The 286033-nt window shown below is 47.4% G+C and overlaps 4 protein-coding genes, 4 long non-coding RNA genes, 1 other non-coding gene and 1 pseudogene across 16 annotated transcripts; 6 read left to right on the top strand and 4 right to left on the bottom strand.

Moving 5' to 3' along the window:
- Positions 1-857: 857 nt before the first annotated feature.
- Positions 858-20425, bottom strand: LOC121143961. The gene is made up of 2 exons (XR_005881282.1): positions 20179-20425; positions 858-1045 (listed from the first exon to the last, which is right to left on the bottom strand). It is a non-coding gene; the product is annotated as an uncharacterized LOC121143961 (long non-coding RNA).
- A 14013-nt stretch (positions 20426-34438) lies between these two features.
- Cited4 (Cbp/p300 interacting transactivator with Glu/Asp rich carboxy-terminal domain 4) lies at positions 34439-35677 on the top strand. Its single transcript, XM_005083834.4, has one exon. It carries the CDS (start codon positions 34678-34680, stop codon positions 35215-35217), a length of 540 nt encoding a protein of 179 aa, XP_005083891.1. The 5' UTR covers positions 34439-34677; the 3' UTR covers positions 35218-35677.
- A 23215-nt stretch (positions 35678-58892) lies between these two features.
- Positions 58893-111778, bottom strand: Kcnq4 (potassium voltage-gated channel subfamily Q member 4). Of its 4 annotated transcripts, none has more exons than XM_005083833.3 (14): positions 111465-111778; positions 80894-80984; positions 80215-80341; positions 79853-80028; positions 79142-79267; positions 78614-78724; positions 78350-78445; positions 76050-76138; positions 74298-74459; positions 67491-67711; positions 65664-65763; positions 62797-62928; positions 61235-61364; positions 58893-60865 (listed from the first exon to the last, which is right to left on the bottom strand). In XM_005083833.3, exons 1-14 carry the CDS (start codon positions 111776-111778, stop codon positions 60653-60655), a joined length of 2088 nt encoding a protein of 695 aa, XP_005083890.3. In that variant the 3' UTR covers positions 58893-60652. The 4 variants fall into 4 exon arrangements, with proteins under 4 accessions (XP_005083890.3, XP_040612675.1, XP_040612677.1 ...); XM_040756741.1 differs by lacking the exon at positions 74298-74459 and adding an exon at positions 73881-73925; XM_040756743.1 differs by lacking the exon at positions 111465-111778 and adding an exon at positions 83107-83234.
- LOC121143960 lies at positions 111579-121121 on the top strand. The gene is made up of 2 exons (XR_005881281.1): positions 111579-111698; positions 120118-121121. It is a non-coding gene; the product is annotated as an uncharacterized LOC121143960 (long non-coding RNA).
- Positions 121122-124786: 3665 nt separating this feature from the next.
- Nfyc (nuclear transcription factor Y subunit gamma) lies at positions 124787-190139 on the bottom strand. Of its 2 annotated transcripts, none has more exons than XM_040756738.1 (10): positions 189999-190139; positions 157390-157502; positions 146982-147053; positions 144229-144342; positions 141389-141484; positions 136188-136361; positions 132852-133010; positions 128748-128855; positions 126600-126659; positions 124787-125593 (listed from the first exon to the last, which is right to left on the bottom strand). In XM_040756738.1, exons 2-10 carry the CDS (start codon positions 157492-157494, stop codon positions 125474-125476), a joined length of 1008 nt encoding a protein of 335 aa, XP_040612672.1. In that variant the 5' UTR covers positions 157495-157502; positions 189999-190139; the 3' UTR covers positions 124787-125473. The 2 variants fall into 2 exon arrangements, with proteins under 2 accessions (XP_040612672.1, XP_040612673.1); XM_040756739.1 differs by lacking the exon at positions 189999-190139 and adding an exon at positions 179222-179411.
- On the top strand, positions 179639-181053 carry LOC121143958. 2 transcript variants are annotated; one of them, XR_005881278.1, is made up of 2 exons: positions 179639-179885; positions 180797-181053. It is a non-coding gene; the product is annotated as an uncharacterized LOC121143958 (long non-coding RNA). The 2 variants fall into 2 exon arrangements; XR_005881279.1 differs by lacking the exon at positions 179639-179885 and adding an exon at positions 179962-180131.
- A 72-nt stretch (positions 190140-190211) lies between the features above and the next one.
- Positions 190212-190718, top strand: LOC121143959. Its single transcript, XR_005881280.1, has 2 exons — positions 190212-190301; positions 190455-190718. It is a non-coding gene; the product is annotated as an uncharacterized LOC121143959 (long non-coding RNA).
- Positions 190719-212537: 21819 nt separating this feature from the next.
- Rims3 (regulating synaptic membrane exocytosis 3) lies at positions 212538-255423 on the top strand. 3 transcript variants are annotated; one of them, XM_040756736.1, is made up of 8 exons: positions 212538-212744; positions 232125-232320; positions 236970-237217; positions 242336-242477; positions 245989-246098; positions 247765-247866; positions 248112-248251; positions 250226-255423. In XM_040756736.1, exons 3-8 carry the CDS (start codon positions 237001-237003, stop codon positions 250442-250444), a joined length of 930 nt encoding a protein of 309 aa, XP_040612670.1. In that variant the 5' UTR covers positions 212538-212744; positions 232125-232320; positions 236970-237000; the 3' UTR covers positions 250445-255423. The 3 variants fall into 3 exon arrangements, with proteins under 3 accessions (XP_040612670.1, XP_040612668.1, XP_040612671.1); XM_040756734.1 differs by lacking the exon at positions 212538-212744 and adding an exon at positions 213804-214117; XM_040756737.1 differs by lacking the exon at positions 212538-212744 and adding an exon at positions 213810-213928.
- Positions 255424-262507: 7084 nt separating this feature from the next.
- On the top strand, positions 262508-262616 carry LOC121144232. The gene has a single exon (XR_005881550.1). It is a non-coding gene; the product is annotated as a U6 spliceosomal RNA (small nuclear RNA).
- A 12286-nt stretch (positions 262617-274902) lies between these two features.
- Positions 274903-276981, bottom strand: LOC101839331 (annotated as a pseudogene).
- Between the last annotated feature and the right edge of the window lie 9052 nt (positions 276982-286033).

Raw genomic sequence — 286033 nt, 5'->3', positions numbered from 1 at the left:
TTTTATTAAACCAGTCATAGTGACATGTCTTTACAAACACACTATCTTTGCTGTTGCTGCCATAGGCCATGGCTCTTCAGTGCCTCTCCTCAATCCTGTAGGCTCTCTTGTTCCTGCTCCAACTAGAAAGACTCTATGGTTGTCACTCCCCTAGGGCACCTGGCCAGGCCCTGGTTACTTCTCAGCTGTGCCTCCTAGTGCTCTCTGGGTTATCCACACTAGGAGTAAACCACTTTTATTCTCAGTCCCAAGCCCGAAAGATTCAGGAGACTCCGTTTAAACAGTAAACCTGAGTTGTCCCTAATCAGAACCCAGAACGTCAATAATGAGGGGCAGGGTGAGGGATGGAGGATGTGCCTTCAATGCCATCTCACCCTCTGGAGAAACCATTGATTGTAAAACCACACAAATGTGTGTTTTCAGGAGACCATTTCACTCGGATCACTTTTTGTAGGTGGAGTTTTCCTGTCCTGATTGCCTGCTCCCAAATAACCAGCAACCACTTCCCAAATAACTGACTCAGAGACTTAATATAAGTTATAAATGCTCAGTCAATAGCTCAGGCTTGTTACTAACTAGCTCTTACATTTAAATTAACCCATTTTTCTTATCTATGTTTTATCAGGTGGTTCATGGCTTGAAAAACCAACCAACCAAACAAACAAACACAAGAATAGAAACAAATTTTGGGCCATCCAGATGGCTCAGGAACTAAAGTGTTTGCTGCCAACCTGGACAACATGAATTCAACCCCTGGCACCCATATGGTGGAAGAAAAGAACCAATTTCTGCAAGTTACACACACACACACACACACACACACACACACACACTAAGCAAATAAATAAATGCAATTATAAATTTTTAGAATTTTAAATTTATGAGTATGTCTGTGCATACACATGTCTTCATGGATGTACACATGTGAGCAGGTACCAAGAAGGTGTCAGGTTCTCCTGGAACTGGGGTGACTCGTAGTTGTGAACCTCCCATCATGGGTGCTAGCGATGTTCTTAAGTGTTTAGCCATCTCTCCAGCCTCCGATCTTAAAATTTAAACCAAATAAATAAAAATAACTCTCCATGGCATTGACATCGAAAATATTCCATTCAACAGTAAAGCAGACCTGGACTGGGTTTCTGAACTGATCTGTAGGCCATAGTATCCTGGAAGACTGTAGCCCCATTTTTTTGGCAGGCTTTTTAAGGTTGGCCTTGACTTTGAACTTCTAACCTTCTGCCTCCACCTCCCAAACACTGGAATTACAGATGTGCACCACAATGCTGGTTTCAAACAGTGTGTGAGGGTGTGGGTGGGGGGGAATCATGTGTATAATGTGTTTATCAACAAGGTGTTGTTATCAAGCTACCTAGATCCAGATCTCAGCCCCACCCACGAGCTGCCTGTTTAAGTTTAAAAGGTGCTTTTGAATTTTGTGCTTCAGTTTCCTTATTGCAGAGTGAGGGCAATACAAAGGGCACCTAACTCACAGCATTTAGGTGAAGATTAAAATAAGTACCACAAGTAATCAAGTGTGGTGGCAAAGGCCTGTGATGTTTGGAGGGTGAGGGCTGGAGCATCTCCAGGAGTTGAAGGTCATCCTTAGCTGCAAATGAACTGAAGACAAGCCTGAGCAACATGGGGCCTTATCTAAACAAAGAGATAAATAAATACATAAAATGCTTACTTTGTGCCCAATACAGCAGCCAGCAAATAGAGGTTACTATTTTTTAATGATTTATGTATTTTTTATGTGTACAGCATTTTGCCTGCATATATGTCTGTGTCACATTGCATGCACAATACCCATGGAGGCCGGAAGAGGATGTTGGATCCTCTTGAACTGGAGTCCCTGCAACTGTAGGTGCTGGGAATCAAACCTGGGCCCTCTGGAAGAGTAGCCAGTGCTCTTAACTGTTGAGCCATCTCTCCAACCCCAGATGTTTGTTTGTTTGTTGACAGTCTTTTTATGTAGTCCTCTCTGGCCTGAAACTCACAAAGGTCCTCCTCTACCTCCTGAGTGCTGGAATTAAAGGCAATCCGTTATGCCTGACTTATTTTTATTACTATTATTAGGTTGTTGTTATTATCATTTATGAATACATGTTATTTTCCAGATAGATACTATTTCAAAATATTACACCATCATTTTAAGTCATCATAACATTTCTAGCTTGTCTAAAGTGAACTTAGTGTCCTGCCCAGTACTTAATTGTATTTAATACAATTTCAAAACCATTCCTTTCTGACTCTAAAACTTGTTTTCTTAGAGCTGATCTAACTATACCTGAATCCACCTGTCAAGTGATACTTAATATGTCTCGTGTGTCCACACAAAGCTTGGATACTATCCAAAATAATTTACCACCATCCCAGCACATGACTGCTGTCAGGGTAGACAACACCCTTTCCCCAAGCTGGGAGGGGTGAGAAAGGTGACTTTTTAGTGCCTAGAAGCACAATATCCCAAAGCCTATGGCCTCACCTCTCTGATAAACACAGCAAAATTCTCGTTTTTCTGCCAATCTAAATTAAGTTTTTGTGCTGAAGAGACATCACAGTGAATAAAGGCACCTGCTGCCAAGCCTGACAACCTGAGTTTAGTCCCTAGAACCTACTTGGTAAAGAACCAGTTCCTGCAATATCTTCTGACCTCCACAAGCATGCTGTGGTACACACACACACACACACACACACACACACACACACACACACACGTGCCCACACACTAATTAATTTTTCAAGCCCTTCTATTTTCTCATCAAATGTCCCTTCTGGGAGAGAATCTGAATTGGGTTGGCCTGCTGGAGACCTTGTCACTTACAGCTAGATGGTAATGTAGTCACAAATGAAAGATCTAAAGCTTTTTTCTTTCTTTCTTTCTTCTTTTTTTTTTAAACTGTTTTGTTTCTGCTGTGGGGTGATGGAAAGAGGGTTACAGAGTCTGAAGGTGACATGGGCTTCTCTGAGCTGGGCAGAAGTGAGAACTATTTAGCAAAGAGGCAAGATTTCACTCATTCAGACTGAATATGGTCACAGCGGTGGGTCCCAGTTCTGAATACATTTTAAGTTCATCTAGAGCAGTGTAGATTTGATTGTGGTTAATACAATACAAAGGCTGGTTTCATAATAGCTTATTGACATTGCATGCTTCCTCAAACAATGGATAATGTGGTGTTTCAAGTTGAAAAGTGTTCTCTTGTACTTGAAGAATTGCTGTAGGCAAGATCCACTGACCAATACTCAAAAAGAGAATGAAATGTTACACAGAAACAGAATATAGCCTCAAAGTATCTTCTTGGAGCCCCTAATTGCAGCAGTGGAGTTAATAGCCGTCCCCACTTTGATGTCCCTCTCCTGGGAAACAGAACCCAATTCTCTTACCCTGGAATGAAGATTGGACTCAGAGGCTCAGTTCTAAAGAAAGGAAAAGGATAGTGACTTTACAGTAAAGAAACTGGCAACTGACATGACCTTGGAACCACATGACTAAGGTTAACAACCCGGCCACAAGGGATACTGCTATCACGTATCAACAACATGACTCAAGGAGAGGGATACGTCATCCTGTGACCTTCTTTCTTCAAACCAATAACCGCAGTCTGATTTAGAGAAACATTAGATAAGGCCTTGCGGGACATTCTACAAAAATACCTAAACAGTGCTCTTCACAGGGCCAAGGTTACTGAGGCTGGTGGTTTGTAATTTATAATCCCAGCACTGGGGAAGCTAAACCAGACAGATAGCCATGAGTTCAAAGTTAAATTGATCTGCAGAGTGAGGCCTTTTCTAAAAAAAAAAAAAAAAGAAAAAAGAAAAAAAAAAGAAAGAAAGAAATGCCAGGATCATAAAAAAACAAGACTGAGAAATTATCATAGATAGGACAAAGCCCAAGGTCTCACACATCGCGTCTTCTTGGTTTTTGAAATATAAGCACATTATTATCTACAATAGCCCTACTGCAGTTGAACACCAGCACACAATGCTCTTATCTAACTACAATTTAGTGCCCTATCACATGTCTCCCTGACTTCCTACCCCTTGGTTTTACTTTTTTTTTTTCATTCACAAGAAAGAAAGGAAGGAAGGAAAGAAGAAAGAGAGAAAGGAAGGAGGAAGGGAGGGAGGCAAGGAGAGAGGGAGGGAGGGAAGGAGGGAGGGAAGGAGAGAGGGAGGGAGGGAGGGAGGGAGGGGGAGACATGGAGGTAGCTCAGTAGCTAAGGGTGCTTGCTGTTCTTCCACAAGACCTGAGTTCTGTTCCCAACACCCATGCCTCCTGGCTCACAGTAACTACAGCTCTAGAAGGGAATCCAGCACCCTCCTACGGCCGCAGGCATCAACACACATTTGGTGACATACTCACATATATAGACAAAAATACACATAAGTAAATAAAATTTACAAATAATACTAAGAAAGGAAGGAAGGAAATGGAGAGACATGGTCTCTTGCAAGCAAGGCTGATCTTGAACTTCTCAAGCCTTGGCCGCCTGATCCTCTTATCTCTACCTCCCTCTTGGGCTTACCTGCGTGAGCCACCATGACAGGTTTGACCAAAATGTTTCTGCTGTTTAATGAGCCTTCATTGGGCTCAGTGGATCACTCTCCCACTCACTGTCAATTCTCTTTATTTTATCTTTCTTTCCTTTTTTAAAATCTCATTTTGGTGTGCGTGTGTGTGTGTGTGTGTGTGTGTGTGTGTGTGTGTGTGTATGTGTGTGTGGTGTGCCAGTGTGTGTGACTATGAGGGCATGTGTGGCGGCCAGAGGTTGGCATCAGGAGTCCTCCTATTGATCTTTGTCTTATTTTCTGAGACAGTGCCTCTCACTGTATCTGCAGCGCCTCACTTTTGGTTAGATAGATAACTGTGAAGGCCCTGAAATCTTCTGTCTCCACCCTCACCCCTGAGGTTACATACAAGATCTTTTTTGTGGGTGGAAGGATCAGAACTCAAGTCCTCACGCTAGGTAGCAAGTGCTATCTCCACTGAACCATCTCTCCAGCCTCCTTGTTCAATTTTATTTGTTTAGTTTTTGAGACAAGGTCTCTCTACCTCTTCTCGACTGTCCTGGAATTCACTATGTAAAGTATGCTGGCCTTAGACTCACAAAGATCTGCCTGCCCCTGCCTAGCAAATGCTGAGGTTAAGGGCTTGCACCACCAAGCCTTTAAATTTTATTTTTTGTTATGTATTTGTTTGTTTTTTCGAGGCAGGGTTTCTCTGTGTAATCCTGGATGTCCTGGAACTCACTTTATAGACCAGGCTGACCTCGAACTCACAGAGATCCACCTGCCTCTGCCTCTACCTCCTGAGTGTTGGGGTTAAAGGTGTGCACCACCACTGCCCAGCAAATTTTTATTTCAATGGATAAATAACATTATACATTCATGGGTCATAATACCCTGTTTGATTAAACACTTATGATGTGGAATTATTAATTCAGGCTAACAAAAAATATCTGTTCTCTCATATGCTTGTTTTTATTTTGTTTTCTTTGTTTGAGTTACTATGAATCCCTGGCTAGCCTAGAATTCACTATGTAGCTGGAGGCTGACCTTGAACTCAGAGATCTACCTGCCTCTACTTACTGGCTTGTCTTTTAATTATTTGTGGTTATTAGACTAGACTCTTTTTTTTTTTAAGTGTTCTGTCTGCATGAATCCCTGAAGCCCAGAAGAGGGCACCAGATGTCATTACAGATGGTTGTGAGCTACCATGTGGTTGCTGGGAATTGGACTCAGGACCTCTGGAAGACCAGCTAGTGTTCCTAACCACTGAGCCATCTCTCCAGCCCCTAAACTAGACTCTTAAGGGATGCCAGAATTGTCTTTGAAGAGTCATTCAAATATAAGAATCAAGAAGTAGAGAGTGTCAGGTAACTCTCAGATAACCCTGAAGCAGGGGTTCAATCAAGCCTGTCTCCATTTGCCAGCCAAGTCCATAGCAGCCTCTGCCCACAGGGGGCGCTAGAGCTGGCCAGGCTGGAGGAGGAAGGGAAGCCTCTATACTGTTAGCTGGCTCGCCTGTTGTGTCAGCAGCAGCCCTTTGTCCTGGCCATGATAACTGATTCCATGATCATTGGTTTCTGTGCTAGGTTTACCTCCCATTGCCAGACCAGCCTGGTAGATGACTTCAGGGCCCTGAGTCCCTGCTTGGAGGCTCTTAGCACTTCTTTGGCTTCCCACCGTTTGGAGTGACATGTCTCCTGCAGCATTACCTTTGGTGATCTCACTGTTTTGTCCAGTTGCCCAGTGCTATTTGGCCAGTTCCTTATGGTAAATCCTCTGTCTTAGCTGGCCATGGTGGCAAACGCTTATAACCCAGCACATGAAAGCCTGACACAGAAGGATCCCAAATTGGAGTCCAGCCTGGAGTACATAGGGAGAACCTGCCTCAATAAACAAAAACAACCAGTGTGATTTGTTTTCCTGGTGTAACTGTAACCTGCTCAAGTGCCTGGTTCCCCTGAGACCTCGGTGGGTCATGATTAAATATGGGAAGTTTCTAGCCTGGGCATCATTATCAGGTAAGACATGACCGTGAGACACCTGGGGTCATGAGGCAGCCTTAGCTACAGTCTTGACAATGTGACTGTATTGTAATCTTCAGCTGTGACATACACTAGGGCCCAAAGCTGGTCTGGACCAGTTACACCAGCGGAAAAGTGACATTGGGATAAGCTGATGCAAAAGACAGAATAAGGTGAGGCAGTCAGCAGGGCCTTGAAGCCCAGAAGCCTGGTTGGTCCCAACCATCCACGATGTGTAATACTCCTCAGATACCAGTGGGGTCATGTTGGAGCAGGGGTAGCCACCATCAACAGATGAACAGCCTAATGATGACCTCCAGTCCCCTGAGTTGACCACTGTTCCAAATAAAAGTCAATAATATTGTCATCTAATTTTTATTGTTTTGATGCATTTTCAGATTGACAGCAGAGTTGTAAGAATAGTGCAAAGAATTCCAGGCTACCCTTCCTCCCAGTTCCCCCATAGTGTCTTTATCTTGCCTATGCATCATTCTTATGTGTGTGTGTGGGTTTTCCTGAAATATGTATTTTATTATGTTTGTTGTGGTGATGATCACAAGGTGCTACCACACACATATGGGAATTTGTTCTCTCCCTCCTCCATGTGAGCCCATCCTGAGGGTCAAGCTCAGGTCATCAGGTTTGACAACAAGCTCCTTTGCCTTGCTGAGCCATCCTGCCAGCCCTTCCTGAAATATTTAAAAGTTGTTAACATAGTATCTCTTTATCGTTAAATAACTCAGTATGGGCGACTGGAGAGATGGGTTAGCAGTTAAGAGCACTTGTTGCTCCTGCAGAGGACCCAGGCTCGGATCCCAACACCTACATGGTGGTTAACAGCCATCAGTAGCTGCAGTTCCAGGGCACCCAATGTCCTCTTCTGACTTCCTAGGCCAGAAACAGAGATGGTACAGACATGTATATTTAGGAAAACATCCATACACATACAATGAATAAATCTAAAGCAATATTTTTAATTAAAAAGATGCCTCCATATGTATTGCCCCCCTAATAACATAACCACAATACAACCATCAAAACTGGAGAATCTGGGCCAGCTGGACGGCTCTACAGGCCAAGTACTTGCTGCCTAGCCTGACCTGAGTTCACTCAAGTAGAGGTGGAAGGAGAATCAATTCCACGAAATTGTCCCCTGACCTCCACTTACATGCTGTAGCTTGTGCTCACCTGCCCTAATACATCACACATGCAATAATAATAAATACATTTGAAGAAGAAAGAATTAGCCAAGTGTGGTGGCACGTGCCTTTAATCCCAGTACTCAGGAGGCAGAGGCAACAGCATGCTTGCCATTTGATTCCCAAATTTTGGACCAGGCCAGCCTGGCTTACATAGTGAGTTCTAGGACAACCAGAACTACATAGAGAAACCCCATCTCAAAAAAAAATTAGATAATTTGGAATTACGTAATATAATAAATCTATAAATTCATTGCAAATTTTACCAATCATCCTCATATGTCCTTTAAGACAAAACAAACAAGAAACAAATGCAAGATTATCTATTGCATTTAATTGTCACAAACAATACATTTTGACTCACAAGTAGACCAGGGGGGAGGGTTTTGACTTCATTCTATCTCAGTAAGCACAAATCCTGCTGTGTGGGCGCTGGCCGACTGTGTGAGTGACTGTCCGAGTGTGAACCATAGTAAGAGCACCAGGGCTGGGATGGAGCTCGGTCTGCAGGGTGCTCACTGGGCATGCCCTAACCTGGGTTCCACCCTCATCACAACATAAACTAGATGCTCGCTGGTAACCACAGTGCTAGAGGATGGAAGGAAGAGGAAAGAGGATGGGAAGTTCAAGGCTACGCTCGGCTGCACAGCAAGCTGGAGGGTCAACCTGACTGTTAGAGACCCTATCTATCTTAAAAACAACACCAGAAAAAAGGCCAAGAATAGTCCAGGCCCCTTTATCTCTTTGCAAGTTCTGTTTAGTCATTCCCTATCAGCTAGTCATACCAGAAAACAAGGAGAAGATGAAGCCCAGTGGAAAAGGAAGATGTTTTCTTTTTTTTTCTTCAAGACAGGGTTTCTCTGTATTGTTTTGGAGGCTGTCCTGGAACTTGCTCTGTAGACCAGGCTGGCCTCAAACTCACAGAGATACACCTGCTCTGCCTCCCGAGTGCTGGGATTAAAGGCATGCACCACCAACGCCCGGCAAGATGTTTTCAAGTTAGAAAACCAGCTGTGCAGTGAGCTTGTGGTGCTGGCTCTTAGGAGTCTGAGCATCTCTGAGCCTCTTTCCCATGACTGACAGCTCAGCCCAGCAGGTCCTGACCCCAGCAGGCCTGTTCACTCATGCCTTGACTCTGTGTCACTCTGGGCCCTGAGCAGGAGCTCACAGGGGTTCTGCTGTCCCTAGATGTGAAATGGAGCTTGCTGCACTATGAAGCAGAGGCATGTTTGTAGGAACAAGGCCTGCACACGTGGCAGGTTCTCATTGCAGGGTTCACTCCCTCCTCTCAGGGCACTCAAGGCTTCCTCTCTAAGCTGGCTTCTTCATCTGCAAAAGACAGCCAGTGATAGCCACCCCTGGATGGCGAGGAGGGAGAAGTGCAGGAGAGGAGCATGGTGCTGAGAAGAGCCCACAGCAGGGTCATCTTGACAGAGCTTGTGACTGACAGGATGGTGATAGAAACAGAAAAGTGTTTTTCGAATCCTGGCCTGGCAAGAATGTGAGCAAACCTGTTCCCTCTGCTGCTGCTTCAGGCTCCAGCCCTGACTTCCTGTCCTGTCACCCTTGCTGATGCTATCCTTCCCTCTGTTGGTTTGTGCATCTGATGTTGAACAACGCCAACCTTCTTGGAAGCCATTGGTTCTGTCTCCAAGAAGGGCAGAATGCCGTCACCTAGTCCTGGGCAAGTTATTAGGCAAGAGAGGGCATCTCCAGCGCTGCCTCTCAACCCTGGCAGGCTTCTCCAGAGTCCCACGTGTGGCTCCAGTCCACTAGTCCCTTCTCTGTCTCTCTGTGTAACAAGTTAAAAGTCAGATACACTCTGAGGGGGGCTTTGGCCTGGGAGAATGCAAGCCCACTCAAGAGGGCTTAGGTGGGATTTCTTAGGTACAAAGTCCTTTAGCAAGAATAGGTCAAGCAAGGGAAACAAGTGCACAAAGCCCTAGGCCAGCCTCTGAACACTGAGCATCTTATGGAACTCTCCTAAGTACTGGGAGCTAAGGCCTGATCCTTCTTCCACGAGGAACAGAGGTTCAGTGGGTAAAACTTCTGGCTGGAGTTAGTGACTCCTCAAAGGTCAACCCCTGGCTCCAAAGGCTCTACCATAGGATGGAGGAAAAATCTGGAACAGAGCCAGGAATGCTCTGACTTCAAGATCAAAGTATGTTGAGGTGCAGCCTGTGGCCTTGCCAAATCACCTGTATACATTCTGGGACTTCAGATCTGACAGGAATTGGCTGTCACCTGGTATGTTGCTGTGCCCTTTCCTCTCTGGTTATTCCAGGCACTGGATTCTTTTGCTTATCTGCTCACATACCAAACAAAGACCAAAAAAGCTGTAGGAACTCGGAGGCCTGTACACAATGACTGTCCTGACCAGACAAAGTCAAGCTCTCTCGTTTAAGACACCTCTGAGTGCCCACCCCCAGGAAGGAGGGGACTTGCCCAAGGTGACTTAGCCTTCTCCACTTCCACCCAGGGAATTCACTCTTTGCCTTGTCAACACCCACAGCTTTGTCAGGAAGAAGGGGTACATCCCAGGTTCCCCACAGGGAAGGAATAGACCCCAAGTAGTCACCTAAGTCCCTCTTTTATGTAGGACAGAGGGTGAGGTTAGAACAACCCAAAGGAGGTAGGGCAACCAGATCCCTACTTACTCACTTTGAAAGATAGATTCTAGCCCTAAGGCTAGAATTGGCTGACCTGGGGAAAGAGGCCAGCACATAACACATGCTTGTTTTGTATATAGTGTACTGCCTGTGGAGGAGGGCTGAGGTCCAGGGCTTGATGGCTTTGGCTTGGAAGGAAGAGACTGACAATTGAGTCCTAGCTTTGTTTCATGTAGCCCTGGCTGGCCTGAAACTTGCTTTGTAGGTTAGGCTGGTCTTGAACTTCCATCAATTCTCCTGCCTCCCCAGTACTAGGATTATAGTGTGCACCACCATTACCTTGCCTGGCTCCCTTTTTATTTGTTTGTTGTTGGGTGTTTTTTGTTTGTTTGCTTGAATGGCTTTTTTGAGACAAGTCTGGCCTTGAACTCCTGATCCTCTTGAACCACCATCCCCAACCCCGTATTTATTTATTTGCTCATTCATTAATCAGTGTAGTTTCCTAAATGTCAGTCATTACTATAAAATTTCTTCTTTTTTATATTGCTGGAGTATTACAAATTTAATCATTGTGCCTTATACATTGCAAACTAGAAAACTTTTTACCTCCTGCTTTCCTGCTTTTTGTTTTTGTTTTTGTTTTTAGACAGGGTGTCTCTGTGGCTTTGGAGGCTGTCTTGGAACTAGCTCTTGTAGACCAGGCTGGTCTTGAACTCACAGAGATCTGCCTGCCTCTGCCTCCCAGGTGCTGGGATTAAAGGTGTGCGCTACCACACCCAGTGATTGTGTTTGACTTTCTTTTTTTTTTAAAGATTTATTTATTTATTTATTATGTATGCAGTATTCTGTCTACATGTATGTCCACAGGCCAGAAGACCAGATCTCATTACAGATGGTTGTAAGCCACCATGTGGTTGCTGGGAATTGAACTCAGGACCTCTGGAAGAGCAGCCAGTGCTCCTAACCTCTGAGCCATCTCTCCAGCCCATGTTTGACTTTCTTAAGATTAATTTTTTTATTATTTTATGTGTAGGGTGTTTTACCTCTATATATGCCCGTGTACCACATGTGTGCACATGCAGAGGCCAGAAAAGGGTATCAGATGCTCTGGAACTGGAGTTAACAGATAACTATTACTGTTAACTATGAACCACTTTATAGGTCCTTGGAATCAAACCTGGGACCTCTGAAAGAGAAACCTCTGAGCCATCTCTCTAGTCCTCATTTTTCTGTTTTACTTTAATGAATTTAGCCTGAGCAAGAGTTTAGTTTGTTTAAATGCAGCCACAATAAAAAGAACGTGTTTGCCTGGGTACCGTCTGATATTTACCTGGGCTCACCCAGGGCATAACTGCTTTCCTTCATCTCTTCTCTCCACATCCCAGTCGTTGTTTTTGAGAAAAGGACAAGGTTTGGCAGCAGTGACCTTCCACTCCTAATCCTGTAAGAAGTCTGAGGCCCAGAGACGTCAGCAAGGGACAAAGAGGCCAGACAGACTCAGAGAACCTGTAGTGGCTAGTAAACAGCACCAAATGTGTCCATCCTGTTTCCAGGGCTGGTGGTGACTCAGGAAGGCAAGCATGTCCCCAGGGGTGTAGACAGCCCTGAAAGCAGGAGCCACACACTCTCCATTGAACTCTCAGAATCATCCCACAGTCCCGGAGGCACTAAAATTCCAGCTAAAAGCATTTTACTCCCAAAGAAACTGCACTGAGAAAGGATTGGGTCAGATAAAGCTGCTAATGGCCTCCAAGCACCCAGGTTTTCTACACTCAAGTACTTCCTTCTTGGGTCCCTGCTCAGCCCAAGCTTTTTTCGCCCCAGGAGTGGGGCTTCTGGAACCGTCTGTTCTCTGCAGCCCAGGCCCCCTTGCTCAGATGTCAGAGCTAGATGTGGCCATCTGACCATAAAGGGCCACAGCAACAGCCATGCTTGCCATTCAACTCCTGAGCTTTAAATTAGGAAAAGCAGAACCCAGACAGTCACCTGTGGGTCTAAGCAGAAAGAGCATGTGGACTTGCTTGGGAGAAGATCCACTTGGGTCTCCCATTTAAGGAGAGGAAGGATCCAGTATGCCAGAGAAATGCAGGGGAAGGTGGGTTTGTAGGAAGCCGACTGTTCTGAGGGCTGCTGGTGCGCTCTCTCCCTGCCCCCACCACAAAGATTCTGTGTAACCCGCCTGCCCTTGAGATCTGTAAAATGGCCTTGACTCCATGTATTGAATGACTCTGTGCTGAGACTGGCTGGAGTGGGAGTCTGCTGTTTGTAAGCAAATCAATGGCAGATGCAGTGAAGCCCGTCCTTCAGCCTCCCAAGTTAGACTTGGCAAGCTAGAGTGACAGCAACGCCAGGGTCTTTCTTTGACTAGTGCTTTATGATTCGAAAGCCTCAAACACAGCAGTTCTCAACCTGAGCGTTGAACACCCCTTTGTCTGGGGTTACCTAAGACCATTGGGAAAACACAGATATTTGCATTATGATTCATAACAGCAGCAACATTACAGTTATAAAGTAACGATGGGAATAATTTTACGGCTGGGGGTCACCACGACATGAGGAACCGTATCAAAGAGTCGCAGCATTGGGAAAGTTAGGAACCACTGCTCTAACAGAGCCCAACACGGTGGTCCTGGCAATCTTGGAATTTAGGAAAGTTAGACAGGAGTTCTGAGAGTTCAAAGCTAGCCTGGGCTCCAGAGTGAGATCCTGCGTCAAACAAATATAACATGTCCCTAACGTAGGAGTCATCAGTCCAGCCTGGCATGACTTGCCCCAGACCTGTACAAGCCCAAGACCCACCGAGGGGCACCCTCACCAAGTCTGCAGAGGGACTGGTCCAGCTTCCTGTCAGGCAAACCTGAGTCTTCACATACCCATCCCTTCCTGTCAGGATGACCTGACACTTGCTTCCTCTCATCCATTTGTCCTTCCCACCAGCCCCCTAATTGATGGATTGATTTCCTTCTGGCAGAGTCTCATGTAGCCCAGACTGGCCTCAAATTCCTGATCATCCTGCCTCCAGCTCCTGGGTGCCAGTATTATAGGCATGCTGGCTACCATGCCTGGTTATATTCAGTACTGGGCATTGAACCTAGGTTTTTTTGTGCATGCTAGGCAAGCACTCTACTACCTAAGCCATATCCTCACTTTATTTTTTTTGAGACAGTAAGTCTCAAATATCCCAGGCTAACCTTGAACCCCTGATCCTCTTGCTTTTGCTTCCTGAATATTGACTTTATGGATGTGCAACATCATGCTTGGCTTTACTTCCTCATTTGTGCCAACTGAAAGGCAGGATAGAGTGGGCCCTGAGGCTCTATCTCCTTGACTGATGGACTTGGGAAATGACATCACTCCTGAAAACCTCAGTGTCTCCCAAGTGGGGCCAATAAAGCCTGCTTCAAGCGGTTGTTATAAGGCCTGAATGAAGTAAGCAGAGAGCTTAGCATAAGGCCAGCCCACAGTAAAAGTGCTCAGTGGGTGGCAGCCAGAATAATGTGCCATGTAAAATACCTAGCGTGAGGCCAGACACATAATTACTAATAAAAAAGCATGTAGTATAAATTGGTACGCAAGAGTTAGTGTAGTGTTCAGCTGGACATGCTCAGCAGGACTGTGTGTGAAACAAAGGAGTCTTAGCCATTGCAAGTTTTAAGTCACTCAACAATAACCCGCACAAAGCTAGTGAGATCTCAGGCCATAGAAAGAAAAGTATTGTCTCTAGAAGACAGTAGGAGGAGAGCCCAGCTTCCCCTCATCTCCCCTAATCAGACAGTATCTAGATAAGGAATGAGAAGGCACAGGGCCTCAAAAGAGGACTTTCTTTTTCATTCTCTCATTCTTTGTTATTGCTTTGTTTTGTTTTGTTGAGACAAGGTCTCTCTGTGTACCTATGTAGCCCTGGCTGTCCTGGAGCACAGTATGTAGACTAGGCTAGCCTCAGATTCACAGAAATCTGCCTGCCTCTGCCTCCTAAGTGCTGGGATGAAAGGCATGGGCCACTACCCATGGTTCAAAACATCTTAATTTTTTTAATGAAAATAAAATCTTGTTCTTGGAAAGTGTGCTTATGTGAACAAAAGCGTGAGATACAGACAAACCTTTCTCCTCTCGAGATTTGGGCAGAGCCAAACTGGTGGAAAGATTAATAAACAGGACAGTGAGGCAGAAGCTGAGGCTACCGCGTAGGTGATTTTTCATAAATTGCATGTTTCTTTCTTATCTGGGAATTAGTTCAGTTGGTAGAGTGCTTGCCTGGTGTGCACAACTCTCTGAGTTTGGTCTCTAGCTCTACAGGTGTGAAGTGTGCCTGTAATCCTAACCTTCTGGAAGAAGAGGTGGCAGGTACAGAAGTTCAAAGTCATCCTCTGCTACATTAGCAAGTTTGAGGCCAGCCTAGGATAGATGAGACTCTGTTTCAGTTTTTTTAAGTATGTACTTTTAAAAAAAAGTTTATTGCATAGCTGCAAAAAAAAGTAGCCGTCTGGCCGGGCGTTGGTGGGCACGCCTTTAATCCCAGCTCCCGGGAGGCAGAGGCAGGTGGATCTCCGCGAGTTCGAGGCCAGCCTGGTCTCCATAGTGAGTCCCAGGACAGCCTCCAAAGCCACGGGGAAACCCTGTCTTGTAAAAAACTTAAAAAAAAAAAAAAAGGAAAAAAAGTAGCCGTCTGGTGGAGTACTGCCTATCATTCAGCTAGTGACTTTCTTCTCCCCCCCCCCTTTTTCTTTTTTAAGGTGGAGTCTCACTCTGTAGCCTTGGCTAGTCTAGATCTTGCTATGCAGATCAGCCTGTTTCTCATAGCATCCAGAACAGGATCACCAGCCCAGGAACAGGACACTGGCAAATCAATCATCAACCAAGAAAATGTACTCCAAGCTTGCCCACAGGTCAGTCTAATGGGAGCATTTCTCAACTAAGGTTCCCAAGTGACTCTAGCTTGTGTAAAGTTGGCATAAAACTAGTCAGCACTGGTATGTCCATCCATATTTCTGAGTGTGACACTGGTTCTATAGGCAATACATTCATCAAAACCTACAAAATCTATCATTTGAAAGCATAAAGTTTTTCATGTAGAGAATATAATGCCACAAGAAACCTGTTTGATCTTTCCCCTTAACATAGAACTCTTTTTTTCCTGTGAAACACTTAAGCTTGTTAAATAAAAAATAATTTTCATCAAAAAATTGTACATTTTCTTCCCACATGCCTTGCTTTGAAATAGAAATTACTGTGATCCACTTCCCTGCAAAGGAAATATGACAAAATATTAGAAAATATTTTTTAAAATCTCAAACACCAAAGTCAAGCTAGAGTCACTGTCTTAGAAGCCTCTGCTTCGAGCCAGGCAGTGGTGGTGCATGCCTTTAATCTGAGCACTAGGGAGGCAGAGGCAGGCAGATCTCTGTGAGTTCGAGGCCAGCCTGGTCTACAAGAGCTAGTTCCAGGAAAGCCTACAAAAACAATACAGAGAAACCCTGTCTCAAAAAACAAACAAAAAGAAAGAAAGAAAGAAAGAAAGAAAGAAAGAAAGAAAGAAAGAAAGAAAAGAAACCTCTGCTTCACAGCATACAAAAAGGAGTGGAATTGTTAAGTAACTAAGATCCCTCTGGTGACACATTTCCAAAGATGTAGAGAAGAAGGAGAAAGAAGATGAAAAAGACCTGTGTCACCCTCAGTGTTTGGTATTTTAGTTTTTATCATCGTCTTGCCTGTATGTATGCCTGTAACAGAGTGTAATGATCTGACACCCACAAGAGCTGTTAAATGATCTAATAATCAAGGTAGAGAGAATGCTTGGTGTGTGTGTGTGTGTGTGTGTGTGTGTGTGTGTGTGTCGTGTATGATGTATGCAGGAATGCTCACATGTGGGCATACATCAAGAGCCAAAAGGAAGACATCACATAGTGTCTTGATCTCTCTCTGAATTATTCCGTTGAGACAGGGTCCCCTTCATATGATGGTTTTCTTTCCTTTGTATGTGTTCCTGGAAGGAAACTATTGCTCCAAATGGTGGTTTTCTTTTTAGTATCTTGAAGAACCTCCATACTGTACTCCTAAGTGACTATATTAGTTTATATTTCTTTTCCTTTTTTTTTTTTTGAGACAGGGTTTCTCTGTATTGTTTTTGGAGGCTGTCCTGGAACTCACTCTATAGACCAGGCTGGCCTCGAACTCACAGAAATCCTCCTGCCTCTGCCTCCTGAGTGCTGGGATTAAAGGCATGTGCTACCAACACCTGGCTTAGTTTATATTTCTATCAAGTTGTTTTTATTTTTAACAAGCCAGCCCAGGATCTTCCCTATAATTTTGCTGCTTGGGGCCTGATGTAGGCTCCGTACAGCATTCTGCACACCCATCAGACTGAAACCTTGCTCTTCAGGGTCAGAAGGTCCAGTGGGGTTGAGCTGGACCTGCTCTGCATACTATACCACCTGAATCCAACTCTGAGCAGAGGCCTCTTGAATACCTTGGAAAATGTTCTGGACTATACACCCAAGTGAGAAATGCAATACCCATGTCCTATCATCCCCTCCAGTCTTACGTCTCTCTTAGTGGGAGGTACTTACAGTCCATTGACCTCCTTCCATGTTGGAGAAAATGGTATCACATGCTGCTAACCTTTGAGCCCCAAGAAGCATTGCTTGGGTACCCATCCCTACATCTCCATGGGCTTATCTTCTATCTCCACTCTGTGTTTCTTAGCAGGGGCTTAGGACCCTGCTACTTGCTGCTCACCAGGTTTTGATCTTATCTATATGTTACCATCAACGTTTTGGGGTCCTGGGAGTAGCAAGACAATCAAGGTCCCTTATCTCAACTGATGCATTCCAGATGTCCAGAAAGTAGGACTTTTCACAGGCCCTGATACAAAATTCCAAAGGCAATGTTGCACTTTGTTGTGAGGAGTCCTCTCCCCCTCTTCCTAGCCTAAGGACTCTGCTTTTCTGCTTGGCCTCCAATACTCAGGAAGGGACATCTGAGAATTCTGGATGACAGTGTGACCGCAGCCAAGGGAAAGGCCATCCTGAGAAACTGTCCCCACACCTGGTCTTAAGGTATGTCCCCTGAGATTGGAGTTGCTAATGGTTGTGAGTCACCATGTGGGTGCTAGGAACTGAACCCTGGTCCTCCATAAGAGTAACAAGTACTCTTAACTGCTGAGCCATCCCTGCAGCCCGTATACTGGGATACGAAGCAAAGAAAGAAGCCACTGCCACCATCCTCAGGGAGCTGGCATACTTTGTGGTTGAGGAAGGGAGCAGGACGGTAAACGCAATGCTAACTACAACACGCAGAACTGCTTTAAGTGCCTTGAGGTATAAACAGGAAAAGGAGCTAGTGGGTGACACTGGAGTTGAAATTTGAAGGAGAAAATTATCTGACTTTCTGGGAAGATAGCATTCCAAATGGGAAACAGCAGGCATTAGAATTCTGAGGCTGGGACTGGGATGATAGCTCAGAGGTTAAAAGCACTGCTACGCTCCCAGTAGACCAGGGTTCAATTCTCATCACCCACACGGTGTATCATGATCACCCGTAGCTCTAATTCTGGGAGATTTGACGCACCAGACACACACATGGTGCACAGACATAGATGCACACTAAACACCACACCCATAAAATAAATAGACAGACAAATATTTTCAGGAAAATAATTCTGAACCTAATGGATACTGGGAGAGTTTGAGAACTGGAAACAACAAGTTTGTGTGGCTGGGGCAGAGTGAGGAGGGAAGGATCTGATAAGGAACTGGAGGAAAGAGGGACAAAAGCAGCGGTGATCTGTCTGCTACAGCCAAGATGCTGAGCGACTCCACAGACATGAGAGCAAGTTTGAGTGTTCTGAAAGTGGCTAAGGCCACCTTTGTCAGTAAAACCTTCCAAAGCAATTCAATTTTACTATGCATTTGCTCCTTTTAAGACCAACTTAACAGCCTGGTCTACAAGAGCTAGTTCCAGGACAGCCTCCAAAGCCACAGAGAAACCCTGTCTCGAAAAAGAAAAAAAAGAAAAGATTCAAATCGAAATATTCAAGTGTTTAAATAGTGCCTCGCCCAGTAGGCACTCAATAAAGGTTGGTTGTCATCGGTGTCACTTTATGTCTCTTGCAGTCACCCCCAGCTTCCTGCCATGGCCAACCCCCCATGCCATCCTCCACACTGCCTAGAGGAGTGATTTCCTGAAGTCACAGGTTTAGCTGTCCCTACTGCTCACCGCTGCAGTGACTCTTGATGGAAGGAAGAAATTCAAACTTCACAGACTGCCCTGAAGGCCCTTCTTGATGCAGTCACTGTCACCCTTGCCAGCCCCTACTCCTGCTGCCCCTACCTCCTACTTTTTACCCGCACCCCCCCAGCAGTCATAGGAAACCCTTTGTTCCTAACTTGTTGTCTTTGAACGTGTGGTAGCCTCTGCCTTGACTTGTCCAACAGCAATCCCCTGTGATTCTCACAAGCTCTGCCTGCCCAGGCTGCCCCCTCCCCTACAGATCCGTTTCCTGCATCACCAAGGTCTGGAGTGGTCTTCCCTCTCTTGTTCCTGCAGCACTTAAGACTAAGCCTGTCACAGGCAAGGCAGATGTGCCACAACAGACTTCATTACTGCTAACATGTCTTGGTTCACAAGGGTCAGCATGGGTTAAGAAGCTTGCTCTGGTCAAAGTAGACAAAAACTGACAATCAGACTCCAGGCCTGTCTGATTCTGGATTGATGTATGCACACACACACACACACACACACACACACACACACACACACACACCAATCTCAAGGCACTTGGGAGTGGAAAAATGTTGATCTTTGTAATTGTTCCCTGTTTGGGAAGGGTTCCAGACTGGGCATTAAAAGTTACCCTCAGAATACAACTATTCATCGGCTTATTTAATAATTCATACTCATTTATTCTCATTCATTTACTTCCTCATTCTTCTATTCATTCCTTCACCCACTCATTCACACTGAGTAACTGTGCTTAGAATTTTGCTCCTAGAATCTATCCCTATCTGCTGTACAAGTTGAGAGCCAGGACCTGGACTAGGGAGAGGCGGCTCAGGGAGAGCACAAAGGCCTTGCGGTTGGTTGACCTTGGAAAGGGTTTGCTGGTGACTTTGGAAACGGGATATTCTGAACCGAGTGTGCACATTCACAAAGAACAGCTCGGAACAGCTACAGATAGGAGGGAGAGTGAGGATCATGACGGAGCAGGCTGGGGACTGCAAAAGTCAAGGGCAAGATTAATTTGGGAGTTAGGTATGGTGCAAGGTTAAGGTTCGGGTTGAGTATAGGTTTAGATCTTGAAATAGAATCCTCTCTTTATTCCCCTCGAAAGGGTTTTGTTTGTGTACTTATTTGTGTTTTGCTTGTTTGTTGAGATCGGTTCTTGCTGTGTACATGAGGCTGGCTTCAAACTCTAGATAATCCTCCTGTCTCAGCCCCCAAGTGCCCAGATTACAAATGTGTGCCACTGTGAAGGGTCCAGATTCATACATTCTCCCTCTTTCCCCTGCCTAGTGCACTGACTCTGGGATGCTCCAAGAAGCAAAACCAACCCCTATTGAGACAAATTGGCTGCCTGACCCTTCTGGGCGTCCTGAGGCCCAACAGTCAAACTGCCAGTTTGGGATACTTGTCTGTGTTGTGGGCACCTCTCTGGCGGGCCCCACGGGTCAGCATAGATGTCCTTTTCTGCTCATAGACTTCCCCCAAGCCACGCTGCCCCTCAGCACACCTCTGAGCACACAGTAGGCGCTCCATCCAGACTGGCTCTTTGCCCTCATTTCCCCACAAAGGCCGCTGCAGGAGCCCCTTCCCGATTGGGACCACCCAGGTGTTCTGACTCACCTGTCTGGAGGACAAGGCTGCGACATTTCCAACCCGCTCTTCTCACCCCTAGTCCCTGCCCATCCCAGTGCAGCGCAGCTAGGGTCCTGCACTGCCCCAGGCGCGGAGCCGCGCAATTACCCTAATTACAGCCCGGCCTCGGCGGCGGTGGAGAGCGCGGCCACGCCGGCCTGAGAACGCCCCCGGTCCCCGGCCGGAGCGTGGGAACCTCGGTGCCCTCCGCCTGGGGCGGCGGCGGCGGCGGCAGCGTCGGGGACCCGCCCGCTGGGGAGGCCGCGAAGCGCGATAAGCCCGCCCCGCCGCTCCCGCCCGGCTAATGACTGGGCCTCTCTGGGAGCGCGGCCCCTTTCATCAGCAGGTCCCCAAGCGCCCCGTGCCCATTAACTCCCCAGCCCCCACACTGGGTGGAGAGCAGCGGCGGGCCTGCAGCCCCAGTTGCCAGGCAAAGCCGAGTGGCTATGCAGGCCAGGAGGTTCCCAGGAGAGATGCGGCGCCCTGCTGCCGGGCTTCGTCCCACAGCTGCTCAGCACCTCTCTCACCCGCTCCTCCATTCACACGCCCACTCATTCATTTATTCACTAAACAAACGTTTTCTGCGTCCCTTCTAACTATTGTTTCCTCTTCTGTATACGGGAATAATAACATTATCGCAAGTGTTTAGGTGGTACGGGAGGGATGAGGGAAGCCACTGAAAACCTGTTTTGAAACCGACCCATCCCACCTGCACCCCAGATCACTTGGCACACCAGTCCTGGATGAGGTAGAATCCAGTTTACAGAGGCAAGAGAAGCGATGGAATTAGTCAAGGTGACAAAATGGCAGGTGTGTCCTCTCGCACTTCTGCACCCCACAGTGAGAGTGCAGTTACCCCAGGACCCCAGATGAAAAAAAGGCTGTAGCTGGCGTTTCTGGGACACTTGGCACCAGGCACTATGCAAAGGGCACATTGTCCCCCTTTAGTCCTTGTCGCAGGAATCTGAAGCTGAGAAAATCCATTTCTCAGGGCCACACAACCGGAGTGACTGGAATAAGGTTTGGGTCCAATCAGACAAGGCCATGGAGGTTTGTTGCTGTGTGGTGGACGTGGAGCAGCCTCCCTCTTTGGTGTCCGTGCCAGTCTCAAGAACATGGATTCATTCAGCAGCTTCCCACCCCAGGGACCCTCCACATCATCCACAACCTCAAAATACACAGGAAACAAACAGTGCCTAGAGCCACGGGCCTGGGATCCCAGCTACTTGGAAGAATTAAAGGAAATGAGTTCAAGGCCAGCCTGGACAACTTAGTGAGACCCTGTCTCAAAAGAAAAAGTTAAAGGCTGAGAATGAAAGCTCGATGGCATTGCTCCGCATGCACAAGGCCCTGGGCCTGATCCCCTCCCCAGTACTGCAAAACAAACAGCTGGGGGTGGGGCAATCCAGAGCGCAGTTTCCAAAGATTTGGTACTACAGAACGGCAGGAGAAAGGGAAGTTCAATCTGGATGCAAAACCTCTCTGGGACTCAGTTTCTCCTCTATAAAAGGGGTACAGTGGTCCTGTACACAGTGTCCTGGAACTCATTCTGCAGACTAGGTTGTCCTCAAACTCACAGAGCTCCACCTGCTTCTGTCTCCCGAGTGCTTGGATTAAAGACATGCGCCACCAACGCGGCTGAGCCAATATTTATTAACCATCAACTAATGGATTCAGTGCTAGGGTACAGGTCATGGGGTTTTGGAGAGACAGGACACAGGGTTGTAGGTGTCAGTTTTGCAGGGACTCCTTGAGGAAAGTCATTAATTCCTTGTGCCTAAGAAGCTTAGCCACATGACCTGGAAGTCCTCCCAAGAGTAGACCCCAAAAGGAAGAAACTCTGAGGTTTCTGAGGCTTCACACCCAGAAGCCATGCTCTAAAAATCTCTCTGTTCAGTATGGCAGCCATCTACCCCATGTGGGGAGGCAAAACTGTAATGTAATGGGTCCAAGGGGCTGGCTCACTGAGCAAAACGACCATTGCCACGAGCCTGACAACCCGGGTTCAGTCTCTGGGACCCGCATAGTGAAAGGGAAGAGCCAAGTCTTGAGAGTTGTCCTCTGACTTCCACACACCTTTGAATGTGCATGCACACGCACACAAATAAATGTTCTTAAAAGTTGTGATCTAAGTACTAAACACACCACTGTTCTCAAGACTTATTACAAAAACCCATGATAGCTTTATATACTAGGGACAGAATGTGGCTGAGTGGTAGAGTGCTTGCCTAGCATGCACAAGGTTCTGGGTTCGATCACCAGCACTATACTGCTATTATTTTTATATTAATTGCCTAGTATAATGAAGTTATTTTGAATTGAAGGGGTTAAACTAAACATGCCAATGAAATCCATTCCAGCCATTTCTCTTTTCCTTTTAAAATGTAGCTGCCAGTAGGGCCTCATTGCTTAGCTGGTTAAAGCAGGTGCCTAGTAAGATGTGGCCATGTGAACATTCCCGATCGCAGATATGACTCACATTTAGATTTCTACTACACAGCTCTGATTAAAGATCTGGGAGCCATCCTGCTGAGCCAAGACTTCTTCCCTGGTCACCATGAACACTTCCTAATGGGGTGCACCAGACCTTGGCACCTTGGTAAGAGAGAGCCATTTCCTTCCCCAACATGGTTCCACCCCAGTTTTGCTTATTCCTCTCAGGGCCCTTCTTGCTTGGAGCATGACAAATGAGACCATCTTCCATTGCCAGTCTTTTTTCGGGACACTGACCAAGATGTGCCTGGGACATCCCTTCTAAGGGTAGCCCCCAAGCCCCCAGCAGACTCAGAACCGTGCTACCCAAAAGCACCTCTGTGGCCCCTTACTGTGTTCCGGGATATTAGTTTAAAATGTGTTACATTTGTTTATGCTGTGGAATATTTGTTTAATGATGCAAATACATGTTACATCCTTTTATGTTGCATTTGTTTAACTCTGTGAAACTGTGTTACTTGGCCTGCCTAAAACGATTGATCTAATAAAGAGCTGAACAGAGGATATCTAGGTCGGAGGGGGAAACAGATGGAAGCTTTCAGGCAGAGAGAATAAATAGTAGGAGATCGTAGGAGAAATCTAAAAAAAGGAGCTAGGAGAGAGAAAAGGAAAAGGAGAGGAGGATGTCAGGGGCCAGCCGCCCAGCCACACAGCCAGCCGCAGAGTGAGGAGGAAAGAAGGGTATATAAAATAAAGAAAGGTAAAAGCCCAGGGGCAAAATGTAGTTAAAGAAAAATGGAATAATTTACATTAGAAAAGCTGGCTAGAACAAGCCAAGCTAAGGCTAGGCTTTTATAAGTAAGAATAGGTCTCTGTGTATCTATTTGGGAGCAGGGCAGCAGGTCCCCAAAGAGGGGAAAAAAAACCTACATTACTGTCCAATCCTGTTCCCTTTAGTAGTCTAAGCAAGGTGAGGGAGCAGGACTCAAACCACATGGAGTCCTCTGTCCACCTCTTATAGGCCCAGCCAGGACTGCTCTGGGCTGGACATTGAGAGCGCACAAGATTCTCCCTCTGGGAATTGGCACATTTGTGGAAAAAGCAGTTGTGGTCCTATCCAGAAGACAACTGAGAGGTGATCACACAACCCGTGTCTGCTGGGTGAGAGCAGGTCCTTAGGGAGATGGGGCAGAGAGATAGGATGCCGTTTCTCCCCACACCACACCCACCAGCATCTCTCTCCACAATTTGAGAAAGCTATAAAGCTTGGGCCCTATAGTTAACAGTGTAACCCAAGGAAAAGTCCTTCAATGGAGGGTTAAAATCATGATCAGCAAAAGGACTTGTTGAGTAACCTTAAATACCTTTCTGACTGATGAAATTCCTTCCATTGAATTGAAACCATTTCCTGCTAATGTCCACCTAGATCCTGCCATGCCTCCCAAAGTCATCAACATGTGACAGACATTCAGAGATCTGAATGTAGTTTGATTAAGAGCTCCCAGACTCTGTCCATCCCTGGGCTAGTATCCAGTTCCTTCTGTGGAGAGTTTCCATCCGCCTAGCCCGCAGCCCTTTGGATCTTCCCAGAGACCCTGTAAAAGAGAAAAGTGGAATAATATGGTTATGAGGAGTGTGGGCTCTGGAGTCAGGCAGCCTTGGGAAGGGTCCTAGCTGCACTGTCTTCTAGCTGTGGGATCTGGGGAGGGGGAAATGCTTCAGCTCTCTGTGCCTCGATTTTCTTAAGAAGTGAGGAGAGCCGGGCACATGCCTTTAATCCCAGCGCTCAGGAGGCAGAGGCAGAGGCAGAGGCAGAGGCAGAGGCAGAGGCAGAGGCAGAGGCAGAGGCAGAGGCAGAGGCAGAGGCAGAGGCAGAGGCAGAGGCAGAGGCAGAGGCAGAGGCAGAGGCAGAGGCAGAGGCAGAGGCAGAGGCAGAGGCAGAGGCAGATGGATCTCTGTGAGTTCGAGACCAGCTTGGTCTACAAGAGCTAGTTCCAGGACAGTCTCCAAAGCCACAGAGAAACCCTGTCTGGAAAACACACACACACACACACACACACACACACACACACACACACACACACACACACACACACAGAAAAAAACCAAAAACATGCTTTTCTACAGTGTTCGAATCAAAGATAAGAGACACATCAAGAACACCCTGATTCCACTGGCCCCTGAGGACCAGCTCTGTCCTGACCTGTGTTAGTTATCTTTCTCATTATTGTAAAAAAAAAAAAAAAAGATCCCAGTAGAAGGAACTAAAGAGTTTGAGACGGGGTATGGCCCATCACAACTGGAAGGCGTGGCAGTGGGACATGAGAGAGGCGATCACATTGTTCACAATCAGGAAGCAGAGAGATGCTGGTACTCTGCTCAATGCCTCCTTTTTATTCAGTCTGGGACCTCAGCACATGGGATGGTGTCACCAGTACACAGGATGGGCTTTCTCTCCTTGGATAAATTTTTCTAGAAACATCTTCACAGACATACCCGGAGATGTGCTTCCAGGGTGATCCCAAATATAGTCATGTGGACAATGAAAACTAACTATCTTACTATGTGTCCTATAACTTGTGGTTTAAAGTCATCTTGCTTCTGCTGTGTAACACTGGTAAACATCTGGATACCTTAAAGCAGGAACCAGCTACCGCTTAGGTCACAACTCTGTGTATTCTGCTTACCTGGGCTCAGTAAGCATCTTCATCTGCCTGGCTTTCCTGGACTTATTCATGCAGTCCATGGGGAGCTTAAACAAGGCTGGATCATTCAGGATAGCCTGAAGCTGATTTAGTGCTTTTTCTGGATGTTTTTGCCATGTGTCAGGTGCTATGGAAAATATAAGTGTTGTGAAAATTTTTTGCTGAGTTCTTAGTTTGTGGGATAGAAATACTAAGTGCTGAGTATGGTGGCACTTAATCCTCCTAGTTGCTCTATCAGGTAGTTGTTAGTATTACTCCCATTGTGTAGATGAAGAAACTGAGGCTCAAAGAGAAGAATAATTTCCCTAATATTTCTTGTTTTTCTGGGTGGTGGTGGCGCACGCCTTTAATCCCAGCACTCCAGAGGCAGAGGCAGGAGGATATATGTGAGTTTGAGGCCAGTCTCACCTACAGAAGGAGTTCTAGGACAGCCAGGACTACTCAGACGTCTGCCTCAAATAAACAACAACAAAATACTTGTTTTTATTGTTTTTAATTATGTGTATGCACCTGTATGTGGATGTGTGCATGGGAGTGCAGGTGCCCACAGAGGCCAGAGGTATTAGATCCCCTAGCACTGGAGTTGTGAACTACCTGATATGGGGTCTGGGAATCAAACTTGCGTCCTTTAGGGAAGCAGTGCATGATCCTAACCACTGAGCCAACACTCCAGCCCAACGTCTCTCATCTTCCAAGACCCTGATGTAAGATTTTAACCTATGATTCCAGAATGTTCCTAGAGCCCATAATCTTGCACTGTACTGTCCCAACCCTTCCCACATAAAACAGCAAATGTGACTCCATTAATCTTGTCCTGCTCAAAGTGTTGCCATGGCAACTGAATGGACACAGCATGCATAGTACAAGATTGAATGACAGCCGTTCAGTCAATGCCCCCTTTATCTATTCTGTGCTTGGTATCAAAGCAGGTACTAGAGGACACAGATATGACCCAGGTCGGGAGGCAGTAGCTGTGGCATGGGGGAGGTAATGAGACCTGCCTGGTTTGGGCTCTCCACTGACACGTTTATCAGCTTGAGTCTTTTGGCGCAGACTCCCCTTCCCATAGCTGTTCCTGGTCTCTGAGTCTGAGTCCCACAGCAGCAGATGTTAAGGCCATCATTAGGGGAGTCAAGGATTCTGAGACATTCTTCAAGTCTGGGTACCAAGCTGGGCCCAGAATCTGTTCACAGTACAACTTGCATACCAGGCTAGAAGTAACAGCTTCCAAGGGCAGGTAGCATGCTTGTCCCATTCAAAAGCAGATCTGAAACTCCTGGTCTATAGAAGGAGTTCCTCCTGTCCAGAGCAGAGACACCAAAAGGTGTAGCAACATGTGCCCACAGACCTATACCCAGGGGAAGGCCTGGACACTGGAGACGTAGGACGAGTAGTGGAAGGAGGCTGATCTTGGAACTAACTGGTCCCTCTGCAAATTCTTACTCCATCCTTTTCTGTGGTTCCTGGGAGCTGAAGAGCGGGCTCCTTTTCTATAGAATGAGGATAGACGTCTGCATCTTAGGGCTCCTTCTTGTGCATCTTGGACCAGCTGAAGCATTCCAGGGCTGCATCAGGAGGAGCCTAGGATCATCACTGACCCCAGGGCAGTAGGCCACAGGAGGGACTGGGCAGTGGCTGGTAAGCCATCAGGAATCCAGCTAGATTTCCTCTCTGCCCCACCTGCTCCTTTTCTCCCTACTGATTACTTCATCCTTCTGCCTCCATAGACAAGCATCTTCCATTTATCTGCTACTTATGGCAAAAGCTGGGTGTCCTTTGGGGAGCTGGGGAGGAGTTGTCTTAGTCACATTCACACTAGCTTCTGTCTCTCAGGCATTATTCCAAATTTCCAGAGGGAAAGAATTTAGCCCAATTTGAACCTGTGCTCCACTCTAGTCTGATGGGCTAGGGCACAGAGGGCTAGGGCCAGAAAAGGTGGGTCACTAGTGCAACTAGGAGTCCCAGTAATGAAATAAGAAAGGGGACAACTCAGAGAGCATCACCACCATCAAAAGGGGTCCCCCGCATGGTTCTCATATGGATGGGGTGGGACAGTATGCGTCAGTGTCCTGTCCACAGTCAGCCCCATCACATGAGTGTCTTGGGTCAGCTTTCTGGAAGCAGAGGTCTCAGGAGAGGAGGGAGGAAGAGAAAGGGGAAATGAAAACCAAGGTTGTGGTCCCAGCCTCACCCTCAGGGAACTCTGGAGCACCCCCTGCCCCAGAACCAGGTTCACATCGAGTTCCCAGGACTATCAGGACTGAGTCCCTGATACACCTCCCTCCCCAGATTAAAAAAAGAGGAAATTCAAAAGAAGGTAGTGAGTGCTGGCTGGTTCCATGCAGAGTTTGTTTGGTGGTGGTATGTTCTGTTTCCCAGTTAAGATGAAAGTTGCATAACATTGAAATGAACTGTTTTAGAGAGAACAATTCCATGGTATTTAACACATTCATCCTGTTCTGCAACCAGCACCCACATCTAACTAGCAAAGCATTTTACCATGCTAAAAGAAGCCCTCATTCCCACCTCCCAGTCCCTGATGGCCGTAAATCTGTGTTGGGTCTCTATGGATCTATTTCTTCTGGATGATTCCATCTACTTTTAAAGAGCCTTCCAGGATGCCTACACAGGCTTCTCTGTTCACACCTCATTGTCTAGTCATGTGTTTCAAGTTTAGCTGAGCACACCACTGCCCTGAACAAAATCAATGGTTTTTGTTTATTTGTTTGTTTTTATGTAGAGTCTCACTAAGCAGCTCAGGCTGGACTGACTCTTGAACTCTTGGTCGTCCTGCCTCAGCCTCCTGAGACCTAAGGCTCACAGATGTGAGTCACTATGCCAGGTTAATCTTTCTTATTCTGCATTAGATAACTCAGAGTATTTACAACCACATTTTATTCATTTGAAGACACACAGATTCTTTTTTTGCAGGTATTTTTTGGGGTAAGATCATATATTGGTAATAGTTCATATTTAATGAAATGTCTGGCACTCTCTTAGATGCCTAAATGAAATAGCTAATCCCCTGTTTTTATGTGCCTGGCATGCATATGGTGGGGATATAAACAATTAAACAATAATAGGGAATTGTGTAGTGTGTTCAGATATAATGCTTTAAAAATCAAAATATCAGCCAGGCAGTGGCACACCTTTAATCCCAGCACGCAGGAGGCAGAGGCAAGTGGATCTCTGAGAGTTCAAGGCCAGCTTGATCTACACAGTGAGTTCCAGGACAGCCAGGGGCTACACAGAGAAACCCTGTCTCAAAAAAAAAACCAAAATAATAATAATAATAAATGATAGCAAGGCGAGTCCCATTCCAGAAATGGAACAAAGACAGATCATCTCATTAATATAATATTCTCTTGCCATTTACCACATTACCTCAATACTTAGCAATTTAAAACATGAACATTTGATACATCTATTGCTAGGGGTTAGGAATCCAGGAGTCACTTGAATCTGGGTCTCTTAAGAGACTGCAGACAGGCTAAGAGTTGAAGACATTGAAAAGCTTGATTGCAGCTGGAGGTTCCCATCCAAGACGGCTGACAAATGCAAAGGCTAGAAGGCTGTAGTGTCATGGTCTGTCATCCTTTGGGCCTTTCCGTGGCTGTGTGAGTGTTTCCACACCACATCAGCTCCCTTCCCCCAGAACATGTGACTGTTTCAAGTGAAACCATAGTCAGTTGTGGCAGCATGTACCTGAAATCTCGATACTTGGGAGGCAGTGGCACAAAGCTTAGGAGTTGAAGGCCATCCTCAGCTACACAGCAAGTTTGAGACCAGCCTGGGCTACATGACACTCCATTTCAAGAAGGAGGAGGAGGAGCAGAAGGAGGAGGAGGAAGAGAGAGAAGGAGGAAAAGGATAAGAAGAAGAGAGCACACCACAGTATCCTTCATGCCTTGGTCTTAGAAGCATCTCCACCATCTCTGTTCTACTTGTGAGAAGTGAGTCGTGCCATCTTGTCCACATTCATGGAGAGGGAAATTGAAAACAGAAATGTCCAAGAACTTGTGGACACATTAGAAAACCACTGCAATTAACTAGGGCTGCCAGGATAAGAGAAAGGTGATATCTGAGTGAAGACTGAGTGGGTGAGGGCATTGGCCAAGCTGACCTAGGGGAGGATTCAGCACTCCAGGCAAAGCAAGCGTGGTGGTTTGAAGGAAAATGGCCCCCATTAGGCCCATAGGGAGTGGCACTACTAGAAGGTGTGCCTTGTTGGAGGAAGGGTGTCCCTGGGCGCAGGCTTTGAGGTCTCTGATGCTCAAGCTAGGCCCATTGTCTTCATTCTCCCCTCATGCTGCCAGTGCACGTCTGGATGTATAATTCTCAGCTACCTCTCCAGTACCACGTCTGCCTGTGTGCCGCCATACTTCCTGCCATGACAATTGTCTTATTTAGGGTCTCTATTGCTGTAAAGAGACGTCATGACCATGAAAACTCTTATAAAGGAAAACATTTAATTGATTGCTTACAGTGCACAGGTTCAGTGCAATATCATCATGGTGGGACATGGTGGCATGCAGGCAGACGTGGTGCTGGAGAGGCAGCTGAGCATTCTACATCTTTTGTAGGCAACAGGAAGTGGACTGAGACACTGGGTGCATCTTGAGCATATGAGACCTTAAACACCTCCCCACACATAGCAACACTTCCTCCAACAAGGCCACTCCAGCAAAGTCACACCTCTCAATAGTGACATTCCCTACAAGCTTTTATGGGCCAATTACATTCAAATTGCCACAACAATAATGAACTAAACCTCTGAAGTATAAGACAGACCCAATTAAATGTTTCTTTATAAGAGTTGTCATGCTCATAGTGTCTCTTCACAGCAATAGAAACCCTAACTAAGACAGCAAGCCACCAGAACAGTGAACCCAGACCTTCAGGTATGCTGGCAACAAAGGGAAAGAGAGTGGCCCCTGGGAGGCAACAGGCTGGGGATAGGGACACCACACTCCCTCCTCCATCAGTAGCTGAGTGATGTCAGATGGCCAGTTCTCTTTCTCCTCCTCTGTGGAATGGAAATGGTAGCACAGGTTGACTGTCTAACATGTTTGGGATCAGAAATGTTCCAGAGTTGGCAGTTTATTAGATTTTGAAATATTTGCATAGACTTGAGCATATTTAATTGAAAAATCTAAAAGTTGGGGCTAGAGAAATGATCCAATGGTTAAGAGAAGTTGTTGTTCTTGCAGAGAACCTAGGTCCAATTCCTAGCACCCATATGTGATGGGAGATGCCATTCTGTAAATCTGTCTCTTATTGGTTGTTGAATAAAGCACTGTTGGCCAATAGGGAAGTAAGATAGGTGGGACTTAGGAGTCGAGGAGGATTCTGGGAAGGAGAAACACAGGTAGTCATCATGTAGCTGCCATAGGGGTAAGAAGTCCGGACCCTATTCTCCCAAGAGAAATACTTAGATTAACAATTATGGAGTAAATACTTAAGTCAGAGCTAGCCAGTAAGAAACAAGCAAGGCCAACAGCTTCATAATTAATACAGTGTCTTGTGTGTTATTTGGGGACTGCAACCGCGGCAGAGCCCAGGCAACTGGTGGGGAAAAACCAAAGCGGCTGGCAAGGAAAAGGCTTCACCCTACACATATGGTATTTCATAACCATCTTTAACTCCAGATCCAGGGCATCTGAAGCCCTTTTCTGACTTCCAAGAGCACCAGGCATGCACACATACAAGCAAGCATGATAACTCAAGACTTCAGATCCTCAGCAAGATCGTCAACACCAGAAAAAATGCTGAGGGTAATGGTACAAGCCTGTAATCCCAGTGCTCAGAAGACAGAGACTGGCAATGGAGGGGTTCCCTGGGGCTTGTTGACCAGCCAGTCTAGCACAACCAGAGAGCTCCAGGTTCAGTGAGAACCCCTGTCCAAAAGACAAAATAAGGAGAAAAGCAATCGAGGAAGACACTAAATATCTACCTCTGTCCTACATACACACACACACACACACACACACACACACACACACACACACACACTCCAAAATACTCTAAAGTGTGTAACTTGCTAGAAATGACATACATCACTACAGCTCCTCCTCCAGACAGCACATAGCTAGCAGTCTTTCTTCTTTCCTTTTCTTCATTTCCTCTTCTTTAGTTTTGTTGAGACAGGGTCTTACACCAACAGCCCATGCTGACCTTGAACACTCAGTAATCATTTTGCCTCAGCTTCCGTGTGACAGGATTACAGCCATGAGCCATTCCTGACTCTTCTTCCAACCTTTGCCCCAAACTCATAGTCTCAGTGAGGCGTAGCCTCACTCCTGTTGACTTGCACATAGAATTTACCACCTGCATGCTCCTCTCCTGCACATAGAATTTACCACCTGCATGCTCCTCTCCTGCATTGCTGTTTTCCCTCACATTCTCTCTATTCCCATGCTACCCATCACTTTTTGGCACGTAAGGCCTCATTTTACTTATTTTGTTGTTTGACATATGTCTCCAAGTATCTAATATGTTTGTATCCATGAATGTGTTGTATACATGCATCTGCATTTAAGTATGTGCTCATATGTGTACAATTTATGTAGAAACTAGAGGGTGAAATCTGGTGTCTCCTTCCAACATTCTCCAGTTTATTTTTACATGGATTTATTTACTTCTGTGTGTGTGTATCCACATTATGTGCCATGGTGTTTAGGTGGAGGGCAAAGAACAACTTTTGGAAGCTGATTCTTTCCTTCTATCATATGAATCCCAGGGACTGAACTCAGTTTGTCAAAGACACCTTCATCTGCTGAGCCATTTCACTGACCCACCTTACTTTCTGAGACAGGGTTTCCCCCTGAACCTGGAGTTTGCAGATTGGCCTAGTCTGGCTGGCCAGCAAGCTCCAAGGTCCTCCTCACCCCACCTCCAACGCACTCCTCTCTGCTTTTTATGTGGGTGCTGGGAGTACAAACTTAAGCCTCCAAGTTTGCATAGCAAGCACTTTACTGGTAGAACCTCCCCAGTTACCCTAATGAGTTCTTATCCCTCACTTAATGCACCAAATATATGTGCAGTTATATTGTGACCACAATGTCTGCAGTTTCCATTAGATTCTCAGAAATTTTCATGACCTCAAAAGTTTGAAAGTCACAAATTGATTAATGTCCCATGTAGGATAAACAGTTGATACTTGTTTACCAAATTACAAACTTGAAAGAAGATTTACTTGAAGTGTGTGTGTGTGTATGTGTGTGTGTGTGATATGTATGTGGGTACCCACAAAAGAGAAAAGAGGTGGATCATCTGGAGATGGAATTAGTTGTGAGCTACCCAATGTGGACAGTGAGACTCGAACTCAGGTCATCTGGAAGAATAGCAAGCTCTCCTAAGTGCTGAGCCATTTCTCCAGCTTAGTGAACTCTTTAAAGCATTATTCACACACAGTTTTTTTTTTAAAGGAAAAAGCGGGGGGGGGGGGGCTGTCTTGTGATACAAACACTAGTGTCCTTAGACCAGCTATGTCAGGATGATTTTTTAGAACATGGTCTCATGATTCAAAAGCAACCACAGTCCAAGCACGAGGCAGGGAGAAGCATAAGAGCAGCATCAAGGCTCTGCTGTTGCTGGCTCCTAACAGTCCTGCTTGCTGTTGCCGAATATGTTGCCCTGGGTTCCATAGCAAGGCCCTGTCTAAAATAAATAAGAAACAAATAAATTCTCAGTGTCCGAGTCAGAAGGCTAGGGCTCCCTCTCACCATGCATACTTCCAGATAAGACAGAGGTCCAGTCAGCATTAGAAATCTCTTTCACAGTGGAAAGCTGAGGCCCTGTGGAATCCAGTGTCATCCCCCACCCCTACCCAAGGGTCACACGCCTGCAGGTGGCAGAGCTATGATTAGAACTTGGGCCCCTCTGAACTCCCTAGCTAAGCTTCTCCCCTCTACACCAGCTAGATAAACCAAAGTTCCAGGAAGTCCAGAGGCTGCTGCAGGGGGAGGGGAGCCAGGAGAGGGAAAGCCAGCATGTGGGATTCAAGGTTCACTGAACCTGTCTCCTGGCCTGCCTGTGGAGCTTGAGTGTATAGAACTATGCACTTTTTTTTTTTTTTTTTGCATAGGATCCCTGCACAGCCACTTTTGCTTTGGGTGCCTTAGTCTCCTTATCTGCAAAATAGGGCTAAAAATTCATACCCTACTTCCAAGAAGATGCTTGTGGAATGTAAAGCCCTCTAAAAGTCCAAGTTAGGATCACTGTTATCCAAAGAAGGTGTGAAAATCCCCCACCGGAAGATCTTTAGAACTAACCCCATATCAAGTCTTTGGCTCAGTTGAGGAATATTTGCATATATATGTGCCAGGCACTATGGAGGATTCTGTACCATGCACTGGCACACACACATCCTTGGCTAACCCTCACCATAAGCGCATGTGGTCTCTGCTGCTCTTGCCAGCATCCTAGAGAGGAAGAAGCCGCAGAGCGGTGAATGAGCTGCAACTGACGCCATCATTCGCTCATTCATTCCACTTTTACAGAAAGCCAGCCTGGACCAGGCTGTGGGCCAAGTGCTGAGAGTAAGAAGATGAACAAGTCCTTCAGGAGACGTGCCCATAAATTACTTTAATAACAACTCGGGACATGCTTCAACAGACAGTGCACAATGAGAGTCAGAGAAGGAGCAGCTGGCTCCCTGGGGATTGTAGGGACAGAGAACTGACCTCTCCAAGCGACCCTGCTTCGCTGAAGTGCAGTACAAAGGCCTGGGTTTGAACCCTGAAGGCATTACTGTGTGTTTCCAGGAAATCTTCAGTGTATAAGCCTTGGTCTGGAAAATTAAGTTGAAGGGCCCTCAAGATCCTGCAGCTCCTGGAACTGGTCTTCCCACTTCATCTTCTGACAAATTCAAGCTACCCCTCCCCCTTCCTCCACTAGCCAGAACCTCGAAGGCTTGACCGAGCACCAGAGAAATGTCAACCATTCCGCCCCCATCAAAGCACCGCAACCTGGGAGCCCAAAGGGAGGGGCTCTGGTAGGGGCGGGGCCGAGGCCTTGTTGAAGGGACTCGCCCCGCCCAGAAGGGATTCATTCAGCCAATGACAGACAGGGGCGTGGTTATCCCGCCTCTAGGTATAAGAAGTCTCCCGGTTCCGTGGCACCGTATGCACTTCTGCGAAGCTCTACTCCAGGGTGTCTGACTCTTGCGGCTTGCAGCCGCGGCCGTGGGACCGTGGAGGAGAGAGGGAAATCCGGAAGACCCAGGTAGACAGTGGACGAATCCGATTCGGTCTTCCTTCGCCTGGTTGAGTTGCTGGTGTCCCGGTCTCCTGCCCAAGAGGAGCCGCTGGCGGGACCCGGGGCGCGCGCTGACCGTCCGCCCGCTGCCATGGCCGACCACCTGATGCTCTCCGAGGGCTACTGCCTGCTGCAGGTGCCGCCGCACGCCCACGGCCCACACGCGCCCCGGACCCTCCAGCCATATGCAAGCCCCGGCCTGGACAGCGGTCTGCGGCTGCGGGGGGCTCCGCCGGGACCACCACCGCCACCCGGAACCCTAGCATACGGCTCCTTCGGATCGCCAGCCTCCTTCCAGCCCTTCCCCGTCGCGCAGCCACCGGGTGCCGGTAGCGTGCACCTGCAGCCCGCCTCCACGCCATCCCCGGGCCGCATCCTCACAACCCCGGGAACCGCCGGAGGCCCCTCACCTCTGCAGCCCGCGCCCGGAGCCGCGTCCCCCCTGCCGCCGCCGCCCTCCCTGGGCTGCATGGACGCAGAGCTCATAGACGAGGAGGCGCTGAAGTCGCTGGAGCTCGAACTCGGGCTGCACCGCGTACGCGAGCTGCCCGAGCTCTTCCTGGGCCAGAGCGAGTTCGACTGCTTCTCGGACCTAGGGTCGGCGCCACCCGCTGGCTCGGTGAGCTGCTGAGCGTGATCCCCGAGAGACGTGGGACTCTGCGAGCTGTGGCCCGGCCCACACGCACCCTCCATGAGGGTGGAGGCGCCGTGTTTACTCGCCCAGACGGCTCCGACCAGGGACGCCTGCCTTGCCTCCAGGCCCTACCTCCTGCCGGATGACAATTGGGTCTTGCTTCCCTCACCCAAGCCTCAGAAGTCAAAAGCAGGAGACTGAACCAGCCTTTGAATTCCACGTTCTTGAAGTCTATGCCTCTTTCTCCCCTCCCCCCAATCTGAGCCATCGCAGGCCTCTGCCTGACCTTCTTGTGCTGCCCACTAACCGGATTGGGTCTCCGGAGCCATCTTCCTGAACTCCCCCACCCCCACCTTCCCTGGGCCTTTGGCCTGGGGAGGGAAGGTTTTTTTACACCTGACCCCTGCAGAATGGGCCAGTAGCCTCCAAAACCAAAATAAAACTGGGTTGCTTTACAGTTTTGAGTTTCCATTTCCTTTTCATCCCTCCTCTCAAGTACAGGTAACTCAAAAGTTCAAGGCTGTTAGAGTGGGATGAAGGCCATGAACCCCAGCAGCCCAAAGGGCGGGAAAGCTGACAGTTTCTCTGGAAAATGTCTCGAGAGTTGTGCAGTTGTCATAGTGTAACCTGACAGGAGGCCCAGGCCGCTGCCCGGCCAGTTGACAGCTTAACCCATTGGACTTCCCAGCTGCTTCTACTCCAGGAACTGAAGATCCAGGCAGCCCTAGCCTTGGAAAGAGACCCTCTCATTTGTCCACAACACTGTCCCTTCCGGTTTCCTTGGGGGAGGGGTCTTCTTGGTTGTGAGACCAAGAGGGTGGGAGGCAGGGATGGAACCACACATACTTCGTCCATGTGACAAGTATAGCAGCACACTGTCACACTATTAGTCAACTCAGTAAACGGTAGAGGTGGTTTTTCTGAAAATTGGCACACAAGGTCGGGACACACCTGAAAACAGATCATTCTTAGGCCATGGAAGAGAGCTGTCCAGAAAACAGAAGAAAGAATTTGTTCAGCTGGTTGCGGTGGAGGATGTTTCAGCTTCAGGGAGGCGGTGCCTTTTGATGTGATGAACTCTGTGGAATGACAAATGGTTTAAGGAACGGGACAAGACCTTGATTAAAGGGAGGGCCGCACACTAGTTCATGGGATCTATGGGGAAGGCAAGGAGCATCTAGGACAGACAGGGAAGAGCTAATGGTTTCCTGACAACTCTAGGTGACCAGCTCACGCCTCATTCCACAGGTGAGGGGTGTTGGTGCTAGCCCAAGCCTGGCAAGATTTGGCCTTCCTGTCCAGATCTCCAGTGCACCCTCTGCTGTTGACTCTGGAAAGATCCCCTGCTGTGTGGGGGAAAGGAGGGAAATGAGGCTGAAGGTCGGGGGTGCTAGGGCCAGGCAGTCGGGCATCCTGTAGGAGACAGTTAAATTCCAGAGACTAGAAAGCAGTAATGCCACTGAGCCCTTCTGCCTCCGAGTGGTTGGCCTTTACTCCAGTGCCAAATGCTTGTGCATGTGACTTCAGCAGCTGTGAGCTACCTCAGGATGTACTGTGTGGGTACCAGCTCTAACATGAGCAAAGAGTGGGTGACAGGAAGTGTTTGGCAGATGAATAAAGGTCTACTCTGAGATCCCAGGGCCTTCTGGGACAGATAGAAAGAAAAAGGGAGAGATTCTTCTGGCCAGGGACTGGCCTGACCTTTGTGCTCAGGGTGGTTTGTGTTTGTTCTGGCATTGCCTAGAAGCCTGGACCAAGACAGACATCAAGGAATCCAATTGGGACAGGAAGGTTTGACCCTGGGCTGGACACTTCCTTTTCGCTAGCCTTGGTTTTTCCATCAGTAAAAAGAAGCTAAAAAATCTTTCCCTGCTACTTTACAAGGCAATAACCCTCTCTGTAAGTGAGGGACAGCTCAAGAATGAGTTAATAAGCAGTTGGTAAACTCAGTGCCTCCCAAGTAGAAGGGAATACAATGAGTCACACCGAGTCCTACATGGTGCTTCACATCTGTAATCTAGCACTGAGAATACCGTGTTTGAAGTCAGCCTGCACTGCAGAGTGAGTTCTAGGCTAGCCTGGGCTACTTAGTAAGATCCCTGTCTCAAAAGGGAAAAAGCAGAGTGTGGAGGAGTACTAGATACAGTTTTACGGTAGAATACCTGTCAAGCACGTACAAAGTTCTGGGTTTAATTCCCAGGACCCAAACAAAAACAAACAGACAAAAAAGCCAACTCTCTTCCCAAGAGGGACCACTGACAAGCTGGTTAGTATACAGATGGACAAAAGACGGTAAGACAGGCCAGCTCACCAGGTCCTTGTCCTAGCCAGGGGGGCTGAAGGATACAGAGCAATGGACTTGAAGTCTCATCACCATATAATCAGTTCAAGAAGAGTCTCCAGCTGCCTGGCCTCAAACAAAGTCCCCTCACCCTTTGAGTATTAATTTTTGTGTAAGTACACAGCTTTCTGTGATGTCTGTCACCTCTTCCTGGGAGCCAGCCTCCTAAAGCAGACTGGGGCCCCTTGGTGCTGAGTATCTCACTTTCATGTTTGGGTCCAGTCTTTAAATTCAGTCTTCCTAAAGTCTGGGAGCTCAGGCATGACGACCCAGATAAAGCTTGCTTCCATCTCTTCTTCTTCTTCTTCTTCTTCTTCTTCTTCTTCTTCTTCTTCTTCTTCTTCTTCTTCTTCTTCTTCTTCTTCTTCTTCTTCTCCTCCTCCTCCTTCTTCTTCTGACTCCTCCTTCTCCTCCTCTACTTCCTCCTCCTCCCCTCCTCCTCCTCCTCCTCCTCCTCCTCCTCTTCTTCTTCTTCTTCTTCTTCTTCTTCTTCTTCTTCTTCTTCTTCTTCTTCTTCTTCTTCTTCTTCTTCTTCATCATCATCTTCTTCTACCGTTTCCCCTTACCAACATTCTGTCTGTTTGTTTGTTTGAGACAGGGTTTCTCTGTAGCTTTGGAGCCCATCCTGGAACTCATTCTGTTGACCAGGCTGGACTTGAACTCACAAAGATCTGCCTGCCTCTGCCTCCAGAGTGCTGGGAATAAAGGCATGCACCACCAATGCCTGGTTGTTTATTTTTATTTATCTTTTATCATCAATGCCTTGTGTTTTTCTACAAATAGAACCTCTCCATAAATAGGGTCCTAATTAATAGCATGACCATGATAGAGCTACTGTGAAAGTTGGTGCACGTTTCAAAGGTGGTGCACTTCCATAACCCAGCACTTGAGAGATCAGGAGTTCAAGTCATCCTTGACTATATATTGAGGTTAAGGCCAGCCTGGAATATGTGAGACCCCTTCTCAAAAATAACAAAAAAAGGGCTGGAAAGATGGCTCAGTGGTTAAGAATGCTTGCTTCTTTTCCGAGGACCGGAGTTCCCAGCACACACATCAGGAGGCTCCAGCTGCAGAGGCTCCACCACTCTTTCCTGACCTCTACAGGTGCCTGCATTCATGGCAGATTCTTACAAACACATACATGCAAAATTGAAGTAGAGGAAGTGTTTACAATGATGGAGTTTGTGCCTAATGCTGTTATCCTTGAATCCTGACTTTGGGCGACACCGTTATCCTGGAGCCTCGATGGAGGCTGTTTTAGCCACCTAGCAAAGGGTCAGTACAACAGTGAGACTGTTGTAAGTTGGGCCCCCCAGGAAGCAGACTCTGAGAAGGTGTTCTGATTGCAAGAGATCTGTACTACACAAAGGAGGGGAGGAAGTCCAATGGAGCAGAAGTTACACAGCAGACCCAACCAGCCCCAGGCAGAGCTCTGAAGCTAGAAGGGTCCTTCAAAGTTGACCCAGGTTAGACCAATGCACTCCTTTATTCTTCTTTCATCAATTGTGGAATGTGGGGTGCCTGGAATTGGCTTGGCCCTGGGTAGGACACCCCCTATAGATAAGTCCCATGCCTGAAGGAGTTTGGGGAAAGGCTGCCATTTCCCTGTTAGGGCAACAATTCCATGGAAGGGAACTTTGAGTGGCACATCACAGTGCCCCCACAAACACCAGGGTCATAACAAATGTCTCCTCTCAGTTATGCTCCACACATCTCATCTACTGCCCCTTGGTCCCTGAGTGTCACCTTCCTTATTAGAGAACAACAGAAAAACAATTGAATGTACCTTACAGGGCCTATGGTACACTAGATTCTCATTAGCAGTGCTGTCATCATGGTTGTCACCCTTCCAGCTCAGCTAAGGGCTCAGCAGTCACTGCTGAATAAATTAATGAGCAGCTTGATCTCAGCTGTTTCCCAGGCAGCTTAAGCGGTTTAGCTGATTATTGAGTGATCCTCATGAGTTCCTTAATCCACCCTCGCCTAACTCACCATGCCACTTGGATGCTAGAAGTTCTGGGTCTGGATTAGTGCCAACTAAAAGACACAGTCGGCACCTAGCAAGTGCTTGCTGTGAGCAAGAATGATGGAAGCTAACAGAGAAGGCCAGGAAACACTCATTGTCTTCCAGTTCTTCTGGGTAGTTTGTCTCCATTCAAGAGGGTAAGAAACTGGGGTACAGGGAATTAGTTCAAAGTACACCCTAGCTTTGCAGGGCCTGTCCCAGGCCCAGACTCAGACTGGCAAAGGAATTAAATCTGAGTGAAACAAGACCAGAGTCCCAGCCTGAGCTACTCTGTGCCTGTGAGATGCAAAGGTGGTTGAGCCTCCCAAGGCCTTGGTTTCTTTCTCCCATGCAAGGGAATGGCAATACCAGCATGGCTACAAGTTACAAGGACTCAAATGTGCTGGGTCCTGAGAACATATTGCAATTGATGTGGTGAGGGGCTGGAAACATGGCACAGGGGTTAAAAACACTGGCTGTTCCTCCAGAGGACTTGAGTTCAATTCCCAGCACCCAGATGGAGGCTGGCAATGGTCTGTTACTCCATTTCCGATGTCTTCTTCTGGCCTCATAGATGCTGCACACACGTGGTACACAGACATTCATACAAACCAAGCCCATTTGTGTGTGTGTGTGTGTGTGTGTGTGTGTGTGTGTGTGTGTGTGTTTGGTGAAGTGCTGCTGTTAGTATTCAGGCATCTGTACTGACCTGTCCTTGGGATTCTGACAGGATACGCCCTCAGCTGCAGCCACTAGGAGCACTACCTATACATATTAACTATGTTTCCTTTTAAAAGGGCCCTGCCCACCTCCCATCCTCTTCTCTCTTTCTTTTTCTCACTCTATCTGTATGTCTGTCGGCTTGTCTGTCTGTCTCTTTCTCCATCTCTCCTCCTCCTCTACCCCTCTGCCCCTCTCTCCTCTTCCCTGCTGCTCCTATTCCTGGAGGCTGGTATCCCCTACCCCCCACCCCGTCTCCTTTCCCCTTTTACGATCCCTTTCTCTAATTAAAAAAAAAACTCTGCTTGAACCCTGTCACATGGAATCTTTCTCTCGTGTGCTGCTTTTCTTAAATTACAACACTGACTGACTGGGGTAGGGTTGAAGATAGACCGTAACAGCAGCTACCCTTCATCTGGGGTTTGGGACAAGGAGGACTGCACAATTTGGGCTTTAAGGTCTGCTGCCATACAAGACAAGAGTCACACAGGACTCCTGGAAGGCCTTATAGCATGTGACTGTAATCCCAGTACTTGGGAACTAGAAGCAAGATCAGGAGTTTAAGACCAGCCTAGACTGCATACTGAGTTCAAAGCCAGCCTGGGCTACATGAGACTCTGCCTTAAATAAAAGATGAGATGGAGTCAGCTTGGGAATGACATAAATGACAGGTATGTACCCCACCCAGCTTTACCAACTATTCTCAAGCCCTTACTATTTCCTTTAACTGGCTCTCACCCCCGCCTTAGCATATTTTCATACTCTTTCTAAATCAGTAAATATGGCTCTATCTTGTCATTTGCTTATTCTATTCTTGTTGTTTTGAGACAGGGCCTTATACTGTAAAATACAGCTGACCTGGAACTCATTATTTAGATAGCATTACCTGGGTTTATGGAGATCCTCCTGCCTCAGTCCCTGAATGCTGGGGTTACAGGAATGCATCACCATGCCAGGCAACTTCATTGTTTTCAATGGCTGCATTGTGTGCAATCTGCCTCCCCAGACCCCAGTGATGTTTCCTAAATCTGAGGTAAGAAACAATGCTAAAAAGAGACTATTTACCTCACATGTGTGTGGGAAGGGCTCTGGTGCGGGGGTGGAGTGCTGAATTCCTAGAAGAGGGATTACTTGATCTGATGATATGTGCAAATAAGTATTCCCTGGAATAAAGTGACTAATTCCATCTCAGTCCCTGCCAGCTCTGGGTAAGAAATCCTGCAGGCTCAGTGATCCTGGGCATTAGGAACATTTCAAAGCCAGTTTCCATTTATTTGATCATTAATGAAGATAATTGTTTATTTGTATTTCTTTCTCTATAAATTAGTGTTCGTACCATTGTCTGGGGTTCTGCTGGAGTTGTGTGACTTTTTCTTCATAGTTTATAAGAACTTTGTACTCGGTGCTGGAGATTGAACCTACTGCCTCCCATATGATAGGTTCTGACACTGAGCTGGGTTGTGGAATAAATTTTTTGTCCACTGTAAAGACGTGTCTTCATCAAGGTGCCTTCTGATTGGTTTTAATAAAGAGCTGAAGGGCCAATAGGTAGGCAGGAAGAGGTTAGGTGGGACTTTCAGGCACAGAGAGAAGAATGAGAGATGAATCTAGGCACAGGAAAGACACCAGAGGACACAGAGAGGAAATAGGAGGTGCAAGATGGAGGAGAGGTAAAAAGCCACAAGACAAAATGTAGAATAAAATAAATGGGTTCATTTAAGTTATAAGTGTTAGTGGAACAAGCCTAGGCTAAGACCGAGCCTTCATAATTAATGGTAAGTCTCTGTGTCATTTTTTTTTTGTGAGCTAGCAGTCCAACAAAAAGTCTATCTACAGAGCTGTAGCTCTAACATCATTTTCTTTTTCTTTTTTAACTTTGAGACAAGGACTCACTAAGTTGTTCAGGTTGACCATGATGTCTCTCTGTAGCCCAGGCAGGCCTTGAACTTGTGACCCTTCCTCCTGCCTCACTCTTGAGTAGTTGGATAGCAGGTTTGTGGCACCGGACACAACTTACAGCAGAAATCCTTATATATTATAAATACTAAGCCCTTGGGCCTGGAGAGAGAGGTCTCAGTGGTTAAGAGCATGTGTTGTTCTTGCACGTGACCCAGGCTTGATTCCTAGCACCCACCCCGTTGTTCACAACCAACAGTAATTCCAGTTTCAGGAAATCTGACTCTTCTGACTTCTGATGGCACCAGGCACACACATGGTACATATAAATTCATGCACATAAAATAGAATAATCATTAAAAATAAACTAACTGACAAGTAAAATGTGGAGGCCCATAAAAGGGACTCTGTTCCATCTTGACTTAATGTCAGAGAGTTTGAGTCTATTACTGCACCTTCAAGGTTAAGCCACAGGATGTTTGGTCTAAGGTGTAGCCAGTGGATGTCTTTTTTTGTTTTGTTTTTGTTTTGTTTTGTTTTGAGACAGGATTTCTTTGTATTGTTTTGGAGCCTGTCCTGGAACTCATCAGTAGACCAGGCTGGTCTCGAACTCACAGAGATCCACCAGCCTCTGCCTCTCGAGTGCTGGGATTAAAGGTGTGCACCACCACCACCCGGCTTGCCAGTGGATGTCATACCTAAACAACCGGATGTTTGGTTTAGGGTGTGATTATTTGATGTTTTGGGTGTTAATGAGGTGATTAATTTGTTCGTTGCTTGTATCATGGTAGGGAAGTCTTTCGCCTTCACCACTTTTGATTGGGGTATATAAGAACTTGGGGCTGGTCACAGTATCAATTAGATGCCCTCCCAAATCTATCTCTTGTCTTTCTTTCCTGAGTCCACACTCCTCTTTTCAAGCACTGACTGGATAAGCAGGCTGGACTGGACAGTATAAAACCCTTTGGGGAATGTTTAGTCTTTCCACATCTAATGCTTGTTATTTAACTTTACATCTGATATCTTTTGCCTTTTGGAAGTTATTGGTTTTCTTCATTTGTGTGTGTGTGTGTGTGTGTGTGTGTGTGTGTGTGTGTGTGTTATGCATTTATGTGTGTGCTAGAGGGTGTGAAGGAGGCCATGCTCACGTGTTCATCTGTGGGAGAGGAAATCTGTAGGATCGCTTCCTCAGTCGCTCCCCACCGTAGTTTTTCTTCATTAAACCTGGCGCTCACCGTCTAGGTTAGATCTACTGGCCGGCAAGCTCTGGCGATCCCTCATCTCTGTTTCCTATGTTAGGGTTACAGATGCCTGTGGCCATGCTTTGCTTTTTGTATGAGTGTTAACAATCTGAACTGTGGTCCTCATGTTTCTGTGGCACTTTACCCACTGAGTTACCATCCCCAGCCCTGGCAGTTACTCCTTTCTTATGGTATCAAATCTCTCTTTTTTCCCTGACAAGTTTCTTTGAATTAAAATGTAGGATGACAGCCTTTCAGCCCTGTGTCACCTGCAGGGCTTTGTTTCTGCCCAGACTTTGTTTCAGAGAACAACACATACAGCTGGGGTTGAAGGACAAACCCGCGTCTTGGTGTCATGCAGCCCCAGGGTTAAATTCTGGTTCCTAACACTGTGTGTGGTATTTGGCCACTTTGCCACTTTGCTATTCTCTGAGCTTCTGGGTTTTTCTTTTCTTTTTAATCTGAAGTATGTTTGATACAGATAAACTCAACCGATGGCTCACACGTGCTATCGGCTGCTATGCGCTCAGCACTGTGCCTGGCATGTGATAAGCACCTGCGTGTGATAGCGGCTCCCAGCTTAATAGTCTATACTGAGTGAGCAGGGGCTGCTTAGACATCCAGAGAAGGGAAGGGGAGAGATGACTTCAAACCACACCCCATGCAGATAGCCCTTCAGTTCTTAAAATGAGATGCCTGCCTTCATGCCTTCAGGGTTCAGTCCTTACCCTTGCAAGAAGGTGTCCCACAAATCTCCATCATTTATATCCCATGTGGTTTGAGTGTGTCTTGTCTTCTATGTGTTGTTTTTTTTTAAGATTTTATTTATTTATTAATATGTATACAATGTTCTGCCTGCATGCCAGAAGGGGGCACCAGATCTCATTACAGATGGTTGTGAGCCACCATATGGTTGCTGGGAATTGAACTCAGGACCTCTGGAAGAGCAGCCAGTGCTCTTAACCTCTGAGCCATCTCTCCAGCCCTCTATGTGTTGTTTGAAGTAAATTAATGCTGAGTTCTAAAGTTAGGAGAGGAAAGACCCATCCCCAAACTCTTGATTTTTCCATGGCTGGTTTGAAATGGTGATGCTTCATCTGAGTCTACTGAGGGCCAGCAAGGTGGCTGGCCCAGTGGGGAAAGGTGCTTGCCTGCAAACCCTCAGAACCCACATGGTGAAAAAAAGGGAATTGGTTATGGTCAACTGTCCTCTGCCCTCCATAACAGGTGTGTGCATGCACACGCACGCACACATACACACACACACATGCACACACAGACACAGAGAGGCGTGGCAGAGGTATACATATACAAAAAGATAAATAAAATTTAAAAACCAATTTAAGAAAACCAAGAGTTTTCCAAATTCATTAATAATGCTGGGCTTGCTACCACACATATGTAATCTAGCAATTATCAGGCTAAGGCAGGAAAATTACCAGTTTGAGGTCTCCCTAGGCTGTATAGAGAGACTTTGCCTCAAAACAAACAAACAAAAACAAAAAAACAAAAAACCCACCAACAAAAACCCTCCCAAACACTAACAGATTCAGCCAGAACTCCGTACACATGCACCCTCCTCTTGTTAGGTCAGGCAGGACTGACTCAGAGCATCTCAGCTGCCTCCCAAGAACCTAAGCCAGCACATCATCACTCCAGATAAAGGAGCTGAGCTTCGCAAAGGTGTGCTGACTTGCCCATGAGCACACACCTAGTAATTTAACTTACAGAGTTCAAACGCTTAATTTACTTAAGATAGAACCTTATGCTAGGCATGGTGGCACACACCTGTAATTTCAGCACTTCGAATTCAGAGGCAGGGGGATCGCCACAAGTTTAAGGCCAGCCTGGACTACATGGTGAACCATTCTGGGTTATACATTCAAGACCCTGTCTCTGAAAAGAAAGGGCAGTGGTGTAGAGTGTAGCCTGCCCCGCCATCCTGACTCCAGAGCCACATCAGTCTCAAATAAACACACAGGCTATATTAATTATGAAGCTGTTGGCCGTTTGCTTGGTTTCTTACTGGCTATCTCTGACTTAAGTATTTACCTTATAATTGTTAGTCTAAGTATTTCTCTTACTGGAGAAAGGGTCCAGACCTCTTACTTCTATGGTGGCTACATATGACTCCTTGTGTTTCTCTTTTCCAGAATCCTTGACTCCTAGTCCCACCTGTCTTGCTTCCGTATTGGCCAACAGGGCTTTATTGACATATACACAGGACTTCCCCATCACAGTGGACTAGGTATGTGGTTCCGTTGGTAGAGTGCTTGCCTCATAGAACAGAACCTGGCTTCAGTGCCCGTCACCACATAAAGTAGCACGGCGGTGCAGGCCTCTAATCCCAGTACTCGGCAAGTGGAGGAGGAGAATTAGAAGTTCAAGGTCCCATCCTCAACTACATACATAGTAAGTTGGAGGCTAGCCTGGCAACATGAGACCCTGTCTCACAAAACAATTGGGAAAGGGGTAGAACCCTGCACGTAAGACTCTCAAAGGTTAACTGAAGTACTATGACAAAGGGAGCAGAAAGAGTTTTAAGTGAACTGAGCAGAAAAACAGCTCTTCTGAGCCCCCACCTGTCATTCAGAACCAGATCACTTGCTTCTGGGGTTGCTCTGTTGCTCAGAAGCTCCAAATCCCAGGAACCCAGACAACGGGCTGTTCAAAGTTCAGACCAGTTGTTTGCATGTTTCTATCTTTGTAGCATGGAAGCTACAGAACACCACCATGTCCCGCTCTCAGCAGGAAGAGGGGAAGGTGGTGAGCACACCCAGGCTTTGAGGCCTAGCAATCATATTACATGACCATATTTAATTACATTTAGCTGCAAAGGAAGCTGGGAAATGTGACTTCTAGCTATCAGCAGCTCAGGCATTGTGGGAGAGGGTGGTTTTGATAGACAGACAGAGGTAATAAGTGGCTCCCTTAAGACTAAACTCAAGCCCTGGAGGCCTGAGTCTTGTTCAGTCAGAAGTGTTGGAGCTTAGTATTTTTTTCAGCCAGGGTCTCCCTATGTAGCTCTGTCTGTCCTGGAACTCTTTATGTAAACCAGGATGACCTTGAACTCACAAAGATCGACCTGCCTTTGCCTCCCAAGAGCTGGGATTAAAGGCGTGCGCCACCACTCCTGTCAAATTTAGTATTCTCAGTGTCAGAATGTAGTATTATTTGCTTTTTCCAGTGTCAGTTTTCTTGTCTGTAAAATGGAAGTCATAGGGAGACTTGCCCATTAAGTCAGGACATGTAGTAAGTGCTCACAGCATAGAATGGATGGAGTAGAATGTAGACACAAGTGCATGAAGGGAGGAAATCCCAAAGGAAGTGGTAGTGTGTGCAAAGTAGCACAGATGAGAAAGATTTTGGAATGAATTTTTGTCAGCAGAGACAGAGGCAGAATGCAAGGTCTGACGTAAGCAGGTACTCTTGCAGAACATGAATCTAGATTTTTTTCTTTTTAGGTTTTCTGTATAACTTTGGCGCTTGTCCTGGAACTCGCTCTGTAGTCCAGGCTGGTCTCGAACTCACAGAGATCCACCTGCCTCTGCCTCCCGAGTGCTGGGATTAAAGGTGTGCGCCACCAATGCCCGGCTCTTTTTTTTTTTTTTTGAATCTAGATTATTTAGACAAGTGTGTCACTTTCAGTGACAAAATATAGTGGCTTGAATATAATGAAGAAGATAGGGTCCAGGACTGGTGGTGTTATCCGTAGTGTCAGTCTCTAGGTCCCTCTACTTATGATTGTCATTCTTGGGTGTTCTAGTTTTATTTTCTGTTGTTTTGATAAAATAACCAATAAAAACCCCAATGTCTTAATTAGGGTTTCTATTGCTGTGAAGAGACACCATGACCACAGCAACTCTTATAAAGGAACACATTTAATTGGGGATAGCTTACATTTTTCTCTCTGCATTTATACAGTCCAGGTCACCCTGCCTATGGACTGGTGCTGTCCACAGTGGGAAGTGTCTTCTCTTGTTAATTAACATAATCAAGACATTATCCTTACCCCTAGTCTCCACTCTAAACAAGCTCACAGGCTAGACTGATCTAGACAGGCCCTCACTGAGACTCCCTTCCTAGGTTGTGTTGAGTTGACATTAAAACCAACTATCACAATGGATCCCAAAGACTATATCAACATTCCAGCCATAAAAAGGAAAACCAAGAAGAAAGAAGCTACTTTCAGAAGCTTCCCTTACCTACACAGAGAGAGAGAGAGAGAGAGAGAGAGAGAGAGAGAGAGAGAGAGGGAGGGAGGGAGGGAGGGAGAGGGAGAGGGAGAGAGAGAGAGAGAGAGAGAGAGAGAGAGAGAGAGAGAGGGAGGGAGGGAGGAAGGGAGAGGGAGAGGGAGAGGGAGAGAGGGAGGGAGGGAGGGAGGGAGAGAGGGAGGGAGAGGGAGGGAGGGAGGAAGGGAGAGGGAGAGGGAGAGAGAGAGAGAGAGAGAGAGAGAGAGAGAGGGAGGGAGGGAGGAAGGGAGAGGGAGAGGGAGAGAGGGAGGGAGGGAGGGAGAGAGGGAGAGAGGGAGGGAGAGGAGAGGAGAGGAGAGGAGGAGAGGAGAGGAGAGACTCAGAAATAAGGTCTTTCTTTATTCTGGAAAGTTGTGTCTAATTTCAGTGCCTGCTAAGCAAAAGCTGACCCTGTGATCTCAAGGGTGCATCTTCAGCTGTGGAGACCACAGGAAAGAAAAGTGGCAGAAATAATGCCAGAGAGGTTGCTTTGGGCACAGGATGACTCCTGACTCTCTTGGAGTCGATTGAGATTGGAGAAGAACGGATTTGTTGGGCCAATCCTGGCTGATGTTGAAGAGATGTGTGGGTAGGGGTAGGCAGTATGGTCCGAGGCTCTGGAGTGAGATCTTGAATGTGTAATTGCCACTAGAATGTTGATACAAGGTGTTCAAAACAGGTGACCAGGGCAGAGCCTTGCAAGGGGTAGAAGAAAAGAGGAAATCAGATCAACAAAGCAACTGTCTTGTATTAGTCATTTTACTATCGATGTGATAAAACACCATGACCTTGGCAACTTATAGGAGGAGGGTTTGTTGGGGCACATGGTTCCAGAGGGTTAGAGTCCAAGATGGCAGAGCAGAGGCAGAAGGCGGCAGGCAGGACAACTGGAGCAGCAGCTGAGAGCTCACATCTTGAACTGCAAGCAAAAAGCAGAGAGAACAAACTAGAAACGCTGAGAGTCTTTAGGCTCTCAAAGCCTGCCTCTAGTGATGTAGGCCTCCAGCAAGACCCCAGTACTGAGCTTCCCAACCACAGCCACCAACTGAGAACCAAGCAGTCAAATACCTGAGACAATGGGTGCATCTCATGTGTACTTCAATGCTTTCATGCGGTGAGTGAGGGGCCCATGTGTCAGATCCCCCACCCCCACCCCCACCCCAGGTAGCACTGGGGTCAAACCAGGGCCACCTCACGGAACTGCACCCCCAGTCCCTTCACTGAGATTGTTCACTGGACCAAAAACATTTGAAAACCTTGGACTGGCAAGATGAGGAAAGGTACTTGCCACCAGGCTTGGTGTTTTGAGTTCAATCCCCTGGATATACACAGTAGAAAGATGTAGTATACGAGAGAGGAGAGAGAGAGAAAGAGAGAGAGAGAGAGAGAGAGAGAGAGAGAGAGAGAGAGAGAGAGAGAGAGAGAGAGAGAGAGAGAGAGAGAGAGAGAGAGAGAGAGAGAGAGAGAGGACAGACAGAGACAGAGAAACAGAAAGAATCCAAGATGGATTCACCGAGTTTGCCCTAAAGACACGGGCTTGATGTAGGGTGCAATAACCCCTTTGCTCTGCAGGTGGCAGTACCACACCAAGTGAAGCTTACTGGACCACCTACATGGATTTTTTTTTAGAGGAATGAAGCTTAATTCCCTCAGATACCAAAGCTTTGATGTTTTCCATTATCCTAGATGGAGTCTGGAGTAGGGGAAAGTGAAGGGAACTTTGTGAATCCTTGCTCCGTCGCTTACGCAGTGTGACCTTGAGCAAGTCCTCTCTTGCTATAGCTTGCTTCCTGGTTGGCAAGCAGGATGATCACACCCGAGCCTGTATCATAGCGTCTCAATGAGTGTCTAAACAAGCGTGACTGGGTTTGACATCTGTGTGGATGGGCTTAGGGCTGGAGTGCGCAACCAGGCTGGGTTTAGGAGCAGGAGGCAGGGTTCAGCCCAGCACAATCTGTGCGAATGACCCGAGGTGTGGAGAGGGAGGTGGCTTTGGGGTTCAGATTTCAAGATGAGGGAGCTGAGGACATAGCTTTCCCAGGGCCACACCCTCAGATAGGCAAAACACCAAACCTGAAATTTGGAGAATAATTTAATGTGTAGTGTGGGGAGGCCTTGGAGTTGAATCAGAAGAATAGAAATCAGAACTCCGTGGGATTGCTTGATCATTGTGTGTGTGTGTGTGTGTGTGTGTGTGTGTGCACGCGCAGTTTTTGCTCTGAGGACTTCTGAAAGTTCTACACACACACACACACACACACACACACACACACACACACACACACACAGTCCTTTAATGTCCACATTCACCTCCTGTTCCAAAATGGCTCAGAACAGACTAAGGAACAAAGGGAAGGAAAGCTGTTCAGGACCCATTTGGAAGTTATGAGTCTTGAGCTCCTCTCTGGGCTCTGCAATGGCTTTTGGAGCCTCAGTTTCCTCGTCTGCAGAATGGGGCAAATGGATCTAGGGTTCCTGGAGGCCTTGGAAGCCTTGCTTTGTTTCCTTTGGTACTTCCTGGTGGCCTTAACCCCATGACTCTCCCAACACTGTCACTGTTTCACCTCAATTTGTTTTCTTTTCCGCTTCTGAGTTATCTAAGCTTTGTTGCGGTTGATTTCTATCTAGACAGTAGTCTACTGCCTACTCTGAGGAAGCAGGGACTTGTAGGTTTACCAGAGCCCCTGTGACCTCAACCATGGCGGCCATAACAGTGTGTATCAGAGGAAAACAAACAGCTGGAATAGAAACAAAGGGCCGAGAACACAGCCCCTTTTCCTCTAAACCTTCCAGGAAGGGCATCTAAGGGCAGCTTGTTTCCTGACTCCAGATAGGTTCTGTGACATCCAAGGTCTTTACTGACCCCTTGTGGCCGTGGGAACACATAGCAGGGACTAGGGAAAGTTTCTTGGGTAGGAGACAATCACTCCCACGTGGCTTTACTCCACTGCCTTCCAACTTGCATCTACGAGTCTGGTCTCCTGTGGGGGATGGTGATGATTGCAAACAAGAGATGTATTTTTCATCTGGACAGTGTTGGCGCACACCTTTAATCCCAGCACTCAGGGGATGGGGGGGGGCGGGCGAGGCAGGCAGATCTATGTGAGTTTGAGGTCAACCTGTTCTACAAGACCTAGTTCCAGGACAACCTCCAAAACTACAGCAAAACCCTATCTCGAACCTCCCCTCAAAAAAAATAAAAGAAAAAGAAAAAGAAAAAACAAGAAAAAGAAGAAGAAAGGAAGAAAGAAAGGAAAAGAAAAAAGAAAAAGTCTGTGCAAATGTATGAACCTGAGTTCAGATCCCAGCATCAGTGTAGAAAGCTGGGTGACCCCAGGACTGTGGAAGGTGGACTGCTGGGGTTTGCTGACCACTGGTCATGCTCCAGGATCAGTAAGATAAACTGTTTCAAAGAAGCAAGGTAGAGAGTGACCAAGCAGGACACCCAACACTTCCTCTGGCCTCTGCACACTCATTTGTATCACACACACACATACACACATACACACACACACACACACACACACACACACACACACACACACACACACACTTTGGCCCAGGAGACAACTCATCAGGTCAGAGCACTTGCCACCACGCCTGACAACAGGAATTGGATCTCTAGACCCCACTGGATGCACAGAGAACCTGCAAGTTGTCTGCTCACTTCCATGTGTCTGTCCCTCAACACACACAAATAATATAACAACTTAAACAATAATCGATGTGTCTTGTCCTCCATCTAGCTGATGTCACCCCTGAGAAAGCAGAGAAGTCCTAGTTCCAGGAGAGGAGCTGAGGGAGTCCTGCGCCGTGAGAGGCCTGTGCGACTGATTGTGCTCAGTTCTAAGCAGGTGCAACAGTCTGGGCTCAGGCCTCGGGGGCCTCCTCCCAGCAACTTCACTCTTCCAGGAATTCCTCCATGTCTTCCACCCATTTTCAGGCTATTGGGAAAGGGGTGGCGTGGGGAGAAGGGGGTATCCAGTGCACAGAGGAGCCATTAGGGACAAAATCAAAGATGAGTAGAGAACTTAGAGAAAATCTTTGTTAGGTGCAATATCACTTTCCCCCTGTTTCTGCTTCTAGTAAAATTGCCTTACTGTCAGTCAGGTCTCTTAACGCTGCACAACAAGCCAACTCCCTGTCTCAAATGTCGGAGCAGGTCGACTTCTCCCCCTGCCGCCCTGCGCGCTCCCTCCCTTCCATCTGGATAGACCTTCCCAGCATATTCCTTCTACACGCCACAGAACCTTCCAAGAGGTCTCCCATGAGACAGGTCTGCATGTGCTTGCCCCACAAGGGGAACCGTGGAAGATTTCGATTTCACACAAACAGACTTTCAGATTTTGTAGACTACTACTCTAATCGCTAGGTAAACAGTGCATCATGGAGACAGACCTGCTTCATCTGGTGGCTGTAAGATGCTGAGCACATGTTCCATGCCTTGGCATGGTTAGGACTGAGGACACCTCTGCATTGACACCATTTAATATATGGGGTTTCCAAACATGTGTCATGACACAGGTCCTAAGTCTAAACAAATAAGGTTTTTAAAGATTTACTTTTATTATGATTGTTTTGTTTGTTGGGACAGCGTCTCCCTATGCAGCCTTGGCTGGCTTGGAACTTGCTGTCTAGACCAGGTTGGCCTGAAACTCAAAGAGATCCCCCTGCCTCTGCCTCTGTGCTGGGACTAAAGTGCCACCACCACATCCATATATTTTTATTATTTAATTGTATATAGGGTGATTGTGTGTGTGCATGTGTGTGTGCGTGCGTGCGTGCGTGCGTGCGTGTGTGTGTGTGTGTGTGTGTGTGTGTGTGTGCCTTCACATGACATGTACACGTGAGACAGGTGCTGGGAAGGCCAGAAGCTGGAGTTATAGACAGACAGTTCCCACCTGATCTGGGAACCAAACTCAGGTCCTCTGGAAGTGCTCTTAACCACTGAGCTATCTCTCCAGCCCCCAAATGAGCTTTTTAAATGGTTGGCTTTATGATGTCTTCATGTGTCCACCTCTGGCCAGAAGAACAGGCCTCAAAGCAACCCTCAGTCCCTGAACATCTGCAGAAAGGTAAATTAAACGCTGCTCTGGGTGTGATGGGAGGCTGTGGCTCCCAAAGCTCACATGTTGAAGCTCTAATCCCTAGGACCTGAAAATGAGCTGTATTTGGAGACAAGGTTTGAAGGAGATGATAGTACCTGTGGGTTTGTTATGGGCTCAAGGGCCACTTGGATAGTATCCTTAAAAGAAGGGGAGACCAGAGGCACCAGACACTCAAGAATGCAGGGCTCTTGTGGAAACAGCTGAAAATACTGCAAGTCCAGGAAGAAAGCTTGAGAATGAAGCTAACTCTGCTTATCTCTGCATCTTAGACTCCCAGCTTCCTGAACTGTGGGGAAATAAAGGCCTGCTGCCAGCTGCCAGGTCTGTGGCATCTGCTATGCAGACTAACGCATCCACGTGGCAGCCTTCACAATCCCATTGCCCACAAGAGGTGGGTGGCAAGGCAAGGTGTACCCTCCAGCTTCCCAGGGGAGACAAAGATGCTCTTTTAACAAGGGGCCTGTCAAGAGAGCATGATGTCATCTAACTTAAGAAATATGCAGTATGGTTCTCATCCCATTCCCATGAACTGAGCCCTAACACGTTGCCACCCCAGGCTGCTTGGTACAGCTGCTGAGCCTGGGCCTGGAGAAGTGTCTTCTTTTGTGCTCTGGTCATGAAGCAAAACAAAGCAAAAAAACCCACTCAAGCCTACAAGAGGATGAGAAGCCTTGTGGGACCACACAAACAATGCAACCTGTGGGCCAACTAGGGTTCATGAAACACTGGATATGTAAAACCATCTTAGGCTATCATCCTGGTCCATTCTGTTGTGGTAGCAAAATACTTGGTGCTAGGTACTTATAAAGGAAGGGGGCTTTATGCAAAAGAATGACTCAGGGTTTTGGATATTCAAGTAGTATTGGCATCTATGCTGGTGAGGTCCTGGCTGTGAATGGCATCATAATAGTGGGAATGTACATGACGGTGTTAGCTACTTATGTGGGACAAGGATTTGGGGGAGATGGCGGCTCCCAACTAATTATGATTAGATCTGGAAGGAACTAATCTAATCCCAGAAAAACCTTCATTAATCCCCTCTGAGAGTAGTTCCCTAGAACCTAGCTGCTCTCCACAGAGGCCCACTTGCTAAAAGGTTCTATACCACTTCTACATTGCCAGAGTTGCAGGAGGGGGCTTCCACCATATGAACCTTTGGGGGAGGTATCCAACCCATAGCAAGCAACCAGCCTCGGGCTAGATGCCAGATGTTTACAAGAACATTAGTGATCCCAGGTGAGGCCAGGAAGACTGCTCAGCTGATTCCAAGACGGAACTGCTGAACCACAAAATCAAGAATAAATAAAGGGATTGATGTTTTAAGTCATTAAGAGTCACGGTGCGTTGTTACATAGCAATAGATAAATGACACACCAAGCTAAAAATCGTATGTGCTCTCAAGGTGATGGTAGTTCAGGGACTCCCATGGCCACCTGCAAACTCTCCTTGCTGAGCCAGACAAACCTAGAAGAGAAACAACAAACAGCGACCTGTGCTTTGGCTAATGGAACATCTGTCTCCCCCAGGGCCTGGATGACCCTGGGGCTGTAACTCATCCCCCTGCGCCTATTCATCCTGCATATTGTGCTGAGCCAGGGTCTGGCATACAGCAGGTGCCCAATAGGCATTTACTCAATTAGCGAAACGCCGTGGGACTTGTTTAGGCTGCTAACATCCCTGCTCAGATGCTTCCAGCAGTCTCCTGACTGCAGCCTCCCACTCCCAGTCTTGTTCCAGGAAACCCACCTGACACCCTAGAAAGGAACCTTTTTAAAAGTACAAATCTACCCCAGTGTGGCTTCTAATTGAAAACCTTCAGTTCCTGTTTCCTTGGAATGGTTTATGAGCTGCAAATCTGTGAGTGTGACTCAAAACGTAAATGTGCCTGTGGCAGGGACTGGACCCAAGACCTTAAACGAAGCAAGTGCTCTGTGACCAAGCTAGTTTCAGCCCTAGAGTTCTTGAGACAGGGCCTTGCTGTGTAGCACAGGCTAGCCCCTAACATCCACATGACTTGCTTCCCCAGTGCTTGGATCACAGGTGTGTAGGGTCATATCAAACTCTCACAAGTTCTCAGTCCCCAATTCTAACGTCCCATCGTGTACCTCCCTCCCTGAGCAGCCCCCCTCCCCCACTATCCGAGTCTTATCACTGTGTCTTCCATTTGCCACACTTCCTAGTGCCTCTGGGCTTTTACCATGCTAAATTCACCAGCTAGATGAGTCTCCAACAACACCAGCAACCTCAATTCCATAGACCCCATTTACCCTTCAGGGTTCTTGTTTGTTTGGCAATGTTTGTCTGTTGTGTTTGGAGGGGTGTATGTGAACCTTGGCACAGGTGTGGACCTCTGAGGACATGTGAGTTAGTTCTCTCTCTCTACTATGTGGGTTCTGGGATTGAACTGGGCAAAGGCCTTGCCACCAAGCCTCATGATACGGGTTCAATCCCCAGGCCCCACAGTGGGAGGAGTGACTACTGTAACTTATCCTCTGACTTCCACACGTGTGTATGTGATTCCCGTGTGCATACACATCAATAAATGAATGGCTTTTTTATTTTTTGGTTTTTCAAGACAGGGTTTCTCTGTGGCTTTGGAGGCTGTCCTGGAACTAGCTCTTGTAGACCAGGCTGGTCTCGAACTCACAGAGATCCGCCTGCCTCTGCCTCCTGATTGCTGGGATTAAAGGTGTGCGCCACCACTGCCTGGCTGAATGGCTTATTTTTTAAAAGCCTTAAAGAGTTCTGAGACCACCCTGGGCTACATAGTGAGACTGCCCTAGGGGGAAAACACTGGACAAACAAAACCTTAATTTGATACCCCTCCCACCCTTTTCCTTATGAGGTGACAATCTACAGAGATTAGAAATTCCTCTATTTGGTGGTCATTACTCAACCTACTACACCCACTTACCAAACTTTTCCATTTGGCTCCTGTAACCTTGGCCCCTGCTACACTTGAAGTCTTCATTTTTTTAAGGGAAAGAATGAGTTTTCATATCATTTGACCTCCTCATGCCACATAACAGGCAATCAAAGGAAGCGTTAACATCCTGGCTGCATGGACTGCTCCCTACAAGGGGAAGCTGAGGGGCCACTCGTCAGGGCAAGGAAGGCTATGTTTGGGAATCAGAGGTTTCTCTAAGGTCCCTACAATAGTCAACACTCTGTCCTCTGTGTCTGTGGGTTCTGGATCCATAATTCCAACCAACTGGGGAGACAGATGATAAGTAGATAGATAGGTGGATAGATAGATGATAGATAGATAGATAGATAGATAGATAGATAGATGATGGCTGATTAATTAGCAGGTGATAGGTATATAGATGGTAGTCTGTAGACACACAGAGTAGATGGATATCAGAGATAGATAGATAGATAGATAGATAGATAGATAGATAGATGATAGACAGATAGATGACAAGTAGCTAGATAATTGCATTTATACTGGCCATGGACAGGCTTTTCTCTCATTATCACTTCACAAACAATATGGTATAGCAACTATTTCATACAGCAGTTACACTGTATTTGGGTGTTATAAGATAGAGGTGATTTAAAGCATGCAGGAGGATGTGTGTAAGTCATGCTACACTCTTTTATAATGAAAACTGAATTTACAGAGTTTTAGTCTTTATAGTGGGTCCTGCAGTTAACCCACCATAGTTACGCTACTTCCATGGTCAACAATAAAAGTTAATGGAAAGCTATGACACCCAAACCATGCAGGACCACTAAGGATAATTTAGGTCACTTTACCATGTAGAGCACCCTAACCAGGGGCTGGAGAGGATGGTTCAGTGGTTAAGAGTACTGACTGCCCTTGCAGAGTGCCCAGTTCTTCAGCAACCACATGATGGCTCACAACCATCTGTAACTCCAGTTCCAGAGGATCCAACACCCTCATCTGGCCTCTGTGGGCTCCAGGAATGCATGTGGTACATAGGTGCACACAGAGGCAAAATAAAAATAAATCTTTAAAAAATCCGTTAGACCCTAACCAATGGAAGGACTGGAAGACAAAAAGGGGGGGGGGTAAAGATTAATAAATTTTACACCAGCCATGGTACATTTTGCATAAAGAAACATGTCTTTATGAAAGACCAGTTACCACTGAGGGGGAGAAAAAAGTCTATAGTAGCTATGCATGTTTTCTTCTTTGCTTGGGATGTGGCATTAATTTTTTTTTTGGCTTTTGTTTTTCAATAGCATTAATTTCTTCCTGCAACCACCCCCCCCCGCCCCCATTTCATGAACTAAAGTTCCCTTTAAAAGCCACATCTGTGTTGAAGACTGCAAACTGACTGGAACCCTGATTGTGGAGTTTGGAATGCTGCCGATCAAGAGCCACAATTATCTCGTACTATCTTTAGTCCCCTTAATCTAATCGCCATTTATCACTGTTGCGTTTTGAATATAAATGCCCTGCACAGGCTTGTACCTTTGAATACTTGCCCCAGAGGGTGGCGCTGTTTGGGGCCATTGTGAGCCTTTTGGACAAGGAACCTAGCAGACAGATGCAGAGTTATACTCAGCTTCCAGCCTTTGGTTACTGCTCTGACAAGATATAAAAAGCCATGTGCTTCCAAAGCCGTGAACTCAGTCAAGCCCCACCAGGATAGACTATACTGTGTGAAACCATGAACCATTCCTCTTTTCCCCCCTCTTTTAAGTTGTTCCTTCGTTTTTTTAAGTTGTCTGTCAACTGCAGTTAAAACGATGAGAAAAATAACTAATACAGTTGCTGCCCTCTGGGCTTCAAGCATACATGAAGTCTCAGGTTTGGTCACTAGTACTTTATAAACTGACTGTAGTGGTGCATCCTGGAAGGTGGTGGTAGGAGGATCAGAAAAATCAAGGTCATTCTTAGCTATGAGTTTGAGACCAGCCCGGGATTCATGAAACCCCTGGGACAGAAGTGGGGAGGGGAAAGGGAAGGGAACAGAGAGGGAGGAGAGCGGCAAGGGAGAACGGAGAGGGAATGGGAAGAGGGAGACTGAGAGATGAAGGAGAAAGAGAAAGAAAGCTGTGGTTGTTAGGTAAAATTTTTGGAAACTATCATCTCCTAGCTCTAGTTTCCACCAGCTCAAAAGTTAGGAATGCCGTCAGATCAAATCTGAAACCTCTGCACAGATGTCCCCGATGCGCTGGTTCCCACCCACCTGCTGTCCCTAGCGATGCATCTGGTAAACGCATTGATTTATGTCTGTCTTTTGGTCTGTGACTATAAAAGTTCATGTAACTGCTTCCACAATAAAGATGTCACTCAGGGCAACCTGAATTTGTATCCCTAAGCCACGGTCACTCATACTTGGCTCAGAAGAAGCCATTTTTCCCTTTGGAGCAAGAGTGGTCCTTTTGTGGACAGTCTCCTGAAAGACTGTAGCGTGAGGTCCGTGTTTGGTTGCATGTAGGGTTGCCACTGAATCAGAATAGCTAACACCATCCCAATAAGGGGTGGCTGGCTAGTTCCTGGAGATGGATGCTTTTGTTAGATTGAGGCTTGGGATCTGGAGTCAGCTAAGTCGTTAAAGAGTGTGCATTGCTCTTCCGAAGGATCAGAGTTCAGCACCAGCTCCTGGGGGCTCTGGAGTTTCTACTCTCCAAGGGGCACTTACAAGCACATACCCACACAGAGACACACACATACACACAGCTAAAAATAATACAAATACAATGTTTTTTTAAAGGCTGTGTTTTCCCCTTTTGCAGGGATAGAGAAGGGTCTTGTTTGTAGGAAGCATAGCTTTGTCTTATTTGGTGGGAGACAGTCACACGGCTGTCTGATATGCGTGGGTTGGTGTGTACGATTATTGACTGTTCAGGGAGTCTGTGACCATCATTAGATTCCAAGAGCTTCTGGAATGACTTTAACAAAAAGGAATAACAGGGAAAGATCAGAAGGCAGATGTGGAGACCACCTGCCTGTGAGGTGCACCTAGATTTACCTGTCTATGAGGTCAAATCTATTCCCTAGACACTTTCGTCATCTGGGACAATGTCTTTTCTTTTTACTTAAGCCACATGGAGTTGGGCTTTTATGGTTTACAATGATTCCAAATCTCGTTTCCACCATCAAATCAGGAGCCTCAGCCCTCGGCTGTCCCAAGCACAACCAGGACCAATCACTTCCTACTGAAAACTTTAATGAAACCAATAAGTTAATAAGTTAACAAAGTGAGGTACTTGCATATCTGAGAACTGGGTTGGTGGGGGAATCTTGATCGTGGAGGGGGGAGGGCTCTTCCCATGTCTCCTTTGGTCACAGGGTAATCTTACACTCCAGCCCCTCTCCACAGCTGTCTCTGAGGGGCTGGAGTGGCTCTCTGGGGACAGTGCAATGCAAGTGAGGCGAGCCTGGATGGGCTCCATCCAGGGCATGATGGTACATGCAGATGGTAGGGCTGAGATTGGGCACCATAGGGTTGTGCAAGATTCAACCCAAGCCCTGGCGCTGGTACATGCAGGTCCCAGAATGAGATGCAGACAGCTCGGCCTCAGTCCCTTCCTCGTTCCCAAGCACCCCCAGAGTGTTATCATTGGTCCACCACCCCTCACTCTCTTGTCACCCGCACTGGCTTTGCAGAAGAGGAACAAAGGGGTGGGGATCCAAAGCTGGTGCTGGGGCCTGCAGGGTTTGGGCATTTGTGCCAATATGCAGTGCTGCCAACTGGAGTGAGAAAGTGGGCAGAGGCCAGTGCAGGGGAGAGACAGTCGCAGTTGGTATAGCACTGGATAGTGTGTTCTCTCTGGGACTAGGAAGAGGGTGTGCCAGGGTCCTCTCCAGTAGTGTGCAAGATCTGGAGGCCTAGGCCTGAGTTATGCTGGGGGGACGCCAACATAGTCCTCAGGGCAGCTGGAGGACTCTTGGCCTCCTGAGGGGAGCGAGTGAAACACTGAGGCTGGGCCTGGGAACGCCTATGGACGCTCCGATGCCCCCTCTCCTGCCAAGGAGACCAAGAGGCTTTGTGCTCACGCCTCCAAGTGTGTGTGGCTGTGTGTGTCACTGTGTTGGGCGTTCTGCTGGAGAAATAAAAGGGCCATGCTTGTGTCCCCGGTGGTGGGCCACTGTCTGGTTGGTTTGGGGAAAATACAAGAACTTGTGCACTCTGTCAAAGCTGTCTGGAGGACCAGTAGGAGTGGACATCCAGCAGCAAGAGGGAGCCCATGGGGTGACTCCTGCAAAGGCGTAGAAAGGCCCAGGTACTATCCTTGGAGAGGACAGGGAGATTTAGGCCCCATGCTGGGTGAGGATAGATGATAAGCCAAAGAGTGGAGGTTGGGTATGGCCAAGCAGCCTGAGACCAGCTACTGCTGGGGCCCATCTCCCAGTGGGAGAGTGGCAGAGGAACCCCATGGGGGTCCCCGAAGTTGCATATGTAACATAATTTGCATATATGGTGCCCATCTACCTTATGGCAGAGCCCTGCGCTTTGTGGGCACCTGTGGGGGCACCTTGGGCCCATCCCCGAGTGGGGCAGGGCTTGGCAGGAGGGCTTCCCTGCTCTGCCTGTAAGGGTGGGCCTGGAGACCTCACCTTGCATAGCTAGAAGCTGGTTCAGGGACCAGAGCCCCAGCTCCCTGTTCCCATTCCCGAGACAGAGCCCCTGCCCGGCGGGTCATATTGAACCTCGTTGGAGCTGGCAGGGTCCTGGAGTGTCCAGAGGCCTCCGGTCAGTCACTACAGCGGCCCACCACGTGGCCTGGCATTTCATGCTCCTGGGACGCTAGTACCTGGCTGGCATCGAGTATCTCGCCCATCCAGACAGCTCAATACTGTGTATGGCCTCCCTCCCTGCCAGGGAGCGAGTTCAAGTAAGAGAGGAGTCCAGAGGCCTGGGGTGAGTCCGAGGGGCAGACTGAAGGCTGCCCAGCCTCTGAAAAGCCCTTCAGTCCATGTTGGTGCTGACTGAGCGAGAGATGCTGAGCGTCTGTGCCGAGACGGAGATGTCCTCGTGGTCTACAGGGCTATGGTAGTCCGAGGTGATGTCGGGGTCAAAGAGCGGCACTTGCACGGTACCCAGGCTGGCCGAGGTGCCAGAGCGTAGGCAGCGCGAGTAGAAGCCCAGCAGCAGATCCAGCTTGTGCTCGATGGACTGCACCTGGGGGGGCGGGGAGAGGCGAGGCTGGAGGTGGTGTTTGACCCGAGGGCGGGGCACCGCTGGGGTAGGGATTGGCCTGGACCCAGCAGGGACGGAGCTCAGGGGGCGGGGTGTATGTAGGAGGCGGGGCTTGGAAGCGGTAAGCATACCAGGTAGGAGGCGTGGTTAGGACAGGCTTGCGCCGTGGGATCCTTCAGGAATGAGAGTGAGAAATTGGAGCCGGACTTGTTTCTGGGATGGAGCATGGCCGAGCAGAACTCAGCATACAGGCCCTACTAGAGCCTCCAGAGACCAAGACTCTGTACTACAACAGAGCTGTACTCTTGACAGCTATTTCAGCCATAGGGCGGAAGTCCTCCCAACACGCACCTGCTTTTCCACCTTGACTACGCGCCCCATCATGCTGATTTCATCCACTGCCTCCGTGTCCGAAGGCCCCTTATCGCCCTTCTCCCTAGTCTTGCGGTCCCCAGGCCCTCGACCCACAATTTGGTCCACCCTGTGGAGGGAGAGAAACTATCAAAAGGACGGAGTCACACTGCGCTTCCCTTCCACAAGAACCCTTGGTTGACTACTGACAGGGAAGGCAGACAGCTCTGGTGGGAAGAGGCCACTTCCCTGACCAAGGGAGGCTGAGCCTGGGAGACTCCAGCTCCTGCTTTGAGAGTTCTCCAGGTAACAAGCAGGGCCTCCGAGATGACGGGCTGGGAAAGGGAATGTTGGAAGGTGAACAAGGCCAGAGCCAACCCCGCCTATGTGGCACTCTTTCACAGGGAAGTCCTTGCTAGTGTTCACCCTTTGCTGGCGCCCACTTCCTTTCCCTCCGAAGCCCCTCCCCCGAGGGAACTCCATGTTGCTAAATCCAGAGATGACCTCAGTCCTTCCTCACCCTAACAGCAGAAGCGGTCACATCTGATCACTTTCTTCCCACAATACTCGTTCTTTTTTCCCTTTTAGACAGGGTCTCTTGTCACCCAGGCTGGCTTTGACCTCTCTAAATAGCCAAGGCAGAACTACTGATCCTCCTGCCTCCAGCACCCTCCCAAACCCCCAGTACTGTGGTTGTTGTTGAGAATGGGCCTCCCTATGTTGCCCTGGCTGACTTGGAACTCTCTCTGTAGACCAGGCTGGCCTCAAACTCACAGAGATCCGTCTGCTTCTGCCTCTCCAATGCTGGGATTAAAGATGTGTACCACCACACCCCACCTCGATTGTTTTTTGTTGTTGTTTTGGTTTGGTTTGGTTTTTGGTTTTTGGAGACAGGGTTTCTCTGAATTGTTTTGGAGGCTGTCCTGGAACTAACTCTGTAGACCAGGCTGGCCTCAAACTCACAGAGATCCGCCTGCCTCTGCCTCCCAAGTGCTAGGATTAAAGGCGTGCGCCACCAACGCCCGGCTTCGATTGTTATTTTTTGAGTTAATGAATGAACAGACAGTGAGAAAGTAGGACACATGAGACAGGAAAGCTCTAGACAATTTGGGACTTGATATAAAAGTGCTTCCTTACTCCTGGACATGCAGGATTCTAGAGGCAAGAATCGAAAGGTAACTTCGCATTGCTACTCAGGGGAAGTCAGTGGTTACTTTAGGTCAGTTACTTCAGCACTTGGAGACAGGCATTCTGAGGTTGTTGTTTTGTTTTTCAGCTCCCAAACAGCCTGTAAACTGGGATCTTTGGTTTGGGTTTGATTTCTTTGTTCTTTTGAAGTAGAATCTCATAGCCTAGGCTAGCCTAGAACTCATGGTCTTCTTGCCTTTGTCTCCCGGTTGCTGAGATTACAGACGTAGGACAGTAAGTCTCCTAGAGGATCTTGCCCACCTGGGCAGTGTCCCCACAGAGCACAAATGGCTTGATGCGATCCTTAGCTTCTCACCTGGGCCAGGACCCACCCTCGACTCCCTACCCCTGGCTTCTCACAGCCGCGTACCCACCGAGCTTGCAGGCTCTTGATCCGCCCCAGCATGTCCAGATGCCCCGCGGAGTACTGCTCGATAACATCCTTCACGTCGTATGGCCGCAGTGTCTCCTTGAATTTCCTTTTGGCTACCAGGAACTTCAGAATCCTGTTAGAGGAGAGGGTCTCTGGCAGATGCTCTTGTTCCACTCCAAACACCCTCTGCTGTGCCCCTAGCCTCCTCACCCACCCCCCAGGCTCCCCTTTGCCCTGCAGGCCCACAGGCCGGCTTGGTGTTTTCTCCTATGTCTGCCGCTACCAGCGCATTAACCAGGGAAGCAGGGAATGGACCTGCTGCCGCTCAGCCCAGTGGGGCATGGAGCTTCTAGAACATCAACTGCTGCTGCTGACTTAGGGGGAAAATGTTGAATTCAGGGTCTTGGATACCCAAAGAGAGTTATAGCCAATCCCTGGCTACAGTGAGCCCGGGTCTATAATGAGAGGCTGTGTGCAGTTATGGGGAGGCAAGAGCTTTGAAGAATAGGAAAGGAGATCTAGGAGCCATGAGAAGGGAGGGCCTTGGCAGGCAGAGCCTTAAGGGGTGTTTTCCAGCCAGGGGCAAGAAGAAAGGAGCTTCCCAGAGACAGGCAGGGAAGCGTGAGGAGACTCCTGCTCTGAGAGGCAGGAGCAGGAGCATGGCAGAAAGGGGCCAACCCCTGGGGTGGTGGGCGGCGTGAGGGGACAGGATGAGCTGTGACTAAGGCCGGGGTGGGGACTGCATGGAGAAGGCACGGGGCTAGGGAGGAGCCACCACTTGGCTTCAATACGCTTGTTCTGCCAGTTTCTGGAGAGAGTGTGTTGGGACGCACCATGGTCTAGGCAGAGACCATTCTCAGGATGGGCCTGAGCTGAGAAACAGTGGGGTGGAGGGAGGAGACATATTTGAGCAACAGGGACCAGACAAGAGACTTCCGAGTCCAAATCCAAGTTGATCTATGACTGGAGACAGGCAGGGTAGGCAGTGGTATCAACTGCCTGATTTGGGGAAGTGGGCAGAAGAGCAGTGTGGGGGCATCCTCTCTCTCTCTCTCTCTCTCTGTCTGTCTCTCTCTCTCTGTCTGTCTCTCTCTCCCTCCCTCTCTCTCTCTCTCTCTCTCTCTCTCTCTCTGTCTCTCTGTCTTTCTCTGTCTGTCTCTCTCTCTCTGTGTCTCTCTCTGTCTATCTCTGTCTCTTGCTCTCTGTCTCTCTCTCTGTCTCTCTCTGTCTTTCTCCTCTCTCTCTCTCTGTCTCTCTCTGTCTCTCTCCTCTCTGTCTCTGTCTCTCTCTTGTCTCTGTCTCTCTCTCTCTGTCTCTCTCTCCTCTCTCTCTCTGTCTCTCTCTGTCTCTGTCTCTCTGCCTCTGTCTCTCTCTTTCAGTATCTGTCTCTCTCTCCTCTCTCTCTGTCTCTGTCTCTCTCTGTCTCTGTCTCTCTCTCCTCTCTGTCTCTGTCTCTGTTTCTCTCCCTGTCTCTCTGTCTCTCTCTGTGTCTGTGTCTCTGTCTCTCTGTCTCTCTCTGTGTCTGTCTGTCTCAGTCTTTCTCTGTCTCTGAGCGTGTGTGTGTGTGTGTGTGTGTGTGTGTGTGTGTGTGTGTGTGTGTGTGTGTGTTGGGGGCATTCTGAGGATGCCAAGGAGAGCTAGCTTGACCCTAACAGCTCAGATACTGAGACACCGTATGCAAGATGGTGGTCACAGAAACAGACAGACAGGATGTATGGAAAGAGGAAAGGCCCGGCTCTGGGGGGCTGGGGTGGGGAGGAACAGAGGACCCAGCTGACTGATCACAAAAGGAATACAAGAAGAGGCTGTGGGCAGGAGCACGAGTCAGGGAACAGAGTAAGGGAGCTGAGCTTCAGTGGTCTCCCGAGCCCAGCTGCAGGCTAGGAACGGAGACCCAGCCAGGACTTCTGGCCAGGACACTGAGGCCAGATCCACACTGGGCATGGCTATAAGGTACAGGAGACCAGTCCCTGCTTAATTATCACAGCAGCCAATATATCACGGCTTTCAAGCTGTTTGACCAAGACCTATGTAAAGAACACACCTTACCCTGTGAAAACTAGTGCACATGCACACACAGATTGGAATATAAAATTCATAAGCATAATTACCCTGAGTATGAGAAATTTAGTCTCATGGTTTTTTCTTTTTAGTTGGTTTTTGAAGCAGGAGTTCCTGTATCCCAGGATAGCCTCAAACTGTTGATGTAGCCAAGGATGACCTTGAATTTCCAATCCTCCTGCTTCTACCTCCCAAGTGTTAGGAGCATAGAACTCCCACTATGCTCAGGGTTATGGTTTTTTTAATGCTGACCATGACACACAGATAGTTTTGCTGAGTTCTCGACCTGTGGTTTAAAGAGTAGTGGTCTTAAGGATGTCCTAGAAGAAACGGAGAGGCCAAGACACCCAGGGAGAAAGAGTTTGTGAAATAGAGACAAAAGGAACTTGGGACTGAGGCGCAGGAAGAAAAACACGTGTAGCATAGGCAGAGGCTACCAAGCTTCTCTGGTACCACTCTGGAGAGGAAAAGAAAGGCAGCCACACAGTGTGAGAAGGAGAAAGGGGAAAGAGAAGCAGACAGGCTAAGATGGGGTGGCGGGAGGACATGGTATGTGTGAGGGCAGAGACCCTGATGGGCAGCTGTGTCAATGGCCAGTGGAGCCAGGCCCTCCGGACGTGCGGTGTGTTGTGTAGGAACAAATGGTGCTGGAAGCCATATGCTCCCTGCCCACACCTCCTGCACTGCGGGCAGGTAGCAGCTGGCACCCGGGGAGCTACGCCAGGCCTGGCCATGAGGACAGGCCCAGATGGGGAGCAGTGGCGGGTGTCAGGTGGGAAAGCTGCTCACCTTGGGCTTCAGCCTCACCTGACAGAACGGATGACTGTCTTCACAGCCGGCATGACATCATCCACCCTGAGTTCACACTGGTAGCTCTTCTCCTCAGCTACTTCATCTGAGGGGCCCTCTGGAAAGACAGGAATGGCATGTGAAGGCCAAGGGGTGGAGAAGAAAGCGCTCCCAGTCCCCATCTCCATTATCAGTACCAATAATAGGACAGAAATGTAGAAAGTACCCAGGCCCTTCCTGAGGCTCAAGGCAGACCAGGCTCCTGCCTCACTGGCTGTTGCCCCTCAATGCCTGTGTTCTGTGTCCTTTTGCCTCTTTCAGGGCTGGGTAGGGTAGACATCTGCCTGGTGACAGGTGAGTGGCAGTTGCTTTAGAGGACATATGGTCTAGCCTAGGACAACGGTGATGTACACAGCCTTGGAAGACATGCTGTGGGTTACTCCTTGCAGGGCAGGAAGCCCCAAGAAAAGACTTTTTTATGCTCTTCATAGTCTTTTCTTCCAGTTGAGAGCAAGGGGCGGCTGGGAGGGAGGGAATTCCAGCTAGAGCCCCTGCCCAGATCTGCTCCAAGGCCCTTAAAGCAAGGAAGGGGAAACAGCTTCTCAGAGACTGGTACCCTGTGCTTCAGGAGGGTGCACTTTCCTCATCACACAGGAGGAGGGAGATCCCAGGCACCTCCATGCGCAGGCTTCCATGGGTCAGGACCTCCCAAAGAACCACTGGTTTGTGTGTGCAGTAACTTTCCAGGAAAAGGCTGAGTCCTCAGTCCTCAGCATCTTGGCACAGCACAGGCAAGAACAATGGGAGCATCCTGTCCTCATCTTCCAGAGCGTCCTGTCCTCATCTGCCATTGGATACATTTACCCTTTCTTTCTCTACCAAGAACCTACAAGCACATTCAGCAGGGGCAGGGGCTCTGTCAGGAGACCCCATACAGCCCTCCCATTTTCCAGAAGAGGACACAAAACAGCCTCTTGCCTAAGTCCCAGTGAAGATCTAGAGTGCAAAGGGACCATCTTCCTCTAACAGTGGAGAAATGGCCGGTGACAGATCCCCAGCCACAGTGGCAGCAGGCCATGCTGGAACAGATGACAGCAGAGAGCACTGCTGGCCAGCCTTGCTTCAGGATAGCAGCTCTCCCACTCATACACCGAGAGTCTCAGTTTCCATGTCTACAGAGTGAAGGCAAAACAAGGTAGCTAGGAGAAGGGATGGAGACTGTCCAGTGGGCAGCCGCACACGGCTATGACTCCTTCCAAAGTGCCTTGAGAGCTGGTGCTGCTGGGCACTTACTAAGAATTCCATTCTCCTGCTAGACTTTCAAGGATCACCTTGCTTATTCCTCAGATCTTTCTCTGGAACACACACTATTATTACCTCCATTTTACAGATGAGAAAAGTGAGACCCAGAGCGATGTGGTCACTTATCTAAAATAAATGACGAGGACCAGTAAGATGGCTCAATGGATACTAGTGCTTAGCGTGTAGGCTGATGACCAAGTTTGAGCCCCAGGACCTGGGGGGGGGGGGAGCCAACTTCCACAGGTTGTCCTCTGACTTCCACTTCCACAGATGTAGACACATACACACAACAAGTAAGTAAAATATAATTTAATTAAAACAAAACAAGTGACAGAGCCAGGATTCAACTCTTGGAAGCTTGGTTCCAATCCTGTGCTCTTACCACTGCCAAATGCCCCCGCTAGATTCTCACTTAATTATCTTTCAGTCTGGAGACTGGGTTATACCAAAGATGCTATGATGCCCATTTTCTAGAGCAGATGACCTGAGCCAGTCTCCCCGCCGCAGCCACCTCCGGCAGATGCACTTGACCTCCGGGCTTACCCTCGGCAGAGCTGCGGGGCTTGAGTCTCAGAGAGGCCCGAAAGCGGGTGCGGTCATTGAAGCTCCAGCTCTTCTGCACCTTGCTGGGGCTGGACGCCTCACCCACCTGCTCACTGCTTGGCGAGGTGGGCATTGGCGGAGGTGCCAGGTGCTGCTTGGAGGGTCCTGTCCGCTTCTGGGAGCTGCTCATTCGGATGCGGTCTTTGATGCCCATCCGGCTGCTGGTGGGACAGGGCAGGCCAGGGAAAGAGTCAAGTTAGCAGGTAGGTGGGGACAAAGCTGACCTAGCTGATCTAGGGGGTGGCTCTTGGACCTGGGTTTCCCACCAGTTATTTCCTCCGGTGCGATGAGGGGCCCTGATGCCTACGGGGGAGGGGGACACATCCCTTCCCCAGCCCCACCCCCACTCTTTCCCATCCCCTCCCCCAGACAGATGGGGGTACACAGGAGACAGATGTCAGGGTGAAAGCAGTGAGAGAAACTGGAAGGAAGTGAGAGACAGGAGGGCAGAGGATCCGGGACCAGCCCAGGTAGGTGGGTGGAGGGTGGGGGTAGCAGCCCCTGTGGGCACAGACACACTGTAGGAGGAGCTCACCTGGTCAGACACACGAGCAAGGCTCTGGGCCTCCACTGAACACAAGGGTTGGATTTGTGGAGGTCAGGAAGTATGTGTACATGTGTACCTGGGTACACAGCCACCCATGTGTATACACAGTGTGTACACGTGTGTCCATTTACACTTCCCCCTCTCCCCGCTGCTGGAGCTATCTTAACCCACACTGGTCAGGTCATGGCTTTAAGGCCTGGCACAGCTGGATAAATAGAATAGGGAAAACTAAGTTCTCTATCTCAGATTTCCATATGTTGTTAGTAGGGGGGAGAGCTGTGTGATATGATGGCCTGCTGAGGGTCTCAGTGTCCAGGACACCCCAGGTGCTGGTCCCCTCAGTAAGGATTGGTGTGTAGTAACCTGTTCTCCTGTGGTTTCCCGTCTGAGTTCTGCTCTCCAAGAGCGCTGTCCTAATGCATGTGTTTAAGGGTGTTTGCTTTCACTCCCTTTCATGCGCCCAGCTCCCCATCACTGCCCCAAACCTTGGAGGACAAACAGAAGGAGGCCTCCATTTCCCTCAGACAGGCCCCAGTTAACCAATACCTGGTTGAGTAACTCTGTGTCCAAGAGGTTCAAGAACCATGCTATGCTGTTGGTAAGACCTCAGCAAACATCCTCCATCCCACATCCTGCAGTGTTATCACCATTTCCCCTTGCTGACAGGTCTGGAGGCTCCCACTCCAGCTGACTAGAGACTTAGCGCAGGAAAACACCAGCCAAGCTCAGATAAGGCTTGAGAAGGGGCAGAGGTGAAAAGGGGGTCCTAGCACCTGCCTGGGGGTTTTCAGATCAAGGGCTGAGAGGATGAAAGAATTGGGTTTCCATATTAGGGGGGAGGTGGGGCCCCCATGCCTAGGGCATGGAGCAGAGAGCAGAGCTAGGGTGGTGAGGTAGGGGAGCACACCAAACCAGGGTCACCTTGGGAAAGGGCCTGGATGTGGGGCAGCCTGAGGATGAGTTGCTGCCTAGGGGGAGAGGTTATAGGTCACAAGTTGGGAGCCTGGGGCTATTAGAAGGAATCCATCATGTTCTTCACATTCCTGGGATCTCTTTGACACATCTCAAAGATTCCAAGAGAAGTTGGAGTGTGGCTTTCCCAAACTTGCCTCTGCAGAACCATTCATGCTGGCAAGCACCCACACCCACCCAGGCCATGCAAGACCACCCTGTCCTCTGCTCCTCCAATGGGGAGAGAAGGGGAGGAGACTGATGAAGTCTCTGCCCTTCAGTCCAAGGACTGGAACTCCAGATCGCTCCTTGACATTCTGGGGAAGCATGGTCTCCGTGTTATTGAAGTGAGCAACAAGCTGTGCATGCTGTTGGCAGGACTCTCAGAGGAAGGGGGATGAGGCTTGCACTGGGGGCCTTACACAGTCCCTTTCTGGCTCTGATTCTGTGGTGGTGGAGGGAGCTTCTGGCCTGATTTAGGAATTCTGTAACTTTCCAGCCAGTCAAAGGTCTTGGCTCTTCTTGAATGCAAGAAGACACTGTTTTCCCCCTGAGCAGCCCTGGATTCCAGCTCCTTGGGCAGGGACCAGAAAAAGGCTCACGTCAGCCTCTCTGGAGCCTGAAAGCTCAAAGAAAATGGAAAGAAACCTGGCACACGGCAGGCACCAAACAGCTCTTTCTTCCTAGGCTCCTTAGAGCACACGAGGTCCATCTGCAGGTTTCGGTGCGTCTAGGCCTCTAAGCCCCCATTGTAGGGCTCCTGAATTTGCCATCCCTAGTTTATAGGTGCAAAAAGAGAGAAATGATTTGCCTAAAATAAGAACATTGTAGGGCTCCATTTTCTCTGATTTTAGAGACTGCCCTTTTCCCAGGACAAGAGTTTAGAGTGGGAACTATGGCAGTAGTCCTCAGCTGGGGCCATCTTGCCCACCAGAAGGCACCTGATAATGGAGACGCCGTGGGTTATCACTCTGTAAAGGGGCTCTCCTGGTACATCATGGGTGGAAGCATCCCAAGATGCATGTCCTAGACCCCAGCAAAAGAATCATCTGATTCAAAATGTCAACTGTTAAGGTAGAGAAAAGGGGGCTGTTGATGCCTGGAAGCATGGGCAGTGGTGGCACTGGTGCATGGGGGTGGAAAGATGTGGGGGGAGGGGAGGAGGGGTGTAAACCCTTCATTGGCTGCTCTCCAACAGCCCTGAAAATCCAGCCATAGGGAACTCTGCCACCAGCCCAGACTGAGAAAGGCAGACACATCTCTGTACTGCCCCACACAGCTCCTCTTCAGGGACTAGGGGGAACAGCCTTACCACAGGCCTCTCCACCTTTAGTCCTTCCTGTTCCTCTGACCCACACTTGCAGAAGGGCAGATCTAACCCAGTCTCCTCAGCATCACCCTCAGGGAGCCCCTATTTCCTACAGACATGTCCCATGCTTTTGGATTTTTCTATTTTCAAGACTGGGGATAGAACTCGAGAGGTCTGCCATAAAGTTACACCCTTCTCAGCTTCCAAAGTACTATTCAAAAGCATGGCTTTTATTTATTTTTATTCATTTTTGAGATGGGATCTCATGTAGCTCAGTCTGTCCTGAAACTTGATACGTAGCCAAGGATAACCTTCAACTTCTGATCCTCCTGCCTCTACCTCCTGTGTGCTGGGATTATAGGCATGCGCCCACCACATCCAATTTATGCAGCGCTAGGAAGCAGACTCATGCATAGTAGGCAAGCACTCTATTCACTGAGCCACCCCAAAGGCCTTCTTAACTGACAAACACACTGTTGAAAGAGGCCAACTTACACTTACAGGAGCCAGTCAGTTTTAACGGAAGCAAACCCCATTAGCACCTATATTTTACACGGAAGGAAACAAAGGCACAGAAAGCTAGGTGTTGTGCACAAGGACACATAGCTGGCAAACTGGAGCTAGATAGATGGTGGCCTGAAACGACAATTCTAAGGATGACCGTCTCTCAACAGAAGCCTAGCAGGGGGCCTGGCTCTATCGCCAACCACAAGGCTCCACAAACTTAGGCCACCTGAATGCCAACAGAATGAGGCTCTTACAGGACTTTGAGTTCTTCACAATGCTGTCCTGCCTCAGAGTGGCTCCAGTGGCCACTCCCAGATCAGGCCACACTGGGCTGCGGGCTCATCTCACACAGCTGCGCTTCCTCTTTGACCTCTGAGCTTGATCTGTGCGGCTCCCTGGCCCGAGTGCCCTCCCCCAAAGCCACCTCTTCCAGGGCTGCTTCTGGGCTAAATGTCTGACCTCAGCTCCGCAGCCCCTCTGCTTCCCTCCTGTGTTGTACTCAATGCACTGAACCACAATTACTCTTTGCAGCTCTCCAGGGGCCATGTTTTATTCATCACCATTTCCCCAGTGCACAGAAGAGCGCTCGGCATGGGGCAGGTGCCACAGATGTAGCTGTGGTGCAGCTGGAAGAGCTGGGGATCTGAAACTGGTGACGGAGGTGCTGGGCGCAGCCCCTTCAGGTACCTGTGGGCTTCCCGGGTGAGTGGTGGAGAGCCAGGGAACCAACCCCAAGGTTGGCACAGGTCAGTGGGAAGGGCCTTCCGAGAGCCTCTCGTTCAACCTGCCCGTTCCACAGAAGGGAAACAAGTCCAAAGAAAAGAAGGAATTTGGCCAAGATTACACAGGGGTCAGCAGCATAGCCAGCATATACTCAAAGCTCCTGAGTGTCCCTTCTGACACTGGGTCCATGCCCTAAACCTTGCAGAGTCATCCCCAAGAAGGCAAGGGGGCTTAGGGCCCCAAGGCAGATTACAGGCGGCAGGCACATGCACCTTGTGCTTGGTCCATCCTGTCCCCTTCTCCAGCCCCTAAAGTGGGGGGGAGCAAGGAGGAAAGGGGACAGGAGGAGCAGATGAGGGGGTACCTCGGTCTCCAGCTGGCGTGGATCCGAAAGAAACTCCGTTTATTACTAAACATCTGGCTGGAAAGTTGAGAACAAGACACGAACAGAGGTTAGTGACAAACAGACAGGTGGACGGAGCATGGAGTGCTGCCAGGACGGGGCTGGCCTCCTGTGGCTGGAGGGAGAGAAGGATCCCCACTCAAGTCACCCTCCAGTTCCAACCCCAGGATGCAGAGGTGCTCAGGCTCTGCATACGATCCCTTGGCTGTATGTTGAGCCTGCAGAACTCAGGGTCCTTCTCCAGTGACTGAGTCCGGAGCATGGAGAAGTCCTGTCTTTTGCATTTTGAATACATGCTCCCTGGGATGTGACAGTCAAGAAGCCAGGCTTTTAGAGCTCATCCCATGACCCTCAAAGGGAGACCCTGGCCCTGGGAATGCCATTGCTAGGAAGTCCTGCTCCTTGGAACCCCACTTCCTGAAAACATGCTCAGTGTGGGCCATCCCCAAGCTCCATGTGCCCAAACAAGGGTGAGAGTAGGAAGTAGCAGTGTATACATGTGTGTATACACATATGTATGTACACATGTGTTTGAGGATATCATAGCAGGAGCTACACCCCATTTCCTAGGGTCAAAATAAATCAAGATTAAGGACATGACCATTTGGCTTGAGCCTGATGACAGATCCAAAAGTCACAGCTCAATGTCCCCCGCCCCAGGATCCTGATCATTCCACCATCAGACACACAGACAGACACTCCTGAGCAGATAGACACAATGTTAATAATGCCAGTCTTTCAGCATTCCTCTGTTCCCAGGCCTTTTAGGGACCCAGAATCATTAAGGGGTACAGGGTCCAAGCTCCCACCCATTGCTAGTGTCTTCTGATTCGGGTGAAGAGAGACAAGAATGAACTAGAAGCTCAGAGCCCATATTTGGCCCTGCTCAGGGTTGCCAGAACACCAAACCTTGTGAGTTTCTGGCTATAAGTTGTTTGGCAGGCACAGTGCCTGCAGGCAGTGATGGAGAATCCATGCCAGGTTACACCATGGGCTTCTCTTGGAGGAATGATTGGCCAAGATACACTTGGCCAATCATTCCTCTCCCTGAAGCTCCAGGCCTGTCTAGCCCTTGGCCAGTGAGAACCCTCAGTGAGAGCAGGGAAAAGACCCTGCTCTCACGCATCCTCATCAATTCATTCTTCAAGCCCCTTCAGCCCCAAATGGAGAACCCAGAACCACTGACCAGCCTGGTTGGGCACAACTCTGCCCCCTCACCAGTGTCAGTGTTGCCAAGAGCAGAGTTACTTGTGATTTTCTCCAGACACACAGCCAAGGTGAGCTTCTCTGAGTGTGAAGGGACTTGCCTCTTCCCTGGCTGCTAATGTTGGACCCGGGCTTAATGATACTCCAGACTCAAGGAACAGATGTTCACCTGGCTAGTTCAGGGATGATGTGTGGGATGAGGCAAAGGAAAAAAGGTGGGTAAAGCGAGGGAGAGCATGAAGGGACTGAACTGACCCTTGACCTCAAAGCTAAACCCTCACAGAAGCAATCACTTTTTTCCTAAGACATGAGGAGGGGTTTCCATTATCCCATGCCTGGGGTTCCTCCAGTTAGGAACATGTAGAGGGAGCAAGTGGTGGTCTGTCTTGACTCTTCTTTCAACGGGCAACAGCTCCAGATCAAGTTGGGAGAGAGGATTGGGGACAGCAAAGAGTGTCACAGTACAGAAGGAGAGAGCCCCAGGGGGACCCCCCTGCTCCAGCAAAGCTGCAGACAAGAGCTGCAGAGATAAGCGTGTTAGTTGCTGGCGGAGTTTTACGCAGGTTCTGTAGCGGTCTTAGTCACAGAGCTCTCTTCCAGCAGGCATCTGCTTCCGGCAAACAGCAGCATGCCGGGGGAGGTCCCTGCCCTCACACCCCAGAACAGAAAAGCACCCTCGATTACCTGAGCCGTAAGCACCTGGGGCCAGCGGCCTCCTCCTCTCTCCAGCTTCCAGGGAGGGATGGGGGTGCAGGGATGGGAGAATGGGGGGGGGATGTGGAAACAGAGAAAGAAAGAGGACAATGGTATGAACGGTGGAGGTGACAGGGGAGAATGGTGTGGACAGTCTCCCTCTCAGACCCTGGGAGACCCAGAGAACAGAAAGGTAAGTCCAGTGTGGCCTCTCTAGAGAGACCCTCAGTCTGTACCTGTCCGGCCATCTGATGACAACTACCAGGCCTCACAACAATGCCAGAGATTTCCCCCAAACAGGTCCATACACCCATGTGGTGGCTGGAGGAGGTCTGAGAGAGGGTGAGACAGAAAATGGAAAAGGAAGAGGAGAAGCAAGAGGAGGTGGTGGCCTCTGGGGGCCCCTACCTTTCCCCAGGGCAGAAGGAGGCGCTGCCCGGCCGGTGGCAGGTGGCAACGGGCGGGTAGCGAGAGGGCGCTCCATCGGGTAGTGGCGCCCGCCTCACCTCCAGGGGCCGTAGGCCCCCATTGCGGGCCCGTTGTACGTGTTCAAACAAGAGGGCCAGCTCTCTGCAGGAGAGGGCGCCATCAGATACAGGCAGGGTTTTAGGGACACCACCCACCTCACCCAGTGGGCCCAGAGCTATTGAACTCAGATCCTGCCAAATCTTGAGTCACCCTCTAAGGGTGCTCACAAATACCCCAGGCCAGAGCAGGCGGGTGGAGAGGCTAGCTTCCTCCCCCCTGCAGAAGTTTCTGGGAAATCGGAAGGAATCTAGGTATGGCTGTGCAGTTGGGCACAACTCCAAAGCACCCACACCAAGAGGGAGCTCAGATCTAGCTGACTCTGCTCTTCATCACAGAACTGTGCCTACCAAGCGGCCATCAGCAACTCTGAAATCCTTAGTCTCCCAGCCCGACTTGGATTTTAGGAGAAGACTGGAGCTGAAGACAGATTTAATAGGGCAGTCGGCCCAGCTTCCCTGCCCGGTGCTGTTCCTCTTACCACGGAGTTCCTGGGATGCGATTGGGCGGGCTATCCACTAACTCTCCCGGTCGTTTCCTAGTGCCATAACCAGGAAGGTAGCCACCCCACACCCGCCTTTCCAAGGGAGCTAAGTCTCCAGACCAGACTCTGTTCCTCTTACCAGGAAATCCAGGCTACCCCATCCAGAGTTCCCCCACTTCCGCGGCAATTTCTAAGCATCCAGTCCTGTTCCCTCTCTTGCTTGGCCTTGATCCCTTTGAACATTCCCCCTCCTCCCCAAAGGGATGGCTTCAAATTCAGCCAGCGGCTCTGCTCTGAGGTAGGAGCTTGTCTTCACCAAGTGTGGAAATGGGGAGAGGGAGGAGTGATGTGGGGAGCCCCCTTTACAGCCCCTACCTCCTGCTCCTCCCCTGGGAAGACTGTGGGACAGGGAGGGGGCAAGAGGGGGCCAGGTGCGGGTGCGGGCAAGTGGGATCACGCAATGGCTGCTCAAGGATAACTAATGAGGCAAAGACGGTGGAGAGAAGCGCTGAGCACAGCAGCCCGGACTAGCACGCACTCCACGCCATCCTGCCCGTGGGGCTGAGCCAACCAAGCCGGCTCTGCAGTCTTCATTCCTGCCCCAGGGCCTGGCCAGGCACCTGGCTCCACGCACCTTGATGATGCTATTAATAACCCCGGCACAGAGCCACCCCCATTGAGCCTGAGCCCAGCCTGGGCCAGCAGAACAGACCCATTGCTGGCCTCAGAGGTTGCTGCCCAGAACAGTAACAGGGCCCGCACAGTCACACACAGGGGCTCTGGGGCAGGCACACATGTTTCTGCCATAGCATCCTCTCTAACCAGCGATGCATTGATTGGTACAAGCTAATGTGCCCCCACTCAAGAATGAGGGGAGATGAGCTGGCTGTCACTTCCCTAGGTGGCATCACGTATTGGTGAGCATGTAGACTCCAAGCATTCCATGTGTGGGGCTCAACTTCACCAATACCCTGAGCCCAATGGGCAGAGAAGAGTTAGGGAGAGGACCAACCAGGCTCCAAGTTATGCAGGACCTGAAGTGCCAGTCCCAAATGCTCTGTTGGGAGCAATCTCCTCTCTCAACCCTGAGGGCATCTTCTCAAGGGGCATTAATGCCAGCTCCTACCCGCTCCCGTTCCAGCAGCACCTACCTGAAAGATGGGAGAATACTGTCATAGTAGTACCATGTGGCTGTCAAGTAGGCCCGGCTTGTGTCAGTGGAGTACAGGCGCCAAGCAGCCTGGAGGCATGGGGAGAATGGGGTGTCACAGAAGCCCTCTGCCCCTGAGGGAACCTAGTCCCAGGCCAGCTGAGAGTGATGCCAGGACCAGAGGCCAAGTCTAATTCCATAGCCACCAGCAAGGCCAGCCAAGGAACCAAGACCTAGAAATGACTTCCTCAAGGTGACCCAGTAAATCAGCACCAGAGCCAGAGGCCTACAAACACTGGGTAAGAGCTGGGAGTCTGTGGTCAGGCAGGCATGGGTTTCTAATCCATTCTTCCATGTAGAACAGAGTGGGGATTGTTGACCTAACAGTGTTACGAGGATGAAATGGACAAGAGTCCATCCGATGCCAAGTCCAGTGCCCGGCACACTTATGGCCAGGGTCCTTTAAGCCCTCCCGCTAGCTCCCTTAGCTAAGTACACATTCACAGTGTCTGGTTAGTGTCTTTCTTCATAAGCTGCACCTTGGGCCCCACTGCATCCTCAGGGCCAAGTACAGGTTCTGGCACATGCAGGTGGCTCTGCAAATGTTTGGGCAGGGAATGTTGACTAAGTGAATGACTTCACAAACAACGACTCCACCGTGCTTTCATCAGCTGCCTACTGCTACCATGGGACTACCAGAGCCTGAGGGGGGGAAGATGATTGACCACAAACTCTTCAACAGCCACGCACTGTGAAGCAGAAGGAACTGTGGTCTGATGAGGAGGAAAGCCATCTCTCTCCATGCAGGTAGAAAGTCTGGGAAGGACTGGGAATGAATTGATCCACCAGGGCAGGGAGATATGGAGACTGTTAGACAGGACGAAGCAGGATTGGGGCAGCCCCAGAAGCATCCTCTCTCTCCTTTGGTGCCTCTTGCCCTTAAGGGGTTGCCATGAGTGACCTCACCAGCCTGGCGCCTTCCTAAGACAGAAATATTTTTACTTCCTGCTTGCCTGGGTCCCTGGCATGGGCTGGGGAGCAGCTGCCAGAGCTCTCATTAATTATAGGTACCACAATACCAGCTGTCTCTCAGCAGGGACAGTGCCAGCTGCCTGCCCCTACAATGCCCCTTGGGAGGCCAGCTCCCAGAGGACAGTGGCCATTGTGCCCTAAGGGACGCTAAGAAGAAAAGGCTGGGCTGGTAGTCAGAGATAGCAGGGAGGGAGAAGGGATTCTACCCTGGGAAGGAGAGATAAGGAGGGGACCGAAGCAGGTTTGAGGGTCAGAGGGTGGTGGGCTGGGGAGCAGGCAGAGGAGCGCTGTGTCAGGATTCCTCAACTGTTTCCCACAGGGAGTTCTCCTGCACGCCCCTACACTGGGGAGTGGCCAAGGCAGTGACAGGCTCACAGATCAGAGTCCACTCACGTCTCGTTCATCACACTGAGGGAAGCTGAGATCACCGCCCCTGGCTTCCTACACCTGCCCCCATCTCTGGCCACTCCCCCTCTATTTCCTTAGCTGGCTCCCTGCTCACCTGCCCATTAAACGCTAGCAGTTTTAAAAGTCCAACTTTGGACCATTTTCTTATTGTATGACTTCCTGAGGACACAGTGCCAGTGGTGGAGCAGGCTGACAGAGAACTACCCAGCTTCAAGATGGCAGAGTTAGGTCTCCACTAAGGATGGGGGCCTTTTATCCAGGCTCTCCCCATCCTAGGCCATGGCCACAGTTGGCAACAGGGTGGCTCTAGGGAGTTTGAAACCAGATATTTGCTGCAGGAGAACATTACTGGTAATGCTGGTCAGCATTCCAGCTCAGTCTGTAATGTGGCATGTGACACCCCCCCCCGCCCCGTTATTGAAGTTTGAATGTAATTGGCTCCCATAATCTCATAGGAGGTGTGGTTTTGTTGGAGTGGGTATGGCCTTGTTGGAGGAAGTGTGTCACTGTGGGGCAGACTTTGAGGTTTCCTATGGTCAGGATACTGCCCAGTGAGTCAGTTGACTTCCTGTTGCCTGTAAGATGTAGGACTCTCAGCTACTGTCTGCCTGCAGGCCGCCATGCTCCTGTTATGATAATGGACTTAACCTCTGAAACTGTAAGTGAGTCACCCCAATTAAATGGTTTTTCCTTTATAAAAGTTGCTCTGGTCGTAGTGTCTGTACACAACAATAAAAGCCCTGACTAAGACACTCCCCAAAAGACGTGCCCCTCTCTGAAGTAGCATTGGAGTTTCTAGGTTGGGACACAGGGGTCAGCACCCAGGGCTGACAAGCACAGAGGCTCCTGAGCCTCGGGTACCTGGATGAGGTTGGCTGCTGGCATCCGCCGCTTCTCAAAGTGCTTCTGCCTATGCTGCTCCTGGACCTTCAGGGCAAAGCCAGACCCCAGGATGCCCTATGGGGACAGGGCATGGTTGCAGGTAGTGTAGGAAGGAGGGCAAGAGGCTACTAAAATGGTCCCATACCTGCCCACCTGAGGCACCCTGGGTTGCCCAAGGCAAATTTAAGATAGGCTGGTCAGGTCTTGGCCCCAGCCTCCCTCACCAACCCGCAGAGAACTCACAGCAGGCAGGGCAAAGAAGGAGATGCCCAGTAAGGCGAAGCCGGCAGCCAGAACCCTGCCCAGCCATGTATGTGGCGTCTTGTCACCATAGCCAATGGTCGTCAGAGTGATCTGAAGATACAAACAGGTTACCCACAGGACGGGGCATAGGGGCCAGCCTTAAGGATTTGGGGGCACAGCAAGTGCAAGCAGGAAGCTGATGACAACAGAAGGGCTCCCCCAAACCCACCCCAACAGACTCCTATAGTGGCCCCTGGGGACCAATCTCACGGACTTCTCAGAGACTGGAGGGGTACAGATGGGGTCTCATGCTAGTTAAGGAAAAGCGGCACAGGTCACAAGGGCTGAGGGAAGGGCTGGGTGTGGGGACACAAACAGGTCCAGCAGACTAGGTAGGGGCTAGCATAGGGGCTGGTCTCAGGAGCCCCAATCTTAGTGAAGAGACAAGGATGGGATAAGCCTGTAAGGGGACAGAACCTGGGTAGTGTTCCTAGGGGGAAGGGCGGACCTGCACAGACCCTCACGCACCGTCCCCCACCAGAGTGAGTCAGCATAGGAGGAGAAATCAGAGTTGGCATCCTTCTCAGCCAGGTAGACGAGGAAAGAGGCGAAGATGAGCACCAGGAATCCGATGTACCAGGCGGTGATCAGCTCCTGAGGGAAGCAGGAGGGGTGCTTATCGGGGTAAGGCTGCACACACTTCTCCAGCTGTCCCATCTTCAAAGAAGGAGCCCTTGCCTGGACTTCTCAGAGCCCCCTAGAGCCAGACCCCTGGCCTGTCCTTAATCTTTCCAGGCTTCAACCTGTCGGATCCCTTCCCAGCCTCACTCCTAGGACCTGATTCCATTGGGGGCAGTCCTCTCCAAACCAAGGGGCTTGCAGAAGTGATCCTACCTCCCAGGCCCTGCCTAAGCCCCGCCCCTTCTGGCTCCCTCCACCTGGATCCCCATCCCTCATCCCAGCGTGGGCCCTGCCCCCTCCTCAGGTCTTTCACTATTAGGCTCCACCTCTGCTCAGCTCCAGCCCCTTATCCCATTACTTCAGGTAGGCCACGCCCTACCAAGTCTTAATTGTTCTTGCCCCAGCGTAGGCCTGACCCCCATCAGTCCTTGACAAGGCCACCCCAGCCTGGCTCCAGTCCCCTGGCCCCAGCATTGGTCCCACTCCAGCTCCGCCTCTTGCTTGCGCGTCAGGTAGTTTCCAGGAGTTTTGTTTCCCGGCACCTTTCCCCAGCCTCACCTTACTGTGCGCATAGACCACCGAGCCCAGCAGCTTCCAGGTGCCACCACGGCGGTCCATACGCACCATGCGCAGGATCTGCAGGAAGCGCATACTGCGCAACGCGGACGTGGCAAAGATGTTTCCCTGTGTGCCCGCGGCGATCACCGCCACCGAGGCCACGAACACGATGAAGTCTGCAGAACAGGAGTTTCAAAGTCACCAGCCCACCTGGGGTCTGGACTCCTGGGACCGAATTGGGGGGGAGAGTAGTGCAGATTGGGAGGGTTCACTAAATTCATGAGAAGCCAGGATGGGGCCAAGGATGGGATCAGAATGCCTCCCTGAGGCTTGGGGTTGGGCAGAGTAGGGAAGTCTTATACCGATGACACAGAAAGGTTTCCTGGCGAAGCGGAAGCGGCCCTGCCATCCTCTGTAGCGGCAACAGCAGCCAGCCGACCAGACACGGATTATATACTCCAAGCCAAAGACCACAATCATCACGAATTCCTGTGGGGAACCAGGACCCAGATCAGAGCCCGACCCTGGGTTAGGAACACCAACACCTGGTTAGGTTCCTCTTATACCTGGAAGGATTTGAGAGGATTCCAGAAGGGAGGTGACCTCTTTGTCCTCCAGGAAGAACAGAAGCCCAAGTCTGCCCCCATACACAAGTGTCTAGCTCCATAAGAGGCCTGGATTGCTTCCCTGCCCTCCGTCTTCCAGCCATTCTAGACTCTTGGCCCTGGCTGAGTGGCATCAAGAGTGGCTCTCTGTTGTCGGAAGGCCTTCTGTTGGTGTTGTTTAACAGGGTGAGGTTTGTTTCTGTTCTGGTACAGAACTGAGTCTAAACACTTAGTCTATCCTGGCCTCATCCTCAGGCCTCACATAGAACAAGGGGCTCTATCTCCCTACACCAGCTATAAAAACAGGAATGATGCCAGAGAGGGGCAGCAATCCTCTCTCTGACCACAGTCTAGGAAGCCTCTCTCCTCAGGCCGAGGTGAGATTTCATATGCTGCTCTGCCTCGGAGGAGACTTTAAGGGACTCCCAGCACTCACCAAGATGAGGAGACACTCGTTGGCAAGTTCCTGGTGCTCCTGGATAGTGGACAGCACGGACAGCACCAGGCAGCTGAAGACTAGCAAAAATCTGCAATTGGAGCATGTCGGGGAAGGTTAGATGGCTGGGGAGAGGATAACTGAGGGTCCCCTGGCAGGGGCTGCAGAGTCAGGAGACTCATTATTTGGGTAGAATTCTTTGGAAAACACAATCAAAGCTGCAAACTCATAGATCAGCAAGTCGCAGGCTGCTGGGAACAGACACCTCCCAAGCCCTCTCTGGAGGACCCTGGTGTGACTGAGTCTCAGGGAGGAGGCCTTACAGTTTTGTCTGGGCTAGCAGGAGAGCATAGAGGCTCAGGGTTCCCCAGGCTCAGCCACCCACTAGCCTTTCTGGCTCCAAGCTCCATTTTAAGACCCGAGCAAAGTGTTCCAGAGGTCAACAGAGCTCAGAAGCTATAGCCTCGACTGAAAAATAAGGACAGCTGCTCTGCCTCCGTGTTTTTATGGAATTCACAATGAGTCAGCTAGTAATGAGAGGGGCTGGGGAGGTGGCTCAGCAGTGAGAGCGACTACTGTGTGAGCTTAAGGCCCCGTTGGAATCCAGAACACACATGTGAAAAGGCTGGGCATGACCACGTGTCCACAGCCCTAGTGTTGGTATCAGAGACAGGCAGATCGCAGCAGCTCACGGGCCAGTCAGTTCAGTTGGAAACAGTGAGCTCTGGGATCACTGAAGGACCCCGTCTCAAGGGAATAAGGCAGAGAATGATATCATAGGGCACACAACGTCCTCCTTTGGCCTCCATGAGTACAGACATTCACACTGGTGACCACAGCACACACACACACACACACACACACACACACACACACACAAACACCGCAACACAAATAAAATGAAAGGGGACAGGACAGAGAAGGCATGGAAACAGCAACATGGGGAAGGAAAGGAAATGAGGACCGGGGAGTAAGGAGCTTGTTGACAAAGGCCTGCAACTACCCTGTGGGCAGCGTGAAGCTACCAAGCAGCCTGTTAGAAAGGAACTCTAGAATGTAACTCATCCAGCACTTGCCTAGGGGTCAGGTACACATGAAGATACAATGGCAAACAGCAGGAAAGGGGTTCACCCAAGGTTGCTGAGTCTTTCCAAGGCCGACCTGAGATTGGAGCCAGGAGCCCCCAGTAGAGAGGAAGTGGGGGAGAGTCCATAAGCAGGTGCCTTGAGGCATGTATACACACAGGAGGGCTGTAGGCATAGCGAGGGGAGTGTGGGCTCTTGGAACAGGCATGGTAGGCTTGCACCTGTCCCCAGAAAACAACAGAAGGAATGATGTGGGATAATGCTGCTGTGCACTGTAAAGATTTATCACATGTATTGGTTTAATAAAACACTGATTGGTCAGTAGCTAGGCAGGAAGTATAGACAGGGCTACCAGACTAGGAGAATTCTGGGAAGAGGAAGGTAGAGAATGAGTCGCCAGACAGATGCAGAGGAAGCAATATTAGAAAGCCTTACTGAGAAAAGGTCCCAAGCCATACATGGCTAAACATAGATAAGAATTAGATTGTAAGAGCTAGTTAGTAATAAGCCTGAGCAATAAGCCAAACGCTTAATACTTACTATAAGCCTCTGTGTGTTTATTTGGGACTAAAGGGCTGAGGGACCAGGCAGAACAGAAACTTTTGTCTACAAAGAATGAGCTTGTTCCCTGGAAAAGCATCGAAGTGTCCTGACCACCAGCATTCCCACAAGTCCTCAGAGCTCTACTGCTGCCTCTCCATCAGAGACTCTGCACACCTTCGGCCCTATACATACTCTAGCTGTTCCTCAGAACCTCTGACTCCTACTCATCTCCCCCTCTACAGACTCTCCATCAGACCTGCCTTCCTGTATGTTAATTTTTGAGACAGGGTCTTGCTATGTAGCCCAGGCTAGCTTTGAACTCTATTTTCCTCTCCTGTTTCAATCTTCCTAGTTCTAGGATTACAAGTGTGCAACACCATGCCCAGCCCAAATCTCTCTCTTTCTGCTTATCTTATTTCTGTTCAAGCATGCATGCACACTGTGTGTGTGTGTGTGTGTGCTGCTGTATGCATGCATGCAGGCGAGAGAGAGAGAGAGAGAGAGAGAGAGAGAGAGAGAGAGAGAGAGAGAGAGAGAGAGAGAGATACAGAGAGAAGAGAGAGTACACCTAGGAAAACCACTGACCTCTTCTAGTCTGCCTCCTCCTCTGTAATATGGGGTGATGGGCAATTGAGAGAAGGGTCTGGCTGTGCCCTGGCACACTTACAACTCCTTGAAGGGCAGGATCTGATGTTGCATCACAGGAAATGCCCCTGGATCAAGGAGGCAAGAAGCAGCTGTCGGTAAGGGCTTCAGATGAATGAGTGAGATGGAGGCCTCTGCAGTCGGTTCCAGCACAGAGCTGAGTCAGCAAAGACACACAGCAACTGGAGAGGGAAGTATGTCCTCCACTCCTCGGATTCAGTCACTAACCACAGGACCAGCAGCAGCCAGGCTGCCTGGAATGGGAGCTGCAGCTGACAGAGTTGGTATGGGCAGGGCTGCTGTGGGGATATCATGAGTCTTCGCTCTCGCCCAATTCCTCCATTGCCTTTGTCAGCCCCCTAAGACCTCAGGCAGCCATGGGCACACATAGTTCTCTGTTGAGCACGTCCAGAATTCCTTTCCTCTATTTTTTCCCTGCTACTTCAATAGTTACACAGGCATCAACTATCCACAATAGACTAAGAGAAAAAAGCAGATTACAAAACCTCCAGGGGAATGTGATCCTGATGTTTAAAAAGAAATACCCTTTACGTATGTACCAACGTGGCAGGCTCATTTCTAGTTGAGCAAAAATGAAGTGCTTTTGTTTTTTGTTTGTTTTTTTTTTCCCTATCTGTGCTTCCTAAGGGTTTTTTTCCCAATGAACATGGACTGCTTAGATAATAACAAACTAATGTACATCCCCATTTATCTGTTTCTTTTGCAGTGCTGGAGAGCAAACCCAGGGCTTTGTAGTCAAGGGCTCAGTTACCCAGCTCCATTCTCAGACCCTATGGTCACGTGGTGCTTTGAATGAGCTTGGTCCTCAGAGGCTCATGTATTTGAATTCTTGGTTCTCAGTTGGTGGACTGTTGGGAAGGACTAGGAGGTATGGCCTTGTTGGAGAAGGAACTCTGAGTTCCAAAAGCCCAGGACACTCCCGGTCCCAGCCACCGACTGCCCCTCTCCCTGCTGCCTGCAGATCAGGATTTAGTTCTCGGCCAGTTCTCCAACACCATGCCTGTCTGTCTACTTGCGTGACGCCATGCCCCTCGCCATTATGAAAATGCACTAACCCTGAAACCGTAAGCAACCACCAGTTAACTGCATTCCTTTATAGGAGCTGCCTTGGTCATGGTGTCTCTTCACAGCAACAGAACAGTGACTAAGACACTGTTTAAATTTTTAATTTTTTGAAACAGGGTTTCTCTGTGTAGCTTGGCCTCGAATTCACAGAGATCTGCCTGCCTCTGCCTCTTCAGTGCCCGGCTGACAAGTCTCTAATGTTTTGTTTGGTTTTGGTTTTGGTTTTCGAGACAGGGTTTCTCTGTGGCTTTGGAGGCTGTCCTGGAACTAGCTCTTGTAGACCAGGCTGGTCTCGAACTCACAGAGATCCACCTGCCTCTGCCTCCCAAGTGCTAGGATTAAAGGCATGAGCCACCAACGCCTGGCAAGTTTCCAATATTTTTAGAGACTTATTTTACTCGTAACCACGTATATGTGGGGTGAGGGAGTATGTGCGCATGAGTGCAGTGGCTGTGGAGACCGTAAGAAGATGCTAGGTCCCTGGAGCATGACTTACAGGTGGTTGTGAGTTGCCCGATGTGGGTGCTGGAAATTGAATGTGGGGCCTCTACTAGAGTAGTATGTGTATAAGTGCCTTGCCCGCAAGAATGCCTGTGCACCACGTGTACACAGTGGCTGAGGAGCCAGAAGAAGACGTTGGATCCTCTGGAACTGGAGTGACAGTTGTTAGTCACTATATGGGTGTTGGGAATGGAATGTGGGTCCTCTCAAGGAGCAGTGAGAACTCTTAACCACTGAGCTGTCTCTCCAGCCCCAGACACCTCTCTCATCTCTTTTTTGAGACAGGTAACTTTGTTATATTAACAGGGCCAGTCTCAAACTCCTAAGCTAAAGAGATCCTTCCATCTCACCTCTCAAGTAGATGGAGCTACAGGCGTGCAACACTGTCCCCAGTTAGTTTTTTTAAATAATTTTACATTTACATTAAGTATGTATTGTGTGTGTGTGTGTGTGTGTGTGGTCAGAGGACAGCTTATAAGAGTCAGTTCTCTCTCTCTTTTTTTTCATTATTTGGGGATCAAAATCAGGCTTGGCAGCAATTACTCTTGCCCACTGAGCCATCTCACTGGCTCCCATTGTCACCAGTTATCAATATTATTTATTTATTTATTTACAAGGTTTCCCTATACTCCCTAGACTCAAATTTGCGATCCTCCTGCCTTTGGACTAGCAAGGGTTACAGGTGTAAGCTACTGTGTCCAGCATACTTTAAAATGCATATTTCTAAAAAATACAAACAAGAAAAGAACATCCGTTTCAGTCTTGCCCCCAGCCCATACTATATGCACCCTGTGCCTAGCAGGTGTGAGACTGGCAGCCTTCCCTGAGAGCCCAGCTCACATGTCCACCTACCAATTCAAAGTGTCTTCTTGGGTATCTAGAGGCGCCTGTGAGCAAGCATGCCCTAAACTGGAATCTCAGCGTCCCTTAAGATCGCCTTTCCACTACCCTAGCAGCTCAGCGATGGTATCCGGGAACTAAGGCCAACTACCTGAGTCAGTTGTGATGCTTTGTCTGGTGTTCCCCAACTCCCGCTCCGCAGCAAGTTCGTTTGACTCAACCTTCAGCTTCTGTCAGAGGCCTTCTACCTCCTGACCCCCCACCAAGCTCCCTGCCTCCCCTCTCATCTTCACACATCACCCTCCTTCAGTCATGCTCTCCACACAATTCAAAGCTGGAAAGCATCACTCCTAGAATTCTCAGGTCACGCTGGGAGAGCAAAGGTCAAACTCTCCAGCATTACCAGCAAGGCTCTCTGGGCCTATCCCACCCCAACCCTGCCCACCCACCTCTGCGCCTAATCCTCTCTGCTCTCTTACCCTCTCATCACAACACCCCAGCTCCCTGGGCCTGCCAGTAGCCCACCTAAATATTTCCACCTCCAGGCTTTGCTGGTTTGTCCCATTGGTTGCTCCCTCAGTCACCAAGGTGCCTCCTCACTTGCTACTTCCTTGATGAGGCCTTTCCCTGTGGCATTCTCTCTAAACTGGCCGCATAAGCGTCAGCCCTCTTCCCTTTCCCTGACTGATTTCATAGCACTGAGAAGATGAACAGCAGGAATTCACACTATGCCAACATCAGCACCCAGTCACTAAACCAATTTTGTACCAGCTGAGGAATTTGCTAAAATTCAGCACACCCATCCTGACTGAACAGACTCCCCAGCATCTTCCTAAGTTGCCTCTAACCTTGACCAGCTCCAAAGGGCAAAGAGCATTTACAAATCCCTTGAACTGGCGGGGAGTGGCCGGGTATACCTTTAATCCCAGCACTCTTGAAGGCAGGAGGATCACCACAATTTAGGGGTCAGCCTGTTCTATATAGTAAGTTCCAAGGCAGCCTGGGACATAGCAACAACAAAATCCTGAGTTTCACTTTCCTTTCCCTTAATCATTGGCATGGACGGGAACTTTTTTACCCTAGGCTTTCAATTCATTTACAAGGATGTGTTGGAGTTGATGATGAACAGTAACCTTTTCCTGGCACCTGAATAATTATTCCTATCTTCAAGATGAAGACATGAGGCTCAGGACTGACAGATTTGTTTAAGATCCCACAGTGACTCAGTGGCAGGGCTGAGGGTAGAACCTTTTCAGCTTCTGGCCTCCACCCTGCCTTGGTCTTCACCGTCACATAAAGAAGCAGATGCTCCTGGGAAAACACAAGCTCAAATGGCTAGAGCTTAGGAGATGGAGGAAGTCTGACCACGCTGGCATACGACTTCATCATATGACAAGTAGGATTGCTGGAGGATTGTTTCGGGACCCTCTGGGGCCTCAGTTTCTCCAGCTACAGGAGTAGAGATGGTATACAGGTGCTGGCCAGGGCCTTTGCGATCTCCCTAGCAGAGCGCCAGGCCGGAGGCTACATTGCTATGCATCACATCTGTGGGCTGAATTAGAGATGCAGCAGATGGGGTACCTGTTGGCTTGTCGGGAGGCCTATCACTGTGTTTGCTGTCCCCTATACCCTATTCTGCAAATATCCCTCTCCCCACTCAATCAGGAAGATCCGGGAAGGTAAGGTAGTTATTTGCTTATATCCATGGTTCTCAAACTACAGAAACACCAGAACTCCCTGGAGGCTTGTTAATGGGGGCACATGCCTGTAATCCCAGCACTACATGGTGGAAGCAAGATTGGAAACTCAAGGTCATCCTTGACTACACTGAGACCTTGTCTTTAAAAATGCTGATTTCCAGGCACTTCCTCTGCATCATCTGATTCAGAAAGTTCAAGGTGGAAACTGAGCTCAATTACTAACCAACTCAGGGTTTTGTTTGTTTTCTTTGGACAGGGTCTCACTATTTATCCAGGTTAACATGGAACGCAAGATTCCCCTCCCTCAACCTCCTAAATGCTGGGATTACAGGCATGAGCCTCCATATCTGACACCAAGTCAGCACCTTTAAAACAATGATGGTTCTTACTGTCTCCCTATCCACACCTCCTCATTTCACTACCAGAAGTGGCCAGGACTGGAGGCTGCCAGCGAGACAGGTGTCATGCCAGCGTTAGTTTCTCCACTGGTCTGACATGCAATCCCAAATTATAACTATTAACCATTGGCCCAGCACAATACCAAACCCTCCACACACATGTTCTCCATCAAATCTCCCCAATCCCTACCATGATTCTCCAGGCACACGAGTGAGGTAACGGGCTATAGGTATCCAGAGATGTGAGTGTACACAGAGTCCTGAAAGATGCACTTTAATGGGAGTTATGCTATATGATAGGACTTCTCAACAAAGATGAAAGAGAGACAGACAGAGACAGAGACAGAGACAGAGACAGAGGTGTTAACTTCCCGGCATCATAATTCAAGACCCGAGCCCAAGACTACCTGGACTACAAGGTCAAACTATTTCTCCGAGCTTCAAGTTCCCAGCCCACAACACAAAGGTGGGGACACTGAATGGCAAGTAGGTTTTCACCAGCCTGGTGACTCTTCAGTAGTGGGGTGGCAAAGGAAAAGATCAATCGTCAGCTCAATTCCAGATTCCCTGAGAACATCCCTGGAAGGACAGATGTTCACAGGCTAGAGAGCAGGTGGGAAGGAGGATGGCAGGGGATCTCCCAGCAGGAAGGAAAGAGGTTGCTCCCTAAGTTACATCCGAACCACACTCAGAAACACTGATCTCACTTACACTCAGCTGGATGTCTGGTAAAGCCAGGAATAAATAACCCAGACGCCAAGACACTGGCACGTGTAACAGCGAGGACGCCCTGGAGAGCTGGTGCCTGTCCTCAGGAGATTGAGGCTGCTCCAAGAAGATGTCGGTTCAGCTGAAGTGGAGATGTAACCAGACAGGGACAGGGGTGACCCAGACAGAGGAAGCAGGGTATCCAGCAGCAAAGATGTGGGAGTCTGTGGAAGGCAGCCCAGAAGGCTAGCAGCTCCTCACCCAGAAGGGAACACAGAGAGGGGGCGATCCAAGAGAGCACCCTCTGGGATTGGAATGTGATCCTAAAGGCAACAGGGAGTCATCGGGGAGTTCAGAGAAAGGAAATGACGATGCCCTGCTTATGTTTCAGGACCCCCACCTGGATGGTGTAGACCACAGAGGAGGACAGAGATGCAGACGAGAAACATTAACTCGAAGGCTCCAGAATAACACTCTGGGAATGATGGAGGTCTGGACTAGCAAAGTGGCAACAGAATACAGAGAGAGACCTGAACAGACTGGTGGCACTGTAGGAAGGGGCTCAGGGACAATGAGGGAGAGTGATCCCTGTGTTTGGCACTGGGTTGGCGAAAGTGCAGAGTAACACATGGGAGCTGGGAGATCCCAATGGAGACGCGGCTATTGGGAACAAGGCACGTTGGTAAGAAGACAAAGCTGGGCAGAAGAACAGATGTGGAGACACTGGGGTAGACATAGGGACAGCTGTGACAATCCAGTGAGCACGTGGTGAATTTAGAGGAGGACCCAGTGGCACCCTCGCAGAGTAAAGGGAGGCGCCCTCTGTCCAGACCAAAAGAGTGGACCCAGAGAGATGGGAAGGAAACCAGGAGAGAGGCACGGAAGTCAAAGGAAGCATAGGTGACAGCGAGAGGGGAGGAGGGGACGGCAGAGTCCAGGCCCTCAAAAATGTCGATTGGATTTGGCTGACATGTCGATCACTGGGTCCCTTGGTCTGGGCAACCTCATAGGCCCAGATGGAGCGAGCGCACATAGGGTGGGGGTGACCCAGGATCGCTAAGGAGAAAGGCCAAGGCAAACTGGAGAAAGATGGACACAGGAATCTCTCTCTGGAGGGGAGTGGGAGGAGTCAGGAGAACAGGAAGCTGAGGCCTGGTTGAGAGTGGAGAAAACGCAGCATGGATTTCCAGGCTAGCAGGATGAGGGGTAGAGAGGTAGGAGACAGTTCAGTGGGAGACCCGGCTGGGTCAGGTGAGGGAGCTGAGCGTGGGTGCCCAGAAACTAGGAGAGGAGGTGGGCTTCTGTAAGAGCTGAAGGGGCGGAGTCTGAGAGGGTTGATGGGAATCAAAACCTGCACCATCCAGGTCTAGTTTTTCTGCTTTATTTTTCGGGCTTGATTCTCCAGTGAGGAAGCAGCCTATGTTAATGAAATTAGGGGATGCTTCCCTCACCAATCCAGACGCCTGCCCTTTGAACTCTTTCCTCCAGGACCTCCCTCCATTGTTCCCTCCCTCCAAGGTCCTGCCCCCAACCTGAGCCTTGCCAGTCAGTGCCTGGGACCTGTCTAGCAGTCAGCTGGCTCCCTGATACTTGCCTCTGGCCTGGGAAGTATGTGACTCCTTTGCTCTCCAGACTAGGACCCCCTGCGCAGGGCTGCTCTGTGCCCCTCAGTGCGGGGCAGGAGGTGGGGGGGGCGGGGGACCTGGTACCAGTCTGTCACCACTCAGCCAAGATTCCTGGAGGGCAGAGGTCCTGACTCCCCCTCCTCTCCCTCCCCCCCCTACAGAAAGGTATTTTTTCTTGAGACTTCCATTAGACTTGACAGTCGCATCCTGACAAGTGGGCTGCTGAAAATCCTAGAGGGTCCCACAGTCCGCTATGGAGGGAGCACACTTGTTTTATCTTGTGGGGTGGGGTGATGATAGGAGGGGCGTTAAGCCGGCCTCAGAGCAGGCTCTTTCCAAGAATCCTCAAGGGCTGGGAGGAGAGTTTCCCCTGATCCAGCGATTCTAAATACGGCAGAGGGAGTAAGAACACGTGACCCGGGGCCCCACACAAGGCTGCTGCTGGCAGGGCTGCATCTCTGGGCCAGAGGTCCATAATGGGGCTCAGGGATGGGATGAGGTCTTAAAGGAGCCTTAGTTTCCCTGTCTGTACACGAAGGAGAAAGGCACTCCAACAGTGGCTAAGATTCCTTCAGCTTTATGACTGCCCAGCAGGGCAGTGGGAAAGTAAAGACAGCCCTCAGCTCAGTTCTACTTCTCCAAGGATGTCCCTGGAGAAACAGCAGCTGCCAGCACATAGTGCAAACTATGAAAAAAATGTCTCTTGTTGGAAGACCAATTAGAAAATGCATTCCCTTTAGCTGGACAAATTGCAAAACTTGACCCCTTGAGCTGGCTCCATTAGAAACTGGAATTGCTTGCTGTGGGCTGACCCACCCCTGAGCTGCTGGCGCCCTCTCAGTCCAACTGGGTACCTCATAGAAGGCCAGGGATGACTCCACAGCCCCTCCTGGCTGGAATTTGAACCAAGAAGGGTCCACCAGCTGGGCATGGTTACACATGCTTGTAATCCCAATCTTATGAGGTTGATGTAGGCACATCAGGAGCTCAAGGCCCGTGTCAGCTACATAGCTGGTTCAAAAGCCAGTTTGAAGTACATGAAACCTTGCCCTCCCAAAACAACCAGGTGTGTGTGTGTGTGTGTGTGTGTGTGTGTGTGTGTGTGTGTGTACTTACAACAGAGGTTGGGCTGAGACAGCAGGGGTTTTTTTTAGCGTGTTTGTGTGGAAGGGAATATGCATGGGCTCACACAGATCCACGTGTGCAAAGGTCAAAGGATGATTCAATGTCCCACTCTGTCACTCTCCATCTTAATCCCTTGAAATGGGGTCTCTCACTGAACCTAGCGCTCGCCATTTTTCAACTAGACTTGCTGCCATCAGGCCCCTAGAGACCCTCTCCAGAGGGAGCCATGAGCCATGGAGGGAAGGGGCAGAGAGGTCCCCTGAAGCACACCTCCCATTCTCTAGTCCATGAATCCCAGGTGTGCTCCTGGCTACAAGGACTTTGTAACGTCCCTTTTCTCAGTGTCCTCCACCTCCTAGGCCACTCTTTCATGGGGTGTGGAGATTGCTGGCCTCTGGACAAGGCGCTTGGGTGCCATGCTTTGAATGTGGTTATTTCCTAGTGATCTGAGGGTCTGGAGCTTGGTTCCCGGTGTGGCACTAGTGAGACGTGGAGCCTGATGGGAGGCTGTTAGATCCTTGAGGGTGCCTCCTCAGAAGCATTAGCATCGTTCTCCTTGAGCTCCAGCTTCCTGTCCTACCATGTGACCACTCAATCTCACACTCACTCCTGAGTTTGTGGTATCATCCTTGAGGTCGGTCTTCACCAGGCCTGAGCCAGCACTACTTGCGTTCCCCTGAACTTCTAGAATGAGCTAAACAGAGCTCTCTTCTTTATGAAGCACCCAGCCTTGAGCATATTGTGTAGTGACAGAAAATGGGCTAATACGTCGGTGAATGCCCCATCTCTTCCCAGCTGGACCAGCCCCAAACCCCCACTTGTTCTCTTTGCTTCCTTCTGCTGTACCAGCCAGACTGCCTTCTGCAGCAAGGGGAGGAGTGGCACAGTATGTCAACACAAACCAATAATGGAACAACCAGGTAACAGTAGCTAGCCGAGGGGCTAGCAAGGCAGCCCGACTTCCCGACTTCCCGAACAGCCAGCTGCTAAGGCCTTTGAAGTGGAGGGGAACTAGGGGCTGGGAAACAAGGAACACGTGGCCAGTAGAAACGCCCCCTTGGCTCCATGGAACAGTTCCATGTGTATTCTGGGACCCAGTCTCACAAGCTGTGTTTGACACAAGATTTTACTTGCATAAAGATCTCTGCTGTTTTGTTTCTTTAAGTCGAATTCATTGACTTGTGCCTTGGCTCAAGTGTGGTGCAATGAAGGTCCTGTCCATCAAGCTACCTTATTCCCAACCCCAGCTACCAGCGTGGCAGAGGCCATTCCGTCAGCATGCTCCCTTCCCTGACCATAGCACACACGGCCCTCCTCACCATTTTTGCTCTGCCTCCCCATCTTCTCACGTGTTTGTACCTCTAACCTGGCTGCTTAGGTGGGAGACACCTCATACTCCCTTGGTCCCCCACCCCCATCTCTTTGTGAACTGCCATGGTGGAGTGAACACCTCTGTTGAAATAGCTGCCATCACAGCCCCAGAGGTCTGTCCTTTTTACCAGGCATGTCCTGTGTCTGCCTCAAACAGATGCTGGGTAAGTTCCCTGAGAAAAGGTGTATGCCCGCCCCCCAGTCACTGGTCCCTCCTGACTCCACCTCAACATTCCCCAAAGCTGGAGAGATTGTGGGGAAATGACACAGCCCAGAACTACAACGCATTCATTCATTCATTCATTCATTTGCCATTTACTAAAGACTCTTCATGAACCAAGCACAGTCACACAGCCCTGCCTTTAGCAAGTTTACATTCTTGGTAGGAGATAATAAACAAGTACAGGTTTAAGTCATCAGATGTTGATGGTGAAAGATTAGGGGACGAAAAGGACACAGAACCCCAGCGTGGGAGTGGGAACGCTATTGTACAGAGAGTGGGCACGGAAGCAGCCTTGGGACGGTGGCATTTGAGCGCAGTGGAGGAAGTGGGGAGCCAGGCAGGCATCTGAGCAAAGAGTAAAGCCAACAAAAGGCCTGGGCCAGGGAACGCCTGGTGTGCTCCAGGCCTCAGGGAAGGAGCGGGGAAGCTAGGGAAGGTGGGAGGTGGAAGCTCATGTCAGTCTCTGGGCAGCTGAAGACGTGGTTCCTTGCTCCCAGAAGAGACACGGAACTGGAGCAGGAGCAGCGTGGACCAGGGGAGGGGGGTCACACTGAGAGAAGAGGAACGAACGCTGGCCCCACCCCGAGCTGGGAGGCTAACGGTACAGTTCCAGCAGGAGAAGCGGAAATGGCAAGATGTGATTAGATCTGGGCTAAATTTTGGCACCGAAGATCCCTTAGAAAGCTACCAATCCTCTCATTTCTAGATGGGGGAAACTGAGTCTCAGAAGGAGGCCTGTGCTCACACAGCAGACCAAACACAGTACTGGACCTGGCCCTCAATTTCCCAGCCCTGAGGGTAATGGTTTTTGTTGTTGATATTGTTTGTCAGCAGAGGTAAGACCCAGCACTCGTCACGCCCCCACCAGCCTTCCTGCACGTGACCCAGGTGGCACTGGATTTCCCAGTTCCCCAGCTACTCGAGTCTGACAGGGTCAGGGTCACCTCTAAGGAGCCTTCTGTTCTCATCAGCAGGTTTGTGCTGAGGGGGAGGGGGACTTTAGTCCCAGCCACTTGGTTCTCAGCACTCCCAAAGCGAGCAGACTGGCAAGAGCTGACAGGGTGGAAGGGAGCTTTGGGGAGGGCCGGGCCCCCTGGGGAGCTCAGGTGCCAAGACAGAGCCCAGCCTGCTAGCTACCCCACCCAGACCGAGGTTTGTGGGTATGAATAAGCAAAGCAGCATGCAAACTCACAGGCCACACCCAGGGCAGCTGAGGGCCCCCCTAGGAACCCCGAACCCAGATCCAGCCTGGCTGAAGCTAATGAGCCCTGTGAGCTGGACAAGACCTGCCCTGTGAGCTCAGGCTGAGAGCTGGGCTGTTCCATAGCTGGGGTGGGAGGAGGGTAGGGAGAGTCTTAAGGTGGGTACTAGGAGGGTATCTGAAGACACTCTCAGTTTCTTCAGCTTCTGGTTAACGTAGGATTACCCAGCCTACAACTCCAGCAGACCAGAGACCTCTAAAAGGCAAAAGCCTGCTTGGTGGCTCTGAGAAGAGTCATGATTGGGGGCACCAGAGGGCATAGCACAGGGGCATAAGCAGCGCTGGGAACCTAGGTGGGCAGATTCTCTACCCTACCTCGGCTAACCAATCTGCAAAGTGTCAGTGTACTCCTCTGCAGGAGGGAAGGCATCAAGAGCCATATTTTTGGCTGGTCCAGCTGGCTACTCTGGCTTCCGGGACAGGAAGTGGGGTTCTGGTCAGCTTCTGAAACTGCCTGTTCCTGGTCTCTAGGAAGTCATCAATGCTCTAGAGTCACCCAGAAGAGTGTCTTTTATATTTTATTTGCTTACAGAACCAAGCTGGGACCTCCAGAGCTCTCCCACTACTGAATAACACTATCAAGAAGGAGTGGGGTAGACCAAAGCAGAACTTCACTAGCCACAGGGTTGTGTAGATCGGGGAGGAAGAGGACAACTGTCGGCTCTGATTCTGATGTCCTGTCCTCTGCTGATAGTCCCTGCTCTTCTCTCTGCCAGAACAAGCTGGAATTCAGCCCTTTGTTGGCTGGTGGGCCTATAAAGCTAATGATCTGTCTCTCTCTAGAACTCAGTTTCTCCCTTCGTCGAATGATCCCAGATGCTGTAGCCTGGAGGTAGGGGGTCTCTTGGGATGAAGCATGAACAAGGTTCAGATTCACCAGGGGACACAGGAGGCTGGCACTAGGCGGGGCTCCTCGGAAGAGGAAGATGTCCTTAGGGGAGGCTCCTGAGAACCCCTCCCTGACTCAGCCTTTGGCCCAGGTGGGCTTTCTGCCATAGGGAACTCCACCCTCTCTAGGGTGCGAGCCTTGAGACCCCAGATCTCGATCTGGGAGAAACACAGTGGAGGGGGCGGGGTCCTTTGTGGGCGGGGCTCGTGGGCGGGGCTTTCCGCTGCAAGCTCCATGCGCGCTGCGGCTCCAGTTACCTCCTTGCCGGGCCGGCTTATTTTCCGTTTCCAAATTAACAATTGAAAACGCTGCAGCCTGAAAGGCGAGCAGCGGGCCAAGCGGAAAGTGTGAAGGTGCTGCCGCACCACCGAGGTCGGAGGCGGAGAGACAGCATTCGACGCCCTGACCTGCCACCGATCGCCCACCCATGAAAACCGTAGGGCGGCGACACAGTGGAGTCTTAGCCTGATGCAGCCTTTCCCAGTGCTGCTCTGGTCAGGGTCGCAGCACCCAGTACTCAGGCTCGGGACAATGCCAGCCCCTGAGAGGACGAAGGGGGGCAAGTGGAGAGAGCGCCAGGGCTAGGTTTCCACTCACAGGCTGAGTGCCCAGCCCAGGCAGCAGGTGCCAAGCAGCACCTCATAGCACCGTCCTTAAAGGTTCCTAGTGTCAGGGAGTTTCATGTGTGACCTCAAGCAAGTCATTTCACCTTGCTAAGATACGATTTCCTCATCTGAAAAATGGAGAGAAAAGATGCAGCATATGCGGAACAGATAAAGGAGGCTGGCTCACAGAGAAACGTCTAAGTGGCAACTATTATCTGTGTTGACAATGATGCCAGTAGTATTCAGTCCTAGGTATCCCTCTTACTCTCACAGTAGCTAAGTGTGCTGACCATGCTCTCAAGGCCTCCTTGGAGACCCCAAGACCAGAAAGGTACTGATAAGGGACTCAAAGACTGACTGAGAGAGAAGGCCTGGGCTCCTCCTACAGAGAGGAGTGGTGCTGAGCCTGTCTCGCAGGCATTAGGCTTCTTTCTCCTTGTTGCTCAGTATATGAGCGGTAATAGACAGACTCCCTGTTCCCTGGCATCTAGGCCCAGGGGATAAACACTACAGAGAGTTTTTAGTTTTCTTACCTCTGGAGTGCAAACTCTGTGAATGCAGAAACTTCATCTTGCTCACCCTCTCTCTCTAACACCTAGAAGAAGCTTGGTGCGATGGAGATTCCCGGTAAATAATTATTGACTAAGTGAATGAGTCAATGAATGAATGAGCAGGCCCAGTCATCTGGGAAAGCCTCTTGTACAATTGTGGTCCCTATGTAAAGGGAGCAGGAAGTTAGGCTGCGTTCCCTCCTACCCAGACACCGAGGGCAAGTGGCATGACAGGAAGGGGAGACAGAGAAGAGAGATGGCATTCTCGGGAGGCAGAATTAAGATTGTCTATCTCCTGGCTCCCCACTACCCACTCCTAGCCAGCCTAGGACTCAGTCTGGTCCCTCCTAAGAGTCAGGACCAGTCCCACATTCAGTCTGTTTGGAACCCGGTGCAGTGCCGATCTGCTCCCCACACTTCCGACTTCCAGCTCTCTGCTGACCTTGGAAGCCCTCTCCACCCCCAAGCATTCCTGATCAACTTTGGGAAGTACCCCTTTGAGACCCTTAGGATTTCAAGTCTCAGCGGGGCACCCTCAGGATTGTTTGTCACTGTCTTCTCTATCTGGTCAGTGCTGTGCCCACCTGTTCCTCCCTCTGTCCCACCCCACTGACACTGATCTTCTGAAGCCACCCAGGTCTGTTCTTTCATGTCCAACAGGCTCATCCAAGGGGATGCCAAGGGCTTGAGCCTTGGTGACCTGGGACTTTGCCAGCCTTGTGGAGCCTGAGGAAAATTGTCTTAGAGTTGTTGCAAAGAGGTCTGGGTAGAGGGAGAGCCTATGCGAGCATACCTCTGACGCTGGCAGGGCGGGGAAAGGGCTCAAATGGAGACCCACATATGGCAAGTCTAAATATTTGAAAGTTTAAATCAAGTTAACAAGCTGTTAAATAAAATGTGTTCTGTTCTTCCTGGCATGTCTGCCTTCATAATGATCTGGACAACCAAGTCTGAATTTCAGTTCTGGGATTCTTTTGAGCCCTGGGCTGGAATATGGCAGGATCGGGCAGCCCATGGTGTAGACCCAGTCTCTCCCCCCACTGAGCCTGCCTATCTCATCAAGCTCTGCCTGCACTCACTACGAATCAGCAGACCTTGGTCTCTCACCCTGGATTACCTGGGAGAGAAGCACATGCAGGTTCCAAGTCTGCGTGCAGGGCTGCATAGGCAGAGAGCACAGGATCCTAGGTTTCTACCCTGGAGTCCACCCAAATCAGCCCTACACTTATCTGAGGTATATATCAGATGTATATGCACCATTCAGGGTCCTATTAGAGAACCGGGTTAATACTGTCTCAAACAGGCTAAAAAGCTACAATCTGGCCCCTTGCCTGTTGAAGGCAGGAGGAAGTAAGGGCCACAGCAATTCAGCAACAGGCAAGCACAGAGCCAAGGCACAATGCTAGCACTCCTGCCTCCCAGCTAGACTCTGCCTTAAGAGCACTTTTCTGATTGATAAAACCCGGGACCCTTCGAAATGACAAGCCACCAACAGTGTGAAATTGCACCTGGGACCCTGACATGGACTTCAACTCTGATTGCCCAGCTCAGGGATAGATTGAAGAGCCAGAACCAGGCTCTGGAGAAGGAAGGGAGCCCTGGTATAAATAACAGTGGGGGGCCGGGATGTTTGGGCCCATCTCCCAGGCGACGACGGCTGTGTTTACTGCCCAGCGAGGGGGGGGGCAACCCACACATTTGCCTCCCTGACTTGTAGCCAAATTTCTCCAGGAAGGGGTGGCCCAGGATTAGCCCCAAACACTCCAACTTTACACCCCAACTGATGGATCATCTGCCTGACATAGGCTCTAAACCTCCCTGCCATTTCTGGCTTCCTTTAGCTGCTAATGCTGTAGATTACACCTCTGTCCACCCCAAGTACTCCAGCATTCCCCCATCAAGACCTACTTCTGCTCAAAGCCTGGAAGGCTGGGGAGCATGAGAAGGGCAGGGAGGGCCTTGAGCAGAGAGCTGGGTGTGTGCCAACATCTAGCTGGGGCCACTGGGTATAGAGCAGAGACAAACCTCTCCCACGGCCCTGGCCAAGACAGTGGGGAGGGCTGCACCCCCCAGATTAGGAGAGAGCAAATCCCTTTCCCCAGCCCACAGTTCATCCCATGCCTGTCATGTGAGAGCATTAGATGGCCAAACCCATCATGGGGAGGGCTGGCAGGTGCCCTCTTGATCATGCACTGGCAGTCACACAGGCCAAGGGAAAGACCATTGATGCAGCAGGGCAAGTGGGAAGGTCCTTCCCCATGGGCAGCAGCTGCACCAGGCCTGGGCTGGGCATGCGGTTGATGAACTGAGTTCCAGCCAGCAGATCAGGCCGGGCCAGCCTAACACACACACACACACACACACACACACACACACACACACACACACACACACACACACACACACCACAACGCTCTGCTCAGCTGTCTGGTGGGTCTTGCCTGGGACAACAGCTAATATATAGTCAAAACTGACTATATATTAGCAGTGTGTCTATCATAGCACACTTAGACACCTGGGCTAAATCTCAGCTGAGCCACTTTGTATAAGTCACTCTGTTAAAAAAAGTTGTGTGCATGTGTGAGCAGATATACTCTGTGCGTGCAGATGCACACACACAATGTGTGCTTGTGTGTGGAGGTCAGCCTTAGAGTCCCGCCCAGCTCCCTGCCCAAGGCCCTCCCTGTCTTTCTCATGCTCCTCAGCCTTCCAGGCTTTGAGCAGAAGTAGGTCTTGGTGGGGGAATGCTGGAGTACTTGGGGTGGACAGAGGTCCAATCTGCAGCATTTGAGGTGAGGGTAAGATAGATCTAGAGGTGCTAGAGCCTAAGGAGCCATCCACCTAATTTTTTTAGGCAAGGTCTCTTTCACTGGGGTCTAGGGCCTGCTGACTGGGCAAGGCCTATGGGCCAGCCCCAGGGTTCTGCTTCTCCAATGCTGGGATTACAAATTGTACCATTACACTGTTTTTTTTTTACACATATTCTGGGGATCAAATTTGGATCTTCATGCTTGGGTGGTACTCACTTTACTGACCAGGCTATTGCCTGATACAGACAGACAGACAGACATACAGACAGACAGACAGACAGACAGACACTATGTGTGCATACTCACACACACTCATTTTTGCAGTGCGTGAATAATAGGTTAATGTTCTACCACTGAGCTACAGTCTAAGACTCCTTTCCCAGCCTCAGTATGGGATGGTGCAGTAATGTTCCTTCTAGGAAATACTGCCATGAGAATTTCTGTCATAAGGATTCAGAGATATTAGTTGAACACACAATAATTAAAGACCACAATAGGCTAGGTGTGTCTGTGGGTCAGCACGTGGGAGAGGAAACCTCCTTTCCAGCACAGTGGGAAGGCTCAGGGGATGTGAAATCTACCCAAGACCAACCAGAGGGGCCTCCAGCCTGGGGAGGTTCTGTAGGAAGGCTGCCATCCTGGCTTTGCCACTGCCAGGGATAACTTAGACTCCCACATTGAGCCTCGGTTCGGGTCTGGGCCCAACTGCTGATTTAAGTTCAGTCTCGGTCCAGACTGGAGCCTCAGTTTCTTTGTTGGTAGAATGGTAGAGAGAGGTTAGAGCGGGTGGATGACTGGTGAGATGACAGGAGGGGAAGGAGGAGCTAGGCCCTGGCTTTCTCCAGACACTGCCATCATTGTCTCAGTCAGTACTTGCATGTTCTCACAGGACTGTTCTGCACCGCTCCACTGGGGACACCCACAGACCCCAATCCCAACCCCTCTGGCCCTTGCCAACCTAGTCTTTGGACCTGCCCTCACTCCTCCTAATTCCAAACACACCCCCAGCTTCGCTGCCTCTCCCAGGACCAGGTTTGCATACATGCCTGGAGCTTTCCCTACAGGCAAAGTTCCCAGGGCTGCAGGCCAGGCTGGGACAGCCAGGCCCAAGGCAGAGTTATTAGCAGGGTGGAAGGGTGCTCTGAGATACGGGTCTTGGGATGAGCAGAGGCAGAACAGGCCAATTGGGATGGCATCCTGAGGTTCCTTTAGAGTCCTTCCTCCACTGGGGTCCTGGTCAGTCCCAGAAAGGCATTTCTAACAGAATTCTGCCTGTCATGCCCACCCGCAGTCCCTTTCATCATCTTCTCAGCGAAGCTGCTGCAGCCTAACCAGCACCAGCCCTAAGTTCCCTGGTTCCAATGTTTTGCTCTGTTATGCAAAAGCTATGCTGGCCTCACCTCTGGACCCTGGCCTGTGCTAGGCAGGCCCTCTGTCTGGCTCCTGTTCTCACTGACCTTTTCTGTTTCAGTGTGAGCTGCCTCCTCCAGGAGGGCTTCCCTGCCAAGGCTTGGTTTGGGGCTACACTAGACCACGCTAAACTGGACTGCTGTATCCCATAAGATCTGTAGTACTTATGGCCCACTGTAGAGGCCGATCCATGTCCCCCAGGGAATAGGGTGTGGGTCCCAATTCAAAGCTCTATCCTCAGCTTCTGGCTTAGGGACCACCCCCCAGGAACTGCCAGTGAAGCCTTCTGAATGAGAGCAGGAGAACAAAGAGGAAGGATCAAGTTCATGTACAGGGGATGGGACAGTGTCTTGAACTTGATGGCCAAAGTGCTATTTAGGACAGTCTCCCTGAGAAACAGGTGCTGTGCAGGTGATGAAGGTACACAAGGCTACCGCCGCCAAAGCTGGACTTGAGGGTTTGGGTCCTGGCCCTGCTACTCACACCCAGGTTAGTAGCAGGTGACTTAACTAATGCCTTTGGGCCTCAGCCCTCATCTGAAAAATGGGCTCATTGGCAGGACTCACATCACAGGGCTGTGGAGAGGCAAGTTCTCAGAGCAGTATCTGTCTGGCCCTTGGTAAGCACTCAATAAACACTCGCTATTATTATCCTTACTGCTACTGAGAGCTGGGGCAGAGGGAGGAGCCTTAGGAAGGGAGGTGCTGCTGGTTGGCGCCCACTTGCCTTCCCACTGAAAGCCTGACCTGCAGCAGCCATGCTCAAAGCTCCTGCCCAGACACAGCAGGGGTCCCTGCACACTCATCTACACACTCTGGACTGAAGCTAGAAAATTCTCATCCTCCAGACATTCACCCCTTCCTGCCACTTCCTCTTGTCACGACAAGCTGCAGCTTCCCTTTCTAAACAATGGTCACAATGACATGTCTGCCTTATAGGGATCTTAGTGGGGACTCATGAAGTACTATGTGGAAACCAGTTAACACAATTCCTGTTACAGATCAGGCGAAGAGCTTATTACTAAATATGGGCTCTGAGGACCTCAGCCTGGTACATCTCTAAGCTGTGGTCCAGGGCTCCCCAAGAAAGGAACTGCCAGCCTTGCTAACCTGTTCTCACAAGGCCAATTCGCTCCTCCATGGCTGTTTCTCAGGTCTTAAACTGGAGTCAGCAAGAGAAAAAAGAGGGCTTCAAGGCTCCAGGGAAGTGAGAGCCAGTGATGGGAAGATAAAAATAAGAAAACTAGCCAGTCGGTGGTGGTGCACACCTTTAATCCCAGGTGGAGGCAGGAGGATCTCTGTGAGTTCCATGCCAGCCTGGACTACAGAGCAAACTCCAGGACAGCTGGGGCTACACAGAGAAACCCTGTCTCAAAAAAAAAAAAAAAAAAGAATGAGAGAGAGAGAGAGAGAGAGAGAGAGAGAGAGACAGCATGCTGCCTTGTTCTTCAGAACACTTCGTAATTCACTAAAACTTCAATCAGCAGACAGCCCTGAGAGGTGGGCAGGAGACTGCAATCCTAGGGTGGAAAGAGGCTGGTGACTTGGTGAGGTTGGACCTGCCTGCTGTTACACAGAACCAGAGGCAGGAGCCAATTGCAGCCTGGAAACTGCTGGTCCAGTGTTTAAGGCCCAGCCCCTCAGGCCAGTCTTGGGAAACAGCCCAGGGCAGTGGCTGAGGGCAGAACCTGGGGCTCCTCTGTCCCCTAATCCTTCTATTTGCCAGGTCTCTTCCAGTTTCTCTGTCCTCCATTGTTCAAGAGCCAGGACAGCACCCCAACTCTTGGGGATTTCATGTTTTGGTCAAATTTCCTAAAACACGTTAGGAACTGTGTAAGGCTGTCAACTTTTTATTTTACCAAGTTAGGACGATTTAAAAAGACCCCGCCCTATCACTTCACAAAAGAAAGCATATTGCCTCAGACTTTGTGGCAGTCTTTGAAATGGGCTGCATTTAGCTTAATGAAAATATCACCACAATGTCCTTATCTCCTCAGTTCCCCCCCTTGGCCACTGAAAACCACCCTGCAGTCCGCTTCTGCATCTGAGAACTGCTTGGTGCTTGAGGGTCTCATATAGATGGGTTCCAATTCCACCTCCGTCACAGACAAGCTACACGACTTGGTGTGTGTGCCTCCATGTCCTGTCAGCAGAATGGGAATAACAGCCATGCTGACCACGGAGACTGGAAACTCCAGGGTCTCTTCCCTCATCTGCCCTGCCTACAGCTCCCACAGGCCAAAGGATAAGGGCCCCCTTCACAGCTCAGTGACCAAGGGCCCTGGAGAACCTGTGGCAAAGGGACCCAGAAAGCCTGCCTCAAAACCTTCACCCTCGTTATTCCTGTCTGGCAGAACCCTGCACTCAGGATAAACACAGGATCAAGCTTCCAGCGCTTGGAGGGCCAAGAGGTCCTTTCTTCACGTCTCCCTAGTGGGCAAAACCCTTCTCCTCTTTAAAACATGGCCACCATCATTCTCTCGTGCATAGGCAGTGACTCATTCCCAATTGTGAGCCATGCATTGTGCTCACCCCTCCCTACTGAGGTCTGACAGCCCACCGAGGAAGAACCAAGAATACATGGGGCGGGGAGTTTAACTCTGGGGACACTGTAGGGTCTCCAGTAGAGCCTGAAGTAGAGTGGGCAGAGAGTATTCCCAAGAAGAGACTATGTTCAAACTGGGCTTTGAAGGATGAATAGGAGTTACCTACATAGCAGTGAGTATGAGAGAGGAGTAGGTGATCAGCCTAAGGAAAAGTACACGGAGCACTTAGCAGGGCATTGTGGGTCATTCCCAAGACAAGGCATCAAGAGCATCTATGGGGAAAGCTTCTGGGGTTCAGAGGTGTAAAAGTCACCAGACCCAGGAAGGAGGACCATTTTGAGGTGTTCACTATCTGGGAGGTAAGGGATGAAACCCTAAAGGCAAAACTGTCCTCAAGAAGGTGACATAATGTCGCAGGATTCTGAACCCACCCACCATGAAACGGGAGAAAAGCGCCCAAGACAGAAGCCCAGAATTGAAGGACAGGAAGAGGGCACAGAGGGAAGGGGCAGGGCTAGTGGCAAAGGGCTTGCCTAGCAGCAGAAGGTCCAGAGTTCAACCCCCTGCATCCTGGGAGACAGGAAGCAAGTAAGAGGGGCCTCTAAACTCAGACCCTGCTAAGGCAGAACAGCAGACAGCTAACCACATGATCCCGGGAGTCTTGTTCTGGGTTCAAATGCTGTGTCTACCACTTGCTAGCTGTGTTGACGTTGGACGAGTCATTTAACTTCTTTTGTGTGTTCGGAGTTTGTTTGTTATTTATTTGTAGACAGGGTCTCACTTTGTAGCTTTGGCTGTCCTAGAACTCACTGTCTAGACCAGGCTGGCCTTGAACTCAGAGAGATCTATCTACCTCTGCCTCCTGAGGTCTGAGCCACCAGAACTGGCTGTCATTTAACTTCTTTATGTCTCAATCTCTATGTGTTTGTGCCTGTGCAGTGGGGGCTGGGTTAGATCTCTAGCCCCACTACAAAAAACAGTGCCTATGTGGTGATCCTGGTGCTTGAGATATGGATGGTGAAGAAGCTGGAGTGTAGGGTCAGCCTAGGCCAGTTACAAAGACCCTGTATGCATGACCCTGAAGGAGTTGCTGACATATTCGCTCAACCTCCCTCCATTCTTAGGCTGTGCACCCTCCCCCTCCTTCTGCTGGACCAAGGGCTCCCTTTTCCTCCCCATCCCACTTCTCCAGCCAAGTGGCCTTCAAACAGGCTAGCAGATGAGTGAATGTATCCCTTCCCTGGGGATATGTGGCGCACACCATGACAATAGCTGTTGAGCTGTGTCCTGGCCATCAGATCCTGTCTCCTGACTCCGTTTCCTCATCTGTGAACTGAAACTATGTATCTGCCCAAGCTTTGAGGCCTTTGGAGCTCTGAGGTCTCTGCTCTGACACTCTGTAGCAAGGACAGACTTGACAGAGAAGCTCTGCAGCCCTCCCCCAAAAGGATGCTCCCTGGAGCTCCAGACGCACCTGGGCGGGGGCTGTCCCTCCTGCAGAGAGTGGCAGTTGGGCCCAGATGGGCCAGAGCAGAAGCATCTGGATTATGCTGACAAAGCCACTCTTTCTTGCCCTTCTTCTCTCCCTACCCCCCACAATCCCCAGAGACAGCCAAGCCCAGCAAAAAATAAACCCAAAGGCAGAGACCTGGACACTCCAGGGAGGGGATGCAAGGAAGGAAGCGAGAGGGAGATGCAGTAGAGACCCCCTCCCTTACTCCAGGGCCTTCAGGTCCTGATCTTATTTCCTTTCCAATGTTGGGTTCACCGGAAGCAAGGATCTACCCTCTGTCCTCCATGCTGTGGAGGGTGCCTGCCATTCCTTTGCTTGATGAAGAATATTATAATAAATCACAGTCAGCTCTGCTATACAGGGTTGCCCACATTTTGGAAAGGGTATCCCATAGAATCTTATTTGGCAGTCCTACTTGCTATCTGACTTCCATCCCTTTGGTTTCCGTGAGAACCAAGGTCTGTAACCCCTAGCAGGCTTGCTTCTGCACCACCAGCCTGGACTAGGGGGTCTGAGGAGTCAGATGATTTCCTTCTAGCCCTTAGGCCAGAGACCCCACACCACCAACCATTCCCAGTCTCCGAGTAATAGGGAAGAATGACTGTGCTCTCTGCTCTCTTTGCCTGCCTCCCTCAGGCTCTGCCCAAGGATTCTTAGCTCAATTAGTCTGCTGACTGGGACTGTCCCCCACCCCCAGGTGCCAAGCTCCAGGGCACACAGATTCTGCCTTGGGGACAGAGTTGCCCAGTCTGCCTGGAGTGTTAGGGGGGGTTCTCCATTAGGGTTCTGGAGGTCAGACTATACCTTCTCTCCAGCCTCACAGAGCCTCCAAGTGATTGGCAACCTCCTGGGTATTCCTCTAAAGGTTTCCCTGTCTTCTGAAGGGCCCCAGCAGAAGACACTACAAGATGCTCCTCTCCCATCCCGACTCTTGAGTCAGCAGCACCTCTCCATAGGCATAGCTCTGTGCATGCGGTCCAGACTAAGGTTCCTCTTCCCTGCTAGACCTATCTGGGAGAAGAGGACATGAGCTTGAGGAGCAGAGTGGAATGGGGATGGGCATCTTCCCAAGATGGGTCCCTGGGTTTGTTCCAGAGACCATTGGTACTAGGTACCACTGTCTCTGACTGTGTCCACTAGCTGTGGGTGGGGAGGGAGAGCCATGAACCATGAAGTTCCCAAACCTCAACTGCACAATGGCACTCTGAGGCAAAGACAGTCTCTCTCTCTCTCTCTCTCTCTCTCTCTCTCTCTCTCTCTCTCTCTCTCTCTCTCTCTCTCTCTCTCTCTCTCTCTCTCTCCTTTCTCTCCCCCCTCCTCTCTCTCTCCCCCTCTCTCTCTCCTCTCTCTCTCTCTCTCTCCCCCTCTCCTCTCTCTCTCTCTCTCCCCCTCCCTCTCTCCTCTCTCTCTCCTTTCTCTCTCTCCCCCCTCTCTCTTCTCTCTCTCTCTCCTTTCTCTCTCTCCCCCTCTCTCTCTCCTCTCTCTCTCTCCTTTCTCTCCCCCCTCTCTCTCTCCTCTCTCCTCTCTCTCTCTCTCTCCTCTCTCTCTCTCTCCTTTCTCTCCCCCTCTCCTTTCTCTCTCTCCCCCTCTCTCCTCTCTCTCTCTCCTTTCTCTCTCCTCTCTCTCCCCCCTCTCTCTCTCCTTTCTCTCTCTCCCCCTCTCTCCTCTCTCTCTCTTTCTCTCTCCCCCCTCTCTCTCCTCTCTCTCTCTCCTTTCTCTCTCTCCCCCCTCTCTCTGTCCTCTCTCTCTCTCTCTCTCTCTCTCTCTCTCTCTCTCTCTCTCTCTCACACACACACACACACACACACAGAGCCAGAACATCAGGGTTAGAGACCAGTGTTCTTAGAGACAGGCAGCTTCCCCCATAGCCTACCCCACTCCCTATCCGCTCCCTGCAGGCAAGTCTCTGGTTCCCCAAGCCTGGCAAAGCACTGTGCTGGCTGATGTCATCTGTGACACAAAGGAAGAAACAAATCCATAAGCAGCCCAGAGACTCAGGTTAGTGACCGCAGTCACTGGCTGTGTGACGTCCTCTACTCAGTGTGAAGTCCCCTGACGCAGTGGCTCTGAGGTCTGAATGATGCAAGGAAGAAGCTTGGAGGGAGAGGCGCTAACTCCACCTGAGGCAGGAGAACATGAGCCTAGAAGTTTGAGGCTAGCCTGGGCTACATAGAGGGATTCATCCTAGAAAAGAAAACAAAGCTCAAATGGACCTGGAGGATGCCCCACAGAAAGCCACAACGACATAGTCTCAAGCTCACAGCAGACACGCCAGTGACAATACTATCTCCTCAGTACACACACTCCCCTGCTGAGCCCAGGAACCCTGTCAGACCTCCCATGAGGGGCAGAGAATGGTGACAGTGAGAGCATCATAGGCACACGGATGACGGCGGCTAATTCACGCCTGGTGCAGCATTGGCTGCTTCTCCCTCTTCAGCCCTGGCCACCCAGGAGGCAGCTGTGATTCCCACTGTTCAGACCTGAGAGCCAGGGCTCAGAGACTAAGTGTCTTTCAGGACAGCTAACGGCAGCCACAGAAACAAACCCCGCCTGTCAGACCGAGCCCACACTCTTACGTCTCTGTGGGACTAGTTCTGGGGAAATGAAAAGCCCATTTCCCTCCAACCCTCAATCTTCCCAGCAGGGCTGTACTGGTCTAGCACTGGGAAGAACTGGAGTGGGGAAAATTCCCCACAGTGCTCCTTTGGGGCAGGTCCCAGAGCCTCCTCCCTCTGCTCCCAGGCCACTCCAGTGACTCCGATGGCTCAGAAACCTTTAAATTAATCACCCACTCAAAGTACTGTCACCAGTCAAAGAATAACCACCTCCTCAAGCATGCCTGGCCCCAGCCTTGTGTGGCTATGGGTTTCTTCAGCAGTGGGGCTCGCAGTCAGACACCCAGCAGGGCTTCCTCAGTGGGAAGAAGACATGTGCTAGGAGCTGGAGTGAGACAGACAGACAGACAGACAGACAGTGACCTAACCCAGAGGAAGAACTCCAGAAATGGAGGGGCAGCGGGTGCCAGGGAACACGAAAGGGAGAAGCCATTCAACAATAGATGGTCTTTACCCCCGACTCCATAGGAAGAAGCCATTCAACAATAGATGGTCTTCGCCCCCGGACTCCATAGGAAGGAAAAACAGAAGCATAAAAGTGCCACCAGTCACACACTCCAAGTCATCCCCAGTCACAGCGTGAAGGCGTTGGAGCATCAGGTTTCTGCAGTGCTGTCTGGGAGGCTAAGTATGACCTTGGAAGGGAGTGTGTCCTGTTCTATGCCTGGACATACAGTCACACACTGCAGGGTTGGGCTCTGGGGTCCCTATGGGAGGAGCCCAAGCCAGTCCCACTGAATCACAGTCCCCAGCCTGAAGCCCTAGGAAAGAAATGGCAGAAACTGCGTGAAGAGAGTCACCCCTGGTCTGCCCTAGCCCAGATCTACAACTACCGATGCTGCTGCTTATGCATCTGCGACATCTGTGGGCTGTGGTGAGCTTGACTACCCTGGGAGCATCTGAGAACTTTTCACTCAAGTCTATAAAATCTTATCATTACTCCCCGGTTGCAGGTGTGCAGGGGAGGGGGCTGCTGGGATTCTGGGGCCTGATCCAGCCGAGCTCAGGAGGATGACAGCTTTGGGTTGAGGTTCTTCCTTGTGAACTACATGGCCTTTTCTGGGTTTTACTTTCCTCATCTGTCAATTGGGGAGGATGACAGGTCCTGCCTCACCAGGTTGGGAAGGTTGTGAGTCTGCACAAAGTCAGAAATCTCAGTTCGAACTCCAAGAGCCAAATCAGGTGGTCTCCGAGAGCAGAGGGAATGGTTCTGGACAGGGAGTGTGGACTTAAGGTCTGACCCTCTGTTACCATGTCACGTGACTTTGGTCTCCAGAGCCTTAGTTTTCTCAGAGGAGGAATGGGGCAGTCAGAATGTGAGAACTGACCTGGTCTGGGTGTCCTGTGTGGGGATGGCATCCAGCCCAGGCCATGTGTGTCTCAGGCTGGGGGGTTGGAGGTTGGGATGGGGGACTCCAGGGTTAGAAGTGAACAGGCCCCAGGAGCTGTGGCCTCCTCCTCCCCTCCCCCCCATTCCCACAGTTGTTTCTGACCCCAGGGACAAAGCTGAGGGAGGATGTTTACAGAGCCTTAAACCTTCACTTAGAGAAGTTTGCTGGGGGCTGGGAGCAAGGGGTGATGTGAGAATGTCACTGTGGCCAGGGAAGCACCGTGGGCCTGGGAGAGCGAGACTTGCTCTGCTGCAGCCGCTTGAGGTTTGGGACTCTGGGGGTGCTAGTGTGGTCTGGCGGGGTACTCAGAAATGAGGACTTCAGGAAGTGCAGATAGCAGGGGCTGCCGAGGGCGGGAATACACACCAGTGGCCAGGGCACCGGGGTGAAGCACAAAGTGGCAGGACTAAGGGCCGGGAGACAGAAAGAGCTGAGTGGGGGCGGGGGGGGCTGAGAGCAAGAGAGGCAGACTTCACTCCTAGGTGCCAGGGAAGGTGTGGGTCCTGGGAGGCCAGCTGGCTGATGTGAGGGGGGTGTCTCAGCACCCACCTCCCCAAATCCTTTCTCCTAGGCTCTTCTGTGGGGACCCCATCCCCACGGGCCCAGGTCTCTGAAAACAGGTCCTAACCGGTGCTATGCATGGGAACCACCCCTCAACCTGGAGTTAAGTTTAAGTGCAACTACAAGCAATTCTTGATAAGAACACACAAGACCCTACTGTGAGAGGCTGAGAAACTCCATGTCTGGAACCCAGAGAACAGGAGATACGACTGTGTAGGCTCCCCCACCCCCAAACTAACACCCATTCCTCCCGCTCAGACAGCCCATAGCAGTTCACTCAGCTCCTCCCCACCCATTAGTCCACCATGAAGAAAGCCCCGACTGTGGGATTTCAGCTCGCTCTGATGACCTAAAGCTCAGAGAGACCCCAAAGCTAAGAACATCACACAGCTCTCAGTAGGTAGGGGCTCCTGACATCTGAGTCTCCTTGACCTCCAAGATCCATGGCCAGTTCCCAGAGATCCCTAAACATCCAGACACTGTCACACACCATGCTTCCCCTAGAGCTCCAAGGAATGCCTCCTAAGCTCTTAGAGACAAGTGCTCAGGACATAGGTACCTCCAGCCAGGGCATTCCTGGCATCCGGAAGGGGCCGGATATGGGGCAAAGGTATCATCAGATTTAGCTCCTGAGAGGAAGGGGAGGCCCCTTCAAAGGAGCTATGGTAGTGGCTGGCTGGGTTAGGCAGCTCTCATCTCCAGCGACTGACCTGGGGGCCAAGTGGCCAGGCCTGCAGGCTGAGGGACCCAGCTCAGAGCCAACTCTGCCTTGGAAAAGTCACCTCCAGGGAGGAAACTTTGGAAAGCATAGCTGTGTCCTGTGGCTTAGCCTGCATGCACACGTTAGGGGGCCTGCCATGCAAGTCCTTACACACACACACACACACACACCCGAGTGGTTTATTCTTTTCATGGTGGCACCCAGGGCTCTAACAGTAAATTCCACCTGCAGCTCTGGTGCATTTAGTTTCAGTGGGCACTGGAACCCCTAGCCCACCAGCACTGAACTACACCACCCCACGGATCCTCATACATTTGACAGATGTTCATCCAGGTCTTTTGGGGGTACACAGAGACGCGGGCTGCTGAACATTGACCTGGACCCAAAGCCTGACCTTACATCCTACAGAATCTTAATCTGAGGGGTCTCTACATAAAGTCACAGTTGTCACCTCTAGATACTTCATGGTTTCCCTTCCTCAATTCTTCCTTGTACCATCTTCCCCGAGGTTCTGTGGTCCCCATTCTCATGGGACAGAGGCAGGTGAACATATACCAGTGGAGCAAGCAGAAAGACAGGCTGAAACACAGGTGAGAAAAGCCAGGTAGAAGGGTGGCCAGGCAGGTGGACAGGTAGACAGACAGATGACAGACACACAGCTATCACAATAAATCACTGGAGGGGCCCACGTAGCGTAGAAACAGAGCAGCAGAAGGCTGTGGGACAGACAGCTGGACAGATGAACAGGCAGGCTAACACACACACCAGGGGGATCTCAAGTCTAGCAGAGGAACAGACAGATTGTGAAGTGACCAGCAGGTGGACAAAGTGGACTGCCCAGGAGACCCTAAGACTGGCAGTAGTAAGAGGGCTTAAGAGCAGTGTACTGTCCCCCCCCCCCCAGGGCACTCCTAAGTATCCCAGGACCAGGGCCAGTCCATTAGCCGATATGGCCTGGGCCTCTCATGTTCCTGGCTGGGCCAGGCCTTCCCCCAAGACTGCCTTCTGAGCTGCCAAAATTCACTCTCTACATCCAAGAGGGGTCAGTGTTTTGAAAGTTGTAGGAGCCTGCTGAGGGAAGGAGGGGCCCTGGCAGCATTGTTTCCAAACATACCCCTCTCTTCTTTCTTTTTCCCCATGGCCAGAGCCAGGCCTCGTACAGCAGGCCAGCAAGGCAGGAGAGCTGGGCCCAGTCCTCAGGGCAAGGCAGAACAAGACAGAGCAGGGCAGGCAGGGCAGGCAGGGCAGGCAGGGCAGCCTGCTGCCTCTGCTGCTTCGAAGTTGACCGTTCAGGGCCAGGCTAATGAACACACAGATAAAGTTGGAAGCGGCACACAGGCCTGTCAGGGCCATAGGGACCCTAGACATCTACAATCGGAGGCCAGTCCCGAGCTGGGGACAGCTTGTTTCTGAAAAGGGAAATCTCCAAGGGGACCAGGTGGGAGCACAACATAGCCACTCAGCCTGAGAGGAGATGGCAGGGGAATGTGGGGGCCGGAGTCTTCGGTGTCTGGGACACAGAGAGGGAGAGGTGAAGAAGAGCCCCACTTTAGTGGCTTCGGACTTGATAGAGCAGAGAAGGGCCAGAGTAGCTGGGACAGCGGGGGCTCTGCGATCAGGATGGAAGTAAGGAGAGGAGGCAGAAGGGGTCAGCGCTGCAAGTTCAGGGGTTAGAGTCAAGCTGGGAGACTGAAAAGGGGGCTCAGGTCTGAAAGGGAGGGCTGAGAGACCGCCACGGGGCAGAGGGCAGGAGGTGGAGCCAGAGCGGGGCGGCTGTCCCCAAGGAACCCGGTTCACGCGGGGTCAGAGCCGGAGCTCGCGAAGGGGCTCGGGGTCCCCAACTTACATGAAGACGTGGTAGACGAAGGCCCAGCCGCGGGGCCGCTCCAGCACGTTGTAGACCCAGTTCTGCAGGCGCCGGTAGCGCTTGTGCGCGGCGGAGGAGCGCTGGCCGCAGGCGGAGCCCGAGCCCGAGCCCGGCCCAGGGAGGGGCGCGCCCGGCGGCAGGGGGCTGCCCAGAAGGCCAAGGCGACGCGGAGAGCCGCCCCCGCCCGCCTCGCCCTGTTCGCTCTGCACGGCGGTGAGCGCCACCAGCTCGGCGCGGGGGGCGTCCCCGGGCGGGGGGCCCAGGCCGAGGCGGCGCGGGGGGGCCTCGGCCATGGGCGGCGCCGGGAGGGGGGCCGGGGCGTTGCGGGGCGGGGGCGCACTCGGGCCGCTCAGAGTCGCATGGCTCGAACCCCGGGCCGGCGAGACGACCCTGGGCGCGCACGGGGCCGGCGGGGGCTAGGGGCCGGGCCGGGGCCGTGCGGGGACCGGGGGCGGTCGCTCGGAGCCTCGGGGCCGCGGGAGCCCGTACTGACCGCCCGCTTCCCCGGCGACTGGGGCGGCTCTTTCCGACTCCAACTCTCTTATTACGCGCTCCATGCCGCTCGCCTTTCCACCTGCCGCCGGCGCGCCGCTCACATGTCACCCTCCCCCGCCCCGCCCCTCCCCCGCCCGCCCCGCGGCCGCCTTCCCAAATCGGGAGGGAGCGAGAGAGGCGAGCGCGGGGAGGGGACCCGCGCCCGACGCGGCGGGGCAGGGCGCGCGGTCCTCCCAGTCGGTGTGAGGTGGCCCCGAGCGCGTGGCGCCGGTAGCGCGAGGGGCCTCGCGGCCGGGAGTGTACTAGTGGTGGCCCTGGTGGCCGGCGCTGGGGAAGGAGAGTGGGAGGCCTCGTGTGTGGTTGTGGAAAGTGGGGCGTGGAGTGTGGAGTTGTGGCCGCGGTCGCGCGAGGGACACTCACACTGTACAGTGAAGGTGTGTGTATCCAGAGAAGTGCCTACTTGTGCGCGCTGGCAGGCTACCCGTGGGTCTGTGTGGGTTCAGCGTTAGTGGGTGGGTGGGTGGATGGATGGATGGATGGATGGATGGATGGATGGATGGATGGATGGATGGATGGATGGATGGATGGATGGATGGATGGATGGATGGATGGATCGGAGTGAAGATGGATGTGCAGAGCCGGGCAGTGCAGCGCGATGGGTGGTGTAAGCGAGGAGGTGTGCCCATCGGGTTGTGCCCTTGGCTTCTTGTGCATGGTGTTTAAAGTTCATTGAGTGCTGAATGAGGTTGGAACCGCAGCTGCTGCTCCTCTCGCTGCTACCTGAAGGGTCTGGTGTCCTACAGCTACCGAGATGTGTGAGGCGGGTGTAACTGGGCCCAGATGAGTCTCTCCTCGAAGCTTCCCTTCTTAGTGATGAAGGAGACTCCAGCTGACCAACCTAAGCAGAGGGGGGGCTCCCCTGATCACGGACCTGCCCTCATGTCCCCACCCCATCCCTGCCTCCGTGGGGCCCCCACCCCCATTCTATCGAGGGAACATTGTTTAGGATAGATAGGAAGTATAGAAGTAAGCACTGAGCAAATGTTAGGGGGACCGGACAGAGCCCTCCCAAAGGCCCAGTCTCCCACCCGGACTTTCTCTAGGAGCAACCCTCTCCAGCAGAAAGTTCTCAATGCCTGACCAACATCTCCAGGTGTGGGCTGGCTGGCCCCTTCCCTTCGCCCTGTGCTAGGTGGTGATTCGGGTTTGCTGGCCCTCCTTCCCTCTTCTTCCCCAGCCTAAAGCAGTGGCCAAACCAGCCGCTCCCTCCGCAGGCCCTGCCCCAGGGTGAAGCGCTTCGGCAGCAAACTCTTCCCTGCTCCTCACTCCTCGTGGAGGATCTCGGGGGACACAGCTAGCTGGAGGGGCGGGGGAGGGGGCGGGCAGCAAGCTCGATTCTCAGCTGTCAGCAAAGGCAGCATTGATCTGCCAAGCGTCAGTGAGGGAGGGCGGCAGGGAGAGCTGTGGACCGGGAGGGCGTGCAGGATGAACGAGATCCCCAAGCTAGTCTTGGCAGCCAGCGGTACCCCCAACCCCTAGTGATCCTTTCCCCTCCTGCCCAGCTGGGATGCATTCTGAGGTCTGACCTGGATCTCTCCAACTGCTGCTGGTGCTAGGAATGCCGAGCCTGGAGGTTTTTAGACCTCAGGGCCCCACTATGGATGCAGTGCCAGGGCTAGATGGAGCCGTCCTCTCCCTATACACTGAAGCCAGTATACCCCCCTCCCCATATATGGCAGTGCTTCTCCCGACTGTAACCGGTAGTACTCCATCAGGGGCCCACGGGTGGGACTCAAGTCCGGGGTTCAAACTGCACAATGGAAAGTGGTTGCTAGCAGTCTTCCGAGTCGTTGATCTTGGACGAAATGGGGCTTGAATTCAGTGCTCAGAATATCTAAAATTGGGTCTGTTCTGGGAAATCTGGTCCTGCAGTTCAGCATCACCTACAAGCTGGTCCCTGGCTTCCCATGTGGGGCACTGCGGAGTTTCCTTTCCCTCCTTAAGTGGAATGAATGCTCCCTTCAGAGAGGGGGTCTCATGCTCTAGATTAGCCCATTAAAAGCTGGGGGAAGGGCCGGGCGTTGGTGGCGCACGCCTTTAATCCCAGCACTCGGGAGGCAGAGGCAGGCGGATCTCTGTGAGTTCGAGGCCAGCCTGGTCCACAAAGTGAGTTCCAGGACAGCCTCCAAAGCTACAGAGAAACCCTGTCTCGAAAAAAAAAAAAAAAAAAAGCTGGGGGAAGGTAAGAGGCTGTAGTTCCAGCTGGAGGTGTGGAAGTTAGGGTTCAGAAGCAGCTCCAGGGGTCCCAGAGGTAACAGTGAAAGTGGGGAGACCGAGTTCTTCCTGAGGTGTGCTGGAGGTGGTGATAGGAGGGCCTGCCAAAGTTGAGCTGGTGTGCATGCGTGCCTGTGTGTGTGTGTGTGTGTGTGTGTGTGTGTGTGTGTGTGTGTGTGTGTGTGTGCAGGAGGCAGAGGAGAGTCCAGAGAGGACAGGTGGCCACTCGGTGACCTTCCTGTGTCCATCCGGATTCCCAGGACATGACGGAGAATGGACTTTCGCCACTGCAGCCTTGAGTGACTAAGACACTTTTCTGAGCAAACAGCTGTCTCTGGCTCCAGGTCCAGCCTCCCTGATGGAGGGAGATGGGGTAATGAATGCTATGGCTTCCCACTCCCCATCCTCGAGCTCCCCCATCTATCCCCTTCACTCCACCCTCAGCAACTTCCTCACCACTGCCCCAGCTCCTTGGCAACCCTGCCAGTCTTCTCTGTTCTGTTAAGCTCATCCCCTGTCCCATGTCTCTCCCTGGCTCTGAGTTTCCAGGGCTGTATAAGAACAGGCCAACCCCTGACCTGCTGTGATCCATCACTGTCCCCATCATCCATCATCCATCAATGGAGCAGATATTGATTGAGAGGAAGGGTGGGGAGTGGGAGTGTTCCCGTTTGCTGAGCACCAGCTGTGGGCCAGGTCCTATCCTTTACAAAGAATACAATCCTGGGCTTTGTGGGAAATGGGCTCAGAGGCAGGGAGATGCACCCAAGGATGTCCAACCAGGTGGTGACCTCAGACCGCCAGTGTCCTGTGCTCTCCCTGCACTTGCATGCTGGGCCCTAGTGCTGCAGTGGGGGAGGGGGGTTGTAAGAGCTGATTCCGGGTCTCTAGCACTGGCTCCTGCCAAGGGGTAGGATGCCCATATCTGAAAGGATCAAGTAGCTGGCACCTTGGTTCTTGAGGTTCTTCAAGCCTGGTATTGACTCCTGTCATGACCTCAGGTCATTTCACGGCTCGGATTCCTTGCTGGAGTGGGAGGGTTGGCTTCACTCAGCAGTTTCCAGCCCCTGTCAGCACTAGGAGTCCTTTTTTAACAGAGTCATAGGTGGTAAAGGATGGCTGGGGTGAGGGACTCCAGGCTCCACCCACCTGCCTGTGTCTCCTCAGTCTTTGATTGGTCTCCCCACACAGATGGCTGCATAGTCCAGGTTGTCTTGAATTTATAGCAGTCCACCTACCCCTCACCCAGCGCAGTGTGTGCCGCCTCACTTAACTTTCCCCCGAGTTTTCTTATGGCTGCTGGATTGCTGGAGGCCCAAGGAGAGGGCAGCTGCCACTGGCAGGGACAGGGATGGAGAAGGCTTGGAGAAGAACAGCTTTTATTGCTTACACCTCAGCGAGGCCCCTGCTGCAACTCTTTCAGCATCTTCCAAACATGCTGGAAGCTCAAGAGGGTCATGCCTTCTGGGTAGCTATAGGCTGAGCGAAGACTTGCCCAGTAGAGTATTAGGCTGCAATGTGTATGAGAAGGTAGGGTCTGAGATGGGAAGGGTGTACTAGGGCACAGGGGAGGAAGGAGTGTGGCTATGGGGACAGGGGTCTTCAACACCAGACTGAAGAGTCCAGATAGCAGACAGGGGGCTTGAGCTAGGCACAGAGCAGAGGAGGGGTCAGGAGGGCTAGGCACAATAATGCGTGAAGTTCCAGGTCAGCTGGGACTGCACAAATAGAAGGCATTTACCTTGCTGTTCAGGTGAGAAGTGGCAGAGTACTCACAGGACCACAGTGTCACATCGCTGCCTCTGGGAAGCCACTGGGGGAGTGGAGGCCTTCTCTCTCTTTTCCCTATGCAGCCCAGAATGGACAGAAGAGATCAGAAGAACCAGAAGGGGCTAGGGAGCCAATTCCCCTAGACCTAGTGTATCACTCACCGTCTGGCCAGACAGTTAAGAGCCATAGAAGTGGGGAGGGAGGAGTGTCTCCGAGCTCAGCAAAAGTAAATCCCCGTGGATCTCAAGGCCTGGAGTGGGGCACCTGAAGAAGACAAAGAAAGAGAAGGGGGTGAGGAAACAAAAGGTCAAGTCCACTCCTAACTTGCAGGACCCCTCTGCCCTTGGAACTCTTCTCCCTTTCCTAGGTGCAGAAGGGCTGGCCATGCAGATAGCCACGATGCTAGGGCCTGGCAGTCTTTGGTCTCAGCAAGAGTCACTAGGACAGTAGAACTGTTAGAGTACACAGGAAGGGCTATGTTGAGTCACCACGTGACTTTTGGAGGCTCAAATCTGTCATCCCAGCTACTCAGGAGGTTGATGCAGGAGATCACAAGTATTGGATGGAGATCAAGGCAAGGGTTAGGGTTTCTATTGCTGTGATGAGATACTACAACCATGGCAACTCTTTTTTTTTTTTTTTTTTTTTTTTTTGGTTTTTCGAGGCAGGGTTTCTCTGTATTGTTTTGGAGGCTGTCCTGGAACTAGCTCTTGTAGACCAGGCTGGTCTCGAACTCACAGAGATCCGCCTGCCTCTGCCTCCCGAGTGCTGGGATTAAAGGCGTGCGCCACCACCGCCCGGCCCATGGCAACTCTTATAAAGGAAAGCTTTTAATTTGGGATGGCTCATTTATAGTTTCAGAGGTTCAGTCCATTATCATCCTGGTGGGGCATGGTAGCATGTTGGCACACATGGTGCTGGAGAAGGAGCTGAGAGTTTCACCTCTTGATCTGCAGGCAACAGAAAGTGGTCTGAGACACTGAGTGTGGTTTGAGCATATATGAGACCTCAAAGCCTGCATCCACAGTGTCACACTTCCTCCAACAAGTCCTAATAGTGCCACTGCACTATTGGGAGCTATTTTCTTTCAAACTACTACATTCCACTTCCTGGTCCCCAAAGGCTTATAGCCATATCATAATGCAAAAATGCATTCAGTCCAACTTCCAAAGTCCTCATAGTCTATCACAGTCTCAAACGTATTTAAGTCTTAAATTCAAAGTCTCTTCTGAGATTCATGCAATCTCTCAACTGTAATCATGTATAAAATCAAAAAGCAGATCACATCCTTCCAACATGTAATGGCACAGAATATACATTACAATTTTCAAAACATAGGGAAGGGATCATAGTGAGGAAATGTGAGATCAAAGCAAGACCAAAACCCAGCAGGGCAAACTCCAACCTCTGCATCTCCACGTCTGATGTCAAAACCCTCTTCAGCTCTCCAACTCCTTTCAACTCTGCCGACTGCAATGCACTTGCTTCTCTTGGGCTGGTTCCACTCCGTTAGCAGCTCTCCACAGCAGGTATTCCTTGACTATGGCATCTCTACCTTGTCTCCAAGGCAAGTCAGGCTTCATCAAAGCTTCACAGAATGACTTCTTTCCTTAGTCTCAGAGGAAGGATCCATAATCCCTTTCTCCTATTATTGACTTTAAAGCCAGAACCATGTGGCCAAAGCTGCCAAGTCCTACTGCTTGACCCCTTCATTCAATTACATCTTCACCGGCTTTCTGTTTTCAATGGTTTCCTCACTGCCTAAGCTTGACTGTTCTAGAACTTGCTCTGTAGACCAGACTGGCCGCAAATTTAGAGATCCACCTGACTCTGCCTCTGGAGTGCTGGGATTAAAGGTCTGCACCACCATACCTGGCTCTAAGCTTTTCTTTAATTCCTTTTCACAAGTTGATAATTTAGCTGGGTGCAATCTTGGCCTGAGGTCACCACTCCTTTTATTCTATTTCTTAATCTGTTTATCTCCTTGAAGACATGTTTTAGCTCCATTCCACTTCCTGGTGCTCCTTTTCTTCTCAAATATTACATTTTGTAATTCACCCTGCTCAGATTGTTTCTTTTCATTATAAATCTTCATTGGAGTTACCACTAATACCACACGACAGAGTCAATACTAGGCTGTTTTTGAAATTTCCTCTGCCAACAGAATTAATCCAAAACTCTTCACGTTAGCCTTAGGCAGCCTCTCCAAACAAAGGCAAAAGGCAACCATATTCTTCACCAACTATCACAAGAATGACCTCTAGGCAGCATACTAACTTCTTCTCCTCTGAAACCTCTCAAACCAGGCACTCACAGTTCAAGTCACACTCAACACCACTGTCTTCCATGTTCCTACTAGTATGGCCCATTAAGCAGTGCTTAAATCCTTCAACTGCTTTCCTAACCCACAGTTCCAAGGTCCATATTCCTTTAAACAAAAGCATGGACAGGACTATCACAGTAACACCCCAGTCAGTGGTACCAACTTCTGTCTTGGTTAGGGTTTCTTTCTTTCTTTCTTTCTTTCTTTCTTTCTTTCTTTCTTTCTTTCTTTCTTTCTTTCTTTCTTTTTGTTTGATTAGAGTTTTTTTGTTTGTTCGTTTGTTTGTTTGTTTTTGTCTTTTTGTTTTGCTTTTTGAGACAAGGTTTCTCTGTGGCTTTAGAGGCTGTCCTGGAACTAGCTCTTGTAGACCAGGCTGTCTCGAACTCACAGAGATCTGCCTGCCTCTGCCTCCCAAGTGCTGGGATTAAAGGCGTGCACCACCATTGCCCAGCTTGGTTAGGGTTTTTATACCTGTAAAGAGACACCATAACCATGGCAACTCATGAAAGGGAAAACATTTAATGGGGTGACTTACAGTTTTAGAGGTTCAGTTCATTATCGTCATGGTGGGACATGGTGGCGTACAGGCAGACATGGTGCTGGAGAAGGAGCTGAGAGTGTTGCATCTTGATATACAGGCAACAGGAAGTGGTCTGTGACACTGGGTGTGGCTTAAGCATATATGAGACTTCAAAGCCCACCCTCGCAGTGACACACTTTCTCCAACAATGCCATACCTCCTAATAGTGCCACTCTCTCTGGTGGCTGTTTTCTTTCAAACCACCACAGCAAGCTTGAACAACTTGTGAGATCTTGTATCCAACTAAGATGCAGAAACAGGACCGAGGATGTATTCAGTGGTGGAGTGCTTGCCCAGCAATGTGCAAGGACCTGAGTTCAATGCCCAGTACAAACAAACAAAACAAGCAAGCAAGCAAGCAGGCTAGCCAGCTAGTTCTCCTGGCAAAACAAACCTGTTAGGAGGCATATTTTGAGAGTAGGAAGAACTGAAGAACTGAAGTGGCAGGGGAGGTGATTCAGAAAAGTGATAGTTAATACTAAGTAAGGGAGGTAGGAGTTCAGGGAGTCTTACAAGAAGCAAGAAGCTCAGTGACAATGTTGAGAGGCACAGAGAATAATACTTCCAGATCAAGCTTCATCTTAAGCTATCTCAGGCTTCTGGAGCCTTCCTTGTCTCTGACCTCAAGCCTCATGAAATATCAATAGAAGCTTTTTCTTGAAATATTAGGTATGGGGGGACTAATGATGGATTTCATTTATTTGTTTGTTTATATATTTATTTTAGACAGGGTCTTACTGTGTATCCATGACTGGTTTGAAAATCACCATAAACTGAGCTAGCCTCCAACTTGCTGCAATTCTCCTGCCTCTGCCTCCTGAGTGCTGAGACTACAGTTATGAGGCACCACACCCAGCTTTGGATACCTATTAAGGGAGATATTAAAAGACACTTTAAATATACATTTTCAGAACAGAGGTTAAGAGGAAGAAGATGGTTGGGAAGCATGGGTGTGGACTCCTCAAAGAGAGAGTTTAACAATAGTTATCCAAGCATTAAAGCAAGAGTGAGAACTCCTTAGGAGCAGAGATAAGAGGGTATCCCTTCCTATGAACAAAGGTGGAAGCTGTACCTTAGGGGACTCCATGTTCTAAGGAGGATAGTGGTATCGCTGACCCACATGAGGGGCTACAGCAGACTTATTGCCTATGCTGGATCTGGGGTAGTGCTAATTCATCTCTTATTGCCAGCCATAACTTTAGGTAGAAAGAGTCCCATGTGAATGTGACATCTCAGCTGGCCCATATGCATCGGAGACTCGGATCCATGGTGTGCAAATACTCCAAGCCAAGACCCTTGAGGTCAGTGCTACTCCCACATGACTTGGGCACATCCATTCAAGAAACCACTCCTCTGGATGGTGGCTGCACTCAAGGACACAGTCAGAAAAAATGTGTTGAAAGCAACCTCAAGGACAAACTTCATAACAAATGAGTAGCACAACAACTTAAGGGACCATTTCCCCCCATAGGAGAATTCATACCTAAAAACCTAAAGAAAATGAAAGTTGGAAACGAAGTTTGATACAGTTAAAAATCTTCAAGAAGATAAAGAAGAATCCACATCTGTAAAACAAAACCGGAAGGGAACCAAGCAAACCCATGCAGCAGAAAGGGGTACAACTATCTAGAATTTTTACTAAATCAAAGTTATTGGCATTGAGAAATAACCAACTCAAAGGACAAATTAGTAAGTAGAGCTGAAGAGAGAATCACTGGATTAGAAGCAGGAACTGGGGAAATCCTTCAGAATGACATGCAAAATAAGGGAATTAAACAAGTGGAAGAAGAAATATCACAGAATGAATAAGAATCTTCAGTGTATGTATTACCACTCATAAGATACTGCAGGGTGACCAAGCTCTCTCCAGAACTGAAACATGAATTAGAAGGTCTACAGAATGTCTACTAGGACATTACAAAAAAAACTACATCTAGACACCTTTTAGTCAAAAGTGTAGAATATCAAGAATAAAGAGGAAATTCTAAAAGCCACCAGAGAGAAAAGATCACTTATCTCCAAAGGTTCAATAATTGAATTGACAGTGAACTTCTCATCAGCAACAACAGATGCCAAAAGACAGAGGAGCACATCTTTCAGAGTGCTGAGGGCAAAGAATTGGGAACCTTAATTTCCATCTGTTGCCAAACTGTCGTTTAAATCAAAGGGCAAAATAAAGACATTTGGACATGTACATTATCTTAGAAAGCTTCTGTCTCACAGACCTCCCCTGAAAAAAAGGTACATGGGAGAGGAGCTAGGAGCTCACACAGGTGCCAAGAGGCTTAGTGGAGGCCAGGTCTCCAAACAGGGGCATGACGCTCTGTTATGCAGGGCAGCTAGAGCTCTGTTTTGGATATTGCCACAGCACTGGCCAGACAGAGGAACCCAGGCCAGCCTGGCCCAGCTAAGATTTTCCCCTCTTGAATGCCAGAGCTGCTGTCTTGTCCCCTCTTTCTGGGCTGCGGTAATGGCATGATAGGGGTGATATTGCAGGCCTGGCTCTGGGGACTTGAAGAGGCTATGTCCAAGCTACTCATATGACTGGGTACTTGACCACCGTAGGGTCTTCTCTAGGCAGCTTGGATGTCACCTTAGAAAGCCCTACTACAGGTGCTGTGGAAAGAGACAAGACCAAGGGAGGCCAGGTAAAAACTGACAGCCAGCCGGTGCCCTTGAGCAATTTCCGAACCTTTTTGTGCCTCAGTTTCTTCTTTATAAAATGGGGGAGCTGCTTACCCCATGATGATGATGAGACTCAATATAGTATCAAACTTTCCTCTTTTTTTCAACTCATTGTCTCATGTAAACAGGCTGGCCTCAACTTACTATGTGGCCAAGGATAACCCTGAACTCCGATACCCATCTTCACCTTCCAGCTGCTGAAATTGCAGGTGTGCACTATGTATGCCCAGCTTATGATGAACTGGGGATCAAACCCAAGGCTGTATACATTAGGTAAGCACTCTATCCCCTAGTGTAGCTCTATTTTCCTACACAATAATGTCTTAGAAGGTTCACCTCAGACGGGCTTGCCTAGCACACCATCAGTGCCCAGTAAAAACAAAACAAAACAAAACCAAAAACTTAACAAGATACCATGGCAAGCAGCTGAGATATGGTGGATGAGTGTGGGTGCTGCCATGCACAGTAGCGGGGACCTCACCTGGCCTGCTTTCGGCTGGACTCAGAATGTCCCAAACAATATCTGACATAGGCACAGGGTGCCAAAGAAATCTCTCCTCAACAGCTGTGTATGTGAGCTCTAATAATAGTTTGTAGGCATTGATACAGGAGTACGGAAAGAGTCCTCGCTGACTCTGCCCAAGGAATTTGAAGTTTCTCAGTGAGAGCCATTTCAATTGGGCTTTGATGGATGTATGAGATCAATACATGAAAAGGGCTTTCCAGGCACTGGGGCCAGCACATTCTGAAAATATGGCTGCAAGTTCAGGAACCAGAACGGTTAGTGCAAGCACAATGTTAGTGCAGTGGGGAGTCGGGGCGAGGAGGTGCACAGAAACAAGAGGCACTATAGAGTACCTGCACGGACTTTTGTCAGAAAGTCTTTATGTAAACCTAACTGCTTACCTTCATACAATACCCCAAAGAGGGTAGTTTCCAGTCCCAATTGGTATCCCCAAAGCCCCTCTCTTCAAGGGGTGGTTGGTGTCTTAACAGAAAAGGGACAGTCACACCGCGTTTAGTTCCTAGAACTATCTCAAACTGAGAAGATGGGACTAGGTGACTATGGACTCAGTAAGGGCGGTGTGCTGCCCCCTCGTGGCCTTGGTCAACCTGGGCAGCAAGGCATCATCCAGGTCCCATAATTGCAGGGGTCTCCAATCTCTACCCAACCACCCTCCTCACACACTCAAGGCTGGGTCAGGGAGCCCGGGGAGCTGAGTAAAAGCCAATGTGTTAAGCTTTCTTGTCTCACACATCCCACGTTCAGCATGGATGGAGATGGATGAACAGGGATCAGGAGACCAGGGTTTGGGTCTAACCCCACCCCTAATTCAGAATGACCTTGGACAAGTCACTGCACTAGGCCTTCAATGCCACTTGTGCTCCCTCTTCATGACTTCTGAAGGGTCTCCATGAAGACCATCTTACCCTGAGGCTGTGAACACTTGGATGTAAGGGGATCACAGGTGGGGACCAGCCAGGGGCTCTGGGGCTGTGAACACTTGGATGTAAGGGGATCACAGGTGGGGACCAGCCAGGGACTCTGGGGCTGCACCATTTAAAGGGAACCTGCTGTGCACAGAAACTAGCTAGCTGCTTGTCAATCACACCGATGGAATGCTTTCAAAAGAAGTCTGGGTGAAAGGGAAGCAGGGTGGGACAGAGGGCACCAGGAAACAGGACACAGCTTCTTTACTGTGACCAGGCCCCTACCTGCGCACTGATGGATGTCCCTCCCACTCAGGGGCGTCTGAGCCTGGGACAGGTAAAGGGTGTTCCCTTTACAGAGACAGCTGGATGAGGATAGCTCAATTGTCGGGGCGGGGGTGATATTTGGGAGTTAAAAAGCACATGGGGGCTTTCCTAAGCCTGCTTACTGACAACGAATGGCGATATCACTTTATCTTCTCTGGTAAGGGAATTTTATCCAGCACCTTAAAACTAGGAAAACGGTTGTCTGTTAATTTTCTTACTTGATAGTGTAAAAAAATCCCTTACTTAGTCCTAGCATTTTGCTTTGGTGGCCAGGAAGCTCAAATCATTCTAAAATTAGGTAGGTCTTGATAGCACACTTGTGTTCCTATTTTTATGGCCCCAATCTCCTATTTACTTGTTTTTCCTAATCCCAGACTGTTTTATGGAATCAGATGAGTACACTTAGTAAATAAAAATGGAATGACACATTAGAGTAAAAGGCAGTTTGACCAAACCTGCATGTAACATAAGCCCCGAAACCTAGAATGCAGGACTTGTGAACCATGAGTCTTCCCTGATTTTCCTATGGCAAGGCCTACCCTCCACCCCCAATGCAGGTTTGTAGTGAGTTGTCTAGGACCAGGGAATCCTAAGGATACCAGGCCTCAGCTGGAAAGGTCTGGAATCAGCCTCTTTTTTTTTTTTTTTTTTTTGGTTTTTACGAGACAGGGTTTCTCTGTATTGTTTTGGAGGCTGTCAGTCCAGCCCGGCCTCGAACTCACAGAGATCCGCCTGCCTCTGCCTCCCGAGTGCTGGGATTCAAGGCGTGCGCCACTGGAATCAGCCTTTTGCCCGCAACTTACCCTTCGAGCCCAGAGCCCAAAGCCCAGGGAATTGCCCACTGGTTTATAGCCAACGGACCTCTGTTTCTCCTGGCACTTCCCCGTGACAGCAGGCCCAATTCTGGTTGTAAAAAGACAAAGACACCAGGAAGATGGCTCACTGCTGGCCCTTCCTATTGCCCCCGTTCAAGTGACAGGAAGCAGGCTTTGACCACAGAAGCCCTCATGCGATGGATGGCAAAGGGCTGTGGCAAATCCAGGCCTTTAGTAATTAGAACTACATACAGCAGGCAATGGCAAGAGTCACCGTGAGCCACAGAAGACAGCAGAGTTCCTGGGGTTCTTGTTTGCTGCAGGAGCAAGTTCTCCGGGAGAGATGTCCCCATGATGTCATGCAGTGTTCATTTGGGCCAGGTGAGGCTTTTCTGAGCAGGAGACGTGTTCTGATGAGGGTCATTTGTAAATCAGTTTGAACCCACCATGTGTTGCACTAAGTTCTTTGGCTTTGAACACCTGCACCTTGTAGGTGATCCATCTTTCCCGACAGCCAACCTGAAAACAAATCAATCTTTCCAAGCCTCTCCCAAGTAAGTGGCCCCATGAATGTCCCCAGACACAGAAACAGACTCTCAGGTACCTAAAAGGAGATTTATTGCATTTCATGCAGTTTGAAGTCCATGCAGCAACGGAGATGAGCACAATCTTTAATGTATTCAAAAAATAAAACAGTGGGCAGAGCAGAGCACAACGTCCTCATCTCCTTGGATCTTGGAGAGAAGGGCTGGGAAATAAACCAGATCTCTGTGGGGAATGAGTTCATGGCCCACAGGCAAGGAATGCTTTCACGGTTTCTGGATGCAGAGGGATCTGGGGAAGGGGCAGAGAGGAACGCTGGTGGGAAGGGTCTGATCTATTCTGAAGGTAGAACTGGCAGAGTGGAAACCCTGTGTACCCCTAGGAAGGAGGAGCAGCAGGGTCAGTGAGTGACCAAGTCAGGAAACACAATTATTTCCTCAACTACATGTTTCAAGAAAATGCCATAAATATGTTATTTAATATTCTTATTTTATAGCATTGGACATACAGTTCAATATATTGAAATATTGATTCCTTGGAGACAAAAATGGAAAAAAAATAAAAAATATTGCATCTTTCTGTTGTAGAATCTCAGTCCCCAGGCGTGGAAAGTAGTGCACCAGTATCTTAGCCTGCAGGAGGCATTGAAGTCCCGGGTCCTCTGGTGAGGAGGGTATGTCCCCATCACCTGGGGCTCTATGGCAAATATTGTGTTGGGTGTCCTTGGCCTTGTCAGCTCAGGCCCTCAGTCTCCAGTCACCTGGGGGGTCTGCCCATCAGAGGGCTGGTTGGCTGACTGAATGAACATGGGCTGGGCGAGGTCTTGGCCTGCAGGCATGGTGACTTGCTGGATCTGGTACAGCTGCTGCAAGGGGTAGAGAGAAGAGTAAGGTCATTCCTGGGATAGAGGCAGGCAACTCTCTGTAGTCTTAAACTGGATGGGTTCCTAGACACCTTAACTACCAGAGAGAAGGGGGGTGGAGTGTAGTCTTCATAGGGGGAGGGGTACAACAAGCAGACACAGGAGGCACCAGGCACCAAGTGAGGTAGTTTAGTGATCAGCGAGCTGCACTTCCTGTGTCTTTCACTTCTCTGTGTTCTCCCATTAGTTCAGAGCCAAACCTGCGGCATCCTGTTCTGATTTGACAAGCACTTGGCCATGCAAACCAGGATCCCTCTCCCCCTTTCCTTCAAGAGCTCTATGCAAGGAGGTGGCCTGGTATTAAAACATGGACTACAACTAAGCCTGGCAGAGAGAAGTCAAGTTAGGGCTGCCTAGCCTCCTGGTTTCTCAGGGTTCCTGAAAAAAACCACCTACAACAGCCCTAGCCCAAGACCAGACAGCCAGAGGCTGATTTTCTCTTTTTAAGCAGCAGAGTAGGTAAGTTAGAACATGCCACCTAGCTCATCCTCAGTGGACTCTGGGACCATGCTGTGTGGGGAAAGCAGGCAAACAGAGATGGCCCCTTTCTCTTAGGGACACAAGAATGTTCAAAAGGTCACATATTCCTTTATTTGAACTAATTCACACGTATAAGTATCCTGGCTTAGGAAAAAAATAGTTCTAGATGAGGAAACAGAAAACCTGCATTGTAGTGCTGGCTCTGTATCAACTACTGAGTGAGCCTGAAGAGAGAAGCACACCTTCCTCCAGGGCTCAGTTCCCACACCTAAGAACGGCAATTTGGGCTATGTAACACTTAAGGTTTTTTGTTCTTTTTGGTTTTGGCTCGCACAGCCTATAAGTCTAAAGGACTACTACTTGTATTAACAATGTTTTGTTCATTGTTAGGGAGGGGGACAACAGCCCTACCCACCCAAACACATATACCATCTGCATCCCTAGACCCCAACCCAGGCTGGGTCCCTACCTGTCCATCTGTGAACTGGCTGAACTGCTGCTGTCCTTGTTGGACCTCTGTCTGTGTGATCTGTGGGAAGCAAGAGGACAGAGCAGGCATGTTAGCTGCAGGTCTGTCTATTGGCCCACTACATGAAGGCTGGACGGCACAAGGTCTACACAGTGCTCAGAACGAGGCCTGTCACTGAGCAGGTGCTTGACAAAGGCCTGCAAGCAACAGTCTCCCAGTCTCCTTGCCCTGAGGGCTAGCAAAGATCACAACCACCCTCTCCCCTTGAGGTCTGAGGCTCAATAAGTACACAGCTCCTCAGCTTTAACGTGATAGTTGAGGCTTTGAATAGAAGCCTTAAGAGTTTATTTTTTAGCCAGTGAAGGCAGATTGCAAATGAAGGGCAAAACAGTCAGTGGTCCCTTTCGTCCTTGGAAGGTGGGCTCCAAACCAAACCTGTATCACACAGATTATCTGGCTGCAATATGAAACACCCTAGTGAGAGCAGCCTTGGCTCTCACAGTCCTCACAGTGGCAGGTTATGAAGCACTTTTTTCCGACACTCAGTGTGCAGCCCTCTGGGCCAAGAGGGAGAGAGACGTGCAGCAAGAAAAACATTTACCCCACACAGTTCACATTTTACACAAGGACTTTATATTGACAAGTAGAGCTGTAGCATATAATGACAACTTCTGGGAAAAGCTGGGAAAGCTAGAAAGACTGGAGTCTGTGCATCTATGTCTATGGAACATGCAACTTGTGGCAGCCTCTGCACCAGCTTTTGGAATCAAAGCCAATCTGCCAGGCAAGGTTTGCCCTTTCATGTATCCTCACAATGGCCCCAAACAGCTCCTGCCAGCCTACCAAGAAGGCTAGAAGGACCAAGAAAGGGGCAGGTATGAAGGGTTTCTTACTATTACTCCTTATTCTAGGTCTGTCTCCTGTAGGTCTTGAGGATAGTAGCTATGATTAACCTATATAATCCTCTAGTACAAAGTCAGTTTTGCAGAAATGCCTTTAGGATAAACAAATATGCCTGAGACATATAGACGATTCTCACAGATTAAAGTCAACTGTGCCTTGTGGTCAGCAAGATTGCTTGTTATTTACAGCAGCTGAAAAGTTTAACTTCTCTTTAAATCACATGTATTTTAGCCAGCATTCATCACTCAACAAACGTTTATTGTGCACATACTAGATGCCAAGCTGTAAAATTTCTATCATGGGGATTCTAAGTGCCCTCAAAAAGTCCACATCTCGAATCTCCCCTTCTCCATCTGAGGAACCACAAATCCTTCTCACCCCCCTTTTGCCTCCATGCCACAAAAGGGTTTCTTGGATCTCAAGAAAATGACAAGAAATCTTACAAGCTTTTAAAGAAAATGTAAAAAGGGAGATGGGCTCATGGGCATAGCCAGTCTTAGGACCCAAGACAGTTATAGAAAGCACAGGTCCACAGGCAAGCAGGGAGCAGGGCTGGAAAGGGTCCTTTAATGAACCCAGAGATGAACCGGAGCTCAGTCGCCTTACTTTTGGCTCATTCCTCACATTTTCCCAAATGAGATCTTTGGAGACCTGCTCTAACTCAGCTCTGTCACCACTGTCAATAGATACATCACCAGAAATGTAACCCTGCCAGACAGGTCGAGCTCTTAAACGATTGTTGCTTTTTTGGGTCTAAGGCAAAAGGATCCATTAACAATACATCCCCTTTACCACTGTCCCCCATCATCTGTAAATGACTACCATGGCCCTCAGGCCCCCAAGGCCTGAAGTAGGTAGTTCCCTTGGCATCTATGACTCAGAATCTTCAAGACTGTAAGGCAGGGAGGACACAAGGGGTGGTTTCTCTAGCTGATTCTGTCTATGGAGGCAGAGTAAATTAAGTACGTTTTCCCAAGGGCAAAAGAAATATCAGAACACAACAGCCTGGCAGCTTCCTCCAGCCTGATGTATATGGACCCAAACCTGGCCTCTTCCTGGTACACTCTGTGACTTGGCCCCTCAAGAGCAAGATGGTAAGAAACACATTGTGAATCCAATTTTCCTATCTGCCCCTGGGTGTCACATAGATAAAAGTTTGGGGTGAATGATTCTTTGCTGATGGATGAGGTGATGAGAGCTTTGCTACAACAAGGGCTGATTCTTGTCCCTCTCCAATGTACATACCTGTTGGGCATTGGTGGCAAGTGTCTGGATCTGTCCCTGCACAACTTGGGTGCCTGAAACAGGCTGGGCTAAGCGGATATACTGCAGCTGGCCGGCATTCAGCTGTACCTAGGACAGGGCAGAGACAGAGATCACAGTGGTCTGAGCACAAGCTCACACAGGCACACTTCCCATGACCAGATCGAGGGATTGCCCATGCACTGAAAGGCCCTCAAAGAAGCCTACCCTGAAAAAAAAAGTCCTTTTTTTTTTTTTTTTTTTTTTTTTTTTGGTTTTTCGAGACAGGGTTTCTCTGTGGCTTTGGAGGCTGTCCTGGAACTCGCTTGGTAGTCCAGGCTGGTCTCGAACTCACAGAGATCCGCCTGCCTCTGCCGGGATTAAAGGCGTGAGCCACCAACGCCCGGCTTTTTTCTTTTTCTTTTTTTTTTTTTGTTAAAAAAAAGTCCTTTTAAACAAAGGTCAGAACAAGAAAAGCACCCCACCCCACACAAAAGAGCATGCCCTAATATGGCCACATACTCATCTACTGGCAGCTGGCTATTTGATCAGAGCTTATCTGAGGCTTTCCCAAGACTACCTGACACTTCAAAATGATTGGGATTTAAATACAGGCCTCTCCTGACATCTCCATCCACTGTAAATAGTTCCAGGGTTTGCCAGGCACCCAAGACAGATGGCTGTGGAGTCATTCAGCTTATCTTGGAAGAAAAGCCTGGCCCACTTTACTATCTCTGTCCCCAAGATTCAGGACCAATGCATGAGTGGGGGTGGGGACAGTCTGTGGACCATGAAGACTCTTGATGTTCAGCACTAGCCTCTGGCCAAATACTCCCCAGGGGAAGCAGAGTCAGTAAACTCTCACAGAAAACCCACCACTGGAAAGCAAAGCTACAAAACTGCCCCTGGAGCTCTTCATGCTTACAATGGAGCCTCAAACAGCATGGTAACACCACAGCCTACACTTAGCTGTGTGCTGAAAGCCTTAACACAAGCTCTTAGAGTTCCACTGTGACATGAACACACTGTTGCTTTGAACCGGGGGTAAAGGGAGGAATGAGACAATTACTGAGTTCTGTGGCTCAGCAGAGATAGAGTAGCTGAGAATGGTGGCTGTGCACACTGACAACTTAGGGGCTCAAAGTTCCTGGGAACACAAGCTAATTTGGTCTGTCTCTATCTAGGGACCCAGAAAGCAACCTCCTGGCTGTTCAGCTTGCTTCTGTTGCAAGGAAAAACTTCTGTTGCAAGTCACACCACTGTACCGGCACAAGCTTGTTCCTGGCTTTCAAAAGCTAACTCCATGGCAGGAACCTTACTTCCACGAGGAAAATGCTGACAGGATAAAGCTGCACCCTACATGCAGTGCTACATCAAATGCTTCCATGCTGGCCTCAAAGGATTTGAACCATCAAGAAAAATGGAAGTGTTGTTTTGTTTTTAAAGACATAGAGTGTCATGTATCCCAGGCTGACTCTGAAATCACTACATAGCCAAGGCTGACCTTGCACTTCAGATCCTTCTGTCTCTACCTCCCAAATTCTGGGATTACAAGCATGCAGTTTAAACAGTAGTAGAGATCAAACTAAGGGCTTCAGGCATGCTAGACAAGCACTCTACTGATGGCACTATACCCCTAGCCTAGGTAAAAGTTCCATAGCTATCTGCTTGAGGCAGTGGTGACCTTCACCACTTATTTTGTTCCAGAGCCAACAGGAGCTGTTGGGAGATTGTGCCCAAATTCCTTACCAAATCTATACTGCAGCTTCCAGCTGACATCAAGTCACTTCTGTGAATCAAAGTGGCTGCAAATTTCATCTGCTTAGACTGACAGTGGTCTAGTAAGGAGTCACTAGAAGGCCAGTCAAGAATTCTAGGTTGAAAAACTAAAGCCTTGTCCTAGGTATAGATAAAGCTCCAAACAGTCACAGGTGTTTAAGATTTTCTAGTGGAGGTGACACCTGCAGAAATTACTAAGGCAGCCAAATAGTTCCAAGCAGCTGTGACAGAAGAGGCTTTGCTTGTTAGGCTTGAGAAATCTAGAGTTGCCCAGCTCCTCAGTTCTCCAAGAAACAGTGGGTCTGTTGCTCCTTGTGGCTTTGCTGCCCAAGTTCCTCAGCAAATGAACCTCTCCTTTTAGCTTTTGTGAGGAAAGTAAAGTTTCTGCTTTGAAGGTCACCACTATTACAAACACAACTGAGCAGCCTCAAGAGTCTAGAAACATCAGTCCTTAATCCCAGCACTTGGGAGGCAGAGGCAGGTGGATCTCTGTGAGTTTTGAAACCAGCCTGGTCTCTAAGAGCTAGTTCCAGGACAGCCTCCAAAGCTACATAGGGAAACCCTGTTTCAAAAAAACAAACAAAGTCTGGAAATGTCAACTTCTGAGAGGGTGTTTGAGAACAGTGAAGATGACATACTGGATTCTGTAACAAATCTTCTGGACCAATGGTTTGTTCCATAAAGATGGGGGCTATGGTTAAATGATGTTGTTTTGGTTCATACAAAAAAAAAAAAAGGGGAGAGGGGGAGGGGGAAGGGGGGAGGGAGAGGGAGAGGGAGAGGGAGAGGGAGAGGGAGAGGGAGAGAGAGAGAGAGAGAGAGAGAGAGAGAGAGAGAGAGAGAGAGAGAGAGAGAGAGAGAGAGAGAGAGAGAGAGAGAGAGAGAGAGAGAGAGAGAACCATTCAGCAGAGAACTGGTGGCTGAAATAGTGATACAAGGGAGAACCCAGGTACCTGGAATTATTGGTATGTTTGTATATGAGAGACAGAAGTGGGGTGAAGAGACACATACTCACAAACTCCACTTTCCTACAGTTTTGCTTGGTCTGTTACTTCACAACTTAAGAAAAGTTCCCAAACTGAACAAAGGGAGCTCTTTGGGCTTTGTTTCAGAGGAAGCAGCAAGGCAAGTCCAAGTGGTTCCTATCAGCTTATGTTTCAGGAAGGACTGCTCCACTCTTCCCCATTTTGTTTTTTTGTTTTTTGTTTTTTTGGTTTTATGAGGCAGGGTTTCTCTGTATTGTTTTGGAGGCTGTCGGTCCAGCCCAGCTTCGAACTCACAGAGATCCGCCTGCCTCTGCCTCCCAAGTGCTGGGATTAAAGGCGTGCGCCACTAACACGCCACTAACACCCGGTATACTCTTCCCCATTTTGGTTGCAAAATAATCAACATAGTTAGAGTCTTTGCAAATGCTGAAAGTTTTTGTTTGTTTGTTTAGTTTTTGGGTTTTGTTTTTTAAATAAAAGAACAGGGGGCTGGAGAGATGGCTCAGCTGCTCTTCCAGAGGACATGGTTCAATTCCCAGCACTCACATGACAGCTCACAGCCACCTCTAACTCTAGTTCCAAGAGATTCTATACCTTCTTCTGGCTTCCACAGGCACCAGGTACATACTGCTTGAACATGGTGCACAGATATACATGCAAAGGAGAACACCCATATGCATAAATTAAAAATAAAGACAGGTTAAAAAAAACAAAACAAAAAACTAAGAAATGAAATCCCTCTAGGCATGCAAGAAGCAATAGTCTACAGTAAAGGAATGGGTAAGTTAAATGAACGTCAAAAATATACTTTGCTGCAGGCTCCCCTGGGAAGCAACTCATGAATATGCAACAAGTATATTTATGGCCTTCCCTACATACCTCCCTCTTATTTTCTGCTAATCAAAGATAGGTCTGGAGGTGGTGAAACGGCACCTGCCACCAGGCCTGATAACCTGAGTTCAATCCCTGGACCCAAATTCCCTGCCAGATCTGTACTACAGCTTTCAATTGATAACAGTTAGCTACTTGTATGGATCAAAGTGCCTTAGAAAATCTCATCCCACAAAGCTGTCTTGATTTCCACATGAATACAAAGAAGCACACCCACCCACACACAAATATATTAATGTAGTAGTAGTCGCAGTAATAATAATAAAAACAGGCATGAGACAGAGCTACCATGATTTCCTTGTGTAGATGTAGGAGGGGAAGAGAAGAGCTATATCACACGTGAGGCAGAACCTGGACGGAAGCAGATGGGTAGGAAACAATCGACAAAGCTGGTGTGTGATGGGAACACGGACAACAGGAGCCCAGGAGTATGGGGACAGTGCTGGCTTACCGGGATCTGCTGGATCTCTCCAGTGTTGGTGATGATCTGCTGCATCACCTGCATGGTCTGTCCAGTGCCACTCTGGGCCTGTGGTGTTTGACCCTGAGGCTGGGCCTGTACAATCTGCACCTGCTGACCTTCCCCAACCTGCATGGTCACCGGCGTGGTCTAGAGGGAAGAGTCGAGAGAGAGCTGCTGAGTTCTGGCTGAGTGCCTGTAGAAGTCAACTAAGAGCTCACACACTCCATTAATGCCAAGATTTGTCACCCTCTTAACACGGAGCCAGAGTTAAGTCTTAGAGAGAAACGAGAAAGCCAAACCAACGTTTACGCTCACAGTGCAGAATATCTGCCTGAACCTAAGCTTAAATGCCTGGGCTTCAAATGCTGCAACTCCACAGCCCTTCTGTGGTGGCGAGGTGCATACACTATGAGGGGGGAAAAATCAAAGCACTCATAACAACTGACACAGACAGACCCATGTAAAATTTAGAGCAGGTGAATCTGGAGGGCACAAGGGAACAAGCGGAGCCTACACAAATGCATTATATTTAGGGTCCTAGACTATGTCACAGGCATGAGAGACACTAAGAGAAAATAAAGCACACAGCTCACCTCTAAGGCTGGGGCTAGTGCATGTAGGCCCTCACCCATTTAAGCAGCAGAGTGAATCTTGCCCACCTTAGACAGTTGCTATGGACCAAAGCACAGCTTCCCACAGGACAGAGTGAAGATACCAGATGTGACAACTCATCAAAGCTTACCCTCACTCAACAGAACTCAACAGAGCAAGAGCTTCAACAGTCTAGAAATGTTGATCTCAGGGCTAAGAGACTTCTGCCTTATGTCCATGACCTGCACTTAGCAGCTCGTCACTATGAAGCAGACTCCGAATCTAAAGACCACAGCCTTTAATGTGACAGAACTAAGAGAGATTAACCCAGTGTACCTGACCTGTCTGGTAGTGGGCGTGATAGCAGATAGGTGGAACAACTACGCCTGTATTCTCTCTCATTCCACTTCAGACATGACTGCCCCCCTCTGGACTAAGAACGTTGTCAGTCAGATGATACTGGGAGTCTCAAAGAATCACGGGCTTCACATAATGTTGCTGTTTTCATGCCAACTCTTGACTGAGCAAGTGCCCCCGACATTATAACTAGGTAACTAAAATTATGGGGGAGGAGGGGAATCTAGGAACTATAGAAGAGATTTATTTAAGAGACTACTAGATAAGGAAAAATTACTGAAAACTGGAAGAGGAAAGAAGAGACAGCATTCTCAGTAAAAGTATCCTTGGTGAGCTAGGACAACAGCAAACAGATCTTCTATTTCTAGCATGATCATGATCATGATATTCTACCTGTCTAACCCATACCAAGAGAAGCTCCCATCTAAAAACAGAAAACACAGGATTCCCCTCACCACAGTTCCTTCTAGCTGTGCTATAATGGATATTCCATCCTGGGGAAGACACTTGCACACAAATTGAAACAGCCTTCACCACTCATTCACTATGGGTCCAAGGAGGTATGACCCAGCCCCCAGCCCCCCTGAAGCAGCAAGACAGCAAAACAGCTTGAAGGGACCAACCTCACCAGCTTTCTCAGCTCCAAGCCCAGCAAGTCTTGGTTGGCAAGGTAGACAGATGAAATTTTTGCTGACCCAAGAAATGAGACAAAACAACAACAACAAAACATGCTGCCAACTCATCATCGTACTCCATCAGCCCACTTTTTGAGAGGATTTCCAAGGTATTTCTAATTAATTTCAGGAAAATGAGTGCTTGTGTTAGTATGGCAGCTGCCAAATCACCTATGGTGTGCCCTGCTGTAAGCACAGCAGCCCTGGGCTCCTTGAGATAATCAGCCAATCAGGGACAGCCTCTCTTTGAGTTCACTCAGTAAAGGGAAAAGGCCTTTGGCAGGTAAAGCTCTCTCACTGCAGAGGCACAAGCATGAGCCAAAGAAGCTCCCTGAGACTTCAGGGTGCAGTGAATGCCTGAGGCGAGGACTGGGCTATAATCAGCTTTGAACATTGCCTAGCTAGCAGTGTCTGACATGGGAGAGAGACTCAATATATTTTATTTTATGAATAAGTAAATGAGCAAGTAATAAACCCTAAAGTCAAAATTAATACTTAAATCCATCCCATCCCAATGCTTTTCTTGTAGGCAAACTTAGCTCTTTACCAGAATATATAAGACTCTCCAGGATGTGTTTCCTGGACTTGCCTAGATAACTCCCGTGCTAATTATATTCTCCCACTACTTTCTTTGCTGTTTCTCCCTTTTCTGTCTGTTTGCTTGCTTTGCTTGCTTGTTCTGAGATAGGGTCTCATGTAGCTGAGGCTGGTCCCAAACTCCTGATTCTCCCACCTCTATCTCCAGAGTGCTGGGATATAGGCATGTGCCACCATGTCTAGCCATTTCTCATTTGTAAAGTCTTTGAGCAGCAATACCATGCTTTTCCAGTGACCCCTCTAAGAGCATGCTACTCCAGTTCAGGAGCGCTAACTCTCTTCCACCATTTCCTCACATCTTTGTTAGGAACTCTCTTGATAACACTCTGTATATAATTCTAAGGCTGTCTTAGCCTTACTCATCCCATGTGGTGGTACAACCTTTAAAAATTTTTGTATCCCCAACTCAGACTATTGTGAATTCCTTAGAAATTAGGATTGCTTCATTCATGCTTATGCCCCAAATACCTAGCATAAGACTTTACTCACAGAGGATGCTCACTGTTTGATGAATAAATAAAGAAATGACTGACAGAATTTGGATTCAGAGCTCACAGAACTGAGTCCTCTGCAGCCTCTCATGACTCCCAACGGATGGTACTGCTCTCAACAGTACTATGGGGGAGAGAAAAAAATCCTCTGATTACTATTGTCAAAAGAGAAGGTCATCTGACACAAATACAATAGGACAGAGAACTGCCAGAAAGGAGAGCTTTGCAAGCTGGCAATAATATTATTCTCCCCTTTAAGAGCACAAATTCCAGTCCTGGTATAGACAGACAGAAGGTGTGGAGTCCACTGAAAAGACCTTTAAAGACACCCCACTGCTGTTCACGGGTGCATGAGAAATTTTTTTCCTCTAAAATGTCTGAGTTCATAGGGATCCTGGAGAAAACCTTGTCCACTGACCTACGAGGAAAACAGGGTCCAGAGAGATTAGGGTGACACTTGGCTTCTGTGACTCAATCAGGGGGAAGCTCAGGTTTCCAGACATGAAATGCAGCACTCTAAGGATCTGATGACCTCGCTCTGCACAGCACACTTTCCCCACCCAAAACTAAGAGGCACTCTGGTGTTAGGCTGGTACCCTCTACAGCTCACAGACCTGACCCTGCTGAGGCTGTGCAATGATGATCTGCCCAGGCTGGATGGTAGTCGTGGAACTGGTGGTCTGCTGGCCTTGCTGCTGTCCCTGGACCTGGACAGCAGTGGGCTGCTGAGCCAGCGTGAAGTAGTACTGGACAGGTTCCGCAGGAGTCACAGACTGGCGCACTTCCTCCTGTGGGGTGGAAAGAGACTCAGGTAAGGGGAAAAAAACCAACTCAGCAACCGCCACAGTGAATTTCCACTCTTCCCCCAAACAGGCTATGTGCAGTTGCCTGCCGAATGCTGAGCTCTCCACATTTGCAGTCAAAGGAAAAGGGGAATTTAAAGAGACCAGTTGTACTAAATCAAACTAAAAATAACAGCTTCTATAGGCTTCACAGAACATACAGCCAATTTTCTGAAGCACGGAGTAATCATCCATTGCGTGATGAGTTGCAAACAGGCAAATAATTACTATAACCAACAATCACATACCAAGAGAGCTTGTCTGTAGGTTCTGTCAAGCACTATGATACAAGAACAGTGCTGCTACCTGCCAGCAATGGGAAGATGCTACCCAAATTTATTGACCCCAAGTCCCATAAAAGACAGCATGCCCCGTTCCAGAAGGGACATATCTGGGAAAGGGGAAAACAGCTTTTGGGCTACAATTCCAGAGCCAGCTTTTCACAGCACACTGAAAGCTCTGTGTTTACCACGAACACATCTATCCCAGTATCACATCTGAGTCTACTTGTACTTAGCCAGAGAAGTGCAACCCAGGGGGCCTGACGATAACTCTCCGCTGGGGTGCTGCTTTGGCTGACTAGGGAGGCAGCATTCTGTCGGATCTGATGGGTGAAGAGATTGTTGTTCTTCAGCTGACGTTTTCCATGGCAGAAGGAGTAAACAACCCTCTCCCAGCCACCTTAAGCTCACAGCTGAGAGTGTAGGATGTTTACACACACTACAACATGGTTACAGCCCAGGGGTTGGTGGGCCCCTGACCACCCACAGAGATCAGCATCTCATTCCGAGTGACCTGTGACAAATGGTGTCCCTGTCTAGGACAACAAAAACATTCAACCACATGGGCTGAGTAATTTTATTCATGTCCTTATTCAGAGCTAAGTCTATCAAGTTTCAGAAGAGATACTTCTACAAGGCACTGAGACTTTCTGAACTGCTCAGTACTCCCCAGAGCGTGCTTCCATGGCTCTGTCTTCACTTCAAGATTTTGTACCTGCACGGCAAACAGCCAGTTCTGCTCAAACGTAAGTTCCAATGAAGGCAATACTGCCTCTCTCTGGCTTGCTACTGTCCCTGGTATTTCCACACAGGCAGTGGTAAGTGCTGCCTAAATGATGAGATTTTTCTGACTGTAGACAAATTCTTCTGAACCTAACAGATACAACACCACCTTTGGAGAACAGTACCTCCACTCTCCTTAGAGTCCCTAAGATCCTATGACCATGTGTGTGGAAAAGCTGTCCTTGCAGCATCAAGCTAAGTGCTTGTGTTTCCTGTGGGTACTTTAACTGGGATTATAGACAGCTGGCCTCTGAGAATCTTATATAACAAGGTTCTCTAATGTCATCCATGTAGACCAGGAAACATTCTTGATATTTTTTGTTTGTTTTGTTTTTTGAGACAAGGTTTCTCTGTGGCTTTAGAGGCTGCCCTGGAACTAGCTCTTGTAGACCAGGCTGATCTCGAACTCACAGAAATCCGCCTGCCTCTGTCTCCCAAGTGCTGGGATTAAGGGCATGCGCCACCACTGCCAGGCAACATTCTTGATATCTAAGCAAGTCTTTAAACACAAGTTGACCTGGGTTAATGTACTCTGTGCTTCAAACCCAGTTTCAATCCTCAATATGATTATGCAGAGGCAGAAGAAACAGGAGAGCCCCTTTTATTTTCATCTAGGTCTCAAATTCTAAAACACCCTAACAATGATAAAGCCAGGTCCATTTCAAGCAAATGTCAGGCAGCAACCACGTCTTGGCAGGGATAATATACGAATACCCTTTTAAACCAAAAAACTGAGGCCAACTGCTCTATTTATTTATTATTTAGGTTTGTTGAGACAGGATTTCTCTGTGTAGTTTTGTAGACCAGGTTGACCTCGAACTCTGCCTCCCCAAGTATTAGGATTAAAGGCCTGGACTATCACAGCCTGGCTCCAACTGCTCTTTCTAAGGCTGTAGAAACTAAGTTCAATGTGTATTTTTTCACCCACTGAGGTCTCCCTTCCTATTTTATAAATAGGAAGACCAGGCTTGACAGACCAAGCTCTTGGCCATGAGAATATTAAGACCTGAGAATGCAGCCAGGCAGTTGGGGAAATGGAACTTTCTACCTTTCATCTGTGACTGGCTCTAGGTGTCTGTGATTACAGTTATCAAGCACTAAACATGTTTTTGTTTTTACAAGACAAAAAGCAAATTATCTAAATACCTCTTCAGAACCCAAAATACCATTTTATCAAAAGCTATCCAGCAGGCGGGTAGCTTCTCCTATGCTTCCTACTGCATCCTCTCAGGTAATAATGAACTAGACATTTTTTAGGACACTGTTGTCAGGACAAGGCATGGCTGTTTTCAAATCACTGTGATGGTAGGAGGCACAAGTAAGGGTCTTCTGCTTTATGAAGACTCATTCTGCAAATGGAGGTCAAGCCAGCAAGGGAAATGATTATGCTTGATAAAAGAAATGGGTGAAAAGATAATGACATTTCAATGAGCAGGAACTTTCAACTCATAGCTTAGTGGGGGAGTTAGCCTCAAATACCTTTTACTTGCAGACTATTCATGAGAGACATTCCAAATTATCTCTGAGAAGCTAGAACCTTATACTCACAATACAGTATTTTCCTTTCCCAGGTGTAGAACAGCACCCTGAGCCCTGGAATAATCCCTGAATGACTGGGTCAATACAGAAGAGGGTACGTGCTCAATACTAGCAGTGGTCTCTCCACTGCTGAGACTGAAAAACAATGCCAGCCTCACCTCACAGGGTCATCACTACACTGATGAGCAGCCAGCTGCAGATGGGGGAAAAATACATTTGCTTTAGTAGCAGAGTGAAATGCTGCCTCCTTCAGAGGGTGTGTTTTGGAGAGTAGGCACTTTTAAAGGACTTTAGGAGGTGCCAGCCAATTTGGAGCTTGGGAAAACTTCATGTCTACAGAGAATTAAAAAACTGCTATCTTAGAATTTCAGGCCAGCTTTCAGCAGTCTCAACCTTTTAAACGCCAGGCAGCAGCTGTCCTGAATAGGATGCCAATCAATAGCTTGAACACCTACAAAGAACTAAAACCCGGCAGCATAAGGAGTATTCCTGCTGGGTACTCTTTAAAGAGCGATGGACAAAATATAGTGCCCTGGTATTATTAGCTCCAAAGGAAGAAAGGCAGTTTAGTGCACGCCTTAAATCCAGCACTAAGGAGGCAGAGGCAGGCAGATCTCTCTGAGTTCCAGGCCAGCCTGGTCTACAGAGAGTTTCAGTCTAGCCAGAAATACACAGTGAGACCCTGCATCAAAATCCAAGCCAAACCAAACAAAAAAGGAAGATGGATCAGAGCACTTTAAGTCCAACACCTAAAGGAAAAACACTCTGAGACCCAGAAGGACAAGGAGTTCTGGAAGAAGGTATAGGACAGTGGTTCTATAGTGACCAGGGTTGGGGTGGGGGGGTTGAACAACCCTTTTTACAGGGGTTGCCTAAGACCACTGGAAAACACAGACATTTATATTATAACTCATAACAGTAACAAAATTACAGTTATGAAGTATGAATGAAATAATTTTATGGTTGGAGGTCAGTACAACATGAGGGTCACAGCCATTAGGAAGGTTAAGAACCACTACTCTAGAATAACACCCTTCTCTGTAGTCAGTCTATTCAGCAAGCAGCTCACAAGGAGTTAGTGCAGTAAGAGCAATGCCTGATTGCATCAGCGATCTTACCACCTTGTTTTTAAAGGGGGCTCCTGGTGGACACATGGGAGCAAAAATCCAACAAGAAGAGCAGGCTCCTGGTATTATTAGCTCCAAAGGAAGAAAGGCAGTTTGAGTTTGTGAGACTTCTCAGAGAGAAAGGAAGCACTCCAAGAAGGAGTCAAGTCCAGGGCACAAACCTGTAATGTCTCAAAGCCGATGTGCACAGCCGGGGATGACTGTGGCAGCCTGCCGCTGTAAACATCCGACTGAAAGCTCTTCTCAACACCTTACAGCTTCCAGTCAAGGATGTTTACAGTAGCAAAGACTGCCCAGAAAAAAGGGAGCTTCGGTGAGGCACACCCTACTCCCATAAAGGAGGTGACCCAGGGCTTGCTAACCCAAACCCTAATGAAGGGTCAGAATTAATATCAACTAGGATGCCCACTTCTCCGACACATTTTCTGACTGGTTATTAGTATGGGGAGGATGGCTGTCATTAACTGACTCTAGACAGTATACTACAAATAATTTAAGACCATTTCAATCTTATGAACAAAAACAAAGCAAACAGAGCATGGTATGGCTTTGCTTCTGTGAAGTGCTGCCACTATTTCCCAAATGTTCCACTAAACCTAGTGAGTCATTCAAACTGTGTGGCTGAAACAATGAGCTCTACAGGACGGAGTCTATTAGAATCACGATGAAGAGTTAGATGCTCTCAAGTCTTAACAATCCCGATGAAGCATTAGATAAACTCAAGTCTGAACAAAATAGGAGAGGCAAACACTCAGTTCTTGTAATTAAAAAGAAAAATGTAAAATGGTGGTTATAAAACTCAGTCGGAAACTAAAGCATCTGGGGAACTTATTGGTTCCTGAGGTCTTGGCATCATAGGCTCTGAATCAGTGGCTGGAGAGTAGAGCCAGGACACTATGTAGAGATACAACAGATTAAGAAAACAAATCCCACTATTCACAGAGAAGCTGATTCTTAAGACTCTGAAACCTGACTGTTTGAGAAAGCTTTCATTTTAGATCAAGGAATCTTGAAATGAGTTTCATCCCATTGTCTGTGACTAAAATCTTTCACTTTCACTGCAACACCACCCCAGAGGCACTGAGTTAAAAGTACCCACAAATGAGTAGAAGGAATGCCGAGGGTGATCTGGACTAGAGCGCAGAAACAGGAGCAGCAAATGCCTTGGGAGGGTAGGGGAAGCCCTAGACAGCAGTGTGCCCATGCCCTGCAGGTGGCAGCTGAGCATGTTCTCCCTGCTTACCTGACGCTTTGGAGGTTTCAGTTCATCTCTTGGAACAATGTCGATGAGAAAGTCGAACTGATCAAATTTTGTAATTGCCATAGCAATATCATTCCTCTGTAACAAAGAAAACCAGAATAAAAAAAATTGATGTACAAAGACTATAATTCTTTTGGCTTTGTTATCTTTCAAGTAAAAGGAAATGATTCCCCCACGCCACTCCACTCCCACACACCCAATACTGGGATTAAACCCAGGATCTTGTACGTTTGGCAGATGTTCTACCACTGAGCTATACCCCATCCCAAGGAGACTTTAAGGCTGCACTAAATATCCCTAGGTATGTCTAGAGCTAAAATAAGAACAGCCAAACTTACATCAGATTTGTTGGACAGAAATCAAAGAAAGAGATACACACATCTCGTGCTTTAAGGCAGGACATCTGAGCCCTACCCACTACTGTTCTGCTTGTTCTGGGTTCGGGGCCCTCCATAAAATTGTCAATGTACCATCTTCTGACTAATTCACAAAACAAAGGCAGTAATCTCAACTGGCATTCCATGGTTGGCAAGGTCAGCCCCTCTTTCAGTCATATGACCTTTTTCAAGGCCTACACACTATTTTCTTCTTTTTTTTTTTACAGGCAATTATAATCTAGTCACTTGATCTTTGTATGCTATGGTTTTTAGCTTGAAATTCAAAATCATACTGCTTAATGCATAGTTTAAATCTGAATTTGAGCCTGAATGCTCAAGCCTAAATTTACTACAGTTAGGTAGCTGACAAGAATGTCACAGCTTGTTCAAGTGAGCTTTCTCTTCAAGTCTGACAGTCCCCCTTCCTATGAATCCAAAAAAAAAAAAAGAAGAAAATTATTTCTTTTTTTTTTTTTTTTTCTTTTTGGTTTTTCGAGACAGGGTCTCTCTGTATTGTTTAGGAGGCTGTCAGTCCAGCCCGGCCTCAAACTCACAGAGATCCGCCTGCCTCTGCCTCCAGAGTGCTGGGATTCAAGGCATGCGCCACCAATGCCCCGCAGAAAATTATTTCTTAATGTGTGTAATTTTTTGAAAACTTTCAGGGAAAAGAAAAAAAAAAGCACTAATTCAGTGTGTGATATACTCAAGTATGTAGGGGAAAGTAAACTTTGAAATTTATTTAAAAATAGATCACTTTGACTGTCGGTAGTGGCACACACCTTTAATCACAGTTTTACAGCAGAGGCAGGGGATCTCTGAGACAGTTCCAGGACACCCAGGGCTACACAGAGAAACAAACTAACTGACTACTTTACCTCTGGATGATGTGAGAGGTTCGATAAATCAGCTAGAGTAAAAATTTTGTTTTGTTTTGTTTTTAGCCTACAGCACGTAGTATTTTCCCAGGCAGTCTCCCATCAAAGTATTAACCAGGCCTGACCCTGCTTAGCTTCTGAGATCAGATGAAAATTGGCACATTAAGGGTGGTTAGGTTGCATTTTAGAATGAAATTTTAACAGCAGAATTTAAGGAGAAAAATATACTGGTACTCACTGCGAACTTTATGTCTGGAATCCTTCACAATAATAAGGAAAAGCAAGCAAACTCACAAAAATCCTTAGCAACCTCTATATCCCACATCTTAAGCAAACGGGACCAATCAAATCAAATAGGAGGATGGAAATTTTGTTTTTTTTAATCTGTCATGGCCCCAAGCCACAGAAATACAAAACTGTAATTTACCCTTCTTGTTTTGTTTTCTGAAACAGGGTGTCTCTGTGTAGCCCTGGCTGATCTGGAACTCACTCTATAGACCAAGATGGTCTCAAGCTCACAGAGATCTGCCTGCTTCTGCCTCTCAAGTGCTTATTAAAGGCATGCATCACTGCTTGTGGTTTACTGTGCTTTTCTTAATATTTTACTAAAATACTACTCATTTCAGTGAAATACAGAAATGTAAATAGTTTGGATTCTGATGAATGTATACACCCAAGAAGTTAACACCAGACAGCTCTCCACCCCTAGCAACCCCATCCTTCTCTTTTTCTTTCTCTCCCTCTCTGTTCTTCTCTCTCTCCCCTTCCTTCCTTTCTTCTCTGTCCTGCTGTTCCTGTCTCCGGAGGCCAGTCTCCCCGACCTCCTCTTTCCCCTCCTTATGATTCCTTTCCCTAGTTAAAAAAACAAACAAACAAACAAACAAACAAAAACCTCTGCTTGAATCCTATCTCATGGAGTGACCAGTAGTGATTTTTAGATAACTAACTTGTACACCAATACTTAGAATTGTTCCTCTTTGATTTTAAGTTATTCTACAGTTAATTACGCGCCAGTATCAGCCGGGCGGAGGTGATGTACACCTTTAATACCAGCACTTGGGAGGCAGAGGAAGGCAGATATCTGTTAGTTCGAGGCCAACCTGGTCTATGGAGTGAGTTCTAGGACAGCTAAGCAGGACTATTTCACAGAAAAACCGTGGCTCAAAAAGAAAGAAAGAAAGAGAAGAGAAGATCAAGCCGGGCGTTGGCAGCACACGCCTTTAATCCCAGCACTCAGGATTAAAAGACAGGTGAACCTCTGTGAGTTGGAGGCCAGCACTCTGTGAGTGCCAGGACAGGCTCCAAAACAATACAGAAAAACCCTGTCTCGAAAAACCAAAAGGAAAGAAAAGATCAGTATCTCACTGTGGCTTTAAGCTGTTATTCATAGATGACTAGTGATGTTGTATATAGGCTTATTGGCCATCACCTTTAAAAAGGTTTTTATTACTTGTAGAGGGAACACAATTACATACCAGCTTGGCAGAGGCCATTGGTCCAAAGCACAGGAGAGGAAAAGGTAGGCAAAGGCAGCGTCTGCCCTCATCTTCCCAGGAAAAGTCTGCATTACCTGAAGAGTACGGCGCTTGTTGTCTTCTGTGTGTATCCAGGCTCGAAGAGTCAGCTCAGTGATAAAAATCTGGGCTGCCTTGGCGAAGAGCACGGGAGCTTCTGCGCTGATCATCTGGAAGAGAGTGCAGGCCCACACTGTAACCCCCGAAAAAGTATTCAAGCTTATCAATCTCATGCATCAGTGCCTACCTTGGGATAAGAGCTAAAAAATAAAGGGATGGTCTCTGGAGACTCCAGAGCAAAACAAATCCCTGAGTAGAGAAGAGGGAAGGATGTGTATTTATCTAGGGCTGCCACTACCAGGACCCACCCATGGTGTTTACTTCTTGCTTTATCAGTGTCTCTATATCCTTGGTTCTGGGATTATAGGCATATGGGTACTTTTTTTTTCTTTAAACCTTCCTAACAGCTTTCCAAAGAAAGGAGGGTTAAGAAGTGCCGGGCGTTGGTGGCGCACGCCTTTAATCCCAGCACTCAGGAGGCAGAGGCAGGTGGATCTCTGTGAGTTCGAGGCCAGCCTGGTCTACAGAGCTAGTTCCAGGACAGCCTCCAAAACAATACAGAGAAACCCTGTCTCGAAAAACCAAAAAAAAAAAAAAAAAAAAAAAAATAAGAAGAAGAAGAAGAAGAAGAAAAGTGAAGCCATGTAGTCATAGCTACAGAGCCAGCAGGTGGCAGAGTTTAGATTCTAATCCCAAGAAACTATTGAGGAAAGCTTGGGTGCCAATGGATCTGGATAAAACCTCCCATTTCTCACCTTTCTGAGCTTTATTTTTCTTAAACTAAAAGAAAAAAAAAGAGATAGACTTCCAGCGTTACTGGGGAAGTAAGTATGGGAGGCCTATGTACCCAGCACAGTGCCTAAAAATACTAAACTGCTTTAATATGCCTGATTTCAACCATAGCTGTAAAGAGCTACACAGACAGATGAGCTATATAGTTAAAAATATGTAGAAAGATGAGAACTGGGGTCTTGGTTCTACCAACACAGGTGGTCATTTCATCTTTGTGCATACTTTCACAGCTGTCAAATGGGTAGGCATAGTGGTACGTACCTAGAACATCCCAGCACTCAAGAGGGAGAGATAGGATAACCAAAAGTTCCAGGCAAAGTTGGGCTACATAATGAAGTGACACCTGTCTTGACAAACAAACAATACTTATCCCATTAAATCCCAGAGTTATTCAAGGAGGGGAATATGAATGTTATATGAACAGTTAGTTTTCTTGCAAATTCAAAGACAGCACACAATTTCAGACAAGATGAGACAAAGCTATTCTTCCCTGAGAATCATAATCAGAGGTGAGCTCCCAAGAATGGGGGGGTGGGGGCAAGGATTGATCCTCTCACAAGTATAATTCACAGCTGGGCATTGGTGGCACTCATCTTTAATCCCAGCACTCGGGAGGCAGAGGCAGGCGGATCTGTGAGTTCAAGGCCAGCCTGGTCTACAGAACAAGTTCCAGGACAGCCTCCAAAGCCACAGAGAAACCCTGTCTTCAAAAACAAAAACAAAACAACAACAACAACAAAAAACTCAAGTATAATTCACTCATGGTTTGTTTCTTTGCTTTATTAATTAATTCACTTTTATTTATTTATTTATTTATCTGTTTGTTTGTTTGTTTAGTCAGTCTGGTTTTTGGGGACAGGGCTTCTCTGTGTAGCCATGGCTGCCCTGGAACTTGCTCTATAGACCAGGTTGGCCTTAAACTCAGATCTGCCTGCCTCTGCCTCCCATGGTGCTGGTATTAAAGGACTGGCTGTTTGTTTTTAAAAAGGTCAAAATACCAGGAAAGTACATGTGGCAGTTTGAATGAGAATGGCCCCACAGGCTCATATATTTGAATACTTGGTCCCAGTTGATGTAACTGGGAAGGATTAGGAGATATGTCTTTATTGGAGATGTCACTGAGAGCAGGTTTTAAGGTTTCAAAAGCTCATGCCATTCCAGTCTCTCTGCTTTGTGATTGTGTCTTAAGATGTGAGCTCCCAGCCTCCTTGGACCATACCTGCTTGTTGCATGCTCCCTGACATAATGGTCATAGGCTTTAACCCCCCCAAAACTATAAGCCCCAACTCTTTTTATAAGTTGCCTTAGTTATGGTGTCTTATCCCAACAACAGAAAAGTAACTAAGTCAGTAAGTGTCATTATTAGAACTTTCTCACAGCTCAAAGAGCGATTGTAGCAAAACACTGAAAGGATAGCAATGTTTTATTGAACTGACATAAACAAATGTTTACACTATGAAGAGAAAAGAATTAGGGACAGTACCTGATCTTAGAAATAAACACTAATCTGGACACTTCAGGGGAGGGCCTGAGCCCTCCCCAGAACGAAATGACAGATTCTAGAGATTCCCCCATGGAGGGCCTTACCCTCCCTGGGGAATGGAGTGGGGATGGGTGGGAGGTTGGGGGGCAGGCATGGAGGGGAGGGAGAAGCTGGGACTGACATGGAAAGCAAGCTTGTTTCTAATTTAAATATATAATAAAAAGTGTTAAAAAAAAGAAGTAAACAGTAAGTATGTAGGAACCCCCCCCCCATGATATATCCCTGGTTTTCAAAGAAACACCATACAATAATTAAACTGTTCAATAGAAGATCACTTCATTTTAGACAAAAGCAAAATAAAACCATAGGCAACATATCATAATGAATTCATTTCTGTTAAGTTTTGAGCCCTAGAGGAATGAGAAATACTCATAGTTTTAGCTAATATGAACCTTAAAAATAACATGAATTCACCTTCACATCTTCATCCAGTTTCATAATCTTCTTAATACGAGCCAATGGGAGTTCCTGTACTCGGAAATCTTTCTGAAATGAACAAGAGGCACATGAGAGATGGGATGACCAGCAAAGTGGCAGAGCACAGGCAGCAGCAGACAGACTGGTATAGATCCCCCTCTCAGGAAATATGACAGGGAGGTAGGACAGATAAATTAACAAAGTACAAGCTCTAGACAAAATTCTTCACTTAGTCCCGCAAAGCTCCAAACCCTCCCAGTGCCTTCATGACTGAAGACAGCCAGTAACAGGTTCTTTGCCTCTGCTCAGCAGAGGTTCATTCATTTCAAGTACCCCTTCTTCCTTACGTTTTTGTTTTGTTGTTTTGTTTTCTCTATGTAACAGCTCTGGCTGTCCTGAAACTCACTTTGTAGACCAGGATGGTCTCGAATTCACTGATATCCATCTACCTTGGCCTCACAAGTTCTGGGTGATACCCCTGCCAGCTTCCTTCCTTTTCTGTAACTAAGTTTACTAACCTACATTATGCAGATTAAAGTGAAATCTCCGCCTTCAGGGCTTTCCCTATCCCGCCAGTTCTTCTGTGTTTGTTTAAGATAGGATCTCAATACTGGCTGGCCTCAAACTCAGAGACCTCCCTGTCGTTGCCTCCAGAATGCCCTCCTGACAGGGCACTGTGGGGAGCCTGAGGGTGAGGGTAAATTTGGCAGGTGTTTTACAGAAACAGGCCTGCTACTTTTTCCTTAACAAACAAAAATGGAATGGAGAAAACACACTATACTGGCTGGGATTTAAGAAAGAGCTGTTTTGCCTGATAGTGGTGATGCACACTTTTAATCCCAGCTCTGGGAAAGGTGTGGATCTCTGATTTCCAGGCCAGTCAGAACAAAGTCCAGGACAGCCAGGTCTATACAGAGAAACCCTGTCTCAGAAAACAAAAACAAAACACAAAACAACAACAACAAAAAAACAGGCTTGAGTAGTATCACTCAATTTATGTGCAATTTAAGCCTCTCCCTTTTGCTGTATTTTGAAACAACTATTTAGCCACATGCCCAAGGGTGAATATAATTTTAGAAATGGGAAGAAAAAAAAGACTTTAAATGTTAGAGTAGTAATGAAAGTATAGCAGAAAGATATGAGAGACCAAGTATGTGATGAAGCTAGGCATCAAATGACTGTTCCATAAGGGTCTATAGTGTGACTTTCTAAACCCTATATGATCACCTGGGTATCCACATTGTCACATTATGGAAAGAGGAACTATTATTTGAGATCTGATAAAAATCAACAAGCACAGGGAATTTACTTTTCCAAAACCAACAGAAAACTCAACATATATGTCAAGAAGGCATTCTAGAAAAGTGTTACTAGGCTTCCTAGTTTAACTATTAGGGTAAAATATCTAAGACACCTAACAGGGCTAGGCACTGTAGCACACAACTTTAACCCTATCACTAGGAAGGCAGAGGAAGGCAGACCTCCATGAGTCTGAGGCCAGCCTGGTCTACATAGCAAGTTCATGACCAGCCAACGACACATAGTGAGACCCTATCTAAAAAAACAAACAAAAAAGAATTGTTAGCATAGAGGAATGAATACCTTCAAGGCAGAAAGACACCCAATGTCTCTACACAAATTAATAAGGTACACTCATCTCTACAAATTCAAATATACTTTTTCATCTTTTTTCTTCCAAATTAGGTAACATTCTCCTTGAAACCTCTATTGTAACTAACCTTGGAGTGGAGGAGGCTGAGGTCCAGTTACTATAGTATTACCAGAAGACAGTAGAGAATATTCTTCCCAACCTAGTTTCTGTTCCTCTTTCATTTAATATCTCCATAATCCAACCTAACCTCTGACACCTAAGACTGCATGAAAGTTTAGAATTTGTCAAACAATCACATCACTATAGTCTCTTACACTAGAGAGATGGAATGAAGGCCCACAGGGATACAAGGAAGGGAATAACCAGATGGCAAAGAAGAGCTGGGAAATGTCCATAGGAAAGGTGACAGGAATTATGATCACGTGATACTAAAAACAGAATAGGAAGCACTAAATATCACCTGCAGTATCAAAGTATGACCTAGGAGCCAAGAACAGCAGGAGCAACACAGGAGCTGAATTAGGGCCAGACAGTTGAAGGCATTTTTCAAAGTATTTAATCACAGCAATCAATCCTTGCCATCTTACTAGTGTGGATGGTGCGATACATGACTATGTGGTGGTAACCAACAGCTTTCTGATTGAATGTGAGGCCTGCTCTATGGGAAGGAATTCATGCCTACTACTGGGGGGAGGGGCTGCTGGGAGGGCCTATTACTGTGGTTTCTTTTTCTAAATGTGAATGCAAAACTGTCTTCTAAATAGCTATGTTTATACCCACAGATTAGTACTGGTTTTTTTTTTGTTTTGTTTTGTTTTGTTTTGTTTTTTTTTGGTTTTTCGAGACAGGGTTTCTCTGTGGCTTTGGAGGCTGTCCTGGAACTCGCTTGGTAGTCCAGGCTGGTCTCGAACTCACAGAGATCCACCTGCCTCTGCCTCCCGAGTGCTGAGATTAAAGGCGTGCGCCACCAACGCCCGGCCAGATTAGTACTGTTTTCAATTTTGGTCATAGAAGCTTCTTTTTACAGTGGGTAATTCATAACTGGCCAAAGTGCTGAGAACAATTGACTGTTGAGTACTTGGCCCTCAATGAGGCATTTACATCAATCCCTCAAAGGCTCAGGGAAATTGTGGTAAAAGGGTAAGAAGAAAGTGAGAGCTGGAGGAATACTGCGAAATGCTGTCTTCTAGATATAACATGGCAGCTAAAATTCATGGATTCACTGCACCTATGGTTGATGGGGGAAGTCCTGTACATTTGTTAATAAAGCACTGTTGGCCAATAGGAATCTAGATGGGTGGGACTAGGAGTCCAGGAGGATTCTGGGAAGGAGAAACACAAGAGAGTTCAAGATGTAACGCCATGGGGTAGGAGCCCGGAACTATTCTCCGGTAAGAGACATACTTAGATTAACAATTATGGGGTAATTACTTAAGTCAGAGCTAGCCAGTAAGAAACAAGCAAGGCCAACAGCTTCATAATTAATACAGCATCTTGTGTGTTATTTGGGGACTACAACTTGGCAGAGCCCAGGCGACTGGCGGGTGACAAACCAAATCGGCAAGCAAGGAAAGCTTCCCTTAACATATGGTTAACTGTACAAGACCAATAAGATCAAGCCAGTCAATATTTCACCATGGATGAGAGGGGCTCATGGGACCTCCACCCCCACCTGAGGAGCCATTGGTAACTGAGGGCTGTTGCAGGAAGAGTCATTTCTTGGGAGTGTGGCTATTACTTACTAAGTTACCCAAGCTCCCACAATGACTCCACATCTATGACCATGCAGGCAGAACTAACTGGAAGCAGTGAGTTATTTCTTCACATGAAGGTAGAAGGGTAATGTTTAGGGAGGTCTGGAGATACTGGGAGGGAAGATCTAGGGCTGATATGATCAAGATGCATTGTATACATGTATGAAATTGTTAAAGTTTTTTTTTAAGATTTATTATTTATGCCGGGCAGTGGTGGCGCACGCCTTTAATCCCAGCACTCGGGAGGCAGAGACAGGCGGATCTCTGTGAGTTCGAGGCCAGGCTGGACCGACAGCCTCCAAAACAATACAGAGAAACCCTGTCTCGTAAAAAAAAAGATTTATTATTTATCCAGTGTTCTTCTGGCACATATGCTGGCAGGCCAGAAGAGGGCACCAGATCTCATCATAGATGATCATAAGCCACCATGTGGTTGCTGGGAATTGAACTCAGGACCTCTGGAAGAGCAGCCAGTGCTCTTAACCTCTGAGTCATCTCTCCAGCCCTGTTAAAGAATGTTTTAAAGTTTTTTTTTCCGTAAGCACTCATGTGTATTTGTGTGTGTATGTATGTGTTACATCACATGTGTATGAGCACCTGCAAAGGACAGAAGAGAGCATCAAATTCCCTGAAACAAACCTATCCAACCTTTTTCTTTTGTGAGATCTCATGATCCCCAAGCCTTGAACTCTCCAAAGAGGAAGTATGTGGGGGGTTGAAAAGATGGCCCAGTGTTAAGAGCACTGGCTGCTCTTGGAGAAGACTCAAGTTTGTTTCCCAGCACCACATGAAGGCTTACAAGCATCTGTAACTCCAATTCCAGGATGCCTTCTTCTAACACCCACAGGTACCAGACACACATGCAGTGATCATATATACACAAAGGCAAAATTAAAACACTCATATATTTAAAATAAATGTTAAATTTTTTTAAAGAGGCAGTAAGTGAAAATGGGTCATAAAATGGTATGGTGGTTTAAATGTAATTAGCCCCCATAATCTCATAGGGAGTGGCACTATTAGGAGGTGTGGCTTTGTTGGAGTGGGTATGGCCTTGTTGGAGGAAATGTGTCACTATGGTGGTGGGCTTGCAGGTTTCCTATGTTCAGGACACTGCCCAGCATCACAGTTGACTTCCTGTTGCCTGAAAGATGTAGGATTCTCAGCTACTCCTCCAGCATGTCTACCTGTATGCTGCCAGACTCCCCATCATGATAATAATGGACTGAACCTCTGAAACTGTGAGTGAGTCACCCAGTGAAGTATTTTCCTTATCAGAGTGTGGTGGGTCATAGTCTGTTCACAGCAACAGAAACCCTAACTCAGACACATGGGGTTATGAGGATGACGTGTTCCTATAATTCCATCCCAGCTTTCTAGACACGAGAGCCCCAGGTAAGTTTGCAGGAAAGGGGGTCTCCTACCAGTTTCCTGAAGGCCCACCCTGGCTTTCATGTCATTGGTAGCCCCATGAGAGTGAACAGCCCTGACCCCTCCCCCAGCTGAGCCAAGAGAAAGGACTCTTCCTCTACTCGTCAGGAACTGGATTAGTAAACTGCAGAACAGATTGAGCATTCTCATACACCTGACTACAGTCTGAGAACTGTATTTAAATTACTGCCATGTTAAAGAGCCAACTTTCTTTTTTTAATAATTTATTTATTTATTATGCATACATTCTTCTGCATGTGTGCCAGCAGAAGGCACCAGATCTCATTCAAGGTGGTTGTGAGCCACCATGTGGTTGCTGGGAATTGAACTCAGGACCTCTGGAAGAACAGTCAGTGCTCTTAACCTCTGAGCCATCTCTCCAGCCCCAAGAGCCAACTTTCAAGAGACCTGAAATTACTCAGCTGAAAGCCAAAGAAAAGTCAGTGAGTTCTTTAAGCTGTGCTACAGAACCTAGAGTTTCAAGAAACAGAAATCTTCCACTCAGCCCACTGACACACCCCAAATGTCAAGATTCTCATCCTTCTTAAAGCAATAATTCTAATGATTGGCTTCATTTTGGAATTGCCCAGGGAAAGCTTTTGAAAATCAAGTTGCCTGGGCTCTGCTGCAGACTGACCACAACAGAACTCCAAGGTTAGACTTTTGACATCAAGTTTTTTTGAAAACTCCCTTCAAAACTATCATCAATAGTGAGGGTTAAGCCGGGCGTTGGTGGCACACGCCTATAATCCCAGCACTCATGAGACAGAGGCAGGCGGATCTCTGTGAGTTCGAGGCCAGCCTGGTCTACAAAGTGAGTTCCAGGACAGCCTCCAAAACAATACAGAGAAATCCTGTCTCAAGGGGGAAAAAAAAAAAATAGTGAGGGGTAAGGCTTCTCTTAACTAGGCCTTGTTACTCAAACTCTATCCTTAAGACTAGTAATGGCATTACCTACAAATGCAAAGCAAACAGTCTCGGAATCCACTTTGGACTACTAAATCAGAATTAATTTTCACCTGGTTTCCCTGGGGCTCTCACAGACATTAGGTCTGCAAAGCACAGATCTACAGGAAGAGCTCATAGCACATAGTCTATTTTATGGGTTGTTGTTGAGATGGGATATCATTGTGTGGCTCTGGCTCGTCTGGAACTACTCTGTAGACCAGGTTGGTCTTGAACTCAGAGATCCACCTGCCTCTGCCTCCCAAGTGCTGGGATTAAAGGAAGCTACCATGGCAGGCCCAGGTCCTGTTTGCCCTAAAGATTTGTTTTTGTTCATTTTACATGTATGAGTATGCAGCCTGCATATATGTCTATGTACTACATGAGGGCTTGTTGCCCAGAGACCAGAAGAGGGTGTTGCATCCTCTGAGATGAAGTTACAGATGGTCGTGAGCTACCGTGCAGATGGTGGGAATTGAATCCAGGTCCTCAGGAAGAGAAGTCACCAATGCTTTTAAAAACTGAGCCATCTCTTTAGCCCCTGGGGTCTGTCATTTAACAGTCCATCCGCCTTCAAAGTTCTTTCTTGGTTATCTGGTTTGATTGTTAGAAATGTCATTGTCCAACCATGAAGTTTTACAGCATGAAAAGATGAAGCTGTAAATGAAGGGAAATGACCTAACTACTAAATTACAGATATAGGAAGGCCTAACTGAACATAGAGAGTAAGTCAGAGGAAAATTAGATTTCTCAAGATTCAGGATCCTCGCCATTTGCCCCATCCACTACCTCCCAAATCGTTACTCCCAAAGACTAAGTTAGCTTTCTCTTCTCCACTCTCAAAGAGGGCCTAATGATTATAAAACTGATATCTATTATAACTTCACATGGTGCAGAATGCTTGTAATTCTAGTGTTTGGGACACTGAAAGGACATCCCTCCATTTCTCCAAATTGAGAGACAGAGGATAGAGGGAAATCTGGATCCTCAGTGAGATCGTGGTCACCACTTACAAGTGTAGGAAACATCTGTAACTGACTCTTTCTAGAGCCTTGGTGAACAGGAATATATAATGCTCTATGTAACCACCAAGGGGCACGATTACTGGTTAGGATTTGTAACCAATGCCATTCCCATCTGAACATTTAGATTCATGGGCAATTAAAGAACTTTTAAGAGTGTGGGAGCAGGACGGCCAAGTTGAGATGAAGGATAAATTGCTATTACTTGATTCAGAATAAAACAGCTGAGAACAGGTATGTTCAGTATGTAATGAAATATACAAGTTTAGTTACTTGCTTCAGAACAACCTGATCCCAGTTTAGACAATATGACTTTTACAAATATTCTCATTTCACTTATACTTGAGTAATTTAAACATAATAGATTTTTTAAAATCTGCTCAACATTTCAGAGTATCACCTAAGAAGATCTGATACATCTGGGAAAGTTTGTTATCAATCTGGGTGTGGTGGTACATTTCTGTAATTCAAGCCCTTGGAAGAAAGACACAGGAACTGCTTCAAGTTCAAGGCCAGCCTGGTCTACACAATGTGATTCTAGACTAGTCAGGGCTGTATAGCAAGACCAAGTCAACTCCCTCGCCTCAAAAGTCTGACTGTAAGCACCACAGAGTTCTGGAAAGACCTAAATTAAGTACAAAAATGCTGCAGAGTCAGAGAAGTGGAGGCTTTCATGTGCTGTAGGCCTGAGCTCTTAGAAAGAACAAACACGGGCTGGAGAGATGGCTCAGCCATTAAAGGCTAGGCTCACAACCAAAAATATAAGAAAGAACAAACACTCCAATCTCACTTTCTCATGTACACTTGGAACTGGCGTCACTTGCTCTACACTAAGTCTCAAGTGAGGACTGATTCATTCAGTCATTCATTATGCAGCTCTCTTTTTGTTGTTTTTGTTTTGTTTTTCGAGACAGGGTTTCTCTGTATTGTTTTTGGAGGCTGTCCTGGAACTCACTCTGTAGACCAGGCTGGCCTCGAACTCACAGAGATCCGCCTGCCTCTGTCTCCCGAGTGTATGCCCAGCCATTATGCAGCTCTTAAATGTCCATCACTCTCCTAAGCAGATGCTACAGTAGAGGTCTAAGGAATCTTTCAGAGATACATGGGAAGAAATTTTTAGTTAAGTCAATGAAAGACAACACTTTCTTCTTACAGTTCTTTCTCTTCACCTACAAAACTTGCATCAGAAGAGTATGTATTGCACCAACTTGACTCAACCCAAATCAAATAAGCACATAAAAATCAAATAAATGTATCCATTAAATTATATGATGGCTAATCTCTGTTGTCAACTTTACTGTATCTGAAAGAAACTAAAGCACAAACTGCTGAGGCACTCTTGTGAAGAATTTTCTTGATCAGATCATTTGAAGTGGAAGACCCACCCTAAATCTGGGTGGCACCAAGTAGCAGCCTGCATAAAAGGACATGTAGAAAAGAACCCTTTGCATTTTGTCTGCTTGCCCTCACTGTCAATGGCAAGTTCACATGTCTTGCTGCAGCATCCCTTTGCCAATATCAGAAGCAACTTCTTCAAGATTCCAACAAAGACTGGAGACCGCAACCCTCTTAGAATCCTCTAGGCCTTTCAGCACCAGACTAGACCTGGCTGAGCAAGTGCCAGATTCTTGGCTTCTCCAGTGTAAGATAGCCATTGTTGGACCATCTGGGTTGCATCCTATAAGCCAATCCACTAGAGTGCATGGTGTTCTTTTAGAAAGCCCTAACTAGACAGGTGATGGTGGTGCGTGCCTTTAATCTCAACATTCCGGATGCAGAGGCAAGCAGATCTCTCTGAGTTTGAGGGCTACACAGTGAAACCCTGTCGGGAAAAAACAAGAACAAAACAACACACACACACTCACACACACACACACAAAAAAAACCCTAACTAATAAAGATTATTTTTCAAAAATCTATGCAAAATACCCCACTTCTGATTTTGTAATTTCACTGTTATCCTCTTTGTTCTCTGTCTGAAACAGCACGACGACCAACACTTGGGAATACTGAAAAGAAACATGTCTTCTCACTGGAAATCCACTCTTCACACAGGCCACTCAGAAAAGGCTTAGCCAAGTTCACTCAAAAGCCCCTTGGTGCAAACGAACACCACCCAGTGATCCATTCAGAACATTAATTACCTTGATGTCAGTGGGTATTTATCACAGTTAGAAGTTAGTTTAATTTGTTACTTATTTATAGTCTGCCTTGAGAACACATTTTCCATGAGGACAATGATCTAGTTTGTTGGCATATTACTAGAGCCACAGAAGACAGCACAGGCCAAAGTAGATGGAAAAAAGAATTTGTTGAGTAAACACACAAATCAATCACTCTTGTTTACCAGAGTATACTAAACTTAGTATACCACTAAACCGAAGACATTATACATCAGGAAAAAAACTCAGGATCTGCTCTGCCAGTGTGCTAATATAGAGAAGGCAGCAATAGCACAAAACACGGGAAGTTCCTTCAGTACTTGCTAAGACACCAAACGGAATACTCTCCATTAAGAACATGACAATGTATTCTGAAAATACTTGTTTTCTCCTCCTATTATCCCTGAACCACACACTCCATTCCTACCCCAACATTTACCACACTGAACAACTTTCTTGTTACTTCTCTAACACAAGGTCCTTTCCTCTACTCCAAGCCTCTGCACACGCTCTTTTGCTGCCTAGGACAGAGCTATTTTCCCATCCCATCCATGTGACTAATGCTCACTCACCTTTCAATAAAAAACTCAATAAAAATAAACATGCTGTTCTTTCTTCTTTTTTGCTTCTTATTAAGTTTTATTAAAACTCAAGTCATCAGGTTGGTAGCAAGTACTTTACCTGCTGAGCCATCTCAGCATTCCTATATGCTGTCATTTAAAGCCCTCTCTAGCTCAACCAGAGAGAAACAGATACTACACTGTCTTCAGGGCTTCCCCAGCACATTCACTTTTATTGCTTCAAGACTCACCACTGTGACTGTGTCCATAAAGAGTAAATACCTATTGAATAATTTACTCTAATTGTAATTAGAAGATTGCAAGCTCCTCAAAGATGGGGTTGCATGTGACTTTTCTAAGTCCACAGTTATCAACAGGAGATAATTTTAGCTCAGAGGAACATTTGCAAGTCTGTGAAGGTATTTTTGTTGTTGTCACAAGTAGGAGAAAATTGCTACTGAGAGTTAGTGAGTAGAGGCCAGGATGCTACTGAACAACCTGAAATAGTAGGACAGCTCCTGAGAACAGACATGTCATAAAGCTGCTACTCAGAGTCCAATCTAAGTGTATCTTTTAACACCTGAAAAGTGTGCTGGCTCACAACAGATCTGCTGAATAAGCTGCCCAACAGTTTTCATCAAATTATAGAAAGCTGGTACAGCTACTGAACTGGGCTAAAGAAACAGGCTAACTACTACAGGAATCTCTGCTTCTCTGTACTTCTAAAGCGCCAGTTTCACATCAGCCTTCCTCCAAGTAGAGAATCCAAACAGCCACTTAGTCACAAGCAACATACTGCCTTGTCCAAGAGAAATCCTACTTTCATTTTCCAAGATGGCTTTGTGAACATGCTTGAAAATCAAAGTGCTTGTGTCTATTTTCTGCTGCACTGCTTTAGATGCTCACTGCTCTTACTCACCACTGTTAAGTTCCGAATTTCTTCCATGACTCTGGGCCAGAAAGACTGGAGGCTTTGCTGGGCATCACTGCTGCTGGTACCGCCAAACCCTCCTTCAGTGGACATTTCTGAAACTAAAAACACACACAGACATGAAACAGATTAGAAATAATAAAACCAGCTTAGTTGTCTATCTTTCTGTAGCGGTTTTTGCTGGTTTAACTGTTTCAGGGTGTTATGGTATATATTATGCTGACAGGCTTTCTGGCACAGATTTATTGCATCTTCACAAAAGACATTTGAAGAAAATTTGTCCTAGATTATACCACAGACTATCAAAAAGTTCTAGTTTAGAAAATCCAGTTTCAGGGGTTGGGGATTTAGCACAGTGTTAGAGCACTTGCCTAGCAAGCACAAGGCCATGGTTTAGTCCTCAGCTCAAAAACAAAAACAAATCAAGTTTTGAGCCGGGCAGTGGTAGGTGGTAGCACACATCTTTAATTCCAGTACTTGGGGGGAAGAGGGGAGGCAGACACAGGTCATGGCCAGATGGGACACAAAGGCAGGCAGATCTCTCTGAGTTCGAGGTCAACCTGATCTATAAAAGGAGTTCTAGGATAGCTAGAGTTGTTCTCGGAGAAACCCTGTCTCAAAAAAGTAGAACAAACAAAAAACTGTTTTAGGTGGACAGTGGTGGTGTGCACCCTTAATCTCAGGATTCAGGAGGCAGAGGCAGGCAGATCTCTGAGTTCAAGGCCAGCCTGGAACAGAATGAGTTCCAGGACAGCCAGGGCTACACAGAGAAACCCTGTCTCAAAACAAAACAAACCGAAAAGGAAGAGGAGGGGGAGAAATCAAGTTTTGAGAAAAGACAACTGAAAAACTCATGTAAATCTGAAGTTTTAATTTCCCAAGGAATGAAGAAGGCATTCTGTGGCCCTAGTCTAATTGATAATTTTCAGTATCATTCTCTTCAAAGCTTTCTAGGTTATCCATAGCTCCTCATATTCCATGCCATAGCCTATAGCACATACATAAATAAGGGTTTGATGATAAATACAGAAGAGAAAGCTAAAGAGTTCTGGAAAATAACAGTAATAGTCGCATTTATTATTTTTATTTGCTTATTTGTTAGACACTGATACTCCATTTCTCTTGAGTTTCTGACAGTGATTATTCCTTCTGATTGCCAATAAATCTGCCTTGAACAAGGATATTAAAAATGCTAAAGCAGGGCCAGTAATTAAGTGGGTAGAATGAAGTCTCTGAAGTAAATTGAGGACTCCCTAATAGTTTTAAAACCCAATTTTGCTTTGGCATAATACCATGCACAGCACATCAACAGTTAGAAGATCTAAAGATAGCTGAAGCCATAATTTTACCATATGTGAGGTGGAAGCAGGAGGATGAGGAGTTCAGCATCAGCGCTGGCTACAATAGTTTGCCAGCCTGGACCACATGAAACCCTGAGGAGAGGAGGAGGGAGGGAAAGAGAGGCGGGGATGGGGAGGGAGATGCTTCAGTGGGTACCCACATGAGGAAAGGAAAGGACTGTTTTTCTCAAGTTGTCCTCTGAAGTCCACATGGTTCCTACAGTACACACATACGCACAAACTAAATGTTGGGGTAAAAAAGAAGATAGGTGAAAGAAGTGGAGGATTACAGTCAGGATGAAGAGAGGAAGGTCAGAACCTACATTTGTCCAACTGCTTTATAATAATAATATAGAGAGGAAAACGAAACATTCCCCCAGTAGCCAACACTGCAGATACTGTAAAGCCTTGAAAGGCTTAGAAACAAGGTGTTTTAAAAACCTCTAGGTTCAGCCGGGTGGTGGTAGTACACTCCTTTAATCCCAGCACTCGGGAGGCAGAGGCAGGTGGGTCTCTGTGAGTTCGAGACCAGCTTGGTCTACAAGAGCTAGTTCCAGGACAGCCTCCAAAGCCACAGAGAAACCCTGTCTCAAAAAACTAAAACAAAACAAAAAACCTCTAGGTTTAATTGCTTACCTGGCAAGTGCTTAACACCAGAAACAGTTCAACAACTTAAAGACAAACTTTTGATCTCTTAAATAATTCCTATTGCAGAGAATTACTTGAAAAACTCTAATATACCAGTGATAGGTCACTGGTAAAGAGCTATGTAAGCATTTTAAAATTTTTCTTTATTTTTGTTTTTGTTTTATATGCATTGGTGTTTGCCATGGGTGTCAGGTCCCTGGAACTAGAGTTACAAACAGATGTGAACTGCCATGTGGAATTGAACCAGGGTCCTCTGGAAGAACAGTCAGCGCTCTTAATCACTGAGATATTTCCAGCCCCATCATGCAAGTTATTTAAAACCAATTCTACAGGGCTAAAAGAAAAGTACCAGAGCTAGGTATCACATGATCAAACATGAAGCTCTTTGGGTTTTTTGTTTTGTTTTGTCTTGTTTCCAGAAGGGGTCTCACTATGTAGCTTTGGCTATCCTGACACTATGTAGACTAGGTTGTCCTCAGAACTACCTGTTTCTGCTGGGATTAAAAGTGTGCTAGGATTAAAGGCATGTGACACTGTACCTGGCTTCAAATGTGTAACTTTCTAGGCTTCATGTGTGTACAGCTAAGCAGGCCTTCTCCACTAGCAGAATGAGATGGCTGATAAACCTAGGATGTTCAAGTCACTGCTAAATATTTAAAGACTGCCTAAACAAATCTGATTCCCCCCCCCAATTTCCTTATAAAGAAAGAGAATAGCAGGGGGAGATGGGTAACACAACAGTTAAGACTTCAAAGCAGATTTTGCTCTGGTGTAATGACATTAGTGGGTGATGGTGTAATGGTAAAAATGGTTGAAGCCGATTTCTGATGCTGGAGGGATACAAACAGCTCTATACATCAACAGGAACTCTTTAAGGATCTGGGAAGCAATGTGATCTTAACTTTCTGGAAAGAGTTAAAGGAAAGTGTTGAATCATAGTAGGAAATGACTAGATAAAAAAATCTCAAGTCCTAAATACCCACAAATTCCTCACAACACAGCTCCATGCCATTTCACTTATTACCACAGGACCTATATTGTGTTTCAGATGTAGCCAGAACATAGGAATCATTAGGAAATTGCAATAGCCATCGCACATGGTCCAGGCTCTATATATCCAAGGATGACCTTGAATTTCTGATCCCCTTGCCTCCACTTTCAGAGTGCCAGCATTATAAACATATGTCATCACATCTAGTTTATGTGGTGTTAGGGAACAAACTCAGGCTTGGCACTACCTCTCCACCTCCATGGAGAAATTTTTAGTTTTATTAACAATTTCCTATGAAATATTCTTAACAAGAGAGTGAGAACCAACCTTTTGTTAAATAGGCAAGTTTTTTTACATACATCTTTCTAGTCAGATGTGGTAGTACACCTGTAAATGCACCCTTCAGGAGGCTGAGGTAGAGAGGACTGAAGAGCTGAGAGCTAGCTTGGGCTACCTAGTGAAACTGTCTCAAAAAAGGGTGGTAGTGATGAGGAAATGGGTGTGTAGGTCAGTGGAGGAGCACTTGCCTAGCACTCACAAAGCCCTGAGTTCCCTAGCATCAAACACAAACACACTATTTAATACAGAGTATGGTGGCTCAGACATATATCAGCACTTGGGGTGCTGAGGAAGGATTATCTTGAATTGGAGGGCAGCCTGGCCTACTGAGTGAGACCATATCTGGAAAAATAGAAGTAATCTAACCTTTGTTGCAAGGAACAATGGACAGGTATGACCTTAGCACACTCTGCCATGCAGACTGCTACCCAGTTAAAGGAAAAGCTGCACCATTGCTAGTAATACCTTTTCTTCACCCATTGACGACGGAGCACAGACATCTGTGAGATGTAATGTTTGGTAAGCTTTAACTGTTTTCTGATCTCCTGTCTAAGCACACAAATATAAGAGTATACAATTCAAGAAGCATTTTTACAACCATCTGTGCAGTTCGCCTTAAATTAAATAAACAGTGCATATCTCTCCTTTACCTGGATTGTATGTATGAACCACCTGGACTGGCTTTAAAATTTATACCACATCTCAAGCAATACAGTTCATAAAAAACAAACTTGTGTTTTCAGTACTCAATGAAGCATATTTTAATATTAAAGTAACACAGCCTAACTATAAATACAAACTAATTTTGATGATTAAATTCTCAAAAAGGGGGGCAACCCAAGTTACTTAGTGTAGTAATTAACACATAAATGGTAACTGAATTGATCTTGCTATAATTATTAGCCCATTTATAATCTTTGCACCTCATGGAAAAGCATGCACGATCCATCTGGGTGATGAAACACATTTAAATTAGAAGAATTAGTCCTAATAGCAGCACTTGGGAGGCAGAAGCATGAGAATGGGCAATTTTGAGTTAGCCTGGGCCACACAATAAGACCATGTAGGAGGCTGGGGAAATCAGGAGCTTTAGTGTTCTTTTCATTCTATGTTAAGTCATTACCTTCCACTGGATAAAGTCATTTATATAATGCTGACAAAGATAAAACTGTCTTTAGACCAAGTACATTAACTTACATCACTCTTATCAAAAATGCAATATAGAATTTCTCAGGTTTAATTCATTATTGATACTCAATTTATTATTCATTTTCATTAATTACTTTATAAGTACTTGAATAAGACTTCCTGTTTAATGGGCTGAAGTATTCAATGTTGTTGCTGAAGATTTTCAAGCCCCAGTATCTACTATGATTTTATAATAACTGATTTTATAAATTGTTTCCTTTCCAAAGCTAAAGAGGAAAGATTCAAAGTCCATCATGAAAATGTCATTTCTCCAATGTTCAACTCAACATCTCTAAATACCCTCCCATACTACTCCCTCACTGAATGTGATCTGAGTCACCACCAGTTCCCTCACAGCAACCAGCACATGGTATGGTAACTACCAAGATGGGCAAGGAAGTCACTGAGTGTGGCCTCTAGAGGAAAGGGGCAGCCTGGAAAGTCTGGCCCTGACCAACCAAGAGAAGTGGTTACAGGAACCTGAGAATAAAGGGTTTTTGTTAGATCAATAAATAAAAGACCCAGAGACTGACATTGGGGTTCAAGCTTCAAGCTGAAGAACAGAAAAGCAAAGCAGCTGGACACTAGTTCTCACTCTACCTTAGATTGAAAGACAATCCTGGCTCTACCAAACCTCAGACTGTAACCTCTCCTCATCATGGCTGCAGAATTCTGAGCCTTCAATGTCTTCCCTTTCTCAATGTGGAGAATGAATGCCTGATACTGACTACTGAAGACCCTTGCTCTTATCTTTTATACCCCTCCGGTGCTGGGATTAAAGGCATGTGATCCCAGGTGCTGAGATCATCTCTGTGTGAGCTGTTTCTCTTTAGAACTGAATCAATCTTGTGTAGATCATCTGGGTGGCCTTGGACTCACAGAGATCAGTTCACCTCTTAATCCTGAGTCCTAGGTGTATACTACCACCTCCTAGCTTCTGGCTGCTAGGATTAAAGGTGTATATCACCATTGCCTGATCTCTATAGCTTGAGGCTACCATTATGTTACTGTAACCGGCCTCCAAGGAACTATTTAGAGTTCACTGCTTGCCTCAACACAGTTTAGTCCTAGCAGAGGCAGATTTCTGTGAGTTCGAGGCCAGCCTGGTCTACAAGAGCTACTTCCAGAACAGGCTCCAAAGCTACACAAGGAAATCCTGTCTCGGGAAGAAAAAAAAGAAAAAAAGTAGACTGGGCCTGCTTCTCAGCCCACAGAAATAATAACTGTACTGTTTCAACTCTCCAGCCTAAAGAGAGAAATACATTCTTGCAAAAGAATGGAGAGCAACAGGTTTTTCAGGCTCTGAGCATGAAGAAAATTCTGACATCAGTTGGAGCTAGAAACAAGGCCTGTACAGCAAGGTTGTATCCCAACAGTCATTTTGCTTCCTGGGCCATCAGAGATTTACAAATAAATTTTTGTTCAATTTCTGATATTATCTCTATGTCCAGAAATAAGAAGTGTAATTCTGAATAGTATTTCAAAGATGACAACTTTGGCCAGACAATGGTGGCACACACCTTTAATCCCAGCACCCAGGAGGCAGAGGCAGAATCTCTGTGAGTTCGAGGTGATCTTGGTGTACAGAGTGAGTGACAGAATAGGCTCCAAAGCCACAGAGAAATCCTGCCTCAAAACAAACAAACAAACAAACAACAACAAAGCAAAACAACAACAAAAAAATAGAAACAAAATGACATGCCACTGAAAGGGTAAACTAAACTCAAAGGCTTCACTTCTAATAATTTAGAAATAAAGGGACCAGACCCTCACTCAGCCCCCTGCTTTAACAGCCATGACAGGCTGCAGAAGAGACATGTAGGCCTCTGATACAAGGAAACTCCAGATCCTCAGGCCTCCTGGAGTCTAGGGCCAAAACTGAACACATCGAAACTCCAGATCCCTCCCCCCCGCCCCCAGCCTCCTAGATGCTTGATTCCTAGGAACTGTTTGGCCACAAAAGAAACTCCAGGGGGGGGGGACCAATACCTCCCCTGTAGTCTCCAGGCTATGTACAACAGGCCACCTGCAAGTAACAAGACAATGCCATAGAAACCACAGAATGTTTCCTTTCAGCACTGACCAATGAAAATAATTGGTACACAGGTATTTCATGCAAAATGTGACTTTGAGAAATTCTGATTGTTCCCAAATGTCAACCAATCAGAAACCAACCTGTACCTACTGATGTAATACTGTAACTTTTTCCTTTAAAACCTAGCAGCAGAAACTTCACTCCCTCTGGGGCCTGCTGGGTCAGCTTGCTAGATGGGGCCCCTGTCATGGGTGGATGAACAATTAAAACCTTTCGCAGTGTGGTGGGTCTGTCTTCCTGGTGGTCTCTGGGGACTTTGCATTTGGGCATGACAGCCACAAATGTTACCTTTAACTGATCTTCATTTAGCTTGGTAATAATCTTATCAGTATCACCATTTTATACAACTGGGCACTTAAGTGCAACACAGTGAATAGGAAAGTTAGAATGTAAAAAATCCAAGGCTCTGTTACAGTATAGCTTATTCTCCCTCCCTCCCTCCTCCCCCTCCCTCTCTGTCTGTCTGTCTGTCTGTCTGTCTGTCTCTCTCTGTGCTGTTTTCAGGCATGTTATTTTCAAAACATTCAAAGATGAATAGTCTCAAAATGGGATCACTGACTTAAATTGTTAGACCAAACATCCACTTGCTCCCAACATCCCTGTAGCTTCCATTTCTCTCTCTTTCTCCACTGGGTCTTGCTATGTTGGCCAGGGTAGTAGTACCCAGCTCCCAGTCTCAAGTCATTCTTCCATCTCAGTCTCCTGAGTGCTGGACACACACAAGCACATCAGACATGCTCTCCTTGGCCTTCTTTCCATGCTGTCTTTTTCTTTTATCCTTTCCCACCCTAAATTTCTTGACATATTGTCATCTAGGAGTATTCAACTGTGAACCACTGTGGAGGTTGGGTTCACTGTGGAGGTTGGGTAGTAAAGTATAAGTAAAAAGAAAGTAGTTGGACCTGGGGATCCTTATATATCCTTGTATATTTATAATATCAGGTAAATCACCTAACTCCTTGGAGTCACTATTGTTGGCTCAAGGACAGATAACTCCTCCTGCCCTCAACAGTTAGTTCTAGACAGCACCATGCCTCAAGACCAACAACCCTGGCAGGCATGAGTTCCTCTCTGTTTACTTGTTTCCCCCTTTAAAAATAACCCACGTTTCATATGCAGAGACATAAATAAATATAAAAGACCTCCTGCTGGGCATTGGTGGCACAAGCCTTTAATCCCAGCACTCAAGAGACAGAGGCAGGCAGATCTCTGTGAGTTCAAGGCCAGCCTGGTCTACGAGTTCCAGGACAGGCTCCAAAGCAATACAGAGAAACCCATAAAGTTAAAGAAAAGTAGCAAAAAAAAGCTCCCAGATACAGAAAGCTTCTACAAAGCAAGAATTCTGAGAACCATTTCATGGATTACTGCTTAAAGATTTAGGGTATAGCATCAGTAGAAAACTGTGCTTTCTTTTATAGCTTTAAGGAAATTTAATACATATACTAATGACTTAGTCTCAAACAATATTTTTCCTTCTCCTCAAAACATCCTTAGTACACAGTCAAATCTATTTCTATAAGAAGCATTTTCAGGCATATTAACGTGGCTTATAATTATTTTAGCATTTTTTTTGTTTTTTCCTTTGAAACAGGGTTTCTCTGTGTAGCTTTAGAATCTGTCCTAGAACTGACTCTGTAGACCAGGTTGGCCTTGAACTCACAGAGATCCACCTGTCTCTGTTTCCTAAGTGCTGGGATTAAAGGTGTGTGACACTACCACCCAGCAGCATATTATTTTTTAAGCCCCAAATGTCTACATTCCAATTTTCTTCTTGGTTCTTATATAACCATCTGTTTCTGGCACCCACTCAAGACAAACATGCCTTGCATATAGTGAAGGGACCATGACCCAATGACCAAACACAGGCTCCTCAAGAACTACTCTAAGATCTCAAGAATCCTTGGCGTTGGGTCCTTGAAATTTACATATAGGGATATCTTTTTTAAGTACTTGTGTTCATCTATAAAGAAACCTCTGTGCAATAATTCAATAGCAAAAAAAAAAATTGTGACAGGGAAATAAAGGGCCGGGATGGAGAGAACTGCTCTTTTTTTGTTTGTTTGTTTGTTTTTTTGTTTTGTTTTTTTTTTCTCGAGACAGGGTTTCTCTGTGGCTTTGGAGGCTGTCCTGGAACTCGCTTGGTAGTCCAGGCTGGTCTCGAACTCACAGAGATCCACCTGCCTCTGCCTCCCGATTGCTGGGATTAAAGGCGTGCGCCACCAACGCCCGCCAGAACTGTTCTTTAGATAATACAGCACAACAGTTAATCACAGGTTTCCTTGGACAACAGAGACTGTGTTGGTAAACTAATAGGTCTAAAGACAGCAAGGAGACAGCAATTCTCAATTAAAGACTTTAATGATTTTTTTCTTTAAGGCCGGCAGTGGTGTCCTGAACTTTTAATCCCAGCACTCAGAAGACAGACAGGCAGAACTCTGTTGAGTTCGAGGCCAGCCTGGTCTACAGAGCTAGTTCCAAGACAGCTAAAGCTATATAAAGAAATCTTCTTGACCCTCAGACCCTTCCACCCTCCCCTCCCCCTAAAAAAAGAGAATGAATCTCAATCTCTTTCCCTCTCTCCCCCTCTCCCTTCTCCCTCCCCCACCTCAAGTATATTTGTGTACCACATGTGTACAGTGCCGAGGCCAAAGTTTCTCTGGAATTGGAGTTACAGATACCATGTGGGTGCCGGGACTTGAACCTGGGTGCTCAGGCAGCCACTGCTCAACCAACCACAAGAACGGCCAGTGTTCTTAACCACTAAGCCAACTGTCCAGACCTCCCTGGAAAGTTTTACAAGAGTGTCAGTCAATACAGGGTTAATTACACTGATTATTGAGAGACAACCAAAACCACAATCTCTCACAATTATGTACCTTTTACACTTTAGTGTGTGCATGGTTGCTCATGTATATGAGAGTCAGAAGTTGACTCTACTTTTTAAGACCTGTTTTTCTGGACTGGCTGTCTATACAACAAGCCTCATAGATCCCCCTGTCTCCATCTCCCCCCAGCTAGGGTTACAGGTACAAAATGCCATACCTAGCTTTTTACATGAGTGCTAGGGAGCATTCTTATATCCTTATGCTTACATTACTGACTGAGCCATTTCTCCAGTCCTGTCCTTTATACTTTTGAAGCAGCTTCACACTATTTATTTTGTCCTGAATACAAACATAAAAAAGTGAGCACAGGTACAAATATATTTAAAAACTGAGACTTGGCCAAGGCCATGAGGTAAGTCTATGTCAGAGCTGGAATTTGAACCCATGTTCTAGGTTCTTCTGTATGAAACTGGACTTGAACTTGTTATATATCCCTTGAAATTCTGGTCCTTCTTATCACCACCTTCCAAGTGTTGGGGTTACAGGGACGTATCACCAGACCCAGTTTATAAGCTGCTGGGAAGGAACCCAACCCTAGGCAAACACCTTAACTGAGCTGTATCCCCAGGCCTCATATTTTCACTTTTTTAAAAATGTGTATTACAGCCGGGCGGTGGTGGCGCACGCCTTTAATCCGAGCACTCGGGAGGCAGAGGCAGGCGGATCTCTGTGAGTTCGAGGCTGGGCTGGACCGATAGCCTCCAAAACAATACAGAGAAACCCTGTCTCAAAAAAAGAAAAAAAAATGTGTATTACTACCTTTGCCAACATGTATGTCTTTTGCATGCCTGGTACCCACAGAGACCAGAAAAGGGTACTGGATCTACTGGAATTGGATTATAGACACTTATGAGCTGTCATGTGGGTGCTGGAAATTAATTGAACCCATGTCCTTTGGAAGAACAGTCAGTACTCATAATTGCTGAAGCATCTCTCCAGGCCCTACCATATCTTCTGAGATAGTATTTCTCACTGAACCTGGAGGCCAAGATTTAGAGTGGCTTCCATCTCCCCCACTTTCTGGCACTGGGAACAGGCAAATGCTATCACACCCAGCTGTTTTATATATACCTCCAGGCTGGCCTCAAATCTGCAGGCATCCCTTGTCTGGCTAGTTCTGTCCTCTTCTTTTGTTATGATTGGTTATTCAAGCTTAGCACAGTGGCACAGACCTTTAATTCCAGCACTCAGGAGGCAGAGGCAGGTGGATTTCTGTGAGTTCAAGGCCAGCCTGGTTTAAGTGGAGAATTATAGGCAAGCAAAAGCTACACAGTGAGACCTTGTCTTAAAACAGCAAAAGAGTTAATATCAGTGGTATGAGTGCCTGATGCTCTTGCAGAGGACCAAAACTTAGATCTTAGCATCCATATCAGGCAGCTCACAACAGCCAGTAACTACAGCTCCAGGGGATCTGGTGCCCTCTCCTGGCCTCTGTAGGAACATGCATACACTTACAGACAAAAATACTTTTTTTTAAACTGGTAATTAAATAAAACTTAAGAACTTGTGGATTTTCTCATTCCTAATTATTCTGAAAAACAGGGACCAAAAATGCAAAGTCATCAGACTGCTACACACTTTTTAAGGTGGAAACTGATAATTTTAAGTTTAAATTTTCCAAGTTTGGTAAGCAGCAAAATCCTTTAAGGAGTGGGACTGGATTACCAGGCTGCCAGTCAGGAGTGGCAATGGAAAGGCCTCGTAGACCCAGTTCACTTTCTGGGGCCCAGTGAGCTTTTAGTATAGTACCCAACAACCTTAGACAGCCCTCCATTATACATGCATCAATAGCTGAACAGATTCCCTTTGTTCTAATTCCTTTACTGGGGGCAAGTAAAGCAGGAATCATAAACCACACCTAGGATGTCTAAAGCAGGCTGTCCAGTCATGACTCATCTAAAAATACTGATCTCTATAGTTCAAGTGAATAATCCAATACATACCACAAACTGTGTACCTGAATGGCTGAAAATACCACAGAAATCCTAACCCTGACTGATCTAACAAAGTGTCTATTTTGGAAAGCATCTATTTATATGACTATAATGAACTTAGGATTCACAGAACACAATTCCCCAAATATTTATTACTGTCCAAAGTATCTACTTGTAATTTGTTCTGAAAGTGGCTAAGGCCACCTTTTTCAATAAAACCTTTCAAAGTAATTCAATTTTACTATGCATTTGTTCCTTTTAAAACCAACTTAACAGCCTAGTCTATAAGAGCTAGTTCCAGGACAGCCTCCAAAGCCACAGAGAAACCCTGTCTCCAAAAACCAAAATACACACACACACACACACACACACACACACACACACACACACACGCAAAAGCCAACTTAAGTGTTCATTTAGATAAGACTGAGAACTCTTGAGAAATTTTTGTGTCCCTTTTGTGTAACTGAGTTGTTGTTTTTTTTTTTTTTTCCTTTTTTTTTTTCAGGACAGGGTTTCTCTGTGTAGCCCTGGATGTCCTGGAAATCACTCTGTAGACCAGGTTGGTCTTCAACTCAAGAGATACCCAGTGCTGAGATTAAAGACATGTGCAACCTGGGCTGAAGAGATGGCTCAGAGGTTAAGAGCACTGACTGCTCTTCCAGAGGTCCTGAGTTCAATTCCCAGCAACCACATGGTGGCTCACAACCATCTGTAATGAGATCTGGCGCCCTCTTCTGGTATGTGCAGACATACATGAAGGCAGGATGTTGTATTCATAATAAATAAATCTTTAAATCTTTAAAAAAAAATTTTAAAGACATGTGCAACCACCACCCAGTTTTTGTCTAGTCCCCGTGCCCCTCCACCCGATTTGAGACAGGGTCTCACTCTATAAAACAAAATGGTCCTAAAATTCTGGTAATCTTCCTGCATCAACTTCCCAAGTAGTAGCAGCATATGGACATGAGCCATACCCACTTAAAATTTTTTTTTTAATTAAAAAGCAAGAAACAAAACAAACACCCTGTGTCTTTGGGTAGGAAAGTCAACACAGGAAAGGGGGAACAGAGAGGCCTGAGTCTCACAGATGAAACTGTTTTCCATACCCTGTAAGGAAGTGCAGTGTAAAGAGCACTGTTTCCCCACTCTCAACATGGAGATCTTTTTCTGTCCTACCCACATTAGGAAATATCAAATAGAGTACAATGTTACTTAACTGTGAAGTACTGATACACACAAATACTGCACACTATTACAAGTTTAGCTATTGTGAGAGTAGTAGCTCTATGGGCATCTGGCCAGTTAATTATCAGGTAGAAAAAAAAAAACTTCACAAGAGTTCAGGATAAAAATAACTAAGTAAGACAGCTGGAAATTTACAATTATTTCTCTAGTAACAAGTTCCTTACTGTCTTTTTGATTAAAGATAATTATAACATACTTAGTCTAAAAACTATAGGTGGGTTATAGTGACAATTCTGATAAAGCCTATTGATCAGTCAGGAGTTCGTCTTTGGGATGTAAATTATTGCTAAACAAGCACTGTCTAAATTCCTACACATGTATTTTTCATTGGCTTCTCACTTCAGACTTCTCAAAATTAGTGTCAGTAACACTAAATCCAGTACAACTCCAGAAATCTAATCTTTACCCAAGATAGAGATGGACATTTCTGTACACACACATCAAGGAACTACCTAGTAAAACCTCAAGAAAATATCTATACATCTTTATAGAGAAAGTGAAAACTACCAGGTTCTAGAGCTGTATTTCTCTTACAGGTCAAGACACAAAGAACTGTCAATACTAGCTTAATGCATACACACCTATGAGTTAAAAATGACGCCTTCATTCAAGATCAGGTATCATGTACACATGGTACTCAAAACATTGAGGAAGATGATAACCAAGTAACATGTTTACCTTGTTATGGATGCCTAGTTAACAGACATTCTCTAGCTTGCTTGTTTATTTTTGGAGACAAGGTCTACTAAGTAACTCTGGCTGACTTGGAACTCTCTAGACAGGCTGGCCTCAAATGCAGAGAGAGATCTACCTGCCTAGGGCTCCTGAGGGAAAGATTAAAGGCATGTGCCACCATACTCCAAGGGTCCAACACTTTGGTAAATTCTGACCATTCTCTCTCTTGATTCATTCTTATCTGTCACCCAGAACAGCTATAATTACTATGAGTTTAAATTCCAATTACTATTACCTATGTCAATGGTGGTACACTTGCCTGCCAAACACAAGGCCCCAGTATTACCACAGAGGAGGAAGGAAGAGCACAATAATGATACCCATATATAATACTAATTCTTATACTTCCCCCCAACGTCCAGTCCTATATGTCCAATTTACCTATTGGACATTTCCAACTGGAAAGCTAAGCAAACCGAATTGAAACTCCCCATGTCCAAACTCAAATGTATTTTTCTCCAAACCTGCTCCATTCCCCCTTCAGTTTCTAGCCATTCAGGCTATCCCTCAAGTTCCATGAACTGCTAAGGAATGACAGTGTTCAACACTAGTGTCCTCACCTGACCTTTCTTCATGCTGCCATCATTTTATTTGAGCTTCCATCATCTCCATGAAATAATAAAAATTATTACAATGACAGTAGCTAATACCCATTTAGCTAACACTGCAACTGTAAGCTACTTACATCACCAACAATTCTTTCTTCACAAGCCTCCAGGATGTCAGACATTTCCAACTATTTGACATTGTGACATAATGGCACAAGACACACAAAGCTTATGTTCAAGAAACGAAGGATCAAGTTAATTTTAAAAGAAAAACCCACAAATTTTCTAGTACCATTTTCATTTTACATAAGACATGCAACAAATTTAGTGAAAGCATATGCCTGATAAAGCCACAACAATCTACTGCCCTGAATCTTCAACAGACACTAATGGCAAGCAGAAATTGATCTCAATGTCAAGGCCTTTCCAACACCTGGCCCCTACTTTCCTAGCCATCTTTCTTTTACCACTTCTTCCTGTCATTTACTCATCTACTCATCTTTTTATGCTCTGAGCAGAGTGATCTATTTATTGCTCTCCTCAGTGCAAAGGTTGCAACCCTGTGGATCATAATTTTGTTTCTGCTGTTCCCTACGTCTCACTCATATTCCTATCTCCTGAAGTCTGACAGCTAGTTCAATTGCCTGCCTCACTAAACTGAGGTCTCCTCTCTTGAATTTTCTTTAAGCCTAGGCTAGCTTCAAACACTCCAGATAGCTGAAAATGACCTTGAACTGATCCTCCAGTATCTGCCCCCCCCACCCCTGTGCTAGGATTACAGAGTCATGATACCACATGGAGTAAGTTTTGTGAATGCTAGGCAGATACTCTATCAACTGAGCTACATTCCTTGCATTTTCCACATCAGTTCCTAATATTTGCTTTGCAGCATGTTTCCCTACCAGACTGTTAGATCCGGAGTACAATCTTACTTCTACAAAAATACCCAAAAAAATACGCAGACATGCCAGGCAGTGGTGGCGCAGGTGGATCTCTGTGAGTTCAAGGCCAGCCTGGTCTACAGAGCTAGTTCCAGGACAGCTAAGGAAGGCTACACAGAGAAACCCTGACTCAAAAAAAAAAAAAAAAAAAAAAAAAGCAGACTTAATGAACTAGTGAGAAAGAATGAAGCATCTAACTTCAGGATCTCCTTAGAGGTAAGAATTAAGAGTATAGACAGAGAAAGGAAAGCCTAGTTTTATCTGAATATTTCAAGTCATACAGTCTTCCATTTAGTTTCCCATATAATTAACAACATGGAAATGGAGCCAAATGACAGTACTTTCAACAACAGAAAGATCACAAAGTAAATCAGATTGCAGCTGCCTGTGGTTTTTTACGCCATCTTTCTTCCTTTGAACAAAGGAACAAAGTCACAAACTATGTTATATGCAACTTTAAAGTTGTTTACAAGGGATTTTCCTCCCCTTATTTCTTTAATACTGGAATTTATCTGCTATTTATCCTTCAGCTGCCCTTTTATACTACATGGTGCTAAACTGTAATTATATAAACTTATAATACTTTGAGGAAAACTTTGTGTCAATTACTGAATAGAGAGATAAGATGAGAGTAATAAACAAGTAGAAACTGACTAAGCCCTAAAGACCTGGCCCTAATACTGAGAATATATTAAAATCAAAACTAAAATCTGAGTAATGAAAACATGAAGTACACACTATCCAGTTGTGTCTACCACCAATTTCAATCACAGAACTTAATATTGTGTAAGTTATACAATTCAAACCCTCACTCTTATAGAAAAACTTTAAAAATTTCAAGAAACATCCTACCAAATAAACAAATTCACAACTACCCATGAGTACACAATGACACCATTTTGCTGGGGTGAGGGAATTTGGCACAGTTAAAGTATTACTCTGGGCATACACAGACAAGGGTTCCTACTTGAGTCACGTCAAATGTTAAAATCTTTACTTCATTAAAATGACATTAAAGACACATTTGATATGCTAGACCCAAGTATATGTGAGAACAGCTTGCTCTTGAAATGTATCAATAACAAATAAGAATAAAAAGCATGAGCTGGCATGCAGGTGTTATGCTGGGTACCTTGTTTTACTTCTTTGTAATGTACAGAAGTCACCCAGTTCTCTAAGACACCTTAGCCAGGTGGGCACCATTAGCTTCCTAGCTGAATCTCAATTTTCAGAATAAGTACCTGGCTGAGGCAAGGGATTTTCAATTCCAAAAGGGACACTAAGTCTGCTGCCACAGCAAACATTCTAACCAGCAGACTCATGTGCAGACTACTGAACCACCTCCATGGCCTACTTCTCTGTTCTTTCCGTGTCCTGTACAGGTATACCAAAAGGAAAAGAAGCATGAAAGATAAAATCACCCAGAGGAATAAAAAAAAAAATGCAATGAATTGAGTGGGAGTAAAAGCTCTGATCTTACATGGGCCTGTCCTTAAAAAGCTGAGATCTTTATAGAGCCCCAACTCTCTCTGGCCTCAACTGTTCCAAGAGAAATTACACAGGTCCCATGACTCCGGAGACTGCAGTTGTGCTACAGCGCTTGCCTAAATTATCCCCTCAGCTTAACTTAGCATTATTTAAACTCTGGGGATAAGTATGGGCAAAATAATTTGATTCACAAAGACAACCATGATCCACTTCAAGAATGCTTTATAGGAGCTTCGGAATGTAGCTCAGTAGTAGAGAACTAACCTAGCCTTATAAGGCACTGGGTTTGATACTTAGTACTGCAAAAAGCAAAAAGAAGGAGGAAAAAAAGAAATGGAGTAGAAACAAAGCTTTTTAGACTCCTGTAGGGACAAAAGTATACAACTTGAGTTGTTTTTACCCTTTTTTTAGGTTTATTTATTTTTATTTCATGTGAATGAGTATTTTGCCTGCACTTATATATATGCACCACATGCATGGCAAGTATCTGCAGAGGCCAGAAGAGTCCCATTATGGAGTTACAGGTGGTTTTGAGCCACCATGTAGTTCCTGGGAACTGCACCAAGGCCCTCTGTAGGGATCAAGTGTTCTTAACCACCAAGCCATCTCTCAGGCCAAGTATACAGCTTCTAGAAAAGGTGGCCTAATCGTACTTTAGGAACAAAAAACCCAAGTCACCAAGGCTGCTGCTTTCAAGCATATACTGCCAGGGAATTGGGATAATATTTAGCTGAATTAAAGTTAACTTTGTTAAATCTTACTGTCTGAATTAATTTTTCAATGCACACAAAAAAGAGGCCCACACCAATGCTGACTGACCATAACTGAGAGGAAGTAACTTAATAGGACAGGAAATTAAAAAAAATAAAATCACAAAATATCAATGGGGTCACAATCCTAACAATAGGTAACATTAGACATGTAAAATAGTGTGAAAGACACCTCCATGGGGTTCTATCACTTATGCTACAGAAGCATCACACAGTGACAACTGTGTCAAATTTATGTTCATGCTTAAATTCTAATGGGTCCTATTTTCTTTTTAAAGTCCTCATTTCAACATTTATTTGCTCACTACTGTTCTACAAGCTGTAACTATGTCTCAAGCTCCTAAATTTCGCAGACAGAAAGATCATATGACTTCACAGCAAACAAACAAAAAGGCTCCAGTGTACTTTATAAATATTTGGCACACAAACTAAAAAAATGTAGCCTTTGCTAAGCAATCAACAATAATTACAACTTACCCACATTAAAATAGAATGCACATCTCAGTATCCAATCAGAACAGGCTCCCAGTCTTTATTCTGAGAAGCTCCTAAGCTTAATTATGCTTTTGAAAGCAGCATTCCATTTTTTTTTAAAAAGGCCAGATGGCTCAGTGGGTAAAAACACTTGCCAAGCAAGCCTGAGGATCTGAGTCTGATCCTGAAATCCATGTGTCATGATGATCCTCTGCTCTTCACATGTATGCAGTAACTTGCAGATGCACATGTGCTTACACATATGCACACACACATTTTAAAAACAAAACAGAGTATTACCACTTCATCCTATTCTGAGGTCCTCAATTTGCTTGCTTTATTTTTTGAGGCTGGCCTCTGTGTGGCTCAAGTTAGCCTTGAACTCCCTACTTAACAGAGGATGATGGCCTCCTGAATCCTCTGGCTGAGATCTTTAATTTTTGACAAAGAGGTTAAATTCCTTCATGAGAAGTCAATAATCTCAACGCATGTATTTATTATATAGACAGGATCCAGCTGATGAGATGTGTCAGCAGGTACTTGTTAAGACCTGAGTTTGAACCCTGAAACCCACGGTAGCTGTAGAGAACTGACTTCTGAAAGTTGTCCTCTGACTCCCCCACACATGCCATTTCATTGCATGCCCACACTTATACACACATTCATAAAATAATCAATTTTATGCAAGTGAGGGAATCAAACATTAATTTATAAATTATCACAACACCAGCATTTTTTCTTTGATGTTATACCTATCTCCATAAACATTTAAGTCCCTCAATTAGCCTGCATTAGTAACAGACAATATTCATGCAGTAATATATAATGTGCAGAAAAAGTTCAACATACAGGACCTCACTCAAGATTCACCACTGAATAAGCTGTTGCAGGGTATGTAGTTAAGCAGAACATTTGCCTTTCAGACACAAGGTCTTAGTTTCCATCCTCAGCCCTGAGGCCAAGTGATTTACACCAATAATCTCAGCATCCAGGAAGTGGAGAAAGGTCAGGAGTTCAAGGTCATCCTTGACTACACAGAGAATCCCAGATCTGCCTGGACTTCATAAGGTTCTATCCCAAAATAAAAATAATTGGGGGGGGTGCCTCAGCATATAAAAGACCCTGCCTCCAGGCCTTTCAACCTAAATTCAGCCCACAGGTACCACAAGGGGAAAGGACAGAACCTGCTACTGAAACTGTCCTCTAAACTCTAATGTACACCAGGCCATGATCATGACCCCCACACACACACTCAAATAAAATTTAATAAAAATTTTAAGAAAGGGGGAAGAAAAGGTAGGAGAAACGGCTCAGTGAGCTGCATACAAGCCTAAAGACCTGCGTTTGGATACCCACCATCCATGTTAAAATGCCAGGCATGGTGTTGCAGGCCTGCCTGTAATCTCGTAAGTAGGAGGTAGAGACAAAAGTATACTGGGGGCCCACTGCCCAGTCTAGCCAATGTAAGCTCCAGGTTACCCGAGAAATCCTACCTCAAGAGAAAAACAGTGGATGATAAAGGAAATCACTCAAGGTCAAGCCCTGTCTGTCTGTCTGTCTGTCTGTCTGTCTGTCTGTCTCTCTCTCTCTCTCTCTCTCTCACACACACACACACACACACACACACACACACACACACACACACACACGAAAACACTATCCACACACATTTACAATCCCACCCCCCAAATTGCTATTTCTAGGTCTCTTTTCTGAGACATTGGCTGGTCTTGAATAACCTTGCACTTCTGGATACTCTTGCTTCCCCCTCCCAAGTACTGGGATTACACATATGGGTCACCAGGCCTGGTTTATGAAGTGCTAGGAATCAAATCCTGGGTGTCCTGTATGCTATATAAGCATCCTACCAATTGAGTGGCAGTGATAGACTGTTAGGTCCCATGTTTTTACAAGCTGACTCTAAACAGGTATGCTCTTGGGATTTGAACACAGGACTCTTAGCTTTAAATAGTTTATATTCTACTGCCTCAAAATACTGTCTGTCACCAGAGTGAACAAACTAACCCTATCCAAGCCTCCCTGGGCCTCACCCATCCTGCCACTTCCAGTCTGAGCTATGGTTAATCCCATAAGACTTTTGCTCTTTTGAATATAAAGTTTTCCTCCTTTGTCTAGAAAATGTTCTCAAGTCTAATGTGTTTAATGATGGAATTGTAATTATATAAGTGCCATTCAATGAAGGGTCCATAAATGTCATTCAACATAGAGGAAACACCTCAGCTGCTTCAGGCTTCACACAGGCATTCCTGTGTGTTTTCCCAGGCAGTGGCTAACATAAAAAGATGGAAAACTTGGCTAGATGTTCTAAGCAACTAGCTCCACAAAGTTCTAAAGTGTATAGAGTTTTGCCTAGGTCTCCTGTTTTCCCCACCTTCATTTTTATCCCTCTGCTCCAGGCCTCTCTCAGAGTCAATAAGGTCACTGATACCTCCATCTGTTTTTTTTTAAACCCAACATACAACTTGATACAACTAATATACACCAACAGCCTATACAAAATATACTTAAGTATCACTCAAAATACAATATTTAGCACATACTCCTTTCTCTTAGGACTTAAAATTCCCCTAAATTGAATATTTTCTTACCATCAGCATTCCAATCCTCCAAAAGGAGTTCCATAAATACAACTACTTGAGCTCCTGGAATACCATTCTCTTCACTAAGAACCCTCTAGATTACAAGGGTGACAGAAGCATGCAATGAATTCTGAACCTGTTAGATAACTCACTCAAGTTTCCTATCAAAAGGATTTAGAACCTTTTCCTGGGGGTGGAGGGTGAGATACAAATAGCAAGGGAAGGAAAGAATGGATGCCGTCCTATTACTTAAGAACTCTGAATCTAAACTCTGTTAAGATTCCTAGGAACCACTGGACTAGAACCAGAAGCTCAGTCCTTCATCTTAAAAGAGCTTTTCAGTTCAAATCTGCATAAACAAACTTTGTCCTTCAATCTTTCAACTCCTCGGCAGTTTTTCAAGGTCACTTTTCGGAGCATCGACAGAGGCCTGCATCCAGAAACTTGGGCTGCTATCCTACTTCAGCTGGAAGTGTCTAAACCTAAATCCCAATGGATCCCCTCAGGTAAATCCTTTCCTTAAGAGGAAGCAAGGGAAAGCAGATCAACACCTTCCAAACTTCTCCTCTAGCCAGGCCTGCTCCTGTACTGTCCAGAGCTGCTGCTGCCTCGCTGCTCTACACTCAATCTGCAGCAGGAATGTTCCAATGACCTTCATTCAGTATTTGCAAATAAAGAGAAAAACAAAGAACTGCTTTTTAAAAATCAGGCATATCACATATCTTAGCACATAGGACTCATGATTCCACTATTCACAAGAACTGACTTGTTACTGATTAGCAACCTCTATTAGCTTCACAACCTTAAAGAAGGGGGTAAGTACCAAGGGCAAAAGGCTACCTACACTCCTAACTTTTCTAATCACAAACTGCAGGCAAAACCCTTAAATATTTCATATTGAAAATGAAAGGCATTTTGCTTGAATCATTTTAAAGAACCAAATCAACAGCAAACAAAAATGTGATAAGCTTGTCACTTCAAATTTTAACTGGCCTCTAAACTAATCAACACATTAAACTAGCATAAACATTTACAACAAAGACTTACTCAATTGATTCTTATTAGAATCTGGAGGCAGACAGGTAAGGTAGATCAAGAAAGTTACAAGGAGAATTTCAGACTGTTATGTGGGCCTTCTCTATTAGAACCTGCATCAGCTGCAAATCATATTTTCAAACAAATTGAGAGCATTAATGTGGCTTCGATCTCTAAAAACATGTATGTCAACAAAGTGCATGGAAATAGAAAAACTCTTAAAACAACTCAGCTTATTCTGGAGAAAAGCTTCAGTGCACTTGAACAAAGGAAAATTATTTAGAAAACAGTTAAGTTTACCCACTGCAGAGACACAGTGCTTTGCTTCTGTATGCCCATGAAAATGATTAGCCTTTCTTGTCTCTGTCTCATCGATATTAAAGTAGGAAAATCCTGACTGAAGGACATGCAAAAATCTAAACAGAGCAAGGTAATCTAGGTGCACCAAGAAGGTATGCATGGAATGTAAAGTGGCCATTTTCTGAAACAGTGCAACTTGTCTATACTCTCTGAAGCTAACAGTTTCTATCATCTCAACACAAAACAAAGAATTAAACTTACCGAGAACTGCATTAATTTTACATGGAGTTATTTATATCTCCTCGGACAGGGAAAATTTAAGTCACTCCTATCCCTCCCCCTAAAAAAAGAACGGAGGACAAAAGGCAGCAGAAGATGCAGAAACCTGACTCTGGAATGTCCACTCCAGTGAAAACCCGAACAGCTGTCCTCCCACCCCCCAGCAAACTATTCGCCATTTTTCTTTGTCTTTCAGCTGACCCCTGCCTCAGTGAAAAACTCTGAGGCTCCAATGAAGCCTGCAGCCTCCTTCCACTTTAACAGTCAAAGGCATTCAATCTAGCCTGCTATTTGACACCAAACCTTGCCTCCAAAGCATTCCCATTGGCTGAGCCGTTTTATCAGCTAAGAATACAAAGCTGTGATTGGCTGTTCACGTCATCAGTTACCTCCTTTGTACACTTCCTGTTTTAAAGTTACCTTGAGAAGCAGAACAGGGGTCAGATTCTTCACTTCAAACCCAAGAACTTAAGGATTGGAAATATCCAGGAAATGCACACAGCAGACACATATGATCTCATGCGCTTCAAAAACGAGGGAGGGCAAATTTAGAATTGTTCTTAAAAGCCAAAGGAGAGGGTCGCTACACTTCCCACCCAAAGGATTTCCTATTGGCTATGGAGTTCCATTTAAAAAAAAATTGAAGGTAATTTCACTGCTTCTGATTGGCCACAAATGGTGTCTGTAAGATATCGCTACTGTAACCTAAGGCAGTAAACCAGAGAAGCAATGTGAACAAGGTTGGAAAGTTGTGACGGTCTACCTCCAGGTTTCTACTGATCATTATTAACAGAAGAATAAAAACGGGCAGGGCTAATCAAAGAAAAACACAGCCTTCTCAATAATCAAAGTGAAGCTATGCCCACACAACAGTCTTCCAGGATTTTTAAAGGTGCTTGTCTTTGATTTCATGATAATTTTAAAAGCACAGATTAATATCAAGGCTATGCATTTTATTTTATAACACCATCAAATCAAAATAGGAAGATTTGGGGGTAATATATGAAGTTGGTGGCAGAGACAGTAGCATTTCAAGAGAAGTCCACTACAATGCTCCACTTCAACTTACTGAAAATATGGAGGGGAAAATGCTTGCTATAACATCAAAACTCTGAAACAGGCATGAGAGCATATACTTTTAATCTCAGCTAACCAGCAGGGAGGATAGTGCAAAAGCACTCAGAATTCCAGTGTGGTCTACATAACAAGACCCTGGATTTTTTGCTTTGTTTGTTAAACAAGCAGCAGGAGTTATCTCAGGAGAGATTAATAGTTTTACTTGGCTCATTGTTGTTTCTAGAAACATTCTAGGGTATTGAAGGTCACCAGGGGTAACCACAGACCAACCTATAGATTGTGGGCTCTACAAACTAGCTCTTAACTGTATGACACAGATTAAGCTTGAGCCATAGTTTTCTCATCTGTAATACAGTTTGTATACACTATAGGAACTAAATGAGTTAATACATATAAAGCTCATTATGCTGTGCTTGAATAAGCATTGGAAAAAATATGAAGTGCTGAATGCCATCTAATTCTACCTTCTTGTTTTTACAGAGGACACCATGAAGAAAGAAAGAAAACAAGACTTGGGGTAATTTCTCTTCTGTGCCCTGTATTCCTGCAGCAAGCAATTCCTCAGCTGTAAAGAATTGTGTAAGAGGACTCCCAGCTGGAACTAAAAAAATCCCTGGTTTTTAGGCCGGAAATCCAGGCCTTTCACCACCAGTCACAGCCGAGGTCTGGTTATTGTTCTAAAAGTCTGCCTTTCAACCCTGTTTTTGATGTACCAGATTAAACCAATCAAGCCCCTTGCTACTTTGTGAAGGTCTTGGGCATAGTTTATTAGTTCTTGGCAGTTTACAAGAAAAACACTTCAACTCCGATTTCTCACCAGTGTCACCACAGTAGAATTCAAACCACAGTGGGAATGAATTTCCATTTGGCAACCTGACCCATTCACTTTCTCTTCCCTAGCTGATACTACTGTAGACTAAGTGCCTCATGGGATATCTGGGACTCTAACTTTCATTCTTCCCTGGCCCTGCATCTTGGCACCACACAATTGCAGCTACTCATCCTAAAACACACTCTACTCTCATCACCTAAGCGAGAAAACCTGTAACTCAGGTTATACAATTCAAGCTTCAGTGCTCTCACAGAAGAGTGAGAACTCCCGCTCTTGGCCAAAACACTCATTTCTGAATTGTAGTTGCCTCCTTATGAGCTGTTTGATTTTAGCCAAGTTACTTAAACATTCCTGAGCTCATTTCTTCATGTTGAAAATCATAAAACAGAAACAGCTCACAAGAGAGATGAGATAAATGAGAGCACTAAGCAAATCTCTAACATGGTAGGACTCAGATATCTAAACATACAATTTACTATAGTGCTTTATTCATACTCTAATTTATTTTTAAAAACATCTTTAAGCCAGGTATCGGTGGCACACGCCTTTAGTCTCAGCACTCAGAAGACAGAGGCAGGCAGATCTCTGTGAGTTCGAGGCCAGCCTGCTCTATAAGAACTAGTTCCAGGACAGACTCCAAATCCACAGAGAAACCCTGTCTCGGAAAACCAAAAAAACAAACAAACACCACACACATCTTTATTACCACAGAAGATATTCTTCCATGGCTTTCTACATATATTCCTGGTGCTCAGCATCAATATATAAATCAGGTGCACATTTGTAATCCCAGTAATCCCTGAGGCAGTATTTCCAAGAATTCAAGGACACCCTAGCTGCACAGAGTAACTACCAGGCCAACCACAGCAATACAATAAACTCCTGTCTCAAAAAAATCAATTCCCGCCGGGCGGTGGTGGCTCACGCTTTTAATCCCAGCACTAGGGAGGCAGAAGCAGGTGGATCTCTGTGAGTTCGAGGCCGGGCTGGACCGACAGCCTCCAAAACAATACAGAGAAACCCTGTCTTGTAAAAAAAGAAAGAAAAGAAAAAAAATCAAGTCCCTCCTACCCCCTGAAAAGATACAAATCAATCTTGACTTTAGCCAGTGTCAGTAAACAGGATAGTGAGAACTCTAAAGAGGCAAATACTATCAACTCCAGTAAGAATAGTCGTGTAGGAATAATGGTCTACTGCCCTGTGAGTTCTAGTTTTGTTTGTTTGGTTGGTGCCACCTTTTATAAAGACACAAAAGTCATTTTAATGTCAAAATGTTGTATTTTAATGTATGTTTCAAATCTTTTAAAAAGTTATAAGCAAATCAAGGTTTTTAAATCAAGGTTTTTAAGTGTCAACATATTTTCAAAAGAAAACAGAAATAGCTAAACTTGATAGTGTGAGTCTGTAATCCCAGCTACAGGCTAAGGCAGGAGGATGATAGGATGATATCATCTAAAAAAGTAAGAGTTGATTAGTGGTAGAACACTTGCCACACACATACACACACACACACACACACACACACACACACACACACACACACAGCTCTAGGGCCAATCCTAACTACAAAACAATAACAACCATCTTAACAACTTTTAAGATACTCCCCAAAGCAGGAACAGTTAGAGCAATGAATCTTCAAAATAAAGGAATGCAGCAGTGGTACTTAGAAAACGGTTACTTGGACTACACAAAGAAGCCCTGTCTTGAAAAGAACAAAAAGGGAGGAGGGAGGGAGGGAGGGAAGGGAGGGAGGGAGGGAGGGAGGGAGGGAGGGAGGGAGGGAGCATGGTTTCTCTATGAATGAATAGGGGGGAAGGACCTTTGATAGATGATAAATTCTAAATTATTTGGTTTAAAAAACAAGAACAGTCTTCAAGGCTAGCCTAAACTACACATCAAGTTCCAGGCTAGCCAGGGATACATTTCAGATTCTGCTGAAATTAAAACACACAAGGGCTCCCAGGCATCAGCCTGGGAATCCAGCATGGGACTGATCAAGACCCCCTGAATGTGAGTGTCAGTGAGGAGGCCTAGGTAATCTATTGAGTCTTGGACAGCAGATCAGTACCCATCCCGAGTATACACACGGACTTTGGACTCCCATCCAACAATGTGAGGTGCACTCTCATCCTGAACTCTTGGGGAAGGGTCTAGGCCTTGCCCTGGATGAAATGACAGACTATGGACACCCCCATGGAGGGCCTCACCCTCCCTGGGGAAATGAGGGGATAATGGGGGGGTTGGGGGGAGGGCACAGGAGGAGGGGAGGGAAAGGGAGAGGGACCTGGAACTGACTTGTGAAGCAACCTTGTTTCTTATCTAAATTTAAACTGAAAAATAAATTTAAAAAAAAAACACACAAGGGCAGAGGGGCAGGCAGGGATAAACCAAAGCATAAATTGAGACCAACGTATGAAAAATTATTCTGGAGGAACTTTCTTCAGCTCTCAGCTGTTCAAACATGGGAACAAGCTGCCTGGAAAGCTATGAATGGGGCTGTTAGTCACAGGCTGTCTCAACACTTGACAAGGATATGTAAAGACAAGAAAAGAAAAAGAGCAGCCACGTGGAGTAGCACACAAAAAAGCCCAGACTGCACCTAGACAGATTTAGACCTCAGTTCTTCATCACCATGACTGTGTAGCTGATGGCCTCAAGCTACTTCCTTAAAGTTCTACTGCAGTCAGTCTCCTGTACTACAAGGTTGAAGATTAGAACAATTTTGTCTGCTCAAGAAATAGACATAGTGCAGCCGGGCATTGGTGGCACATGCCTTTAATCCCAGCACTTGGGAGGCAGAGGCAGGCGGATCCCTGTGAGTTCGAGGCCAGCCTGGTCTACAAGAGCTAGTTCCAGGACAGCCTCCAAAGCCACAGAGAAACCCTGTCTGGAAAAACCAAAAAAAAAAAAAAAAAAAAAAAGAAATAGATATAGTGCTAAGCCCTGAATACCAAACCAGATACAACCTCTGTCAGAGGACAACTTCCAGTAGTAGGTTCTCTCTGTCCACCTTAGGTTCTAAGGATCAAACTTAGGTCACTAAGCTTGCAATGCAAACACTTTCACCCACTGAATTATTGTGATAGCCCGGAATTCAGTGGTTAATGACACAAGTAGAATACTATAATGTGCCTGTTAAATGCTCAAAAAAAAAAAAAGAAGCTGCTACTAATTATAATTTATTTTTTAATATTTATTTATTTATTACATATACACCAGATTGAATTGTAGATGGTTGTCAGCCACCATGTGGTTGCTGGGAATTGAACTCAAGACCTCTGGAAGAGCAGTCAGTGCTCTTAACCTCTGAGCCATCTCTCCAGCCCCCTATAATAATTTATTATTGATTAGATTGGATAACCTTTAAAATAATAATCTCTAAGAATCTATGTCACTTTTGAGACATATCTCATTCTCAGAAAAGTCCTTTCCCAGCATAGGCCCAGCTATCCCGCACAGAATATTCATTTTTAATTAACAGACTGCCCTAGAACTCTCACCTGAGCTCCACTACACAATGGTCATAACACAAACTTTTATTAGTTTTCACAGACACACATGTACAAAGGCCTGACTAATAACTGTAAAATAAGGAACTATACTTCACTTGGTCACTATTCACTAACATATTTTTGATGAAGGAAAGACTCTAGGCAACTCTATTGGGATAATTTTCTAAGATAGTTAAGAGTTTAATGCACTAGCTAGGTGTGGTAGCACATTACTAATACCAGCACTAGGGAGGCAGAGGCAGGTGGATCTCTGAGTTGGGCCAGCTTGGTCTACATAATAAGTTCCAGGATAGTCAGCTATGTAGAGAGATCCTGCCTTAAATAAGCAAATAAATTAATAAAAAGTTTAATACACATTATGTTTTCCTTTTTAAACTATTACTGAAAACATTAAATATCATCATAAACAAAACATTCTGCCTTCCAGACTACTGCCAATCAAACACACTCTGCTTCCTAAACTTTTCAATTCATAATGAACAAGTTGTATGATATTTAGCCCTCTCAGGAAAGTAGTAATTTTTAAAACAGAATGACAAAGATATGCAACTGTGAAGACAGTATATACCTCATCAGCTCTCACTCTTTTAAAATGGACACATCATATGCATTCTTAACACTGAGCAAAAAAATCTCACTTCATACAGCTACCTAGACAACTGGTAGCTTCTGAGTCTAGGGGCTGGGGCAATTAGGTACCATGAGCAGCTTTTGAAACTCATAGTTTTCTACCAATGGCCTGATATAAAACATTATAAAAGGCCAGGCCTGGTGGTATAACCACCTTTAATGTCAGCACTGGAGTAGAAGAGGCAGGTAGAGCTCTGTGAGTGAGGCCAGCCTGGTCTACCAGAAATCTGTTACATCAAGAAATCCTGTCTTAAAAAAACAAAAAACACTCTCTATGATAGTATCATTTCCTGAGTCATTTCTCTTTTTTCTCTTATTGAAACACTGTTCAAGAACACTATGGTTCATGCTCAGAGTAATCCTTGAATCTTACATACTATTGACTTTAAATGAACAATATAGCTTAATTAGGACACCTTTATGTACCTCAGACATTGAAATTTTAAACCTTTAATTTAAAGCTATTCTAGAAACTTTCAAAAGCAAAAAAGGTAGAAGTGTAGTTCATCTCTCTAAACTACATCTGAAGGTTATTCATTAGAAAGCTCTCTTTGCAGACTGGGAGCATAAGCCCATATTGGAGATAACTGCAAGTGCCTCTCAAAGGCCACACCATCACTGTATCACTGTTGAGAAACATGAAAGGTGGAAGGGTGCAAACAAATCTTGCAACCTGACAAAAGGTTTTGTAAGCAGGCAGATTATTTTTTTCTGCTAAAAAAAAAAAGTTACTCCAGTGATTACAAAACACAGAAAATCCAACTTCAACTAAAATTGTCTACAATAGAGAAACTAAAAGAAAAGAGCCGGGCAGTTGTGGCACACGCCTTTAATCCCAGCACTCGGGAGGCAGAGGCAGGCGGATCTCTGTGAGTTCGAGGCTGGGCTGGACCGACAGCCTCCAAAACAATACAGAAAAACCCTGTCTCATAAAACCAAAAAAAAAAAAAAAAAAAAAAAAAAAAGACTGACCTCACACTGGCCCATGGAAAATCACCCTCTAAACCACAACAGCCCAATGATTGAGGTTGCTCCCCCATGTGGAATCCTGCTGCACACAGAGAACTATCAAAGACCTCCTTGTCAGGAAAGCTCTAACTGGATGTCAGTTAGAATGGCACATTTTATGCTGCTCTATAAAGAAAATAATGAGTTCTCTCATTTATTAAGGCCCACAATGTTATCTTCTCATATGCCATTATCCTCATTTCTTGTAATTACTACTTTGCAAAGAAAAAAGCTACAACTCAGACAAGACCATACCCCAGCACAGAGCAGAGAGACTGCAGAAACTGCAGAGACACAAATCTTTCCTAGGTCCAACTTCAAAATCAGCTGCTATACCATCCCTTCCCTCAGGCACTTTGTGGTCAAAGATAGAATCCATTTCCTCCTGCAGTTAATCCGATAAAAATATTCTGGGTGCTGTGAGTCTCTGCAGGGGAAATAATAATCAGGTTCCTCTCAAACAAGTAGAAGAGAAAAAGAACAACTTGCTAGCTAAGGAATGTTCTTAAATTGTAATATCTGAGCTGGGTGGTGGTGGCCTTTAATCCCAGTTCTCTAGAGGCAGATTTTGAGTTCAAGGCCAGCCTGGTCTACAGAGCAAATTCCAGGACAGCCTCCAAAGTCAAAGAGAAAACCCTGTCTTAAAAACAAACAAAAAAAAAAAGTACTGAGTAAAATTCAAAGCCATCTATAACCCTGAGTATGTCCTCTGTCATTCTCCTCTCAATGACTGAGGTAAACTTGAGCTTTTACTTGAAGTAGTCACTGGAGTCATGTGGTAGTGACTTTCCTGGCATGTGACTCTGGGTACTGCACCAAAGGGGTAAAGAAAAAAGTCAAAATACACCCTGTAGACTAAATATTCATAAGGTTGGGACAAGAGGATCCCAAGTTAGAGACTAGCTTGAGCTACATAGGAAGACCTTGCCTTTATTTTTATTTCATTTTAATTAGTTTATTTATTTAGAGAGTCTCTATCTGAGTCTGACCTCAAACTTCTGAGCCTTCTTCCTTCTCTACCTTCTGGGTGCTGGGATTACAACTATGTATCACCAGGTCCAGTTTATTAGATGCTAGCAATCAAGTCCAGGAATACTTCATACTAGGCTCATACTCTTAACAACTGACCTACATCCCCAGCCAAAGAACCTGCTGTGTTCTCTACCACCAGCAAGTCACTGCTTCCACAGGTGAGGCAATGCTGTCCAATGGAATGAAGTCAGCTATCCAGTGACTGAGGACAGACATGGCTTGTCTCTGCAAAGCTAAGTGACCTTGACAAGGTTCTCTCACTCTTTAGGACCTCAACACAAAGAACATGCCTAAAAATAGCTGCAGTTAACTTTCTGAACTAAAATGCATGCATTTTTCTTTTCCACAAAAGCTATATATGGTACTAAGTAATATAGACTTTAAAAATAAAGGCTCTAGCCAAGTGGTGGCACATGCCTTTAATCACAGCTCTTGGGAGGCAGAAGCAGGCGGATATCTGTGAGTTCTAATACTGCCAGGGCTACACAGAAAAACCCTGCCTGAAAAAAAGGACAAAATAAATAAGGGCTCCAGCAGGTCATAGTGGCATCCACCTTTAATCCCAGCATTCAGGAGGAAAGAGGTGGATCTCTATGAGTACTAGGTCAGTCTGGTTTATATAGTGAGACCCTATTAAAAATAAAAATAAAATATAAAATAAGCACCAGGCTAGCAAGATGGTTCACCAAATAAGACCTCTTGCCACAAAGTCGGAGGAGTGGAACGCAACACATGAATTTCACATGGTGGAAGGAGCAGAACATATACCCACAAGCTGTCCTCTGACCTCAAGCATGCTATGGCTCACACAGCCAATACACACAATAAATAAAAAGCAAGAGCTCCAAGATACAAACATGGTGGGATCCTCTGGGTAATCTCATCAGCTATCAGGAGTGAAAGGAATCAACTATACAGTGAGTTCAAGGGTAGCCTGGACTACATGAGACCTTGTCTCAAAAGAAAAAAAGGAAAGTGAAGAGGAGGAGAGAGATGTAAGAGGAGGAACTCTATAGTGTAGGAATTGAGAATTACAGACCTGTTTCTGGATCTGGACTCGGTCACTTACTAGCTGTGAATTTAGGTAAATTCCTAGTGGCTTCGGTTTGCTTTTAGAGTCTCATCATATTGTATTGACTGACATCAAACTCCTGCCCATGGGAACGCCAGTAACACCACACCAGGGACAGAGCACCTGGCTCCAGCAAATAATTCAACTACTTCCTCAAAGAATGAGAATAGCACTATTATCTGTGTGACATAAAATGTACATATACCCCAGCTAGTACAAAGTAAGCACTCAATACAAGGTAGAAGTAGCTAGCTCTATTATTCCTGAGTTTGATTCACAGACCATATATGATTCAGCACACGCCTTTAATCCCAGCACTCCGGAGGGAGGGAGGGAGGGAGGGAGGGAGGGAGGGAGGGAGGGAGGGAGGGAGAGAGAGAGAGAGAGAGAGAGAGAGATTTCAGGGATGGGGGTGTAGCTCAACTGGTAGTGTTTGTCTATCATGCACCAAGCCCTGACCCTATATTCTTCTAAGCGCAGGAAAATTTCATATGAAACATCTCAAAACTGGCAGGATCGGGGACTGGAGAGATGGCTCTTCCAGAGGTCCTGAGTTCAATTCCTGGCAACCATATGGTGGCTCACAACCACCTTGAATGAGCTCTGATGCCCTCTGCTGGCACGCAGGCAGAAGATTGGACACATACTATTAATAAATAAAATATTTTTAAAAAACTGGCAGGATCCCAAACCCTGTAACCCTTAACTTCCCAATTATGCAAATACCTTCCAGAGCCTACTTAATGCAAGGCTAAATTTGGCATTCAGTGTCTAAAACATGACACACCTATCCAGTAGGATCCCTTTTTCTGTTTACCTGTTTCTCACACCCCATGCCAGGACCCAGAATGTACTCTGGGGCCCCACCCAAATCCTCCGGGTTTCAACTTTAATTTTACAGCAGAATACTTAATCTGGTTGTGTGTTTTTGGTTCTCAGGCCCTCTAATCCCGTACCAGACACTCAGACTTCTATTCAGAGTCATTGCCAAAATGGTTCACGCTCCATATCTAGCACCCCTTGATCTCGAAGACCCTTGTTCTGTAACCAAGGGCTTGCACGCCCCCATCTTGAAGCTGGCTGAGTGCCTCTGGAATTAGGAGTGCCCCCTTTTGCAGCCCATAAACCAGACTAGCACTCTTTCTCCTTAGGGCCTCCGGCTTCGCCCCGGAGTCTCCTCGCCACAGTGGCATTAGAGGGATGGTCGCCCCGACAGCCTGAGTCTGAGCGGCTTAGCTAGCATCCAGACAGCCGCCAATTCCTTCATCACCCCCCAGGCCGGAGCCGGCGTGACCAATAAGGTGCCAGGTCCGCGGCCTCCCCGCCGCCGACCAATCACGAGCGAGCCCCCCCGCAGTCGCCTTCCGCCAATGGGAGAAAGCCCGCGGGCCCAGGCGCACGGACCCCGCGAGCGCAGCCGCGGCGACAGCGGCGGGCCCGGCGAAGACACAACATGGCGGCGGCAGGCCCGACCGAAGTGCGGCGGCGGCCGCAGAGGAAAGGGAGATCTCCGCCAGAGGCGGCAAGCGCCGCCCCCACCGCTGACCGTCGCCGCCCTCTCCACCCTCCTCGTCCGAGCCCCCATACACTCACAGGCCTCTGCTCCGGAGTCCAGCAAAGAAAGCAGCCGCCCCCGCGCTGCTGCGCCGTCGGGCAATGTAGAGGCCCGGGCGCGGCGAAGGGGAGGGGGAAGCGTGCGTCACGGGAAACGGAGCGCGCGCGGAGCGGGGGCGCAAACAAGATGGCGGCCGCGCCGTTGTACCGTCTCTCCCCCCGCCCCTCCCCCTCTCTCCGCGCCTTGACTCCTAACACCTCGTAGTGCGCAGCGGCTGAGCCTCCTGAAGTCTCGCGAGAATTGAGAAGGGCCGACTGCGGGGGGGGGGGCAAAACGGAATGGTGAGAACTGAGAGTTTTCTGACCCCGCCCCCTTCCCGGGGCTCAGGAGGCGTTTCCTGGTGACCCCCGAGGACGTTCTATCCCTGAAGATCTCTGCTTCGGTGTACGTGCTTCTGAATTTTAGGAAATGCTCTTCTGTGTTTTGTTTTTAAGGGAAATGAATGGTGGGGAAAGAAGGACTTCGCCAGTATTCTAAGTTTAAAAAGTCGCCGGGACCTGACGACCTGAATTCGATCTGTAGAACCCGCGGAAGAAGACTCCTCAAAGTTGTCCTCTGATCTTACGTGCGCCGCAGAGCGTGGTCTCACACACTCCCACACACTGATAAATGTAACTTAAAAACAGAACCAAGAAGGTGATGACATTTTCAAACCTGAGAATTGACATAAAAGATTAAAGATGGATTTGGGAGGTGGCTCAGTAAAGTGCTTGCCACAATCATGAAAACCTGAATTAGATCCCAACGCCATAGCACAGGTGTTAGCATTCAGGCATTAAGCTGGCCCACCCATAATTACAGGGCGGGAAAGGAAACTAGCCAACCTGCTGAATTGCCTAAATCAGCAATCTCCCAAGTTAAGTTCGAGGCCCAGTCTATAAAAAATAGGTTAGGGTCAGGCGTGGTGGTACATACTTTTAAACCTGGGAGGCAGAAGCAAGAGAATCTCCTTGAGTTCAACACAGCCTTCTCTACAAATCCAGTCCCAGTCCTGCAGAGCTACATAGTGACACCCGGTGTCAAAAAAAAAAAGCGGGGGTGACCAGGAGGTTGGTGGCGCACACCTTTAATTCCAGCACTAGAGGCAGAGGCGGGCAGATTTCTGAGTTCGAGGTCAGCCTAGTCTACAGAACGAGTTCCAGAACAGGCCCCAAAGCTACAAAAAAAAAAAAAACCCAGTCTTAAAAAAAAGAAAAAAATGGGGTGGAGTTGCCATTGAAGACGTCTAGATGTTGCCTTCTGCCCCATATTTGTACACACGTACACACACACACTGTAGGACTAGGTGCGGTGAAACACGCTTCTGATCCTAGCACTCAGGATGCTGAAACACAGGCACACTATGGAAGCCGGCCATTTGCGGGGGTTGGTAGTATTTCACCATTTTACTTTGTTTTGGACAGTCTTGCTATAACTGGTTGTAGTCCACTCTGGCCTTAAACTCAGCAAAATCTTTCTTGCTTAGCCTTTGTGGTCCTGGGATTACAGACATAAACCACGGTGCCCAGCTCAAAAAAGACATTTTTTACTGAAAACCCCTAATTGTATGTTGACTATGCTGTTGATGTAGCTGAGGAGTGAAGTAATTAAAATGCTTAAGGCCCTAGGATATACTCCAGCACCAGAAGGAAAAGGAGGCAGGCCTGAGAGCATGGCTCAGAGTGCTTGCCTGGTATAGAAGCATTGGGTTCAACCCCCAGCCTGGCATAAAACCCGGTGTGGTGGTACATGCCTTTAATCCCAAGACTCTGGCTGTGAAAGTAGAAAGATTAGTGTTAAATGTCAACCCCCCAGCCGGGCGTTGGTGGCGCACACCTTTAATCCCAGCACTCGGGAGGCAGAGGCAGGCGGATCTCTGTGAGTTCGAGGCCAGTCTGGTCTACAGAGCGAGTTCCAGGACAGTCTCCAAAGCCACAGAGAAACCCTGTCTCGAAAAACCAAAAAAAAAAAAAAAAAAAAAAAAAAAAGTCAACCCCCCTACCCTACCCCACCCAAGACAAATGGCAGACCTGGCTTCCAGGTTCTCTCGGCATCCCTCAGTCCCTATCTGTTACAGGGTACAGCTGGCATGTCCCCACCTTCTACCGGGAACTCTCCAGCTCAGGAACTGAGCTGCCCTTCCCACAGAGGATCTTTCCTATATAACCCAGACCCTTTTGTACCTTTGGCCTCCTGGCTGCTGCATGCATGTGTTTATCATACACACACACACAAAGCCTTATGTCCACTCTGGGACTCTCAGATGTCCCTGCCACTACCTACACTCTCACTTTTATCTATAATTAATGTTTTCTTCCACCATATATAAGAGTAGGCATGTCCTTTCTTTTCCTTGTTATTTTTTTTTTCATTCAATCAGAAGTTCAAAATCAAGTCAACTAAATGGTTCAGCCAATAAAGGCACTTGTCTCCAATGAGATAACGAGAAATCAGTGCCTGAGGTCCGTGTGGTGGACAGAACAGACTCCGGTGGTTTTCCCATATGTGTACTGTGTTACATGCATCCCCCCGCACAAATACACATACACAGAGATCCAGATGTTGAAGGTAACTCTGCTATATTTAAGGAGTGGGGATCGATACAGAAAAATAAACCTAGCTAAACAGAAAAACTTGATAAGTATGCCAATGTTCATTAGAAAATTATATCTGTGAAAACTGCATGAAACAGCTCAAATTATTAGAGATTATTATACTGTAATCATGTATGGACAGTGTATAGTGGCTACAGATAATTTCCCTTCAGAGCCTGAAAATGAGGTTGCTATTAGAATTGAACTAAATGCAAGCCTATATAGTAGAGGAAATTAGCCAACAGCTACCTACTTAAGAAAGAATGCTGACAGTTGGTTCAGCAGTTAAGACTGTGTATTGCTCTTGCAGAGGACCTGAATTCAGTTCCCAGCACACATGGGGGAGCTCACAACCCCCTGCAACTCCAGCTCTAGGGGATCCAATGCCCTCTTTGGGACTTCACAGGTTACCTGCACATGCCCACACATAGACACATAAAATTAAAAATAATAAAAAGAAGTCCACTTAGAGTGGGCATGTAATTCCATGTATTCAATGTGCATAGCGCCCTGGGCTAGATCCCCAGCACAGAAATGGTAGGAGGGAGAAAAGGAAGAGTCCGCCGGGCGTTGGTGGCGCACACCTTTAATCCCAGCACTTGGGAGGCAGAGGCAGACGGATCTCTGCGAGTTCGAGGCCAGCCTGGTCTACAAAAGCTAGTTCCAGGACAGCCTCCAAAGCCACAGAGAAACCCTGTCTCGAAAAACCAAAAAAAAAAAAAAAAAAAAAAAAAAGGAAGAGTCCATATAGGGTCCTAAAGGTATCCCATGCTACTTTTTAACCCTTTCACTTGCGGGTCTCTGAATACTAACTTGCAAGGACCACAGAGAAGGGAGTTAGCAGAAGGCCAGGGAACAGGAGCTATTTACTAAAGTGTTTTGGTATTGTAGTGACCAGTATTATAACATAACAATATGGTAGGCACAGGAGAAGAACAGGAGTCCTTGCTGTGGACTGGGTTATTATCAATAGTCTTTGTACCTCCCTTTCTAAAATCCTTCCTGCGTGGCAAGTTCCTAGGGAATTGTACTTCAAACCTTAATCTCAGTAAGTGTGGCCTTGTTCTGACGTTTGGATGGCTAGATGGTTGGATTTTTGTTGTTGTTCTTGGTTTGTTTTTAATTTAAAATTTTAAGTTTGTGTATTTGTGACATGTACATGTGTGTACATGTTCGTGTAAACATACTCACATGCAGGTGGAAGCCGTAGTGCGCCTTCCTCCACTGCTCTCCACTCCCACGGATGCCGACGTTCATAGTTGGGATAGAGTGGCTGGCTAGAAAGCTCAAGGGATCAGCCTGCCTCAGTGCCACCTATGCTGCATTAGAGATGTGCACCATGACATCTGGCTTTTACACAGGTGCTGAGAATTCAAAGGCAATTCTTCATGATTCCAAAGCAAACACTTCATCCACTGAACTGTCTCCCCAGCCTGGATTTTTGTCGTGGTTTTTATTTGCTTGGTTTTAGACAGTGTCTCAAGTATCCCAGGTTAATATCTAACTTGCTATGTAGTTGAGGATGACCTCAAACGCCTGATCTTCCTATCTCTACCTCCAAAGTGCTTAGATTACATGCATGAGAAAAGATGCCCACCTCAGTTTTGTTTTGTTTGAAACATGGTCAAAACTCTCTTCTCTCCACCTCTCTGGTGCCAGGCATGTGACACCAACTTAGCATTGTTTTGATCAAGGAAATACAACAAAAGGCTGGAGATGTGACTAGCAGAGTGTTTGCCTACTTCTTACCTGGCATGCACAGAGCCTTAGAGCCAGTCAGTACTTAGAAATATGAGGGGAGACAGGGCTTCCTGTAACCCAGATTAGCCTTGAACTTGCTGTGTCATCAAAGATAACCTTCAACTTCTCTCCTACTTCTGCCTCCCAAGTGATGGCATGAAACCCTTCCAAGCAGAAATTTATGAACTGTCCATGCTCCTGCCGTATTATTTTTCTCTTGTCATGAGAACAGCACATCACAAATAAATCTTCTCCAAGAATTAAAATGAACAGAGTCACAGCTAATGCATATGATATATAATGTCATTTGAGCAAGAAATAAATCTCTGTTTTTTTAAAACACTGTGATTTCTTTGGCTGTTGCCACAGCTCTCTGGGAATAAGTCAAGAACTTATCTACAAATATGATCACAAAGCAAACTCTGGTGAAGTCATATAGGAAGAATTTCAAAGAAGGCAAGTGTGAATATAATTTAAGAAACAGAAGCTTAATTGGTTTTGTTCAGTGATTCACTTTAGCCCTGTTTGGAAAGATTCTTTGAGGAAAAGGCTTGATCAACAGTGGCATCCCAAAACAATGTAGCCCTAAAAAGTAACTGTGGTGGTTTAAATGTAATTGGCTCTATTCTCTGATCTTCAGTCAAGCTTTATTTGTACAAGCAAGATATCACCACAATAAGGAGTAGCACTATTAGGAGGCCTGGCTTTGTTGGGGTGGATATGACCTTGTTAGAGGAAGTGTGTCATTGTTGGGGAGATGTTCTTTTTGGTTCCAAATGCTCAGGATACCGCCCAATGAGTCAGTCAACTTCCTCTTGCTTCCACTATGTAGGACTCTTAGCTACTCCCCCAGCATGCATACTGCCATGGTGATAATGGACTGAATCTCTGAAACAGTAAGTGAACCACCACAATTAAATGTTTCCTTTATAAAAGTTGCCATAACTGGGCAGCGGTGACGCATGCCTTTAATCCCAGCACTCGAGAGGCAGAGGCAAGCGGATCTCTGTGAGTTCGAGGCCGGGCTGGTCCGACAGCCTCCAAAACAATACAGAGAAACCTTGTCTTGTAAAACCAAAACCAAAAAAAACAAAAAAACAAAAACAAAACAAAACAAAAAAAGAGTTGCCATAATCATGGTGTCTCCTCACAACAATAAAACTAAGACAGTAGCAGACCAGCCTGGTCTACAAAGTGAGTTCCAGGACAGCCTCCAAAGCCACAGAGAAACCCTGTCTCAAAAAAAAAACAAAAAAATAAAAAATAAAACTAAGACAGGCAGTAGCATTAGCACCGGACTTATATATTATAAAATTTATTAGAGTGGCTTACAGTCTGTGGTCCAGCTAATCCAACAGTGCTGTCTCCCAACAGAAAGAATCCAGTAGTTCAGCTGGGCGGTGGTAGCGTATGCCTTTAATCCCAGCACTCGGGAGGCAGAGGCAGGTGAATCTCCGTGAATTCGAGACCAGCTTGGTCTACAAGAGCTAGTTCCAGAACAGCCTCCAAAGCCACAGAGAATCTCTGTTTCAAAAAAAAAAAAAAAGAGTTGCCATGGTCACGGTGTCTCTTCACTTCAGTAGAAACCCTAACTAAGACACCCTCTCTGGAAACAAACAATAGGAGGCTGTCAGCACACTTCAGTGGGTAATACAGGCACAAAACCTGATGACCAGAGTTGTATCTCAGGGACCCAAATGATAAAAGGAGAGAACGGACTCCCACCAGATGGCCTCTAACTTCCACACAAATACTGTGGCATATACACACACATACACAGCAAATAAATAAAATGCAATAAAATTCTAGTAAATGAAAATAAAGTGCTGTCAGTAGAGCTTCCTGTAATGGTGGAAGCACTTTATATCTGCTCTGTCCAGCACAGTGGCTATTAGTCACAGGTCGCTAGTGAGCTCCAGAAAGATGTATGCCTGAGTGTATCAGTCAGGGTTCTCTAAAGGAATAGAACACATATGTATGAACACATATGTGTGTGTATATGTGTATATATATGGATTTATTAGAATGGCTTACAGGCTGTGGTCCAGCCTGTCCAACAATGACTGTCTCCCAACGGAAAGTCCAAGAATCCAGTAGTTGTTCAATGCATGAGGGTGGATGTCTCAGCTAGCCTTCAGTACGCATAGGAATCCCCTCCCCCCCACCCCCCAACAGGCTCTACTGGCAATGAGTGAATTAACTTGTCAGTGAGAGTGGGGGCGAACAGGCAAAGAGCAAGCAAGTGCTCTCTTCTTCCACATCTTCTATACAGGCTGCCTCAAAGTGTGGCCCAGATTCCAGGTTTGTCTTCCAACTTTGAACAAATCACACACAGGTGTGCCCAGATGCAGTCAAGTTGACAGGAGCTAAAAAGCAAACACCTGCATTCCATCCAGAAAGTTGAGGCTGTTAATGTCCTGGTGACATTTTTGTTATCTGAAGGGACAGACCTCACCCAAATCCCCCAGAATTATTATCCCAGATCCTTCCCTCCCTAGACCATTACCCATCCTTAGGAGAGATGTCCCATGTACTTTATGGCCTGTTGAGCTCTATGCTATGGCCAGAGACCACACTAGATTCTAGGCCTTTTAGCTATAGAACCCACTCTCATGGCTTCATTGTGCACCTGGAATTGGACTGATTGTTGTCTAGCAATCTTTTCCCAAATCGTTCTGTGTTTTAAATCTGCTGATAGTGAACCACCTGGCATTAGACTCCCCGAGTGACCCAGGTTGATTAAGTCAATCTGCACTGGGTTTTCATTCTTATCTCTTCTCCGAGTTTGCTTCCCTGTATGGCACTTGCAGGGACTCTTCAGTCTTAATCCCTGTTTGGGACCGATTAAGAGGTGTGGCCTTACCTGGGTGTGGTGGTGCACACCTTTAGTCCCAACACTAGGGAGGCAGAGGCAGGCAGATATCTGAGTTCAAGGTCAGCCTGGTGTACAGAGTGAGTTCCAGGACAGCTGGGGTTTCACAAAGAATCCCTGTCTTAGGGGTGAAAACAAAAAAAGGTGGAGTGTGTCACTGGAGGTGGTCCTTGAGGTTTCAAAAGCCTACACTAGGCTGTCTTTCTCTCTGCCTATAACTTGCAGATCACATTAGTTCTCAGTTACTGTTCCAGCTCCATGCCTGCCTGCCACCACACTCCCTATCATAATGACCACAGGCTAACCCTCTGGAGCTGTCAGCAAGAACCCAATTAAACTTTCCTTTAAAAGTTGCTGTGGTCAGAGTCTCTTCAGAGCAATAGTGATTAGGACAGCAATTGAGAGGCTGGGAGCGAATGGAGACAAGAAGTGTTGTCAGCCTGGTGGCACACGCCTTTGATCCTAGGACTTGGGAGGCAGAGGCAGGCGGATCTCTGAGTTAGAGGCCAACCACAAAACAAACAAAGCATGAAAAGATCTGTAAAAATGTGATGGGAGCTGTAACCTCAGCATTTGGGGTGTGGTGGGGCTGAGACAAGACAATCACAAACTAGGGGATAACCTGGGCTATATTCTGAGATCCAGTTTCAAAACCCAAAAGCAACAACAAAAAGTGTGATGGTGTGGCCAGGCAGTGGTGGCACACGCATTTAAATGCAGCACTCAGAAGGCAGAGGCAGGCTTGGTCTACTGATGAGTCCCAGGACAGCAAGGGCTATACTGAGAAACCCTGTCTCAAAAACCAAAAACCAAAACCAAAACAAACATACAAAAAAAGTGATGATGTAAAATCCATACCAGGTCTCTATATCTTTTGTATATGTGCTAAACTTAGTTTGGAAGCCTATGCAGAGAGGGTTTGGGAATGCAGAAATTCTTTCCTAATCCTATTGGTCACTTGAGGGAGGTGACATTTAAGGGCATGTCATGAAGGTAGGACTCAAAGGTGAAGATTGAAGAAAAGAGGCACAATCACTGTCCATTGAAAGGTCTAGAACCAAAGTGGGGGTAACTTGGAACAGGGAAAAAAGATCTCACAGCCCACTATTGTCACATGGCTCTCACTGTGTCTGCCAGATGGTGAGTCCTTCAAGGGTGAGGGTTATGAGTGCTTGGGAACTGAAGACCTTGTAAGTATGTGACATAGTGGGTAATTAACATCCATTAGATATAAGTAAGCCAACCCACTCCCTGCTATATGGTACATACTCCAATAATGCTAATTAAGTTATCAGAAGGAGTTCTTAGAAACCCTTTCTGTAAGAGGTTCTTGGAATATTGCCTGGCACAGAGGACTTGATCAACAAGTAATCACCATGGTAATTAAGTTAGTGGGGGACTAATAAGAATTAGCATGTGCTAGTGTCATTTAATCCTTAAACAAACTTAATGAGATGATTTTGTTGATAGGCTTTTCTGGTTGAGACAAGAGCCTCATACAGCCCGAGCTAGCCTTGAACTCGATATGTAGCTGAGGCTGGCCTTGAGTTCCTGATCCTTCTGCATCTGTGCTGTGGTTACAGGCCTGTACCACTATGTCCAGCAGGATGGGTTTCGTTAGGCTAAGTTGGCAGATATAAAGGAGGCATGGAATTTATCTGAAGTACTTCAGAAACAGCAGGACTGGTGTTGAGCCTAAACTTACCTGACTCCAGACATCAGCCTTGGCTCACTAGGTTGTGGAAAATAGAGAGCAGGAAGTCTCAAAGGGAGAGCATAAAGAATGCTACTCTGGGCTCAAAATTCATTCCTGCCTTCTACCCATTCACACAAATCTGGATGCCAGCTTCTCCCTCTCTCCTGGCCAGGCTCCTTACCGCTGGTCCTGAGTGTATCCTTCCTCCCGACCTGTCCACTCCCTGCTTCCTGTCTCATTCAACCTCATCTTACCTGACTCAAGAAAGCAGTTGAAATCCAATTTTAAAAGGGCTTTTTGTTGATTTAATTTTGTTTTTAAGAGAGTCTAGCCGGGCGTTGGTGGCGCACACCTTTAATCCCAGCACTCGGGAGGCAGAGGCAGGCGGATCTCTGTGAGTTCGAGACCAGCCTGGACTACCAAGCGAGTTCCAGGACAGCCTCCAAAGCCACAGAGAAACCCTGTCTCGAAAAACCAAAAAAAAAAAAAAAAAGAGAGAGAGAGAGTCTAGAGCAGGTGAGCAAACCCTCTGGCAGATGAGGGGTAAGTCACAAGTAAGGGAAAAGCTGAAGGGCAGAGAGATGGTGTGGTAGTTGAGAACACTTACTCTTTCAGGGCAGTGGTGGCGCACGCCTTTAATTCCAGCACTCGGAAGGCATTGGCAAAAGGGTCTTTGTGAGTTCGAGACCAGCCTGGTCTACAGAGCAAGTTCCAGGATAGCCTCCAAAACAATACAGAGAATCCCTGTCTCGGGGGGAAAAAAAAAGCACTTACTCTTCCTGCAGAGGACTTGAGCTCAATTTTCAACAACCATATTACCCATATTAGAAAGGTCACAAATGCCTGTAAGTCCAGTTCCAGGGAATCTAACTCGATGATCTCTTCTGGACTCCTTAGGCAGCTGTACTCTCATGTACACACACACACACACACAAACACACACAATTAAAAATAAAATAAGGGTTTGCTTGTTTATTTATGTATTTATTTTTATTTATTTATTTTCTTGAAACAGGGTCTCACTGTGTAGCTCTGGCTGTCCTGGAACTCTCTATGTAGATCAGCTGGCTTCAAACTCATGGAGATCCAGTAAAATAAGTGGGGCTGGAGTGGGTGGGGTGGGATGGGATAGGTGGAGGGTGGAGCATAAGAGAGTATAATAAAGGTAAGTTCTTAAGGTCCTGAGCATGGGCCGGAAGGGAGGTCCACTACTGATAGGAACTGGGACACAGCAATGGAGTAAACAATGATGGAGAATGTGAGAAACAGCACAGTTGATAAGGTTTAGAACCCTTAAAAACCAAGGTTTTGGTTGGATATGGTGGCACATGCTTGCAATCTCAGTTTTTGGGAGACAGAGACAGGATTGCCACAGAATTGAGGCCAATTGGAATGCATAACAAGTTCTATACCAACCAGGGCTGCATAACATTACTCTGCCCCCAAAAAATGACAAAGAGGGGAAAAAGAAGAGATTAAAATTTACTGCAATTGATGTTAGCAAAGTATAGGATATGATTCAAATTGCAAATCACAAGACATTAATAGATCATGAGGTCACTGAGATGGTTGAGCCAGCTTTTATTTTAAAAGATGGAGTGAAGCCGGGTGGTGGTGGCACATGCCTTTAATCCCAGCACTCGGGAGGCAGAGGCAGGCGGATCTCTGTGAGTTCGAGGCCGGGCTGGACCGACAGCCTCCAAAACAATATGAGAAACCCTGTCTCATAAAACCAAAAAAAAAAAAAAAAAAAGATGGAATGAGATAGGATAGACTAAGATAGGAAAATGGAGTTAACTGTACATAGCAAGATTAATTGCTGTGAAAACTATTATAAAACTTGTTTTAGGGCCTGGAGAGATGGCTTGGAGGTTAAGAGCACTGACTGATCTTCCAGAGGTCCTGAGTTCAATTCCCAGCAACCACATGGTGGCTCACAACCATCTGTAATGAGATCTGATGCCCTCTTCTGGCCTGAATACTACATCTTTAAATTAAGAGAGAGAAAGAGAGAGAGAAAGAGAGAGAGAGAGAGAGAGAGAGAGAGAGAGAGAGAGAGAGAGAGAGAGAGAGAGAGAGGCAAAACAGGAGAGTTCTTCCCAGCTCACTTACTAGGAACCTGAAGAGCTCTTAAGAGCATTGACTGTTCAATTCCCAGCAACCACAAGGTGGCTCATAACCATCTAGAATGACATCTGGTGCCCTCTTCTGACAGACAGGCATACGTGCATGAAGAACGCTGTTAACATAATAAATAAATAAGTCCTTTAAAAAAAACTTGTTTTAACCACTGTATATCAACATGTACACTGATAACAATGTAATATTTAGTTATTTAATGACTTATTACTTATCTTTATTTTATGTGTATTGATGTTTTGCCTGCACGTATATATGTATGAGGATGTAGAATCCTCTGGAGCTGGAATTACAGATAGTTGTGAGCTACCATGTGGGTTCTGGGAGTTGAACCTGGGTCCTCTGGAAGAGCAATCAGTACTCTTAATAACTGAGACATCTCTCCAGCCCCTATTTATTTACTTTTAATTAAACACTTTTATACAATACATTTGATCATATTTCCTCCCCGCCCCCAAATCATCCCAGTTCCTTCCAATTTTTCTACCTACCCAGCTTCATATTCCTTCTCTCTCTCTCAAACAAACAACCAAAAAGAAATAAAAACAAACAAAACACCCAATAAGACAAAAAAAAATACCAAAAGTACACAAAAAACACGGAGATCCACTTGTGTTGGTCAACTGCTGGGCAGGGACCTGCTCTGGAATGTGGTTGATATACCCAGTGACACTCCACTGGGGAAAGCTGATTTTCCCTTTTTTCAATAGGTGTCAACTGCAAATAATGCCTTGACTAGGGGTGGGACTTGTGTCCACTTCCCCTTTCCCTGGCTGGGATTTTGTCCACTTTGACCTTGTGCTGGTCTTGGACATGCTCTCACAGTCTCTGTATTTCTATGTATATCAGCCCTGTTGTGTCTAGAAAACTGTTTTCTTGCCGGGCGTTGGTGGCGCACGCCTTTAATCCCGGCAGAGGCAGGCGGATCTCTGTGAGTTCGAGGCCGGGCTGGACTACCAAGCAAGTTCCAGGACAGCCTCCAAAGCCACAGAGAAACCCTGTCTCGAAAAACCAAAAAAAAAAAAAAAAAAAACTGTTTTCTTTTTTAAAAATTATTTTTGCTCATTTTATGTGCATTAATATTGTTTGCATGTAAGTCTATATGACAATGTCAGATCCCCTGCAACTGGAATAACAGACAGTTGTCAGCTGCCGTGTAGGCGCTGGTACTTGAACCTAGGTCTTCTAGAAGAGCAACCAATGCTCTTAACCCCTGAGCCAATTCCCCAGTCCAGGAAACTGTTTTTTTTTTTTTTAAAGACATCCACCACCTCTTGTTCTTACATCTTTCTGTCTTCTCTTCCTAATAGATCCCTGAGCCCTGAAGGGAACAGTTTAATGAAATCATCCATTTAGCACCAAGTGATCCAAAGTCTCTCACTCTGCACATTGTCCAGCTGTGTTAATTACCATCTACTGCAAGAAGCTTCTCTGATGAAGGTTGAGCAATGCACTGATCTACATCCAGCCAAGTGCATAAAACATATTTCTTGTTGAAGATACAGCAAAAAATATTGCAAAATATTCATCTAGGACTAAGGGGAAAATGACAGACTCTTAGAACTTTCCTTTGCTTTCACATTTTTCCATAAAGTTTATTAATGGGTCTTGCTTGCTCATGCTTTATAGCTGATGAAACACTGTGAGACTCAGAGCCTGGTCCACTATGTTGGGATTCCCTCTGTGGCTACAGTGAGTTACATATGAATCCATCACCACCACCACCATCAACACCATCATCATCATCATCATCATCTGGTTTTCAGGGCTATTCTCCCTTCATGATTTCCACTCCCCATAATGGCCCAAGACAGGTGTCCGTTAACAGTTCTAAATGCTGCATGTTCCCATTTACAATTAACGAGGAAGGGACTCTTTCTGCCAGACTCCCTAGCAAAAATTCCTCAGAGATTCATTCTGACTGGGCTACCCCAGGTCCACATGCCCACTTTGACCAATCATTGCACCCGAAGTATTGAATGTCCTGATTGGTTCAAACCTGCTCTACCAGATGGAACTAGCCTCCTGATAACACATAGGTCCTGGAAAGGACATGATGGGCTAGTGAAAAGGGAGAAGTGGACGGGGCATGGTGGCTCATCCCCGTAGTTTCAGACCAGAGAGAATGACAGCCTGGGCTACATAGCAAGACCCTATTTCAAACAACGAAACACAGGAGGGAGAAAGAGAGAGAGAGAGAGACAGAGGGAGGGAGGGAGGGAGGGAGGGAGATTATCCAATAATAATACAATAGTGAAGGTATAGCTCAAAGATAGAATAGTTACTTAGCATGTGAAAATCCCTGGGTTTGATCCCTAGCACCCCCCCCACTTCTAATACATTATAGAGTCTAAGAATGATGTCAAAATGAGTTGAAAGTTTCAGTAGTATTTGTGCTTGTAGTCATTCACCTGTCTGCTCTCAGTGTCACACAAGCCTTCCCACGATGCTTTGTACTGAAGGATGCTGAGCACCTTCACATGCACCCCTCACACCCCAACAAAACACATTTCTCAGATCCCTCCTGCTTCCTGGCTTCTTGTCAGGTTGACCAATAGGAGGTTCCGGCAGGAACTCCTGTGCCTGGAAAGGAGCTGGCAGTTGGAAAAGCAAAGCAGTTATTCTCTCTGTACCTGCTGGAGCGTCTGACAACAGCTAGTGCTTAGGGTTGGAGATCTATGGGGTCTCTGGAAGTGACAGAGGTAGACCACTGTCACAGTCAGTCAGTGGCATTGAGGTATGGCACTGGGTTCCTGTAAACTTCAGAGATCATGGGCAGTCCTGCTTGCGACTTCACTGCAAAATAACAAAACAAAACAAAAACACTGTTGCATCATGTCACACCCTTTCATCTCATCCTAGACCTTAGGGTGGTAGCAGTTTCCTACAGACACTAAATCTGTTCCACCTTACCCCTTCCATCCTCCTGGACCGCTAGCATGTTTCTTTCTTCTTTTCCTTTCTTTTTGTTTTTTGTTTTGTTTTTGTTTTTGGAGATAGGGTTTCTCTGTGGCTTTGGAGGCTGTTCTGGAACTAGCTCTTATAGACCAGGCTGACCTCGAAGTCACAGAGATCCACCTGCCTCTGCCTCCTGAGTGCTGGGATTAAAGGCGTGTGCCACTAACATCCAACCAGCTTCTTCTTTTAAGCTGTTCTGACAGAGGGATAGAGTAGCGGCTCTCCAAATTCTGTTTTACCTTCCACTATGTTCTCTGCCATCAAAACAAGAAGTGTCTATTGCAGCATTTATCCCTGCCAACAGCAGAGGAACTGTTACAAAACACTGCATCTGATCCAGCTTTCTTCTGTGGTCTCTTGGTGCTACCCAAGCCACTGTAGGGTAGACAGATCTCTGGAGGGAGTCATTGTAAATGACTCCTGACGACCCTAACCCAGCAGCCACGGGAATATTACTTCTCTTAACAGTCCCTTACTGTATCAATACCATTTTGTAAGCTGGGGTCATGCAGTCCTGACAAGGTAACTAAATAAAAGTGTGACCCTTGATTGGAAACCATCTAAATTCTACTGAACCAACCATTAGCTTGCTGTGTGATCTTAGGTAAGACATTAAGAAACTCAATTTCAATATTTTCATTGGTTTGCTTGTTTTTTTATTTGTTTGTTTTTTGTTTTTGAAGCAGGACCTTACTATGTAATTCTGGCTGGCCTGGAACTCAATGTATAGATCAGGCTGGCCTTGAACTCACAGAGATCTGCTTTGGTGCGCTCGCCCCTCCCCCCAGTGTCAGTATTTAAAGAAATGTGCCACCATGTCGGTTTTGAAAGTGGCATAAGGATAATTAAAACTTATTTTTTAAACAGCCAATCATGGCATTGCATACCTGTAGTCCCACTGCTCAGGAGGATAAGGCAAGAGGATAAGTAGGAGGCCAGCCTAGGACACATGACAAAACCTACCAAAAATTTTTCTTGGAAAGTAAATTGTTTTGCTGGCATAGTGTCCCACACCTATAATCCCAGCCCTTGAGAGATGGAAGCAGGAGGATCAGGAATTCATAATCATGTATATCCTCAGCTTCATACAAAATCAAGACCAGCCTGATCTATATAAGATATCTCAAAACTCAAATAAATCCTTTTCTAAGTGGGGAGGAGGAGTGGGGGATGGCAAGGAATATTTTCTACTTTCTTGCCCATCCCTGGGTTTCTGTGAGAAGCAAATAGGACGGTGAGTTTGAAAAGTACAAAGCATCACAGAAAAAAGGAGGATGTGTCACCAGTACCATGGTTCCTAGCCAAGGAGGAAGGCAGGACACAGGCTTAGAGCCAAGCAGCTGGAATACAGGAAATGTCAATACCTCGACCCGAGGGAAGAAAACTGTCTTTGTTTTAAGTTCTTCCTGGAACGGCACTTTCTTTGGAACAAACCTGGCACTGAAATCCTTGAAGAGGCTAAAACAGGTCCATGAAGGTGCAAGGGGGGCAGGTAGGGCATTTAGCAGCAGGAAGATGCTGGCAAGAGCCCAGCCCTTGTTCTTCCTCTCTTTTGTAATCTAACAAAGGCAATGATGGAAAGGGGAGGAAGACTGTGTCTGTGGGGCTCAGGTTCAAAGCCAGGTGTGTGCTGGATCTTCCAACCAGTCACCAAGCTATTTTGAGAGCTGCTCCCAGCTCCAATCCCCGTCTCCTTTGCCAACAGCAGAGCCCATTTCCGCTGCACAATGTCTAAACACAACATTGACCTGCAGAGGACTTTTTAGATAGTTCAGTGAACCAAGGTCCAAAGATGGATAAGACCCTCACCCAGATGACAGTGGATTCAGAGTACTGAGCTCCAAGACAGGGACAGAGCCAAAGTGGCTCACAAGGAGCATCTGGTAAGAACTGGACTGAACAGCCATTAGGAAGGAGTCTCTGGACAAGATCGCCCCTTTTTCCTTTACCTAGAGTCACCCAGGCTTCTGCTTTCATTTGTCCTCCAATCCTGTTCCTCCTCTTTCCTCTCTCTCTCTCTCTCTCTCTCTCTCTCTCTCTCTCTCTCTCTCTCTCTCTCTCTCTCTCTCTCTTGCTTTTTGTTGTTGTTGTTGTTGTTTTGTTTTGTTTTTTGAGATAGGGTTTCTCTGTGTAGCCCTGGCTGCTCTGGAACTCACAGAGATCCATCTGTCTGCCTTTGCCCCCCGAATGCTGGGATTAAAGACAAGCGCCACCACTGCCCGGCCCCTCCTGCTGTTTTTTAAATTTAAGATTGCTGCCGGGCGGTGGTGGCACATGCCTTTAATCCCAGCACTCAGGAGGCAGAGGCAGACGGATCTCTGTGAGTTCGAGGCCGGGCTGGACCGATAGCCTCCGAAACAATACAGAGAAACCCTGTCTCGTAAAAACCAAAAAAAAAAAAAAAAAAAAAAAAAAAGATTGCTGCTATGTTGGTCAGACTGGGCCAGAACCTGTGATCTTCCTTGTCTCTGCAATTTCCTCTGCTACCTGGAAACTTCCTCCTGCTCTTTGTGATCCCAGAGACACTCTAGTTGGCCTGTGCAAAAGATCATCGGTTAGATGCCAGGAGTTCATATCGGAAGTGGTGCCCCCTGCCTCTTGCGTTGGCCCCACCTGCTCTGGCCCAGAGGCTGGAAAGGCTAAGGAGGTGGAATCCAGCACGCTCCCTCTGCTCCCTCTCCCGTTCCCTTCCAGAGATGGGAGCGGAGTGACACAGAAGAGGCGCTTGCAGCATGCTCCTGCTGGTGCCCCACTCCAGCTCTTGGAGCACTGCTTTGGGTCCTGGAATGGATTCTCAGGATGTATGAAGTGGGTGGCTTTCCTCACAGTGGATGTGAGTCAGGCAGAAACTGGACCATTGCTGGGATCGTGATTGGAACTCCTGCCTGGAACTTTCCATTTCTTTCCCTTATTTATGCAGTAGTCAGGTCTTAATGCATGTTCAGGGCCATCATGGATAGCTTCCCCTTCTTGCCTGTCCTCTTCTGGGTCCTTCGGAACTGAATACAGGAAGATGAAAGCAGAAAAGAATTAGAAATACAAACAAGGTAGAAACCACTCACCAAGTGCTGGGTCCCTATCACTGCTGCTATATACATTGGCTCACTCATCTTTACAACTCCCCCATGAAGCCCGCAGCACATTTCACACATACTGAAGGAAACAGACTCAGAGAACAGTTCCCAGAAAATAAACAGCACAGCGGGGCTCTGAAGCCAAAGCCTGCGCTGTTCACACAGCGATTTGCAGTCTGCACCCCGAAGTATACACTGAGGGCCAACTTGGCCGGGGATAAGAAAGAAAGGGGGTTCCAGAGGAGGTGACAGCTGGGCTGAGGCTAAGCAAGTGTTCTTCAGGCCATGAGGTGGGATAAGGGAACATTGTAATCAGTGAGAGACACCTGTGGGAGTTGAGCGCCCAAGAAAGCTGGAGCCTGGATGTGGGCAGAGGCGCATGCTCCACACCCCACAGGAGAGCGATATCTTGCTTCTAGCCTTAGGAAAAAGAGGATGGGGCCAGAGGAAGCGTAGAGGAGAAATGTTCCTACGGATGCCTGACTTCCAGGCCTGCTTTAGGATGTCTAGGACATGAGTTTGTAATTTCCCAGCTCGTGAATTTCAGGAGGGCCAACCTGGATCGTATTCACCCTTTCATTCCCAGCACAGTATGTGGCTCTTACTAGCTACTGATGAAAGAGTAACAAGCAGCCTCCAAGGGGTTTCTTCTGACAAGCCCTTTAGGCCACATAGCCCTCCTGTTTCATAGTTTTATTTCTTTTTAATTTTTAATTTTTTTTTTTTGGTTTTACAAGACAGGGTTTCTCTGTATTGTTTTGGAGGCTGTCGGTCCAGCCCGGCCTCGAACTCACAGAGATCCACCTACCTTTGCCTCCCGAGTGCTGGGATTAAAGGCGTGTGCCACCACCGCCCAGCTAATTTTTAAGATTTAAGATTTATTTTTTGTGTACGAATGCATTGCCTCTGTGTGTGTGTGTGTGTGTGTGTGTGTGTGTGTGTGTGTGTGCACCACATGTGAGCTTTGTACCTGCAAAGGCCAGAAGAGGTTGTCAGGTATCCTGAAATTGGAATAACAGTCATTTGGTGCCATGTGGGTGCTGGGAATCAAACCTGGTCCTCAGCAAGAGCAACAAGTGCTTTTAACTGCCAATCTCTCTCTCCGGCCCCTTGTTTTTTTTTCGGGGGGGGGTGTTTGTTTTTGTGAACCCACAGTGGAGAGAGAACTGGAGAACTGGTTCCTGAAAGTTATCCTTTGACTTCCAAACACTTGTGGCATACACACACACACACACACACACACACACACACACACACACACACACACAATAACTTTAAAACTTAAAAAGTCTCAACCAGGCAGTGGTGGCACACACATTTAATCCCAGCACTCGAGAGGTAGAGGCAGGTGGATCTCTGTGAGTTTGAGGCCAGCCTGATCTACAAAGCTACACAGAAAAACCCTGTCTTGAAAAATAAGAAAGAAAGAAAGAAAGAAAGAAAGAAAGAAAGAAAGAAAGAAAGAAAGGAAAAATTAAAAAGTCTCATTATTTCGCCTCACAGTTTCAGTCAGTGGTCAATTGGCCGGCCTATGGAGACACATCGTAGGCTACATGGTGCAGCCAAACTGTTTATTTCACAGCCAGCAGGAAGAAGAGAGAAAGGGGAAGGATGAGTCCTGCGAGATCCTTGACAGTCATGCCTCCTAGTGGCCTACAGACAGACCTCCTACCTAATCAGTTTACCCAGTTCTCAGCAATGCTGTGCTTGGGACCCAGCTTTTGCCATAAGGAGGTTTGCAGGTCACTTAAAAATAAAACCGTGGGGACTAGTGAAAGGCCTCAGGAGGTAAAGGCAGTGGCAGCCAGTTCTGACCTGAGTTCAGTCCCTGGGACCTACATGTTACGTGAGAACCAACATCTTTTTGTTGTTGTTCTTTTTGTATTTTCAAGACAGGGTTTCTCTGTGTAGCTTTGAAACCTGTCCTGGTACTTGCTCTGTAGACCAGGCTGGTCTCAAACTCACAGAGATCCACCTGCCTCTACCTCCCGAGTGCTGGGAATAACGTCGTGTACCCAGCTAGAACACCAACATCTTTTAACCCCTCACTCTCATCCCACATGCATATACACAGACAGACACACACTGTAGTTTTTTTAATTTGTTTTTTTTTAATGAATGAAACCCTGGGGTCCAAGATATGACTCAGCAGGTAAAGGTACTTACTTCATAAGCTTGGTCATTTGAGTTCAATCCCTGGAATTTACACGAACTTTTTTTTTTCTTTTTTCAAGACAGGCTTTCTCTGTGGCTTTGGAGGTTGTTCTGGAACTAGCTCTTATAGACCAGGCTGGTCTGGAACTCACAGAGATTCTCCTGCCTCTGCCTCCAGAGTGCTGGGATTAAAGGCGTGCACCACCACTGCCCCACCTACCCTCCTCGACTCCTAGTCTCACCTATCTTGCTTCCCTATTGGCCAAAAGTGCTTTATTTACATATACACAGAAGGGCTTCCCCCATCAGGTGTCCTCTGACTGCCACAGATGTGAGCACACCTACACACATGCACAAACACAGCAACCGGGTGAGAGGCAATTAAGGGGAAAAGCTATTGTTTTTAAGAAAAACCTCCTTGGGCTTAGTGGTGGCTCACACCTTTAATCCCAGCACTTGAGAGGCAGAAGCAAGCAGATCTCCATGAGTTCGAGGCTAGCCTAGTCTACACAGCGAGTTCCAGGGCACCCAGGGCTACACGGAGAAACTCTGTCTTGAAAAAAACAAAAGCAAGCAAACAAAAAAAGAACAGGCCAGGCAGTGGTGGCACGAGCCTTTAATCCTAGCACTCAGGAGGCAGAGGCAGGAGGATCTCAGTGATTTCCAGACTAGCCTGGTCTACAAGAGCAGCTTCAGGACAGCCTCCAAAGCCACAGACAAATCCTGTCTCAAAAAAATAAAAAGGGAGGAGGAGGAGGAAGAGGAGGAGGAGGAAAGAGAGAAAGAACGAAAGAAAAAGGAAAGAAAAAAAGAGAGAAAGAAAAATGAAAGAAAGAAAGAGGAAGGAAGGAAGGAAGGAAGGAAGGAAGAGACACTACGTGAAGTAGCCTGAACTGAATTCTGCAGTTCCCAGAATGGCCACATGAGGGAAGTAGTGAGCAGTCTGCAGGCGGACTCTGGCTTAGCCTTGTCACCTGCTGAGGACCCAGATGGCAGAGCTGGGGTTTCCGGGGCTTCCCAGTCCTAGAACAGGTGGGCGCTGGCCGGGATGCCTTAGGAAGAGTCTCCATGATGTGCTGTGCCTGGTATGGACTCTCACAGGCCCTTCTTGTGTTTTCCTCCTAGGCTTGGGAGAGGAGACAGCGGGTCAGAGAGACAGGCCGTGTCGAGCATTTATCTCCTCCAGTTTGTGATTTGTTGAAATTCTTTGGTAAGGAATAATATCGAACATCTCAGTGTTTTCCATTACAGTTTCTTAGCCTAGAGAAAGTCTTTGGTCTCCAGATGATCAAAACATTCTCCCATGTTTTTCTTCAGGTGTATCATATGGCGCTATTATATAATATATGTGCACCACCTGAAGTTTATTTGCCTGTGTAAGTTGTGGCTTTTTTCTGTTTCCCCAAAACACTAGCCAGTACTTCCACTCATTTAGTGAGAGGCTATTATTTTTTCTCTATCTCCCCATCTTTGCTTTTTTGAGACTCAGGCTACCCTCCCAACTGTTGATCCTTCTCTCAGTCTGCCGAGTGCTAGGATTACAGGCTTTGCACACCATGCCCAGTTACTCCAACCCTCCCCCCAGTATATCTGAAGCACTATCTTCATGGAATTCCCCAGTGTGGCTAGGCCTATTTTATTTAGTTATTGTACAGATTTATGTAGAGTCATAATTCAATGCATGTAAACAGTGTGCAATGATCAAATTAGGGTAGTTAGCATTTCCCTCTCCATTAAACATTAAAACATTTTGTTACCAGATGCTAACTGTGTTTGTTTATGTAGGACAGTGTGCTGGTTCAGCATGCATGTACAATATGTACTGAGCACGTCAAGGTAATGAATGAGTCCATCTCCTTGTCATTACTCTGTGTTCTGAGACTTGGAGTTTCTCTCTTCTAGGGATTCATGTAGTGCTTAATTTCTTTGTGAACTACAGTCATCAGTGGGTCCATTTCTGTAGTCCATTTTGCTTCAGGGATGTTTAGTCCTGCTTCACTGCCATACTGTGTTAGAACATGGACCTCATAACATGTTCTTAATGTAATCTAATCTTATTTTTCAAATTCTGCATACTTCTTCTATTTGCACTTAAGAGTCAACTCACCTCAATCTTCTGCAAACATACACATAGGAGGGCCTGAAATTATACAGGAAATGTATATTTGCATATTTCCTTAGAAAGGGAAGTTTTCAACCATGGACAAGAGACCGTGATGCCAATGGCAGCTCCTGACTTATGGGTCCCTCTCTGTGACAGGGGGCAGAGAGGAAGCATGACTCCCCTCAAGTGTTCTGACTCTCACAACTCTGCATTCACTATCTTTCACCTCCATCATTGTTCCAGACACTTCCCTGGCCCTCACATTGCCTCCTTTAATCTAATTTTCTTGCTTGCTCCGTCCGGAACAGACCGCCTACCACACAGGCTCTAGTTCTAGGCCTAGATTAGATGGTAACAATATTATCGTTTTTTCAACATTATCATTAATAAACAAATAAAATCATGAATCTCAGCTGACAACCCGAGGGACCCAGCTTTTGGCTTTTTACATTGCTGGGCCTCAGTTTACCATGTGGAGAAGGTATGAAATGGGATGAGGGAGGGAGGCCCTTTATCTGAATCATTTCTCTGATTCTCTCCACCTTCCCATTCATCATGCATATTTTGTGAAATTAAGAATGTCCCAGAAGTAGCTAGGCCTGGTGGCACACACCTTTAATCCCAGCACTTGGGAGGCAGAAGCAAGAGGATCTCTGTGTTTGAGGCCAGCCTGGTCTACAGAGTGAGTTCCAGGACAGCCAGGGATACACAGAGAAACCCTGTCTCAAAGAGAGAGAGAGAGAGAGAGAGAGAGAGAGAGAGAGAGAGAGAGAGAGAGAGAGAGAGAGAGAGAGAGAGAGAGAGAGAGAGAGAGAAGAAAAAGAAAAGAAAAAAGAAAAAACAAAACAATGTCAACAAAAGAACCCTTCCAGCCTGAGAGCAGAGATGGCTAGTCCTAAGCTCACTTAAGCACAGCATGTTGGGAGCAGGCAGGACCCAGGAGAGGTACCCTCAGGTCCTAAGCTTCCGAGGCTTAAATCAGGGCACCCACCTGAGTTCATGGAGGCAGACGCCAAGCCCTGTGTGATGGCTCTTCTTGGGTGCCAACTTGGCCACATCTGGAATTAATTGAAACTCAAGAGGCCAGGCACACCTGGGAGGAATTTTTTCTTAATTAAATCATGTGAAGTGGGAAGACCCACTTTTAACTGGGATCTTTTTGGGGCAGGAAGATTCACCACTGATGGCAGCCTACATAGAGGACATGGAGGAAGGAAGGCTGCTCTCTGTGCCTGCTTGCCTTCACTCTCGAGAGCAAGCCAATTCCTTTGCTGGCATCACAGCCTGCTTCTTCAGGATTTGGATAGATGCTGGAGACCAGCTGAGACATCTGGCCTCGTGGAATGAACCACTACGGAATTCTTGGACTTTCTGTTGGTAGACAGCCATTGTTGGAATAGCTGGACCTCAGCCTGTAAGCCATTCTAATAACCCTCTCTTTATATATGTGTATGTGTGTATAATATATATATGCGTATAATATGTATAATGTGATAGTATACACACCCGCATACATATATTGTGGGGGGAGGCTGATACTTTGGGTTGGAGAACTCTCAGTGTCAAGACTGGCCAGTACAGTTCCAGGGTTTCTTCTTAACAGAAACCATCAAGAAAGCCTCTCATGATCATGGAAACTAAAGATAACTGCAGATATTGTAAAAAAAAAATCCACCCAGGACAAAATCAGCCAAATTGAAAACCACTGCCACAGGTGAGGAGGGAGTTAGCACAGGTCACAAGGCCTGATACTCTAGTCCCTTCCCCTAAGTCCAAAAGGGACATTGGAAAGTCTTTTAAGAAAAAAAAGGATGTATTTTTACTTTGTATGTATGTGCATGTGTCTGTGCGCACATGTGTGCTGGTGCCTGCTGAGGCCAGAAAAGGGCATCAGATACCTTGGAGCTGGAGTTACAGGTGGTTGTGGATTGCCTGATGTGGGTGTTGGGAACTGAACTCTGATCCCCCTTAAGAGCAGCAGGCTCTCTTAACTACTGATCTCTCTCTAGCCCCAGAAAGTCTTTCACAGCAGGTATTTGAGCAAGTCCCTTCTCCTCTCTGAGCTTCCTTTAAAATTTTTTTTAAATCCTGGTCTTTAAAATGGACTCTATGTTTGTAAGTCGCTCAGCCTTATTGCTTACTGCCTGAAGTTCTTGGATCTGGCTCAGAGTAGATGGGGGCACCCGGGAGGTACCCTCAAAGACAAGGAAGGATGAGGAGTAACAGATGGTGTAGAGGAGTGAACAGGCAGAGGACAGGAGTAGCATCTTAGGGACAGGGAACAACTTGAGCGGCCCCAGCCCCTGCTTCTTAGGGTGCTCCTTAGAGGTTCACCCCTTCCAGGCCTACTCAGCACGGATAGACCTAGAAGGTCCAGGTTCCCACGGCCCCGCCCACCATGGTCCCGCCCACATAGCCCCGCCCCGTCCACTAATCCCTCCCACCAGCGCGAGGCCCCGCCCCTGGCAGGGCCCTCTTCGCCTCCCGCCAGCCGTGGCTCAGGCTTTGCACTCGGCGGCGACTGAGAACTGTGGCGGCTACGGAGCCAGCAGTGCAGGCGGAGCAGAGCTGTCCGGCCCGGTGGCGGGCGATGCCCCCGTGAGTCTCTGTCGCTGCCCGTCCCCGCCCCGCGTCCCTACCCCTTCGGAGTCCGAGCCCGCCAGGGGCCGGGCCGCGCCTACCGCCGGGTCCGCGGGGCGGGGTCCCGGGGCAGCACCTGCCTCGCCTTGCGGAGCCACTCTGCCAGCGGAGCCTCGCTCCCTGCGTGGACCCCGGCCCCACCTCGGGGTAAGTCAGCAGGCCTTGTGCGTCTGCGAGTGGGCGTGGGGAGGGGGCTGCGGTCAGGGGACCACGCCGGAGAGGGGGGGTTCCGGCCGGCCGCCGAGCGCTACGTAGGGACGTGTGCCAGGTCTGGGGGGCGGGGGCCCGCGATGCGCACAGCCTGGGATGACTGTGGGGCGGGGGCTGAGCCTGGGGAAGCCTGGAAAATGAGGTAGGAACCCCAGAATCTGGAGTACTTTGCTGACGCTCTGGGCTCACCTGGGGCCCTGGTCTTCAACAACAGCATTGCTTCGCATTGCATTTTTGGAAAGTGCTTAAAATCCCTCCTGGAAAGGCAGCCTGCCTGTACCCTGGTTGGAAGCGGCCACTTTTTCCTCCCAACGTGACACCATTGTACCCAGAGAAACACCCCCCTCCTCAGGAAAGGAGAGAGGTGTTGCTCACGAAGCCTCAGGGTGGGAAGAGGGGGCTTCTGGGAAGCTGGGGGGGAAAGTGGTCAGGGGCATGATGGATTGCCCGGGGCTTCAGGGAAGCTTGGCAAGACCCTTCATGGGCCACTCTGGCATCTTCTGGTTCGTTTGGGAGCATAGGTCCTCCTGGCTGGTCTCCTGGCTGCCTGCATCCAGCCCATGTCACCTTTGGACAACCCAGCCTCGAGGAGTGGGTCTTCTCCTAGTGCCTCAGAAGCTCAGGAATGGTCCATAGCGCTTGTGGTCTCAGGCTGAGGTGGGAAATGCTATGCCTAAGGCCAGAGAAATAAGGGGCTGTAGCTGGCAATGCCACCACGGGCCTTCAAGGCTTGGGCCTGGGGGAATGGCTGTGTCCAGCCCTGTCTTTAAGGGTGAGGTCTGCGAGGGAGAAGGAGGCTGCTGCTTTTCTTATTGCTCTGTTCTCTGCTGGTGATGGTTTTTCACTTGGCCTTGGGGCCTGAGTGTTGAAAAGAAGGTCTCTCACCAAGGGGTTAACAAACCATTTCCACAGCTGCTGCCAGCCATCAATTAGTCCATAATCACAATCACGCAGCTGGCCAACTGTCCCTACAGGCAAGTGAAGAGGGTAGCCTAATGGGACGTTCTCTGGACAGGGGCCTGCTGGAGGGGTCCAGGAAACGGTGTTTAAACCAGGTATTCAGGGATTCTCTAGGGTTCAGCAGACATCTGGCCATTTACAAGGGGTAAAGCCCAGAGCTGATCAAACTTGTCTTCAAACCCTGGCTCTCATACTTTCTGGCTATGTGATATTAAAGAAATCACTTGCCTTCTCAGAGCCTCTTCCAGCAAAACAGACCTACGTCTTAGGAGGAGTAAATACGGAGGTTGGTTTGAGCAGCTTATCCCTGTGTCTATAGACGCCTCATTGGCTCAGGGCATAAATACTGAACTATAATCAACACTGTGCCAAGTACTTGCTGGGGCAGGTGTGCTGAAGCCAGGAGCTGTGGACTCAGCAGGGACCTTGTTCCCTCCTCCAGGGGATGTGGTCAGTGTCACTGTCTTAACTGCTCTCCTCGACACTCCTAGTCTCTACACATTGTACTCTTTTTGGCCCAGGCCTGACGCTGCTGGCTCTCTGGGCCCCTCCTCTCCCTGAGCAGGTGCTGAGCTCTGTGGGGGCTGTCAGGAGTCTGGGTGATGTCTGTCCATAGTTGCAGTAGTAGCTGGCCCTTTAAGGAGTGAAGAAAACAATTACCAGGCTGGGCATTGCATCAGCTGGAGCCTGGAGGGTCCCAGGGGAGGGGCAGGGGAGGCTGGTGGTTGATTTCATTAGTGCCATGTGAGAACTCTCACCTGAGTCTGCCCCACTCCCCAGCTGAAGCCTTACCCCCACCCCAAGCAACAGCCACCCAGAAGCCCTACTTTGGAAGGCTTTTCTGTGTTCCCCAGTCTTGTCACGAGCCCAGGCACAGGGGTGTAGGAAAGTGCCTGTCACACAGTCTTTGCTGACCATAGCAGCTGCTCTGCCTGCTAGCACTCTGCTGACTTGGGGGTACAGAGTGCATCTCCCACAGCAACATTTTGCTGATAATGGGGTGCCTCCCCATTTGTGTTTGGCTGGCATGGGGGTGTTTCTTTCACAGTGGGTACAAATGACTTGGCCACTGGCCTCTTTTCATGATGGGGCTGTGTTCCGCAGAGGTGTCCGTGACCGGACATAGGAGCTCTGTAGTCTGGGATGTGCTTTGTGGGTGAGATGAATTAGTTGTGAGCCACAAGGGTGTAGGGTCAGTGGCAGAGAGGTACTTGGGCATCAGGCAGAGCAAGGTTCAAGTCTTCCACCTGTGATTATTACAGGTGTGGATCTCTTGCCTTCACTGGCTCTGGGAAGCAAGAATGATTGCCAGGCTTGGTGGAACCTGCCTGTATTCCCTGCACTTGGGAAGGCAGAGGCAGGCGGGGTGTTATAAGCCTAGACTAAATAGCAAGTTCCAGGCCAGGCAGAGCTACAGAATGAGACCTTATTTCAAAAACCCAAACCCAAACCAGGTATGCTTTGCATCCGTACTGGCCCACCTCACAAGAAGGTACTGCTGGATTAAGTGTGGTATTGGAATATACAGCCAGCCTAGGGCAGATGGAACCTTCTCTGTTCGATGATTCTCAGCCCTTGCAAGTTTGGGCTTTTCACATTTTGAACTCCAGATAGCTGAATAAGAGCTGAATATGATAGTATACCCTTGTAATCCCAACTGACGGTAAGTAGACCAGGAGAGGAGCTCAAGGCTAACCTGAGCTTATAACAAGTTTGAGGCCAGCCTGGGCTACATGATATCCTGTCTCAAAAACAAAACAAAACAAAAAACTAAGATACTATTCAAGACTATTGCACAAGAAACAAAAGGAGGCAGGGGAGGAGTGGGGGAAGGGAGTGAGGGTCCTCTTGCCCCTGCTGCAGGAGGGCACATCAGTTACTCAGTTCCACCGGTACAGCAAGCCCTGGGAACCATGGAGCCCACGCTCTAGAGCAGGTGATCACATACATGACATGTGTTGAAAGTAATGGCTCATGGACCTTTCACTGCAGGTTGCTTCTTTCGGGGGTTCAGGAAGGGCTTCTAGAGAGGGTGACCTCTTAGTTGAGGCATGGAGGATGCCAAGTGGTCGTGGAGAACCAAGGGTGAACAGGGAGGGGACAGTGTTTAGGGCCCCTGCTGGTATGAGAACATTCTGATGATAGAGTGGAGGGGTGTGTGGCAGGCTAGGGACAGCCAGGCTCCACAACCCTGGGTAGCAGTATACTAGAGACATGGAGGCTTATTGTGAAGCCGTGGCAACCCCTAATGGGATTTAAGGAGCAGAGGCAGCGTCAGACTTCCAGGTATGTGTGCTACGGCCTGTGGGCCGCAAGGGAGCATCCTTGTGAGTGACCTTTTGCCCTCTCTCAGCCCTTCCCTTGAGCAGCAGCCGAGATGGTACCCAGGGAGCCCTTGTTTATGTGACTCTTCCCAGGAGGGAGGCAGTCCTAGTGTCTTCAGATCCTTCTCTGTGGGCTGAGCTACATCTCAGCCTTGTTGACTGAGCTCAGTCCTTGGGGCCAGGTTTTCCCAGGCTCTGGGGAGCCAGAGGGCAAGGTGTAGAGCTTTGATACTATCTGCTCTGTGTTCAAGTCCTAACTCAGCAGTACACGAGCAAAGCATGCCCATGTCTAAACTTGGATGTCATCTACTATAAAGTGCGAAGAAGAAAGTGAAAGTATAGCTGGAAATTGTAAGGTCCTTATGTCAGGTGGCATCTTTACTATCTCAATGGAGGGCTAGCATGGGAGATTGGCTCGAGGTAGGGCAGCTTAGTGGGATTCCACACGTTAGCTTTCTGCTGCCATGGTCTGGAAAGAATGGTTTTGAACAAGGGCCTGGGCTTTCAGAGAGGGGACAGACTTGAAAATAGCTCCTAGCCGGGTGTTGGTGGCGCACACCTTTAATCCCAGCACTCGGGAGGCAGAGACAGGCGGATCTCTGTGAGTTCCAAACCAGCCTGGTCTACAGAGTGAGTTCCAGGACAGCCTCCAAAACAATACAGAGAAACCTTGTCTCTGAAAAAAACAAAACAAAACAAAAAAAGAAAATAGCTCCTGAAGGGAGGCCATCAAAGGTGGGGGGGGGTGGTCTGACTATCTGTCCAAATGTGGGTGGGACATTAGTCACCGTAAAGCTTGCATGGTGTTTACCCTATGGTTTCTCTGCTAAGCCCTTTGCACACTCATTTTTACCAAGGAGGGAAAGATGATCATCATCTCCATGGTATAGATGAGGGAACTGAGGTTATTCGACCACAGTCCCACAGTTATCAAGAGAAAGACAGCCAGCATGCGCTGGGAAGTCTTCTCTTAGGTGAGGGGCTGCCTGAGCTGAACCTGGAAGAACTTGGCATTCATTCATTCATTCATTCATTCACTGACTCTCTCAGTTCACAGGATCTTACTGTGTAGCCCTGGCTTGCCTGGTTGCTACTTAGAACTTGTAGCAATTCTTCTGTCTCAGCTCCTTAAGTACTGGAATTATAGACATGCACTGTCATGTTTGGAAAGGAGAATCTGGCTTTGCCCAAAGGAATGAAGGGATTCAGGGGAAGGAAACACTTTTATCTGGGCACAGTCTAAGCCCAGGGTATGCTCCTTGACTGGGAGAGGGAGATTCAAGGCCAGATGCCTTCAGGGTCTGAAAGAGGATGGATAATCGTTCAGCTTCATGATTCTGACTGTTCAAGCCCAGAATCTCTGGCCACTCTGCCCCCAGGTCCTGCTGTTGCCATGGCTCCTCAGAGTTAAATGGACCCCTCTTCTCCCTGCACCGCCCCCTTGCCTATCCTCATCAGATCATCTGACTTACTATTCTGAATTTCATTATGTCTTCTGGGTTCAGTACCTGTAGGTCTTACGCTTCCTAGACGTAGCCTTAGGATCAAACCCAGGTCCCTAGCTCCACCCACCTGCACCTGCCCTGCTTCCAGGATCCCTGGCTTGTCTCCATCACCGTCACCATCACCCACTCACTTGCTCAAGCTGGAATCTGGAAATTCTCCTGGACACCTCCCTGCCTTCGCCCCCACACCCTACAGCCAAGCCTAGCAAGACTTGTTCTCCAGCATCCCTCTCTTGGGTCAGGTCTAAGACCCCTCTTCTTACCCACACCCCCTACAGAACGTTACTATTTGTCATCTAGACACCATGACAACCTCTTGCCTGGACTTCTTACCCCATCATGCTTGCCCCACTTGCTATCATGTTGTGGATGTAACCAGCACGATCTTCTAAAGATAAATGTTTGATTGTGTCATTTCCCTGCTTTAAACTTCCAGGACTTCTTAGAATAAAATCCAGATTTACTGACGCAGTCTCCGAGGCCCTGTGTGATCTGGTCCTCACTTCCCTATTTACATCGTCCTCTGCCATTCTTTCTTACCTTCCACTGCAGGACATTTACACATATTGTCCCTGATGCACAACCCCTCCTGGGCCCTGCTGACCCCTTCTGTTCCTAGACACCAACCCCAGTGTCATTTCAACAGAGAAGTCTAAAAGCCAAGAGCTACATACCCCATTTCCTTAGAACCCTCTCCTCCACGTCCTCCTCCCGTGTGTGTCTTTCTGTGTGTGGTGTGGTTCATGCACAGGAGTGTGTGGGTACACATATCCATGAGCACAGGGTTTTCCTCTATCTGCCCCTTTCCTTGTTGCCTTGAGATACGGTCTCTCGTTGAACCGGAAGCTTGGTCTTGGCTCTAGGATGGCTGGCCAGCACGATTCTCCCTTTTCTGTCTCCTAATCCTGAACTTAAAACACACTCACAGTCTACCTGGCTTTTACATGGGTGCAGGGATTCAAATGCAGGTCTTTGTGCTTGCACAGGGACCACTTAGATCAAACCCCAGCCCCAGGACGCTTGGCACACTTTCTTTCTTCCCATCATCTCTCTTTGCTGACCTGAGCATTCAGTGGATCTGGAACCTGTGTTGCCTAGCCCTGGCACCTAGTAGGGACACAGTGAGTTGGCTGGTGCATAAAAGAGCAGGAACTTCATCCTGCAGCATCCTCAGTGGCCCCCCTGCCTCCAGGCCTGCCATTTTCAATCTTTTCTCCACACATCCCTAGAGTGATCTTTCCAAAACATAGAACTGACCCTGTCACCCCCCTGCTACTTAAAATACTTCAATAGCTCCCTGTAGCTGGCAGGAAAAGGCCTCAGCTTCTTAGCATGGTATTCAAAGCTCTTTATGATCTGTCCCCAACTCCCCGTCCGTCCCCACCTCTCCTGCTTCCGCAGCACACTTTGAACACCTGGCAGTTCCTCCAGCAGGCCAGGCTGTTTTGTGCCTCTGTGTACCTACACTTGCTGTTCCCACTGCTTGGGATGCCTCACCCACCCCTAGCCTGTTTCTAGAGAACGTGTCTCACTCTTTAAAACCATCTCAGCCACCTACTTTCGCTGTGAAGCTTGTATAGGACCCTTTGCCCACCCAGTATGGCTAACCCACCCTGCCCTTGCCATATCACTGCCAACTCTGCATCTCTACCTCAGGGTGTTCATCTTTATATCTCCAGCCTCCAGCTCCTGTCTTAATCAGGCAAATCCAGGCAAACCTGCAGTAATAAAGGTGTGTTAGGAGGAAGGTTTGTTACAGGGAATGGGGCTTGGGGTGGGAGCCGGTGTAGGGAGGCGGAACCTGGAAGGTCAGAGAGTTTGAGTCTTCATTCTCTGCACCCTGCTGGCAGCCTTTGCCTGTCCGTCCCCTCTAACAGGATTCTGGTATTGTGACCCTGGCTTCCAGCCACATTCAGAACTAGCACCTAGCACTTGGCAGATCTAAGCCCAAATTCCCAGGAGAAGATCTGATTGGTTCTGAGGGAGTCAGGTGCCACCCTGGGCCATATACCCACAACCTGCTGGGAGGAATCACAAAGTCAGACATGAACATGGCTACTGGAACCTACCTGGGGTGTGTGTGGGGTCATTGTTAGCCCTCAGGTGCTTCAGAAGACATCTGTTCAGTACTTAAGGTGCCAGGTGGAGCAGGCAGGTGGGCACAGTGCCAGCCGTCTGTGCAGACAGCACCTGCAAGAAAGGGGCCCTGACTTAAGGGGACTCTCCCCAGGGTAATAGTGGGCAGGGCAGGCACTGAAGACCCTGTCCCATGTCATTCCGGACCCAAGCAGAGCGAAAGAGAGGCGGGATGAGATGATGAATCTCTCCACTTTTCTTTGGAATGGGTTGAGGGGAGGCCAGAGCAGCCTGAACCACATTCCACCATAGGCCCCCTCCAGTGCCAGGGATTAGTTCCGGGACCTTGCATATGCTAAACAAGCACACATCCACCAAGCTACAGCCTCACCATTGAGATGCCGTCTCACCATTAAGATACCGTCTCACCATTTAGTTCAAGTTGGCTTTACGCTCACGTTCCTCCTGCCTCTGCTTCTCCGAATGCTAGGATGACAGGTACTGAAACACCACACCAGCCAGAATTCTCTTCCCTCTCAGATCATACAGAGTGAGTTCCAGAACAGTCAGCATTACACAGAGGAAGCCTGTCAACAAAAAAAAGTCATTTCCTTTCCTCACCAAAGAACCATCTCGTGCCTACCTCACCAGCCATTCCTGGCCTGTGCCTGTGTTCCTCCAGCTGTCCTCCTCCTCCCCCTCCTCCTCCCCCTCCCCCCTCCTCCCCCTTCCCCTCCTTCTTTTTTGTTTTTGGGAAAGGAATCATAAAAAGGGGGAGGGGAAGACTGGCCTCCAGGGACAGGAGCAGCCAGAGAGAGGAAAGAGGGGCATGGGGCAGGGGGAACAGACAGACAGAAAGAGACAGAAAGAGAGAGGGAGGTGGATGGGAGGTGGGCAGGGCCCTTTTAAAAGGTAGTATAGTGAATATGCACAGCTCTTAGTGGCTGAAGCTGAGGACGTATCCTGTCAGAACCCCAAGGACAGGCCAGTACAGATGCCTGGATACTAACAGTATTGACTACTCACTCACCTGCCTGTTTGCTCTTTGGGGTTGTGAGGGCCTAGCAGGCATATGCCAGGTAGCCATTCTTCTGCCTTTCCCACACCCAACCTAGGATCACCCAGAGTAGGGCTCCTGACTGTAGGATACATGTCACCTGTGTGGAAGTCAAATCTCGTGGATCTGCCTTGTAGAGCTATGTCCTCGTGGATCTGCTTTGGAGAGCTACGTGACTGTGGGCAAATCTCATACCTTTCGGGGCTTTTCTCATCTTAAAAATGAAGATTACAATATCTGCCAGAGTGACAAATTGTAAATAAACCCTGAGCAATTTCTTTTTTAAAATGTGTACACATGTGGGCATGACAGAACACACATGGAGAGGTCAAAGGGCAACTTGTGGAAGTTCTATCTGCCTTCCAGCCATGTGGGTCCTGGGGATCAAACTCGGGTCATCATGTTTGATGGCTGGTACCTTTACTGCTGAGCTATCTCCGCAGCTCCAAGTAGAGAAATTCCTATAAAATGGTTCTTCCAGGGAGGGTGACTGCTGTGCTCAGCTCCTTCAGAGTGGAAGGCAGGGTGGGTGGTCTTCCTGGGGGGTGAGCATCCCAGAGGTGGAATGAGACCTTCAGTGGGACCTGAGATGGTGGCAGGGGCTTCCAGATCTGCCATGGCATAACATCAGCATAGTGAGAAACCTTGGCTTCATCTCAGCTGTAGCAAGTCCAGGGTCACCTCATGGAGAATGAGTTTGTATAGTTACGAATGTATTTCAAAACTTCCAAGTCCCTCCCCCCTCCCCCTTTGCAGAGAGATCTCAGACTGGGCTGAGCGCTATGGTTAGTAACTCCGAATAGCTGAACTGGGACTGCAGAACTTTGCTCCTTTAGTTTATTTGGGGGGGGGCATCCCAAGATAAGGTTTCTCCATATAACGGTCCTGTCTGTCCTGGAACTTGCTCTGTAGACCAGGCTCTAACTCACAGAGATCTGCCTGCCTCTGCCTCCTGAGTGCTGGGACTAAAGACATGTGCCATCATCGTCCAGAGGTTTTTGAGTTTTGTTTTGTTTTGTTTTTTTCTGAGACAGGGTCTCACAATATCCTAGGCCGATCTGGAACTTACTATGAAACTCAGGCTGGTCTCAAACATCTGACAGTTATGCTGCCTCAGCCTCTCCCATGCTGGAGTTACAGAGTGAACTTCCATGTCTGTAAAATTACATTTATTTCTTTTGAGTGAGTATGTGGGTGAGTGGGCACACATATTGTGTATGAGTGGAGATCAGAGGACAACTTGTGGGAGTTGATCCTCTACCCTGTAGGTCCCAGACGCTGAACTTCAGTCATCAGGGTTAGAGGCAGGCACCTTCACTCAACGAGCCATCTCACCTGTTTGTAACCTGGTTGTTTTTCCATACTTATTTATTTGTTTATTTATTTTGTTTTTATGAGACAGGGGTTCTCTGTATTGTTTTGGAGGCTGTCGGTCCAGCCTGGCCTCGAACTCACAGAGATCCTCCTGCCTCTGCCTCTCGAGTGCTGGGATTAAAGGCGTGCACCACCACCGCCCGGCTTGCCATACTCATTTTTACAGTCTTTTTCTACTTATTAAAAGTGATGTTGACTTTCTGGTTATAGTAGCTACAGAATTTCTGCTTAAAATAGTTCACTTAAGTTTTCAAAGTGTCAATTTAAAGAAAATAATGTATAGGAGGCTAGGATTTGACAGAAATTATCAGTGTGGTTCACTAATGTGTGGACAATGCAAAATCCTGGCGGGGGAAGGGGGGATGTCAGAGAGGTCAACCTTTGCCCACCTAATCTTAAAATTGTCCCTCCTATCCGTCTACCTAAGAATCTAAAGCTTCTCCCTGTTATGTTGACCTGCTCTCTTCTGTGTATTCTATGCTCAGGCTCTCCTCTTCATCCTCCCCACCTCCCCTTCCTCCCTTTCTTTTTGGTGGGTGCTGGGGGATCAAACATAGGCCTCACACATGATTTTTCACTCAGCCACCAGCCCTGGCTTGGGCTGTTCTTTGTTTTGCTTTGCTCTGCTTTGAGACTCCCGCAGGCAGGGGAATTTGTGTGCAGTCTCCACAACCTGTTTGAAAGGGGCTGTTGGTGTTGAGATGTCTGGATGGAGGCAGGAGATGTTCTCACTCCAGGCTGGGATTTGAGATGTAGTGTGGATGGATGGGAGCTCAGACCTGATAGTCCTGTCTTCGTACACAACACAGACCTCAGAGCTCTCTAGGAGCCTGGAGCCCCAGGGGACAGCGAGGCTTTGGGAGTTGTGGGTAAGGGAAGCAGCCCTTGGAGCTTTGTGTCCCAGAGCTTGGGGCCCAAGAAAAACAGAGCTAAGGGGCTTTTGACTCTCCAGGGTCCCCATTTCCCAACTCCCTCCTCTACCTACCTCTGTGCCTGTTTATCCCTGAGACCCGGACAGCAGCTACTAGGAAGCCTGAGAAACTAGGTTTCTCCACAGGGCTCAAGTCCAGAGCAGAGCCGGGAGAAAGGAAGGAGGAAAAGAGCAAGGTGTGTCTGTCTCCTGCACAGTCACATTCCCAGAGTGAGACACTGCCCTGGACATCAGAGTGTCCGTGGTGAGAGAGGGTCACTGTCAAGGCATCTCTCTCTCTCTCTCTCTCTCTCTCTCTCTCTCTCTCTCTCTCTCTCTCTCTCTCTCTCTCTCTCTCTCTCTGTGTGTGTTGCATGTGCAAGTGCATGAGTTAATATAGTGTGTCTGCAGCTCACTGACCCTCATGTGATATGTCTCAGGTTCTCTGAGGGAGTTTTCATGAAGCATTTGAGTTAGTGTTTTGTGTCTGGTGGGAAGATCTCATGTGTGCAATGTGTCTGTGAGTCTGTGGTCTTTGCATCTCTGTAATGTTTGTCTGTTGTGCAGGCTCACACTTCATGCCTGAGTGCCCTGTTCATGTAGCTTGTGTGCTGGGTGTGGTTTGCTTGAAGTCTCTGAATGTGGCCTTCCTTGTGCAGTGTGCTTCTAGTTCTGGGTGAAGATGTATTACGGGCCTGGAAGAGGCCTGGGGATGAAGGAATAGATGTCATTCCTGTTTGTGTCCAGGACAGCTGACAGGAAGGTCCCCAGGGTGGGCAGTGGGTGCAGCGGCGGCGCCTTCCAGCTTGGTGCAGGGCTGGTAATCGGAGCCCCTTCCCTTCATGAAATATTGATCAGCCTGGAAGGCAGTCTGAGCAGGGGAGGGGCAGACAGGCGAGAGGCCAGCCGCTGTCCTTGGTGCTGCCGATGTTACTGGCTGAGTCTTGGGGCTCAGTGAGAGGGAGCCAGGGAGAGGCTCTGAGCCTAACACTACTAGCAGGCGCCCACTCTCAGGATGAGTTTACCTGTCCCTGCTGCTGACACACTGAGAGTTTCTTCACTCCATCTAGGAAGGGGAAGCAGGGAAACAGGTGGCTTTCTTACTGGGATCTAGTATGTCAAGTCTGGGTGACCAAAAATCTCTGGGTTTGCCTGGATTGGTCCTAGTTTACACATTTGTCTGTAGTCCTTACAGGATTGTTAGTAGTGCCCCTGCTCACTCTCACAGGGGTCCCGGAGGTAATAAATTGTGTTCTTACCTCCTGCAATACTGACCTAAGACCTAGTGCCCCATATCTCTGTTCTGCCTGGGGGTTCCGTAGTCATGTGGTGTGCTTTATTTACATGTGTTTGGGGGTGCAGTAATTGTTGTTCCTGTGTTGGACTGAACTGGACTAAACATTTGGGAGCCCCATGGCCTTTGAGATCCTACTGCAGCCCCGACCTTCCCCTAGAGTATCCAAACTCTTCTCTACCAATCTAAATTCTGCCTTTCCCACCTGCTGTGGTGGTACACAACTGTAATCCCACAGGGTCAGGTAGGAGAGTTGTGGGTTTGAGGCCAGCCTTTTCTATATAGGAAGATCCTATCCATCCAATCAGTCTGTCACTTGGTGTTTCTTTTTGTCCATTGGCTTCCCCTCTCTGTTGGGTAGGAGAGTTGTGGGTTTGAGGCCAGCCTTTTCTATATAGGAAGATCCTATCCATCCAATCAGTCTGTCACTTAGTGTTTCTTTTTGTTCATTGGCTTCCCCTCTCTGTGGTCCACAATGAGGCAGTATGGAATTGTCCATCTGTATTCTCCTGGCATTCTCTCTAAGTTATTCTACCTTTCTTTCTTTTTTCTTTCTTTCTTTCGACAAGGATTCAAAGCCAGGTGTGGTGGCACACATCTTTAATTCTAGCACTTGTGAGGCAGAGGCAGGCAGATCTCTGAATTCTAAGCCACTCCTGATTTACAGGGCAAATTCCAGGACAGCCAGAGCTACACACAGAAACCCTGTCTCAATAAAACAAAGAACAAGAAAATAACAATAAAAAAGAGACAAGGACTCTGAAGCCCAGACTAGTCTTGAACTCATGGAATGCCTTGTGCCTCAGGCACCCAAATGTTGGAATTATAGGCCTGAACCACCATGCCCAGCTTCTCCCCCTTGGAATTGCCTGTTCTCCTGTCTGTAGTTCCTGTTCTCCTGCCTGTCTCTGTGGGTGTTACACATCTTTCCCTATGCTCTCCTCAGAGCACACCACTTCTTTCTACATCTCTCTTCCTCTCTGGGAACATACCCATTCCTGCTCACTCCTGTGGGTCTCCTGAGCTCAGCAAGTCTGCTTCCTGCCCAGTGTCTCCACCCATAAACTGCAGTATTAGCTTACACTCCTGTGACTAACAAGGGTATTCATTTTCCCCTTTGTCTTCAGGGACCCCTGAGGTTCTGTTGATGCTCCCTATAAATCAGCTTAGATTCTGTTTACCTCTTTCTCCCAAATTTCTCCCTTCATCCCCTCCAGGGACTCCCAAACTCTATCCCTTCCCTTTTCCTACATGCAGGGCGGCCATGCAGCCCTTCCAACTTGTATGGAGTAGCCATTCCCTCCACCAGCGTGTTTCTGATTCTGTGTGTGGTGCCAGATTGATTTCTGGGAAGCATCCCACCTAAACCTTGTTAGATTTCACTCCTACAGGATTAAAGACATGCTTCTTAGCTCCATAGTCAGGGACCCTCATTGACGGCTTGTCGCCTCTCTTTCCAGCCCCCTTTCCAGCTGTACTTACTTACCCTCTGCTCCCCTGCCATACTATGTTCTGGAGCCTCTGAGCATGCCTGCTCTGTAGACCTCCCTAGTGGTTCCCACTGCTCTCCCATACAGTGGCCTCTGCCCCCCCCCTTCCCACCAACCTTCCATTCTGCTCTGCTCCATACTTCTTCCTGATGCCTCCTCTGGTGTCCCATATCCTGTAATGTTCTTTCTCTTTACAGAACACCCAGAGTGTTTCCCTTGGCATCTCAGGGCCATGAGTGGTTCACAGGCCAGCAGTAAGGGCATCATCTGGGAGCTGGTAGAAAAACAAAAAACAGAATCCCAAGCTCCCCCTGTGAGCCCTGGGGTCAGAATTGCATTTTAGCATGATCTCTAGATGATTTGTGTCCACATCTGAGTTTGAGGAGTGCTGGTGCACAGCCTTTCTCCAGGATACAGGGGATAATCTCAGATGACAAGCTTAGCAACATCGGGTGATGGCTGCCATGTTGACCAGATTCTACAGTTTATGGTGGAGGAGTGGACAGTGGAGATGGCCAAGGAGATTGTGTACTCTCCCCACCTACCTGGCCCCAGAGCTCAGACTCTGTAACTCCAACTGCAAGAAGTTCTCTGGGAACCCAAGGAGGGATCAATTAATCTATAGAAAGCAGTCATCAAGCATGTCACAGAGTTTATCCTGCTCACAGAACACACATGGGTGAAAATGTTTGTTATTTTAGCATATGTTTTGGAAAGGAAAATATTTATTGTTTCTTTCCTTTATTATAGCATTAATACAGTTTCTAAAGTAGTAGCTTTAGAAAACACAATATGTCACATGAAGAAAATGAAACTGACTCACGGTTCCTCTCTCCATCAGTGTTCATTTAGTACTTTTGATTGCCATTCATTCTTTTCAATAAATATTTACAAAGGCCTGCTACGTTGTCAGACCCGTTCCAGGTACCAGGGATTTAGCATGAAGAGCACAGCTCCTATTTTTAAGCAGCTCACAGCCTGGGGCTGGGTGTGGGAGACAGGCACTGCACAAGTTCCAAATGGCAGTATGTTCATGTCCCAGAGCTGCTGGGACAAAGCACCATAAATGAGATGGCGCAGAGCAGTCTGGATCTGTTTTCCCACAGCTCTGGAAGTTGGACGTTTGAAATCAAGGTGTCTGGAAGGGTTGATCCCTGTGCAGACTGGGAGAGCCATCTGTCCCATGCCTCTCCCCTGGCTTCTGGTGGCTACTGGCAATCCTCGAAAATCCTCAGTTTGTTGATGCTGCAGTCCGGACTTTCATTCCCTTGTTCCCTTTTCTCTGTTCAGTGCTGTCTTCCTTTAAGGACACTAGTTAGAATGGGAACAACCCGCACTCCCCAACTCCTTTCAGGATGACTTTAATCACATTTGCAAAGGTCACATTTTCAATAAAGACCACATTGGAGGTACAGGGTATTAGAACTTTAACCCCTAACACTCAAGGACAGTACAGAGTTCTGGAGGATTGCTGGGAAATGACCTTCAAAGGGGGACTGAGAAGAGTTGGAATGAGGTAGGCAAGCGTGGACAGATAGACAAGCGTGCAGTCCTTGGAGCATGGCAGTAGGGGCAAGCTGTAGAAGAGTGTTCCAGGTATAGGAGACACAGTGGAGGCCAGGCGAAGGAAAGGAGGTGGCAGGTGGCAGCAGGGGGGTGGGTTTTGTCCTGGGTAAAGACCATCTCCTCCTATGCCTAACCATACTGCAGGATGTGCTGCTCTAAGTCGCTGGTTCTGAGGGAGTACACAGAGCCATGTCCTCAGGAGTCCCTGGCTGGGAGAAGGCACATGTTAGCTCTGTACCCAGAAGAAAGCAGGAGATGGGCCTTGCCTTCCATAAGCCTTCTCTGCTCAGGAGACAGCTCCTCTGGCCCAGAGTCTGCTGGACCTGTGTGTGTGCTGAGCCTAGGACAGAGGCAGGGCTATGATCACAACACCTGCTTTACTGTGAGGCTGTGACTGAGAGACTGTGCCCAGGGCCTGGATGGTGCTCTGAACCCAGAGACCCAGACTGATCTCTCAGGGACATATTTTCAGTGTTCTACTCTCATTGGGAACTGTCAGGGTCCTGGCGCCTTCCTTCATAGAACCCAGCCTAACTGGGTCTCAGCTCATCCCTTACCATACCCTCAGAGGGCTGTTCCTTTTCTGTGTGTGATGGGAGAGGGCCCATCTTACCCAAAGCTGCCTGTAACCACCTCGCCTGGGCTGGGTGGGCCAGCCTGGGTGGAGGAGAAGTGGGTCAGCTGGTAGCCATGGTGACAGCGGCTGCTCCCTGCCAGCCTTCCCATTTCTTCACCACAAACCTCACCAATGAGCTTCTTTGTCCGGTCCAGCAGAGATGGGAGCTAGGAGGATGGGATTGGAGGATGGAGTGTGTGAGTGTGTATGTGTTCCAACTCACACAAGGGTATGCTCCAAACTGGTGTGTGAACCCCAGCCTAGGAAGCCAGGCTTAGGCTAAGACTTATCTCACTTTCTTGCCAATGGGAGCAAGGGGCTTTCCTGGCTGGACAGGGCCAAAGGGAGGAGACACTGCATGTGACTGTATAAAGCTGTGTATACACAAGTCTGAAAGTCTGTGTGGTCGCTTCTGTGTATCTTCATGTGGATGAGCATGTGCGTATCTGTGAACACATGTGCTGTGTCTTTAAAACGTGGGGAGCAGCTTTGTGGGTCTGTATGATGTGATTGCATTTGAAATTATGTGCTTGCTTTCACAGCCTCTGTGTGTGTGTGTGTGTGTGTGTGTGTGTGTGTGTGTGTGTGTGTGTGTGTGTGGAAAGATAAGAGATCTGCACATTAGGAGAATAGATGAGGCATCATGTGCCTCACGCTGGCAGCCTGTGCTTTCTTGACCTAGCCTGTCTGCCCCACCACATTCCAACCCCTGGCACCCTCTCACCTCTCCCTAAGTAGAGGGCCTCTACCAGGGTTTGAGGCAGGGTTCTCAGGTGCCAGACCCAGCATCCAGTAAGGACTCTGGTGGTGCTGATGCAGCGTTCCCAGCTACCGCCAATCACAATTGAGAGGTGCATTCTTATCCTGCACACAGAATGGTGGTGGTGGTGGTAGGTTGTCTTATTAGCCCTTGGGCCTCCCCCTGAACAGGCTGCACATGGTGAATAGGGGCTAACACCTGGAAAAGTGTTTGCCACACACCTGGCTCCATCATTCACAGCAGCTAGTTAACTGCCTGGCTGGGCAGTGAGCATGTACCAAATCTCGTTTTATAATCTTTTGTCTAGTACTCCTAAAGCACATGTGGTCATCCCACTTTAGGGAATAGGAGCCATGTGCTGGGGTTGGGGGAGATGCCCTCTAATCTACTCAGGACTCAGCTCCTGAGCACATGGTTATTTATTTATTGGCCCTCTGTGCATTTGACCCATCTGATTCGTAGTCAGCTGAGGAAGGTGGGTAGGTCCAGGTGGCTATTAGACTCTTTGGGGGGGGTTAGAAACAGGGTTTCTTTGTGTATCCTTGGCTGTCCTGGAACTAGCTTTGTAGACCAGGCTGGCCTCAAACACACAGCGAGCCCCCTGCCTCTGCCTCCCAAGTGCTGGGATTAAAGATGTGTGCCCCCACCACCCGGCTCCATCAGACTCTTCTTAGAGAATAAGAAATGGAAGTTGAGAGACTCTGGGTGACTTTCTCAGAGTTAGTGCCTCCCACTCTGACTACTGGGCAATGGTTCTCAACTTCACAGGGGTCACTGAAGACCATAGGAAAACACAGATATTTACATTACTATTCACAACAGTAGCGAATTTACAGTTATGAAGTGCCAACAAAAATCTTACGGTGGGGGCTCGGTACAACATGAAGAATCATTTTAAAGGGTCACAACATTAGGAAGGTTGAGAACCTCTGGTCTAGGAGGATATGCAGAGAACATCTAGAGGAAGAGAGTTTGGGGTCCAGAGCTCCTGGTCATTCTGGCCTGGGTGAGTCCTTCATGTATTAGAGAGCATTGTTTGTTTTGCTTTAATGCAGGCATAGTGGCATATGCCTGTCATCTGCACTTTGGAGGTAGAGGCAGGAGGATCAGGAGTTCAAGATTATCCTTAACTATGTAATGAATTGGAGGTCAGCCTGTGTTACTTGAGACCATGTCTCTAATTAAGCTTCTTCCACTCCTCAGGTACATATTACCATCCTTTAAAAAAATAAAATCTTAAAACTGCTAGGCTTGAGCAGTTTGACATTGAAGTATCTAAAGGCAGATTAGGGGACCAGGAGTTTTAAAGAAGAAACAGTAGTGCCCACTGTTATGATAATGCACGTGGGGAACCTTGGTGGATCCCACAGCAGGTAAGGATGACAGAGGTGGAGTAGGGGGGAGGTAAAGAGACAGAGACAGAGAGAGGACAGAAGAGAAGAGGGAGACAGGCGAAGTCCTGTCTGCCCTGGGGGAACAGCAGGAAAGAGGGAAAGAGAGTAAGTGGGCGGGGTCTTTTTTTTTTTTTTTTTTTTTTTTTTGGTTTTTTGAGACAGGGTTTCTCTGTAGCTTTGGAGGCTGTCCTGGAACTCACTTTGGAGACCAGGCTGGCCTCGAACTCACAGAGATCCGCCTGCCTCTGCCTCCCAAGTGCTGGGATTAAAGGCGTGCGCCACCAACGCCCGGCTGGGGTCTTTCTTTTAAAGGGTCCTTTGCACCTACATGCTGACCAGGGTACTGCCTGAGTGCATTCTGCCAAGTGACGGGCAGGCCAGCATAGTGCCTGAGTCTTACTCCCACATACCTTTGATTCCAGTCCTCAGGAGGCAGAAGCAGGCAGTTTGAGGCCTTGACAAACAAAAACCAAACGAAAATAAAAGGAGGAAACAAAATCTGAAAATTGGAAGGACTTGAGTCTTAGTGTCCCACAGCCATCCTCCAACAGCTGCTAGAATTCCCTCGGGACAGAGGCCTTAACTCACTGTCTGTTGTGCTCAACTCTTTCTTTGCAGACCCTGTCATCACATTTCCTCCCCCTGGAAGCCTGCCCTGATTGCCTTTACCTCCTTTCCTGAAAATTGCTGTCTCTGCAGAAGTGAAGCTTTGTGCAAATGCCCTAGGGGTGTGCTGTGGAGTGGGCACAGCCCCCTGTGATGCGGAACGCCACACTCAGACTCATCAGCTCCGTGAGCTTGCCTTTCCTTCCAGGTGAGAGGGAGGAGGGATGGCGCCTCTGACCAGTGATGGGAATCTGGGATTTTATAAGACCTGGGTTGCAGTGTGGCCTCGGATGTATCTCCTTTCCATTCCAGGCCTTGGTCTCCGCCTCTGTAGTTGAAAGGCGGGAGTAGGAAGGACATGTCAGTTTGGGCTCAGGAGCTGCTTCTCCTGAGAGGTCTGTCTGGCCTCTGGGAACAAGGTGGACTAGTGGTGTCTGCTATGGTGGTGATGGAGAAAGGCGGACGAACCTCAGTCACTTGCTGTCCTTTCTAGCCTCTCAGTGCAGGCTTTGTAGAGTGAGTGGCTAGCTTCATCTTGGCCTTTTGGAGCTTCATTGACTGCCAGAAAAACCGCTTGGCTTGTCAGTCACATAGTCAAAGGGACAGAAGGCTGCAGGGGGCTTGGCAGAGCCTTAGGACCTGCTCCAGGAACTGTAGCGTCCCTAGGGTAACAAGACCCCCAGGTAGAGGTTCTCTCCAAAGGCAGAAAAGGAAGCAGCAGGCCCATTCCTGAGTGTATCCTAAGGACACATCAGAACTGTTTCCTGTGCTGCTGTGTAGTGGGTGGAGTCAGTGCAGAGCACTGCTAAGGTGTCATGAGCTGCTCAAGCGGGAATGTGACGTGACCCTCACGGAAAGGACATTATGTGTTTATTCGGCAGTCGTTTGGGCTGTCAGCATGTGGCATGCTGTGTTCAAGGGTTCTCTCAGGGCCTCACTGTATCAGGTCTCTGCTACCTCCCCTTCTATGCCCCTGTGATCTGATGGCTCAGGGTTGCTTTACAATGAGCTTCTGTGCTCTGGGACCCAGTGTGATTGAGCCCTGTGCCTCTGGCTTCCCTGAAGGGAAGACTTAGAGACATAGTTCCCATAGTTGTCTGCCCATCACCCCTCCTTGCTTTGAGACAGGGTCCGATAGAACCCAGGCTGGCTCTGAACTCATTAGGTAGCTAAGGAGAACCTTTAACTTTGGTCCTGCTGTCTCTACATCCCAAGTGTTGAGATTATAGGTATGTCAGCCAGACAAGCACTCTACGGATGAGTTATAGCCTCAGCCTCAAGAGTCCAGTTCTGAGCCTTCCACTGAAGCATATGGTCTCAGACTTTTCCAGAGCACCTAATTTGACCCCTCCCATTTAACACAAAGATGAGGAAACCAAGACCTGGAAAAGAGCACAGGAGGAATTTACCTATGTTCTGATCTACATCGTGATGCCCAGCCCTCCCAGGTTTCTGGGCCCAGGACTTCAGACCTGGTGCTTTATGTCTGACTCCTCCTACCTGTTGGGGAGTGACCTGCAGGCTGGGGTCACCTAAGCACTCACTGTTCTTCAGATGATGCTTGAAGATGAGAACATGGCTCTGTATGGTACAAAGTCCTAGATGTCAGTCTGCTTGTCGGTCTGTTTATTATTCATGAGGAAACACGAGCTCCCAGGTTTTTTGGCAGGGTCTGGAATTCTGTCCCTTCTCACCCCTCAAGTGTCCTGGAGGCTCCCCAGGGAACTGTGTGCTTTTCTAGCTACAGTCTAGGGTTTCTGCCCCTTAAATGCTTGCACCAGCTTGGGGAACTTGGACCACAAGGTTTTCTTGTCACTGATACTTACCTTGCCATTTTCCCAAAGAACCCAGAGACTCAGGGAGGCATCTGCCCTGGAGGGGTGGGCTCTCACCTTTGGGTGAGGTCTGGACTCTGAGGGGCAGGAGCTACTGAGCATGTAGGCCTCTTTGTAGATGCAGGAGACCTGGGTTCGAATCCAAGCATTGCCACTTCCTAGCAGAGTAGGACAAGCTGATCTTCTGCTTCCCTGAGACTCACCATTCTCATCTACCCTAAAGAGATAACAAGGCGCCTCTCAGAACTACCGTAGTGGGCAAATTAGACTCACACCGTGGCAGATTCACAGCATCAGATAAGCCCTGGCCCATCTGCCACCAGAAGACTGTACAGACACCCCCAAACCCTCACAGACTGGCACAAGAACTGGAAACTAAACAGAAGAGATCATCACAGGCCACAGGGACGTTCCATTAGCTTTAAGGTTGATGGAGGATGGAGAAACACAAACCCAGGCTGTGTACCGCCATGGGGGGGAAGCAGTCCACAGCCCCAAAGAAGGCAGAAGGAGACCTTGAGTCACCCTCCGTATTCAGTCTTAATTCACTGGTCTATTGGGAGCCATGCTGGCAGGACAGTAGCCATCCTCAGCAGTGTGGGGACTGTCTTCCGGGGCTTCCAGAAAAAAGCCTCCCTCTTCCACTTCCATTTCCCCTCCCCCTCTCCTTTTGAAAAAGGATGTCCTCCCTCAGGCAAAATGTCCTGACCCCTGGGATGCATAGTTGGCTCAGGAAGAGCCTGGAAGCCAGCATAGAACAAAGGTGCTACCAAGAATAAAGGGGCGTTTTCCTTACTCTGCCTGAGCAGAGCCATCTGATTCGGCCTTGGACCTAACAGCCAAATCATAGAATTTTGTAGCTGGAGACCGGAGCTCTGGGCTGGAGAGATGGCTAAGTGGGTAAAGGACTTGCTGTGCAAATGAGGGCCCGGTTTCAGCTCCCCAGCGGGTCTAACCAAGGTATTGAGCTCCGTGTACAGTAAGAGAGCCTGTCTTAGAAAACAAGGTAGAGAGTGATGATTGAGGGTGACGCTGGACATTAGTCTTTGGCCTCCATACATACAGACACAAAGGGACCCCACCTCTGTGTGAGACAGGCCCACAGACGCCTGCCATCCCCTCCCCCAGAGTGTTCTCAGAGCCCTCTGTCCTCCTCTTCCCTGGCTCTTATCGTAACCACCATTAAATATTTAATGTTGCAATTAGTTATTTACTGTCTGTCTCCTCTCCTGGACTGGAGGTCTTGGGAGGGCAGGACCAAGTGGACCTGGCTCACTGCTGTACCCCTGGCACTCAGCCTTGGCCTTGGAATTTTAGGAAATTAAACATTTGTTGAATGCAGTTAATGAGGACAGTAAATTTTTATACTTTGGAGAGGGACTTGGCAATATAATCCAAGAATTTTTTTTAAAGCCCTAATATCAGGCAGGATGCTTTTGGCTGTAATGAAGAACACTGGTTCACACTGCCTTAAGCAATAGAAAACACACCCTTTCTGAACTGAGTACCGGAGAAAAGTGTGGCCTGATGTTCTCCGTGCCGTGGCCGTTAGCAGTATTGGCCTCTGCCTGCATTTGGGCAGTAGCAGGAGGTGCATGGGTTGGGAGGAGGCAGACCTCTACCACTCCTAAGGAGATTGTTTGAGCAATGGTTAGGTGCCCACTCCTGAATAAATGACTGCTGAGAGAAAGCCGTTCCCCAGTAACCTTAAGCTAATCAGTGTCTGCCTCGGAAACAAGACAGGGTAGCACCTGGCTAAAACCATTGTCTGCCAGCAGCCATCAGGGAGGGGGTTGGGGTCTCCACACCCTCGACACCTGCCAGGAAATCAGAACCAGCTCAGAAAGATGTCCATCTCAGTGTTTGCTTGTTTTGTTTGAGACGGCGGTGACCTTGAACTTCTGACCCTCCTGCCTCCACCTCCCAAGTGCTGGAATCACGCTTCAGCGTTTATTTAAGAGAGAGGAGAGAAAAACTTGGATCAGATTCAGGAGGTAACTGCATTGAAATATTTAAGTCAATTATGTGCCGTCTGTACGAGGGACAATTACAGTGGCATTGAAACATTTATCCAAAGTGTTAATGACATTGGGCAATGCTACAATATGATGTTAGATGAAAAATACCAGGATTTAAAATTGTATTTACAATGAGAGTCCAGTTATTTTTTAAGAGCACAGAACAGTGCTGGGTTAAATGTTGACGGTAAGGCCTCTCTGACCTATAGGGGACTGTGATTTTTGACTCCACTTTAGGCTTTTCTGGCCAGCCCCTTCTGTTCCTCTCTGCACAGACTTTTGTTCCTACTCTGGTCACTCTACCAGACTTGGGACTGTCCTCTGCGTTTTATGCACAGTCCCTATTTAATCCTTATAGCCATCCTGTGAAGTAAAAGGGTTTTGATGTTTTTGTTGTTGCTTTGCTGAGGCATTTACAGAAGTTCCAACATATTTAGTCACAAAGTCACCTAGACAGTGTATATGGAAGCCTTTGGAGTTCCAGCCTGTCTCTACTGCCAAATGAGGTTGTCTGCTGCTTGTCCATAACCAGGCACTAAAAATCCCATTTTTGTTCTCTAGGGGCTTGTTTTATTTGGTATATTAAATTTTTAAAATTACATTTATTTAGTGGGGGTGGGGGTGGGGTGTGCATGTGCCACAGTTTGTATGGCAAGATTAGAGGTCAAGTTTTGGGAGTTGGGATCCCTAGGACTATGTGAGTTCTGGGGGTGAGGCCAGGCTTGGCAGCAAACGCCTCCCTGTCCCTGGCCTTGATGCTGATTGTTGCAATGCTAGGAGGTAGGGGGTGGGGTGAGGTCATACCTCAGGTCTCAGACACACTAGACAACTCACAGTGCCTCCATTCATTGAGTCAGACTTGGAAATTCATTTGTTCGTTTCATCCTTACCACCTCAGAGAGACCAAGCGAATGATCCAAAATCACATAGCTAGGAAGTGGTGTGGTCATAGGAGAGTCACATGGTTGTGATAAGGAATCCCTTTTCCTCCCACCAACCTTTAGAGTTGCCTGAAGCCCTGCTGCCCTGCGGACCATGTTTAACGGGGAGCCTGGTCCAGCCTCAGCTGGGGCCTCCAGGAACGTGGTACGGAGCTCCAGCATCAGCGGCGAGATCTGTGGATCCCAGCAAGCAGGGGGTGTGGCCGGGACCACCACAGCCAAGAAACGGCGAAGCAGCCTGGGTGCCAAGATGGTGGCTATCGTCGGCTTGACCCAGTGGAGCAAAAGCTCACTGCAGCTCCCCCAGCCGGGTGAGGGGTGTGGACACCAAGGGATGGGGAGGTGGAGGGAGAGTGTGGAGAGAGGGAGGGAGGAAGTGTACTGCTGTTGAGTCCCCAGCAACTGAGGGTAGGTGCACACTTTGTGGGTGCTATATATGGGCCCGAGTGTGTGATATTCTGTAGTCCTCAGGGAAAGTCAGGTACTCCAGACTGCACAGCATAGGATGGTGGAGTCCAGACTCGAACCCCAGTGTGTCTCCTAGTTCCTGCTCTTTCCATGCTTCGGCTTCCAAATACTGACTTACGCGTTTATAAGAAGTTACTTGAAATAGTCACACTAAGGGACCCCCACACTTTTATAGACATACATGCTCATGGTCCTGTCCTATTTGTCATTTCTCAGTCCCCCAAAGACAAACAGCCCCACAAATATAGTTACACAGTCACACGTAGGTGTTGCAAAGTCACAAGAGAGAGACACAAATACATGGCCCCTGCAGTGACATACCCAGAGTGCTCATTTGTGCAGGCAAGCCACTTCTGCTACCAGGAAAGCAGGGTCCAGTTATTCTCATTACACTGTCCATGGTCACAAATAACTCTAAACACAGTTCTCTGAACACAGACAAAAAGAGCCACATCACTTAGATGCACATGTGACTCACAAAGCCATACGTATACCTCATATATAGGGTGTGCGTTTTCAGGCATCTGGCTACAGAATTGAGGTTATGTTCAGACTTGGGGGTACCAACCTTGTCTCACACAGCCACCTGTGGCCCCCAATCACAGAGGAGCTGGTTCTCCCCACCCAGACCTCTGTTTGTGGCATTGGTCCAGACACCAGCTGGCTTTGTTTTAAATCTCTTCCTGCTTATTTTGCTCAGAGTAACAACTTCCCCCCAAAAACCTTCAAGTAGGCAGCTGGACGGGGGTGGGGAAGGGTAGAATGCCGGAGCATCCAGGGAGGATGCTCATCAAGATGCCCCATTGGGGCTGGTATTTGGGGGTGCTTTTCCAGACCTTAAAATAGATTTTTGCAAAGCTGTCTACAGGAACACTAATGATGGTCTTTTCCAGCACTCTGGCTCCCATGTGCTTTCTGCTCAGGGAGAGACAAGATGGGGAGGGTCTTGAAGTTAATAGATTTCAAATTAGGGAGCAGGGAGGTGGGGAGCTGGACTGGGACAAGGAAGGCTGGGATAAAACCAACTTGGGGGATTAAGGTTAGAAGGTCCTGGAGCATCGGGCGGTGGTGGCGCATGCCTTTAATCCCAGCAATCGGGAGGCAGAGGCAGGCGGATCTCTGTGAGTTCGAGGCCAGCCTGGTCTACAGAGCGAGTTCCAGGACAGCCTCCAAAGCCACAGAGAAACCCTATCTCATAAAAAAAAAGTCCTGGAGCTGTTGGAATCCAGATCCAGACCCAAAGATGTCTTGCATGCAAAGTGATTGGGAGAGACAGTCTCCAAGGCCAAGGCAAGACCTGAGTCACTGGGAGTCATTGCAGGGATCTACCATGGCTTCAGACAGCAGCAGTCTGGGGTGGGAGCAGATTCCAGGAAGACCTGCCTTGGGAGATACGAATGATGCTGGGGCCTCTGGATGCCTTGTCTTCGTGGTATGTGAGGGCATGACTAAAGACCCAGGGTCTGGGGCCAGGGGATTTGCCCAGATGCCTTTCCAAGTGCAGGTCCCTGTGAATCATCTAATCACTGAATGTCATAGCAGGAAGGGCCCTCGAGGTCATCCAGTCTGATGTACTCATTTATCTGTGAGACTTCCAGAGCCTGAGGAGAAGGCACTTCTCTGGGGAATAACCTCAGGCTGGCCTTTGCAGCCACACTACATCAGTTACTCGCTGGACAGTTCAGGCAAGCTGCTTCACCTCTCTGAGCCTGCTGTTTGTTTGTTGAAGACAAAATATATGCTTTATAGAGCTATTCAGGGATTAAATAAGATAGATGTGCAAAGGTACCCAGCCTCTCATGAATGGCATATAGGAAACATTCAGAAAAGTGTTGAGCCTTTTTAAAAGATGTAATTTGTATTACTTTTAATTGTGTGTGTGTTCCCATGCGCATAAGCGTGTGTGTATGTGTTCCCATGCGCATAAGCGTGTGTGCATGCATGCATATATACATGCAAGCTTTGAGTATGCCCATGCCTCAGCTTGGAGCATCATCCTGGCTGGGAGACTCTGGCACTACAGGTCAGTATGTAGTCATCTCACCAGGGATTGCTGCTCTGAGAAAAGATCCCAGAAGGGCGCCCCTGTTGCCCCAAGTGGAATGGCTTGATTCTCTGTAGAGCTGGGCTATAGGGAATCAGGAAGAATTCCTCTCCTAGACCTAGCTTCTTGCAAGAACCCCGTCCTCTTTGTTCCTTTGCCTCAGTTCATATAGTACAATGTCTAGTCTGTAACATCAGTGGCCCTCAAGTCCCCTGACTGACTGTCCTCTTCCAGTGTGTCAATATGATGCACTATTGCAGACCTCCAAAATCTCATCCTGTGCTTTAGAGGGCTAGTTCTGGATTCATAGCTCTCCGTGGAACTGTTGTAAAGTCACTTTTGGGTCGGGACTCAGTTTCCTCTTCTGTAAATTGAAGCTAAAGATGCTCTCTCCCTACTTCCTTTGAGATCTGTCAGTTCTCTAAATTGTGGGCGCAAAGAAGAGTGAGATCAGAGTTTTGGGGTCCTAGGACCTGAGTAAAATCTGGCCTGGCCTTAATTAGGCTGAGCCCACAGGGGCTCATGCTGGGTGGAAGCAACTGCCTTCTAAATGTCCAGTACCAAGGACAGAGTCCTTCTCTCCTGAGCCAAAGAATGTTGCTGCAGGCCATGACTGCCCCTCTTTTGTATGGGATAGGACAGATAGAATGGCTCCTGGAATTTTTTCTCCAAGGAACACTGAATTATTGCAACCACTTGAATCGGTTCTCTAGAAAGAACCACCATAAAGTTATTCCCTGGATCAGCAGGGGCCAAAGCTGGACAGGAATGAAGCCAGTGGGAGGATTTCGCTCTTGAGTTTGCGAGACCTTTCCCCTAGCACTGAAGACACAGGAGTTTAATCTCTGCTGAGTCACACCTCCAAGAGGGGAAACACTGGGGAGGGGAGGTGGCATCTCAGCAGGCAGGGAGTCTGAGGGCCTGGTGACTAGCCCCAGCTCTTTGGCATCAGAACCACAGACCCCTCATCTGGGAAGTGGTGGAGGGGCCTGGAGAAGCATCTCTGACCTTTCAGGATTCTATGAGTTCCCCACTCACGGGCACTCACGCTGAGTTGGGCAGGTCTTATCTAAGAAGGTAATTTCACTTCCAAATGGGCCAGAGCTTTCCCAGCCTCTAAAAGAGCGTGTGTTGAGGGGGTGAGGATGTGAGGGGGAGGCAGGGTGACTTGAAGCACCCCCCCATGGCCATCTGTCTTCTAACTGGGTTAGAGGGGATGAGGCAGTTAGGAGCCAGGGACAGAGAGAGTCCCATGGTAGGTCACATGCCATGTGTGGGAGGACATTGTGTGTGGTGAATAGATGGGCTCAATTCTAGGTATTAAAGATCACACACACATATATATAGCCTGTTTGACAGTGTACACTGTATCCATGTAAGACCTGGAGGGCCTGTGTGACTTTGTATAAACAGTAAATAGACACATGATATCATACATGAGGTTATTGTATTCATAAATGTGATAGTCAGCACTCCTGTGTGTCTGTCTTATCCATGTGTAAGAGAAATGTGCCTGAGCTAAAATGACTTTGAGAGAGACAGAGACAGACAGACAGACAGACAATGATCCCTGGATATGCTAGCTATTCTGACAGCTGGCGCTGAGTTTAGAGAGCATCTGCTTCTGCACATTGTCCCCTGGTCTCATCACCTCCCCTCCACCACCCTATGTTAGTATTTGTCCCCCTGGCTGTCTCTCATCTAGTGGGGACTTCCTGAAAGGTAAGTGGGGTAAAATAGGAGGAGTAGGGACCTACCTTTCCCAAGCTGTGGACTTGAGCATTCTCTCCCCAGCCCACTGTTGGCTGCCTTTGGGATAAATGTGCTGTTACCCTGCCCTAGGCACCCTTGCAGACCATTCAACTAACAATTTTCTTGGGCTTATAACTAGTGGCAGCAAATGGCTCCTTTGGTATACAGTCTCTGTCTGAGTGCCACTTCCCTCATCAAGTTGCTCAGCAATCAAGCTTTAGCAGGGGAGTCCCAACCCCAGCCTGTCTCCCCTACCCCTCCCCACCCAGGAGGAGAGCTGTCTAGAGGGACCACATTGCAATGCTAAGGAGGTTGCCATGGAAACCCAGGCAGGCTGGTGTGCTACTCAGAGGGAAAGTGCCCTGTGTTTCCTGTCAGGCTGACGAAGGGCCTGGAGGCCCCTGAATAGAAGGCACAGAGGCAGGGGAAGGGGGCTTTGCTGTGGGCCTTCTCAAATCCAGCATCAGTCCAGGACAAGCTAGCCACCCCACTCCTCCTGCGGTTTTACCTTCCAAGGTCCAACTTGCCATTCGTGATGCTCTCCTTTAGACTTACATTGAAAAGGCAAATTTCAAACGGTCAGACTTCCAATAGGGGATTTTTCTGGGGCAGCAGAGAGGTGGGCTTTGGGGTCTGGTAGGATATGCAAAAGAGGCAAAGTAACCCTGGAAATCCTAGAGCAGACAAGCTTTCCAGAAGTGAGAGGAAAGGGCAACTCTTAACAGAATAGGAAGGGCAGAGTCAAGAACCTAGTGGAGCAGGAGGGTCCTCTGGCTGCAGAACTCCCAGCCCACAGCTGCATTTTTTTTTTGTTTTGTTTTATGAGACAGGGTTTCTCTGTATTGTTTTGGAGGCTGTCGGTCCAGCCCGGCCTCGAACTCACAGAGATCCGCCTGCCTCTGCCTCCCGAGTGCTGGGATTAAAGGCATGCGCCACCACCGCACGGCCCACAGCTGCATTTCTATCTGAGTACATAGCTTGTCCCTGGGCATCTTTCTCTATCATTACCCTGGGCTGGGTCAGTTTAGGGTCAGCTCAGTGGTGTTCCAACCTTGGCAGATCCCCACTTGCTTCTGTTTAGGGGATTGATTTGACAGTTCCCCTCGAGAAGCCTGGGCCATGTTTTGACCTTGTTCCCTCTCTCTTATTGGGTTGGGGACCCCAGAAGGGGCCACTAAGAAGCTGCGCAGCAATATCCGACGGAGCACAGAGACTGGCATTGCGGTGGAGATGCGAAGCCGAGTCACGCGTCAGGGCAGCCGGGAGTCAACGGATGGAAGCACCAACAGCAACAGCTCCGAGGGCACGTGCGTGCACCTGACAATTTCATTTCCAGACAAGATGTCTACATACCCCCTGCCCCAGCCTCCCTCTCCCCTCTCCTAGATATCTGGTCCCTGGGCCCCAGGTCTCCCTATGGCTCCCAACAGAACACCTCAGTGGGCCTGGAGAATATCATTTGTTCTTTTACTTCAAGAAGGATCTTGGGCTTCCTGCCTCCTATCACCCTGCTCCAGGGGAGACGAGCAGAAAGGAAAATGTGACCCTAAATTCCTTTCAAGCCTAAACTCATTTTCATGGCTTAGTTGTGTGAAATCTTTATAAATCACCTTGCTTGGAGATTAAGGAAGAAAATTGGACTAGATCCATGTTTTTAGAACTGTCACATCTTACCTTGTGACTCATAGGCAGGAAGTAAAATAGCTGTAGTGGGTCAAAAGCAGCATTAGAGAAAGAAATAGAAAACGCAGATGTAGCCTGTGTAGCGGGGAGAACCGCCTGGAGACCTTGAATTCTTCATCCAGGATGCACATAGGTCAACAGTGGGCTGCGGTGCTGGCAAACCCTTTCTTTTTTGCATGTGAGTTGGAGTAAGCATTTTAAAGTCACTGCTTTCGATAGTCTACAGGTCTGTTCTAAATCAGACTTTGTAGACTTTCTGCCTCTGTTTCATCAGGGCCCTGTAATTTTCAGTCTCAGGATCCTGTAGCTTATTTAATGTTTAGTTATTGTCTCTCACTCTACTGTACAGTGAGCCCGTGGCATCCCTGTGGGATTGGTTCCAAGACCTCCCATGGATCTAAAACCCTGAGCTTCTTGAATCTCTCGAATAAACTGGATAGTGTTTGTATACTACCTGCACACATCCTCCTGTGTCCATCAGATCCTCTCTTGATCACTTGTAACACCCAGTCTAAGCTAAATGCAATAGAGATGCTTGTTATACAGGTCTTAAAGTTCAGGCTGGCCTTGAATTCAGAATCCTCCTGCCTCAGCCTCCTGAGCACTGGTATTAAAGGTGTACACACCAATTCCCAGCCTAGACTGGGAATAATGATAAGAAAAAATTCTGTTTATATGCAGTACCACTTTTTTCTTCATACGTTCAATCTGTGGTTGATTGAATCCACACATGCCAAACCTGTAGATATAAATGGGGCATGGAAACAAGTAGACATTGTCATTTACTACCTCCTACCTTGTCCAGAGCATTGATGGGTACTTCAGGCTAGTGACTCTCTCTGGAAGCCATGTGCTATGATTATTTAACACTTGTGCCCACCCTGAGTGAACGTGGAAAACCTCAGTGTCTCCGTGTACAAGTGAGGGAACTGAGGCTCCTGAACGGCAGAGGCTCTTTACCCACAGGCACAATTCTTAAGACACAAGTCATTGTTTACACTAAGGTCACTTGATCCCATAACCTTTATTCATCGTCTCCGCACTGTATACTAGTCACCACGCCCACCCCTGCCCAGTTCTGAGACTTTGAGTCTACATCTCTTTATTTCTTCTGAGGTCTCATTGTCATAGGAATGTGACACTAGGACTGGGTGTGGTGCTGCACACCTATAAGTCCAGCATTTGGTAGGTGGAGGTAGGACCAAGTGTTTAAGGTCAGAGACTTAACTACATAGTGAGTTCCAAACCGGCCTGGGCTACAAGAGACATTAAGTTAATAAAAGAGGGTGGATGGAGAGAGGAGGAGGAAAACCGAAAACTGAGAGGGCTGGGCTCAGTCAGTAAAGTGCTTGCTATACAAGAACAAGAGCCTGAGGGGGGGGGCGGGTCTCCAGCATCCATGTGAAAAGACTGGATGCAATTGTACACATGCCTAGAATCCCGTTATTGAGGAGGCAGAGACAGGAGGATCCCTAGGGCTTGCTAGCAGCCCATCTCTTCAAATCTACAAACTCTAGGTTCAATGAAAGACTGTCTAAACAATTAAGGTAGAAAGTGATTGAGAAGACACCCAATGATGACCTCTGACTCTGCGCGTGCGCGCGCGCACACACACACACACACACACACACACACACACACACACAGAGCACACATATGTACCCACCTTAATACACAAAAAGAATAACACTAGGCTATTGCTGATCATAGTTAATAAAAGTAGATGCCTTAAAGCCTCTTCCTGGGGGTGGCCTTGTAAGAGAAAAGCTGCTTCTGCCCCCCACAAACCTATTGCTCCCTGCCTGTCACTGACCACTGGAGTCCCTATTCCAAACTGTCCAACGAGATTCTTCTCTGACCCACCTTTCATGGCTGCCTGCCACTAAGAGATCTGCATATTCTAGTTCATCGGCCCGTGAGCAAGCTGTCCCTGTTGGCCGTACCCAGAACATCTGGGCCTGAGGACACACTGGCAGCAGCAGAGGCAGCAGCAAAATTTACTGCCATTTTTTCGTATCTCATGTGTCTAGAACTTTTTCCCCACACCATCCCCCAGTGAGCGAGGTGTCATCCCTGCTGCAGACAAGGCCAGTCTCTTACCTCTTGGAAAGGTCTGTTTCATCTGTAAGATTGGATAATGACTCCTACCACACAGCCATAAGGATTAATGATACAAGGCACGTGGAACATTCGATGCGTTGCTGGCAGCTGGCCTGCTTTCAATCACTGTCAGTTTTTCTTGTTACTATTTCCAGCCCCCTCCCCTCCAGTCATGGACCACCCACAATCACCTGCCATTCATCTCAACCTCATCGTTAGGTTATTTTGGTCTTTGCTGCCGTTTTGAGAACCCTCTCACCTTATTGACTTGGATTTTAAGTTTCTGGTTAAAAAAAAAAATCAAACCTCAGTTCTTGGAACTCATTCCAGGCAGTAAGAGTCCATCCAGCTTGTCTCTCATTCTTGGCATTGGCATGCTCTCAGGATGCCTGTGTCCAGCAAGCCCTGCCCTCTAATGCTCACTTAAGAAATCTCTGGGGCTTGGACTGGGATGCAGCTTAGTTGGTAGCATGTTCATCCAGCATGCGTGAAGCTTTGGTGTCTGTCCCTAGCGCTGCATAAACTGGACTTGCTGGTACATGCCTGTCATCCCAGAAGGCAGACGTATGATGATCAGGAATTTCAAGGTCAACCTGGCTACATCATGAATCTGAGGCCAGCTTGGGGTGCACGAGACCTTGTCTCAAAGAATAATTAAACATAAGGATTTGATGTCTTACATATCTTCATTGGTCTCTCTAATGATATCAAAGTGTCTTTCTCCAAGCCAGACACTGTGGTACCTGCTTGTTACCACTTGGGAGGCTAAGGCAGGAGGATTGTCGTGAATCTGAGGCCAGCCGGGGCTACCCAGTGAATTCTAGGTTGGCCAGAGGTACACAGTCTGAAACACAAAGCCTGACATATTTTTCCTCAATGTGCAAGAGTGAATAAGTGTTCACTCCCAGTTAGAGTATTATAGTCACACTGTATAGGTAAGAAATGGAGGCCCAGCTCCCGGGTGCAAGACCTCTGCGTCTGTCCCCGTGGCTAGCCCACTGGCTACCCTCACATGTCCTCTGCTTCCTTCTGCAGCTTTATTTTTCCCACGAGACTTGGAGCTGAAAGTCAGTTCAGCGATTTTCTGGATGGCCTGGGACCAGCCCAGATTGTGGGGCGACAAACATTGGCAACGCCCCCCATGGGTAAGTCTTGCAGAAGAAGGACAAGCAGGGTGTGTGGGGGGCACAGCAGAAGGTGCTCAAGAGGGTCCTTGCATGGTAGGGCAGACAGCAGGAGGGACAGGAGTCCCAGCCTCCCTCTCCTCACTGCTCAGCCCCAGCTTTCCAGACTGCCCCGCCTCCCTGCTGTGTAAACTGAGTCACAGTGTTGGCTCCAGTCGATTTAGCTTCTCTGACCTTGGACAAGTCAGTCACTCCCCTTCTTTGAGCCTTGGGGAACAAAACGGTATCAGTAATCCCTGCTCTGGTTCTCCAATCTCTCAGCCCTTTTCTGACTCCTCTGAGATACGTTCTGTAAAGCATTTTAATGTTCTCCTTAGAAGCTGTGGCTAATTGGACTTGTGACTCCCAACAGCGTCGGGCACCGAGGGACCTTTAGTCATGTTCTCATCTCTCTTCCTAGAAGCTGGGAAGCTTTCTCAAAGCCCACATCTTAGCTGCTCTCCAGCCTTCCCCTCCCCGTGTCCAGGCAGGCTACCCCATTAGTCTGACCTGAGCTTTGTCTGAACCAGATGTCTCTACTCAGCCCCAGCCTGATGGCTCTTGACCTTTGACCCCCACAGCAAATGAGGGAAGTGAGTGCAGAGAGTGGAGCTGGGATTCCGTGCCAGTTTAGGACTCTGTATGTGGCACTGTCCTTCCTTCCTTACAAGAGGAGTCCACAAGACCCTCAGTCCACTCTTCTGTCCCTGGGTATTGGATTTGTTAATTCCAAGATTTTGATTGGTACTGTTCAGTATCCCAACCCTGTCTCCCTACACACAATGAGAAGTGCCAGCCACTGCTATAGTATTTAATGACCCATCAGAACCTAGACTATTTTGTGTGTGGTGCCCCCTTGTGTCTCAAACCAGGAAAGACAAGTGTACATTCATGGTTAAGCATGTTGCCATAGAGATTGAGACCTTTTCTTCTCCTTGTTGAGGTCAGAAACCACTGGAGGGAGAAGGATGGACTTCAGGGTGTCTCTGACTGTGGTGAATCCCTGCCCCTGAAGTATGCCAATACCAGCAATAACAGGCTAGCCATGGTGCTTGACTGAATTCAATCTCACCCATTTGATTTTTTGGTGAGGTGGAGATCAAGTTTATAATTCTTCACCCATTTGAAGAGTGTTCCAAACAACTACTGTGTAATTCTAAACTTAGCTCATGCACGATGAGCAAAGCTTAGAGTTCCTTCAAGTCAGCATGACAGAGACCCTTACCTTTTTGGACAGAGTTATGAGCTCTCAGTTTTCAGCACACAGAGGATCTGCTCCCTTTGTCCAGGGTCCAACAAGGCCTGGGCAGGCTCATAGCTTAGCATCTCTTTGTGTGGCTACTCTCTTGGTATCTGACATATACTAAAGAGACTGGCTGAGGGCTGCTGTGTAGGCTCTGGCCCCTAGAACTGCCTGTCCTATGTAGTGGAGTAGAAGCCCCCAGTCCGCCAGACATTAGTTATGGCCTAAGCATGTGCCTCTTGCGGGTCAGGCCCCCATAGTCTATCACAGTGTTTCTCAGTTCCTTTGAAGTGATCTCCTGAGACCAGTTTGAACAGTGCCATTTGCTCTGTCCTGCTCCTTTCCAGAGATATCGAGCATCCCCTGCAGGGCCATTTCACCTGGACCTCATCTTTTCCCTTGCAGGAGACGTGCACATTGCCATCATGGACCGGAGCGGGCAGCTGGAGGTGGAAGTGATCGAAGCTCGGGGCCTGACCCCCAAACCAGGCTCCAAATCCTTCCCAGGTGAGTGAGGGTAAGCAGCTGGGAGGTTTGAGGAGGGATCCTGGCAAGGATGGGGTACTAGCAAGTCCTCAGCTCACCGGTGCCCTGAAGTGGTGCTGTTGGCAGTGATTCATACCTTGCCTGGAAGACCAGTGAGCAAGATGGGCCAGCTCATCCCACCTTACCCCCATCCCCACCAGAACCACCTGGAGGGTGGAGACTAGACAAGCCATGGCATCTCTCCCAACTGTGCTCCTTCATTTCAGCCACCTACATCAAGGCTTACCTGCTGGAGAACGGGGCTTGTGTAGCCAAGAAAAAAACAAAGGTGGCCAAGAAGACTTGTGATCCCTTGTACCAGCAGGCTCTGCTATTTGACGAGGGGCCCCAAGGCAAGGTTCTGCAGGTTAGTGTTTACAGGGTAGACACTCAAGTTCAGGTCAAACGTTGAAGCAGGTGCATTCATTTACATCACCTCTTCTTTACCACTGTGTGGGGTACACATTATGGGGCAGGGCACACGTGTAGAGTGGAGTCCATTCTCTTTCACCTTGTCGTGCCTTCCAGGGATTGGTTTTTTGTTTTGTTTTGTTTTTACGAGACAGGGTTTCTCTGTATTGTTTTGGAGGCTGTCGGTCCAGCCCGGCCTCGAAGTCACAGAGATCCGCCTGCCTCTGCCTCCCGAGTGCTGGGATTAAAGGCGTGCGCCACCACTGCCCGGCTCCTTCCAGGGATTGAACTGAGGTCCTTCAGCTTCTATGGAAAGCATGTCACCTGCTGAGCCATCTTGCTAGCCCCCTTTTTTCTTTCTCTCCCCTCCCCTTCTTCCCCTGTATTTTATTTTCACAGCCCATGCTTTTGTTCCCCATCAATTCAGAGGGTTCAGAGCATAGCAAAATAGCTTCCCTGTTCTCCTGGCTGGCTTCCTCCACTTCCTACCTGTGCTGGGTGTTGCTAGGCAAATGATTTATATCTTCCTCAGAGCTGGTCCTGGGGAGGAGGTGTGGCTTCCCCATTTTGCAAATGAGGACACCGGGTCTCAGAAAGATGATGGGGACTGCTCAGTTAAGTGACGAGCAGAACTGAGCCCAAGTCTGGGTGGCTCTTCCTGATGAGCGTGGGGGAGGAGGTGTTGCTTCATTGTGCCCCTTCAATAGATAAAACTGAGTTCACGTGGGCCTGCGTGGTTTTCTTCTCTCAGTCCCGAGATCACATTCCTGCTTGGCACTCACTGTGGTCAGGTGTGTGGAGAAGAAATGGCCCAGGGGTTAAGACCATATACTGCTGTTGTAGAGGACAGTCTGTCAGGTCCAGGAGGTCCCAGTGCCTCTGTGGGTACCTTCGCTGATGTTTTTGCATGCACATACACATTTTTTAAAAGATTTATTTTGTATACAGTGTTCTGTCTGCATGTAAGCCAGAAGAGGGCGCCAGATCTCACTACAGATGGTTGTGAGCCACTATGTGGTTGCTGGGAATTGAACTTGGGACCTCTGGAAGAGCAGCCAGGGCTTTTAGCCACTGAGCCATCTCTCCAGCACATACCCATTTTTAAAACATTAAAGAGTTTGCACATAGGCAGTCATTCACTAAGTTAAAAGTGGTGGTGGCTTGCCTTGCCTGAAGCTTGTCTTGCTTTTTATAACAAGCACCTGAGATTCATTTTAAAAGAGAAAAGATTATTCTGACTGAGTTTTAAAGACTCAAGTCCACTGCCAGTTGGGGTCGTGGAGGCAGCTGCTCACCTCGGGGCACTCGGAAAGCCGAGGAAAAGCCTGGAATCCCATAATCTCCTTCAGGAATCCACCTCGGATGTTTTTAATCCTCCAGCTAGTCCAACTGATAGCAGGCTGTTCCTCCCAGCTGTGGTGGTTCTGTCGCAAGGGCCCATGGGGTTACAAACCAAAGAACGGCAGAACTGTAGGATTCTGGGCTAGAGATCCAATATCAGATGTCTGTTTTTAAAGATGTTTGAAAAATCATTGAGCCTAATCTCTTCCTCCTCGAGTTCCAGATGGAGACAGGGCAAGGGGCTTATTCGGGTCTATAGCAGCCAGCAGCTTCGACCCTGGACTCTGCTTCTTTGTGGAGAGAGTTGCTGCCTTAGGCGCTGGGAGGCCTGGAACCAGATCCATCCAGGATCTAAGCCGGGATCACTCTGGGGCTTTGTGTTGGTTAATTAAGTCTCTGAACCACAGGGGCAAAAATACTTGTTACAACAGTTGAGATGATGCGTGACCCAGGTGCTCAGAAAGTCCAGACCCATGTCACTCTTTAATTCTGACTCTCCCATCTGTGCCCTGGGGAAGCTGGTAGGTTCCTGGGCTCACTGCCCAGTCCTGGAGGTTCAGTGCCTCACTCTTCCTCTCCCTGCTGCCAGGTGATCGTCTGGGGAGACTATGGCCGTATGGACCACAAATGCTTCATGGGTATGGCCCAGATCATGTTGGATGAGCTGGACCTGAATGCCGCTGTCACCGGCTGGTACAAACTCTTCCCCACGTCCTCTGTGGCTGACTCCACGCTCGGATCCCTTACCAGGCGCCTGTCCCAGTCCTCTTTGGAAAGTGCCACCAGCCCCTCCCCCTCGTGCTCCTAAGGACATCACTGAGGACAAGAGGCCAGGGGCTGATGGGTGAAGGGAGCCCGCTGGCACACCACCCCCTGTACATAGTCTCCGTGTCTTTCTGGACCCCTGACCCTGCTGCATGCCTGTTGGCCACTGGGCTTGTCCCAGCTGGCAGTGGAGACTGTAGTGTGTCTGTGTGTATGTGTGACCACATTATATCCATTTGTCTGGATACAGTCAGTCCTGGTGACACATGGAATGCAATCCATGTCTCTATCTTGCTGGAAAGAATCTAAAGGTACACCATGTGGACACGTCTTGCCCCTGGAGTCTCAAGGGGCGGAAGTAGAGGGTGTGGCCACTGGTGGGCCTGGTTGTCTTATGGTCTCCGCTTGATTTTCTGTCCTGTCTTTTGTTTCTTTGCCTCTCCCATCATTGCTGCTCTTTTCTGAGGAATGTAGCATCCATTGCAGCTGACCATACCTGGTTCCCTCTAGAAATCCAATCCCTTCTCCCTACCCAGCCACGCTGGTGGTCATCCCATTGAATGCATTCCACAGCATGGGGCATGCTCACTCAGTGCCCTGACCCAGCCCTCAGGAAAGCCAGAGGATGTCTGGGGAAGAGAGGCCTTGAGAATGTTTCTCTCCCTGGAGCTGACACCTTCTTACAGGCCAGGTACAGGAGAGCTGAGTTCCAGGGTGCTGACCAGACACCTAGAGGACATGCTAGGGCCTCTCCTCCTCTGGAGTGTGCTCTCACATGCCAAAGGAGCTCCCCCAGTGGACCCAGGGGTTTGCCTGTCAAAGCAGATGGCCTTCTCAGGCATCAAGGATGGGCCTGTCCCCTTTTGTGATATCTCTGAAGGAGCATGGCTTGGTAAGAGGTGTCATGAGTAGGGCTGCTTGCTGGAGTAAGGAGAGCTAAGGCTGAATTGTCTTGAGCTACCGTCAAGAATCCTGTCTGACCTGGGGTTAGCTGCATGAAGCTGTTCTTCCAGGGCTCTGCTTCCTTTGCTCATCTGTAGACACCAGTCCCCAGCTGGGGTTCTGACACACCAGGGCTCCAGCCTGGCTCTGCACTCGGGTGCCTCTGTCACCAGCTCTGTACCAGCAATACTCACCCCTCCACCTCCCAGCCTTTGAGTGGTCCCCTGCTCCTTTGGGCAGTGGCCTGCACTAGGCACCTACTGCCTCTGCTTTACCACCCCTCCCCCTGTCTGGTTGGGGCTCCTCCCAACCACTGAGAACCCTGTCGGAGGGACTAGTGCCTGGGCTCCCGCCTGAGGCAGCTGTTGTTAATACTAAAGGCTAGCTCCGGAATGCCGTATCTGTTCCTCCTCTCTTTAGCTATAGGGTGGAATTGGAGGCTGTCTGGGAGATGGCAAAGCAGCCCTGGTCCATGTCCAAGAGGAAGGAGGAGGTGGGGATAGAGGCAGGCTTTTTCTGTCTCTTCTAGCCCAAGTACCTGGGCAGGGACAGCTACCAGGGTGACTGTGAAAAGCCCTTGGCCCTTGTGTGAATTCCATTTGTACCAAAGCTGGGGTGCATCAAACCAGGCCAGCCCAAAAGGCCTCCCTGTAGTCAGAGTTCAAGGTAGTGAAGAAGCCCCCACACAAACTGGGGGTGAGGGGGAGGATGGTGAACAGGACCGAGGGCATCTGTGCAGGCGGGGTAGTGAGGTAGTAGCCAGTGAGGTTCTCTTGCTGGCTGGGGAGTATATGTATCTCCTGTATCACTAGTCACGGGACAGAGCACGCTGGCCTCTGACCTTAGTGGGTTGGGGCAAGAAAGAAGCTGGCTTGGAAAAGGCTGTTTTCATCTTGCTTGTAGTGTGTTCGCCTGTAAAGCTGTTATCCTCTGGATGGTGTGAAAACCATCGGGAGTGGAGGAGGGCCAGTGACCTCTGCGGGTGTGGCACTAAGTCACCTCCAGGAGTGGGAGCGGCCAGCAGAGGGTCAGCATGGGGGTGTGCTAGAGCCAGAGGAAGGGGTGATGTGCTGGGAACTCATGCTAACCTGCCTGCCTACAGTCAGTGGCTGTAAACTGCCTAGGAGTTGGGCACTTAGCTGTCCCACCCCTCTCGTGGAAGGTAACCCCCTCCCCCAGTTGATCTTGGGGAATTCACTCTTTTTAATAAATAATCCCGCCTAGATTCTTGCCCATTGTGTAAGGCTAGTGTGTACATGTGATAGAGAGGCTGGATTTAAAGCTGTTTCTCAGCACCCTGGATTCAGGGCTTTACCAGGATGCCGTTCTAGAGATAGCCCTGTCCCAGAAGAGGAGTGTGACTCCTGCCTGGGCTGGGAGCCAGCTGCCCTTTGAGGAAAGGACAATGAGTCAAGAAGTAACTGGGTCTTTGTGAGGTCCTTTACCAACAGGCCACCTCATCCCCCGCCCCGGTGGCAGTCATCCCGTCTCCTCTACGCAGGCCAGATTCATCGGCCCTGTAGTTAGGCAGGAGCAGCCCTGCCACGATGCTGGGCTGTGGCAGTGATGAGGGACTCAGAGCACATGGCTCTGTATTTCTGCCCTGCTCAGCCTGTCCCACTTTCCCACAGATTCCTTCCCTACAAGGAAGTCAGAGATGGGACTCTGTGATAGGAAACATTCTCCAGGAAATGGGCCAGGTCTTGGTTTGACAAGGAAGGGGACATTTGGTCCTTTGGGGAAGAACCAGTCGCAAAGGAGCTTTCACCCAGTCTCTCCTCCCACCCAGCTCTACTGAGGAGCACCTACTCAGGTGGTCCTGGCAATGCCAGCATGCCACAAGGTAGAGGCAGAACCAAGGAAAGCTCTAGAGAAGCAGGGGTGGTGGTGCCGGGGTGATCCTGCACTGGGGTCAAGCTAACTCTCCCAGGGGCTCGACCCCCCAACCAGGGAAGCATGCCAGCACTTCCTTTACTGCCAGCCTGGGGGAGACCAGCAGCCTCGTTTTTTTTTTTGTTTTGTTTTTTGTTTTTTAAAAGACAATTGAACCCTCCCGGGCATTTCTTTGGAAATGAAATGTAGCACAATCCTCGACTGTGTTCCCAGGAGCCCTGTCATACCCAGGGGCCTCACACCGCAGGTTCTGCTTCCCCCGGGGACCCAGAGCTCCTGATACCTCATGTTCTCCACCACCCTTGGCCTAGGAAGCAGTGGCACCCAGCAAGGCTGCTCTTCTGTGTTTCTCCGATTGCGTCCAGCACTGTGCAAACTCTTTAAGAAGTCGCTGCCTTTGACCGAGGCTGCTGTCTTCTGCGTGGGGAGATGTGGTACTTCCTGCAGGGCCGGAAGCTTGTCCAGCAGCATTTCTGTCGTGGCCACAGGGAGGTGGACGAGAAGAGGCTTGCTTCCCTACCACCTCCTACTCTCCTGCTCCTCAGTTGTCTCCACTGTCCTGACACATAAAGACGTTCTTTTGAATACGCCGCCTCTCCTGCATCGTCTTCCTCGGGATGATCAGAGAGGAGCTGGAAACATAGACTCCTTCCCTGCCTTCTCCCTCCAGTCTGCTTCTAGCCCAGGTCCTAAGAGGCTGGGGAGATCAGCCACCATCAGAGAGCAGGGGAGCCCTGTCCAATCAGGTGTGGCTTGATGGTGGCAGGATCAGCCTGGCCTGGCTGGGAAAGGGTCATTTTGAGAGTGCCTGAGCATCTCAGAGCAATGTCAGTGATGCCAAAGAGAGCGACTTGGCCTCCTTGGGTACCAGCTCTGTCGGTGGAGCTGGACAAACACGGATCAGAAGTTGGCATCCCAAGGGAAGGTCCTTGTTCTCTGACAAAGGGCTTAATCTTTCCATGTAGCAAAGCAACTCCCCTCCCCCAACCCTGAGTTTGGGCTTCTGTGGGCCCAGCATGGCTGTGCCTGTACGGAAAAACCAAGCCGTGTGAGTGACAGACCTGTTTTCTCCCTAGGGCCTAGTCTGTCTCAGCAGGTGCTCCTTGAAAAGCGTGAGTGTTGCTTTGGAGAAACTGGTTCTGGCTGGACACTTGCCCGCAGGGACAGGCTCTTGGACCTGCCAGGAAGTTCATACTGATGATGCCAGGAAGGGTCCCTGGATCTGAGAATCCCAGGGACAACTGAGCATCTGCCCCATTAGCCAATGACCTGGACAGGGATGGCTGTTCTGTACCCCTCCCCCCTCTTTTTGCCAGAAACTGTGACCTGTGCGAGACTCCTCACCGGGATTTGGTGCCCTCATCTGTAACATCAGAGCATTAGCTGTTTGCTCCATGGCTCCCTCCAGGCTTCAGAAGTCTATAGCTTGCTTGGGTGGTGAGGGCGGTAAGGGCCAGGTTCTTGTGCTTGGAGCAGGTCCTCATTTGATCATACTGCTCCTGGCAAAAGAACCCCAGAGCCCACAAACATGGCTTCACCTCTTTGTAGCCCCCCCCCCCACCTCTCTGGTCTTGGTGAGAAATGACTGATTCCAAGGTGCCATAATGTCACCATCTCTGCTGTATCCTGAGTAAGGCCATTTCTCATTCTGCTTCTAGATGGCAGCCCGGGAAGAGGGGGCACTTGGAGCCTTTAAAAGGAATTCTCTCTGGTGGGATGAGAGAAGGAAATTCCAAGTATTTGGCTTTTTAAAACCACTTCTCCTTCCCAAATATCTTCTCCCAAACGTTATCTAAGAAGGCAGAGTGGCTTCTTCCTCAGGGAAAGCAGACCTGAGACTTCTAGCAACTCCTGTAGCATGGAAACTCACAGAAGGCAGGAACCCCTTTTTTAGAATTTCCAAATGCATCCTGCAAAGAAAGAGAGCGAGAGCTGTTAGGGACTGACAAGCACACTGTTTAGATAAGAAGTAATTAGCCTTTTATATCTGAGCTCTCTGCAGTTTCTGTGTGCAGCGTCTTTCCAAACTGCGGCTCCTGGATGGCAGGTGGACAGCTGGGAGGGAATGCCGGCTGTCTCATGTGACAACGTCCTTGCCAATCCCCTTGAGGAGAAAATTCTTCACATGGCTTCTGCATGTACAGTATTTGGGCAGCAAAAAAAAAATTAAAGTTCATTTGAAATTGGTTTCGTGTGTGACTTTCTGAGGCTGGTGGGGTTTGTTTTGTTTTTGGTTGTTTTGAGACAGGGTTTGTCTGTGTGGCTTTGGAGTCTGTCCTGGCACTGGCTCTGTAGATCAGGCTGGCATCGAACTCACAGAGATCTGCCTGCCCCTGCCTCCCGAGTGCTGAGATTAAAGGCATGCACCACTGCCACCAAGCTTGAGGCTGGTCTTCAGGAAAGAAAATGGTTCTGGGTAATTAAAGAGAAGGGGGATGCTGCCTTGGCTGAGAGGCAGAAGAGAGCTACAGCTCAGAAAAAGGCATGAACTTGGGTCTCTGACCCCTGCCTGGGAACTTAGTTGCACAGCAATACTCCTGCACCAAGGAAACATACTGGTCAGTTGGCTTTCCAGTATGTTCTCCCAGGGGCCCTTGCTTACTGGCCTTCAAAGCTTTCTGTCTGCCCAGACTCTACAGAACACACCCAAATAGAGAGGACAGGAGGGATAGGGCTAAGGTCACTCAGGCATAAAGCTGACTCCGCCACACCTGACAGAAACAACAAACAGTAGTCAAGTTCTACTGGGCATGCAATAGTCACTAACCTCAGCTGCACTCTTTGCCCTCCCTGCCTCTAAAAGATGTGAAAATCCTAAATACGAACTGTGAATTCCAACAATTACTAAAGCGGTGTATAACCGAAAAGTGTTTACCCTGGCATGCAAGATGTTTCATTATTATTACAAAGATTCATCTCTGTAATTTACTACATTAATAGATTAAAGGAGAAAATGTGTTTATCCTAATGCAGAAAAGACATAAGGGTTTATCCTACTTATAATAAAATCCTCCTAGGTAACTCTCTTAATTTGATAATCATCATATATCAAAAAACAAAAGCTTGAGAGATGGCTCACTGGTTAAGAGTACCTAGTGCTCTTCCAGAGGGTTCCAGGGTTCTGTTCCCAGCACTCACGCCAGGCAACTCACAACTCCAGTTCCTGGGGTTCTGATGCCCTCTTTTGGCTCTCACCAGCTCATGTGCACACACAGAGTACTCATATAATGTATATAAATGTATATAAAACCATACATTTGCTGTGTGGTGTGGCATGTGCCTGTAATCCCAGCACTGGAGAGGCAGAAGCAAGTGGATCTCTGAGCTTGAGGCCAGCCTGTTTCATATGGGAAATTCTAGGTCATCCAGGGAAACATACTCTATTTCAAGAAGGAAATAAGTTCCATTTTAAGGGGGTACATATGTGGTTGCAGTTGTGGTTGGAAGGGTTATATCCTGTGCATGCCAGTCCCTAAGTTTGATCTTCACCATTAAAAAAAAAGCAAAAAGCAAAGCTGAGAAACAACTATAAAGCAGAAAACTTCTGTAGAAGTAAAATAGATGACAATCACAGAACAAAGAATAGGACCAGGAAATGGAAGTGTGTAAACTTTGTGTGTTAGATTTGATGTAGGATAGCACTGGAAGGTAGACCACGGTTAAAGATGCATAAACACTGGTTTTAAAAAGAAAACAGTGAAACATTAAACAACCAGGTAATAAATATAAAAGAAATCATGGAGACAGGGTCTATACTGTACTGGTTGGTTTTGTGTGTCAACTTAACACAAGCTAGAATCATCAGAGAGTCAGGAGCCTCAGTTGAGGAAATGCCTCCATAAGATCCAGCTGTAAGGCATTTTCTCAATTAGTGATCAATTGAGGGAGGGCTCAGCCCATGGTTGGTGGTGCCATTCCTGGACTGCTGGTCCTGGGTTCTATAAGAAAGCAGGTTGAACCAGCCTACAACCCACATCGCCAGAGAAGCTAGGAAACAAGGACCACCTTAAGAGAGACATACATGATACCCTGGAGAAGAGGAAAGGGACAAGATCTCCTGAGCTACTTGGGAGCATGGGGAAGGGGAGAGAGAGTTAGGGGAAAGAGAAGGGGAAAAGAGGAGGGGAGGACAGGACATGAGAGACCAAGATTGAGTTGGGGAGAATAGAGGAGAGCAAGAAAAGAGATACCATAATAGAGGGAGCCATTATAGGTTTAAAGAGAAATCTGGCACTAGGGAAATGTCCAGAGATCTACAAGGTTGACCCCAACTAACAATCTAAGCAAGAGCGGAAAGGCTACCTTAAATGCCCTTCTCCGACAATGAGATTGATGACTATCTTATACACCATCCTAGAGCCTTCATCCAGTAGCTGATGGAGGCAGAACTCTGGAATCCAATTGCAAAAAGGGAGGAGTAATGAGCAAAGGGGTCAAAACCAGGCTGGAGAAACCCACAGAAACAGCTGACCTGAACAAGAGGGAGCTCATGGACCCAAGACTGATTGCTGGGAAACCAGCATAAGACTGTCTGAGACCCCCTGAATGTGGATGTCAGATTGGAGGTCTGGTTAATCTATGGGGCCTCTAGCAGTGGATTAATATTTATCCCTAGTACACGAATGGACTTTGGGAGCCCACTCCACATAGAGGAATATTCTGTCAGCCTAGACACAAGGGGGAGGGTTTAGGCCCTGCTCCAAATGATATGACAAACTTTGAAGATTTCCCATGGAAGGCCTCACCCTCCCTGGGGAACAGAAAGGGGATGGGATAGGGGATCAGTGAGGGACAGGGGGGAGGGAACCGGGATTGACATATAAAACAAGCTTGTTTCATGTATGTATGTATGTATGTATGTATGTATGTATGTATGTATATGTATCAGGCTGAGCAAATCATGGAGAGCAAGCCACACCCACCCATGGCCTCTCCCTCAGCTCCTGCCTTTGGAATCCTGCACTATTTGAGTTCCTGTCCTGACTTCCTTCAATGATGGACTATGATGTGGAAGTGTAAGGAAAATAAACCCTTTCCTCTCCGACTTGCTTTTTGATTATGGTGTTGCATTGCAGCAGTAGAAACCCTAACTAAGACAATTACTAGCAGTACACAATTCAAAAGAAGTGGGGGGGGGGAAGCGACAAAAAATCGCTAGGTAAATGAGAGAAAACCATGTATCATTTCAGTAGATATATAAGAAGAATTTGGGGTTGCAGAGATGGCTGAACACCCATGTACAAAGCCCTGTGTGGTGGTGTGTGCCTGTAACCTCAGGGTTGGGGGAAGGAAACAAGAGAACCCCTGAGGCTCTATGGACTTATTGTATATAGTTTTTATGTTAGTTGTAGCCTTACTTTTTGTGTTAGACAAAAAGGGGAATTGTGGTGATATATTGTTTATGATCTAATAAAGCTTGTCTGGGCATCAGAATGCAAAGCCAGCCATACTAGTTAGCCATAGAAGCTGGGCAATGGTGACACACACTTTTAATCCCAGGACCCAAGAGACACAGGCAGATGGATCTCTCTGAGTTCAAGGCCACCTAGGACTATACAAGAGTGAATCAGTCTAAGAAAAACAGAGCACATGCCTTTATTCCGAGCATTAGAGAGAATATAAGGAACTCAGTGAAGTCTCAGAGTGCAGTCTAGGATTCTGAGGCTTGGTGGAGAGCAGTGCAGTCTGGAGATGCAATCTGAGGTTTGGTGGATCACCCCTTCGGTCTGAGCATTGGTAGAGGTGAAAACTCTCTAGTAGCTGGCTGCTTTGCTTCTCTGATTTTCAGACAAGCTTTATTAAATCATGAACAATATATCACCACAAGTGGTTCTAGGCCAGCTCAAGCTACAAAGTGAGACTCTATCCTGCCTCAAAGCACCAAACTAGGGCCAACAAGATGGCTCAGTGAGCTAGGGTGCTTGCTGCTAAGCCTGAGGATTCAAGTTCAATCCCTGGGATCCAAGGATAAAACATCGTAAATTGTCACCTGACTTCCACATGTGTATGACACATGCCCCCTCCCCAGTAAATAAGCACTGTGGTGGTTTGAATAGGAATGACCCCCATAGGCTCATATATTTGAATAAGAATGACCCCCATAGGCTCATATATTTGAATAAGAATGACCCATAGGCTCATATATTTGAATAAGAATGACCCATAGGTTCATATATTTGAATAAGAATGACCCATAGGTTCATATATTTGAATAAGAATGACCCCATAGGCTCATATATTTGAATAAGAATGACCCCATAGGCTCATATATTTGAATGCTTACCCCCATTTAGTGAACTGTTTAGGAAGGATTAGGAGGTGTGAATTTGTTGTTGGAGGTGTGTTACTGGAGGTGGGATTAGAGTTTTCAAACACCTGCACCAACCCTGCCCCCCCAGTGTGTGTGTGTGTGTGTGTGTGTGTGTGTGTGTGTGTATGTATACAGTGTCTGTATGTGTGTGTACAGTGTCTGTGTGTGTGTGCACAGTGTCTGTGTGTGTGTATACAGTGTGTGTATACAGTGTCTGTGTGTGTGTATACAGTGTCTGTGTGTATACAGTGTCTGTGTATGTATATACAGTGTCTGTGTGTGTATACAGTGTCTGTGTGTGTATACAGTGTCTGTGTGTGTATACAGTGTCTGTGTGTGTATACAGTGTTGTGTGTATATACAGTGTCTGTGTGTGTATATACAGTGTCTGTGGGTGTATACAGTGTTGTGTGTGTATCTCTGTGTCTGTGCCAACTCTGTCTCTGCGTGTGTATCTTCCAGACTCTGTCTCTCCCAGTACCCCTCTCCTTCTCTGTCTCCCCTTCTCTCTGTCCCTCAATTGACTCTCTCTCCGAGTCTCTCTCCCCTTCTCTCCCTCCCTCCCCTCTTTCTCTGTCTCTACACCTTGTGCTGAGTCAGCTGTGAGCTCTCAGCTGCAGTCAATGCCTACTCTGTGAGTTGCTTTGGTCATGGTCTCCTCATAGCCATAGAGCAGTAATGAAGACAAATACCAAAACAGAACAAGCCTGCCACAGTAGAGGAAACACGGTACATAATGGTGAAAATGGATGCCTCTCCCAGAAGACAAGAAAAGAAATAAAAAGATGTTCGTGCCGGGCGTTGGTGGCGCACGCCTTTAATCCCAGCACTTGGGAGGCAGAGGCAGGCGGATCTCTGAGAGTTTGAGGCCAGGCTGGACTGACAGCCTCCAAAACAGAGAAACCCTGTCTCTTAAAACCAAAAAAAAAAAACAAAAAAACAAAAAAAACTTCGTGTCAGGCGGTGGTGGCGCACGCCTTTAATCCCAGCACTCGGACAGAGGCAGCGGATCTCTGTGAGTTCAAGGCCAGCCTGGTCTACAGAGTGAGTTCCAGGACAGCCTCCAAAGCAATACAGAGAAACCCTGTCTCAAACCCCCCCCAAAAAAAGGCAAAGTTGTGCTCCGACCTCCCCATATGCACCATGGCACGTGTGTGCCCACAGATGCACACACATACACAATAATCACAAAATGTTTGTAAGAAAAGAACCATACACTGAAATAAAACGCTTCTGAGAGAAATTAAACATGGACAGAAGGACACGGTACCATCAAGAAGTCAATTCTCACCACTGGAGGCTCAGCCTAAGAGCACTTACTGCTCCACCAGAGGTCCTGGGTTTGATTCCCAGCACCCACATGGCAGCTCACAACCATCTGTAACTCCAATCCTTGTGGATCAGATGACCTCTTCTGACCCCTGTGAACATTGCGCACACACAGCGCACAGACATACATGCGGTTAAAACACCCGTGTATGTATGAGCCAGATCATCAGACCTGGGCGGCATCTGAGAAGTTAGCTTTGGATGGGATACTTGGTCCTCAGCTGATGGTCACGTGTGGGAGTTGTGTAGGTAGAGCCTTGCTGGAGAAAAGTGGTAAGCTTATGGTCAAAGCCCACCCAGTTTCTGTTGAACTCTATTTCTGACCAAAACTATATAACAACCAGTTGTCAACTCCCTTCCCCACACTCCCACCACGATGTGCCCACCCCCTGCTGTGCCAATTGCTGTTATGGACTATATAGGTGCTCCACCAGAAACCAAGGTAAATCCTTCCTGATTGAAGTGTGCTTTTTGCAATTGGTTTTCTTTTTAAATGTGTATGTGTGTTTTACCTGGTTATATTTCTGGGTGTCACGTGCTTACAGTACTCAAGGAGGCCAGAAGAGGGTATCAGATCTGCAGGATTGGAGTGGCAGAGGTTGTGAATCACTGTGTGGATGCTGTGATAGGAAGCCATGTCTATCCTCTGGAAGACTAACCAGTGTTTTTTTGTTTTGCTTTGTTTTGATTTTCAAGACAGGGTTTCTCTGTGTAACAGCCCTAGCTGTCCTGGAACTAGCTCTGTAGACCAGTCTGACCTTGAACTCACAGAGATCCTAACCAGTGTTTTTAACCACTGAGCTATCTCTCAACCCTCCTACAGTGTTTTATCACAGTGGAAGAATAGTAACTAACAGGGTACTCATGCTGCCAGGTAGAGTCTTTGTTCTAGAAATAGATACAGGGTTAGGGAAAGAGTGAAGAAATGTATACAAGATGAATTTTTAAAATTGATACAAGAAACATATTCAAGATTCATTTTTAACGGCTACCAAGTAACTCAAGTTTTTGTTTGTTTCTCAACAAGTGGTGCTGCAAATGTGAGGAGTTGGCCCACTGAATTTGTGGTTTCTTCATCCACAGAGTTAGTCAATCATGGGTGAGAAGTATTTTTTAACTTCTATGTCCACCAGGTGGCGGTGTTCCACTCCTTTAATCCCAGCACTCGGGAGGCAGAGGCAAGCAGATCTCTGTAGTGTGAGTTCCAGGACAGCCAGGGCTGTTACACAGAGAAACCCTGTCTCAACACAAACAAACAAACAAAAAAACCCACAAAACAACAACAACAAAAAAGCAAAAACCAAAGCAAAACAAAAAACCCCAAAACACTTCTATCTCCACTCTACATGGAAAGACTTTTACTCCTAGTCATTTCCCTATAAACAATACAGTATAGCTACTCTTCATCTAGCATCCCGTTGTACAAGGTATTACAAAGATAACAGGGAGATGTGTGTAGGGTACATGCAAATACTATGTTTTCATATAAAAGACTTCTGAATCTTCAGATTTGGGTGTCTGTGGGATATCCTGGAAGTAACTACCCAAATAATTAGAAGATTCTGGGAATGATTGCATTTGAGTAGAAAACTATAAGCCTTTCATTATTAACACTGTGTAGAAAAGTTAACCATGCTCACTTTAGCAGTACCTGCACTAAAATTGGAATGATACAGAGAAGGTTAGCATGGCCTCTGTGCAAAAAAATGACACACAAATTCATGAAGCGTTCCAGAGGGAGAAGGAGAGAGAAAGAAAAGCTAAATGTTGTGTGGAATCTTATTTTAAGATGTGTTACATTTGTTTATGTTGTAGAACATTTGTTTAATGATACAAAGATGTTTTGTTGTTACATTTGTTTAACTCTGTGAAGCTGTCTAAAACACCTGATTGGTCTAATAAAGAGCTGGAAGCCAATAGCAAGGCAGGAAAAAAGGATAGGTGGGGTTAGCAGTCAGAGAGACTAAATAGAAGAAATCTAGGAGGAGGGATTGAGTTGCAGGATAAGGAGGAGGACTCCAGGGGCTGGCCACTCAGCTACACAGCAAGCCACTGAATAAGAAGTAAAGAAAGGTATAGAGAATAGAGAAAAATAAAAGCCCAGAGGCAAAAGATAGATAGGGTAATTTAAGAAAAGCTGTCAAGAAACAAGCCAAGCCAGGCATTGGTGGCAGATGCCTTTAATCCCAGCACTCAGGAGGCAGAGGCAGGTAGATCTTGTGAGTTCGAGGCCAGCCTGGTCTACAAGAGCTAGTTCCAGGACAGCCTCCAAAGCTGCACAGAGAAACCCTGTCTTGAAAAAGAAAGAAAGAAGCAAGCCAAGCTAATGAGCATCTGTGTGATTTATTTGGGAGGTAAGTAGTGGACCCCCAAAGAGCCAAAAGAGTAAAAAACAACCAACTACAGTTAACTCCAAGTAAATCACAGACATCAATCAAGAAAACCACTAAAATGAGAAATGGAGGTGGTTTCTTACAACTTTATGATAGACAGCATTTTAAAACAAAAGAAAGAAGACAACTTGGGTTTAACAAAAGCCATATTTCTCCTTTTCTGAGACACCATTAAGATTCCCAAGAAGTCAGGCACAGTGGCTCCAAGTTCTGTCATCCTAGCCCTTGGGAGGTTGAAGCAGGATGATTGCCATGAAATTTGAGGCCAGCCTGGGTTTCATAGTGAGTTCAAGCCAACCTGGGCTATTGGGCAAGACCCTGTCTCAGAAAAAAAGAAAATCATTCATTACAAGATGAGTCAAAGCTGGGCATGGTGGTGCACACATTTAGCCCCAGCACTCAGGAGGCAGAGGCAGGTGATCTCTGAGTTCAAGACTAGCCTGGTCTACATAATGAGTTCTAGGACTGCTAAGGGTAGGCATAGAAACTATGATTTGAAAATCTAAATAAACAAGATAAGTCAAAACAGGTTAAAAGATTTAAACAGACATGTTACAAAACTACACAGATAATCAGCGGGCACAGGAGAAGATTCATAGCATTAGTCATCAAGGAACTACCGGCCCTCATCTCTGCGTAGAAGAAATGATTGATAGTGTGGAGCTTTGGAAGGACGCAGAACAGCATTTCTGAGAGAAGTATAAGAGGGTGCAACCCCTTGGGAAAACAGCTTGGCAGTCAAACAGAGGTGGGCATGCTTATCATAGGATTCAGCAACTCCATTCGTTGGTGTTTATCAGGAATAATGAAAACTTACATCATCCCAAGATAGGACATTCATGACAGCTTCCTTCATTAAAGCCCCAACTGGCACAATACTAATTTCTAAATGGTTGGGGTTCAGTCCAAACATTGAAACCACATAGTAATTTTTTTTTGAGACAGGATTTCTCTGTGGCTTTGGAGGCTGACCTAGAACTAGCTCTTGTAGACCAGGCTGGTCTCCAACTCACAGAGATCAGCCTGCTTCTGCCTCCCAAGTGCTGGGATTAAAGGCGTGGGCCACCACCATCAAGCTCACAGTAATTTGAAAGAGGGAATGTAGTAGTAGTAATAATAGTAAGTTGTAAGTAGTAAGCAGTAAGTAGTAAGTAGTAAGTAGTAGTAGTAGTAGGTTTTTTACTCTTAGCTCTTGAGGGACCCACCACCCAGCTCCCAAATAAATCATACACAGAGGCTTATTCTAACTTAAGAATGCCCAGTCTTAGCTTGACTTGTTTTTTGCCAGCTTTTCTTAAATTATCCCATATACCTTTTCCCTCTGAGCTTTTATCTTTCTTATTTCTGTATACCTTACTTTCCTTCTTACTGTGTGGCTGGCTGTGTGGCTGTGTGGCTGACCCCTGACATCCTCCTCTCTTGTTCTTGCCTAGCTGCTCCCTTTCCAGGTTTCTCCTTCTATTTATACCCTCTGCCTGCCAACCCCACCTATCCTTGCTCCTGCCTCACTATTGGCTGTTCAGTTTTAGACACGCAAAGAATCATAGCTTCACTGACTTAAAAAATGCAACATAAACACAAGTCATACACCTTAAAATATTATTTTACCACAAGGGAATTCCTCTATATAATTATTTGTTTGTTCTGGTTTGTTTTGGCTTTTTGAGACAGGGTTTCTCTGTGTAACAGCCCTGGCTGTCCTGGTACTCACTTTGTAGACCAGGCTGACCTGGAACTTACAGAGATCCACCTGCCTCTGCCACCCAACTGCATGTGCCACCTGTTAACTCCGTCTTCAACTACCCAGCAAGGTTTTTGTTTGTTTTTGTTTTTAAGGAATGTTTTCACTATGTGATCCAAGCTAGCTTGGAACTCAATATGTAACTTAACCTGAGGCCAGGGTTACCTCATCATGTCCAGCTTAACAAGGACATTTTAATGTAAAAAACAAAAAGTAGTTTAGTCAGGTGTGGTGGCTCATGCCTGTAATCCAAAAATTGGAGATGGAGGCAGGAGAATCATGGTAAATTCAAGGCTAGCCTGGGCTACATGGTGAGCCCCCCCTCTTGGTTTTTTCGAGACAGGGTTTCTCTAGATTGCTTTGGAGGCTGTCCTGGAACTAGCTCTTGTAGACCAGGCTGGCCTTGAACTCACAGAGATTGTCTTGCCTCTGCCTCCTGAATGCTGGGATTAAAGGCGTGTGCCACCAACACCCAGCCTTTGTCTCTAGAAAGATAAATAACCAAAGAAAAAGAAGCAATTTGGCAGTAGAACAGCTATGAAGGTGCAAAAGGAACTGGAAAAGCCTGATGTAGCTCAGGGGTAGAGTGCTTGCCTCGCATAGACAAGGCCCTGAGTTCAATTCCCAGTGCTTTACACAAACAATCTAAAGTCTACCCTAAAGCTGAGGGAAGGGACCCAAGGAACAAACTGGAAGAAGAAACTCTTCCGGAAGCTGGGATTTAAACTTGTGGGGAAACACGTATGATGATATAAGAAATATGCTGCAAGCCTGGTGATTGTAAGAGACTGATATTGGGGTCAAGCTTCAAGCTGAAGATCAGAAAATCAAAGCAGCTGACCACGATTTCTTACCACTACCTCAGCTCAGACCAAAGAGACGAATCTAAGACTGCTCCCGGCTTCACTGCTCCTCAGATTCACTCAGACTGCCATGCTTTCCTTGACGTGGCTGGGGAATCCCGAGACTTCAATGTCTCTCTGTCCTCAGTGTGGCTGGAGAGTGAATGCCAGCTCTGACACCCTGGTCCTGTCTTATACACCTCCCTAATGCTGGGATTAAAGATGTGTGATCCTGGGTGCTGAGATTATCTTTGTGTGAGCTGCTTCTCTGTAGGATTGGATCAATTTCGTGTAGTCAGTGTGGCCTTGAACTAATAGAGATCTGTCTACCTCTTATTCCTAAATCCTGGGATTAAAGGTGTGTGCCTGGCTTCTAGGATCTGTGGCTGATTTTGCTTTCTGAATCCTCAGGCAAGCTTTAATAAATCATAAATAATATATCACCTTTAATCCCAGCCCTCAGGAGACAGAGGAATGTGGATCGCTGTGAGTTCAAGGCCAGCCTGGTCTACAGAGTGAGTTCCAGGACATCCAGGGCTACACAGAGAAACCCTATATTGAAAAAACAAACAAGTAGTAGTGGTATTCTCGGTCACCCAGGCTGGACTTGGTAGCAGAAACATGCCAGTACAGGCAGGTGACAACTAGCAGAAGTGCCTAGAGAGTCATGAATCTACTTGCAGACGGAATGGTGCAATGCCTGGTGTTCACACAGGAAGGATGCTGGAAACACCCTTCACGGAGCTAGTGAGCAGAAGCTGGGAGTTGGTGCACAGGAGTCAGGAATGTCAGGGCCAGCTGGGCTGAGCTAGACCTGAGGCGGGCAGTGTCCTCAATGGGAACACTGTTCAAGGTGGCTCTGGCCTAGGGATATATTTTTGTAAGTGTTAATGTGATGGGGATACACAGCCAGGACAAGACACTAACAGATATATCCCATGCATGTGCCTCTGGCAGTAGAGAAAGGAGGATAAAACAAACTCACTGGAACCAGGACTGCAAATTCAAGGTCCTGCCTGCTGCAATGGCTCTGCAGCGCCATCTACTGACAAAACCTCATGCTCTCACTGAAAGAACCCCTTAAAGCAGAGGTTCTCAACCTGCGGGTTCTGACCCCTTTGGGGGTTGAACAACCCTTTCACAGGAATCACCTAAAACAGTCAGAAAACACAGATACTTGCACCATGATTTGTAACAGTAGCAAAATTACAGTTATGAAGCAGCAACAAAATAGTTTTATGGTTGGAGTCACTACAACCTGAGGAAGGATATTAAGGGGTCATAGCAACCACTGCCTTAAAGGCACTGTGCCACCAATGGAGGAACAGGTAATGGAGGGTAGATTGGAAGATGTGTGTCTACCTGCAGGAGCAATGGGAAAAGCCGCCTGTATGTGGCATATTGACTGGGGCAACTGTTTAACACTACTGCTTACAAGCAACAGCAAAGATGACCTGCCAAAACAAAAGTGACAACAGCAGCAACAAAAAACCCACAGGAAAGAAAAGACACAACAGGTAAATACCGTTTCATTAAATTCTAGAACAATCAAGGCTAGTCTTCAGGGAGAAAATATCAATTAGTAAATTAAGTGTATTGGCTTAGGCTTGCAATTCCAGCACTCAGGGAGCTGAGGCAGTAGGATCAAGGGCTGAAGGAATAGCCTGGGTTCCATAGCCACACCCTGTCCCCCAAATACATTGACGAAAAAGAATGTGTGTGTCTTCTGTAATGATACCTCCATAATGCCGTTTTTGTTGTTTTTTTTTTTGTTTTGTTTTGTTTTGTTTTTCGAGACAGGGTTTCTCTGTATTGTTTTGGAGCCTGTCCTGGAACTCACTTGGTAGACCAGGCTGGTCTCGAACTCACAGTGATCTGCCTGTCTCTGCCTCCCCAGTGCTGGGATTAAAGGCGTGCGCCACCAACGCCTGGCTTAAAATGGCATCCTTTTATGCTGTCCAAACCTTACTCCCAGGGAATTCCTGGTCAGGAGCCATTTGAAAGGACTGGAGCTTTGGAATTTATCTTCCTCCAGGGGGTGGATGTAAAGGCAGGAATGTCTTCATGGCCAGAGTCACTTAGTCTAGATTATTCCCAGGGTACAACTGAGATGGTGTACCTGCTCGGGAAACTTAAGCCAGGGTTGGGCATAGCACGTGGGAGCCTGCGTTCTTCTCATCTAGTGGATTAGTTTGCTTTCCACAGCTGTGATAAACACTATGGCCAAGAGCAACTTGGGAGGAAAGGGTTTGCTTCCTCTTACAGTTTGTAGTTCATCATACAGGAAGTCAAGGCGGCAACCTGGGGACCAGAACTGAAGCAGAGGCCCGGCAAGAACACTGCTTACTGGCTTGCTCTCCAAGGCTTGCTCAGCCTGCTTCCTTATACACTCCAGGACCACCTGCCCGGGCGTGGCACTGCCAAAGTGGGTTAGGCCCTCCCACACCAATCAGCCATCAAGAAAGTGTACTACAGGCTAATCTGATGGAGGCATTTTCTCAGTTGAGGTTCCCTCTTCCCAGATGACTCTAGCTTGTGTTGAGCTGACAAAAAACAAAACCAAAACAACAACAATGAAAAACCTTGCCAGCACATTTAGCCATCACCAGTCAACAGTTTCCATAGTTTGGTCACAGACCCAGGTTGTGTGGGGAAGACAGCGACAAAAGACTGTCTGATCAAGGCTAGATGTCCTTTAATCCCAGCACTCAGGCGCTTGAGGTCAGCTTGGTTTACATAGGGAGTTTAGTCACCCAGGACTACATACTGAGACTGTTTCAAAACCACCTGGCTGATCAAGCATGAGGGAGGGCTCCGTTGGGTAGGGAGAAGCAACCTGCCAAAGAAAAGGAATCATTGAAGAATCCTCTGAGGATTCTGAGTCACTGAGGACTGGCACATAAGGACAATGCCTGTGCCAATAATAACTATGTGAGAGAGGTTGAGAAGTGTGGCCAGCGACCCCTTTATAAATGAGGCAAACAATGGCTCACTAGCTAATGCCTCTTGTATGGGTGGTAGAGTTGAGGTCCACAGTCTTGATCTTTTCTATGTCTGTACCTTTGCCTCAAAACTTCCTAGGTTGCTAAAGAATATCTTCCAGGATCCAGGAATGAAAATGTAGGCTAGTTCTAACAATATCAGCCAGGTGTGGTGGGATATGTCTTTAATCCCAACACTCTGGAGAGAGGGGCAGTCTCTTTGAGTTCAAGGTCATCCAGGGCCACATAGTGAGATCATGTATCAAAAAAATAGATAATAGTAATAATAATATCATCCCCTTGATTGCACATGGTAGGACACACCTGTAATCCCAGCACTCTGGAAGATCGGAGTTCATTGCTATATATTCAGCTGCATAGAAAGTTCAACCTCGTCTGAAGACCCTGTTTTCTCAAAAAGAAATCATACCCTCAAAAAAAAATCTGTTTCTTTTAGGAGTCTTATAAAATTGTCTCTTGTGGTTCAGGATGTAGGTCAATGGTAGAATGCTTGCCTAGCATATACAAGGCCTTGGGTTCGATCCCAGCCCTGCAAAATGAGTGCATGAATGAATGACACTAATAAACAAATACTATTGATAAAAAGTCCCTTCCTTTCCTAGGTCTGAGATATGTCAATGATCCAGAGGGCTCTCACTGATGTTAGAGTGAATATGCATCAAATGGATTTTCACCCCAGTGAGAATGCTTTTATTTTGTATTATGGAAGATTAGACTGACAACCCATAATCTCATGCTCCCAGTGCTGGATACTCTCTTGGAGACTTTTTTTAATTATGTATGAGTATTTTGGCTACATCTGCATCTGGGCACCACATGCTTTACTGGCACCCTTGGAGCCTGAAGAGGGTAATGGACCCAGGGGAACTGGAGTTTAAGGCAGTTGTGAGCTGCCATGTGGGTGCTGGGAATCAAACCTGTGCTCTCTAGAAGAGCAGCCAGTCTCTTAATTGCTGAGCCATCTCTCCAGCCCCTTGGAGATCTTTTTAAAAACTTTACATTTATGTATTTATTTGGGGGGGCAGCACATGTGCCATAGTGTGGAGGGTGGAGCTTGCTGGTGAGCTAGTGAGTTCCAGGTTCAGTGAGAGACCCTGTCTCAAGAGAATAAAATGGAGTTGGGTGTGGTTGTGCACACCTTTAATCCCAGAACTCAGGAAGCAGAAGCAGGTGGATCTCTGTGAGTTTAAGGCTAGCCTGGTCTACAGAATAAGTTCCTTGTCAGCCAGGGCTAAATAGTGAAACTGTCTCAAATAAATAGCAAGGTCTTGCCTCAAAAAAAAAAAAAAAGCAAAAAACAACGGTACCAATGCAAAGGTGTCCAGCATCACAGATTTTTAGGGCAATGTAAATCAAAACTACAGTGAGATACTACCTATTACGATGTCTACTAGAGATGCAGAGGAGATAATAAACAGTCCAAGGCCTGAAAGGAATTGGAACTCTGATGCCTTCTGGGTGGGAATTATTAAAAGGAAAAGAGTATGGCAGTTGGGTTCTCAGAATATTAAAAGTGGTATTACTAGAGAGTCCAGCAATTCTTTTTCTGAGCATAAACTCAAAAGAATTGAAAGTGCTGCCTGAAGGAGATATTTGCATACCCAAGTTCTACAGTAGAGTCATTCACAATATATAGAACATGGACAAAATCCAAGGGTCTGTTGATGGGTGAATGGATAAACCAGATGTGGGATGTCCACAGAATAGATTACTGTTCAGTTGTGAAACAGGAAGTTCTGACACACTTGATTGTGCAAATGAGACATACAGATACTCTGCAAAGCGAAAAAAAGCAGTAACAAAAAGCCAAGCACAATGTGACTGCACGACGTGAGATATTTAGAGTAAGGGGTTGCTAGGAGCTGTGAGGAGAGGGAAGAGGGAATGATGCTGCGGTGAGAGCTTCGGCTTTTGTGAGGCGAAAAGGTTACAGACAGAGGAAGCCGCACACCAAAGAACTGCACCCTGAAAATGATTGAGATGGCAGATTTGGCCATGCTATGGTGTGCACTTGGAAGGCAGAGACAGGAAAAAAATGGCAGATTTTACACTGTGTGAATTCCAACCATAAGAGAAATAGTTGTAAAATGAGGAATGCAAGTAAAATAAACAATCCTTTGCATTTATAGCCACATGGTGGTGAGAGCAGCGGCAGTGGATGGTGGAAGTGGTTAATCTGGAGCTAGGATTTACATGTCAAATAATTCTTTGGATAGTTTTGCATTCTGTGACTTGTTTTATTTTGCTTTGGTTTTTTGTTTGTTTGTTTGTTGTTTGTTTTGTTTTGTTTTTGAGCCAGGGTCTTATGGGCTACAACTCATTTTGAAGCCAACAATGACCTTGCATTTCTGGTCCTCCTGCCTCTGCCTCCCCAGTACTGACACCACAGTGCTTGGTTTTCCCATTATGTTGGGAACTGAATCCAGGGCTTCATGCATATGAAGCTGCATCCCCAGTCCCTCCAGTGGCCTCTCTAAAGAGAGCAGAGATAAGCTGTTTTCTATCCTGTTCCAGACAATTACACTGAGCTCCTGACTGCTTTAGGTGGCTTTCTGTAGCTGTGATAAAACCCTGAGATCACCAGTTTTATTTTTTTAACTTGGTATTTTATTTTTACCTGAATCTTTTTTTATTTATTACATTTTTAAAATTAGAAACAAGCTTGCTTCATATGTCAATCCCAGCTCCCTCTCCCTCCTCTCCTCCCGCATCCTCCCCACCAGCCCCTCACCCTACATCCCCACTCCCTTCCCCATAGGGGATCTCCAGATTGTCATTTCGTTCAGGGCAGGGCCTAGGCCCTCCCCCAAGAGTCCAGGCTGAGAGAGCATCCCTCTTTGTGGTATGGACACACAAAGTCCATTTATATGCCAGGGATAAATACTGGAGATCACCAATTTTAAAGGAGGAATGCTTTGTTTTGGCCCTCTGTGTCAGAGGTCCCAGATCTCTTGGCTCTGCTGCTTTTGAACCCCGGGTTAGGCAGCATAACTGTCAGAAAGCCCATGGCAGTCAGTAAACAAACTTAGAGGAAAGGGCTGTTGTCCCTCACATCTCCTTAAGGAAACCAGAATGTTCAGGCAAGGTAAAATTCTCTTACCCCCACGGGAACCAGGCGAGTAGCGCCATCAGAAGAGAGGCTGACTTCCCACATAGGCTAAGTCAGCTCTTTCTTGGAATGCTGGTCATCCGAGGACAAAGCAGGCTGGCAAGCTAATGGTGCCACTGATTATGAAGTCTAACACAGCGCCCGTCCTCCTGTGGCAAGCAGTGCTATCGAAAAGGAGCACCGAGGAACAAAGGACTCCTGATCAGTGCACCACAGTCTTCTCTCTCCCACTTCTGCTCCCCCCCTCCTAAGTTCCAATAAACCTTGCGTCTGGCATGAAGCCTTTGGGTGTCTTTAGTGTCTCAGCAATCTATCCCATTCTGTCCTACATCCTAGTTTAGCTGCATGGTGGACACCACTGTCCCCAATCCCCCACTCACAGTCAGAGGGTCTCACTTCCCAGTAGTGCCACAGACTGGCCACCAAGTTTTTCACATAAGAGCCTTTGGGAAACATTTAAGGTCCAACCCATCAATGTGCACACACACCCCTTTGTGGGTATGTTTTAGGAGACTGACGCTTGTTGGAAAACACACATGGGGGAACCAAGTGTTTGATTCTCAGGTCAGCGCTATCCTGATCTGCTTAAGGAACTATCTGAAGGCTGTACAGACCTGGACACAGCGTGCTCTGACTTTGAATAGAAACAGCTTTCGGAAGCCAGTGAGTCCTTGCCTGTGGTGACTCCCCTTGTCTGCAAGCACAGTTGCCCTTAGGCAGATGAGGGCACCTTGGGAGGTCTCCTGAAGTACAATTTCTTAGTTCCTCCTGGCCTGTGCTATGATGGTTGCATGTTTCTCTGCTTAGGTAGGAGAAAATGCTGCAGGCAAGAGGTCACTGGGAAGGGGAGCCCAAGTAGTAGGAGAGTCAGTGGGCCAACCTCATACCTGACCTGGGCTCTCTAGCCTCTTGTTTTGTATTAAGGACATTTTTTTTCTGGTTAATAGGGCACAGAGGACTGGACTGGATATGTGAGCATCAGGTTGTAGTACCCAAGAACCAGGCAGAGTGGGGAGCCAGGGGGACCTGGTCAGACCAAGAAACCCACCCCAACCCCAGCCCCAACCCACTCCAGCCCATTTCTCCACACATGCAATTCATTTATCTACTCAAAAAATGAAAGGAAAGGCCAGTGAGATGGTTCAGCCACCAAGTCTGTCAACCTGAGTTCAATGCCCAGGACCCACATGGTGGAAGGAGAGAACCAGTTCCTACCAGTTATCCTCTGGCCTACACACACACACACACACACACACACACACACACACACACACACACACACACACACACACACACACACACACACACACACACACACACACACACACACACACCACACACACACCACACACACACCACACACACACCACACACACACACACACACACACACACACACACACACCACACACACACACCACACACACACACCACACACACACACCACACACACACACCACACACACACCACACACACACCACACACACACCACACACACACCACACACACACCACACACACACACCACACACACACACCACACACACACACCACACACACACACCACACACACACACCACACACTCACTCACACACACCACACACACTCACTCACACACTCACACACACACCACACACACACCACACACACACCACACACACACACCACACACACACACCACACACACACACCACACACACACACCACACACACACACAAAACACACACACACTATGGCACATGCTTGCGGATACTTGACTGGATAAATAAATGCAAAAATAAAATCATGTCTATATTGTAATGGTTACTAAACACAAACTCTACCCTGACAGTTCCTACTAATGAAAAGACAAAATAATAAGCAATTGAATCATATCCATAGTGCATGTTGCTTGGAACTCGAGAAAATAAAGCTGGGAATTGGAGAGAAGTAGGCAGCCAAGGCAGGAACCTACAAAAGGAACATTTGGTTGTGGCAGGTTGGCAGGGTCTTAGAAAGTATTTCATGCCAGATACAAGATACTGGGTCCAGTCTACCTCTGGAGATTTCTAGAGCCAGCCTGAGGCTGATTCCAGGCAACTGAAACCCACCTGGCCATGTCGTACCTCTTTCCCCTTTAATTGCAGCTTTAGCTCAGATGCACAGGGTCCCTGGGGGCAGCAGACCCAAGACAGAGCATGCAACTCTCTTTGGGAAGAATCCATCCTAACAGCTGGTCATGGCTAGGGAAGATTCCTAAATATCATCACAGGACCTGAAGCATCCCAAAACAGTGAAAGAGGGAAGCCGTGGATTGCTAAGAACTGAAGTCCAAGCTGCCTTGACTTGAATGAGGAACTTACATTAGCCACATTGGGGGTGGGGTGGAGTGGGGAGAGAGGTCAGTGCCTCAAGAGAGCAAGGGTTTTCCTGGCAGAGTAAGAGGGCAGCCCCTCCCAGTGGTGACAGAGTGTACTGAGTGCTCATTGGAGGAACAAGGGGAGAGCAGGTGGATTTTAAACCCACTGCAAGCAAAGCCACAGGAGCCTGAAGAAGGTGCAGATTCAGGGCTCTTCCAAACCCTCCTGAGACTTGTAGACACCGGAATGGGCTAGTATAACCAAGTACAGGCCTGCTGTTCAGAGCCAGCCCCCACACAGCAAGACTTCAGCTACACTGCAGCAAGAACCTCTGGGCAGCTGTAAGCTGTGGAGGCCAGAGGACAACCATGGGTGTCTCTCTGTTGCTCAGAAGTCACCAAGAAGGCTAGAGTAGCCAGCCAGTAAACTTGTCTCTGCCTGCCTAAGGCTGACTGTACCATTTTTTTTAACAAGGAAAAACATTTGCACACTTTTAATACAGATTAGAACCCAGAAATTTAAGTCAGTACAGAAGGCTGGTGGTGTAGTTCACAACAGACTAGATTTAATTTATGCTTTAAATTATGAGAAAAAACGCTCCTTGGTTTCCAAAGCATCACTGTGAGGAAACTTCTTTCCGGTTCTCTAAAGTTTAGTTAGGCACTTTCTGCAAATTAGGAGACTGAGTTGCTTGAACAAAGGAATTTTTGTTATAAGACATCTTTGCACGGGGTGGTGGTGGCACATGCCTTTAGTTCCAGCACTCAGGAGGCAGAAGCAGGCGACCTCTAAGTTGGAGGTCAGCCTGGTCTACAAGAACTAGTTCCAGGACAGCCTCCAAAGCCACAGAGAAACCCTGTCTCAAAGGAAAAAAAAAGGACATTTTTGAGTCCAAATTGTTCTCTGGACCCCATGAACAAGATAACATTGAGCAAGTCCAATGCAGGGATGGATGTTTGGTTCCAAAACCTTGACATTGGTCTAAGGTGGCATTGGAGGTAGAATTTTGTATTCCCTTGTAGAGTATTTGTCTCTATTAAAATTCCTCATCGTCCTCCTATTTCTTTGAACTCATGCAGCACACAGCAAGTTATCTTCGACTCCCAGGTTGGTGAAAACATAGGCTGGTAATAGAAAGAGGGGGATCATCCTTTAGGGACTGTCTGGAATCCAGGAATGACCAATGTTCATCTGCAGGCAAACCCAGCCTGTCTCATCTGTGGGGAGCAGTCTGCCATGGACCGAGTCCAAGGCCTGGTAGCAGAAAGATCTTTCCATTGGAAGGAAGAGGTTGTCCATTCGAAGCCATGGGCAGACCAGCTCTTTGACAATTCTTCCCCAGGAGGCAAAGACAGACTCCTTTTCTGAGGCTAAAACTTCCACAATGCCATTATCCTCCTCTCTTTCTCTTGAAATTTTGAGGTGTAGGTTGTTTTTTGGCCTTCTTGGATTTTGTCTTCATTTTAGTCTCAAGGGGTGTTTGTGGAATATGACATTCTTGTTCTGAATATGTATTCTGCTGAAGTCTCATATAGACTTCAACTTTCTTGCCATTGGTATTCAAGTTATGAAAGCAATACCATTCCCGAAGAGTGTTCCGGGACACCTCGGTAATAGGAGGAAGGATGTCTGGCAGGGATGGGTGGGGCCTTATCTTCAGTGCTGAGGGTTTGATATCCTCAGAAGGTACCACAGGGAGAACTGGTGGCCTGTGGTCTACAGTTGACGAAACAGATTCTGATGGTAGTTGTGCGGTGATCTCCTCAGTAAATGGGACCAGTGTTAAACTTATTTTGCATATTTCTGCAGAGGTTTCTTATGTTTATGTCCAGGGAAGAAGTAGACACTCCCCCTCTCAGAGCCGGGTCCCTGAGTCCTCAGCAGCAGTATGTTACTGAGGACCAAAGATGTTGGGATCATGAAGGGTCAAACTAGTCACCAGTTGTTCAAAGTTACCCAGGCTCCAAGGTGAACATGATAGATTTTCAGGGCCATGAGACCTGGGGGGCTGACTGAAGGTGAGCAGAGATCAGTCTGGTACTGGGGCAGCCGAAGCCTGGCCTGATGTAGTGTGACAGCCTTTGTTACCTGCTGGTTTTCTTTAGCTACCTGCTGCTCGCCAGAAAGGAACCAGGCATCTTGACAGCAGCCCCTCAGAGATAAGTTCTCCTAACAGAGAGGCTGCACAGATAATGCGTGCACCGCCCTAGCCCCCTGCACCGCGCCAACGTCCTCAAAGTGGCACCGCGCAGCTGCTTCACCCCGCACGGGGGCCTGCAGCTCCAGAAGTTCCATGATCAGTCTCTGGTAGGTCACAGGATGGCAGAAAACTTCTTGGTTGTCCAGGGCGGCTCACATGGCTCACATCAATGGTCCCAGAGGGGAGGATGGTGGAGAAGGAGCCTCCGAATAGTGGAAAGTTTCTGGTGGGCTCCATAGATCTGAGACTTGAGTCTGGACATTAGCGAGGTTTAAAAGAAACCTACATGGGCCTTTGAGGCATCACTTCCTTAGGGCTCCTGGAGCACCCACCATCTCCTCCAGGCCTCCATCAAATTCTTCCCTGAAACACGCATTTTCGTGCAGGCTTTAGAGAAGACAACAGCAACAGAAGTAAGGATTTCTGTAGCTCACTCTGCTAACCTGAACGTTCATTTATAGGTAAATGCCCCCTCCTACTTCCTGTCGCTCAAATGGGCTCTTTCCCCATCTCCCACTCCTCTTTTTTTTTTTTTTTGGCAATCCCATCTCCCCCCCCTTTTTTTTTTTTTTTTTTTTGCAATTCTACTGATCTGAGTGGAGCTGATAGTACAGCTGAATTCAGACATGTTTTGTTTTGTTTTAAACACAGATTTGGGCACTGAGCTCAGATCCTTGTGTTTGCCAGGCAAACGCTTTACCGACTGCGCCATTTCCTTAGCTCCTCCCATCTTGAGATAGGGTCTTACAGTGTAGCCCAGACTGGCCCTGAACTCTAGATCCTCCTGAATTGCCTCTCCAAGTGTGACACCCCGCCTGGCACTGTCATCGTCACTTGTAGCAGAAATCGATAGTGTCTGTCATGTGTGTGGAAAAGAACTAAGCCTGATTTTCACCTCCAGTGCCTCTCTAACATGAGAAGAATAGGGAGAGTGTGGGATGGAGACCAGCCGGCCGTCAGTGTTTCCATTTGCTGCCTTTAAGAAACTCTGGATTGGGCAGGCCGGTAACTCAAGCTCAGCTGGTGGGCTGCTTCCCCAGCCTAGATACCACCACGATACAGATGTGGTCGTGCACACCTGGAATCCTAGCACCCAAGGTAGTTGCAGTAGGATCAGAAGTTCAAGGTCATCCTGGGCTACATAGAAAGTTTGAGGACAGGCTGGGATACTCAGAGAACAAAAACTGGGGTCTGGAGAGACTGCTCAGCAGGTAAGAGCACTTGTTCTTGAAGAGGACACGGGTTTAGTTCCCAGCATGTGGTGGTGGCTCAGAAACATCAGTAGCTCTGGCTTCAGAGAATCTGATGGCCTTGCCCCTTTCTGAGCACTGCAGGCATCAGGCATGTGCAGGATGTACAGGCATACATGCAGGCAAAACACCCAATCATATAAAACAAATAAGTCTTATAAAGTGTTAAAAGCAACATAAAAGCAGCCAAGTCCTGATTCCTTGTGACAGCTTCAAACTATTCCATTGTTGGGCATAAAGTTTATTAAACCTAGTTCCACTAATGGGTATGTTTTGTATTTTTCACTGCTGAAGGCAATGCCAAAATATTTTCATGTTCAATTAAGATGTGCAAATCTACCCACAAGATAGATTCCCAGGAACAAAATGTAGTTCAAAAGGCAAACATATCTACAGTCTCGGTGGATAGTATCAAGTTCCCTTCCATAGCAATTGCTCTATTTGTTGCTCTCCCCTTCCAGCAACATAGGAGAATACCTGTGTCTCTGGAGCCTTGCTAACAGTGGATTTTTAAACTGCTCAAGGTTTTGCTTCCCTGACAGGTAGGAAAGATAGCTTGGTATGTCCCTCAAACCCCCTTTGTTTCCTTGGGTTTTTGAGACCAGGTCTCACTGTGCATTCCTCCCTGACTGGCCTGGAACTTGCTATGTGGACTAGACTGGCCTCTATTTCGATCATAGCACGAAGGTCCCTGTACCCACAGATCTCCAGAGAAACCAGGAATGTTACCCACATAGGACTGTCTTTCCAATGGGAAAGCTGAAAAACCTGTTCTTCCATCAGAAAGCTGAGGATGACATAATAAACCACCTGGTGGTCTGTGTTATCTGCTGGGCCAGGCCTCATCAAGCTCTGACAACCAAGACCTGAGATGGCTGGTAATCTAATGACCCTGATAGCCAGAGGCTCCCCCAAGTTCCCCCAACCAGGACCAGAGATGGCTATCAGCCCAAATGGCCTCTCTGCTATCTGTATAACTGAGACCAGGACAGACCCTTAGGTCCTTAAAGTATCCTATCTTTAGATCCCATCTTCTTGGAAGAAATGACATGTACCCTGAGTTGAGTTTCAATTACAATTTCTTGTGCAAGGGGGATTGTATTACACCAGGAAACGTTTTTCAAATTGTTCTGGGCTTAAATACATCGGGAATAAACCACCTGGCATTAGACTCCCCAAAGTCTGATCCAGGTTGACTAGGTCAATTTGCACTGGGTTTTCTTTCTTATCTCTTCTTGGGGTTTGCTCCCTGTATGACACTGCAGGGACCCCCTCAGGCCTCGAACTCAGATCACCAGGGCTTGGCTACAATTAAAAGCACACACTACCACACCTGGCCTTGGTTTCCTTTTGATTGCCCTTTCTTATTATGAGACAGGTTGAACACCTGTCCATACATTTAAAAGTCATTTGTTTACCAGTGAAATCTCTCCACATTTTCTGTGATTGTCTTCTATGTGCATAGCCATGCACCCACACACGCACATATGCATAACTCTGTAGCTAAATCCCTTCCCTCGGTGAGACAGATGTAAGCAAAGTCTACCGTTTCTCCTAGGGCCCCAAGGACAAACTGAGGCACAGTTCTACCAAAGTTCACTCTGGGGGAACATATGAGTTTATATGGGTCTTAATTACAGAGTAGAGGTGAGGGGATACTTACAGAAATGTGGGTGCTCTTCCCCCAAAGGGCTGCACTGGAAAGCCTTTACCTAGCAGAGATGAGGGCCTCCCTGCAGCTACATGGAGCCCTCTCCCCCAGGCTTCCAGCCTATATTAGCTCTAGCCCTTCCCTGGGGCCAGGAGCAATTAAGGCACAGTTGCTTCAAACAGGTGGTAGGGAGCTGACAGGCTACTCAGGTGAGGGTCCTGTGGCCCTCCCTACTCTACGTGGGAATGTGAGCAGTCATCGAACCCAGCTGCCATAATCTTTATGCAAGTGTAAGAAGCTGAGCTCCCCAAGATTTTGGGTTGTTTGGCCCAGAATAGTCGCTCACACATAAACACACAAAAAGAATCAGATAAAAAATTATTCTTTTTTTTTAAAGGTGGGGTCTCACTCTGTTCCCCCAGACTGTTCTCCAATTGCTGGGCTCAGGCAATCCTTCCATCTTTACCTTCCAAGAGCTGGAGTGACAGACATGTCACCACCTCTAGCTTCCATGTCATGATCTTAGATACTCCTACTCCACTGAGTTGACACTTTATAGTAGACTAGTTTCATCTAGCTCTGCTTCAGAATATTTTGATTATTTTTTTGAAACTGGGTCTCACATTGGAGGTAGGCTGGTCTTGAACTTTTGACAACCTTCCTGCCTCAGCCTCCCTAGTTCTAGGATTACAGTCAAGCGCCACCATACCCAGCTCAGTATGCTAATATTCATGAGTGGACATACATAATTGTGTATTTGGAAGCACAAAAACCATTGTTTTGTATGTATGTGCACGCCTAGGCACAGGGTGTGCATGCGGGCCTCAGAGGATAATTTTCTCGGGTCTTTCCTCTCCTACCACAGGAGTCCCCAAGAATCGAACTCAGACTAGCAGTCTTGATGGTAAGTGCCTTTACCCACTGAGTCATCTCACCAGCTCCCAATACTTTTGTTAATGGGGAAGGGAAATCACTAGGAATTACAAAATCCTGAAAAGCATAAAACAGAAAATCACCAACTAACACTATGGACATGACTGCATTTCTTCCAGTTTTTTCTAAATGCGACTGTATTGCTATTAGACTATTCACATTACTAAAGTTGTTAAAAAGTATTCCAAAAGCATACTTACTCTTGCTGGAGTATTCTTATACTGCATCATGTGATTTAGAAAAAATATTTCTCTGTTCCTGTAAACTAATGCTTTTTTTTTTTTTTTTTTTGAGGCAGGATTTTCTTGTGTAGCCCTGACTGTACTGGAACTCATTCTGTAGATCACCTTGGCCTTGAGCTCAGATATCTGCCTGCTTCTGCTTCCTAAGTGTTGGGATTAAAGGTGTCCTCTGCTGCCTCTGCCACTGCTGCCACCACCACCTGGTTACTTTAAGAATAATACAAGTCAGGTGTGGTGGTGCACGCTTCTAATCCCAGCACTCAGGAGGCAGGTGAATCTCTGTGAGTTTGAGGCCAGCTTGGTCTACATAACCAGTGCTAGAACAGGCTCCAAAGCTACACAGAGAAACTCTGCCTTGAAAAACAAAAAAAAAAAAAACAAAACAAAAGAATAATATAAATAACATGATAATGTATACTGTTTATCTGTAATTAATCTGATTATTTGTTTAATATACGTTATTTGGTGATGGGAGATGTCATTCTGAAATCTGTCTCTTATTGGTTGTTGAATAAAGCACTGTTGGCCAATAGGGAAGCAAGATAGGTGGGACTAGGAGTCGAGGAGGATTCTGGGAAAGAGAAACACAGAGAGTCACCATGGAGCTGTCATAGGGGTAAGAAGTTCGGACCATTTCTCCAGTAAGAGAAATACTTAGATTAACAATTATGGAGTAAATACTTAAGTCAAAGATAGCCAGCAAGAAATCAAGCAAACGGCCAACAGCTTCATAATTAATATAGTGTCTTGTGTGTTATTTGGGGACTGCAACTGTGGCAGAGCCCAAGCGGCTGGCAGGGGAAAACCCAAAGCTGCTGGCGGAGGAAAAGGCTTCACTCTACAATTTGGCACAAATTTCCTGAGTCAAATGGCATAACTATTCTATAGGTTTTGTGTCATGGTTTTTTTTTTTTATTGTTGTTGTTGTTTTGTTTTTTTCGACTCTTACCGCTCAGGCTGACCTCAAACTCTTCATGTAGCCTTAATCATCTTAACTGATGATTGATGTGGGAGTGTCCAGCTCACCGTGGACTGCGTCATCCCTGGAGAGGTGAGCAAGCCTTGAGAACAGGCCAGTAAGCAGCTCCCTCGGGCTCTGCTTCAGGTCCCATCTCCAGGTTTGGGCTTTGAGTTCCTGCCCTTACTTCCTTGGATGACGAACTGCAAGCTATGAAATGAAATAAATCATTTCCTCCCCAAGTTGTTTTTGGTCACAGTAATAGAGAGCCTAACTAAGACAAAGAGTAAAGGAGAAATTGATTTTAAAAGTCAGGCGCGGTGGCACAGGAGGCCTCAGGAGGCTGAGGCAAGAAGTGATCTGGAAAATATAGAAAACCATGTTAGTCATTGTGTTGGTTTGAAAGAAAACGGCCCCCAAAGGGAGAGGCACTGTTAGGAGGTATGGCCTTGTTGGAGGAAGTGTGTCGCTGTGGGGACCGGCTTTGAGGTCTTTTTCTCAAGCTTCCTTCAGAGTAACAGTCAGCTGACTTCCTGCTGTCTTCGGGTCAAGACGTAGCAGTCTCAGCTCTAGCGCCACATCTGACCGTGTGTGCCGACATGCTCCCTGTCGTGATGACAATGGACTGAGCTCTGAAGCTGAAACCCAGCCAGCCCAATCAGATGTTTAAAGAGTTGCTGTGGTCATGGTGTCCCCTCACAGCAATAAAAACCCTAAGACAATCATCTAGATCAGTTTGAGGCTGGCTAGGTGGCTCGGCAGATAAAAGCGCTTGTCATCAAGTCTGAGGGCCTGAGTTCAATCCTCGAAGCCCACAATGTAGAAGAATCTCTCCCCGGTTGTCTTCTGACCACCACACAAGCTCGCCTGTGTGCACACCCCAGCACTCCCACATATCTGGCCTCTAACAGCAGCTTATCAGGCTGCAAGCTGTCTTCCTGGTAATGTCACCCTGGGAAACGTACTTCAATACTCTGTACCTCAGTTTTGTTAGCTGAAAAATGGTGACAATTGTAGTATACACAACATAGGATATCTATGAGACTTCAACTTAAGTAAGCTGGGAGTACACTTGTAACCCTAGGACTGTTAAGGCAGAAGAATTATAAATGTGAGGCTAGCCTGGGCTACATAGCAAGTTCCAGGTCAACCTGAACTACATAGGGAGACTGCATCTCAAAAGAACCAAAAGAAAAGATAACCCACAAAAAATTAAAACAATAAATGGCACATGGTAAACAAATGGTAAAACAATTATTTTAAACAAGGAAGGGGATTGCAGCAAAAGGAATGCTTTCCAGGGCTGTTTCTTTTAAGCCTTTGAACAACAAAACACCTTGAAAATGCCCTCACATCATTACTTCTGCCTTAGTGTTTCTATTGTGAAGAAACACCATGACCACAGCAACTCTTATAAAGGAAAACGTTTGTGACGGCGTACAGTTCAGAGATTTAGTCCATTATCATCATAGTTGGACATGGCGGGGTGCAGGCAGACACGGTGCTGGAGAGGTAGCAGAGAGTTCTGCATCTTGTGGAGGCAACAGGAAGTGGCTGTCTGGCCCACCAGTGTCCATGGATTCTCTGTCACACCTCCCATTCATTGGAGGAGCACTGGTTAGAGATGTACTAAGCACTGTGTATCAGTTTTCCACAGTGTAGAACTTGAGGCTTTAAATGGTTAAGTTACTCCTCCAAGCTCCTGGTGTTTGAAAGCAGCAGATTCCAGCCCACAGATGTCTGGTAGCAATGCTTATGCTCTCAAACATTAAGCCCTAGTTTCTCTTACTATTACTAAGTCTTTGGGGTTGTAGAGATTATGATGACACCAGAATTGCTTGGCATTTCTGATTTTGTCAGAATTTGACTTACCTTGATCTATGAAGATACACTGAGGATGGGGCCAATGTCTAAACATAAAATAATCCATTTATGTTTCATGTGTACTTATACAGGTAACCTGAATGGTTTTTTGGTGTGTTTTTGTTTTTGTTTTTAAGACAGAGTTTCACTATGTAGTGCTTGCTGGCCTGGAACTCACTCTGTAGACTAGGTTGGCCTTGAACTCCCAGAGCTCCACCTGCCTCTGCCTCCCCTAGTGCTGAGATTAAAGACACATACCACCACATCCTGCCCTAATGAGAGAATTCTTGATTCAAGCATGTTCAGCTGTTTGACATTGCAAAATGACATTGCCATCCACAGTGTTCACACTTGAGAATTGCACAACTTACAAAAATCTTTTTTAAAGATACATTTATAATATATACAGCGCTCTGTCCTGCACGCCGGAATAGGACACCAGCTCTCATAGACGGTTGTGAGCCATCATGTGGTTGCTGGAAATTGAACTCAGGACCTCTGGAAGAGCAGCCAGTGCTCTTAACCACCGAGCCATCTCTTCAGCCCCAAGTTACAAAACCCTTGAGTAACAGATCTCATAACATTTTAAGTAAGTTTGAGTTTGTTTTTGGTTGTATTCACAGCTATCTGTAGGTACAAGCAACCCTTGGGCAGCAGGTTGGACAGACCCAAACATATACAATATCTTTTTTTTTTTTTTTTTGGGTTTTCGAGACAAGGTTTCTCTGTGGCTTTGGAGACTGTCCTGGAACTCACTCTGTAGACCAGGCTGGCCTCGAACTCACAGAGATCCGCCTGCCTCTGCCTCCCGAGTGCTGGGATTAAAGGCGTGCGCCACCAAAGCCCGGCACAATATCTTATTTTACTATTATTTTGTGCATGTCACAGCATGTGTGTGGAGGTCAAAACAGCTTTGTGGAGTTAGTTCGGAAGAGCTATCAGTACTTTCCCAGTCTCCAAGTTTGTGTGTGTTCATGTACAGCTCAAAAGGGTGTCTAGAGGTAATATATTTTACTTCTGTGTGTGCATGTGACATATACATACATACATAATACATACATACATACATATGTACATACACCCACCCGTCTATAGGTGTACAAGTGTGAGGAGGCCAGAGGTTAATATCAGGTGTCTTTCTCTATTGCTTTATTTTTTGAAACAGGGTCTCTTGACAAACCCAGAACTTGACAATTAGGCTAGAACAATTGACCAATAAGCTTCAGGAATCTTCCTGTCTCTCTACCTGTTTAGTACCAGTCAGTCTCCAATCCACTGCGCCCACTTTTAAATGAACTTGGGATTGAACTCAGGTTCTCATGCTTCATAGCAGGCACTTGACCAAGTAAACCATCCCCCCAACTCCAAGATTACCTATTTTATCTCCTACTGTAATGGTTAATCTTTTTTTTTAATTACATTTATCTAGTGTGTTTGTAGATCAAGAGAACATTTGGTTCTTTCCACTCCGTAGGTATGAGGAATTGAACTCACCCCCCCACACACACACACCCTCCATCAACTTTTACAAATTCTCCAACATTGTCACTATCATGTCCTCAATTTCCTAGTGATAGTCATCTGGTTTGTTTTTCCTGCTTCTTTGGTGATGTTTGAGGGTTCCTCTGCTTTCTGGTGCACTGAAAATGTGCACCATTAAATAGACAAATGGTGTTCAAGGCATTTTGGAGAAAAGAGCTGGTTCTATAGACAAGTGATAGGCAAATTCCAGGTGAAAACAGCTTTATTCTGGCCACCAGGGCCACAGGAAGGGGAGTGGGTGTGTATTTCCAGGGAACAAAGACAGAGCTTATGTTTATACCTTTTTCCTAGTGGGTGAAGGCTATAAGGTAACATATGTCTTTGCTACGGAAACTATGTAGCTTGAATTTTTCTGGAGCCAGACCATAATTTAGAGTCAGGGAAAGCATAGCAAGTTTTCCTTTGTCTAGCTAGGGTTTGCTCTCTTCACCCCAACCTGTGTTTTAATCCTTTCAGCAGTGGCCTGTCAACTCTAGGAGGGGGGGGGATGAGGTCTCATGCCTTCAGGCTAAGATCTGGCATTCTAGAGTGACTAGTGTCTTAGTAAGACAGGCTATACTCTACCTCTCCCATTACATTTTCCTTAAAATGTTTGTTTTCTACTTTATGAAAAAGGATGTCCTGCTGCATGTGATCTTTTTAGACTTACCCTTTTCACCCAATGCGTTGCTAAGATTCATGCATATTGTTACATATCATTGCGGCTCATGTTTTGGTTGTCATATCTCTTCACGCACCTGATGATGGGATAGTTTCTAGAGTTTTGTATTTGTGAAAGTATATTTTTTCATATTTCCTGTTGCATCCATATGAACTTCCCTTGACATATGCTCAGGAGTGGTATTGCTGGATTGTATAATGTGTGAATACTGTTATTTCATATATAATTTTCATCTAATATTTTTACTTCTATGACTTCTTGCATCATCTCTTTGAGAATATTTATTATAGTTATTTTAAATTCTTGATCTGCTTATTCTATTAGCTCTGTTTCTAAAATGTTTATGCACGAACTTAAAGGATTCTGAAACTGTACAATTATGTATAGTATAGTGGTCATCTTTTTTTTTTTAAAGATTTATTTATTTATTA

Source organism: Mesocricetus auratus, unplaced genomic scaffold (genome assembly GCF_017639785.1).
Source record: "Mesocricetus auratus isolate SY011 unplaced genomic scaffold, BCM_Maur_2.0 Super-Scaffold_100014, whole genome shotgun sequence".
Taxonomy (NCBI): Eukaryota; Metazoa; Chordata; class Mammalia; order Rodentia; family Cricetidae; genus Mesocricetus; species Mesocricetus auratus.
The sequence above is the reverse complement of the archived record's forward strand: the minus strand, read 5'-3'. Positions and strand labels throughout refer to the sequence as shown.

Coding starts and splice junctions, on each gene's coding strand:
- Cited4 (XM_005083834.4), top strand. CDS start 34,678: ATGGCCGACCACCTGATGCTCTCCGAGGGCTACTGCCTGCTGCAGGTG.
- Kcnq4 (XM_005083833.3), bottom strand. CDS start 111,778: ATGGCCGAGGCCCCCCCGCGCCGCCTCGGCCTGGGCCCCCCGCCCGGG. Junction 79,268..79,852: donor TGGTCTATGCGCACAGTAAG/GTGAGGCTGGGG, acceptor TGCTTCCCTCAG/GAGCTGATCACCGCCTGGTA. Junction 74,460..76,049: donor AGTATTCTCCCATCTTTCAG/GTAGGTGCTGCT, acceptor CCTCTCCTGCAG/AGAGCTGGCCCTCTTGTTTG.
- Nfyc (XM_040756738.1), bottom strand. CDS start 157,494: ATGTCCACTGAAGGAGGGTTTGGCGGTACCAGCAGCAGTGATGCCCAG. Junction 141,485..144,228: donor ACAAGCGCCGTACTCTTCAG/GTAATGCAGACT, acceptor TCTTTGTTACAG/AGGAATGATATTGCTATGGC. Junction 128,856..132,851: donor GAGAGATCCAGCAGATCCCG/GTAAGCCAGCAC, acceptor GCCCTGTCCTAG/GTACAGCTGAATGCCGGCCA.
- Rims3 (XM_040756736.1), top strand. CDS start 237,001: ATGTTTAACGGGGAGCCTGGTCCAGCCTCAGCTGGGGCCTCCAGGAAC. Junction 237,218..242,335: donor ACTGCAGCTCCCCCAGCCGG/GTGAGGGGTGTG, acceptor TGGGGACCCCAG/AAGGGGCCACTAAGAAGCTG. Junction 242,478..245,988: donor AGCAACAGCTCCGAGGGCAC/GTGCGTGCACCT, acceptor TTCCTTCTGCAG/CTTTATTTTTCCCACGAGAC.